Here is a 282,216-nt window from a genome sequence, read left to right as displayed (position 1 = left end):
AGAGACCCCCGTCGGGGAGCGGGGCGTAGCCACAGCCGCGTGCCACTCGTTAACACCGGTGTTTAATGATGCCATGCCAGGAACCATCTCCCACCACGCTTCCCCGTCTTCTCTTGTGAGTCGTGTGTCCCCTCTATAAACCCAAGGGCTGCAAATTAGCTGGCAGTCCAAGCCGGGAGGCGGCCCGCTGCCTTTAGCATCCCGGGCGCTCTCCCGCAGAGACACGATGCTCGGTGACAGGCGATGCCTACGGTTGCCCCCGGCCCGCTCCCACGGGTGTGCCCCTGTTCCCCCGGCCGCGCCGCTCCGCACCCCCGCAGCCCTGCGGAGCAGCAGCCCGGCCCCGCCGGGCGCAACGTTTCGGTTTTCTGCGCGCAGGAACGAAGAAGATGGCCACAGTCAATATTTACAAGGATGTAATTCAGACGGTATTTGACCGCCGCGGGTGAACGGGAGCAGCCGTCTGCGCCTGCGGGCCCGGCGGGACGTGCGCGGCGCGGATCCCCCGTGCGGGCACCAGCCGCGACTCCCGCTCCCCATGGCACCTCTCTGTCCCTGTCCTTGTCCCCGCAAGCGTGGCCCCAAAGTACCTGAGCCTGCATACCGCTACCATTCGTATCCCACTTCCATCAGCCTGGCCTTTCCCTCCCGTTTTCCCGGGCTGCAGAGGCCGCCGCGGAGGGAGCGCGGATCTCCGCTGGATCGGCGCTGCGGCGGTGGGGACGGAGGGGGAACGTGCGGCGCTCCGAGAACCCCCGGCCCCGGGGCTCAGCCGCCGTGGGGTCCTTGTGGGGCTCACCCCCCCATAGGGTCCTTGTGGGGCTCACCCCATCCCCGCACCCCGCCGCTACGGCTGCGTGACGTCACGGCCGCTCTCGGGGACGTCACACAGCCATACGCATTAGGGAAAGAATTCCTGGAAGAGGGACAGCTTAGCATCGGGATTCACCGACCCGATTGTAATTTCTCCATTTGCTGATGGGAAGCAGGGAAGAGGCTGGGGAAGGGCAATGCATTGAAGATGCCCCAATGTCCAGGGAGAAAAATTACTGTTCCCAAAATGTGAGGAAAAGACAGGAAAACTTGCTGCCAGTCCCCTGCTGAGAAAACAGAAGGTCTAAAAATGTAAATAACCATGGGAGTGCTCCTGTGCAGGCTGTGCATCCTGAACTTCCACAGACTTCTGGGCAAAGCCCTGGGAAGGCTGTGCCTCAGGACATGACTTGGCCAGAGCATCCAGGAGCCGCGGCAGGAGAAGCACAGGGGAGCAGTGTGGGACAAATGCCTCCTGTTAGACAGAGCTAACATGCTGATTAGGAGCTTCATGCAAACATGCAGCTCTGATCATTGCAATGCTCAGATGAACGGCTTATGACATGGGAAACATTGCTATAATTATGTCACAGCAAAAGGAGTCTTAGAAAGTGACAAATTTGACCCAAATCAAGCTCCCATGGGAAGGTGATCTCAGCCGTTCACAGTCAGACAATTGTTTGCCCTGTTGTCTTCCCACTCCCCTCTCCAAACCCCTCTAGCACAGCAGGGGTGATCCTCTCTGCCAGGTGAGGTGCAGGTTCTGGTCCCCAGAGCCTGAGGGGAGGTGCAGATGGGGCGTGGGAGTTCCTGAGGGCCCTGCAGGCTGAGGCAGGCTCTGGAGAAGGGACAATCCGTGCACTGGCAGGTACTGAGCAGGTGCCCTTGGAAGAACCTTCCCCCTGCCTGTCCACCGTGGTGGAATGCATGATCACTCCCTGTGAGGTGACACAGGAGGATCTGGGAAGGCAGGAATATTCCTTCCCTGTGTCCACTGATGCTGGTGCTGCCTGGGGATGGGCTTGGAGGGTCGCTGCACTCGCAGGGTATGTAGCTGTCCCCAAGGACATGTGTGGTGCCCAGGAGTGGTGGAAATGTGCACTGCTCACCTGCCTGCCTGTCCAGAGCTGGGCAGGGCAGGGCAGCAGGTCGCTGACGGCCTGGCAGATCCCACACCCACACCCAGAATAAATCACAGCAGCAAGAGCTGAAGGCAGAAATCACCATTTGGAAAGCAGTTCTGGAACAAAACAAAAGCGTGTGTGGGGCAGGCATTACCAAACGTGGTGAGGCAGTGGCAGGAGCAGTTGGCACTGCGGCGCCTCACAAGCCTCTGAAGCAGTGAGATCTCCCAAATCATCACATGTAAATCTCACACACGCCCGCCCCCTCCATATTTTATTACATAGATCACAGTTGGAAGGCTTAAATGAAAACAGTGTTTCTATTTCCAGAGCTTGTTTAACATCGTGAATGTGATACAAACTGTGGGCTTCATGTTTTTAATTAAGGTTTCTTACCCTTCCATGCACGGAAAAAGAAGTCAACAGTTGCCGGCCGCATACCGCAGCCTGCAGCCGGCTCCCTTGAGGATGCAGCCCCAGCTGATGGGAGCTCTGTGGCTCCCCTGCATCCCACAGTGGGACAGGAGCCCGGGGCACAGCAGGGCTTCAGGCACCTGCCAGGCTAGAGCTGCAAAAAACTCCCTGCCGCTCTTTGCAGCACCCCTCTATTGGCCCATGCTGGTGTGCCGGCTCCAGACAGCTGGTAGGCCAGGCTGGCATGCCAAAAAGGGGCAGCAAGGCACATTCCAAGGGATATCGTGCAGAAAGAGCCTAAAAGCTATGCTTTGGGTCTTAATGTGTCCCACTGGAGGAGCCAGGAAAAAATCAACTGTGCTGTCAAGCCTAGAGGAGAATTTGCTCCTGAGGCTGCAAGTGGTGGAGCTCCTCAGTGCCAGGGCTGCCCCAGCCCTTGGAGAGGCTGCTGTTCAGCCCTTGGAGAGGCTGCTCCAGCCCTTGGAGAGGCTGCTCCAGCCCTTGGAGAGGCTGTATCCAGCCCTTGGAGAGGCTGCAGCCCAGCCCATGGAGAGGCTGCATCCCGGCCCTTGGAGAGGCTGTATCCAGCCCTTGCCGCCCCAGCCCTGCCACCTGGGGTGGGCAGTCATGCCACAGATGGCCCCACTGGGGCTGGCTGTGAGTGCTGCTCTGCCTGCTTCCCCCTTCTCCAGCCATGGGCAGGAGAAAACCCAAAACCAGTTCAGTAGGGTTCCATCTATGCTCCTAAACACAGTTCTTGTTTCTGGTGTTCACTTCCAGAAAAATGCTGCTTTTGTCTGTTGTTCTGGTTACTTTTTATACGCTGTCAGCAAACATTTCATTGGTGTTACATTCTCACAGCTCCTCCCTTCAGCTGCAGGTTCCTTCACAGTAAACATATATATTTGAAATTCAAAGAATTTCCTCATGTTCCTGGCACTCTCTGTGCTATGGCAGGTTGGGTGGATGAATAACTATGGCCATGTATGTTGAAAGGCCTGAAGTTGTGTAGGAGAGAAATTGTTTAGTATTATGCTGAAAGGGATGTTATCCAAACTACAAAATAGCCACACTGGCAGGTAAAGCAGCTGCAGAGCCCTTTTGCCATCCCTCACAGCAGGTGGATCAGCACTGACCAAAGTCCTGAGGCACATATAGACAAGGATGAATGCACTGAACCATGCTGGCTAAAGGGAGTTTGGTTTGGTCTGCTTCTGCGAGGAGCCAGAGATGGCAGAGTAGCCTTAGAATGGGCTCTTCGTGCTCAGCCTGGTAGCTCCCAGATCACTGGAATAAGAAAACGTAGGGATGAAATTAAATCTTGTAAGGATGAGTTTTGTTAAGTAGAATCTTAAGAAAGGAAGAACTGCCTCTTCTGAGGACTCTGCTTCAGTTCCTACAATAGCCACTGTCTTAGAGCAAGGAGGGTCTCAGTGCTCCGTCCTTGGTATCAGTGGGGTCATCAGACTGGGCATACAACATCTGAGAGGGGATGCATAAATCCTAATCTAGTGGCCCAATTATGTTGGGCCCAATTATATTGGGCCACTAGAAAGCAAAGATAGGTTCAAAAGTTGCCACCTGATTTTTGCAAGCAAAAACCTGTGGAGAAATGAGCTCTGGAAGATTTCTCAACAAGACTGAAGGAGCACTTGAAAGACAATATGTGTGTTTATTTCATTTCTTTATGGATATTTGGTTTGGATGAACTGGTAAGAAGGTGGTTGGAATGATGCATGCAGGAAGGAAACACATCAGTGTCATCTGTGACCATCCCTAAAGCATCTTTAGTGCTGTTGCTACAGCAGGTGATACTGTCAAACTGCAGGGCCAAAGACTGTGGGGACCTCTGTGAGCAACAGCAGCACAAAGGTGAACTGAGGTTGTTGTCAAGAGGGAGTTCTGAAACCTGTCTGATGTCATCATTAATCAAACCCTGGTCTCAGTTCCAAATAAAGTAAGACTGGACTGAGATAAAATGACAGACTGTATCTCCAGGGTAGCATTCAGCACAACTCAGGTATTTCTTTCCTGTGTGTGCCTGGGAAGGATGTCCACCAAGAGAGCTGGTCTGCTGTCTGTGGGGTACTGAATGCTGCAGAAAGGGAGACCAGACCTCATCTGATGGGAAAGCCAAAAAACAATCCCTGTACAAATGCAGGAGATGACCTTGTGTGAAGGTCCAGTTCTTGCCTTCCACAAATCAGGAAGTTTTGCATGCTATTTGTGTTTGGAAAAGAGTAGGTTGACAGCATGGGCTGGCTTATAGAGTTGACTTGTGCTACAACATATAATATTGCAAAGGGAAGTGGCCAGGATGCTTCAGCTGCAGGAAGAAGATACCCAAAAAGCTGAGCATGGCTTTAATCATGGCAGTCAGGTGTGGTGGGGCTGAGACCACTCTGAAGTCAGGGAGCTGGTCTTGCAAACATGAGGAGGGGACATGTGCCTCTTCTGAAGCTGCAGCTGGCCCCTGTTTCTTTTAGGAAGCACGGGGTCCTATGGGTGGCCTCCCTGATCACACCCTCAAACTGGGGCTAGTGGCAGCAAGAAGCCCCAGACAAACTGCAGACCTGGAAGCCCCCAACACATAGCTGTTGCTTTGTCTGGAAGGGTGGAAGACCCAGTTCTGTTCTTCATATGTGCTTTGTCTTAAGAATTAATAAACAAAACCAAAAAAATGTCTCCAAACAAGGATATCAGTTATTTCTACTTCCATCTGAACACATCCCCAGAGAGTCAGAAAAACAATCTCCCAGCTTGTGCTCAAGGTCTTTATTTTTTCTCACTTCTCTGCACCACCTCCATTTTTTATTGCATTTTTTAGGTTTCCATCCCCTTGGGCCATGTAAAACAAAACTCCTTCCATAAGGCCTCTGCTGTGCATCAGCTGCTGTGTGCAGTGGGCACAGGGAGGAGGAGGAGGAGGGCCATGGTGTTTGCAGGAGATGTTTTCCCAGCAGCCCATAGCTCAGGCTCAGCTGGGGCTCTGTGACCAGCCACAAGGGCACAAGGGCTCCAGAGAGGGGCCAGGAGGTTTCCCTGGGAATGGAAATGGTGTGTAATGCAGGGTTAATTGGGAGGAAACGTGGTCAGCAGGAGAAGCTCTACAGTTTGGCCTGGGACAGAGTTGTTGTCTTGAGATCAAGCCTCTTGGTTATTTAGCTTCATTTATGTGTGAGCTGCTCTCCATTTTGTGCTCAGGATCCAGGTGGGGTCTGTGTGTGCCCCATTGGAGACTCCACTCACAGCACTTGTGGCCTCCCTGATTTCTTCAGTTCTGTGCCCTCTGTGGAGCCAAGCTATGAGAGTTGCTCCAGTCCGTACCATTGCCCCCCAGCTAGAGCTTTTTGCTCTAACCCCAAGGAATACAAAGCCAGAGACTCAAGCCTTAAATACATACACGAGTTCCTTTATTCTATAAAGAAAAACAACAGCAGCTCAAACGTCCCCAAAGTGGATTACCCATTACACATGTAATGTATCAATAGAATCAAAATTAGTGATTTTGCTATGCTTTATACATTTTATTCATTTAACTGAGCTTTAAATTCTGTACTTAATATTCTCAGAGCAAAATCACATCTTTGGTGTCTCTACTGGCCTGGGAGTGACTCAGTTCCATTTGATGTAGTATCTCAGATGGGTGATGTCTGTCCTACATTTGGAAAATAAATGTGGATTTGTTTGGATTTACATTAACAGTTCAGGTCACATTGCAAAAATCACTGCTTTGAAAAGTTAAGTATAAATGCTGAACAGCTGATAACAATAATAATCATAAACTAATTTTTCTTCAGCCACCTGTGCAAAAATAAACACACCACGCTGTGTTATTGAATTCCCGGCTTTTTATGCCTGTTCTCTCATCTAGATCCACTGGAGAGCACAAAGTCAGGCAATTTTGCCACCAATATTCTTCAGCATTACAGATATAGAGGTCTATCCATAACTTGAAATTATCTACACAATGGTTCAAACCATGATGAATTATTGCTCAAACTTGTCTTTTTTGGGCAGGAAGAGAGGAGGATGTGCACATGTGTGAGAGCAAAGGTAGTGCAGTAATGTGCAAGGACACTGTGATTGATGTGGTGTCCGCTTGGGACCCATCCCCAGGGACTCAATTCCTGCACCAGCCCCAACTCTTGAGCGTCTCCAAATATCAAAAATGTCAACCAGCCCAGCAAGGCAGGGAGCAATGAGTGGGCTGAGGGGATGGAGGGGGCAGCTGTGAGGGTCTGACTCCCTTCCCCACTTGAGCTGCATGCAGTTTTGTGTGACCTCAAGGATTTCACAATCCCCGTGCTTCTCTTCTGCAGCTGTAAGACAGGAATAATAACGCTTCCTCCCCTTTCTCTGCTTCCTACTCTGCTTTTGGCACACTGCTAATACAAGAGGGCTTGATCTCAGTTGGAATCTATCACTGCTACTGACATGTTAATAATACCAGTAGAAACGTTTCCTCTTTCCTTTGTACTGACAGAGCTCTGCACGGGGCAGCAGCTCCCAACGCATCAGTCCGGAGCGTATTCACTTTCAACCCCAAATCTGAGGCGTTTTCCGGACACAAGACAGAGGGGATGCAAGATTCAGGCTGACTTTTAGGATTTTAAACAGGGACTAGTCATAACAAGCTTCAGTTTGATGGTCCTCCAGTTATTGCATAAACCTCTGAGTTATCCTCAGCCTCTTGGCTGCCTGCACGGCGTTAAACCTCATGCGGTTGAGTCAGGGTTTCGGTGATTTTCTGTCTAGAAGCTCCTCTGGTAGATATCAGGTCCTGGAGAGGACAGGGAGACTTGGAGTGCGTTGCCTTGGCAACACGGATGTGATCGAGGGGATTTTCTGTCCTGAAGGAAAACCCCAAAGTTAGTGCCAGTTTCTACAAAGACTGTGTGGAGTCAGGCACCCGGAGCTGCCTGGGGAGAGCTTCCCCTGGGACACAGGATCCTGCTCTCCCTGGCTCTGCTCGGGACTCCCACAAAGGAAGCCTGAGAAAATCTAAAGATAAAACAAGGTTGCGGGAAGAGTCTTCTAAAGATGGCTTGTAATTAATGTTTTTGGCCTGAGTTTGAAAATCTTTCTCATTGCTTGCAGTCATACAAAAACATTTCCCTAGCAGCTATAGCTCTTACATAATTGATAATTTATAAATCTCAAATGATTTAGAAGTTTTCTGAAAGTTGTCCAGTAACAATAAATATGTTTGTTCAGGAAGATCAAAAAGTCAGACCAATCATATTAATCTGTTTAACCAGTGCTGATAGCTGTATTATCTCCTTTTTAGCAGAACTGAGGTTCAACCTCTGTTAATAGCTGTAAAATACAAAAATGCTATTTTATCAGAGGCTAAAACCAGAGACTCAAGATGCAATTTGGCTTTGATAGCTTCTGCAAGCCTCAAATGTGGATACCCAAGGAGAGGCAACAAACTCACACTCTGTGCTTTCCTGCTTGTGTACAGAATAGATGGATTCTGCAGGGTGCAAAACATGAGGTGCAGCAGCATAACTCATGTACACACTGTTACTATTTAATATTGGTGAGGCTGAGGCATGCAAGCCAGCAAAGGAAATAGCTGGCACATCTTCATTAATTCCTTCTGGTTCTAAAGTAAGTAGCTTTCAGGAAATAATTCTCCAGGACCTTGGCTACACACACAGCGTATTTATTCAGAGTTGGCAGGGGCACCAGAAAACATATAGTTCATAGAGCCCTCATTTCTTTGGATCCCAAAGGTGTTTATCAAAAATGATTTTTGGACAGATTAGAGCCACACACATGCACAAAACCATGCCTATGACAGTCACTGTGCCTCCAAGCACTTTAGGTTTAATCATAACCCCCATCCGCCCTTTGAATAAACTTCAGAAATTCCCCGATGGCATGAAGGGTTATTTTGAGAATGAGGAGACATCCACCTTAGCTTGGCAAGTGAATATTGGCTTCACAGGTTTTTTTTCCCTCCAAGTTACTTGAATATAACTATTATACTTTCTTCTGAATTGTAACTATTTGACTTGTGACCTCACAGATACTTTACTTGTTGCTTTGAGATCTAGCCATGACTAAACTCAGAAATTTAGATATATATCCAGACTTTTTTATCTGAAAAATAGACTGAAAATCTTGAATATCAGTGTCTCTCATGAGATGTCCTGATTTCATGCATTACAACAAAGCCAGAAATAACACAAGAACAGCTTTTCTCACAGTATTTCAGTAGTTCTTTTCTGGCCATTGCCAAAAGCAGGATGTGAAGACATGCACGAACATTAAAGCAAACTCTTATTGGAATTGTTCAAGTTCCTTTTGCATTGTGGTAAAAATTTGTGTCAATTTTCATTCTATTCAGACTATTTCAACCCTTTCAGTACTTCAAAAATCTGTCAGTGTTTTTTCTTAATAAATCATTCTGCTAGCTTAAATGTGATTTGTGGGTTTTCATGTTTTTTTCTTTTTCTTTTTAAACACAGGCCAAGGATATGACAAAGTGCTCAGACCCAAATTGCACATTTGATTGTACACATAAATGTTGGCTATCCCACTGGCTATCCCATTGACTTTGCAAGAATTCCTAATTGGTGAAATTTTAATCCTCCAGTAAGTGTTTGCAGGATTGGGATGGAAGGTGCCCTAGGATGTCCAGGGAAAGACTGCAGCTGCCATCAGTGGGGATGTGGCCCAGGGATAGGGACAGATTCAGTTTCAGGTTTGCATAATTAAACTGTTTGCTTCAAAGCTGTCAGCAGACTCAGGTGCTGGTCACCTCACAGTGTTTCCACAAAGGAGAGGAATGCTCTGAAGTTGACTGCTTCAGCTGGGAGTGAGTGCAGGCACAAAGCAGAGCTGCATCCTCCTCCTGGGCTCCTCTGCTGGGGGATGTGCACAGACTGACGGCCATGGCAGGGATGGGGCAGAGCCTGGTGCTGTGCCTGCCCCATCCTGGCAGTGCCTGGGCAGTATGGAGCTCTGCCCTGAGGTGCTCCTGCCCTTTCAGATGATGGCTCCACAAATGCTCTGCCACAGGGCAGGTTGTGCTCTCCTGGAGAGGGGCTCTCCTCCCACTCCGGAGCTGTGGTGGGGTTACAAATCTCTCTGCAGAGCAAGGTTTTCCAGATGTCTGAGCATGGGTGCTTCCCAAGGCACAGAGGAGATCAGCCAGGAACTTTGGACTTCACCTTCTCCAGCTGGCATATCCCAGCCTGTCTTAACAGACCCCCTTATTTTCCTTACTTGCCTTTATTTTCTCTTCACTGATTCAGTAAGGAAAGGACAGCAGGGATGTGGTGAGCAGCTCGTCCATGCAGGGACACCTTGCACCTTGCCACTGCTGAGGAGCTGAGCACCTTACCCATGAACTAGTCTCTAACCAGAGGGAAAGTGAACAGAATTTTAGGCTGCCCAGGGCAATAATGGAAGCTCAGATCTCCTGAACTGATCTGTTCACAAACTGCAAACTTCACATCACCACATGGCACCAGGTGGCTGGCTCAAACACTTGGTGTCCTTAGGGGAGCTGTCTCCTGTCAGGTCCTGACTGGAGAGGGTCACTGCTATAATAGAGAGGTGACCTCCAGCTTTTTGCTGATGCTCTCCCCAAGGACAGCTGAGGTATTAGTGTCTTACTGCAGATGGGTGAATCAGAGCATGAAAACACCTGCCTGGCAAGCCAGGAGCTGTCAGGCCATTTACAGGATATAGTACAGAGTTTGCAGCCCTGGGATTATGAATCCTAAAATCTTAAATCAAGAGGGCGCTTCAGGAACAGCCAAATACTAAAATTGGATTTTGCTGTTCACCTTTCTAGGGACAGCGACAGGACTAAAAACACCTGGATACATAGTATTTGAATTGAAAATTTATTTCCTTCTCAACATTTGTTTCTCCTTCAGTGACCTGTAATATCTGCCTCCATGAGCTGGGATGCAGATATCTGGGAAGGAACAGATGGCCTTGTACAGTGCACAAGTGACACACTACGGGTTTTATTGAAGAAGCCTTTGAGGAGGACACCCACTGGGCCTCCTGTAGTTCAGAGAACTCAATTCTAAGATCTTTTTCAGAGTTGTCACAGCACTGTCCTGCAAAAAGCTGCAACTGGGATGCCTGGGCCCACTTGGAGCACTGTCTCAAAAAAAGGCCCTTTGATTTGTGCCTTCTGTTCATGTGGGAGATTCTCCATGGATTGAGCCATGAAGTCCCAGTTAAGGTAATTCTGTCTGGCAGCAGCACTAGATGGTTTGCAAGGAACATTTACAAACTGTCCAAGGAATATGATTTCTTACACAAAAAATCCAGCTTTTTAAGGCTTTTACTCATGGAGCTGCTTCAAGCAGTACTCATACCTCAGTCCTCCCTTGGATGGACTCTGCAGCCCTGCACCAGGCAGCTGATAATGCAGAAATGCTGGAAATGCCTGGAAAGGACACAGTCGTGTCAGTTGTCTCCAGTGAAGGTAGCAGTCACAAACACACGGGTTTGCCAAAAGCCCCTGGCCAGTTCCAAGCTGCTTTCGTTTGTTTGCATTGCTAATCTACCAGAGACTGAGACTGCTGGGAGAGATACCAAACCTTTTGTGAGCTCTCTTTCACCCTGCTTCTGTTGGGATCTGCCGGACAGCAGCCATCTGAGAAGGTTTTGGGAGACTGCACGGTTATCAGACTGAGACAGAAGGAAACAGTCTGAGCTGGAGGCAGGACAGCCTGTGCACATATTCATTCTTCAAGTCCTTTTGCTTCTCAGCAGCTTGTCAGGGCTGTCAGACTCAAGGTCTCACTGCAGCAGGGTCTGGACAGGCTGGAGGAATGCCCTGCTGAGACACATCCTCATAAAATTCAGTAAATGCTGTAACAGATAGAGCATTCGGCTCACAGATCATCATGGGATCCCCACAATTTTCTTCCTTCTTTAAAGGAAGAAAATTCCTTTAAAACTTTCTGAAGCTCTCTTCTCATAGCAGAGAGACATGCACTTTTGTGTATTTATGGAAAAGGGAGTAGCATGAGAGTAGTATGGGCCATGTACCCCTTTTCTGAGTTGATGCAGCGTTGGTTCATGTCCTTGTTGGCCAGAATGATTTCTCAGAAGAGGGGCTGGCTTTGGATCCTGGCAGCCTGGGTTTCCATTCCACTGTGCAGGATCCCAAAATCTGTATCTATCAGGCTAAGAGACCAAATAATCTTTTCTTGCTTCTTGCTAAGGTCCTTCCTTAATAAAACCTTTCTTTCCACCTCACTTTCTTCCATACAGCAATGTGTCTGACCAGCACCTCCCCTGCAGCTGAAGGTGCAGCTGCTCTCCCCTGCATCAAAGAGCCAGGTGAGAGGCAGAGAGCATGAGGGCAGTTGTGCAGCCCTGCTGCTCCCAGGGCTGGAGCACACTGGGTGCCTGCACATCAGCTCCACAAGTGGGAATCATTGAAAGTGACTCCTCCATCCCTCCCCTCAGACCTTCCTTGGGCAGGAGTGATATCCTACAATCCATGTCTGGAATCTTTATGCAGTTACTTATCATCCAGGGCTGCCCAGGGCAGTGTTCCTGCCACAGCAGGCTGGGTTTGCAGCTCATCCTCAGCCAACAGGAGCTCTCCAGGGATAGCCTGCAGCTCCCTTTGGCTCTCTCTCGGCTGTTTTGCCATCATTTCGTTTGCAGTTATTCAAGACATACCTACCCAAATCACACTTGCCACTGGCCAAGGAGAAATGTTACCTCTCTCAGCAAAATGAGATTTCACCTATTTTTTCCACAGACTTTCTTGAATGAAACCTTGAAGGGGTACCTGCAGGTGGCATCCACATTTTGTAACTGAATTCCCTCCACATTCTTACAACTTTGTAAAATTGCTACTAGTTGATTACAGAAGCACAATCTTGTTACTTCATTGGGCTGTTTAATTTAGAAATGTATATCTCATGGACTTCTGACAATTACTAAATTTCTCATTGTATTAAATTCTTAGACAGTTTTACTGATTCATTCTGCAGGGTTTTCCAAGGTTTTCTTTGGCTGGGTCAGCTTTTCTAAACTGCCACTTAGATTTGCTATGAAAACATATGCCTCTGCATCCAGAGCACAACCTGCCAGATGCAGGGTGGAAGCCCTGAGCCCAGGCTGCCTGTCAGCCCCCTGCCCAGTGCTGCAGGGTGCTAACACCCCATGGAACTGGGAAACCCCATGGAGAAGCTAAGTCCTGAGGTTACAAAAAGATGCCTCACATCACTAAAACTGCTTGTGGAGTTCAGTATTTTGGCCAGTACTTTGTGAGGCACCAGCACCACAGTTGTGTTTTGTCCTAGTTGTAATGGTTGTCCATGATACAGAATAGCTGTTCCAAGGCCACAAGGGGCCTCTCCCATGTCTGCTTTCTCTGATGGAGACTCCAAGTCTTGCAGTTTCTGAGGATGCTGTGGGGCAGTTGAGCCTGCATTTCTCATCTCCCAGAGCAAGAATGCACATGGTAGAGTACACCAGTACATCAGTTAAAGCTGAAATATATTTCAGTTCTTTTGGGATGGTGGGTGTGGATGTGGCAGTCTTGTAGGAGAGGAGACACACGATTCAAATGCAGTTCTAGCAAAAGTTGAAGTGGTTTCTATTACACATTCCTACAAAGTTCAGAACAGATAAAGTGGTAATTAGATATCAGTAATTGCCAGTAGAACTAAAATCATAACATAGATCTCAGTAACTGTTGATGTAGAAATGTCCACAGTAGGGTGTCTAAAGCCATATTTGTAGAGCCCCAAGTCTGGTGAAAGGAGCGTGTCCGCACAGTGGAAGTGTCTTAAAGATATGCAAAAATCTGAAAAACAACTTGACGGGACTGAAAAGAGTTCTGGTTTGGGATGTTATTTTTTTAATGCCTAGTTTGGAAATAATTAGGCCTCAGTTTCTTCAGACAAATCATTCCTCTTTGTTTTTTAGTGCTTTTTTTTAATGCCGAGTTTGGAAATAATTAAACCTCACTTTCTTCAGACAACTCACTCCTCTTTGTTTTGTACCTCTTCACGCCACATCAGATCCAGCGCTTGGCAGTCACCTACACTCCTTAGTTGCTGCCCTGAAAAACATTCACCTAGTCATTACATTCTGGGAAGCATACCAAGGCTGGCCCACAGATGTCCGCTTTTCCAAATATTTTTCCTTTTACATGACACCCCACCACAGACAGTTGTGGGACGGGTTGGAAGGAGGCATCAATCTGACCATAAGTTCTCTTTCAGAACATATTTTGCCCCTCATCTGCAAGTGCGTATGGAATAGTTCTCTCCAAGAGTTGCTCCAGCTTCACTTTGAATATTTTCCTGCCTAACCTCATGCAGGGGTAAGGACTAGGTAGTCTGCTTTCCAAATGGTGCTGTTAAAAATACCAGTCAGCCATAAATGAGTTCAATGAAGGTCTGCAGAGCAAGACTGGCAGCCTTGGGGGCAGAGACTTTCCCCATACTGAGCAAACCCAGACAAAGAGGGCAATCCTAGAGCCTCTGACTACTGCAGCCATGGTGACTGAGCAGTTATCAAGGACAGCAGCACGACTTTGGTTGTGAGAATGAAGCAACGCCGATCTCTTCTCTCTGAACTTTAGGAGCTGTTTTTCTTTTGGGCTGATCACCTCCTGGAAAGCAGGCAGAGCAGACCCACTGGTTCAATACATGATGTTGTCCTCCAGTGGGTCTCAGCTCAGTCCTAATCAACCCCAGTCCCATAACCAATGTTTTCATAACTGCTGACCATCTACCACCAGCCTCCTTCTCCTCTTTCTTTTTGACTTTTTGAGTGTCTGTTTGTCCCAATATGTGTTTCCCCACCCTTCCGTCATTGGAAGGTTTAATGCTGAGTGAAAAACCACGAACAGCCTTTGAACGTGTTCTGCCAAGTCTCTTTACAGTACAATACTGGCAAGAGTAAAACTCTGGAGCCAGGCAAATATGCAAGCTTCATCACATTAAAGGAAGCAGAGCTGCACGGTTATTGCATCATTCTATGGCTTCCCAGACGTTGTTGTTATGTTTTCATTAGAGCAACAGAACTGCACTTGGTGCTTTCTGCTGAGAAGCCAAGGAGGCCCCAAAAGGCTGTCAACTGGGGCAGAGAATGTGGCAACTGGAAAGATGAGTGGTTTGCTGCACTAATTTTATAGTGCAGCCTTTACCAGTTAGTGGTAGAGGGAACCAGCAACATGATCTGTGTTCACTTTTTTTAAAAAAGACATATAGCCAAGTACTTATAACTATTTGCTTGTTCAAGACAAGTTATTTGGAAGTTTAACTACTACTGAATCAACCAACATTTTTCAGCACTAAATCATTTCAACTCCATATCCATATGTTTTTAATTTTATCAGCATCTGTATTTTTTTAATTACCATTTTTATTAAAGCCTCTTTTTTTTTTTTTTTTTTTTTTTTTTTCCAGAAGCAGGACACAAATCCCTAGCTATTTAATCTGGATATTAGAAGGTATGGTTCAAGGCTCAGCCATTGAAGGAAAACTCTGCTGCCAGATGCAGCCACTGGAGCACAGGTGCTGAGCTTTTCTTTCTTGCCTTCACCAAGCCCTTGCAGAAGTGGGGTGTTACACAGCACAGCTGGACAAAAAATTACCAGCACTACCAATCACAAGAAACAATCTGGAGCCCCAAAAGCTTCTCAGCCATTTCTCACCTAATGAAGAATGGAGAAGCTTTAAAGGCGTTCAGGATCCTGGTGCAATGGGGAGTTGACTGAAAACTGCTGGTTTACAACCTCTTGTTTCATGGTTCAGTATTAATACAATGCCATTCCTATGGTCCTTTTCCAATACACAGTCAAAGTAACAAGAGGCAAAGGCTTTAACTAGCCAAGTTATCTTGTCACCACATCAGGATTCTCAAAAGATGGAAGAAAACGTGTGAAACTAGTGAAGATGGCTTTTGTGTCACTGCAGAACTACGAAGTGGCAGGACTAGGTCACATCACATTGTATGGAAGCCAAAGTCAACACTTCCTTACATGCATTGATGAGCCCTTCAGAAGGCAAACATTTGTGTTTAAAGTAGAATTGGTTGCAGTTGTAAAAGATCAAGCAACTGAAGGGTCCTGTGCTCTATGTAGACCAGGATAAAAACACATAACTTGCCAATGACAACAACTGGAAAAGAGAAAGGAACTTGCCAACTGAAAGGGGTCTGGCAGATAACACAAAAACAAGTCAAGAAGATAAATACAAAGCCATGGTGATGTTGTCCATGGAAATACTTGCCAGAAAGTTGTATTACTGAACTGATAACTAAGCAAAGCACAAGTTACCATGAAAGTTTCACTCAAGGAAAAGGGTCATGAAAATGGGTGACTTTTGGCTGCTTTCAATAGCCAAAGCAGCAAGATATTAAACACTGAGGAATATCACTGTTTAAGCAAGGGAGAAAACAGTAAGTGGCAGAATTGATTCCTTTAGAAGTGGTGCAATGTAACTTACCACTGCAATGGTTATGGCTGAAACATGCTGGTCCTGGCCTGTGCCAGGTCACTGAACAGTCACAATTACGTTGTCTGAATTAAAGAGTGGCCAAGATGCAGCAGTGCCTCCTTCTGTTGTTCCAGATCCTGAGCAGTGTGTGGCAAAGCTTAAGTGGCTAAAGAAGAGGCAAACCACAATTTGCAGTTGGGGAGCAGTCAGCTTCTGACTCTGGAAATAAGCTCTGCTAACAGCCTGCATGGAAACTTGAATTCCACTGCTGAAGAAACACTACATATTTCCATCGCAGTCATCCTGCTGTCATGTATAAAACAAAGATTATTTTGGTGGAAATGTGCAAGGTACAACCATTTAATTTATTATGAGATGAAATTCTTAAACTAACATATTATCTAGTTCAGCCTCTTGGGATAATTCACATCTGACCCCCAGTGTAAGCCGCTCACTCAACTCATTTCAGGAGACATGGAATGAAAGAGGTACCACGCTTTCAAAGTGATCAGTTAGCCTAAAGCATGTTACTGAGTCAAATCTTGAGACAGCCCTGTGAGTCTCAAGCTCATTTACTTTCCAAAGGAAAGTTCTGGTGATGGAGCAGAATAACAAAGCCCCTAATACATCACAGATTCCTTGCACCCAGGCCGTGAAGTTTATATTTCTCTTACAACTTGGAGACAATATCGTGTGTCAGATCACATGCACTTGTCATTAGCATGAACACTAAAAGGAAATGAACATAAATCCCAGATTCAAATGTGTAGCTTGAACATCCTGGGACAATTAAATTATTGATAATGGTTCTCTGTCACCAAGCAATAAATCATGAAGTCATGGAGTGGTAGAAGAAAAGCTATCTTGCTGCTGACAGATGTGTAGACTGAAAGATGTAGTGGGCCTATAAGGTTCCAGAAATAATTGCATAAATGTGAAAGATTCCTTCTCTTGCTTTTTTTCTCATCAACTCTAGTATTTCCATACTCAAAACAACACTTTCTCATGACAACCTTTCTTACTTGGATTCCATGGTTTTTGACATTTGAGTGTAACTGAGGAACAAAGCTGACAATGAGCAGCTGGAGAAGAGCAGGCCTGGCGTTGTGACTGCCAGTTGGAGAATGGTGCTCTGCAGAGCTGGGACCTGGCTCCTGAAACTGTGAAAAGTGTTGGATACTCCCTGCTGATGGTAACATCAATGTAAATAAACTGGGAAAAAAGACATATTACAAAACTGTGAAAGTATAGGAATCACACAGAAAAAACATGTAGGGAGCAGACTGAGCAGATGACGGCAACTGAACAGGAAAAAGCCTGACTCCCCCTTCTAAATCACTACGTTTTTGCACCTAAAATAATTTGTACACCAAATTGCTCTGAGTTGAAAATAATACTGGGCCCCATATGCAGTATAACCATATTTCCTAAGAGGCTACCGGTTTACACGGACAAGAAGCAGCTGGTGGAAAGGAGGGAAGGCATTTTTTCCCTCCCAAGCACGGGAGCCAGGGGTGGGAGCTGGCTGGTGCCTGGGTATCCACAATGGCAGTGCTGGGCCTGGGTGGTGGCAGTGCCTTGGGTTGGTGCCAGGGCTTGAATAGGCTGGTGGGCACTGCCAGGAGGGTTGGAGGGTTAGTGTGAGCAGCATGGGGCACCCAGCTTTGTGAGGATCCCTTTTCAGAGGGCTGCAGCACTGTGAAACTCAGATCTGTGGACAAAGTGGAAGCTTTTCAAATGTACACGCTGTACTGCATCATTCACAGGGGCCAGGGATCACATTCATTTATTCATTTTCCAACAACTAAATCTCTTTATATTAATTACGTGGAATCTACCAGTTTTAGCCAAAAAAAGATGTATTTTTCTAATACTAGTTCTTTGCTTGTGTAGTGATCTGTATTGATTTCAACAATTCTTGTACAGAACTTTAAAACTTCAGGCATGGTAAAGGAAAAGAAAACAGCACAAGTAAGTTATCTTAAGTCTGGGATTAACTGTCTGAGGTTTTAAATAAAGGTTTCAGATTAACTATTCGGAGGCATAAGGGCTACCAGTGTGAGTGAGAATGGCAAACTGAGGCCATTTCATTGTCAGAAACGTGACATTTATTGCCCTGACACCTGTATCATAAAATTAAGCTTGCTTTAGAACTTATTCCATTTGAAATCCATGCTAAACCAGTCAAGTGTGCCTTGAGAGGTCAAGCTAAGGACAAGAGTTATTTTCAGGGAGTTTTTTGCCCTTCAACGGTTAGAAAAATAAGCTACCATTTTACGTGTTATTCATAAGTGAGACTGTGATAAACTATTTGTATCCACAGCTCCTCTGACAGAAGAGACAAAAATAAAATCAAGCCTCTTCTCTTTCAAATGAATTCGGCAATTAGCATTTATTTTAGGAGTATTTTTGGGTATAGCAATGAAGCATATGATACTACTACAGCTGTGACATCAGTATAATAATATACACATGTTTAGTCAAAATAACATACCAGGCCTGTGGAGCAGAGCTTGAAAAAACCTAAAATAGCATTTACGTGGTGACTGGATGCTGATGGAGCTTGTGATGAACCCTGTGACTATGTTGGTGTTTGCACTGATCAAAAAATACGCTTGGATTGACATTTTGATTTCCACACTGCTTCAGCATCTGTCCATAGTTGGCTTCCTTTAAAATAGTCTCTACACCTTCCCTAAGGGTCCACTGTAATTTTCCTTTTTCAGAACTGTGCAAGTCTTCCAAAATGATATTTTAAATGAGTCTTCATGTCTGCTTCAGAGAAAACACAAATAAACAAGTGGATTGGCATTATGTCTTCCTCAGAAGCTTCTGTCACCAAGAAAGTTAGTTGCCTTGAGAAATCATGCTAGTTGAAGGAAAATAATGAAATTACAAAATTCTTCTACATTTTGTAATTCTTCTAAACCAAGAAAATTGTTAATTATTAAGGGAAGTAAAAAAACAATTCAGAAGTGAGTCCCTTACAAATGCAAGGAATTTAAATATTTGTGTTCATTCATTTTTGCCTGCAGTCTGTGGTTGTAATTAAGATATTACTGCTCTCACTGAAAAGCCCTAGCATTATTTGTTTAGCATGGCATGTACAGTGGGTCTATAATTTATAGTATCAATAATAATTTCTGTGCATTTTTGAAAGCAAGTGTAATTCTGAACATAATTTTATACAGAAATAAAGTAACTACATCAATACAATGTTGTCTTCAGTTTAAAAATTAAAAACCACAAAAAGATAATGTGCAAATGTAAATCTAAAATCTGACTCTTTATTTAGAGCTGAGTTAAACGTGTTAATTAAAACACATTTCACCAGCTAATTATAAAATTAAGCACTATTTTGTTTAATGTTGGTAGAAATGGGAAATTTGGAGTGATGTCTATTGCTGCAGCTGTTTGCAGCCTTTATATAATGCCAGATGTGAGATTCATGTATCTGCATTTTCTGCTCTCCTGTGAGTCACAACTGATCAAACATGCAAAAGCATAATGAGAGGATGACTGGACAAGATTATAATGCAGGGAATTGCTCAAGACATTCATAAATTGCTGCATAACCACACACACAGAAAAGCAAAATTTATTGTAATGTCACAGATAAGCAAAACCATGTATAGCTATAATAAATGAAAATAAAAGCACATCAACTGCAGAAAATGTCTTTGACATATCATAACTGATGGTCTTTGGATGGGTGTAATGCTAAAACACACACCAAATTAGGTATGAGTGTTTTATCAAACCTAGGGGTGACAATCCAGTAATGTAAAATCAAACATAAGTTTCCACAGATTTGTTTTTTTTAAAATTATCTTCAAATAGATGAGCTCTGCTATGAAATACAGATGCTAGAAGGAGTAGTTGTGTATTTAAATGTAGCTGAATTGCTAAACAAGTGTGTTGGTAAAAGCTGCTGAAGCATCAGCCATATTTTGCTTTTTCTGTTGCCAGAGCCAATCTGCGAATGTTTGCTATGCAACCAGCTGCTGCCTCCTGCAGAATATCATCTGTAGAGCCTACCATGGCCAGTAGGAGCTAGCAAAAACACAGAGGAGAAAAAAACAAATCAGTGTGCTTCTGTTTCAGTAACATTCAAATCATATCTAGAACAATTGCATTAATTAACCAACACACCTGATAAATAAAATACTTGCAATCATATTAACAACACCAGATTATACATATGCATGTATCTACTACATGTATACTTTTGTATGCATATATCTATTAACATCCACATAAAAGTGCAATGCATTATATTTTACCATATTTGTACCTGTGAATTGATATTTTCATATCATTTTTTCTGGTCCATTGCACTATGTCATTCTATTGGTTGTGACTTGTATTTTTGCTATTGTAAGGAGAAATTGCACATACTTTATGTGAGTCATGTGAGTCACAATTTTCCCTCCAAAGTATACCAGTGCAATTGTATATATTCAATATTTTTAAAAGACAAAGTCATGCTGCTTTTTTTTTTCGTTTTGGTCTTGATCATGAAACTGGATTCACGTGATGGATCCTTATGTCCCACGGACTGCAATAGGTTTCTTTATTGTAACAGCAAACTACCCATGTTAAACATCTTGAAGGATATAGATCTGGGCATACCAGTCTTAAACATTTGAATATAAAAGTGAAAAACAAAAGCTTGAGAAAGGCACCAAACTTTTGGAGTTGTTTCAGCTTTTCAGTCATGTATAGTAGATCCTCTACTCTGGAAGTCATTCAAATTTTTCAATGGAAATTCCCTGGGAGTAAGGTACTGTTTAACATGAGTATGACACAAGACAGGCCTTGGTCATAAAACATTTTTACATATCAGAAAAACATTAATAATGGGTTGTGATCTCACTTCAGTGTGTTGCAAGTCAGTGATGCAACTGCAAATGCAATATAGCTGGAAAAGAGAAGACTCTTGCTTAGCTTATATCAGCTCCACACAGCCCCCAGATTTCTGAAAATTTGCCAGGCTTAATGTGAGTTCAGGTATTTTGAAGCTCAGACAGCTCCTAATTAAAACCTGTATTTTCAGTCTGCAATACTTAGGAATCTGTATTCACCCAAACAATGTTGAGTTAAACCACAGAGAAATCTGTTATCACTCAACTCTGGTGCATATTTTTCATACAGCTAAAATATTACACAAAATTATGAACTGCTAAATATAAAAGCATAAATTGAATGCAGACATCAAATTCATATGCTACCTTTTCCTAACCTTCCAGCAGTAGTGAGGCATGGGCCACAGCTGCACACATATGGCATTTACTTAGGGAGATCAAAGCATTTTATACTTGAGGAAGTATTTGTGTTAGCCAAATGTACAAAACAAGCATCTTTCCAGTCACCTTTCACCCTTTGACCTCTACATGCAACATGTAAGACTGCCTGTGATAGCCTTGAATTATGTCAGAAACAGTTTTATTATTATCAATTAAGCATCAATGATAATATTTTCCTAGGAATCCTTCCTCTAAAAATTTCCGTTCCTGTAATCAGATATCTAGGTCCAAGTAGCTAGGTAGGACTCTTAAAATATGAACCCTTCTGAAAGGATAGACCAGAGGTAAAGTGACATGAGAAGAAATGTTTCTATACTTTATTTGTGTGCAAAACCTGAGCCAGGGGGAGCAACCAGAGAAGTCAGTGGAAGGTTCACCACAGACTTAAGTGGAAATAAGACTAAGGAGACCACAGGTCTGCCTGCAATAATAAAGCAGCTCAACAAAGCACAAAGACCAGAATGCAAGCTTATCAAATGCTTAACTTCTATTTTTTCCTTCAGAAACACTGCTGGATGAAGATCTTTCGTCTCTGCCATTTGTCAAGAGTTGATTTCTCACCAGCTTAAATTGCCACTTGATTCTTCAGGTGCCTCACAACTTTCTTGTGCCACTAAGAGAAGAAAACTGCTATAGATCCTTCATATCCCTGACTCAAACCCAAAAATATGTATGCACATGCTGTTCATATGGTGGTTTTGGTAAAGCTCTAGGTTTTAAATTTGGGGGCAAGGAAACCATATGCCTTATGTGATTATTCATTGCATCTTCACATATCTAACACAAGGCTTTTTCAGTGTAATGAGTATGGAACCCTCACATCCAGAAAAATTTCAGATAAGACTTGTATCCATGTGCAAGAGCAGATGTTCATCAAAAATAGTGTTTTAGAGATACATTATCTAGTAGGAACATAGGAAAAAAACAAAAATTGACCTTTGCCTTTATTATGACTACGTGTTAGGTAGGATTAAATTCAAGGTTAGTTACCTCTTATTTTAGCCATAATTTCTTTCTAGACTCAAAAGACCTGAGAGAATAGGTATTTTCTGTAACTTTCCACAAAGAACTCAATTTTTAGCAATCACAATAGATGTAGGGGAGGATCCATGCTCCTTCTGTAGGTGCATTTTGGAAAATCAGGGTGAGGCATCAAAGAACAGAATCCTACATGAAACTGGTACAAAAGACCCAAACAGATGCCTAAAGAACTAGTGGTACATATGTAACCAATGCAAACACCAGTTTTTCAAATACTGATTTTTTCCTTCTGTGTTCAGGGGATCACAGATCAGCTTCTCTCTAATTTGCTGCTCTTCTAAATCACTTGCCAGTTGTAACATCTGCAAGAACTGCCACGTCATACAAAATCCAGTACTACACTGTGTCTCAGGATTTTCACTGTGAGACTTCAAACCACTATTCTTGGAAACACTGCCCAATACAGTAGCTGCCTCAAAGGACTGTGGATACACAGCAACATTTGTCAGTTAACCTACTCCTTTTGTACTAACAAAAAGACAGCTGAAGAAAAGATTATCAAAAATGCAAAATATTTCAACAGAAGTAGGTAATTCTGTATTTAGGAATGCAACTTTGAAGATTTTTATATGAATCCTGCCTTTCATGAAATAAAATTTATTCTTTTTTTAATAAACCAAGACGTTTATAATTCTTTCACCTCTTGATTATCACTCCTTGACCCTTTCATGGGTTCAGTTCCATTTACTGGCAATTTGGGTCATTCAATTCAGGCATGGAAATGCATTCATAGATAGTATATACAAACTACGCCCACGTATTAGGTACATTTGACAAGTCCAAGAAATCTTTTTCCTTTTTGCTTTTCTTTTATTCCAATGTACTATATGCAATACGACATGCCATTTTTCTAGATATAATACCCTTGAACTTCATGTATCCCTTCCCTTTACTGTTCAGGTATTGTTTTCTGACACATGTAAATGTTAACAGATGTGAGAAGCAGTAAAAAAAGCATGTGGTATAAATGCTTCTTTCTGGCACACAAAAGGCACTTTCCATAGACAGAGAAAGCATTTGCAGCACCATGTAGCCTTCATTTTCTGTTGGCAGGTATCTATATTCCAAGGCTAGAATCCAATATTTTTGCACAGTTTGCACGTCATACCAGTAAATAAGCACAAATACAAGCTGTTTGGAGAACGTACAGGGCATATGTAGCATTTCTGGATTCCAAAAGTGATGCACAGCCAAATAATTTAAATATTCAGAACAATTAAAGTTTTGCTATTACTACCCCAGAATTGTGATACTATATTATGACAACACAATCACAGAGTTATTCAGAAAAGAGAGGCTCTCAGGAGATCTCTAGCCTAGGGTCATGCTCAAAGCAGAGTCAGTTATGAGGTTTAGCTGGGTTGCCCAGAATTTTTAAGTCTGATCTTGAAAAACTTCAAGAATACAGATGGCACAACATCTTTGGCAACCTATTGCAATGTTTGATAAAACATTGGTGGATAAAAAAGTTTTCCCTGTGCCTATTTACTCTTGATTTAGTTTACGTTTATTGTTTCTTATCCTCTTGCCACGCATCACTGTGGAAAGCCTTGCTCCATCTTTCTGATGGCTGAACTCCCCACAGCAACTACAAGGCTGCTATTGAAACCACTTAAAGCTCTCTCTTCTCCAGGCTGAAAAAGCCCAGTTTCCTTAGGTTTTCCTCACAGAGCAGTGCTTCAGGTTCTGACCATCCTGCTGGTCCTCTGCTGAACCTATTATGGTTTATCCATATCTTCCCTACATCGAAGGCCAAATCTGGGTGCAGAATTCTAGGTGTGATCTAATGAGTGCTAAAGGGAACAATCTCTTCCCTCAACCTATTGGCTGTGCTCCTGCTGTCAGTCCAGAGTTGTGATTTTGCTGTCAGGACACACTGCTGGCTAATGTTCTGCTTGTTGTCTGCAAAATATCCATACCCTTTTCAGTAAATCTCCATGCTCCTCAGCCTGTCAGTCTCTAGCCTGTATCACTGCAAATAATGATGTCTTTCTAGATTTTTTCACCTCTACAAAAGTAGCCCAAGGGGACTTAAAAGCAGAAAAAGCAGAGGTAAGTATTGTACCAACAAACCCTAAATCTGACAAAATCTCAGATGGTCTCCATGTACTGGTTACAATAACTTAGAATTACTCATTTTCCTTCAGCCACAGTCACTGCAGCTTCCAGACTCAGAGAGGGGAAGCAGAAAGCATAGGGTGTCATGTTTGCAGGAAGTATAGAGGTTGGCATGAAATAATCTTTAAATAAGGGGTTAGTCATGTGATGTGTCCACAACAAGTTTTATAAAACAATGGAAAGTACAGAACAAGGCTGTTGGAAAGAGGCTCCCCTGCTCACACAAAATAGATAATAAGATCAGCCTATTCAATACCCCAGAGTCCTGTGAACATGGATGAAAATGATGAATAAAAAATAACTATATAAAAAATACTTAATGCCCTTTTTGTCCTGGCTTCTTTAGATTTTCTGCCCTGTAAAACAAATCTTATTTAATTTTTTATGATCAGAAGGAAATATGGATAGACTCCTTCAACAAGATTCATATCTATACTGGGAAGCCAGTCAGAGTTCACATAGAACTTAAAATTCCTGGAACTAAAGACATACACTTCAGTACAACATCTTGTAGATTGACATAGCATTTCCAGTTGGTGGCAGAACTTGCCTCTTTTTTTTTTTTTTTTTAAATTTAGATTTAGTATCTGGCTTCTTTTACATGCAACATTTCCTGAAGGATGCAAAATTTCTAGCACTGTGATTTTCTAATTGTGTAACGCTTCTTTTTCAAAAAAATTTTTCACATGTTTTTTATAAATCTAACCTAAAAGAAAAAAAATACTTTAAATAAAAGCATATGGTAGAGGCTTATCCAAGAAAGTATCAGTCTAGATCTAGCCAGCATTTTCTAACTTTCAACACCATAGTGCACACTGGAAAATATTAAAGCACCTAGTTAGAGTGTTACGTTACACATATTCCTATGAAAATTCTTCTCATAAAATTAAATTATAAATAATAAAACATATTCCACAATCAAAGCATAATGAAGGTTAAGCTAAGTCACTGTTTCTAAACTAAAATTCAGGCCAATTTCCTGATTTTTCTTTTCAGCTGAACAAAAGGATAAGACAATATCTACCATACTCAGACTCTTAAGAAGAAGATGCTCATGTAAGTTCTAGGGTGTTTTGTTTGTTTGTTAGTTTTTTTCCTCAGAAAACAGGCACAAAGAAAACAGATTTCAAACTAAAGTCCCACGTACCAGGGAACACTGAGCTAGCAGCTGTACAAAATCCAGTACCAAGAAATTCCAATGAAGGCAAAAAATAAGCAAGGCTGACACTCACTGTGCTGCTTCCCCCTTGCACAGGGTCTCTCCTCCCTGGGACTAAAATCAGAGCAACCCCTGATGCAGCTTTCTTCACCCTTTCTGAACATAAAGAGGTGAAACTGAAGCTCTCTGGTTGGGATAGGAGAAATCCCAGGAAGATTACACCTGGCTTCTTTCCCTTTCTTGTCCTACTTCTGTCCTTTCTCTCTCCCATGAAACGCACCTCCATTCTGGCAGCCACAGGAAAAGGGCAACTTTTGGGAATCACTCAAGAATGGCTGGGGGGTATCAGGAGGTCCAAAGGATGCAGCTTGGGTTGAGGTACACCTGAACATGTTGGCAGCCAGCAGGCTGGCCAGGAACTGTCTCTTCTTTTTCATCCTTTTCATCCTCCCTAAGAAAGAGTACAGGAGCTGGAAAACCTGTGCACTTCCTGCAAGGAGGTGCAGGACTCCAGGTTAGGATGAGAACAGACTTGACTGCAGTTTTTTTGTGCACTTAAACCATCTCACCTGTCTCAGGACTTAAGACAGGTGATTTGTCCTTGGCAAGCCATTTTTCTTATGTGACTGCCTGTGACAAAACGACTGTTGGGAAGATGAATCCCACAAAATGCCAGGAAATGAGGGGAAAAGAAAAGTAGGGCTTGATAGCTTCAGTGAGATATTCTGAACGTGTGATTACTGGTACTTTACCATGAGATGTTTACTATTTTGTTAGGATAGACAGTTTCAGTGAGCTACAACTCATTTTACACCATGATAGATTTGAAGATTAAAATCCTTCTGGATACATTTTTCCATTTTCCCATTTTTCCTACCTGCTGTCTGTCCATTTTCATCTATTTTGTTTAGTTCCCTCCTTTGTTACAACTAAACTGAAAGGCATCTAGGACAAGGGCCATATTTCTTCAATATCTGAATGGGAACAGCACTCTTGAAAAGAAATCTCTAGACCACACAATAATAACATACAAAATAGGAATATAGTTGTCATATTCTCCAATAAGGTTAAATGTTGCATTGCATTGCATTACTTTGGAGACATACATAAAACCTATATGCCTAAAGGGAATTATAATATGGTACACCCAGACATATTGGCAAATGTTTATATAGCTACAAAATATGAATACACTCTACAGCTCTCTCTTCACCTCATCTGTTTTACTGTCTTTTTCTTATATAGTTATTTAGAGAAAGATGCCCTCCTTCTCTGCAAAGACACAATAAATGGGCAGAGAACTATGAATATTACTGACAAGGAGAAAAGCAACAAAATGTCAAATGATGAAATGTAGAATAGTTTAAAAACTGCAAATTTGCAAACCACCTAAAAATACTCTAAGTTTAAAGGTTTTCCTATCTCAATTTGATACTTACAGGATTTCAGAGAAATATTTACAACTATTTCAGGTGCAAATCTAACTGCCTATAAAAATATCATGCAAAGGTGAAGTAGCTAAATAAAACTAGCAATCAAAGTTATTTCGAATCTTTGTTTAAAAGGTACAATTATATGGAACTAATTGGAGACCTTAAAGGCAGACAGCTTGAATCTCCATTCAGCTGCAAGACGTTTGGTGCAATATTAAGAAAGAATTCAATCATCATGAACATTCCAATGTACAAAAAGTCTTACAGGATATGAAATTCATCCCATAAAAAACAATAGGCAGATTTGATAATCCAAAAGTGATGAATCCCAGGTCTCACAGCGTATTTTTATTTCAACTACTTTCTGTATTTTATTTTTATTTCATTGTAGTTTTCAAAAGAAGATTAACATATAAAAGGCTTTTGGTGGCATAGAGAGAATAAAAAACTTTTTTTGTGATTTCAATAGAGTGACATTTCAAAATTTATTAAGATTAAATTATGAGCCTGCTAACTTATTATATGGAATGGATATACTAAACTGTTAATTTATGTCATGGATGTCCCTTTCACAGTTTACTTTGGCTCAGTAACCCGTTCTGGACTATCCTTCCTTTGTATCATTGCAAGCCTGACTAATCTTTCTTTTTTGTATTTCCTACTCCTTTTCCATACTAACCTGCTTTTTTACTCTTTGCTTTCCTTTTCATTTTGCAGGAGCATGACTTTTACCTTTCCTATCCTTCTTAAACATTATTGAGGTGGTAGTATAGGAAATTGAGAAAGATTTGCTAATTCAGCTTTGTTTCAATATTTTTAACATTACTATGGATATGAATACTATAATTTTGTCTATCTCTAGTAATCACATGAAAATTATATTAAATTTAATCAGGGGCAGTTGCAAATAAACTATCAGCAGCAACAGAGGAAAAAATGAGGTTTAAGCTGTCAATTAACCCTGACATTCTGAAGGATTCTGCCTGATTTCTCAAAAATGCTCTGAAAACATGATGTGGGGTTTATTTCCCTTTAGTTTGTCTGATATTCCTGAAATGGACTCTTAACTATTCCATCTTTGAAAACAACAGTGAACTGCAATAAAGGGACACTACAGTTTCCAGACTTTTGACAAATTTTGCAGTGTTTCTCTCAAGCGCATTTTATCCTGAGAATAGGGATCTGAGAAAATAATCTGACTGTAACAATATTTTAAAAGTATGTTAGATCTACTGGTATGAGTGAACTGACTTCAAACTCTCTTCTGTATTCAATTGAAAGTACTGATTTTGATCTCTAAAGTTAATATAGCTTTAGGTCCAGTGCTCTAAGGGTCAGCCTCTCTTCCTACATAGGATCATTATAATCAAAACCAGTGAGGTGCTTTTGCTAGTAAACCTTACATATCAAAGTCTGGGGATAAAAGCAGGAGGTTCTCCCTGTGAATTTGTACAATAGCATTTGTTTGAAATCACTAGCCAGCACATTTTAAAGCTGGGTTTTTTGTGGCACATAAGAAGACTGTTCTATAGTCCTATGTTTTAAGATGTGGGGGTTGCAACAGTGCATACATTTACATAAACTGGCAGATGAGTGGTACTGTTCAACATATACTCTGATTTTAGACTAGCAAATGTACCAGAAAATGTTGAATTAGAACACAGGGTAAATAAATGTATAGATGGTATGAACACAGATCAGATCTATTCATACAAATATGAAACTGAATGTGATGAAGCAAGAAAAGATCTGGAGCTGTTCATGGACAAGGGTACATGTATAGTCCACATGTTCATTCATATCATTAAGTCTAAATTTTCTGAATATCAGAAAATTAAATGTATGGTACCATTTATTTCTCAAGATTCTCAAACTGCTTTTTTTTTGCTATTAGAGAAAACCAAATTATTTTATACTAAGGAGTCATCTTCCTATAATAAACGCAAATTTTTTATGAACAGTTTGGTCAGTTGTCATAAAATAAATTTACAAGTGCTGGAAATTTGTGTGCTTTTAAAAAGTCTGTGTTGAGGAAAACATTACCATGTACACTTATTGTGACAGATAAATGCTTTGGTTTTTTGGTGATGAAAAAAAGGGAGTTGCTTGAATTAGCACTCCAATCGGGCCATATTCAACCAAAATATTTGTGATTTGCACACAGCTCTTTAGAGCAGAGTTAGACAGTTTTTCAAAAATAAGCAAAACGTCTCTCCAAAGCCACACAAGGACTCTGGCCACAAGGAGCTTGAATGGCTGCTCACTTTTGGAAGCTCTGTGAGATCAGAGACTTTTAAAAATACTGTGTTGAATGCAAACAAGCAAGTAATAATACCTGTCTGACTTTTATATGCCAGAAATACTAGAGACTTTGATCTGCTTCCTTCCCTCTCTAAAGACATAGCTGTGAAGCAGTAAATGAAAAATCAATTAATAAAAGTTAAATTTAAAGCTTTTCTCTGATTAGAACAAAAGCCCGTTCCTCAATTTTTTTATTAACTTCTCAACTTCAATTCCAAGCTTCAGGTTTTGGAAATGTTTTTGGCTTATTCATTTGCTTGAGCTCTTTTAGGTCTATAAAAAGAAAGTTATAGTTGTGCTTGGGCAAGTGGAGGTTGTACCACATGCATAAAAGCTCTGCTAAAGCTGGTTAAAGCATGCGGGGGAAGATGTGAAAATTAGTTTTCTAAAACCATGCAACTCTGTGCTTTAACACAGGAGAAAAAAAAATTCATGTGAACCCTCTACCTGAATGTTGCTGCAAAATGTTAAAAGAATCATGATTTAAAGCTGGTGTGGTGGTTCCTTTGTCTCTCAGGTAGGAGGAAATGGTTGGAGCTAACCAGCTACCCAAGACATTATTTCACAAAACTAGTGCAAGCACAAGAATATTACTGACCACGTGGTGGGCATTCTTGGGTGAGTATGTCTGAGGCATGCTGCCACCTAATAAAAGCAGTATGTGGAAGATGATTTAAGAGAAAGTACTGCTCCCACACAGGGAATGTGCTCTCTACTTCATCAGCTCCCCACTCAAACAGGCTACTTTTTCATTTCAACAGCACATCATGGGTTTGACTCATGAAGACAATTAAGGAACAGAAGTATCTTTATGCACAATACTGTAAATTTTGTGAAAGAGTAGTTTCTCAAAATACAATTCCCTCATATGCATTTCTGATGCAGAAGAATTAAACAGACTATCAGTTTCTCCCCCCACACTCCAGGATGTCAACAAAAATTTAAGGATAAATAACACCTACAAGTAACTGCAAATTTCATGAGGATTCTTGATTATGAGACTAAGAGCAGAAAAATTAACAGAAACAGCCTGCTCAGTCAGAAACAAAGTCAGGGCTTCATGGTGTCCCCAACTGTATCTTACACTGAAAAAATTTCTGTCCAAATTGTTTGCAAGGACTTTATTGTATCACCCAACCATCTTTTCAATCCTAACCAATAGTTACCGGCACTATCTGCAGCACGTGCAGCGAGCAAAACTGCTCAGTGTAGTAAATCCATGAAAGGGGAAAACTTTGCACTGAGCTATGATGTATTTGCACAGGACACTTGACCTCTATTCTGCACTGTGAACTGCAGTTTGCAATTGTCTCTGTCTGCACTTCTCAAAGAGAACTGTACTGTCAGCAGTTTGTGACATCACTATTTACTACCCTTCCATTTATTACCATTTATGAAGATCCTTTGGCTCCAAAACTTCATCCTAATTTCTAAACTTTGATTCCTGAGTTTTAAACAGTTATTTATCTTCTCTAGGACTCTGCCTTCTCATCACATCACATTTTAACTTCTTTAATAGTTGTTGGTGAAGAGTGCTGCTCAACGCTTTCTTAAAATCCAAGCATGGTCAATTCTACCTTTCCAAACAGCAACAGGATTATTACACACCAATACAGTAATCAACAGATGGAAAGACAAAACTCTTTGAGAAGCAAAAGACTGATAAAATATTCCTATACCATGAATATTCAGCAAATCCAGTGCCAAAGGCAGATTTTTTTTCAATATATACACAATCCCTTAGCCTATAGTGCCTCTGGAACCCAGCAATTATGTCTCTCTGGAATGCTGAAAAGGTGCTAATCCAGTCTAATGAATGTTGCATTTGTGCAGATTGCACAGATTTGACTTTAGGTGTTCTAAAGACCTTCTTGACATTTTAAACTTTTCTCTATTTTCACAGAGCCCTAATTATGTATCTTATCCTGGTATTTGGAACTGTCATACCTGTACAGCAGTATGGAAGCACGTTCATGAGTTGCTGCTTTCTCAATCCTATGCCATGGAAAAGTTTTTTTATTTTTATCTATACCTTCAATACAAATGCAATGAGTAGAATAGAATCACCTTAAAGGCACCTTCTATCTAGCTTTACAGCTCTCCTAAATCCAAAGGTAACATGCAATTTGTAGTGTATCAGACTCTTTCAGTAATTAAAAAGTGTTACTGGCTAATAATATTCTCTCACTTTAACATTACATTTTTTTCTTCAAAGCTTCCAGAGATGAAGAATTATCATAAACCATGGCATGGCAATAAATTCTGCACTGACTAGCAGCTGATAAATACAGCCAATAATTACCCTTAGAGATAAAGGCAAAATTAATTAAAATCAAATTTTCAATGAAATTAAATCACATGAAATTTCACTTATAGTCCAGGAGAAGATACATTTTAGCTTTCATATGCAATTGATTGTAAAATGAGCACAACTGCATCAGCAATTCATACCCAGTCCCTGCCCTCACTCAAGTCAGGACAGAATTCTCATCAGGCTCGTGCTGCCTGGCAGCCTTGTCAGGTCTTCAGATTTGATGCCAAAGTACAGAACATTGACCAGGAACACTAACACTAGAGTCCATCCCATATCCACACACTGCAAATGGGCTTTTCCTTAGCATCTTTCCTTTGAAAGGGGTATCAATAAGTTATGCCTTATCACTTAAAAGATACCAGAGAGTGTGCTTTGCAACAGTGATATAAGAGAGATTACAATGAGTAAGGCTTGAAGCCAAACTGAACTGAGTGATTGATTCTACAGGAAGAACTTTTTTCTTGGTATTTTTTATGTTCAGATTCTTTGAATAGCTCCTTACATACAAGGAAACTATTTTTGATCAGCTGAATGTCAAAAATAATTACCTGGCATTCTGTCCTTAGACATTAAACCCAGTATCTCTTAATTAGGAAACCTAATTTTATATCTGACAGTTCAGCTAAGATACTATTCCATAAACATAAAAATATTTTAATGCTTTTCTTTCTTATTATTGCCAAATTAGAAAGAAATGATTCATAGAGTCACAAGGATAAGACTGGTGCAGGGAGCTAAACAATTGCAAGAAGCTGCTCTGTGTATTTCTGTGGTTTGGAAATAGCGCCAAGTCAGAAGGAAAAGACATTCTCTGCATTTTCTAAAGCAAGATAAATACAGAAAAGAAATATAGATGAAAGATGGAACTGCTATCTGCAGATTCTGCCAGATTCCTTGGCTTTTTGGCACACCTATTGAAGCTGGCAGACTTAGCCAGTAGCAATCTTTTCCATTAAAAGGAGCAGCATATATTTTGATTTAACATACTTTGTTTGTGCATTTTTAAGCTTCAAAAATGTCTATTTAAATTTTTTTTAATGATTCCTTCTGCACAGTTGGCTGCAATTGCCCTTATTTGAAATGGCTCATTTATCACTAAAAGAGCTGCAGGGCACAGCTACTGTTAAACAGCTCCAACAAATGTACAGCTTAGTGGGACAAGCTTCTTTTTATAAGACTAAAAGATGTTTAAAATGTGCCAAGAGGAGCTTTATGCCAGCCTCTAGGTTTTTTATCCAAATGTTAGAAAATTAGAGATCTCCTGAAGCACAGAGTTCGGGCAAAAATAAGCTGATCTCCCTTAGGCTGGTGTTTTTTCCCATCCACAATCAGCCAGATTTTAACAGAACACTTGCTACATATCATAAACTTCAGTAATGTGAAATTTTGAAAAAGTAATCTAAAGTCTGAGGCTTAATCTATACTAAAGCCAAACTTCATTACCTTTGTCAATGGTGCAAAAGCAAAATGTTTTACCTAAAAGTACCCTTACTTTATGAATGGTGACATTTTGCTTATTATGAAGGTAGAACAGCTACTGGCTCCTGCTTCCTGGAGCTGAAACTGTAAGCAAAATGTTTAAAGCAACCGGGCAGTTGCCAACGCAATGGAAACTGGTGTAACACTGTCAATTTACATTAATCCTTCTGAAATGGAATAAAACATGTTAGTATGTGACTTAGTTTATGGAATCTCTTATATCCAAAATTTAAGTGTGATGTGATCAATACATTTGTTGGCAAAGGCGTTTAGCATATTTTTGGTAGACAACAGACATGCAAAAGTTTTGGAATCTAGTGCCCTCTTTCTTGATGTCCAAGAACTGTAACAACTGCTATAAAAAGCAACAGGCATCAGCTTGGAGCATGTGCCAGACGCGCCGTATCTCCAGCCTGAACTGTGGAGCCTGAGCAGAGCAAACCACTGCAGTCACAAAGGGGGTTTTTCTAAAGGAAAAATTACAACACAAATATGTAAATTGAAAACACATACTACTATACCCCAATAGTACTATTGCACAGATATCACATGAAATATTTTGGATTGATTTATGAAGATATATTAAACCTTGCTTTATAATGTAAAACTCCATATTGTGTATTTAATGTTTTCACCAAAGGCTTGCACAAGAAAACAAGCAAACTTGTTGCCAAATTCTCCTAAAGAAGTACGTGCCAGTGCTTTTCCATTTAGTTTTCTATACTCCAAATAAATATAGTATGTGATAAAAGGTTGGTTTTAGAATGCTTTCAGTAGAAATTACTAGTAATTGTCTTCCATGTTTTGTAATTTACATCTATTTATTTCACAAAGATGGTCTTATGCAAGTCTTTGAACACAAAACAGTTAGCCAAAACTTCTTGTAGGGATTTATGACTTTAGCAAACAATGACCAGTTTTCTGGAAGCTCTGCACAATAAATTACAGAAGCTGTATTTTTTAACACAGTCATTATAAAAATCTTCCAAATATGAAATCTACATTTCACAATAACTTTCAGAAACAGTGGTTAAACAAATGGGTTTCATATCTTGGAATATTACAAGGGAAGAGAAGAGTCTAACATTTCTGCCACTAAGAACTGAACTCAAAAGCATAAATACCTCCTATTAACTCCACACAGGATTCAGAAGATACATTATGGCTGTTTTGCCTTCTTTGCCAAAAAAACCAAAAACCAACCTACCAACAAACCCAAGCTTAACACATCCATGCTCTCCCCACCTACCCTCCAATGCATTTCTTGAGGCTGTACCCTGATGAAAAGACCAATTTAAAAAAAAATTAAAATGTATGATTATACAAATCAAGTCCCATTCTTAGGGCATGAGCGTCTTCTTTGCCCACTTCACTGTACCAAGCAGTTGAAATTTGCTTTTCAGCATTCCTGGTGATGTTGTTATAAGCGACCACAACTGATATTCCAGGAGGCATCCACTAGTATTTTGTAGTATAAGAAAACAGAGCACTTCCATGTTGGGCAAATAATAGCATAAACCAGACCCCAGAGTAAGGCTAAAGATCAGTTCTATGCATGGGTAGGGTGGATAGAAACTTTCAACAATAAAAAATATCAAAACATGAACGAAACCTCTGATCATCTGCATTTCAGGTATGTACCTTAATCATTAGGTTAATGGTTCCTCTAGCCTAAAAATAATTAGTTCTGTATATACAGTGGAACAAGAACAGGAGAAAATGAACTTTTTCATAGTGCAGCACAGAAATATATCTTTCCATTAATTTGGAAAATAAAAGCTGCTCAGAACAATGCAAAGCTAAACAGAGACTAATTTGCTTGGACTTCATGTAGCCTTCAGCACAGACACACAAATTCAAAACCTGACAACAGCACCAGTTATGGTTCCCATATGGTGTGAGTGCCTTAAAGTCTGGGTGACTGGCTACTCTCCAGTGGTTCTAGATTTTTACAAAAAGTTTACAGTCAGTATTTGTTATTTATATTTTACTTAAGATGACTGAGTTGCAGTTATGAATAGCAGTTAAAAAATGTATCCTGGTTTGCTTAAACTATCAAATATGAACATATAAATATTTTACATAGTTTTTATAGCAGTCCTATCTGTTTGTCCACCTCCACCTTATTGTGTGTTACATTTAAATTGAAAGTTTTCTGGAGTCATCTTCTTCTCAAGCAGGTACACATCACTCCCTAGCAAAGTGAACCCCTTATCTGTAATCAGTGCCTTTAAGCATCATCACAGTACACAGAAAAAAATGCATAAATAAAAAAAATTGATAACTTTACTATTTGTTATCTAATTATTTCACAATTCAAGCAGAAATTTAAAGTCAAAACATCAAGGGATCCTTGTATAAGATACTGGAAATCACCTCAGTGAGAAGATCTTCTTAAATGTTTTAAAATATTTATGTACCATCTGCTTGGGCATCTGTAAAGGTAGAATTTCATAGGCAGGCAGAACAGGCATTTTTTAGCTTCACCCTTTACAGTCAAAGCCACTGGTATTCTTTTCACAGACCTTAATAAACTTATGTCTCTATAATTCAAAAGTATTTACCACTTTCTCAGCCAGTAAACTCCTTCAGTTTCCTAATGAATCTTACCTCTGCCAAAGCTGCAGTCCTCTACTGTGGAAAGACAATATTTTGTTTTAAAGGCATTACAAGAAGGGTCACTGTGTTTGTCTCTGAATATCTTCCTTTCTAAAACAATAAAAATCTTGAACACATTTTGTGACTGCTTTTGAATTGTGAATTATTCTTTCAAAAACGAGACCTAAGTATTTTCACATTTATAAAGTATTTTGACAAAAATTAAATCTGATTTAATAATCTGAAAAAAAACCACCTTATATCACAATGTCTAAATTCACTGGTGATTTCTTACTCCTGTGCATGAAGGCCAGCCTTATAAGCATGCAAAGGTTTAATCTGCGGATCCATTTCCAGAAAGACACGAAAATCAAAGTAGAAAATTGGCCAAACACAAAATTTGAGGGCAATACTGTGGCCAAAGAGAATAATGAAAATCTCTGATGTTCAAACAGAGCTTACATAGAAAAAGGGAAGTTATTTTACCTGATTTAAGTATTCATACAGATATTAGCGGAATACTGAATTTTGTCCTGAAGCATGTTGCAATTCAGTCCAAAAAGGAAGTTCAAAAATAAAAAATTCAGAACTGACACACAAACATAGTTAAAGAATGAAAAAGACAGAAATTCCCTCAGCGATTACACTTGCCTAGCTAATTAAAAATATGACAATGAGACAAGAATTTAATTTTTTTCAATAAGAATGTATGTGAGAACAGAAGTTTTGTAGGGCTTGTCAGTTTACTAAGCAAAAGTATCACGCGTGTAATTGCATAAGATAAAGCTAGACAAACCTTAGGCTACAAATAAGGTGCAAATGTTTTTATGGGGAAGGTATTTAACTACTGGAACAAGTTATGATGTCTCTGGTGGATTTTCCATTGCTGGAATTTTTTAAGTAAAGAGTCAGTGTTTTTCTAAAAGATATACTCTATTCCAAACAGAAAAAAATGAAGCAATGTCTCTAGTTTGCATGAGCAAGGCTAGTCAGACTTGGTCATTAAAATGTTCCTTCCAGTATTATAATGTATGGACCTACAAGTATGTCACATGAGAATAGTGTCCAGTTTACCAGACTATAATCTTATCTGACCTTTTAAAATACTGGCATATTACCTCTCTTCCAGCCCTGCAACTTCCCCTGCACCACAAGCTTGCTGAAAATCAACATCCAGGAGGATATTAATTTAAATTCAGCTGTCTGAAAGCTAGCTGTTTAGTCTGAGCTAGTCACCTAGGTTCTTTCTACATTCAGCAGAGAAAATTAGGCACTTTCATGAGTCTACTTCTTGCAGATATCTTGGGCCTCTATTTTCAGCTAGGACAAGTCTGCAGGTGTCTCTTTCCATTGCCTACAGAAGGTGTCTTAGTTTAGACTACTTTAAACTCCATACCTAAAAGTGGCCAAAATTAGATGAAAGAAATCCATCCTTAATACGCCAAAGATCTCTTTCAAAATCCTTGGATTCAAGTTAGTTAGATCCACTAATTTAAAACATCTGGCATTATTAGATCATACTCAATGCGTGCTTCAGTTATGGCTGGGCAGATTGAGTTTCATCACCATCATAGCATATAAATTCAACTCATCTGTATTCTTCTAGGAAAAGAAAAATTAATATTTTAATAGCTCTTTCTTATTGCACTATTATTCAGAATTCTGTCATTCCTATCTAATAATGAAATGAACTGTATGCTCATTTTTAAAAGTTCTCCACTGCCTTGGATGGGATTCACCCCATTAAACATAGATACCTACAGCATAGATGTGCAGCTCTAACCTTTGACTCTGCACTGTCATTACTGCCAAAGGAAACCAGAAAATATTGCCTGTAGAAACCAAGGTGTCTTATCTTTGCATAAATGTCCAAATTAAAAGAGATGAAACAGTAAAAAAACTATTCTTTTTCCTTGACTATTATAAGATTTGGGATGACTATTTCAGTTTGGCATGTGTACTGTGTAAACATATAAAGTTAAGATGAATTACTAATTTGATTAATTTTGTTCTTCCACAGCCTGACTTTGGCTGCTTATTTCTCTTGTTCTTACTTTTTTCATTGCTTTAATAATCTCCTCAGAGACTTCTCAGAGTCTCATTAGCATGATAATAAAAGACTGACCTCAACTCTGTAGATGATGAAGCCAATCAAACTTCCTAGGCCTTTTTTACACAGAAATCATCATCATCATCATCACCACCACCACCACCACCAGCACCATCATCCACAAAACCAAATCCTTTATATCACTTAAAAAGTCAGAAATTAACTTCTGAAATAGCAGAAATTAACTTCCATGAGAGATTATCTTTCACCTTGCTTCATTTGAGAAAGAAGAATGACCAGGAATAATCAGCAACATGTTTTTCATGTGTATATAGTTAGAATTTTTTTAATACCTGAAGTCTTTTAGAAGGTATAGTATGAGCAGTTGCATGGGTGCCTGTCCTATTACACCCCCATCCTCCCTAACTCACCTCAGAAACAATCTAAATCTACAGCTTGCCAACATCAGCAAGAAAAAGAGTGACTGTAGCACAGAGTAGCATTGTATTATCTTGACATAGTCTGTAGGAAAATGATTTAAATATTTTTTGGCATCTTCTGATGACTTTACTTCTTCCTTTAAAACATATTTACACTCATCTTTTCACTACTAAAGTAACTGCACTTCCTCAGTCTCCTATTTCTCCCCAGTCTTTTTATAATTTGTCTTACAAGGGCCTCCCTTGTAACAAACCTGTACTCTTTAGCTCACAGTTAGACCTCTTTTTCATGAATGAGCTTGATTGTTCTAAAGTTTCAGACGCAGGCAAATATAGGTGGACATCATTGTTTCTCTGCAACAGCTTTGAGAGAAATATTCTGCTGTTTCCATGAATGGAAACAGTGGTGATGGCTTGGTGCTGCTTTCAGTTGCCTGTGAATTTTCCTATTTCTCTTCTCTTCTTTTTCTCTATAATGGTCACAGACTTCAAGTATAAAGAATGTTGCCTGATATTCCTGCTTATCTCAGCTGTAAACTGCCAAACCCTCACTGGATTTCTCTTCTTCCTTGGTTTCTGGATGGCTGTCTCCAATCTTGAATTCAAATTGATACCTGTTCCTTACTCTGATGTCTATCAATTTCTCTTGCTGTCTAGTGCTCCACATGTCATCTTCAAAAATGCAAATGCATGTTACTGCATTGTTACTGCACTGATGTTACTGCATCTTTGAAAATGCAAATCTATTTTCCAGCACAGCCATGAATTTTTACTTGAGAAAGAGGAAATATGTTCTGATGTTTGGTAGAAAGAAAGCATTTGTTCATCTGTCATAGGTCATAACCATTGTTCCATTCCTGGTCATAAGAACATTGATTGTGAAACTGAACATAAAAGAGTAACTTCATAAACTGCCTTTCTAAACTTCCTCCAAAATCCCTGTTTGTCTCCTCAGAATTTCACATGGCAGCTGACATAGACCAGTGACTTTCCAAGAGTTTTATCATTTAGACTCACTTCAAAAAATTGAATGTTTTTTGTACGCAGTTACAAATAGGTGAAAATATCCAACACTGGTTTTCTCTCACTGGTGTTTTGTGATTCGCAAATAATGTTTGAAGCAGTAGCAAAATGTCAAGTACAACACTCTGATTGGAATTATTTTCTGTTTATAATTTTATTACTGGTTTCCTGGACAAAAACATGTATATAAATATTGAATAGGGAATGGTCAGAAAGTCTAATGCTTTGAGAAAGTCTCTGACCAACTGTTACAGCACTCAGCAACTGTGTCATTCACACAGGCTAAATGTTTCCCTGAAGCATCACACATTCTTTGTATGTGAACACAGCACATGAACATGTGCTGAAGAACACCTGGAATTAGGCAATCCAGTCACAACTACAGAGGCTGAGACATTAATCCAACTGTGCATGATCACTGAAACACCAGATATCTGGTAAAAGATGAAAAAAAATCAAATCCAAATAAGTTTCCTAGAAAAAATATGATTGGTCCTGGAATAACCCGTACATAACAACCTGTATATAAATACAAAGTATGCTTTCAGTCAACTACTCACTGGAGAGGCTAGAAGAATGGAAACACCCAGGCATTCTGTCATTACTGTGAAGCACTGAGCAAAGATATCCAAGGGCACAGACAGAGTGCTGTGGGTTCTCTGCTTGTTTTTTCTGCCTCTGTTGGGGTCAGGAGGGAAGGCACTCCAGATGATAGTCCATGTTCAGACTTAGGTGTTTATTGTTTCTTATCAATGCTACAGCCTCATAGCCATGAGTTCTGCAGTCTTTCATTAGCAAGGCACAAAATGGCTATCTCTTGTTACAAGGTCTTTTAAGGCTAAACTATCCAACTTTGAAATGACATCTAGATTATTTTCCATTTTAACCCAATAACTGATCGCTCGAAGCCTGCAATGTAGACTTTTCTGCCCAATTACAAAATACCACCCAAACCCATGAAGAAGGAAGAAGAAAGTAAAGAAGAAGATCCCGTCTCCACCTCCATCTTGCTTCATATTTATTACTATATTCTAAAGCCCCAAACTCTAAGTTTTCCACCCTGTGATATTACACACTTCTAACCAACTACACGCCCGTAATCCCAGTGCTGTCAATCAAATTTGGAAGCCTTCTCCACAGCCTCAGGTCAAATGCAGTGCTCTGTAGTGAGTCTGCACCTTTCAGCACAGAAAGTTTAAAATTCTCAGCATCCAGGGTTCCAACAGAGTGCTGCAACTACTGTCTTGCCCATGTTGTGCAGACCAACTGAGCAGGCCAGGAAAGACTCAGCCCTCTGACTTGTGCATTTCTGCAATTAAATCTCTACCCACTCTCCCTGCCACCTGGGAATGCCTATCCAGCCTTTCTGAAACTCCAGTTATTGGTTCTTGATGGCAATTCCAATAGTGCCTGCAAGGGAGTCAAGCTCTTAAGTGCTGGTGGATTGGTCATCTGTGCCCTGAGCTGCCATGGTGCATGTGTTGATTTGCTCCATGATCTGCTCAGCTCTGGCAACACAGAACAAAAGCACTTTGGCGAGCACATCTGGAAAATCCAGAATATTGTGAATAATAAAAAACATTAAAAATTTGTTATATTTTTCTGTACATCCCTATTTATCTGGAAGTACAAATTAATGCTTTTTATTTAAAGTGTTTATTAACACTTTAACTAGGACTGAAAAACAAAGTGAACCTAGAGTGAGGTGGAATTACTCTAAAAGTGCATTATCAGAATCAGTGTGCTGCAACTTATGAAACCTGAAATCTCCATAATAAATTGAAAGAAAACAGATGACAGGAGCACAGAAAATGGATTGTGCCAGTTAAACAGAGAGAGAAGCAAGATTTAAAACCAACAAATGCTAATGCTGTAGTACAGCATATATTCCTCTGTGCTGTATAGCCAATATATGTGACTGTGATAGCAAGGTGTTACTCTCCAGTGCTGAAAGGGTAGCTTAGATTTGAGTAAGTTCAAGTATTGGACCTTAAACTGAATATTTAAGTATTTTTGACCAGTGGATCCTTTAAGGCCAACAGTGCACAGATAAACACATGATAATTCAGCACCATTAACTGTGCCAGAACTGAAACTGCTCACAATGAAGTACATGATCATAAATGCAGGCATAAATCAACATTAATAATAACACTACATTGTAAGTCAACTCTTACTGCAAATACATTTACCTGAACATCAAGTAAAATGAAAGGTCTGCATACAGTGAATCTTTCAGGGAATTTATGAAAATTGAGAACTCATAATGTCTCCACCTCTAAAGCCATAATCCCCATCTCTCCTCTGCCAAAGGAGTAACTCCTCTGACTTCAACTAGTGAGACAAAACTTTGCTAAAAAAATCTTTTTGAAAGAAAATTTTGTTCTAAGATCTTTGCAGAATGTGATTATGCTTAAGTCCTAAAATAATAATTTTATAAGTAAATTCAGAATTCACCAAAACAGCTCCAGGTAAACTAAGCCTTTGTATTATGGTATCTTAATTTGCCCCTAAATCCAGTTACACTCAATGTCTAAGTGTCATGCTGCCATGCTAGGCAACCATCCACTGAGATAACTCAACTTCTTTAGCAAATGTCACTTGAGAAAGACAAAATGCAGATGTCATGCCACCACCAGCCTAGGTCAGAGCTGAGTACTCTAAAGGTAAATGTCCACATCATACTTCCATTCTCAAAACCCACCTAGCTGTAGTATTTTTGACACTAAAATCCTGCTTCCTAATTCACTAATTAGCCAAACATTTCTAGGAAAAAGTTTAGAAAATTTGAGGTACACAGCAGTATTCAAGAATTATTTCAAATTAAAGATATCGTTTTTTCACCATGCCAAACCTCCTCAATAGTTTGAGCCCCAAATAAGAAAAAGCTTCCACCTCACCTTCACCACTCCATTTTCATGCATGGTGACACAGTTGTTGGGATCCTCTGAAAGCTGATATAAAGCTTGAGCTGTAGCTCTATGAACTAATGGATCCTTTGACTTCAAGTAACGTGCTAAAGGAGCCACAGCCTTGGCCTCTCCAAAGGCAACTCTGTTGCTGCCCCACATGCAACAGTGGGCAATGGCCTCTGCTAAGTGACGTCTTAACTTGTTATTGTTCTGAAGAAGGTAAAAACATAATGAATTAAAGTCAACACACAACAAAAAATTCATTGGAAAGCAAAATTGTATTCCCACACATCTTTAAGGCATCCCAATTTAATTGCAGTACAATTAAAACTGGAGAGAGCTGTAAGGCATAGAGCTGTTAAAGTCCCTTAATATTCTTTTTATAGCAAGTGCTATGAATTTTTATATTATTTCAAATGTACTTTTAGACTGACTAGAAATTAGATAAGATAGCAATAAAATGTAAAATATAACCTCATCAGTGAGATTTTTCTGCATGTTCGCATTAATTGTTTTCTCAACCCTTTGTGCTGTTCTCATATAGCAGCTGCACCATTTAAAAGCAATATTCTGCCACAGTAACTATTAAAATGAAGCTCATCTTCAAAACCAATTTTAGTAGCAGACACAGACTCTTTTGATGTCCAATATATGTCCCACAGAGGAATGATGCTACAGCTCTTCCTTGTAACTGCTGCAAAATCTACTGCTCTTGTCATAACCCTTCAGTTGGGCACAATGCAGTCTGAAGTAAGAAATTCCAACACTTTTGATGATATCTTTAAATGTTACTTACTGTGTTTGCTAGCTTGGACAACAGAGGGACAACTCCATGATCTGTCATAACAGCTAAGTTTTCTTCATCTTTAGCTATATTTGCAATGGCTGCACATATACTTGTTAAAACTTCTTTATCCTTTGATTTTAGCAAATTGACTAGCAGTTCCAAGCCGGCAACAAATGATCGAACCATCTCCCCAGAATTCTAAATGTGAATCAAAAGAAACACAGTTTTAAAATATTCAATCACTATTTGTATGCAAATGTTTAAAAAAGAGATTAGCATGACATATTTATTCAAAACTGCAGCTATTGCTGCGTTGCCTTCACCAAGAAATATGGCTATTTGGAACTTGGAGCTCTTTTGATTGACATATGAGAGTTAGACTATTTTATATGCCACCATACAGGCAGAAATTCAACGCCTAAATAAAGGTATTTATCATTTTTCATACCTCAGGGTATAAAAATCTCCAGCTGTCACTTTAGAAGGGTGCAAGTCTCACTTATCAGTAGTATCAAAGTGGCCAGATGGGTGCCTTGCACACCTCAGGGCATCTAACACAGCAACAGACACTTTAGGCTCTCAAAGTGTCTCCTGTTTCCTACATTTAATCTGACAGCTAAGACAAAGGAATGACAATATTATTTTCTTGTATCAATGCCAATAGTATTCAGGAATATTTAAGAGGGAAAGTTACACAAGTCATGACAGCAACTGTGGGAAAACCATGGTGTACCTCAGAGTACAAAAAATCAATGTAAAATGTGAATAAAGGACACAAAAACTACCCCGGAAAAATGTCTATGCTTACCCATAAAAATGAAATAGAAACAGTGTGCCTGGACCTTGAATACAGTGGGCAGATCTCATCCATTTTTCAAAAAGTTATCATAACGTTAAAAAAGGTTTAGAGAAAGACAACAAGAATAATCACTGGTAGGGACCTGTTCTGCAGAAGGAATGACTAACCAATCAGAACATTCAAGGTAAGAAAAGCAAAAGAAGGAGCAGTGTGATATAGATATACAGAACCTTGAGTAGAGTGGAAAGAGCACACCAGGATCTCTCTTCTAGAAGAACTGGAATCATCAGACAAAATCAGTACGTGGCATGTTCAGAATCAAAGTTGCTTTTAAACAATGTACAGTTGAGAAGCTGTAAGTCCTTGAAACAGGATTGCAGTGGCTCTCAAAAAATTTACATGTTAGGCAAATTCAAAGAAATAAAGAAAATCCATTAAGGGTTATTCAGTATGAAAGTATTCTCTCTGATTTAGAAATTTCCTGAGCACAGACTTCTTGAAGTGATGTTATGGCGGCACATCTGCAGGTGGCATTGCACAGTCTGGTGTCAAACTGTTACTACATTGGAACAAGAGACAAGTGGTCAAATGGCTGGCAGTAACTTCATAGGATAAATTTCAGCTTGTGCTCCTCCGTGGTGATAAATGTGCAGGGATAGAAAGAAAAGTCTGTAAGTGGAATTGCTTTGATTTGCTTCTTTCAACAGGCCACTAGGAGAATTTTGAATAAAAACTACTAGACACTCTCCTGGAAGCCTCTGGACTTCATGTAAGTGCAAACATGGATTATTTGAACTTTCCTAGGGCTAGGGAGTGACCCTGAAGACCAAGCATGGTTTTGATTATATTTATTTCTTTTGGGGGGCTGATTTATGAACAGAGTAGGGTCCAACTGTAGGGTCCAACAATACAAGCTGTATTGTGTCAGCTTTGGTGAGCAAATCCATCAAATCATGGACTTGGTAAATGAAAATTTCATAAGATACTGCAGTTTCATCTTTTTTTAGTTCTGGGACTAAATGTCAAACAGAACTCTTAGCTGTGATGTTTCCTTCTCACAGAAAGCAAAAGCAGTGGGCAGGCCCATTGGGAACGAAACATTTTTTGCCAGAGGCAGAACAAATCTTGAAACTGGAAGGGAGAGCTTAAAGCCAAACTGTGTAAGGGTAGAAAACAGACACCACAGCAAGTGGAAAAAGGGCAGCATCCAAAAGTACACTTCATGCAAAAGTCCTAAAAACCCCCAAAACAAACACATAGCAGAGGTCCTTACAGAATTTAAAATAGAATGTAAATTCAGAAGAAGGACAATATAGGTTTGTGGCGCAGAACAGCGGCTGAGAAAGAGAAGGAGGGGCAATGCTCTGCCATTTTATTACCATGTGAGCCGCATGTAGAGGCAGGTGGGCGTACAGAGGGTTTCCCATGGATACACCAGCATCGATGTTCCTCTATAATTGCTAGTGTATGCATATCACAATGTAATGCATCTACAGACAATCACCTGAATTAAAACAGTTTGTCCATATCAGTTTTCATGTTTGTGATGAAATTTTAAAATCCAATCCAAGGCGATATGTAATGGGTTACTGAGAAAGCTTTCTACACACAAATTTCTTACCTACATGTATTCAAGGGCTAGAAGTTCAATTACCAGACATGGGAGGAGAAAAGGAAATGAAAGATTTAATATTTACTTCCAAACTTTGAAGGTCACTACAGCATTACCTTGTGTATAAATATTGCCTCAACAAATGAGAAAGGCTTCTGTTCAACAGGTAAGTGCTACAGTACAAGGTCTAAGATTTGAAAGGGCCCTGAACACAATTGTGTTTTTCTGCATGGTTCAGATACCACCATATTCCTGCTGTTGAAAGATATTGCATGAGGAGATAAATAGTCTTTATCTCATCTTAATGAATCAATACCAACATTTTATATTTTTCTACCTGTACATATTTTATTTCCAGGTGATTATAGCCCTATTTGTCGAATTTCTCCTCTGACAAGCTTATACTTTCCACATTTTGTACTGGAGCACATCCCACTAAAGTCATGGAATAACATATAAAAAATTCAGCAGTAAGAAAAAGAAAAGAGTTTCAATAATCATCTGTGAAACCAAGTAAACACAAGGACAGAGCTTTCTACCAGTGATGAAAAGCAGAGGGAAACTGCAGAAACCACATGTCAGGGAAGTTTCCCAAATGTGATTGTGGGTGTAGTCTGGTGGTCTGTGCAAGACAAAGAGAAAAGCAAAACAGCAAGAAATTTGAAGAACAATGAACGGAAAGAAGGACCAAAATTAGAGCTTTAAAATCCATTATGTTATGTACAAGATTTCTCTTTTTTGGAGAAACTTAAACAACAAAGACAATGTTTTTTGCATTGTTTAAGCAAAACCACACACTTGCTTTGTACAAAATATTTCTAAACTGAAATATGTGTATTTATTTTATTCAATTGCCATACCTCAAAATTTCAAAAAGAATTTATATGAAGTTGTGCCTGTAATTGCAGAGGCTACAACTGAATTCTTCTGAATCTATGTTCTTTGTATTAATGATCAGATATTGCTTATAGTGTAAAGTAACTTCTGTGATTTTAGTTTTCAAATGCTCTCAGGCATTTTCATCTACACTGCTTTTATTAATGTAAGAGAAAAAAGAATATATAAGAGAAAAAAGAATATGTCTTTGGAAATACTTCTTTACTTTCTGTTTTAATTGCAAAAAATTGCAATCTTTAAATTTCACCTTCTAAATTAATTAACAAACAACTTACTTTGTTCAACAACCCAAAGCGTTTGTAATTTCCAGCTATAGGTATGTGTTTAGCTTTCATGTTTATCTGTACTATGCTTTATCCATGTGTCCCGCTTCCTTACCAATCGTAACAAAATCTTATTTATTGGTTGTCCTAACAAGGCTATTCAGGTAGAATTAAGTGGGAAAAAAATGTTAAGAATAAAGCCTAAGAAGCTGTCTTCATAGACAAAAACATTGATAAAATCACTGACAATCAATAAACCAGATAATTTTATTGCATATATCTGCCTGCACATGGTAACGATAAGCTGAATGTATCTGTTTTAACAATATTTCCTGAGTTGACCAAAGTAAGAGGTCAAACACAAAGACATCTAAAGAAGTCATAAAAATGTTAAAAAGAAAATGAAAGGGGGAAGAAGGTGTTATATTAACCGGAGATATCTTCATTTTATATCTTCATCATTAATATACTTTTTAATGCAACATTTAACCTGAGGTGACACATGAAAAAACATGGATTGTTAAATTATGTTTCAGGTGGCTAAAGAAGAAAGGAAGAGATAACAGAATCTTTCATGACTTCATGTGACCACATCTTCTAAGTAGTGGAGAGCGAAGTTTTTATCCTCAGAAAGTATGAGAAATATTATTTTAAAATTGGATTCAAGGGGAGGGATTTGCAATCTCAAGCAGTAAAAACACACCTATCTGGCATAGATGCTGAGGCAAGAAAAGTTACCTGCTGTGTTACTAAAAGCCTCATCCCCCTACTCTTACTACATACTTGTACCTTGCTGGCCAGCGTGACTATTAACAAGATTCAGTTAACTTTCCCTTTTCACTTACTTCTGTACTGGCTTCAGCCAAGAGCAAAAATACTGTGACACAGATCACAGTATTTTGCAGGTTTTCTAATCAAGAGCAGAAACTATTATGGTATTTGCAGGACTTGATTTTTGTGGTACTTATACAAAGAGAACATTTGGGATTTTTGCATTTTCTCATTGTCATATTCTATGTTTTTTGTATTTATTTTCAGTGAGTGAATGAAGTTCATCAGCCTTAAGTTGAGACATACAGGAATTGTAAAAGAACTACAGGCCTCTTTCATAACATAATTCCCTTCTTATTTCTTCCAAAGTGAAAACTGTTTTCTCTATTTGAAATATTTAAAGCTAAACACGTTATTACAAAAATACATTGTGTTTATCTTTAAAATATATTACACCTGAAATACAAAATTTCTCTGCTAAAGATATTTCACTCTCAGGACACTTTGAAAAGTTTAAGGAGTCAAAGCTAATTGGACAAATTGAATCACTTTTACCCAAATAAGTAAAGGTATGGCTGGGCAAACAAACTTTAGTTATCAAGAGTCACCTTTAAACTACATTTTCGTTTATGAAGGAAGCTTTTCCTTTCCTTTTGCTATTCCCAACTGAATAGCTTCTCATTCTAGTGCACAAACCAATTTAAAGGTTAAAATAAAGAAATGGAAAGAAGTTTCTATATTACAGCTGCTTAGTGAAAAAGGAAAACAAAATTTATACAAGGAAGTTTCTATTCATTGTTCTTATTAAATAACTCAATGGTAATATTGATCAAATTACTTTATATTTTAAGGCTAATTTTATTTCTGTCTATACAGTTACGGAGGCTTCCACAGTTGCAGAACAGATGAAGAAGACGAAACTACTTCCCTACATCTCAACTTTTTTTCTGTGAGAAAATGCAATGTGTTGGGAAAACAACACCAGAGCGGCTTTGACATGGTTCCAATGCTACTCTATAGGCTGTAATAGTAGAATTCCTCTTCAGAATTTCTTCTCTCTCTTCAGGGATTTGATCATCGCACACTTGGGCAACTGTATTGCTCTTGACACTTTCAAGAACCAAAGTGAAGTCAATTATCCAAGCATAGAGCCCAAGAAGGCATGCAATAAAGAGTCTCTAAAAATGTCAGGGGGAAAATGTCTACCTAGTCACTAATACAACTCTAGTAGTCCTGTATGTTGTTTTTCTTACTTTTCAGTCTGGCAGATTATACCTGAAGTTCAGTACTGGGTAATTGCCAAAATCCTTTTTTTTGGCAATTACCCACATAAGCAGTGAAACAATGAATATCAAAGTCCTTTGATGCCACAGTTGTCTCAATTATGTTAGATTATTTTGAGGAGCATTTAAGAAATGGATGTATGAGAAACAAATAACACTGAATAACTGCAAAAAAAACCCATTATGTCAATTGGTTTTGGATAATCATTAATATATTTATGAGATAGTCATCACTGATATGTAATTTCATATCGTAGAAGTGTAGACAGCAATATTACAATGTTTTGAGGATGGTGTAGTTAAACTATCAAGTCAGTGACAACACAAACAAAGAAGTTGCTAAAACACTTATTGTTTGCTTTTGCATGTCTGGCATGGTTCCAGAAATAGAGTGGGATATAAGAAGGCAATCATATCATGTTGTTCCACTCATCATTACAGACCACTGAGAATCTGAACAAACAGCATGAAGTATAAAATATGTTTTAGTTCAGTCAAAAGTTTCATCACTTGGCAGAATGATTGCTTGAAATCTTCTGGTATATATTATGCAGCAAATGAAACAATGATCTCCATGCTCTTTTCTTGCTTTAAGACCTACAGAGCTCCCAGTGGCAAGTGAGAGCATAAAGACAGGAAAAGAGTGACATGAACAAAAAGGAAAAACAAAGAAGGGAGGAAAAAAAATTAGAGGAGGATGGGGTTTAAATATTTTCTAGATTTTCAAAATCCAATTAGTGAATCAGATTTAAAAGTAAAGAAGCCACACAACAAGTTGTTGACTAGCATGTGTAGCTGTTAATAAACCAGGCTACAAGAAAAGCTGGTCAAATATTTTCCAGTGGAACAGTATTCCATCAAAAAATACTAATGGAATGGAATCAAAACCTTCCATAAGAACACAATGACTTCTTGAAAAGTTTTGACAGAAACCAGGCAGAAAGGCAGGCTAAATAACCAACATGTCTCTTCATCTTTTCTCTTGTCAGCCAGATGGCTGATGAGTAGCCTGCCAGGCTCCTTGGCTTCCAGTTTTCATAGAATCCTTGACTTCTTGCCTGATGGGCTGCCAAACAGCTGGAAATCCAGGTCTCCAGGAGCTCCTAAGCTTTTTGGCTTCTTGTGGTCTCCAAGCTCTCAGGCAGCTGCTTTGCATGGAACTTAGGGCCCAAGTCTCCTGTGTGAGGGAGATAGAGGCTGCACCCTTTGCTTCCCAGCTTCCACGTTGTGTGTTTTACAGAAACTGGACTCCTAGATAGACATTGAAGACCTCAGGGCAATTTATGACAGTCCATTTAGGATCTCCAAAACGTCTGTAGGAGGCCCAAATAACTCCTGAGAGTCAGTTCACTAAACAAGGCAGCCAGTTCCTGGGCTTTCTAAATCTCTGAGGACCCAGGTTCTCTGAAAGGCTTCAGAGGCAAGCAAAAAATTCCTTTTTGTTTTTCTAATGGTATGCATTTGATGCTTGGTTAATAAAAAATGCTTAAAAATTTGGAAGATCTAAATCCAGATATTAGGGAGTAAAAACTGCATAAAATGAGAGCAAATACAGAGAAGCAGGTATGATAGACGTAAAAAATTCTAATGGCTAGAGAAAACAAATAGAAAAATGGAAAGAGAGCAGTCAGAGCACTAAATTTGAACCAAAGTTTCTGTGTAAAATTGCAAGAAGCACAGCAAGGCAAACAAAGAAAGTGGAAAACACTGTGCATATACAAGCAGGGAATTTTGACATTTAAGGCTTAACCCAAGAATGGTACAAAAACAAAAATGCATTGGTAGTATTTAACTGAAATATTTAAAATGTAAAACAAAGGAACAACAGTGTGCAGTATGGAGCACAGTTATCTTTATACACTATAGTTTTAAATTATTAAAATGTGCAATCAAAGCATCTTAATGTATTTAAAACAGCAAATGGTTTTACTATTTTTTAAATATTAGAAGAATTTCCAACTTCAACTACATTTCTTTGTTATTCTTAGAAAAGAAATGCTCTCTGTGGTTTTATACATATGGTTATGTTAAACTTTCCATAACAAGGAAAATCTATGTAAGAATAGGTCATCAGCAGCATATTTTCTACACATGGGGTAACTCTAGGCTGGTTGGCTGCAAAATTCACTTCCTCATTATATAACACTGCTGCAGGACTGAACACTAATCAATTTTTACACATACCCATTTCGTGACCCTTCCCTCTTAAACCTGGTTTTGTTTTGGGGTTTTTTGGTGTCAGCATGATCATTCTCTTTCCCCTTATGAAATAAACACACAGACAACTTTAGATGTCTCATCTTTCATGATACCCAAGATAGTCTCCTATAGAACTGAAACCACAGTATATCAGAAAAAGATGAGATGTCATTCCACAGGTAAATTTTAAGAAAACAGAGCAATTTTCTCTCTCTTGTCTTTCAAACCCCCAGTCTCTGACTCTTTACTTAAATTGGCAGACAAAACACAGCACTGTAACAGCTACTGAGAAAAAATCAACTCTACCCTAGTTGAAACCACAACTCTATACATGGCTTAATGAAGCTCTTTGAGAAAGCCTCACAGTTGTAGCTATAGCAAGGCTAAAATTGCAAGTTGAAAGTTTATATGCAGGCACATGGGACAGAAAAACACAATGTCTGATATTGCCATTTGCATTTTAATGTTTGCACCCAAAACTCTACTAAATATGAGGACAGAAAATAAGCACTAGAACTTTTTTCCCTTTTCTTTTAATTTATTTAAAGATTTTAGTAGAAAGTTCCTCTGTGAGGAAATAGGAATTTTCATACAGTCTCAAGCTGGCAGTGTTCCTTTTATTGGATCAATGCATTTGGGTGATTTTTATAATAGCCCAAATTACATCTTTGTAGAATTTCTCCAAATGTTTATGTTTGGGCTGATGTATGTTGGGTGAACATTACAAGTACTGTTTTTCAAAGAAGCATCATAACCAAATATTGCTGTTCCAACATCAACAGAGTTGAGTAGACTTCTCTTACTTATTTTTCATAATCATTTGTATTTCTTGGACACTGCACTTACACTTTGCTACTAGGAATGTGCCTGCAGTAGTAACTTTTCCTTTAGGAAGTAAAGAATTCATTAATAAGAATCTGCTTCTATTAAGATAATTCCTTTAATTCCTTTGTAACAAACAATATCGCTTAGCTACACCATACTGATAAAATTCTATTCTATGGGAAATACTCCTAAACAGATTATGGTGAGAGTAAGCATGAAAAAGAAACATGTAATCACATACTACAAAAGAACTGCCCTATCAGAACGTTTGATTAGCTTCTAAGATTTTTAAAATACACAAAATAACCTTTAAGTTGGTAGTAAAATGAAAATATCTGCACAGAAAAATGGATTCTGCATTAACTTGTTATAAAAATTTGTTTATGATACTACTAACAAATTCAATTTCATCTGTGAACCTCCATAACAGAGAAGAGAACCATTACATCTTCCACAAAAGAACACAAAAAGAAAACAGACTGCATTCTCACAGCTATTTGAAACACAGTCTGCAGTCCCAAGTACAGGCTTAGAAAGGCCAGAACACACATTACCCTTTAAAGTTGTGTACTCATTACTGCTTTTGAATCAAGCACTGCATAAACCAAACTGCTCCGTGGAAGATCGTGTAAATTGTTGAATAATATTAACTTTGAACAAAAAAATCCCAAATTCTCTTTAGATAGAAATAGTTGCTGCACTTCCTCAGTGTGGCTGCAGTTGCTGCTTTATACATATTTCTTTCTATTCAGCGTCAGCGGAAAGGGTATTATTGTAGGTTTGTTTCAGGGAGCCACTTGGCCTCAGTGTCACACAAAGAACTCTTTGTGGGATCACAGATTAGCATTAGGGCAGGCAGCCAAGAGAGATGAAAGGAGAATAGCTACACTAAGGGTGTACATAGCTTGCACTCATCAAACACCCCAGGGAAAAAAATGAAGAAAAAATCCATGTAATGCATAATTTTAGTAGCTGTCCTCTATTCCCTTAGTTTCTGTAAAAGTGCTTTTAGTGGAAGTTCTACCAATGTGCAGTTCTACTCTGGCACATCAAGTTGCAGAGTCTTACACATAGGAAGAATTACTGAGATCAAGTAGTATTTTAACATTCAGTTATAGCAATATTGTTCAAGAGAGAGGCAGTTGTGTTCGTATCTTTACAGAGGAGAGATGTTTACACTGCACCATCAGGCACCAAAAAACTTTACTGCACTAGAGTGCACATTTAGAAAAAAAAAGGTGAAAAGATAATGAAGAATAACCAGCATGTGTGAAAAATGACAAGCAAGCTGCCATTGTAGAAATCAGTGGGAAGAAATAAAAAATGCTTAAGTTATAAAAAACAACACAAATTTTTCTCACTATAAATCCATATATCTCTATATCTATATATCTGTATCATTGAATCATCTACATAAATTAATAGCAGCCACACAGTGCTCAATCCCAAACAGGAAACTGCCTGCAAAGGATGCCACAGATTTCTTGCACTTTGAAGGAATTACTATTCTTTACATAGTCAGGATCTCCAATCCTGTGTAGAAGGATATATATTTTTCATAAAGTAGAGAAAAGATGCAAATGTTGCATTAAATATGGAGCTAAATCAGAAATGGAAGCTAGTACAGTACAAGGATTAAGCTATAAAGTTAGTACTCTAGGAAACTTCTAATGGGAAAGAAAACCTTACCCATTTATTTTATCATATGTCAGTGCTAAGAATTCAGAGAGATGACTTGCAGTTTATCCTCACTATTTTATCTCTATTTGGAAACTGACATGAAGTAAATGAATAGCTCAGTCTTCTGTACATAACTGACCTGCACAACCACCACTATTCACAACTGGCACTTTTTGTTGGCAGTCTGAGCAGAAAACCTGAAGATTACATTGGCACCGAGTCTAAAATGTGCTCTAAAACCAAATTATGGTCTCTTGAGAACACAGCTGAAGTAGACCACAGTGGAGAACAACTAGAACTACCCATGCTATTCATAGCCTGGGAGTAGAAGCTTTCTGTTTTCAGCATTGTCAGATTTTCATCAGGCTTTATTGCGAAGAGTAAGCTTAGGTACTGATAAGTTACTAAAATGTATCTGTCAATACAGAAAACACTGTAAAGGCAAAACAGATTATATAATGGGTGCTAAATGGAGGACCCATTATATATATTGAAAGTAAATACACATGTTTTTTAAGCAGTTAACAGAATAAAATAAAGAGAGTGTAAGTAGCAAACAGCAAAGCATTGCTGGAAATTATTAAAATATAAAAATTATATGAGTATAAATATAAAAAACCTGTTACTTTAAATACTTTCTTACCTGAGCATTTTCAACACAAGGACAAAGAGCCCAAGCTGCACTAGCTTGAACTTCTGGGTTAGGATTTTTCAACAATGACCATAGCAAGCGGACTCCATCTAGACTGTCAATTATCCTATTGCAGAAACAGACCAAAAAAGGGAACATTAATTATGGAGTATACAATGTTGAATCTCAAATTATATCAGTTTTTTTGGAACACTGCTCTAAGAAACACTGGCATCATTCTGACATACTGTTTTGCTTTATGCAAATGCTTGTGTTTTATTGTCAGCTAATCACTATCAACATATTCAACAAACAGTGCCCACTATAACAGATGGGTGCCAATAACTGATGTAAAGACAGAATGTTTTCTAACTAATCCCATTAATGTTGTTTATTTTTTTCCAGCACTGTCATTCAGAGTACTTATAGAAGATAAAGCAAGCTACATTATAACCAGGACTCATAAATGTGAAAACAAGCATGTGACTTTTTAATGATCTACATGCAAAGTGAAATCTGAGTTTGAGCATACTGGCTTCTTTCATATAGTAACAAATACTTTCCAAAACAAATATTTATGGCCAAAACGATGTACTTAACTTTTTATTCAGTCTATGCTTAATGTATTTACCTTGCTCTATGACATATTTTTTAAAATTATGTTTCTAATCAAGCATTAGAAATTAAAATGGTCACACTACAGAGCATCCTTTGTTGGGCATGAATAACGTGTAACTTGTTTCCCATATGTTCCTTCCTAACAAGACCAACACTGAGCACTATGTTATAACTATTTAAACATACTATAATCAAAGTATCTTCATGACTAACTGAGAAATGAATCAACATGAAAATCATCTCTACAGTATCTGGATTATGATTATGTATCGATCGGGCTTGGAGATCATAACCTCACATTAGGTTCCAATGAATACCCTAAATGGAAAGGAAGGTCAGACAAAACTTCCTGGCCTTTACCAACATGCCTTTTTTCAAAAAAATTGTGTTAAGCTCAAAGCAGATGAGCTGAAGAGAAGTAAGCACACCTCAAAAGTAAAAAATTCCATTGCATATAATGTGTTTCTAGCTTTAATTGTAAATGCAAGAGAATTCAAAACACATTTTTAAGAGAGCTTAGAAAACAGCAGGTAAAACATCTTATTTGTGTTCACTATATATGCTTTGCCAGGAAATTTTAAAAGTAGCGATAAAATTAACTTTGTGTGTAATTCCATCATCATTTGAAGCAGAAAAAATAAATAAGGACATGAAGTCTGTCTAAAATAAGCAAGGACTATTCATAAGATTTTTATGCAAACTGTTTAAACAACTATGTTTTTCAAAATAAGACTTTTTGAACAAAGCTATGGTTAAGCTAAAATACCCTAAGTTTTTAAAGATCTGCCAGTTTCAGTATAGCTTATTTTACTCACTCAGCTCCAAATCAATTGCGAGAAAATCATCAAAGAACAAATTCAGAAGTCTTAACACAACAAAATAAAACAATAGGAGCGTAAACTACTCAATTACACATATATATTGACATAGTAATGATAAGTAAAAGCTTCAAACAAAGTTTTAAGTCCCTCCAAACCCCAAACACTTTCAAGCAATTTTAACATTACTCTTCTGTGATTTCAGGATTTTTCTTCCTGTATTGGAATTAATTAAAAAGAACCCATGAATCTTTCCTCTAGTCAAGCAGAGTACTGATCATTCACCAACATGAGGTACTTCCTCCCAAGAGGGCCTAAATATAAATGACCCAGCTCCAACAAGTATATAAAAATCAAAAGATAGGAGCCAAACACTCAGCTCAGATTTTCCCACCACACTTAAAAAACAACCCCTAGACCTGATTTATCTTTCTATTTCCTTTAAAGCTTCCTTTTCAATTGGAAGTTTACTTTCATTTTCTTTTCAGCTTTCTGGTCTTCAGTATTTCAAGGTAAACTAGGGTCCCTCTATCACTAATTTGCTGAAGAAGGGTTTTGCCTTCTGCTTAAAGGCTGGAAAGACCAGCTGTCTTAGATCAATAGAACGCAGCTCAGACTATGTGAAAGTATAGTTCTCTGACCACTCAACATGCATAAAATTAAACCAGGAAACAGTAGAAACAAAACAATAAACCTCCAAATCACATTGTTCATCACTGATTACTTGCAGTTACAGTAGATTAACACAAATAAAAATACCTCTACATACAGGAATAATGCTCTTAAATTCTCACTCTGGAAGAATTGTAATTGTGTAATCACCATGCAAGAACAAACCTTATTTTCATTTTTCTGAGAACATATATTTCCCAGTCTAGAAAGCAGTGCTAAAAAGTTCAATTTTTTAATCTTCCTTTGGTTTCACTACACAATCCAGCAGATGAAGAAAATGGGTGCTGAATGAGTGCATTTGCCTTTATGGCAAAGGGAACACTAAAATAAATGGTCCTGAAAAATGTTTCCTCTATAAAAGTACTTAGACATTAACTTCCTTCCTATGTAAAAACTCCTATTTGAAGCTGACAAAAAATACACATTCAGTTTTCTTTACAAAAATAGAGGAAAATAGACCTGTAATCTTGAAAATTCTACCTTTGATGGCATAATGCTAAACAACATTATGATTTGCTTTTTTATATAGTTTTTGTATCCAATTTTCTTCCCACAATGTATTATAATATTATTAGCAGGATGAAGTAATAAAGCTTCTTACCACAATAAATACAAGCAAATGTAACATAAAAATTACTTTGGTTGGCATTCAATTCTGTATTCATCCATAGTTAGCACATTATTCACTCTGTGGCTTCAGTCACTTAAGTAATTTATATTATTATAATTTGTTGATACTCTGTTGATAAAATTAACCTAGACTAAAATTTGGAGTAAGCAACCACTCAAGGGACTGTTAAAAGACAGGTTTTTAAATAAAAATGCAAAACATTTTATTTGAAAGCTGAATGGAATCTCATAAAAGCTGCAATAATACAGTATTTAGTTGATATAAAAGTCTTAATAGTTAATACTTTAATATTCAAATGCTTTATGGAATAGTTGATCTGCTTTTGTATGCATGCATGTGTGTGTAATGTATTTAATGTACAGAACACTATTAATAGTCAAAATCCTAACAGGCATGAAACTCACTCACAGTAGAAATACAAACTTTATTATAAGCCACTTGGTCCTTCACTGTAAATACATAACAACACAAAATATGTGGAGTTCAAAAGCAAGAGCCCAGGTTCTGAACTGTTGTGCCTCTATTCCTCAGCATACCAAGGCATCTCACAATAGAACTGGGCCACCTCCTCTAAATCAAAGCTCTCTGTCACAGACTGATCTTGTTTGATCACTGATATAATTTAGAATAGATATAATTCCGAATTTTTATTTATAATAAAGTGATTATATAATATAGTAATTATAATGATATAATTTAGAATATTATTTTGCTCCTCAAAATGACCAAAAGAAATTGCAACGGCAATTAGAACTGGCTGAAGAGGCACTCTTGTCATGTGCTCCTGGGTTGGCCAGACACGATCAGAGCAGAGGTGAAGGGATATTTTCAGCTGGCATCATCACTCCTACCAAAAGGCAGCTGCAAGGTGTAGGATCAAAACATCTTCCTGCTTCCAACACAGAATATATGTATGGTGTACATAGAATAGGTCTTATGGGCAAATAACTATATTGCAATTAAACCCATTCAGAGATGACTGCAATTTTTAGGCTACAGTGAATTAGTATTTGCTATTTGACCAGTGCAGATTGGTCAACTTAAGATAATTTTTTAAAATTACTTTTGTTCTGTGTTCACAGGCAATGAAGACTTTTCACATTATTTAAGAATCTCATTATCATGACATCATTGAACATTATGAGCAAGATGGGGCTTGCAATTCTAGAAATTTACTTTGCTTTTTAAAATATATCTGAAAACTGTTAATCTGAAATAATACCTCTTTTTCAAGTTAAAACTTAATATTGAACATTTCCAGTAGAAATATCAACATGAATTGCTTAAACACACATATGTACACACAGCCTAGACATCTGTTTGTCATATCTATCATCTTTCACTGCTAAAATGTTACTTACCAGAACTTTGAGATCTTCAGTTTAATTGCCTGCCAATTTAGACCACAAATACAAATGTAAATAAACAAAGTTATACTGACTCTTTATTGTGCTCACTAGTAAGATTACAGGGTTTTACTCTGTCAGAATGTAATCTCATCTTTTTTGAGACCACAATTCAGCATTTTTCTTTAAACTTTCACTAGTTGCTGCTGACTGCTTTGATAAATAGTATTATATACCAATGACTCAAACTCCATCTGCTTGGCTAAAATAATCCTCAGTCTTGAATGCCAGCAATGCAGTCTATGGATTTTCAAATGGAAAGGGTAAATGAAAAGCTAGCGTCAGTTAAAGAATAAGCACTAGTCCTTTGTTTATAAAGAAAGTTACAAAAAACAACTTACAAAAAGTTCCTAAAAAAGATAAATATACATTAAAAAATAAACAGCAACATCTCTGTCAGTGTTGGTACAGCAGACCAAGTATGGAGAACAGCTTCATGCTGTCTATACTAGCGTAAGGAAGTCCAGTCACATAATTATGTTGGTTTTTTTTAGATAAGCCAACGCACTTTTGGCTGTGAGAGAAGCTGGCTGGTGTTTTTTTATTTTAAATAGCTCAATAGAGTCAGCAAAAATCACGTAATTCCTTCACGCAATTCCTTCCCCTGAAGTAGAGGATTGGTGCAGAAATAATAATGTACCTTCCATTCAGTAGTTGTAAGAGACACAGTGTTAACTAGGAAACATGACAGAAATAAAATATTTAAAAGACATATAGATGTACATTCACATATGCCTATCTATCACCTATGCACTCTCTATCAGTGCAAGTTTCTTCCACAGAACATAAGAGCACAGTATTTCCCTCAGAATTTAACTGCACTGCTTCATAGAATACTCTCAGCTTTTTCTAGTCCATAATGATGCTTTATTTCTTATATTAATCACAACCTCTTCCTTATATATCTGAATCATTTACAGAAATTATGTGAGCTCCACTCTTGGTCTGTATGGTCTTCACATACCTACTGCGGCAAGGATAAGCACATTCAAAGTAGAAGACTGCTAAACTGAATATTTAGTCTCTAAGCCACACTTTGTCAAACACACTTGCAGCTAATGAAATGTAAGAATATATCTGAAAATTCTCAATTCTTAGGAAAGCTTAAATTTTACTACATATGAAAGGCAATGATAGAAGAATCCAGGAAAATCATCATAATTTTAAAAGTTTCTATGCTGCCAAACTAAAAAAAGTTACACTGCAAAGACAGCCTGTCTGTACCACAGACGTGCCAGCCAAATTTGGTAGGAAAAAGACCACAGAGAACTGATTACCTAGAATCTGTCAAACCATTCTGAGAAATGATTATAAGAAATGTAACAAGGATCCAGCTGTATGAATCTGAAAGAGCATGAACACCTAAGCATCAACCTGCTGCAATAGAAAGGTCTCATCACATGTATGTATGTGCAGGCTGACAGTGGCTTTCCTTGGCTTCTTTCTAGAAGGTAATCTTGGTACACTTCCACACCCTTGTTAAGATGTGTCTTTTTGATAAAGAACATCAGAAAATATTTACATAAAGAGACTGACTTCCACAGTGGTTTCTAACAAGGCTATTTATTGTTTTAGGCCCCAATTTTGTAAACAGAAAAGAGTCATACTACAGACTCTGGGGGTGTGTATATTTCATGTCTTTGGTGACTTGTTCTTCCCCAAAAGGACAGCACTTTGGATAAGGAGACACAATTTCAGCTTCTGCTGTACTGAGCTGAGAGGAGGAGAAGGGAGAGGAATGGACATAATTTTTTTCTTTTTCTTGGTTTTTTTTGAGAGAGAGGCAGGGGTCAGTGGTGGGAGGGGAGGTTGCTTTTAAGTGCCCTGTGAGAGGCAGAGCACTCAATCAAGGAAATACTTTAGACATATTAGCAGTTACACTGTTGTCAATGTTTTAACTAAGCATTATTTTTTAAAATTTCGCTGAATTTATTCACACTTGGATGAATCATGCTTTGGTAAAAATATAGCAGCAGTATCTCTTCTAGTACTACAAGCATAGCTGGCACAATACATCAGGTACATGGCACAGTCATGCTAATAAACTTTGTGTAACTTCTTTTGTAGTACCAAAAAGTATAGTCACACTTATTTAAGATCTTGCTTACTTGCTAATGTTTTGAAATACTTTTAGAAACACTTCTAAAGTTGAGAACTTCAACAGAGAATGTTTTATATGAACGAAATTCAGTATTTGATTCCTTTGTTCACTCTTTACAAACTCTATAATATAAATTTTGTCCCAAACCTCTACTTTCTCCTTCTCAAAGACAAGACAGACTCTGTTCTACCACAATTTTCAGCAGCAACTTGCATTTTTTTATGCTTATACTGAACACATTCCAGTATGAAGCTGCCCATAGTGGATACAACAAGTGACAGTTCTGAGTACTGGAGTATGTCTGAGGTTTTATAAATATCAGTTCATGTTTATTGGCATTTAAGTTTCTCAGTATTTGCAATGCTAATTCTCTTAGGTTAATATATTATGCTAAAGGCTGGTTTTTAGTGAGAAATGTCATTGAAATAATTTCATTTATTTATACTTTTATGCTACATGGCTAACTGCTCATACAACCCATGTTTATGGTTGTGTACCATCCAGTCTTTTGCCACTGGGTGACAGCCAAAGCATGAAAACAAAAGCCTTATTCAGGAAAAGAATTCCCTGCACTGCTATATGAATATCAAGTGAATTATGCAAATCAGAACAGGAGGAGCTTAATAAAACTCTCTTTCTGACCTCCTTTATGTATAAGGAGGAAAATATGCTGAGAATCTTGAGGTAAATATCCTTGCAAGAGAACAGTAAGTACAGCAAATGCTGACCTCAACATTTAACTGAAACACCTCATCATAAAACTCAACAATCTTCGTAATTTGTACAAATTGACATCACAAAATCAAAGGCTGTCTTTTTCTTTGATTTTACAAAGGAATAAGAGGGGAGAGAAGGGTTTAAAACTGTTTGAGTTCACAAAAGGAATTACGGGGAGGGACAAAAGATATATACAATACAAGCAATACTCTACTACAAAAAAATGTAGCTTATTATCATGACAGTAAATGTGTACATTTCCTTTTAGAATAACTTTCTCTAATTTAGGATATTTTTAATAACTTAAGAACAGAAGTAAAAAGAGAGTGTAAAACATGGACCTATCATGCAGCACTTTAAAATGGTGCTTTGAAACTTTGAATTTCAACTTACACAGAAATCAATTTACTAAAGGTTTATTTGATTTTTCTCAAAATGCAAAATCTTTACATTCTATATATTTCCTTAATATTTTTTTTTATCTACAGCAAACTTACACTAAGATTAGTAACTAACCCACACAATTCTGTAAAAAGCAAGAAGCAAAAAATGCTTTAAATCGGATTAGAATTGACTATATTTGCACCAGAATAACTGAGCTGTTTTTCAATATTTAAAATGCTGTGAATATTAATAACTTACGTCATATTTTCAGGATCCATGGCACAACCTCCCACTGCTTTGTTGACATTCACAAGCAGGGCTGGATTAGTTGAAGTCAGTAACGTCACCATAGGTGCAATTCCACCCAATCTGCGGATGGTGCCTCGATTTTCTTCCTCTTGGCAACATTCTGCCAGTGCTCCAATGACATTTATAAGGACCTCCTCAGGCTGATCAGTCAGCAATGTTACCAAAGTTTCTACGGTTTTATATTCCTGAAATCTAAAAGACAGCAATAAATCCAAAGTTGGTATTTTTAGTATGTTACCAATATAAGCTTAATTTTATAATTAAAGTATAATTATAATTGAAGTACAAGTTTTAATTTCTGTATGTAAATCACCTTGCTGAGGAAATCCCAATACAGATAAATGATTCCATACAATTATTCGAAATGTGACATACAGCCTAATGTCTTACTCTAACTTTCTAACTACATTTCTACAATTTAATTGTCTAAGAACTTCTTGAGTAGTTTGAGTGTTTTTTTTTTAATTGACATGTAGATGCAACACCTACAAACAGCTGAAAACAAACCAGAAGACTGGCAATTAATGTGCCATCCTTACTTCCAGCACTTTTTCCTGCTGTGTTAACAATAGCTAGAGTAGTACCAGACCCTCCTTCACTTCTCTGAACCAAAGGATGGCCCTTACTTTTCACTAAATATGAGCCTTTAGAGCTTACCCTGAGCAGTTCTATATTCAGCTCAGGCCTAATACACTGCATTTTCCTGATGTCAGAACCACAGTTCTAGTACATTTCCACAGCACAATGTTAGATTCTAACTTGTAATTAAGAAATAAATCAACAGAAATTTGACTTGACTCTTCTATTAATACTTTCCCCATTCTTCACAGAACTTTTGATACTGAGAATCAAAAATATGGTTTTTGAAATCTTGATGGTCCTATCCTACAAAGACGTGTGCTAAACCTAAGAAGTTAATCTTTCGGAATAGGATTTTTTCCTCAGTGCTTGAATAATTTTCAAGGGTTTGGGTTTTTGTTTCTTTTTTTGTTTAAAACTTAGGGGATTCTTAACACTTAACAAATACTGCATCTTCTTTTTATACATCTTCTGATATACCCTGACAGTTCTATGGGGTATGTCAAGCTAGATCTAACCTGTATATAATCTAATTATCAGAGAAAATGTCTCTGAGAGTACTGAGTTCTCATTTGTGCTTTTCTCCCAGCCCCTAGCTTCTGGGAATGTCTGCTTGAGCTACAAAAACTATTTTCCGGGAACCAGTTGCTCATGTGGCTTTTCTTTTTATAAAAAAAATATTAGTATTTCTGATATTTTTAGGGCAGAACTAGATGTTTCAATAAAAATTAATCTTTCCAAGATGGGTTATCAGCATAATAATTAAAGTAACTGAGAAATGAGAAACTTTTGTTTTTCATCATCCAAAACTTTGCTTAAAGATAAATTTTCTACTCCTTGTTCGCTGTAATTTGGAAGTATCCCTACTTTTTTCTTCCCAAGAGTAAACATCAACAGCATGAAAAAAAAAAGAGCATTAAAGTAAGCAAATAATTTGAAAAAACAACAAAACAAAACTGATTATTGCTGGCTTTTCAACTTCTTCACAGATGGGATGCTGTGAGCTGGCTGTGCAGCGGGCAGGCTGCTTTCAGGCATTGCTGCTGGCTCGGGCCATCTTGTGTCCAGGAGCAGAACGGCCGCTCCCACGCCAGCTGCGCCCGGAGGTGCACAGGGACAGGCACAGGGACAGGGACAGGCAGGCACAGGGTCAGGCACAGTAACAGACAGGCACAGGCACAGGGACAGGGACAGGCACAGGCACAGGGACAGGCACAGGGACAGGCACAGGCAGGCACAGGGACAGGCACAGTAACAGACAGGCACAGGCACAGGGACAGGCACAGGCACAGGCACAGGGACAGGCACAGGGACAGGCACAGGCAGGCACAGGGACAGGCACAGTAACAGACAGGCACAGGCACAGGGACAGGGACAGGCACAGGCAGACACAGACACAGGCACAGGGACAGGCACAGTCACAGACAGGCACAGGCACAGGGACAGGCACAGTCACAGGGACAGGCACAGGCACCTGCCCCGGCTCACAGCTGAGTCAGCACAACCTCTCAGCAGCGACCTCCAGGTAGAGGAAATACTCTGGAGCAATTCAGAGATAATTAAGTGCCCCTGCAGGAGCCAGCAGAGTTTGCTAGTTCTAGCTTCATGCCAGACTCAGGCTCATCCGTCCAGATCTACTTAGGTGTTTTCACACTATCCTCACTCCCTTTTCTTTAGTGGCCTCCCATCTTGAGTTTGGACAGGGTTTACTGCTTCAGACTCAGCACTACACAACACGTGAATTCAGCTGGAGCTGCGCCGGGCTAGTAACCTTTGCGAGCATCAAGCACTTGCCAAAGATATGTGAGTAGCCCAACAAAAATCTGTTTGCAGTTGGACAGAATTATTGGCTACAGCTATACTAATAAATAAAACAGGCTAGGGCTCGTTCTCTAGCCCTGAGGACAAGAAGCACAACATAGCATCCATATGGCTAAAATCTCTTATCCTCACAATGCAGGGTGGCCTCACCCATGCTGCCTAATGGGAACAACCTGTTGCCTGCACTGCTCCCAAGGAGTGTCTGGGCATTGTCTGGGAGAGCATTTGCTGGCACACTGTGTAAGGGCTTGTGCTGGCAGTTAAACAGTATGGATAATCCTAACACAGAGCCTGAAAACTGAAAGATTTGGCCCTGTTTAGTTTACTAGTACAGAGAGAGCCATTCAGTCTGTCTCATCACTGATTGATCCAAAATCAGGATACCTCTGCACAAACCCAAAGTCCACAGAAAAGAAGGATACATCCATATGAAAAGTTAGGTTACTGTGCAATTAAGAATGCAAAAAAGCAGTAGGTCAGCAGTAGAGGAAATAAAGACCATAGATCTGTATACCAACAGTTAGGGAATTCATTTAGGACAGTAAAAAGCCAGAATGTAAAACCTGGAAATCTTCCTAATTTTTACCCAGTCTTGGTCTATCATTATGTGCTTATCCAGCAAGGTACACTAAATTAGGGCAGCAGGAAGATGTATAATACTAATTTATAATACACCTTTTAATCTTTCTACATGCTCTACATACAGAACAGCATAATTTCAGCAGGAAACTGAGCACAGATGTAGTGGAGCCAGTTTCCTTTTTCTAGGTAAGGTGCATGAATTTGTTATATTAATTTCAGATGAGCGGGTAAAGTGTTCTTGATCATTAAGCTGCTCCATGGAAGGTAGAGAGTGACAACTTCTACTGTCACAGTCTCAAATAATTACTCAGAACCCTGGCACTGAGAGTTTGCTGGCACGCACAGCAGAACTCTCATCAGTTAATTCCACTCATTTAGAAGCTGGGTCTCCAGACTAAGCCACTTTTCTGAGCCCCTTCTGTAGCCAAGAAGAGAGGTACCTAGGCTAGTTATCCTAGACTCCAGTATATTTCTAATATGTATTAGATGTCTACCCTACAATGAGCAAATTTGCTCTCTGTCTCTCTTGATGTAAAACATTAAAGTGTACTAAGTACTCTCTCTACCATGCAGCAGTGATTCTGGCTTCTAAAGTACAGACAGGAGGGGGGATATCCGATATGGCCACGTGTCAAATGTGACCTCCTGACTCAGAGTCCTGTAGATTAACTAGAGGCACCACTTGCCTCCATTGACTGTTAAGATTCTAGTAACTTAACACTGTCTCTACTCTACCCTGATGAGGTCAGGTGGCATTTTTTAAGTACTACAAAACCTAAGGTGAAAGCCCAGCTGATTATAAAGACTGATTTTGAAGAATTATGACAAAACAGTTTTGAAAACAATAGAGGTTTGTAAAATCAAAGCATGATAATGTAAGAAATGCTTGTAAAATTAAATTACTAAGTTACTTTAACACATTTTCTCTACTCATTGCACATTTCCAGATTGCTCCTGTCACAGCTGCCAGAAGTTGTTTGTTTTCACTTTTATCAAGGAGAGCAGATAGTGGTTGTAGACCTTCATGTTTTCTAACCAGGTCACGTATTTCTTCATCTTCTGCACACTATAAAAAAAATATACATATTAAACATATATATTATGGAAAAGTCTGTAAGATTATGTCTTCAAAAGCTAGCTGTATTACATTGTAACTAGTAAAAACTAATAGAGGAGAAAACATAAATGTTGCATTCAAGTCTCTGAATATGCTAACAACTCACTGAGAGAATGACAGTAAATTGCTGCTGTATATGCAGCAGTGCTTATACTGTCACATTGTCCTCTTTAGGGGCAAACAAACAAAAAAAACCAAGCAGCTCTATGCACAGTATGCCTCACCACTCTTCACTGGTTACCTGTGCAACTTAATGCTTGTACACAAGAAGAGCAAATAGGAACCTAATTATAATATTAAATATGGAGTTAAAATATTCACAACATTTCTATAATTTTTTACACATTAGAGAAATAGTGAAATTAAGAAAATTTAAAACTGACAATGACATGAAAACAAAGGGCTAATGCTGGTTCTGATCTACTGACTATAATAAAATTACCTTATGTATGGCACTTGCACAATGCATTTGGAGCTCCTCATGTTCACTACTCAGATTTTTCACTAGGGTCTCAATCATGCCTTCTGTTCTTATTGCAAGTCTGTAACTTGGCTAAAAAGATAAAGTGCATCTTTTAAATCCTGCATATTAACAGTTAATAGGTCACAACAATAATACAATGCTACAATTATAGGGTTTGATATTGAGAAACCTTGTACTTTATGTAAGCACAAGTCATCATTGCCTTGAAAATACTACTGATGATCTCAGAGGAAAGCAAATATCTGCAGTGCTCTTCAAGTCACCTGTAACCTGAAGTACTGCAGTGCCTATCCTGTAGCCACTTAGCTCATGAAGAATGCAGAATATTCTGAAAGGTGTCTAGACTCCCTGCTCAGACCCAAGAAAGCAAAAGATGCTTCAGAAAGGGATCAAGAACTACCCACTCACTTCATCAGGAACCAGCAGCCACAACAACAGACCTATTCCTAAAACAAGGTTAGAAAAAAATGTTCTTAGAGTTTAAATTTTTTAGTGATATTGTCATGCAAATTTAAGCCACAGGCATTGTAATGGGATAATTTTTAAGTGGGGGAAACATCTGTGACATCTGTGTAAGAAATGCATTTAGTGTTCCTTCCAAGTTAGGCCATACAAGAAACACTCAAAAATGACATCTTCTCAATACATACTTACTGAACATAAAACCTGCCAGGTTTGTGTCTCACGGAACATGCATTAATTGGTGTAACTCAAGAAGCTAATTTTTAACACACAAAGTGTTTAATAATGTAAAATCTCTTTAAAAATTATGTCTTTTGTGCCTCAAAATCACCAAGACAAAATATGTATATTATTTTATCTGAAATGCAATACACCTCAAGTTGAAATGAAGATAGAGAATCATAAACAGATAGAATCCTTTAGGTTGGAAAAGACCTTTAAGATCATTGAGTCCAACCATTATCCCAGCACTGCCAAGTCCACCACTAAACTGCATCCCTAAGTGCCACATCTGCACATCTCTTAAGTAACTCCAGGGATGGTGACTCAACCATTCCCCTGGGCAGTATGTTCCTAGGCAGTGCTTGAAAACTGCTTTGGTGAAGAAATTTTTCCTAATATTCAATCTAAACCTCCTCTGATTCAACCCGAGGCAATTTCCTCTGATCCTATTGCTTGTTACCTGGGAGAAGAGAACAACCCCACCTGGCTCCAACTTTCTTTCAGGTCCCCTCTGAGCCTCCTTCTCTTCAGGCTAAACTCCCCCAGCTCCCTCAGCTGCTCCTCACCAGCCTTGTGCTCCACACCCTTCCCCAACTCCATTGCCGTTCTCTGGACACCCTCCAGCACCTCAATGTTCTTCCTGAATTGAGGGACCCAGAACACAGGGTCTGCACAGTGCCTAGCACAGCAGGATGCTCACTGCCCTGCTCCTGCTGGCCACATTATTGCTGACACAGGCCAGGATGCCATTGGCCCTCTTGTCCACCCGGGCACACCCTGGCTCATGTTCAGCCCTCCAGGTCTTGTCCTGCCAGGCAGCTTTCAGCCACTCCTTCCCCAGCCTGTAGCACTGCAGGGGTTGCTGTGACCCAAGTGCAGGACCTGTCACTTGGCCTTGTTGAACCTCATAGCACTGGCCTTGGCTCATGGATCCAGCCTGTCCAGAGCCCTCTGCAGAGCCTTCCTGCCCTCCAGTAGATTGACACTTCTACCCTTGGTGTGCCTGCACACTCAGTAGTGTGTTGAGGGTACCCACAATCCCCTCCACCAGGTCATTCATAAAGATATTAAACAGAACTGTCTCACTAGTGTAATTCCTTACATGGCTATGGTAAAAAATATTTGTATTCAAATTTAAAAACTGAATATACTCAAATCTGCAAAATGTGCCACAGAAATCTGTGGGAAAATCACATATATTCCTTTCTTCTATTTGCAATGGATCAGACCCAATACACAAGGACACTGTAAACCATTCTGCCCTGCACTGCCTTAGATCTTTCTTGGCCACATCTGCAGGTTAGTTTTGTAGAATTTAAATGCATTGCTTAACCAGAACACAGCACCTTAGGCTGCCAAATCTGTAAATTATGATGAAAAAAATAAGAAAAAAAAGAAAGTGATTAAGGCTTTCATTTCACTTTTTTTCTTTCATGTATTACTCCTAGCCTTTTAAATAAAAATACATGTTTTTTACTTCAATCCAAGCTGTGATCTTCTCAAAACCACTTTGATTACATAAAGCATCTACTCCCTGATGGGATAACTGACCTAAGTGACTGTAGAATGTAATATTTCCTTTTATTGTCAAATTTCTTTAATGTTTAGAAATAACTTAGTTGTTTGTGTTTACTCACCTCTGAGGCACATTCCTGTAGTGTCCCCACTATTGGGATTAAGATGTTTGCATGTGAGCATTTGAGCCATCTAGCTAGTAATGGAATGCCACCAGCTTTACGGATTGCTTTCTTGTTTTTGATGCTTTTGCTGCAGCTCCAGAGTGCCAAGGCTGCACAGCGAACTGTTTCAGTGTCTTTGACTTGGTATGATGATGCCACCGAAATAGATTCCAACAGCTCAACCTAAAAAAAAAAAAAAAATTCTTAATATCTACAGGAAATTTGATATCATGCTGCTTTCTAATTATGATAAACATAATTACATTATCATGCTTTGATCGTGTTTACAACATATGATCTATTTTTTCAACAAAAATATGCATATGACAAGGGTACAAATTTTAATGTCTGCTTACCAATTTCTTGATTCCTCCATGTTTCCTTACTGTCTTTCGTGCTCGTTTAAATCTAGCAACATTGGCAATTGTTTCAGCTGCTAAACATTTTAGATCAGTATCTGTAGAGTCCAGTATTTTCACCATGATCTCTAAGCCTCCAAGATCTGCAATTGCATGTCTGATCAATATATTTTGACTAATTTCCTTCAGGATTTTTAATGAACCAATCTAAATAACGGAAAACGACAGAAGTTAAACATTATTTAGGTATATAAAAACATTAACATTATTTAAAATGATGGGTTAGTTAATTTTTTTCTTTATATTTAATCAGGAGAAAAGAAGGAAACTGAAAGTTAAAGACATAGATATCTTTCTTAAAAATCTGAAGAAAACAAGAAAATACAGAAATGAGAAATAAACTTTCTTTACACTCTGTAACTTTGAAACTCAAAAAATATTCTAATAAAAAAGGCATATTCATTGCTCTGTTTGACAAAGCTCATTACCTGACATTTAATTTCTTCAGTATCAAGTAAATTAATTAACACTTCAAGACATCCAGTGTCTTTGATGGCCAGCTGACAGGTTTCTTCAGACAGATTGAAATCCCTCATTGAGCACAGTGCAATTAGAGTGGCTGTTGGATCACCGCCCTAAAATAAAGCAAATAATTAACAAATATGTAAAATGCATTTAATATAAAACCCAATCACTTCTAGTTGTGCTAGTAAAACTACTACTAAAGAAGAAACATGTTAGATATTTTGACTTTATAGTGTTCAATAACACAAACATAGTAAGAAATAGAATTATTGATAAAGTCTGTAAATGGCATAAAGATTCAAATGAGTGAATAGCTCAGGTGGAAAACTATTAACATGGCTTGCTGTGAATAGACCAGATTGAATGCTTTTCTAACCATTCAAGCTCTATTGAATAAGATAAGATAAGCTTTATTTCAGTCACTGCAACTAAACTTAAAGAAAAAAATCAAAGAACACAACGCAGGAAGTTAAGCCATATGACAGTGGATTCTTTTAAACCTCTAATACAGGTTTACTGTCAATAAAATCAAGGCTGAACCAACCAGCACGGAAGTTAGGAGAGCTGAGCTATAGCTGCAGCAGAAGCTGGAGCGAACATTGCCAGCTGGTACTAACGTGGAAGTTACAACTTAGAGTACCTAGTAAATCAAAGTGCAGCATCCACCTCCTGCATTCCAGGGAAGCTCTGGCTCCCATCCAGATCTGAGCTCTGCTGCCCAAGCCCATCTCTTTTAAATGAGAGTTTTGAATCTGTAAAGGATTTTTGGTCAACCCTTCCTTGAGGAAAATGTTCTGCTGAATTGTGGACATTATAATGAAACACAGAATATTACAAAACTGAGTAATGTTTGCTAATATAAACCAGGTAGATCTAACAAAACCATAACTTCTGAAGCGTATTTCTTAAATGTAAACAGAAACAGTAAGACAGACACAGTACAAAGGGAATTTAAATTTAACATGTTCTTCAAGTTGTTATAAATATAGTAAAGAATCACAAGTGAAAAAATACATCCAAAAAGAATGTGAGAGAACTACTTCATAAAGTATCAGACCAGTAGCTTACATCAGACAAAACACTTCTGCTGATCAATGAAGTATATATTCATAGTTCTTCATAATTTTTACCTACATTTCTTTTTACAACAGATACCAGAAAATTTCCCCACAAAAGTGGTTAAATATAAAGGTAATTTTTAAACAGTGTCCTAGAGAAAGATGCCCCCATTTTTTTTATATTATATGTTTAATTATATTTATCATCCTGACTTCAGCAGAATGAAATGTCTTCCTTTATTAATATATTTTAAACTACATTGAAAAAATGCCCTAGAGTATAAAATAATGTAACAAATTCTCAAATGTTTTCCTAGAGAAATCAGTCTATCTACACTTATAAAATTCTTAATTATATTTTTTAAAATCCCTACAATATGATTATAAAACTACAGAGAATATTCTGCAGCTCAGAAAAACAAAGAGCTGTCCTTTTATGAAATCTGTGGCCTTTTAACAGATTAGACTTTGATATTTACTTTGTCTGATAAAAAATTTGCAACAGGAGTTTTTTTAAAAACTTGTCTTTTTATTATTTTAATAACTGTAAGAAGTACATTGCTAACCTGAAAAGTGATGTCTCTCCTTGTGAGGACTGCTTTTCCTACGGTGAAACTGCATTTATACATAACATAGTAGTCCATAATTCCCTTATCTTACATGTATAATGGTTGGCATATGATAGTTAATATGGACCAAGTTTTTAAAAAATAAACAATTTTTAATTTTCTTATAATGAATAAAAAATACAACCATATATTATATATATATGCATTTTATTTTTTCAGCTTTAAAAATGAACACACCACTTTAAGTGTTTTTAATGTAAAACCACAATAAAATATTTTTCATATGTGCTGAAGCATCAATTCTACAAAATAAGAAATACTGCTGATGGTTTCAACAATTATTTTTTGTTTCTTGAAGTTATCATTACAGTAAGTCTTGTAGTAGTTACAGCATAGATTTTAACATGCATGGAAATAGTTACCTCTCCATTAAGTTGACATAAAATCTGCATCATGTTGTTATACCATTTGAAATCTGATATGTTGGAAGCAAAATAGATTCTACTGGCAGATCAACAGTCAATTTTAAGGCTTGAAATGAAACACAGACATTTTAAAATGTGTCTTTCTTCCTATATATCAGTATAACACATATATCCAAGAAAATAAGCCAGTATCACTGTTACACTATCAGTAAAACATCTTCTTGCACTCAATGTGTAATGTCTCTCTTATAATACTCAAGCTAACAAGTGAGAAAAACTGAGAATTACAGAACTACTGACAAGATCAAAAAAGAATAAAAATAAAAGAAAAACACAAGCAGATACAGACACAACCCAAAGTGCAGTTACCAAGGTATACACTCGTTCAAACAACCATTTTGTTTGACTTCTGTAATAATCAAGAGGAAAACCCTGTTAGTCAATGGCAACCTTTCAACAAATGGAACCAAAAAAGCAAAAGGAGTAAGGGGTCTTTTTTATGCATTAACCTTTACTAAATTCTGCTAATGGCTACTTAATGTCTCTGACAGCCTAGTGAACACTCTGGCTATGCTGAGGACATAACTAGTCAGTAAGTGCTTAGGTAACAGATGTTTTACACTAGATAAGCTCAATGGACTCTGCTCTGTGGTACTGAGAGAACTGGCTGATGCCATGATTAGTCTGCAGAACTGTAGGAAGAAATCTTTTGTTAGCAATAGAACACAATGCTGATATTATCTGTCAATATCACAGCATCACCAAACAAAAAAAGCAAACTTTACAGAGAAAATTATAACCAGATTTGTAACCTGTAAGATACAAGAACTACTCCTTCTTTGGATTGGCACTGCTCAATTTAAGTACTACATTCATTATAGGTATTCTAGTTCAGAAAAAATACTGGGAAAGTTGATAAAGACCAGAGGATGTCAAAATCTCAAAATTACAATCTCTACAAAAAAAAAAAAATGAAGGAACTGGAACTGTTTATTCTAAAGAAGACAATAGGAAGGTAGTTTAAAGAACACCTTCAATGCCAATCTGACCTCTCTTCTCCAGGTCCAGATGAGGAATAATGGGGTTTAAGAGTATCAGGGTTGATCTATGCTTGGTTAAAAAAAAAAAAAGGAAAAAAAAACTCAACAAAACCAACTTTATTAGTAAGAATATTTGATTTCTTGAATACATTGTTTACAACATGAAATCCCCATGACAGGAAAGAAAAGCCAGAGAAATATTTGTCCAGAAGACCCACAAAGAATTGGTGCTGTTTTGGAGGCAAGCAGGTGGAATCAATGACTTCCTACAATTTGCTCAAGTCCTATTGTCTGTTATTTACTATCATGAAATTTCATAAATAAGAAATGTTTTGGTATTTACTGATTTTCTTCAAAAAAATGATTAACCCATAATGGATACTATGATCATAGATACAGAGAATAGATAATAAAATACACAGGCTTAAGTTTCAATAGCAGATGTCCAATCCCAATTAAACCATTCCTAGTCAATACAAAACTTCCATTTTTGAACTGATGATGTCAGTTCAGCAGTCTAGGAAAGAAAGATACAAAATTTACTCTAAAGTTAACCCTTTCAACTGAAACCTAAAGCCATTACAGAAGTACAACTAATAAAAGTATGAACAGGATTATAAAGAGTATTATTCCAAATGTGTTGCCGAATTTGTAGCAAAATGAAAATATGTGAATGGAAATACATAAACATTACAATCAAGTTACAGTGCAGTTTCCCAACAGAAAGTGAAATTAAGTAAAATGAAAATTGTACAGTTTTTGGCTCTCAAATATCTCCATAAATACAGTACCTATTTGAAGAGTGTATTATTCATTTATTTAATTTGGTTTAGGATTTAGAGTGACCATGACTGAATGCTACCAGAAAGTGAAATATTTTACTCTGCATGGTAATGTCAAAGATGAGGTTTTTTTACTGTTTAGACCAATGGCTGAAATTTATTTTGCCAGAGTAAAAGTGTATTTTCTCTATTGTATTAAGTAAATCCTGGATAGGTGGCTAACTGTGCATGTCTGTGATAACAAGCCTATGGCTGAATAACAGGGAAAAAATTGCTGCTTTTGGGCAATTTTGTCATTCTCCTGTGTAATACCCCAGTTTTGATTATGACTATATATAATCTGAATGGCAATTACAATATACTGGACGAAATTAAGACCAAACATGCCAAGACAATATATTTTTTAAAAATACTGAACAAACAAAATAGCATAATGTGATAGCCCAAAAGAGTTGGTCAAATTAATGTTACACCAGACTTTTAAAATTAAAATTCTTTAATGGAACAAAAAACCTCCAAGGGAAAAAAAATGTTTAGTTGGAATCCAAATCTAAAGCAGTATTGTCATTTTTATAAAACAAAAATTTCAAAACAAAGATTAAAGTATGAAACAGAATTCTCAGTTTAAAAGTTTGTGACTTTATTTTCTGTTGAACTTTACTCTCTTAAATCACAGAGAAAATTTTGTAATTTTCTGCTAGAAAGTACTTTAACATCTAAATAAATTTTGATAAAGCTTAATGAAAGACTGAGTACTGCAGTACTCAGTATGTATAAAATACATAATATGCCAGAGCAAGGCAATTTTTTCTATGCTAGGCAATCTCTAAGCACACTGAGTTTTGTCATGGTTTAAATACTAGTTCCAATTTTTCATCTTAGTTTATAAAACATACAAGCTGCAACTTGTTAAGACATGACTTATAGACAAGTATAACTGAGTTATGGAATAATTCCCTGACCCACTTCCTGAATCTTCTGGCATTCTTTAGCTCCAGCCTGGCAGTATGTAAACCATACAGATTAATATAAGTAAAGCCAGTGGAAAATCACAGGCATCACAACATTTCAAAACATTCACACTGGACTACAACAATGCACAGAAGCTGCACTGTTTTAGTTGCAGATTGATACCTTGACCCTCACCCTACATAGTGGTAGAAGTGACATATATGTCATGACCCCCCTACAGTGAGTTTAAATTGTCATATTTTATGAAACTGAAAAGAAATGAGTTTCCAAACAAAAGGATGTCTATTATTTTCTGCATGAACCAGCAAGTTTTGTTAGGCAAGCATTGATTCCCTCTTGAAAACTCTTCCAAGACATGTACCCATTCTGTTAGCTTTCCTTTTCTAATTCATAGAAATTGGATTCTACTATAGAGGAGGCAAAAGTCTAACAGTTCATGTGCAAACATATGAACTTTTACTTCCTTGGACTGGGAATAACAGAATATTTTCCTAGTAACTTCTTAAACCTCAAACTTGGAAAGAAGTGAAATGGTGACCCCAAAACCACAGAAAACCTGGCCAAGATAATATATAATATCTTAACAGTGCAAGTTTATCTTCTACTCCATTGTGAAATTTTCAGTTTAGGAGTGTATTTCTTCCCCAGATCCACATGGACAATTTTGTAAGAACACTTAATCTGAGGAAAATAAAGTATATGCGTGTTTTAAAAGAACATGTAGAAATTAGAAGCAAACAGAATTGAATGAGAAAGGGAAAAGGGTCTAGTAATAAATTTTTAAAAGAAAAAACCCTACACAAACAGCACTACTGTTAACAGTAATATAACACTGTAAACCCTGACTGGAGACTTGGAGATGAGACATTTGCTGTCCATTTCACACATGTGCTTCTGATCTTGTGTGACAGTGTCAGACCTGCCTAAGCAATTCTGACTGTCTAGTACTTGGCTCAGAAAGAGGATAAAAGCATTAATGCTATTACTATCATTTTAATTTTAGGTATCCAGGTAACTTAGGAAACCAGTGGATGTGAATCTGAGGAGAAAAGTTAATGAGGTTCAACTAGGAAGGACTGCTGCCTCTGCAGGCTGCTGGAGAGCCTGCATGCTGTGGAAGCTTCATAAGCACTGGACAGACAGAAGAGGCAGTGTCATTTGAAACTAGCCAAAAAAAAAATTTTGCAAGGAAAACAAAATTATAGCAATAGTTTATGAAAACCTAAGAGACAGGTGTTCTCTGGAGAAATAAAACAAACTTAGAAACGGGGCTTAGTGAGAGCATAGGAAAAACAAATATGGGTGAAGACATGGCTGAAGCACAGGCGTGCTTCTGGAATAACAGTGTGGAGTGAGCTGTGATTCAACTGAGCCCAGAGCAATGTGGGACACTTAGAAACAACACAGAATGTTGTTTTCACTACTTAAAACTCTCGCTACCTTTCAGACACAATCACATCCTAATTATTAGGAAACATAATTCATTATCTACTTCATGAATATAAATCTGAAGTCAGATTGAGACAATTGTGGCAATTTACTACTATTTTAGAGGTACTACAGTTATGGTGTCAAAGCCATAGCTCATTAATTTCATTACCTGTTTTCATCAAAGACTACAACCCTGTAGAAAGAGGAGAATCACTTAAGTTACTTTACATTCTTTTCCTCAGTCCATTATTTTTCATCTACTATTTCTTCTTTCTCCTTTTTTACTGAATTCTGTTTACTTTTTTTTTTCTAGATTGACTTTCATCTCATCAGCTATGAAACTCTAAGGAATGTGTGACCCTGTGAACATTAATTAAACCTTCACTACACAGAAATTCATCCGAGTTGGTATCAGTGTTAATGGTCAAAATTCAACTGGTGGTTATGAATTTTATATGTCTCTTGGGATGAAGAATGATTGCATGGTATTTTGAACAGGGAGCTATTCCAATGCTTCAAAGTTGCCAATTATAATAATAATCTGAGAGTTCACCATTTGCCAAATATTTCCTACCTAGTAAAGTTATCATAAAACTATTTCTTTTTCATGATCAGCACTATCAAGGTCTTTAGGAAATACATATCTTAACTATAAATTGAATTTTTCACATTTTTTTTCCTTTTTTTTCCCACTAATCACATTCTTTACTGAATTTTAAGATAAAATCTTGGCTAATGCTGGAAGATGGGAGCAAGAGATATTCATGAACAGTAGAGGAGAGTGATATGAAGGCTGACAGGTTTGCCAGGGCTGACGGGTGAGCCAAACATGTGCCATGAAACACTAGCAGGTGGCACATGATTATGTCACATACCTTTTGTATCTTCTGAAAAATAAGTCTAAGCCAAACTAAAGCAAAGTTTATTTTTCATCTTTACCTTCCATCCAGTTGAAAACCTCCTTCAGATTACCCCACCTATACTTTCATTAAGAAGGAAAAGATTTGTTGTTGGACATTTTACTAATAAGGTGAGTTGGTCAAAGTGGTCAGTCCTGAAAAAGGGCCTTACACAAAGTTACTACATGTACAAAAATATTTTACATGCACTTACATATGCTTATTATGTATTTACTAGCTAAAACAATCTCATGTAAGTCTTGCCAACAAGATATTATAAAGAAAAAACATTTCACTCTTGTCCACAGATTGTAGAAAAAGCTTTGATGTGCAATATATGTCCTACACAGAATAGGGACTTCTGCCATTAGATCCTAACATTTGTATCCATCACACACACAGGGTCACATTTCAAGACTGTGGAAACATCCATAAACAGAGATTTTAGACTTTTCACTTTAAACAATTAGTATTTGAAGATCCATTGTATTCCTTAGGGTGGGATGTTCATGTCTTTTTCTGAGGTCCTGCACATTAGAATAAAGTAGAATTACTTTTCTGCTAATCCCAAAATGCAATTGACTTCTTAATACATGGCTCATGAAACTGATTCAAATTTTTATAATGAGCACTAGTATAATCTTAATAATATGGAATGTTTCCAGTACCATTATAACTTAAAGAGAGCTATACTTTTTCATAATGCAGTTCAAAAATACTGTCTGTCCTCTATTGCTGTAAATTTTGAGAAAAATCTACAAGCCACATCAATGGCTTCACAAGTGCCATAAATTTATAACTGGTTCTCATAAGAGTTGCTGTATACATCAGCTGCTAAACCACACAATTCTCATGTGCACATGGGCACCTGGGAGCTGCAGCTCAATGCCACTCTCAGGGGACATCCTCCCTGGTTCCAGTGAAGTGCCATAGCCTTTCTCCAGCTCCTGGGCCTGGCACAGGGCACAAACAGCCAGGGAGAGACAGTAGATTTGTCCATCTATGATTCCAAAGTAGAAAAGAAACACAATGCTGTTCTGGGAATGAGGTCTTTTGCACTAGATTAATTCCAAACAGATATCAAATTAAAGGATATATTACTTTAATATATCCTTTGTGTGAGATTTGACTGGTTTCACTAGCCTAATCCTGAAATATAGCCAAGAGTAGAATGACTTTCCACATGAGAAAATGAAGGATGAATTCTGTAACTGACATGGTCCTGCAGAACTCTATTCATCCTCATCCTGGCATAGGTGTACATCTGAATTCTGCCCTTACAGGGAACCAAAGTCAAACAGCACAAGGGCTTAAGGGATTTAATATTTATTCTGGATATTGGCATTATTCCTGGCACAGTCACCAGCCCAATTCACCCATTAACATCTCAGTTTTATCATAAAACTGGCAATAGTCAACGCTCAACTGTGGGCAGCCCACAGCCCAGCTCTCACCATTTTTTTTTCCAGTGAACAGCCCCAGATCTGCCACAAAGAAGACTCTGCATTTCTACCTGATGTTCTCCATTTCTAGAAAAAGGATAATTGAAAAAGATGACCCCTTCGTCCTACTCCTAAAATTTTTCAGATGTGAAATGTAGTCCTTCATCTAGAAATCCAAGTCTTCAGAAGTGCCAATTTAATAAATAATGTCAAATCTGAAGTAGGCTGGGTGAATCTCACTGTTACAAACACCTACAGAGCACCTCATTCCCTATTTTATCTACTGTGGCCCCAAAGGATGTGTAACACAAGGCCATCCCAAGCTCACTGATCTATTTTGCTGCTCATTGCTAAGTCAATGGGGAGGCATGGCAGGAACACACATGCTCCAGCTCCTGCTGCATAGCTCTGGGAAGCCTGAAGGTAGGACAAGGAGCCAGACCACAGAAGCAGCTGCTTCCCAGAGGAACAATTCCAACATGGATACTCTTTCCCAGAAAGGAATGGGAGTGGAGAAGGGCAAAAAGTCAGAAGGGAATTTCCCCAGCACTGGAATTTTCTCTCCATGAAGAGGAATTCAAGTACAGAGCCTACAGGCACAACTCACAGGATCTTGCAAGTTTGCTTTATACAAACAGCAACCATCTTTTTAACATTTAATGACAATTTAACAATACAGAAAAACTAGGTTTTCAGGTTTTATGGGAGTTTCTTGTTTGCAAATCGATCTTTTATAGAGTCTTGTTGAATTGTTATTCCCACTAACTTAAACAGACATTAGAAAAATCATTGCATCTACAAATTATTGCATTTTCTTGGTATATTGACCAAATACTCTTTAAGGCATTTTATTAATTTTTTCAGATGGGAAAACAACACAAGCCCTTTGAAATTTGTGCTTCTATATAAATATGCTTGTAGATACTTAAATAACACAGTCATAAATTTATTTTCTCTTACGTTGCATGAACACTTGCCCACATGAACAACAAGAATGCCAAAAAATCTCCCAAGTCTGGCCAGAGGTGCAGTATTTATACTTGAATTAAAATGAATTCCATGTGCAAGCTAGAGTAGCACTCCATCAATAAAACATTTCAACCACTGTCTGTGGTATGGCACTGAGGTATCTCTTTTCAGCTTTATCTGACACTAGGGAGTTCTTGCTTTATGCAGCTAAGAATGAACATGGAACTATTTTCACAGAACTATTTTATCTTCAAATACTTAGTTATTTTATATCTAACTTAAAGAACTATTGGAAGACTCAGGTGTGCATGAATATGTAAAGAAGTATATATTTGAATTTTCACAACAAAACTTTTTCATATTATTGAAGTTTATATTATAAACTTCTTAATGGGTACTCACTGTCTGATCAAAAATGCTGCCCTGTCATTTCCCAGTTCTAAACGATTATGTAATTTTGTTTGATGACAACTGGAACAAAATAAAGTCAATTTCTGAAACAGAGGTGCATGAAAAACATGCTTTCCTATTTGTCATTCTCACTCTTCTTTCAGAATGGTTTTATGCAAATGTAGATATGAATTTCAATACTGATTTAAGTTCAATACTAAAATCTAAACCCAACTATATGAAGGATCGAGAGAGGAAAGGGACTTTGAGAATTAATTAATCAGGAGAGAAGATCTTTGTCAGTAAAGAGGGTAGTACATAAATGGGCCAATTAAAAGATTAGTAGGAATGCATCAACAATAATGAATTTCAAGTATCTCCTCCAGGAGGACCTTGGGTCTTTACTAAAAAGTAGCATGCTTGTTTCTCTGAGCTCTCTGAAAAGTACAGAGTTGCTTCATAACACAGAGAGAAGCAAGCTATTAACAAACTGAAAGGTTTGAAAGCATCCTGTTGAACTGCAATTACACATGAGTAGGAAGAATTCTATAATACAAAATGTGAACATGCTGTGTTCAGCATTAGGAAGAGCTGAGCAAGTTACATGCTCAAAGTTATATTTGCAAAGAGTTATTTTGCCATAGCCAAAATGACAAAAATACAGAGGTCCAACCTAGAAAAAATAAATGTAGATGGGCTTGTGTTATCCATGTTTGTCTGTGTCTCTTTGCCAGGTCCACTAGCAAGGCCCCCCAGACATGAACTGAAAACAAGCAGTGTGAGTACTCTGAATACATTTTAAAAGACTGAGTTACTCTTCTACAGTACTTAAAAGGACTGTGAGGAGCCAAAACTTTGCTTATTCCTCACAAGTAATTAATTGTAGAATCAATCATACAATCATAAAGGTTGGAAAAGATCAAAAGATCAAGTCCAACCTTTGACTGAGCACTGCCACGTCAACTAAACCACAGTACCTAGGCCACATCCAATCATTCCTTGAACACTTCCCCAGATGGTGACTGCACTGTTCTGGTAACTTCCCTGGGCAGCCTGTTCCAATGCTTAACCATCTTTTCAGTGAAAAACTATTCCTGATGTCCAGCCTGAACCTCCCCTGGCACATCTTGAGGCCACGTCCTCTTGTCCCATCTCTGGTCGCCGGGGAGAAGAGGCTGACCCACACCTGGCTACAACCTCCTTTCAACCAGTTGGAAGGAGTGATGAGCTCACCCCTGAGCCTCCTTCTCTCCAGGCTAAACAAGCCCAGCTCCCTCAGCTGCTCCTCATATGACTTGCCCTTTCTGGTGCACCAAAAGCCAACACCATTATTTCATCTGTCGGATGTGCATTCTCTGTAGTTGCACTCAAAAAAATAAATAAGCCAGTGCTTTTATTAGCAACTTAACAGAACATAAATTCCAGTATGAACTTGTAAAGGAACTTCTCCTGAGGGAAAAACATAATTAGAGTTTTCCAGAATAGTACAGGGTTGTTGGGGTTTTGATCTGTTTCAGACATATTCAGAATTCTAACTATCTATATTTATAGGTTCCAAAAGATTTTCAACAAGTCTGTGTAAAAACGTTTTTTTGGTTTGTTTTAGAAGATGCCTGTTTATCATACATTTTCCTGTCCACTAAAGCATCTATCCAGACACAAGACCATGTTAGAATTATTTCAGACATGCATTAATCACAGTTGATGAAAGACTTTAGGCAACTATTCAGTTTTAATAAAAACTCTTGAAAGTTATTATCCACATAAAGAAATCTCTTGGAAAGTTTTGTACAAAAAGCAAAACAGAAACCCAATAATTAATAAAGAGATTATGCCATCTTACGTTTTAAATAACACTGAACAGATGGTTTAATCTAAAGGGCTATATAAGCCAAAAACAGCAGATTAAAAAGAAAGTGCATGATAGGAAAGTCCACAGTTCCAGGATTTGAAAATACTACACCACAGGGCTATACTAAAGTATAATGAAAGAGGAAAGGATAAGGAACTGGTCTGGTCTCCTCAAATGTAACTATTTTTAGTTTTTATACAATTTATCAATGCTTACTCACTTTTACATATTTTGCAAGTTTTTGAATTCCCCAGTATTCTGCTGACAAATCGCTGCCTCCTTCCTGACGACGTACAGGGTGTTCATCCTCATCAGTCTCTGAGGAACTTTCACTATCCTCAAGGTTGATTGATGCTTTACTAAAAATAAATAAACAGAATCACCAATTTCAAATAGTTATAAACTATGATATGGACAAGCATATTTCAAACAGGTATGACAACACAGCCTAATAACTAGAAAAATTCAACTAATATTACCAAATGGTAAGTATAGTGATAATTACTGTACATAGGGAAAATAAAAATTAAAAAATTGAGGAAGGAAAAATAAGTCATCCATACCATTTTGAAGTTTCTTGAATTTTAACTGATTTAGATTTGCCACTGGCTTTCTTTTTTGCAGGCAGAGATCCAGTTCTACTTTTCCCTTCTCCTTCAGAGTATTTTTTTCGAACCTTGTCACTACTGGATTTGGGTTTATTTAAAAAAAAAAAAAGAACACATAAATTATTTTTTTCCAGAATATTCTTCAGCATAGTGTGATTCAGAAAACTCCTGATTGTCCATGCATTAGCAGTTTTGAATGGATGAAGAGTTCAATAAATGTCTCTGGCTGATTTTTGAACTCACACAAACAAATGAATTTACTATATTCTGGCAAAGAATGTGAGTGCTTGGCTATGTGGCATATGAAGGCATCTCTCCCTTTGTTCCGAACTATCTCACTGGCTCATTTTAATTTGATGCCCTTATTTTTGTCCTAGAACAGACAGTGACTATCTGTTTCCTATTTACCATCCCCAGACATGAGTTTCTGTATCTTTCTTCTTCTCCTCCTCTAGTCATCTTATTTCCAGGCAGTTTGGTCTGCCTAATTCTTCCACACACTTAGATGTTCCACAGCTTTGATCATGCTGAATACAGCATATATTACTTTCCTCATATTCCAAAACACTCCTACTTTTAACTGGCCACAATCTCTGGTCCTTTTTTTTTTGTCCCAAAATAACAATGTTGTGAAAGCAAAATGTCTTTTTGAGCCTGAGCTAGTCACTTTATCACAGTCACAAGAAAAAAAAGAGAATATTACTTATGATTGCAGTCAATTTCACTACATTAAGACTTCATTCAGTAACTGTGGAAAAAGGTTAGCTCTTGCCTTGGAAAGCCAATTTCTTTCTAATTGATAACCATAAGTCACATCCAACATCTCAAAATGTTTCTTGCAACTTATTAAATTGGTAGACTTGAGAAAGATACTATTTTTTGTAGAATGACATTGAAAGGCTTTTCTGTAGATCTTCTTCTTCCTTCACTTACACAAAATCAGGAAACATGAAATCAAAACAGAGGACTATTTTCAGAAGACAAATCCAACAATATACAAAATATGTAAACTCTCTTTTGAGTGTTCAAACTTTGAGATAATCTCATTAGTGAATATCATTGCTAAACAGAGCTAGAGAAATAGCTCATATAATACAAAATCAAGTGGCAGTAACAAGAGTCATTCTGATTTTCCACCCAGAACCTCTTTCACCTCGCTCAGAAAGTGTGGTTTAGATCAGCTTTTCTAATCAGTCTTGCTTAAAAGGCATTTTACACCAAAAAATATGATGATATCACAGTCCTGGAGAACCAGTACTGCAGATGACTGCAAGTTCCTTCCCTGCCTTGCTGTGGAAATGATGTCACAACATCAAAGTTGTGACATGACAGAAAAAACCTGAGAATTCTCTTTGGTAGTCCAAACTCTCTCCTTGGAAATTAACATGTAGTAGGCTTTGTTTTATTCCTCCTAAGTTAAGACAATAATGGAAACCTGTAACATGCATCCCCATCATTAGCACAGTTTAGATAGCTCTAAAGGCAAATTCAATTTTAAAGAAAATTACTTACCTTTGGGAAGCAGAAATCCCACTGCTCTTCCACTTCATATGTGGTTTTGACCTCTGGTCAGTGGGTCCTGTTGAACAAGTTTTCCCTTTCTCACATTCAGTCTTTTCTGTAAGATTATGAAGGCTCTGTGATTGGCCAGAAATCTCAGCACTTTCCACATGCTGATTCTTCTTGTGTGCTGGTTCTTTAGACATACTAGATTCCTAGTAAAAGGAGACATGTTTTTTCACTCATATTGCTACATGAATAATGAATATTAAAACACTAAGTTACAAGCAAAATTCTAGGACTCTGTGCTTAAAAACTGCATGCATTAAACATAGAATAAGATTCTAAACACAAAATTATATTGTCCTTAAAAGAACAAAACATTAATTTGAAAAGTAGCAGTTATCATATGCAAATTGAGGGTTTTTTATGTAAATCAAGTTGAAAAATTTAGAATTTCAGGAAAATCTTTCAATATTTGGTGTTGTTTGATTTTTAATATGTCAAAAATCTGTAACATAAGCACTTTTATAGAACCTAGATCCAAATGAGTTTTAAGATTTAGACATGCAAAGTCAGCCTTCTGCTTTCAATGGAACACTTACATTAAAACTATTTCCTTGCATAAAGGATTTACAAAAAATTCCCACAAAAAAAGTAATGAACATAAAACTGAAAATGGACTATCATAAACAGCTAGACTTCAGTTCCAAGTAATTTAATTTGATATAGTTTAGAATCAATATAAACACATTCCATTCCATTTCATCCATTTTTTCATCTTCTGTCTCTCACGACAAAACAGTGTTGAACAAGTCACATACACGAATGGAGCTGAGTGGCACCTTCCAATCCTTCAGCTGTCAGTGTCTAGCACCATGGCTAATCAATAATATACAGAACAGAAAGGACTCTTGTCAACTCTCACTCTCTATTGGAACACACTCAATTTTTACAGGAAAGTCAGCATATGATCATTACTTATTATTATTATTGTTGTTATTGCAGCTGTCAGTCCCAGATAGGTGAAGACATTCCTTTGTGTGCCTGATTCAAGGCAGTTTAAGGAGACTGTCACAGCAGGCTCTGTTTTCCACTGGTCCCAGATGAGAATCGGCTGTTGAAGCCTTGCCAACTCAAGTGTCTAATTCCAAACTAACTCATGCTAATGCTCTCATTCTGAAAATGTACTCCAGACAAGACAATTTAGCACATGATAAACGAGATAAATCACAGGGGAATTGGTGCTGTAGCTTGATCAGTTAAGCATACTTTAAAAGGCATGTTTGCTACAGCACTATATGCCAACACAGCAATTCTGAACCTTAGCTTAAACAAGGCCAGGCAGATATTATAAAAGTTAATTGGTTTTGCAATACATGTGTATGTAATGAGCTTTTTGAAGCTCTCCTCTCCTCAGAAAATAAATCAAAACTATTTCCACTCATATTTTACTTCATTTAGTCAAACTTAGAAATACAGCTTTTCTCTGCATTTCAGTTCTAGAGCAGAGAAGGTTTTCCCACAGGTATAAATGTTCTGCAGCTCTATGATATTAACTTGTTTAAATTCCAGTCATAGAAAGCAGAATGTACTACACCAACTCTTCAGCAAGGCAAGATCATAAGAAATTCCAAAATAAGAAAGGTAAAATGTATACTCTTCTGCATAAACTTATTTACACAGCCAGAGAACAAGTGTATGATTTACATGAAAATTGAAGGAAAAACAAGGTAAGTTCTGTTTATTTGCTCTAATTTAATAAGTGTGACTTATTAAGTGTAACTTAAAAAGTTACAATATATTCATAAGGGCAGAAAAGTAGTAAATAAAGTCATGTTATCATCAATAGTAACATTATTCTATATTAACATTTAGGATTACATCTGAAAAAATAGTAAAATGTTACCACATTTCGCCTTTCATAATCATCAAATTAAGCCAAATCACTGCAAATAAATTAAACCAATGTCTCAAAACATTCATATGTTGTCCTACTTATGAAGTGTAAACCAATGTGCAGGCATAACATTAAAGCAATACTTGCCTATGAGATAAATAAAGATTTTGGAACTTAATACATTTTCAAAGAGAACAACTCACAATTCTGATTCCAATATTGTTAATGTAAGCTAATGTGTATATGTGTATTACTTGGAATGCTCTGTTCTTTCAAAATTGTCTAATATCTGTATCTTAAAAAAATAAGTATCAGCCCTAAATCCCAGAAAATCAGAACTAGAGGATAAGGAAATTTCACTGTTAATTACTTCCTTCTTTCAATAATTAAAATTGCATGTAAATAACCACAATGAAACTCTTGACAGGTTTTGGCCTGTGAGGAATTTTACCTCCAAATAATCTGTTAAAATCACACTAGAAATCTAAAAAAAATTAGTTTTATCAGGAACAAGGAAACAACTAAAATTGTACTGGTACTGTGTGATTCTAGCTAATACAGAGCTCTAAATAAAAACCAAACCACTTGCATTTTACAGTGTCTGAATCAAGATAAAGTGTGTAAGCTTAACTTAACTCTCAGCTCTGATATTTAAATCAGGCAGTTCTCATAAGAAAGTTGGGCAATTATGTATGTTTGGGTTAGGAAGAATGAAAATAAAAAATTAAGTGGTTTTCGTCACAGAAAAATACTGTAATAAAAAGCTGACCTTTTCCATACAGATATCACATTTTCCTGCTTTAACATTTCCACTGCTCCATAAAGAACAAGACCAGAAGACAGACAAAACATTTCATGCAAAACTAGAAGCTGACCTCACATTTTGGATCAAACCCCATCAAAAAGTATGATAGAGCAACACATGAAATGGTGCACTACTTGCTGTTTACAAAAGAAACATATTTTTTTAAAATTGAAACTTAAAAAAGCATTCCAGTCTTCAAAATTCTTCATTTAATCATAGATTTATCTTTGATAAAAAACATAAATGTTCAGCCAGGTTTACAATGTAGTTCTTACCAATGTACATTTGCACAAAGTACACCAAGTAACAGTAAATACATACCTGTTTGGCCATATTTTCTACAAATCTAGGCAATCACCCCTTAAAAATATGACTATGTCTTTATACAGATCACTTTTTCTTTCATAGTCAATATCTTTACACTTTAGCTGACCCTTAAAAAAAGAATACATTTAAAATTGTTAATAGTTATGCCTTACACAGGTAATTTAATCTGCATCATAAAATAGTGCAAAAGAGCACCAAGGTCATATCGTAATGAATTAGATAAAGAAGTCTCATGCTCAGCAAAGTTGACCAAACTTCAAAAATGCTTCTTAAAGATGCATGGATCATCTCCATGGACCCCAAGAGATGATCAAGACCTTACACAGGATTTTGCAGGGAATAACCATCAGTTAATTGTACCCCGGGTAGTTCCACTGAAAAGAATTTATGGTTTATGGGAAACAATCAAGTAAATATGAGCTTCGTGTGCAGTATGGCAGATGTCTAAAAGGCACAGAAAATAACGACATGGCTGCCTGAGCTTCATGAGCTTCATGTGTTAAAAATGTGCCAAGTCAAAATTTCCCTGGATTTTTCAACTCTTATGAAATCAGTTTGTGGAGTTATGCCTGACAGATCCAGTCTCTCTTCAAAATGAATGTAAGACTCTGGTCACTACTTAACACATGTAATGGTCTAAACAAAACCCATCCAAGAGGAAGAAGGGACCCAAAATGAAAAGAAGGAGAAAAGAGACCAGTAATTTCTAAAAAGTTTCTTCTGAAAGAAGAAGAAACTCCTTATCATTTATAAAATGACCAAAGCAAGCTCTACTAGCCCCACATAATAATACAGCGCCTCAGAACAAGAGCAATGAGGCACTGGAGAGACATCCACACAGGTACCCACGGGACCTTTAAACAGGAATGGTTGAAGAACTTTTATTTAAAGACTAATCAGTGCTAGCAGTGTCACCTGAGCCCACCTTGGCAAGGAGACCCTGTCACTAACCGAGCTCTCAAACGGTCAAATATGCTGTGGCTGCTATGATTTGAAATAAACCTACCTAGGAACGAACAAATTCTTTTAACTCATTTAAATCCCTGAGGAGGGGAAGGGCGACCTTATGAAGACAACTTGCAAATTTTAAAGAAATGGGGAAATCAGGTGCAAGTACTGATTATTTCCCGCTACCATTAGAAATTCCGGCAGCCAACAGCAGGAGGCCTCTATTGAGGCTGTAGCAAAACGATCCTCCCGTTCAAATCCCCCTGTGCACGGGGACAGGCACGGCCCCATGGCCCCCGGGGCTGGAGCAGAAGGATCCCGCTGTTCAAAGCCCCCTGTGCACGGGGACAGGCACGGCCCCATGGCCCCCCGGGGCTGGAGCAGAAGGATCCCGCTGTTCAAAGCCCCCTGTGCACGGGGACAGGCACGGCCCCATGGCCCCCCGAGGCTGGAAGAAAAGGATCCCCCTGTTCAAAGCCCCCTGTGCCAAAGGACAGACACAGTCCCATGGCCCCCCGAGGCTGGAGGAAAAGGACCCCCCTGTTCAAAGCCCCCTGTGCAGGCGGACAGACACGGCCCCATGGCCCCCGACGCTGTCCCCGAATGGCGGCCACAGAGGGCCAGCCCTGCCCGCCCAGCCGGGGCAGGCCGAGGGGAGGCCGAGTGCGGCGGGCCCGGGGCGGCCTCGGCCGTGTTGGCAGCGCGGGGCAGGGTCAGGGCTGGGAGCGGGAGGGAGCCGGGAGCCCAGGGCCCGGAGCAGGGACACAGCAGAGCCCAGGAGTCGCACGCAGCCCGCCCCATGTCCGGCCCTCACCTCGGCCCGGGCCGGCCGCGCCTCGCCCCACCATGGCCGGTGGCGTTGCCGTGGGGACGGGCCGGCGTTGCCGGGACAGCGGGAGCAGCCGCGGCCCCGGCCGGCATTCCTCGTCCGAAGGGAAGGGGAGCGACATTTGAACTCGTCAGGCGGGCTGTGTGCCCTCGGTGTAGAGTTAAATAATGCAGTAATTAGAGTTACCTTGCACCAGAGGCTAAAGGAAGAGCACCCAACGGTTTTTAGCTTGAATTTTAGCCAGTACAGATGAAACCTTTCCCTGGCGGTCAGCGGTTACAGGGAAACAGCTTTAATTAATAAAGGTTAAGATTGACCACTTCTAGTTCTTGAGGCAGTGTGACAGATCGTGCTTGAAACGCTTATTGTTAAAGGAAATGTAATGTATAATTCATGTTTGTTGAAGGAAGTGAAAGAAATAGGTATGGGCAGTGCTAGTGAATAAACTCCTTTCACATACTGAGGACAACACAGCACTGTACATGCACAAATCGACAGCCCCAAACACAGAATGGAAATCTACATTATTCCCCAAATTCTGTCTTAAGTCCATATGTTGTTGAACGAGCCATCACTTTGGATAAATTTTTGTTACAAACCTCCTACTGAACTCATCATGCATTGTCTCTTCTTTTGTACCACTGAGCCAAAAAGAATTATATTGTCTGACTTCCCACTTGTAAATTACCTCTGCAGTTTTGCTGTTTGTTGCCTCTGTAGTTCTGCTATTTGTCTCCATCAAAATCCCTATCAGATGATGAAAATTTGATTTAGATTTGACTGAGGAAGGAATGGCTACCTGCTGTACGCTGACTGAAGCTAGGAAGCTCTGTCAGCACTGCAGTGGATGTGTCCTTCTGAAGGCATAGGAAAATAATCCTTTTGAGGACATTCCAGCAGAAGCACACAGCTTCCAACACCACCGAACAAACATAGACAGGAGTTATGTTATCAACTGAGAAATCAGCTGGGTAAGAAACTTCTAATAGTGAGGAAGGGCATGGGATGTATGTGGGGTATATCTCAAAGAATAACAGTATAATATACTATTTAATAATATACACTTTTTTTGCATGGAGATGATTGTCCATATAGATTTTACTTACCAAAACTTTCAAGCAGTAGCTATGTATAAGTACATGCAGTCTGCAGAGTAATAGTTTAAGAATAGCATTGGCTTTTTTTGCTTTACTTGTTTAACTTAGAGAAGATAGAAAATTACTAATTTTATTAGATTAAACTGAAAGAGAATTTTTTTAGTTAAAAGCCTGGTTAAACACTTAATGCAATTTCTTTTCTGTGTATGTATGAATACTATGTATGAATGCATTTCCAGAAGGGATTAAATCTCTTCATTTTACTGAAGCAATGACTCTTTCAAAATTGATTTCGAGGGCAGAAGGTGCAAGAAACAAAATGTGAAAGGGAATAAAAGTCATGGGTGGTGGGGAGTGAAGACAGTGAGTTTTCACACAGAGCTGAGTATTTTAAGCAAGAAGTCGGTGGAGTAAGAAATAGAATTCCTAAATGAGATCACTCTCTTCCACTGAACTGCAAGAAGAAAATATATTTCAATGGCAGAGATAAATGGGATGGTGTGCCCTCAAAGGCTGTGCTTCTCCACTGGCCATAAAAGGAGCTTTGGTAACTAGCTCAGGTTTAGCTTGCAGTGGAACTTCCTGTGGGAACAGGTAAGTCAGAAAATGAAAAAGCAGAGCAGATTCTGCAAGCCAGCAGTGAGGAATGCTGCTGGGATCTGGTATTACAAGCAATGCCTGTGAATGCTCAAGAGTGTTTCCCACTTCTTTCTTTGTGGCTGGCAAATGCTGAGTTTGTAGCATGGCATTTCTTCTGGAAGATTGCTCTAACTCTTCTGAAGCCTAGAAACCATCTGATTTAATTTATAACCTCAATTTGTATGGCTAGTTTTTGTGTATTTTTTCTTGTACAAATGTTGGTTCTTTACCTTATTTTCAACATCTACTTTTCCTCCACGGATTTTACACTCATTTTCTGAGTTAGAATATTTTCTCCTAGATTTAACTTTGGCTAAACCAGTTCAGTTCCTCTAGACTCAGACTGCAAGTTCCTAATTTCTTTTACAATCTTAGTATCCCCTATTGAGCTTTTTTTATAAAATAGATTCAACACTGGTGGTGCAGTCTGAGCTTTTTTTATAAAATAGATTCAACACTGTTTCTGAAGATCCTTTCACCAAGTTCCATTACAATGGGATTAATAGTCTTCATCTCTTTTGGAGGCTCCTCAACTACTACATTCTAGGATTACTTTTGGTTTTCACGTTTGGGGATTGTTGTCACCTTGTAATTGAATAAATCAACCAATTTTTAATCCATTACTTTTATTTTCAACTGATGAGTTTGCAGCTTTCTGCAGGATTTGAGCATATAATATTGCAGTTTGCCCTCATAAAATCAAATTACACTTTAAAACAAAAGAAATATTTATAGCATGTGGTCTCTATGTTTTGGTCCCCATCCTCTTCCCCTTTTACAAAGAAGTTTTTGAATCTAATATTAAATTTGAAACATATTTCATAGAGGGTTGTGGTCTTGAACATAATGAATTGACATGAACAATTTTTGTTCGTGCTTGTAGTCTCTGTGCTCTGTAGTTTTTTGCATGTTTTCAGACATGTATCAGCTGTAGCAAGGCATTTGCTTTACTGCATTGGTATTTGAGCTCTGGCTTATTCCCTTGGTTACATTCAGGCATTTCTTGCTGGATGACAAGGAATCTTGCTTTCTTATATCAGTTATCACTGAAAAATAAGTATTTAGGTACTCCGTCATTTACCTACCACAAGAGTATAAATGGATGTCTTGGAAGAAAATTTTGCCTGAAAGCTAAAATGTTAAGTAATCACTTAAAGAAATATGAAAGCACTCTCTTGGTGCCCCAAAATCAGTGTGCAAAAAAAAAAAAAAAAATTACAGGCAATAAAGCTGCAATGTGTTCTCAAAAACAGTTCACTCAGGAACTGCATCCACCCAGAGATGGCATTTGCACCATGTTTGGCTAATTCTGCAAACTAGTAGTAGTAGTACATTTATGTAGGAATGTTTTTTCTCTGTTATTTTTACATTTTGAATGTAAAAGACATTTTATAAAACAGTAGGTGAGATGTTTGCCAGTAACAAAAGATGAGATCATTTCTTACTGGCACAAAGAAATGGGGAATATGAAGAATTTGTTAACACAGAGAGTAAGGCAAGTGGAAATTTTTTTACAATCTAAAAGTTGCAGCCAGAATGTGCAAGCAATTTTTCATGTATATTTTTCCTCACATTATTATAGAAGAGGGTGTAAATTATTACTGTTGAAGCAGAACAATAACATCCATTGTAAAAAAAATTGTAGAGGCTTATGCAAAATGAAAAACGTCAATCATACCAGCTAGTCCTCCTGTTAAACAGCAGTTTAGCTGATCAGCTTCATGGGCAGTTTGTTAGACAGGCTGAAAATCAGCAGAAAACAATATAGTATTCATCAATTTACTTTTATTGTTGATTAGCTTGCCTTTCTTGCAAAATTTATGTATATTTTTCATTCACAGAAAATCCTGAAGTCCTACTGTTTTGATCTAAAGGGTGTGACAATGCTTTTATTTCATTTTGTATCAGTACAAAAGCACCATTTAGGTGCCTGGAGTTCTTAACAAGCATTTTTATGCATCTTAATTGCTGGTAATCTGTTGTTGTTTGTTGTTGTGTTTTGGTTTTTGTGTGTGTATGGGTTTTTTTTAACTGGGGAGTTTGCTTTGTGGAAAGGCAGGGTTTCTGCTCAAGAGGTGATGTACGTGGGAATGCAAAATGCAGCAGAGGACATGATGAATTGTTAATGTCTTTTCTTTAAGCAAGATTCTATGGAAAAAAAATGTTTAAAACCTCATCTTTAGGAAGAAAAGGATACTGCTTTTTCACCCAGTCTCCAGTTTCTGTGTTGTGTTCCCCTACTTATATCTTGTTTACTCAGTAATTACTGCTTCAAAAAATGACAGATTATTTGCAGTGAGGATTTGTCAGGCTTGGACATTGTGCAATACACCCTCTTGGGCCTAGAAATTAAGAAACAGGAAAGGACGTTTTTCAAATGGGACTTCATGCAAGGGGCAGAGGTGTGCAAGGGTGTGCATGGGTGTCTGGCAAAGAAAGAGTTACTCAAAAATCTTTAAAGAAAATAAGGAAGGACAATATTTTGGTTAATGAGTGATGGATTGACAATATCTGCACAGTTATTTTCTGAACAATGACAATAACAGAGATTCTGCTACTCTTTTTTAGAAATGGCTTCCAGATGGGATTCATGTTTTGCAGTCCAAGATTGAATGTGATTTAATCAGTTTCTATCAATAAAAAACAAAATATTTCAGAATGTGAACTGTGTTAGTAGACTTCCCTCTTTTTGTAGGTGGTCATTTATTCCCTTTTGTTGGTTTCTGTTTAATACTACCCAGGATTTTTGAAGATTTTTGAGCATAGTTTGAAAGAAATTATCAGTCTGGTGTAATAACGAGTTGACTGTAACATTGTCATAGTAATACTTAGAATACTAGGTTAGAAGACTGTGGATTTGAAAGATGCAGCAAATTCATTCGTTTTCTTTGTAGCATTGAAAAAAAAAACAGGTCAGGTTATCAGGGGCCTTAAAATGGTAGTATGTCACTTCAGTGAAACTTAAGTTGTTTTTTCTGGGTTTATAATACTTAGTAGGGAATTATTACATTCAAAGATTTTACTTTCTAATCCCTAAATTATCTTTTTTATATCATCAACCTAAATTCCGTTTTCATGTAATATTTTGCCTTGAAATTTTTGCAAAAAAAATGTGTGCCTAATAATACTGAGGGAGAAAGCTACTTGGAAAAAGCTACTCTGAAGCAGATTTTTCTAAGTATATGAATAAATTTGGAATTGTTTTAAAATGCTGATTTTTACAGGTGAAGTCATTAAAATATTGACTCAATGAGACACTTTAATTTGTTCATGTACTGGTACAGCCCTTACACACAGAAAGCATTAATGGCTAATTCTCTTTATTTTTATGAATGATCCTTCCCTGAAAAAAAAACAGCCATATTTACCTATATTTTTCCAGGGAGAAATAATATCTGTGCCTTTTCATGTACAGATTAAATGTATTTCCTTGAAATAGTTAATTGTTCTGTCCTTAATAGTTTAGCAATTCAATATCAATAGAAACTACATGTGTCTTTTAAAACTTGCTCATTGGTGAGCTGAATTGGTTTTGTGAGTAGATTATAAGTTCAAATTTAATACAGTTTCTGTGCAGCAATCAGAAGGATATAGCAGCCTTTTAAAGCTTCAGTGTAAATCAGGCATTTTAATTTACACTATAAAAGTTAATGGAACTTTAGCAGTGAAACTTTTCTCCAAAGTAGTAGAGATTTAATTAAAACAAAACAAAACAAAGCAAAACAAAACCAAAGCAAGGATATGTATCCAAAACATGTGTGCCCAGTGTAATGGATTAAGTGTTAACCCTGCAAATTGCTCTAAGTTGGGTGTATCCAGAAACACTTTGCACCTTTGTAATTTTGAAAGGAATTCAACTTTCTGGCAAGTAGAAATAGAGAATTATTTTTAAATGTATGCAGAAAAACTGCTAGCTACACTTCTTAGTTATATAGGTTCAGCTTGTGCTGCTAGACATTTACATATTACATATTAGTAATATGTAATTTGTAATTATGTATGTATGTAATAAATTTACATATTAGTAATAATAATAATTTGACATTAAAAGCAGTACTGCAGACAGCATGTCTTGTACACAGCGGACAATGTTTTCAGCTTTCAAACATAAACGAGCATTTTTAGCTTTCAAACATAAAACCTTTGCAAGTGAATGCTACTGACGTGCTCAAATGCCTTTTGCTTCCTTAGTAGTTTCTATAAATTGCCTCCTTTTTCAAGAGGAAAAAGGAAAAAAGGATTGAGCTGTTTGTTTTGTGGTGGGAGTGTGAAAAGGAGATTGTTTTAAAATTAGAAATAGAATGTCATAAGTAGTCTCCAGTTCTGAATTTCTTTTCCTAGAGGAAAAATGAGAGTTATTGGTGAAAAGCATTTTGGACTGTAATGTGGGGATATTAATCAGGAGAAAGAGCTTGACTGTTTCTCAAAGAGCAGATTCTTGCACGAGGTGTGAATATGAACACAAAATTTCACTACATGGTTAGAGAGAAGGTTAAAATACTTCCCAGTTATTCAGCTCCCAGTTATTACTGTGGTGGCCCCATTTCACTCCTTAGGTAATCACCAATAGTAATTCTGGATAATTCCCTGCATAGTTTTTACAAAACTAACATAAAAATAAAAGCAAAAAAAAAAAGTATCATTTTTCCTCTGTTATATAATCAGAAAGAAAGCCAAGACTGACATCAGGGCGTTTTCTCTTCTTTGTAGGTCATTTCAAGGCAGAAATTCAAGCACCTTGGAGCAATCACTGGTTTTGAAGAGACTGCTTCTATCATTTATGGTGGTACAGTAATATTATATGGGAAAATGTGAAATTGTGAGAGCAGTGCAGATCAGAATAAAGCCAAATCGCTACAGGGTTTGAGCAGCAATTGGCTGTAAAATTAATATGTAGCAACAGTTGGATGTTGCAAGGTTGAGCATTAATCCAGTGCCTGGTAGAAAAATAATGCATTTATCTAAATTTCTGCTTCATAGTGATTGCACTGTGTGAGCTATTAAACAAAGCAAAATAAAAAACCAATTCTAAGTCCACGGAATATGTTTGATGAATATGACATCTTCACTCAACTTGGATGAAAATGAAGTCCTGCATGGATGAGAACAGTGATTATAGCTCCATTCCAAATCCTTTTACAGTCAAACTTCAATCTGGGGAGGAAAGCTGCCTTTTTATCAAAATTATTTTTATTGAGAGAAGCAGAAATGTGTGTTGCATATACATGTCTTCTTGCATAGTGTACATTCTGATACAGTTAATTCAGCCAATTTTCTGGTATTGTTCTCAAGGTCTGTGCCATGGATATTAGAGTCCTCCATATGGGTACATTTTTCCTCTGATTTTTTCCATTTCTTTTTCTGGTAATAGCGGTATACGTTCAAGTATTTTAATTTAAATTTAGGATCATTAAGGCTCTTCTGGAGGATCCGGAGCTCTGCCACAGTTAGGTAGTTAGGTATTTTATTGTAGAAGGAATGCTTGTAACTCATAGGTTTTTATATTTTAGCTCAAGGAGAGATAGAGATTAAAACTATGTAGTTTTAAAAAGTCTTACTTTTCTATCCAATTTATGCATAAATTAATATTTTAGCTTATTACAAGAGCTATTGATTTTCAGCAAGCCTTCAACTCTGAATGTAAAATTTGGGGGCTGAAGCAGGCCACTTCTTCAAAAGGCATGTAATATGTGCTGTGTTTAGATTTGGGAAGAATTACATTCAATAGTTTGAACATCATTTTTTCCTGGAATATCAAGTTATCATGTACTGCTGTGGTATTGAAAAGGTTGCTGATTATGATGCCAAAAATCTGTCTTACTAAGAAGTTTGAAATAATTTCTGAGAGATGAAAAGAGATTCTGTCCCTCCTGGAAAATTGTATATGGCGAGACTTTAGTATCTGCACCTGTGGTCATCGATGAATTTCTGTCATTGATTTCATGGGATGAAAGATTTGGTCTATTAACATTACTGTCAGAAAGCAGGCAATAAAACTTCATTTTTTCAGAGTCTTAAAAAAATGTAGGTCCTGTGACATTCTAAAACATATTTTAGTTATTAATGACATTTTTCTTCTTAGATTTCAGTGTGAAAGGCTTGTGATCTGTTAGGATTTTGGTAAAGCCTTTGACTCTGGAAATAAGGATGCCAAAGGTCAGTAGAAATTAAGCTTAAGAGACTGAATAAATCTACTACCAATTAGCAGTTTGCTACTGCTGTCAGTAAATAAATAAAATAAACAAGAAAAGCATATTTGACCATGGCAAGCCTAAACTGATGCTCTTTAGTGATTCATTTATTGTAGTCTTTTGATGTTCTGGTTCAGTAATACCACTGAATTTTAAGTGGTGACATTTAAGAATTTAAAATGTTTTATGCCATTAAAATGAGTACGTGCGGAATAAAATTTGAGGATCTGAATCTGCACATTTTTATGCAAGCAGTCTTCTGCATCTACTACAAGCTGTGCTGTGTTGTACTGCACAGTAAGTCCAACATGGAAATTGGTGCCAAAGCTGGCTCATGGACTGGGAGCAGGGTAGTCTATTTGTGCAGTGCTTTGTCAAAGCTAATTTACTTTGCTAAAAACCAGGGTAAATTAGACAGTGTGCAGCATTAAGCAATGTGGGTAAACTGCTTCCAGTTACCCGAGCTGGCTCCTTTTGAGCTGCTCTGGGTATCTCTCCACACCACTGTGCTGTGCAGCACAGCTGTGCCCTGACTAAAACTGATGTGTGTGAAATTTTATTCATGTAGGGAAGGATTGATGAATCATACTCATCCTCTCTCTTGTGCAGAAATTCAGTCCTCAAATACAGGCAGAATGTACAACTAAGCATGTTTTCAAATAACTACAGTATAACTGTCATTCCATTTGACCTCAGAAATGTGATTCTCTGGGTAAACACAGAAAATGGAGGCACCACAACTGATTGTAATTAAATATAAGTAGCTAAGCACAGATCTGTGGTATAAATAGATGTGTTACGGCTGACAGTTAAAGTTTGAGTTCAGTTTACGTGTGAGCCTTTGCATTACTCATGTAAATCAATGTTCTCACTTACAAGAGAAACCTCATAATTTACCACTACCCATAAAGTAGCCTTGCTGTAATCAATAGTGATTCCTATATGGAATTACTGTGCAGAGCAACCTTTCTTCCATCCATATCCTAGTATGATTACTGTATGGTTTGGCACCAAGACAGAAAAATATTCAGTGAGCTCAGTAGTTTTCTGCGTGGAAGGACTTAGTTGTCCTAATTTGGTACAAAAATTCCGTTCAGTTTAAAGTAAGCTAAACTGGAATTAAATACTCCACATGGGGAAGGATTGAGTAGAATCTTCAGGGGGGTAAATAGTTTGCAATCTCACTCTATTGAAACTTTACAGTTAAAGCCAGCTTTATTTTATTCTCTGTAGAAGTAGAATACAGTAATTAGAAATACTTGATGTTGTCTGCTACACTGGTGAGTGTAAAGGATGATCTGGAGATGTCTGCTTTTAGTGATAATTCTATATGCTGTGTTTGAGACTGAGCACAGACCATATTCAAATACATATCAAAACATTTTACAGCTTTCAGATTCTGTGAACATGCTGTACTGCACACACAGACATGCTGTGCTCAGCTCTTTAGTCTGCAAAACAGGAATGGTGAGTGTGGAGGAGTTTCTGAACCCCTCCACTTCTTTTTGGAGCCTGGGGGTGCCTGTGTGGCTGCAGGGCTCTAAGGCACTCTCCCAAGGCTCCTCATGGAGCCCCAGTCCCTGTCCAGGGGGATTTCCTTCTATCACACAGGCCAGCTTTGCACAGCCAGGCAGGGACTCTGAAGCATGCAGGAACTCATCTCCTCTGTAACTCACCACTTTACTGGACAACTCTACAAGGTCTCAGGCAATTGCCAAGCACCTGTGAGCCCAGGACATGAGTGAGATCCATCCTGGAAGCAGCCAGTGGTAAGTGGTAGGTGTGCTCAGGGTACCTGCACTGCCTCGAGGGTCCAAGTCCAGACTTCTCTTTTAGTGGGGTAAAAGAAGCTGAAGATAGAAATTGAGAGTTCGATGTACTTACAGAAACCTGAGCTCTGGACGCAGCACAGTGACAGGAGCAAAACAATGGAGCCAAGTGAGTTCAGATTTTACAGTCAGTAAAGCAGAGATTTTCTGAATCACTTTTGTTGACCTGTATTTCCTGAATTCCAGTTTTGGTGCCTTGTGTACATCCTGAGTGTATAATTCAATCCACCTCTGGTGGAATGGAGCATACCTCTTCCAGTTGCATAAAACAGGCACTCCCGAATGTATGGTTTTAAAAATCTATGATTAATAAGTGGGGGAAATGAAGAATTTTCCAATAAAATATGGTGAATATGCAAAATAAATAGCACTCTGAAAGAGCAAATTGTACTTGGCCTTGGCACTGAATTACAGCATTATTCTCAATGAATGAGATTATTTAAGATGACAAAACTATACTACAGAAATCTGTAAAGTTATATGCTTTCTTGTACTCATTGTTCCATTTCATATATGCCTTGCCTATCTTGATAGAAGGATGGCTTCCATACAAAATTCATTTTTTCATGTAATGAAAATGTAATGATGCATAAGATCCACAATACAAACCATCATGCTTTATTTTGTGTGTTAGCAGAAGAGTAACTCTTCATTTCAAGAAGTATCTTCCCATAATGTGTCCTATTGTCCTTTTCAACTTTTACCAACATAACAGTATAGTCTTTTTACTCCTTTTAGCTGTACTGTTAAGCTTTTTTTTGAACCTTAAGACTATGGGAGAACACAGGTTACTGAATCTCTAACTTTGCACATGGCCAGTAAAAGCATACAAGTATTCACAATGTTGCTTTAATAGGGACTTCTTCAGTAACTGCTCTGTGATGCAATAATATTTCCACTTAAAAAGATAAAGAAGAAAGATATGGATAGGCAAGTGCTAAACAGTAACTTTACTACTTCTCAGCTTAGCAGATGCATCTGAAACTCAGCAATTGCTCACAAGTACTGCACCTGTATTTAACTAGAAATATGCTCTTATTTTAAGTACAGGAAAGGACAAGTTTAAGAAGGACAAACCCCTTCAAGCTGTTCTTCAACGCAGAAATTGAAGTCACGAAGATTTATCTGTAATCCCTGCCTCCACTTTGCTTGCCTGCCTCATTGGGATGTAGGCTGCCTGCTTTCTCAGTGTTCAGCACAGCTCCCACGGCCTACAGTTTGCAGTGGCACTTCTACAAATTACACTCCTCCATACCAAGCACCACGAAAAACAGCATTAACAACCACTGTGCAAAGGGACTCGTATCACACAGGAAATCTATGGCAAAGGCAGGGATATGACTTGGTTCCCCAGAGCTGCACTCATGCCTTAATCATGAAAACATGTTCTCTTCTCTGCAGTTGTCTGCTTCATTCACTGTGTCCTTCCAACAGCTGCAAGAGTACAGGTGGTACAGAGCACATTCCCTGTTACTGTGCCGTGATTCGTCCTCCAGCACCGGTTCTTTCTGCGGGCTACACAACACGGGAGGCCACGGAAAACTCCCTCTGCCCAAAGGAATCTCACACTGTTCCCTCTGCCCCACCACCAGCACAATGCACCAGAGCCCTGGTCCTTTTTTCTGCCTCTTATGCCACCAAGAGAGTTGGGTGCATGGGAGCAATGGGATTCCCGATCCAATTCCTGCATGTAATCAGGCCCGGCTGCAGCTGCAGTGAGCGGCAGGATCAGGGAAAACTGTTTTGAACGCCAGTAGCCCCAGGGCTGGAGCATGCCCAGATGTTTCATGGAATGGCTCTGGCAGACCAGTCGCACACAGGTGTTTATTGGCTTGAAGTAAAAGTCAGGAATACCAGGAATAATTCATCCACCACTTGGCTCTTCAAACAGAAGAGGAATGAGCACAACGTGCAAATCGAAAGGGCAGATAGCGGCGGCTCTGAGCTGACACACACACACATGCTTCACCCACGGAGCTGCTTGCAGGATGAACTTCTGATTTTCCTGGAACAAACTCATTTTAGTTATGAAAACTGATTATGCATATTGTGAAAGGCATGCAGCCAAGCAACTGTAAAACTCTATTTTTCACTAATATCTATCATTTTTAGGAACAAAACATGCTGCCACTAAATGCAAGCACAAGTCTGCTTGGAAATGTGATTTGCAGTTTACTTTCTCTTCATGTTTAAAAGCTATTCCAAAGCAAAACAGACCTAACCAGATCAGAAGTAGCATTGTGTACTTAGCTTAAATACACTGATTTTCACACTAAAATTACTTTAGGAGCAAAGACTTGCTGTATGTGGCAAATCAAAGGAGAAATGCAAGAAGCTTTTCTGGAGAGGTTCGCTACTCCGCACAGCAGAGGCTCTGCTCAGCCTCTCCGTGACCTGGGCTCTGCACGATTTATTGGTTATCTTTAATAAAGCCAAATCCAAGTGCCTTCTCTGTTTTGTTACTTCCATTTTAACACCAGCAGTAGCAGACAGACAGACAAAGTTTAGTTTTAGCCTGGGAGCTAAAAGAAATACTTCTAACATACATATGTGCTGTTACAGTCTGACTTATAAATGCTCAGTAGTAAAGTCAGCAGGAATTGAGCACTAAAACTGGAGAAGAGTAAATGGAAAGAGATCCTGCTGTATTTGCAGACTTGTGGTAAAAAGGAAAGCACTCCTGACTGCTCTTGGAAACTTGTCATGTAAGTGAATAAGGGGAGAGGTCAGGCAGTGACAGACTGCTCTGCCAGCCTAAAATGGGGGGTTGCATCAAACCTAAAAAACCCAAAACATGCATTTAACTTAAAATGAATGTTATTAAAACAAATTATACCCATCATTCAGAAATGTAATCTGAAAGTACCGTAACTCCTGGCTTCTGTTCAGATGATGTCTGGCTGTGTATCATCCACAAAGTATCTTCCTGAATCCCCAGCACCCTGGCTTCAGGAACCGCTCTAAATCTTACCAAGTTCTGATGATTCTGATGTCATTTTCTAAGCTTAAAGTATTCTTGCAAGTGACATCAATCATGACTCAACCTGGCCTTTCCTGACATTATGACAAAGGCTCCTATTTTTAAATTTTCAGACAAATACAGCTTGTATAACTTTTTTTTTGCCAAAAATATGTCAGTTCGAATCTCGCTATTCCAAGCATATTCTGTTCTTTTGGGATACTTGTCAGCTGGCCTATTTATATCAGGTTTGTAAGAAATTAAATGTTTTTCTCGAAGCAAAATAGCAGACTTGGAGAACAGAGCTTCCACCTTGCATTATTAATAGAATTTGTGAAAATCTGTGGTTATATTGTCAAGAAGCATAGAGGCTAATTGCACAGAGCCAACAATTCACTCAGCGTGGTGGTTAAAATGCATAAATGGATAAAAATTATTTGTATTAGTGCCTGCAGTCTCTTGTAAATGTCAAATACTTTCTTGATATTCTAAAACCCAGGCTGTACAGCAAAAGTGGGAGAGTAGCATTTTGTATTAATATGAAAATATATAAAACTGATTATCCCCTTCTAGCACTCAGTATTTCACTGCTTCATGAAGACCTTAGATGCTGATTGTAACTGGCTGTACTCTTTCAACTTATCATGGCTCTCATTTTTCTTCCAGCAGAGCAATGAATATTTTACTTGAGATAAATAAGTAACATTTTACTTCCTGTGAAAGAAGATATTTAAAGAGATTCCACACAACCAGTTTTCCCATTTGGAGAAAGTTGTAAATGTTCATTTCCCCTATTTCCCATGCATGGCAGTCTTGCCATTCCTGTGAAATTGCTGTTCCTCTTTTGTAAATCCCCATCCCATGCATTTATCTCTATGTATGTCAGTACTGTAATTTCAGCTTTATCACTTTCAGCTTTGTTCACTTTAATCATCTTTCAAGGTTCAAAGGACACCTGGACATATCCCCATTCCCATTTTAGTCTTTAAAACATTCACTAAAAGTTCTAGTATAAAGGATTTATGATGTTTCCTTGGATCAAAACATTTGTGTCCTTACCATACATCCATCCGACTTCACTTCTCATACTCTGCTAAAGTAGAATGATCCACAGGTATGATTGAACTGACAGAAGTGTTTGTATTTTTCTAGAACAGAACACTTATATTTTGTACCACTGACATTTTACTCATTGTTCTCACTAGTACCCACATTTATTTCTAAAGAGTTGTGAAATGAAATAATCAAAAAGCTACCAGCTGCACAAGTCTTCTGAAGCCTCTGAGTCTGTCTTACACATTACAAAAACATGCAAGGCTAAGGGCTTAGAGATAGTCCAAAAAAAAAAAAATTGAAAAGGAATATCCAGGTGGTTTTTTAACTGCAAGATACAATAAAGTAGAGTTTGGAAAGTATTACACAGAAATATAATAACAAAAACCCCCAAGATACGCCATTTACAAGTTGAGCTGTACAGTGCTGTGCCTTTGTGTGAGCTGAAATCAGTAAAGCAGACAGAGCTCACTCCACAGGGTTTGTCAGACAGCTCCGAATGTACAAACGTACAACTGGCAGCTTACAGGCTGCTGAGCAACACTAGAAAATCTTTCAGGGTTTAAGGTTAAATAAGGTTAATTATTCCAAAACACTCTTTTGTAGATTTCAGTAATAATTGCCTTAAGTAATAGCAATGAATTGCTGCCTCCATTTTGAGAGCACTTGGGAAATGACTTAAAAACATGTAGAAGATTTATCATGACCACACTGTAGGTGTAAAAGAAATGAAATGCTAAAAGGACAGCTGAGCAGCAAAGGGCAGGGCCATCTAATGCAGTCCCACAATTTCCATTAAATAATTTAAACAAAAAGTCAATAGATTTATCAGCCACACGTATTTACGACCACGTTTGATGGAGCTCTGATGCATTTGTATTGAAGTTTGCTCCCAGATACTAATCTCAGATACTAATCCAAAGATAATAACCAGAGAGCTCTCACACATTTGATTACTTGCTGAAATATTTATCATCTTTCCTGATTGCATCTTATCTCCAAGCCAGACCCTGAGCCCAGAGAAGTAATCAGCTTGATTCCAGGGTAAGAGCTGCCAACCACATTGTGAGGAGTGTTACAGAAGTCAAAGGGACCACACATGAAATGAGGCACTAACGTTCAACTGTAAAAGTCAGCAAGACCTGGCATTAGATTACAAGGTCTTGAGAGCAAAGGCATTCCTGATTTCCCAGGCATGGAAGGACAAGAGGTAAAACTCTGATACTGTTAAAGTAAAAATGAAACTTTTCTAACTTCACTAGCACTGCATGTTTATTGTGTTCATCCCCTGCCATCTCATCTGTGCCACGCTGTTAAACTGCAGGAACAATCCTGTGTGCTCAAGTGGTACAGGTGAAAGTCATTTGAGGCCAACTACAGGAGTTCCTACTATCACTCCTGTAGGGATTGAAGTGGTGTCAGCTCTCTGCTGATATTTCACCCTTGTCCCAAGCACATGATAGAGAAAGCAGCAGCAGCCATTAGGTACTCACAGTGAAGCAATCCAGACTAAGCACTTTCCAATAGCACAAAATGAGGCAATTTACCAGGAAGAGAGGGAGTTGCATTAGCATGAAAAATTCTAAGTTATTCACAAGATGCTAAAAGAAAGAATCATCAATCCTGAGCACTGGAACCATGAGGACCCATAAGGATTTTACATGACGCTCATGAGCCCAAGCCAAGTTACCACTGCTGTAAGTGGAGCTGAGAGGGGAGCAGAGCAGTAGCACTGGCTCCCTGCAGAGTTCACTCAGATTTGGAATCTGGCCTCTTGTGTCTTCCACTTACACTTTGTGACAGACAAATTAGTGTACTGCGAGTGACCCAGGAGTTCCTGCAGAAAATCTGAGCATGAGTGTCTCACTGGGGATACCTAAATGTGATTGCAGGGACAATAACAAAAACCAAATGTATAAAGGCACCACATTCTGCCAGTGGCAGAAGAGTTAACACCAGCCACCACCACCCTTCTGGTACAAAGTAGGCAAATGTGAAGGAGGTTCAGGATTAAAAGTGCAACCACCTTGTCAGCAATACAGACACTGCACCCACAGCTGCTGGACTCCAGCAGACTCTCAAGTGTAGGCATCTTTTAATACCACTTTCAGAAGATGATTTCTGGAGACCACAAATTCAAGAGCTACATTCAGTGACACCATGAAGGGGAAGCACATGCAGAGTCTGCCATGAGGTGGTCAAGGACTGCATGCTGGAATCTGTTACCTGACACAGGGATAACACAACAGCTCCCTGCTAAATGTGGGGAAGTGAGGCCCAGGGGTGGTGATGGCTTCTTCTTGTAATGAAGAGGGAGTGAATGACACCCTGTTGCTCAAATCACCTTCCCATGCTGTTTTCACCCATAGATTGCCCATTTTTGTGCAGACTTGGAGACTTGCCAGTGTTCAGAGTCCAGCAGTGTCCCAGCTTCTCCCTTCCAGCGATTCCTGGCCAGCCTTTCCTTTCTGCTTCACATTGCCTTTGTTAAACTATTGGCCCGTGACATGGAGAGTTTTTTGAGAAGACTGGTTAGAAAGAAAGGAAACGAGATTAAACAGAATAGGTCACTTGAGAACACTTGCAGAAATTTTGTCTTTATTTGCTTGGTCTGGTAGCTCTGGAAGATAGGAACTCCACATGTTTTATGGTTATATTTATATAACAAATAAAGTCTTTAATTACAGCAGCCCCTGCTTTCAAGGAGGCAGTAGGGAAGCCAAAGAAAAACAGAAGACTTTGCAGTCAAAGTAACAATATCCGTAAATCAGAAGTGTCACATAATCCTCTGAAAATTAAAAATTGAATAATAAAATATTTCCCTCATTTACTTAGTCACTGTGTAATCTTATCAGGGCTACCATCCCTCGTTTCAAACACCGTGGTGTTACCTATGGCAGCCTCTCCTGTGGCAAAGAGTGGCACCTCCCGCTTTGCTTGGAACAGCTTCCCTGCGTCCGCCCTGCCGTGCCGCAGCCTCCCCCGAGCCCACGCGCTGGCTGACGCTCATGGGGAGCGCCGTGTCAGGAGCGGGGCATGAATGGAGCTGGATTTGTGAGGGGAAAATAGAATTTGATCCTTCAGTTCCCACAGGGTACCACCACAGAGACTATTTTCTGTAAAATGAAACCAGTGGAGTGATGTTTTACACCACAATATCGCACAAAAGGCAAGACAGTTGGCCCAGGGATACTCCTACACAGACAAATCCCTGTGTCTCTGGACAGGTTCATGTTTCTTTATCTGGCAAGCAGAAAATCGTAGTCAGTGTACAAAGTAGCTTTTTTATTTAAGGAACAATTAAGCTAATCCCACAAGATTTCATGTTTAACTAGGTTTGTAGTGAACAAGTTTGTAGTCTGCATTCAATCAAGTTCTTTTGACTTTCAGAAAATAGGGGCAAACCAATATATACGAAATGTAAAATTCTGAGTTTCCTGGGATGACTGAGTCCTGCTGGAGTAAAACTATACAGCTATTTGCTAAAACTTTGGTGTTCTATAAGTAAAGTTCTTTCTTTAGCCTGCCCTTAATCTTCCAATTATGCAATATAAACCTGCATTTTTCATTAAAATAAACTGGTGTACACTAAAGTGCTTGATAAATACATAACAATATGTACACGTGCACACATGTGCACTCAGTAAAAGCTGCTGTTGGCTTGAAGGTAACATCAGCTGCACTCATGACAAGATGCAGGCTCTTGGCCTTCAAAATCTCACCTACTCAAAAGTGTGGTCAGGCTCAGTGCTTTTTTCAGTGTGGTTTGAGCTGGGGTTGAATCCAGCCGTGGCCAATGATGATCTGAATACAATGAAGTCAAGAGAAGACAATAATTCAGGTTCAGTTCTGGTTTTTGACAAAACAATGGTTCAAATCAATCTTTGGTTTTGGTTCTACTTCCTGCTTAACAGCTGAGTAAAGAAAAACATCTGGAATAATAACCCAGCAGGGCCTATAAGAGAGGCTGCTCCTTCATACTGTCCAAATAACACCAATAATAACAAAGCTTTCAAGCCAGTTTTCAACAACAACAATGAAAAAAACACAACCAAACAAGAAAACTCCTTTTGTGCCTTACAGTCAGTAGTGGCCAGGACTGCACACAGGAATTGGAGCATTCCTGCCTCCACTGGCACCAGGCAGAGAAATGGGCCAAGAGCAGCCCTGCTGTCCTGGCTCTGCAGGAGGGAGGCAGAGCACAGCTCATGCACACAGCTGATTCCCTCCTGCAGTCAAGCTGGCTTTTGTGAGCCCTCAGCTGTGCCTGGGCACTGCCCAGCATGGGTGAAGCCCTGCCAGGGAACTCCAGCACTGATCCTCCTGTGAGATGCGGAATCCTGGATCTGACAGCCCCCTCAGGCCAGCACTGCCCCTGTGCCAGCTGGTAGGGAGAGCTGTGCCCAAAGCATCTCCTTCCCACTGCTCTGCCATCTCTCCCACTTCTTTTAGTGAGCTCCTTTGAGTCTGGGACCATGTCTTTGTTCCATGTTCATTTGGTGACTAACACAGTCCAGCCTGGTTTTGAGAGGAGGGCTCCAGATGCTGCATCAAAGTACCTTTAGTGGGCAGGCAAAGCTCTCTGGAGTGGCCTCAACCCATGCTCACATCTGGGCAACTGCCCCACCATGAATGTCAGCCTTGATTGCCAAACATGACTACTCCTACTGCCCGAGGTTTAGACCAATCTTAGGGAACTGTAGTTGCTTAAAAACAAGCCAGTAATGGAAGTCTAGAAAAGGGAGAGGACACACCAGGAAATGTCCACAGGTCACACATAAAACAAGGACTGACGCCAATGGCCATTGCCTTAAGCAAGAACCCCTGAAGCCAAAACTGGCTGCATGAAATTTACAACTGCTCCTGGTCTTTTTTACCACACGCTGCTCTCATGCATCAAACAGGCCAAGGGGACCTCTCAGAGCAGGTCTATTTTCATGGGACAAAACACTGCTCAGGTGTTCTCCATCTGGAAAAAACACTAGCTCTTCACTTCTGCTTCAGGAACACACCACCCCTGTGTCCACTGGGAAGGAGGTAATAAATGTCCTTGTATCAAATTTTTGATGTCTGTTTTTCAAGATCAGTTAATTGTCCCTTTTCCCCTCCTTATATAACTGGATTACTAAATTGAAACTGTGCAAGGGTGAAAAGAAAATCAAAGAATGAAATTGCCAATGACTTACAGTTTGGTAATTTTGAGTTAAAGCTGTGATTGCTGTTCTCTTGTTGCAAAAGTTAATGAATTTAGAAGAAAGTAAAGCAGCATTTTGGCCACCAGGACCTGGAGTACTCCTCCTTCTGAATACTACATTTCAGCTCCATAATTTGGACAATTTTAGCTTTGTTTACCAATGAAAATTTACCGGTGCTTATTTGTATTTACCAAGGAAGGAACAGAAACCGCAGCACATTTGCAGCCAGGTCTCTGACCTCCTGTTCAGTGGTTTATGAAACCCAAGATGCATTTTCAGGGCAGTACTTGCATTTGTAACATTCTTGGTTCATCTGCCATACCCACAGACCCTCCCTTTAAAACACATACCCAAATTTTTATGAGCCTGTGTATAATCTTATAGAAAGTTTGTAATATCTTTGTTAAAAAACAAATCTAAATTTCATTTTAAAATTATTGGATGCCTTCTGGGTTTTTTTAGCATATTCAAGTTCTGAATATTAATATAGCTACTGAAAAAAAATGTAATTACAAAAGAAATTGTGACCTAATTTTCTCTATTTCTTATCAACAAATTTTCAGATACTGTTTGAGCCATTTGAACCCTCTTGGAAATTCTGAGGATATTTTTCTCCACATATTGAAATGTGTAGCTGACAGCTTCTGCCACTGAGTCCTCAAAAATTGGTTTAAAGAGATGTAAGTGTACAACTGAAACAGAAACAAAACAGAGTCTCAATAATCACACATATTTACCCTCTTTGTTCAAATGTTGGATTTCAGCTACAGAAAATACCATACTATTTTACTATAGAGATGTAAAATCATTCCATAGAGTCTTCCAAATATCCAACTTGTATTTCAGACACAGATATCAAGAGGGGAAAAGTCTCCAGCTGTCTAGAACTCCAAAGTCTCTCATTTGTACTGCCATTTAACATAACACAAAATTTAAGACCAGACTTTAACTGTTTCCAAATGTTCTTGTGTGTTTTTCTGCTGAAACCTTTAACTGTTATCTAGCACTAGAATTCTTAGACAACAAATACACCTACAGTCTCCCTTTAATTTTGTGTTCAGACATTTTTCTGTTGAATGCTTGGTATCATACATTAATCATGGTAATATATGAGAAATACATAATGACTCTGAGAGCAGAAGGATCTAGGGCAAATTTCAAGTACAAATCACTTTAAGCATTGATACACAGAAAACTCTTCATCCTGTGGGGAAATGACTATAGAGAGAGCAGTAGCAAAAATAGACTAGATCAAGTTCAATTTCAAACCTCTGAAGAAACTATTCATCCTTTGAAACAATCTCACAAAAGCTAAATATGAGCTTTATTGAAGAAAAAATTCTCTGCACGCAGTAGAAACCTGAACAGAAGTACATGTGGGAAATGCAGAACAGTGCACTGAAACAAAACAGAAGGTGCTTAAAAGCCTTCTCTCTAATCCTAGTATATGTTAGGCTACTTTATTTTTTTCCTGGAAAAGGTATAACACAATGCAAAAAGTAACTGAGTTCAAGCATTACTTTCTTTGAGTCCTACAAATAAGCACAACTTCCCATGGGACTTGTGCATGGCTTAGAAGTTTATGTGTCTGGTGAAACACTCCGAGTCAACAACCTGGATAACACTCTGAGATTCTGCAAGCCCAGACAAGCTGATATTTCAGTTTGACCCACTGATGTAAGCTTTTCCCCTCAGAAAGAAAATGGTTTATTATGAGGTGGGCTACAGGAAAGGGTAAACATCAGTTCTGAAGAGGAGTTTGGCAATGGAAATGAAACACTAAGAGTTGTTATCCTTGTTCTTGGGTGCTTTGTTTTTCCATTTAACATAATTGGAGCATTAAAGTTAATAGAGTCCCATGAAATAAATTACTAGTCAGGTATTTAATCTTTTAAAGTCATTTTGCTCATCCTGGAGAAGAGAAAGCTCTGAGGAGACCTTACAGCATCTTCCAGTACCTAAAGGTGCCAAAAGAGAGCTGGAGAGGGACTTTTACAAGTCAATGTAGCAATAGAACAAGGAGAAATGGCCTTAAACTGAAGGATGGTGGGTTTAGATTAGGTATTAGGAAGAAATTTGTTACTGTGAGGGAGGTAAGACAGTGAAACAGGTTGTCCAGAGATGTCGTGGATGTCCCATCCCTGACAGTGTTCAAGGCCAGGCTGGATGGGGCTCAGAGTAACCTGGTCTAGTGAAAGTGTTCCTGACAATGCTAGGGGTGTTGGAACAAGGTGATCTTTGAGGTCCCTTCCCACACAAACCATTCTATGAGTCTATGATATGTTATGGAGCAATTTTCAATAAAGAAAAAAAACCACCTTCAGTGATTTATCAATAATTTATTGTTTTGCATAAGAAGGTAAGATCAGATTTCAGGTAAGACATCAACCAAGGACCTGATGGTGAATTCAAGTATAGAGTTTGGTACAATATTAAAAAACACTACCCTTTGTTTGACTACAGCAAACAGCTAGAACACAATAAAAACATCTGGACTTGACTGTCAAAACATACATTTCTCTAAAAACCCACACAGCACAACTTGAATATGTGGAATATTGGAAACATGTTTAGTTGTCTTCATTCCCAAATTCTTAAGTCAAAGGAACAATCCACCCCCCTGTTCCCCTTGGTATCCCAGAACAGTTCAACACAGCTCAGGATCCATCATGGTAAGCAGGCTCCTGTCCTGTTGAAACTGTTTGACTAAGATATTTTTTCTGCCTAAACCTACTGTCATCTCTGCCTGCCTCATGGAGGGCTTTAATTTTTAGCTTTTGAAGCTAAATAATGCAATAATGTTGATTTTTAAAGAGCAATTTAGTAATGTAATTAAAACCGTTTCTGACTCGTCACAGACTGTGCACGTTTTACTCTGCTGGTTGGATCCATGTTTTTGAGATTCCCTTTCTTCTGCAGGTGTTCCCATTCAGGAGTTGGCTCCTGGCTCAGAGAGGGGCAGGCAGCCATGGCTGTGGGAGCCTCCTGCCAGGATGTGCTGGGATCAGAGGGTCGGTGGCTCTGGGAGCTCCACGCTGCCCAGGACAGCTGAGCTGTGCTCCAGACCCTCCCAGACCACACCGACCCAGGAATGGGAAATAAATTAACTTCAAAAAGAAAGGAAAAACAGCCTGCAGGACAGCCAGAACTGTCCCTGCCAAGGAGTTTGCAGATTATTCTAGCATCTACTTCAGAAAGAGAAAAGCAGGTCCCTTATGCAAGCGTTGACTGTACCCCAATGTTCCAAGACAGCCTGAGTTAGGAGCAATGCCAATAGTGTTTTAGTGAGGACTAAAGTCCCTCCTGTTGGAAATGGCCACATCCTGAGAGATGCCAAGGGTCCTCTCCATTTCTAGATATGGTGAAGTCACTTGGCATCTCACAGAAAAAGGCAAACTGACCTGCTGAATTCCATATCCCCTGAAAAATAGTTTGATTTTCAGTGATTTAAAAAAAAGTAGAAAATGTTTTCTCACCTAAGATAATCTCTATGCAATTAATTTAATCAACAAATTCCTATTTATGTTACAAAAGAAGTTTAAGTCCACCAGGAAAATGGTGAAATTTGATAGCAGTTACAGTAGAGCTGTTCAAGCAGAGCATCTGTCCATACTGGGACTCAGTACATCTGTAATTCTTGCATAAACTTTTCCAGACTCCCAGGGATTCTGCTGTTGTTTCTTGCATTTCATTTGTTTTATAAGACTCTAAGCCAAATGCAATGGCCCACACATTAAATACACATTTAGAATAAAACTGCAAAACCTCATGGCTTTATCAGCATATGAACTGAAATAAAATATTTACATGGAATGTTGAGCTCCATTTACAGAGACTGTTTCAAATTACAGACTTGTAATCTCTTTAATAAATGATCACATTGACAAGAAATTTAAAAACTTAACATCCCTTTTCAACCCTTTCATAAATATATAAAGTTTCACTAAATTCTTTTTTCTTTAAACAAGAGCGCTATATTCTCTTTACAGATTAACATGAAATAATGGTTTCCTGTTTCAATGCCACAGATGGGATGATCTAAAGTCACCAAGTTCCTATAGACATTCTGTACTTACAAGACATATTCACAACACAACACACAGGTGTTACTTGGTCTTTACATCTGTACTCATTTCCTGCATATCAGTAGTAAATAAAGAAAAATACCAAATTATCTATATTAAAAATACATTCCTCTAATATACATTTGCTTAACACTGACACATCAAATCTTTAAATGGGGTTTCCAACTGTCTTGTTTCCAGTGACAAGGATGTTTTTTACAGTGAACTGTACAGCATTAATTTATTTTTGAGTGGAGACAAAATACATGTCACTCTACTAAAAAGTATCAGTACATACTCAACAATAAAAGAATTAATCTCTTTCAACTGTTTCTCAGATGTCCAAGGTTTCTTCATTGTTTGAAAATTTCTGATGGGAAAATTGTTCTAAAGTGTGCCAAAAATATTTTAAATCAATTTAAAGGGGGAAAAATTATTCTCTACTTTGTTGCTATTCACATCACTTTGCCACTGATTTTACAGAAGTTTAATCCCAAAGACTTTGAAGTTATATACACACTAACCCACATTTTTTCCTATTTAAATAATTATTCCCATGACTTTTCTTTGTTTTGCCACAGAGCATGCCTGAAAATACTTTCAATCCATGCATGCTCACAGCTGAGTGTTTCACTGAATACATCTTTCTTTCCATGATTATGTTAATTGCAAAAGAATATTTAAATCAGTCTGTACATGTAAGACAAGGTTCACATCTAGAAAAGTAAAAACACATTGATACATAATTAAAACTATGGTGTCTTCCTCATAAAAATGTTGGTCTCTTTTGCCTGTTTCAGTTCTCTCAAACACTGAAAGGGCAATAACTTCCAAGTGCTGATGTGCTCTTGTATGGGAACAGTTATGCTTAAAACCACTGAAGTGCTGATCTCCAGCATCAATTTGTATCTTCTGCAAATTCCGTGTTAAAAACACTCACCTTGGAAACACACAGATGATGATAAAGAGGTGTTTGGCAGTTTTGCTACACTAGTATTAGCTCACTTTATGGAGCACAGTAAATCTCTGGTTTAATCTGACTGTTCTGCCCCAAACCGTGGGCAGCAGAATTGAAGACACAGGAAAACAAGACCAGTTCCAAGTGCATGAAGAGTATACCTGCTGCTCAGAAGAGCTGAAATCCCTCCTCCCAAGAAAGTAGCCATCAAGTAAAAGCTTAACCATGCCCAAAGTTTAGATGTTGATACAACAGCAAAGGTTTTGTCTGCCTAAAGCGTTGCTACGAGTGTAGCCAGCTGACAGGAACCCAGAAGGTCTCGGTCTCCAGTCTGTCAAAAGTTGTTTTAAGCTCACTGTAAGCTGTAGCAAGGTCATCATTGACTATCACCTTATCAAAAAGGTGGCCATACTGGGTCTCCATCATGTGGGCAGATTTAATCATTTCGTGAAAATCTTCTTCCTAGTAAGAGCAGTGCAATAAAGATCAATGCACAGCCAGTCCATAACAACCCTGCATAAACACTTTCCATATTAAACATGATATAATTGCTTATTTCTTATCTCATCAGGAGATGGAAGCTTACCTCTAATTAAAAAAAGAATAGAGATTACCATTACAAGTGATCTCAGAGAGTATTCTGATGAGTTGACTCAGCTTAACAGGCAATTCTTTCATCTCTGCCTTTGTAGTGACACAATTAGTCACTGCACCGTAATTATGGAGACATTTTCTTTTAGCAGCACCAGCGGAAAATGTTTCTAGCTGTTTACTTTGATGATACATTTAAAGTTTCATTATGTTAATCTCAGCTTGCTATTAGCACTTACAGCACAGCCCTTTTAAGAGCTTGGTAGGAGTAATCATTCTATGCCTTGTTCGATCTGGCTTAGTGGGTGTCATGTTTGGGGAGGAAACAAATCTTAGTAATTTGTTTAAATGACTTTGAGAGATGAAACCTGTCCTAACTAAACAATGGCCTGAAGGTTGCTCTTAAGAACAAACTCCTCTTACTTTTTATATACCACAAACCAAAGTTTCTTACAGAATGTAATTTCCAAACTATTCAAAATGCACATTTTACACAGATACAGTCTGTGACTATATCTGTGACTCGCTTGGAAACAAAATCTAAAAAATCTTAAATGACACCTGAATGAGGAAAAATGACACACACTGTAAATACAGATAAACAATCTAATGATGACCAACTTTGCTGTAGATTCAATTAAAATATGATTTCATTATATTACAAGGAAGTAAGTAGGTTAATATTGGGTAATGTTATTTTTTTTCTGACTATTCACAAAAACCATCATTTGTTCCTTGCTTAGATATCTCTTCTTTCTTACAATGTTCAATTTTTCTATAACATTTTAAAAACCCTCTATTTCTCTTATCCACAAATATGGGCTTTTTATTAAAGGACCATTTACTTTTTCAATTGGTTCTTTATATTTGCATTTTCCTCTAAATTTAGACCCCTAATACAGTTGACAAAACAAATTCTTTTATTTGAATAGAAACATCTAAGTCCAGGTACAAATTTTTTAAAGAAAATTCACAGCATTATATCTTATACAGATATGCTTGCACTGTGGGGGTTCTTTATTGACATAAAGTCAGAGGAGCATGGAAACTGTGAATACCCATAAGCACATCAAACAATGAAAACACCACAGTAAATGTGTAATGTGAGAGAGGTTGAGAAACAGCAAGATGCTCATGTAAGCCCTGACAAGTGCTGTCAATAAGAACCAGAGATCACCTTTATTTTCAAGGTAAACTGCTACAAAAAAACTCCTGACAGGTTCTCCTGATTTGCCATGACTAATTATACTTACAGTAAAGGGTTTTGCAGTTCCCTTATCATCTTTACTTGAAATAATCTTGGCATTTTTTCTGGTTTCTCTCAAACGGTCAAGTGATGGAGGTTTTATAAATATAACAAATGGTTTAAACTCATATGTCCGCAAGTGTTTCACTGTCTGGGAAGAGGAAAGATTTTAATTAATTAGTTTATTTTGCACAATGGAATTTACTGTAATAAAAGAAACTCCCCATTGACCATAATAAACCCATAAAGCATTTCTAGGCAGTTATTTTTCATTTACTGCCATCCTGCTCTGCTGACCAGCATTGATTCATCTAAGGGGAATTTTCAGAAAGGTAGGAAAACTCTTTCTCCAGTGCCACTGGCAGTGAGAGGATGGAGGAGAAGGGCAGGTATTTAGTGGAGGAGAAAAAGTTCAACCATACACTGGCCACCTTTGGAGAAGAGATGCTCTGGCTGGGTTTAAACAAACTAGTCCAGCTCCTAGAAGCACTGTGGATTTAGGAGCAACAAAATTCCCAGTGGAGCTGTTCAGCAGGGTTGAAAGACAAGGTCAATGAACAAAAAATGGTTTTGTTCAGAGGAATATTCTTAGCAATTATCCAGCCAACATCACATTTAGAGCGTTCCTTGACTCATGTCCATCCTGAATGGAAACCCTTGGCATGAACATTGTAGTGAAACATGTGAGAGAGAGTTGCTGGACTTGGTGATAACTCAAAACTATTCTGAAATTACAGTTTCAGAGACAATCTGTTGCCCAAACTAACAGAAAGATAAATGGAAATATAGGAGCATTCTGTAATTAAATCTTAAGTATTATGCTGCAGGGCTTCCAATTCCTTTATTTACTGGCTGTATATTTATCTCTTTTCAGAGAGCCTTGCTTAGCTAAAGCGAGCAAGAAAAGCCACTCAACAGTCATTCAGTGTGGGATAAAGCACACCTTTTGAGAAATATTTTTTACCAGGATTCCCATATGCAATATGAGGAAGTACAAGAGTACAGAAGACATGCTTACTTACATGAGGCTGCACATCCAACAAACAAACTTTGTTTTTAGCTAGAACTGACCGAACAGAGTCTAAACTTGTTCCATAGTAGTTATTCTTATACTCGCCATACTCGATAAACCTGTGGCAGAAGGTAAAAACAACTGAAATAATTTCCATTTTCTCCAGAAAAAAAGCTTAGCAGTATGCTTTATAAGATTTAATTCAGAAGCAAAAATATTTTACTTTACATGAGAGTTCTACCGTGTTTTATAAAGGAAATGCTGTCAAGTACTTCAGCATGTCAATTTTAAGAAATCTTCTACTTTACTGCTTTCAAATCAGTAACACCTGCTTGTATTACAGTTAAAGAGAAAAAAGCACTGTAGTCCAACAGCCCACTAATGTTTTCCATCACCTCTTTTTCTGAACTAATGCAATGCAATAAAACAGTGGATAAGCTAAACAATAGAAACTACTGAAATTTCATTGCACACTACAGAATATCCAAATTCTCTGTCTCAGAAGAGGACGAGTGATGACGGTGCTGGTGGAACCAAGGCGGCTGGTTATTTGCTATAAAAGTACAAGCACTATTTGCCAGAAAAGCAAAGCACAGTTTGAAGTTTCAATAAAACCCACAGCTTTGTGTCTAATACACTTTTGCCCTCTGAAACTGGGGCAGAATTTCAAGCTACAGAATTTTACAGGCTGCTGGAGAGCGCGATGCTACCATTGTCTCTTCATTTTAGTTTACTTTCTGGAGGGTGTACAGGCAGGGCCTTCACTGTAGATCTCTAAATTCAAAAGCAGAGGAAGTGCCTGGCCTGAAAGAGAGCAGAACTATGCAAACATTGACTCAGGCACGTCTGCAGCACTTCCACAGCCCCCTTCCCTAGAGCTGCAGTGCTTTAGTGCTATGACAGAAGATGCTCTATTAAAAGAATGCTCCCCCATCCCAAGCACCTCTAATTTCAGTGTCTCCTTGAGGAGCTGAGGTACTGAAACTACTTGTAAGCTTAGAAACTCTTGTGTTTACACATATTCCATATTTTTCCCCAGCTGCTTATATAACAACATGTAATTTTAACACATCCTCAAATCACTGCAACTTATATCCACTTTGACTTATTATCTAAAATAACAACCAGCCCCATTTTATAATAAACCATTGTTTTAACTGCAGTTCTAGTTAAAAATCTCTTCAACATACTTGTTATTCTGTACATCTGTCTCAAACAAGTGCTTGGAAATGAAAATGTATTCGACACCATCACTTTCTTGGCTTCTTCTTGGACGGGTAGTGTCTGCAGTTTCATCATATAAAAGAAAAAAAGGAAAATATGCACAAAACAATATAATGCAAACCAGTTCAGGAAAAGCTGAAAAGCACAGACTCTTTGTGCAATACTAAGCATAGCACTTCCCTCACTTCTCTGAAGCACATAAGGCTGCTCTGGATCTGGTAGGCAGCACACAAGCACATGACAGGATTGAGTTTTAAATGCATGCAGGAAAATCAGAAAAAAAAACTATTGGACAAGTATCAGATTATCATTTTTTATTAACTAGTGGAAAAATCCAATAAAATGAGGACAGCTGAATAATAAAAGGAACAGCAGTCCATAACAATTACCCCAGCCTTGCCTCTTGTTAAACTTATTAGCATATGAGACCATAAAGGGAAACAAAGCACACCATCCTGATTTATAAAATGTTATGTTCATTAACAACTCTTGTAGCCATGGTATGTGAAGCATGGTAATAAAAAAATAGGGTGTGAACTTTATGCTTTAGTGCTTTTCTTTATCCTGTGACTAAAAATAGGAATTCCATTTTCTTTCAATAGCCTTGTATTATTTGCACTTCTTACTCTCCCCCAAGTAGGTATAAGGGTTTTGCTTATAATATTTGAGGGGTTGTCATTTATGATTAATGAACCCATTAAAACATCCTGTTTTGAACAAGTTGAATATTACAGCATCATGCATTCTTCACCACATATGGACATACAAAACCTGCTTGCAGCAACAGAGACTTAAATGCCATTTGATCTATCACTCCTTTTAGGCAGACACAATGAGGAACATTTCCAAGACAGGAACCTCACTCTCCCTCCAAGTCCTGACTTACTGAATTTCAGGGAGAGGGATTCCTTTACATGTTTGTTTTAACTTATAACCACAAATTTGGAAGAGAAAGGAGAGAAGGTAGCTTGATGAATACTGTCAACTTTTAGAGAAATATTTTTGGGCAAATGATTGCATATACTTCAATGTATTAAATATTTTGGGAACATCTAGATTTTTTTTTTTATTGTTGCTTTCAATATCCAGTTGAAGCAAATATATGCAAAAGAAATGATTTGCCAAACTAAATGCATTAATTTTTCTACTTAGGAAATTCATTCATACATATATATACACTTCACAGAATATCTGCACTTGCAAAAAACCTGAGAGAGAATCTCCCAAATTCATAATGTTGGAGCCATATTTGTGAAGGTTCCCTATAGAAGGTACAAGTAAAAAGCAAACCAAGAAATCAAAGTCTAAAACTGTTGAGTTCTTCATATTAAAGAAAATCCAGTTAAGAATTGTAGAAGTTGATATAATACAATGTTACTCAGTTTTATAAAAATCACACTACTTGGTCAGAAACAGGAAAGAGGAAAAAACTTCCCCAGGTCATCTCTTCTAAAGCTAATAAAAGGGATTTCATTAATTTATTCACTGGATTCAACTGTTTATAATAAATCTTCATTTTTCAGCCTAACAGATAAAGGCCAGTTTGCTGAATGCAAGCCTTGGTAACAGAGTACATTTCAGTGCTTTACAGCCAAATCCAGGGTGTTCTTCAGCTGAGTTTCATTTACTAAACCTCACTGACATCAATCATGCTAAACTTGTACTGAAAGTGTACTGCAATACCTCTGAGCCAAAAAGCTCTATCAGTTAAATCAATGCTATTTAATGCAGAACTGCAGCAGTACTTTTAAAAATAAGAAAAGCAATTTGGATGCCAAGCATGCATTTAGAGACCTAAACTTAAAAATACCTTAAAGGTAATACAATAATAAAGGCTAATAATGCAATGATATCATTAGAGAATAGGAGTGCATTTTTACTTACGTGGCACTGTTACCCCGTAGTGCTGCGTGTCACTGATTAGCAATTTCCGTTTAAGTTCATTCAGTCCAACCCCTACAGGACCTGAAAGAAAAAAATTGTCCTGTTTCCCAACAGCCAGTTGTCTCTTGTCTCTTCAGGTGCAAGTATGCTCCAAGGTAAGGCTACATAGCCTATAGCTGTGACATTACTGCCTTTTAGTCAGGGATTTGGAAACACCCATGGTTCCAGCCTCTCCTAGTATATACAGAGCTGACAAATTTCAGGGGATGCAGTTGGCAGTTACTCTCTTCTGACTTTATTACTGAGGAAATATCAGTGAAAATAAGTTGCCAGCAAAGCTGACTTTCTTTTCTGCAGCAATTACCCTCAGCATGCACCCACCTCCATCTCACCCCTGCTACAAACCCCTGCATGCCAACCTGCAACTTTCCAGAACCAAAAGCGGTTTTGGCTGTTTATTTTGCCAGAATACCCCCAGCTTGTAGACTAGAGGACCCCAGCTGGCATGTGCAAAGTGCCCCCAAAGTCTCTGCACTCTGTGTTTCAGCATGGCCTCACTCCCTCCTGCTGCTGCATCCCTCGCCTGCTCCAGATGCCCCTGGGGACAATTGCTGCCACCTTGCCATGCCCTGGGAGCACTGCTCCTTCCAGCCCCTGCTGCAGGCAGGAGCACTGCCCAGCTCCTCGCTGCCTGTAGCTGTCACCATCCACCTTTCGACTGCGTCAGGGTGGCACTGCGTGGAGAGAGGAAGGAAGGGCAGTACTTGCCAGGTCACAACCCATTTGGGATGTTTGGGTTACTTTCTTTGTTATTGATTTTCTTTTAAACTGTGCTTGTCTCCTGCCTGCTGTTTGAACTGGTCCAAAGCAAATGTTTCCTTCTTCATGCGACTGCCAAAGAGAGACCACTCTTGGAAGGAGGATGGCAGGAAGGAACAAAGACTGCATGGAATTTTTTTGACCTGTCTCCTCCACCTCCACTTGAGTAGCGCTGCACTAGAAGCAACAGAGCAAGATGTTCCTCTTGGCTTTCGGGTTGTCCCTAATTCTTAGCTGTTTGCCAGTGGTGCTTTAGGTCTCTGTGAGGGCACTCTGTCCTGTGAGGTCTCAAAGGCTCCACAGGCACTCGCTGCCTGTCCCCAGGAGCCCTCCATGCCCTGCCTGCCCACTGTGGTGACAGGGCCATGGTGCTTGCTGTGTGTGAAGGGAGCTCAGCTCTGCACGTTCTTACATTTCTGACAGTGGAGAGCCTTCATTTCCACAGTGCCAGATCAACAGCAGAAGGCAAAGGAGAATGAGTCATTGGAACCATAGCCTAAATAATGCAAGGATAATACCTGTGGTTTTAAGGAAAATTCTTGCACATTTAGTAAAAGGGACACGTGTATATGGAGTGCTTCTTAACAAACACATTTTAAACATTGTAAAAATGTTCAAACCCTAATAAAAATTTCAATGAAACAGTGTTGTAACCACTACTTACTAGTGACAGTCCAAAAACAGACTGATGCTTCAGTACCTTCAGGTACTGAAAAAATGTATCTGTGAAACAGGTATCTGTAAAAATGACATTACACCCTGTCTGGAGTTGAAACACTATTGATGAAAAGCAAGGGCTTGCTACTTTGCTGCTACCCCCAGACTATGGTTCTACTGTAGACTCTTAGAGTTTCTACATTTAAAGTTTCTATGTGTTCACATCAGTTAAACACACAACTACATTACAAGTTCCATCTCTGACCTTCCTGTAAATTAATCTATCAGTATGTATAAATGTTTATTTAATATGGTGTACAGCAGCCTCTGCTGGTGCATGTCTGCAGAGGACAGCAATGTGTTATGGAGATAATGGCATTACTTTTGTTATAATTTAAGTTTTTTTCCTTTTTATAAGAGTTTAGCTCTTTAAGGCAAATATGGACTTTTATAGGAAAAGTAATTAAAACTCTTATATCCTAGCAAAGTAAACCAAACCAAATGGAATTCAGTTTTTAAAAATCATTCTATTACTTTTAAGCAAAAAATATTTCCCATCACATCCACACAAATATTATTTCCTTAGTCTACATGCTGTCAAATCAACAGTATGCTTTTAGCTCTATTTATATATAACGAGTCCCGGCTTCGCTTCCTGTGACACGTGCTTTGGAAACAGCTTAACTCTGTTTCCAGATCACAACTTCATTACTACTGTGTCCCCTTCCAGATTAACATTTTAAAATCATCTTTAAATTAAACAACTGAAAGGTGTAGAGTCTTATTTTTCACTGCTGTCTTCACAGAGTTCTCATAAGTGTAGCATATGGACACTGAAGTCTGATTCCAGCTCAGCAAAGCCATCCATTCATTATATAGATTTTTATACTATCTCTCCCAAATTAATAGACAGTTTCCTTCTAAATATTCTTTTTGTTTTCATGCAGCAGAGAAAGATGCCAGTTTCTAATAGTTATGAATCTGAACACAATTTGAACTCAAAAAGAGAATAAAGTGTCAGGATTTAAAAGGATAACCCTGATTCTTATACTCAAATATAAGACATCCAGGATCCATGTCTGTAATGTAGTTTTGGTTTACTATAAATCACCCCAGGCAGCAATATTTACAGTTACGCTGACAGATTTAGAGATATTTTGCTTACTTTTTTAAAGGAAAATTTGTGCTGCTTGCTGTTGCATGCTAAGTCATGTTAATGGTCAAATCCTGCACAAGTGGACTGCAGTGCCTACCTCACTTTATTGAGAGACATCTGCAGAATTAAACTACCAATCATTAAAACTTGCACTAAATTTTGTACGACTCAGACACATCTGAAGAAAACTGAAAAAACTAAGCTTAGGTCTTGGGAGGGTTGAGCCAACCAGCCATTCTACACCCACAGACACATAATGAGCTCCTAATAGACTTCTGGAAAGAAAAGAAAGGGAGAGTGGTCCTTCAGAAAAGATTTTCTGAGTTAGATGACAATATTCCTGCTGGGATAACAAGAACCCAGTAGGAGACCTGCCCTGGGAGAGGCTCTGTGGCTCAGTTCCTGGTACACTACAATGCTACGACTGCACATGCATGTCTGACTGCAGCTCAGTGTGGTAGCAAAAGAGAACCTCATTATTTCGTGTTTCTGTACATTTTAACAAGCAGTGGGAGTTAGTTTGATATCTGTTGCTCACTGAAGTAGGATCAGTGAGTTCATACTGGTGTTCTCAAGGGCAAGGCTAGGCACTGTGTTACATCCTATGTATTTGTTCCTGAACCTTGCTGACCTTCCCATGCCTTCAGTCAGGAAGTTTTAAAGCAGATAGCAATTATAGGTCTCTTTCTTCATTGTTCAGTTAGTTGACTGGAATAGCATGGCCATGGTAGGCCATTTTCCTGTACTACTGCTGTAAATCAATTAAAACTCTGCAAGCCATTACTGAACATGCTAAAGCTAAGTCAGGAGCGGTGGAGAGTTAAACGGCCCTTTCGTTTCATCCTCCTTTGCTCTGAAATAGACCTGGCCTCATCATAACTCCTTCATGATAAAACCAGAGGTGATGGATTAAAAAACCCAAAATCTAAGCAATACAACAAATAGAGAGCTTTTTCAGTCCCAGATTCCTTTTCTTTTCAGTAGTGACCAGAAGCACATCTTTGTGGGAAGTACTGGCAGCACCATTCAGAGACAGAGACTTTTCTGATCATGTCAGACACCAGTAACAACTTCTCCTTTATGGCTACATGCCTCTGTCCCTTGCTTCCACCACTGCCCACTTTGGACAGAGGCACCACCATGGGGGACCACAGCACCTGAAAGGCTCTGCACACCTCCAGTGATCATAATGCATGCACATAACAGTGTGTGCTCTTGGGGACAAGTGCTCATGGCTTGTTACTGACAACTTTGCTTTATCCTGCCCCTTCAGAAAGCTCTGACTTAGCTGAAACTATGCCAGATTAAAGTTATTGCAGGTAGCACATTCATTCTAACTCTAAAGAAATAAAATTTATGCTACTCTGGCCCTTAAAATTCACCAGAGCAGAAGACATTGTGAACAGGGCTTTTCCCTCATTAATATAAATGAAAATTCTAGTGTTTAAATAATACAAGTCATATTAAAATATTCTACCTTTGTCTGATAGGGCTGTGAGGTATGTTATGCTTAGGATGCAGGCAATATTTGTGGTGGAAGACTTTAGGATTTCTTAGCAGCTTGGGAACAGTCAGTTACTAGAAGCAGACTGATAACATAATATTGGATAAATTTGTTTTTACCAGACTCATCACAATCCTAACAATTAAAAGCATACAAAAATATTTGTATCATTACTGCTTCAGATGATGTCATATTAGCCCCTAGGATTTGCAGAGCTTTATTCATGAACTTAGATTTGCAGGCAAGGTAAAATCTTGACAAACTGCTACACTGAGCTGAATCTGAGAGTAGTGTGTAACACACAACAGAGCACTGAAATTACTGTGTGTGCAATTCATGTTCTTTAAATTAGACTAGACCTATTCAGAATGAAGTGAAATTTGTTTTAAAGTTGTCAAACTCCCTCCCCCTAAAAGAAGGCAAAACCAAACCTAAATGTCCCCTTTTAAACAGTAAATCATATATTTAGACCTAGCTCAACACAACAGACATCTAGTGCTTCCACCAATTACAGCTATAAATTAATTATATCTCCTTTTCTTTCCTAGTACTACTATACAAATTATAGTCGATGTATTATAAGGAATGCTGCTACTGGCAGACAAAAAGCTTTTAAAATGTGTTTGCTTCTACTATACCTGTATTGCTTAGCTCTGCTAGTTTTTTCCACATTTTGCCCAAGACATTTTTATGGTATTGGCCAGACTTAAGCTGCTCTTAATATCCAGAGAAAAAACATTAGAATTACTGAAGTCCGCAATAAATTTCTGAATTGCTTTTGTTACTGAAAAAGCACTCTTTCTTCATTTGATTTATTACAACAAAAATCAAATGGAATCTCTAGGCATTCCTTAGATCAGACATATGCAATTTGTTATAAAAAGTCTAGTTATCACACTTTTGCACTACACTCTGTTGATGTAACTGTAAAATCAACTCAACCATGTTATTACTTGTTGTATATTACCCAAAATCTCACAGTGATCACACTAGTAGGTGGCTGATTTTTAGTGCTGGAGAGTGACAAAACTGTTTATTAAAAACTCAATTTAATGTTCCCTTGGATATGAGCTATATAAAAACACAGCTACTCAACAGTTCCTAACAGTCCCTGATAGAGGGTCATATTTCTCTGCTCTGCTGCTTTCAGAATGGAGGAAATTTTACTAATGAAGAACCAGCCTATGTGTTACTGCCAAAGAAACAATAATCAATGAGACATTGCTCACTCCTAGTGATGGTTACTTATTACTCATTGGTACTCCAATTGTTACCTTTGAAAAGGTAACATAATGCACTTTCTCTCATTTTTGGAGACTAAAGCAAGGCATTTTGGTTATAAAATAAATGCTGTGAGGAAGCCATGGCAGTGACAGATAATAGAATAACAGAAAGCTGACTAAGAATAATATGTTGAGTCCTCTGAAGCTATGTTTGCATTCATCCTTGGACTACAGAGGTCCACTGCATCCATTGCATCTACCTTTATTACTAGTTGTCCATTTACTTTTTCTAATGCAGTAGGTGGTTTTGTTTCTTTCCACTTTCATTGTCTGTCTTCATTGACCTCAGGTATTTATTCTGTTCTTTTGGGGTTTTTTCCCCACAAAGATATATTGATTGATCACTAAGAGTAGAATATCAACATACTTCTTTTGAGTTTTAGTACAGCTTGACTGCCACATTCAGACTTGTAACCATGGTAGCTGTATTTTAATGTCATCTCCCCTTGGTTTAGGAAAGCTCTGAACACAATCTCCTAAAGCATCCTTATATCCAAGTTGAGATATCCTGTTGCCCTGGTTTGAAAAGTGGGCTACAGACAGGTGGAAAAATGGAGCATGTTCAAAGGGAAGGGGTTATTGGTCTGTGCTCTATGACTCATTATAAGGGGACTTCCCTGGGACACACTCTGTTTCACATCCATACCAATGACACAGACTGGGCCCTTACAAAGCTTGCTCATGGCAAGATAAGTGATACAAGTGACTTGCTCAAGGGCAGGACTTCCATCCAGAGAGCTCCAGGCATAGGCTGGCAGAATTTAGAGAAATTTGATGAGGACAAAGTTCTGCATTACAGGCTGGGCACTGACTGGCTGGATGACAAGGACCTTGGGGCACAGGTGGGCAGAGCTAAGCACGAGTCCCCAGCGCTCGCTGGCAGCAGTGAAGGGTAACAGGAGACTGGGCTGGACCAGCAAGAGCCTGGCCCATGGACAGAGGGGAATGATTCTTCCCCTTCACTCAGCACTTGTCAGTCCCTTGTGAGGAATACTCTGTCCACAACAAGCCCTGCACTAAAATACTGTTGGATAAACTGGATCAAAGACATCAGAGGGCCTTGAAGATGGTCAGGAGCTGAACCACATGACCTGCAAGAGAGACTGAGGGAACTGGGCTTGCCTGGCCTGGGGAAGAGAGGTCCTGGGGGGACCCACCAGCACCCTTCTGACACTCACTGAAAAGATGGAAACCACCTCTTTACTGAGGTGTGAGATAAGACAGGGAAAACATGATGGGAATACAGGTTCCTAAAACTGCTGCCATCAGCAACCTGCTCAGAACCTGGTGTTGATCTCACTCAGTGGGAGGCTGGACCAGATGAATTCCTGAGATTCTTTCCAATCTAAATGACTTTCTGGTAAGCATTGTGCTAATCAGCATTGTGCTAATCAGCAGGTCTCTGTTTTACCAGGTCAAAAATAAATAAAACAACTTACCAACCAAAACAACAAGTCTGTATTTCTCATTAGGTTGTCGTCTATATTTTGCAACTTCTTCATAGGTTGGGATATCTGCTGTATCATACTGGTCACTCTTCTTGCACTCATACATGGACTTGTTTGTTTTTTTATCTTTTCTGCTAAGACGAAAGCTTCTTCTAAAACCAGCTGCAGTAAGAACAGGGTTTTTTCAAAGTAAGAAAATAAGTCTTCTTAAAACATTTGACAACAGTCTCTTCCAAACATTCATGGATTGGAGCATGGAATAAAATGTGTATTATATGTTTAATAAGCCAGGTCATTAGAATGACATTTCCCATGTTTTTAAACTATATCAGGTACCTATTTAAACTGCAAAATTAAGATTACCAATAAAACAGAACCTTTGCAACAACAAACTGCAAAACAGAATTGCTATTAAAATTGTTAATAAATTGTTAATATATTTATTTAGGCAATTTGAGTATCTTATAAATTGATATAAATACACAAGGCAATTCATGCAAGCTGGAGTCTCATACTACATCTAATGCACGTCTATTAAATCACTATGGCACACAGACATCAAATACAACATAGGATAGAAACACATCTGGTAGTTGAAAGGGTTAATGAGAATAACTCCTGGAACAATTCTCTTGTGCTTAGCTCCATGCTGATAGTATATTTAAAAACTGCATTAAACCTTTCCTGAGTTCATTTAATAGTCAATCCAAGCACTCACAATTAAATTACAATTAGAAACATCTTAGACAATACAGTGTCCATATTATGAAATTAAAAGTTAATATTGCTATTAATCTATATTTATAATTGCATCAACTGTGTGATATCTATTGTGCTTTCTAGAGAAGACTTGAAATTTCACATAGCTTTTAAGTACTCTCAAAGGAGAGAATCATTGGCATTTTCAAACAGAACAGCACAAAAACCTGTTTTACACTACATGTTAAAAACTAATTTTGTCCTCTGTTAATGACTACCTTAGAGTTTTTCAAATAAATCCTTTATATTGCATTAGATTAAATTTTACTGGTATCTCTACAACACCGCTTTTGTTCTATAAGAAAGTACAGGAAAGACTGTGAAGACTGCAAAGCTGATTTCACTGTCTGGTGGTAGTAGAGTAAAACACAAGCTATACTTTAAATACTAGAAAAGTTGTTGGTGTTTTTCCCCAGAACACTTCATGGGACAGTAAGTGGTGACCCCAGATTTTCAGCAAAATGTTCTCATATTCTTATAACAGCACTTATGTTTAGGTGTTTGAGAAGCAGTCATATTATAATTTCTTCTTCAAAGGTAATACTGTGCAAGTTCAAGATCCAGTTCTGCAAATATTTAGCACCCGATCTGAAGAGAAATGCTACAAGGCTTAGTTATAGGCTTAGCACTTTGCACACATACAGTTTCATTGAGTATAAATTGTCATAGAACCTGGACCACAGAGGATGTTAACCAAGTTAGTTAATTGATGTGAACCCCTATACCTATGGGAATCTACAACACAAGCACACACACAAAAGGTGAAGAAAAATTTCTTTGAGAATACCATGATGTCAACCCATTTATATTCAAAATATGAATAAGTAAACTGAAAATCTATGACAAAGGAGAAGAACTAGCACCCACAGAAAGGGCAGATGAGATTTTTAAGAAGTACAATATAGTCCAGACTAAGTAGGAGGCGGGCTGACATAGAAAAAGATGAAATTATGAGATATGAAAACATAATGAAATAGACTGGGTTACGTTATTTTATTATTGAAATAATGCTGACATTGAAGTGAATGCTGTCAGAAACAGAAATGCTTTATTGGAGAGCTGACACCCCCACAAGAGGGCCTGGGAGATCTTGCCTGCCCTATGGTGAAGTCCATCACGACACAAGGATGTTCTCTTGATCACAACTATGCCTAAGTGTACGGACAGCTATATAAAGAAAGGTTAAAAGTAGCTTTAGCAATACAGACTACAGACACATGAAGTGAGTTACAAGTTTCCTGAGGCCTCATCTAAAATGCTCCTGATTAAAAAAACCCAAACACCAAAAAAATGTTGACCAAACCCTGAAAATTATTCTGTTTGTTGCATTTTTTTTCCTTTATAATCATTTTATGGAAAAACAAAAAAGAGAGAAAAAATAAAGAATAATTCTTTACCATAGACTACTAAATGGTTTACAAAATTAAGAGCTTTGTTACAAGATCAAGAATCCATGTATCTGGAAAAGGTAAAAAAGTAAGAATAATGATCAAATGAAGCTATGCCAGTGGTTTCCATTCCAGTTTGGTGTTAACCTTACAATCAACAACAGCTCCATGCGCCTGATTATCTGTTTCAAAATGCCACTAGAACATCTTCTCAACCTCCACTTAAATGGTGAACTGTGCAATCTTTAGGAAAAATATTTTTTCTGCAAAATCTTCCTATGAATTCAATCCCCACTTTTAGGTTTTGGTAAGAACATTTTTAACTTGTTCCTCTTCTCTCCAACCAATTTATTCAGATCTCATTAGCAAACTATCAGGTGATAGATTATTCAAGAATTTTAATTTCTTTCACTCCTTGAAAAAAGGAGAAAATCTTTCAGCTCTGTCTTCAGGCTGATTTGTCCCTTGTCACTTTTACAGGCTCCACAGGAAACATAATAAAGACTCAGGTGATATGATTCCATTGCTAGCATGCATTTCCTTGAAAAAAATATTTGATATTTCTGCCCCTGAAACTCATTGGTAAAATGAAAATAGTAATATTGTCCTGTGTATTAAGAAAGCTCAACAAGAAGTTCAAAAAGAACTTAGACACTACTAATTAATCTTAACACTACTAATTAAAAAGAACAAATGTGAAAAAAACATAGAAACCAGAGTAAGGCTGACCTCTCTGTAGTGTGCTGGTGAAGATGCTCTGTAAAACTACTGACTATTAAAAGTTTGTGGCATGCTGTTTGCTTCACCACTTTATGACTATTTTCAATTTTAAAGTTTAAATTTTAAACTGTTCCTCAAAGTCCATCTGAATAGCCTGCACAGAATCTCAGCAAAGTTTGCTTTAAATAGCATTCAAACCCAAGGAAAACACAGAGTTCCAAGAGGAAGGATGTTTCAAATAAATCCAAGACTTCTATGATACTGCTGCTGCATTCCTGAAAGCATCTTCATCACTCATCATCTGCCATATATGTCCTCTCATGTATGGCAAAAGTTTACTGTGACCTAGAAGCTGTTTTACAGAAATGCTAATAAATATTTCCTATTGAATGTCTGCATTTGTAATTGCATTTTACGTTTTATGTTATGGGAACTATGACTGCACAAAAATACTAAACTGAACTGAAACAATATTGTACTTTGAAGGAATAAAAACATTTGTGAAAAGGCAAAAGATATTCTACTAATGTTTGCATATTTTACAGTTTTGAAAACATAATTCATATATTTAAATTAACAATAGAGCATCATTACAGTGATGATTACTACAGAGAACCAAACCCAATACTAATATCCAGCAGAAAAGGTTTCTATAAAATGATTCATGTTAAAAGTAAATTTCTATAAAGAACAAAAGGAAAATGCATTGCTTGCCTAGAATATTTGATAATATAAACCTTGATAAATATGAAAGGAGCTGCAGGCTACTCTGTCTGTGGAATATGGGTATCAGCAGAGATTAACCTTAGTTGCCAAGTATGCAGACTATAAAATAAAAGGGGAAAATTCTATCACTAAAGCGACATAATCTCCTGAACACTGAGAAGCTTGCACCAGCTCACTGGTTACAGCTACACGTCTAGGAGCTTACTGAACATGCAAACCCATAAACTGCTGCTGGAATGTAACAGATTTGGTGAAATAAGAGCAGGCTCTGGAAAGAAAATATTAAGAACAAATGTTCTCAAACTACTGATGTCTTTAAAACTTATACTTTTCAATATGAAATAAAAAATCATTACTAATAAACTTACTTCAGACCCAACAAGCAAAGAGAAATCACTTAGATCTCTGAGAATAAAAAAAAACACCTTAGCAGAAAAATCTGATTATTCTTTTAACGATTAGCAGCATACATTTCTTCAACTCAGAACAACATCCTTCCACTTACACAGAGAAATCCACTGGGGCCTCACACAGAATCCAAACTGAAAACACACAATGTGTGAACCTGCCTGCCTTGCAATATTTTAAAAGGATGATAATGCAAATTGTTGTGCTTATTTACATTTAATGACATAATTCTGAAGAAGTAGATTGCAACTATGTTGTGTAAATTTCAGTCCAAATATACTAATAAAACCAGAAAGTTAATTTCTCAAATTCAGACAGACTACACTAACAGGAAATAACAACATATAAATTCATGCATGCTTCATAAATTCACAAGGAAGACTCCAGAATGCTATAAAGCACTTACATGAGCTTTTGTTACTTTTCATTCACTAAAATCAGTGCTTAAGTAAATGTTTAAATTACATAAGTTCTTCACTGAATTTAATTTCATCTTAGAGTAAACAACTTCTATTTAATTGTAAATGCATTTAAGAGCTCCCTTTGTATTCATATTACTGACAAAAGTAAGCTTGGTACCATGGTCATTATCTAGGTTTGTATGAACATAATATTTTTACTAGATATTTCTGGGTATTATTTTTCCCCCAAAATATTGGTATTCTTTTTACATTGGCCTGTATACTGAGGATTTCTATTGTTACACAGGAACTGCACAGAGCAGACTTCTTACACTGTTTTCTTCTGGACTGATTCCCAGCTTGCACATTTAGACAGGGTTAGTAAAAATTTAGATTATGTCTGGATTTTAAAGACGAAATTGAGAATAGTAAACAGATGATATTCATCTATATTTATGTATGTTCATAAAGGTTCAAGCAATGTAACCAGAATTTAAACTTGGCAAAGGCAAACTCCTAACATTTTCCTCAGCAATTCCTCAGGAAATTACAGCAGAAACATATGATACCATACTGTGGCTTAAATATTAGAATTCGGTGAAAAATCATAAAATTTATCTGAGTCACTTTAGAGGAGAGGGTTCAAATTAATAGCAGTATAGCCTTGGACATAAAAGATTTGTTCCAAAATGGTTCAGAGATTCTTTCTTCTGAAGACTCTCCTCCTTTGCTCCTCATGACTACCTTGCATGTGTGTGAAGTACAAATCCTTTCAGAGAGGGTCGGGTGTTCAGAGAGTAATCTGGTTCACAGATTGAAGTGCCAGAGCCCTATATATGGTTTGTGAAACAAGGAGACACTGGAGTACACGAGACAGTCTGAATTACAAATCACTGTGTCCTGTTACTGCATGCAAAAGAATGGTAACATCAACTGTCAAAAGCCTACCTGCTTGTTCTTATTATAGGAAAGTTTTAAATGAATGATTCTTAGTGAAGAGTTCCAAGGAATCTCTAATTTCTAAACCAAAAAGCTACTTATTTTATTCACAATCAGTGAAAATACCTGTGTCCTTACCCCAAAACCAGTCCTAACATTAGTTTTTCTGCCTTCTGACTCTCCTCTCTGACATCTCACTCCAAAACCACACACCCAGCATGAGATGGCTGAAGGTACCACTTCTGGACTGCTGACAACATTCCATGACATGGAAGCTCTCAAAAAAGAAACCATTGCCTGAACTGTACTTAGTAATTCTGAATAATTTTTGTAAAGTTTTGCCTAAGTAAACTACAATGCATCTTGATATTTTGTCCTTTTCCTCTGGGACAACAATCTTCTTCCTCAAGAGGCCTCCTTCCTAAAATGGCCATGTCTTTTTGGTAATTATGGACTAAAAAGTTTCAGTGAAAAAGGCTACAGTACTAGAAAAGGTGGATTTTGTTTTGTTACCTTCATTCTCAAATAAAGCAGCAGCCTACTAAGATCTGATTGCAAAACCATGATAGTGTCACCCTAAGAATTCACGCAGTATGTATACATACAGAAAGAAAATACTGGGGGGGGGGGGGGGTATTGTTCATATTTAAAAGAAATTATTTGATGAGGAAAATGAATTTCATCTGGAATCACATCCAAATTATCATTTTCCAAACATCCCAAATATTTCAATACAATTACAATTCAACATGAACTTAGTTGATTACTTAACAAAGGTAAGAAGTGCATTTTCAGCATGATCAGATACTCAGAAGTTCCACAAGCACAGAATGGAATTATACCACACTGAGGTTTTCTAAACAGGTCAGAGTTCTTTCAATTATATACTTTTCTGCACCTGATGTAGTTTATATACCACATTTAAAACAACTCCAATTTACAGCATTGGTCTACGATGTTTCAGTGAGCCCACTGGCTTGGAAATACTAAAGTACTTTGACAAGTTTCTCCCCACTTCTCTTGTAGTAGAAGGATGAAAGTCTTGGGAAAAGGGCTGGTTGCCACAAAATCTGCTCCAGCCAGCCTTCAGCTGGCAGGAATTCTGGACAGTTTCAACTAAAATATTTTTACACAGGTTTCAAAATGGCACAAATTAAAAAGTTGAAACATATCATGGAACATTCACCTTTTTTAAAAGTTACTTTTGTTCGAAATTTGGAATCTTGAAAATGAAGCCAAAGGACTCTTGCCCCTCCTCTTCCCCGTTCCCCGCAATGATACATTGAGCTCAGACCAGCTTTAAAGCTAAATTTAAGCTACTGAGTTATTATGACTGATATTTTGTAATGTGGAAAAAGAATTGGTGCCTGCAAATTTGCTCTGTATTCTTACTGAATCCTCCAAAATGGTTAGATAGACATGTACAAAGAAAAAACGTGTAGACAAAACTTGAAAAAACCTTGAGAGTGTCTTTAAATAATTTTTCATGATACAGTAACCTTTTTGCTTCATTAAACACATAGCTTGCTTCATGTACTTTAAAAATTTTGACTTGAAGTTCAAACCAGTATTTTATTAGCCTATGTTTAACCAGGTAAAGGCATACTCTATATAAACCCTTTATGTCAAATCCAATGAGCCATGTTTAAAACCTTAATATTCATGCATTTGTCATGCAGAGTAAGGACATTTGTATGCAGATTACCCCCAAAAGCAAAGTGGACACAGTAGCTCCAGGGAAAAGAAGCTGAAAGAAAGGAACAAAATTGTCTTTTGTAACCAATTGCTCACCTAGATAGGATCCACTGTTGTGACCAGCACATTCAGCATCTTCTGGACGAAGGGTAAAAGCATACAGAATAAGAGCCAAGAAATAAAGCAGAAAAGTTAGAAGCCCAGCAAAAAATACAGAAGAAATTATTTTTAAAATGACAACTGTACAAAGCACAGCATTAAAAAGCCTTCAGTAAGCCATTTTCTTAAAAACATAAAACAATCTTTATTGTTTTATATTTTAGCTGGAGATATTCTTGGATTTTGCAGCATGCACACTGATCTTTTTACCTTTTCAAGCAAAAGTTGTGATGACAACAAACATTCTAAAAAAAATTCTAACACTGTATTATTCATGTTTTATCAGTTAATAGAAAATATGCCACTTAAAAGAAAGCAAAATTATTTGATGTAAATCAAGCTTTTTTGTAAACTATATATTATCAAACTTTAGCTTTATGTTTTGGCTCACTGGATTAGACAGAAAGGTTTTTGATCAAAAACACATTCTCTCATTTAATATAAAATAGCTATAATGTATATTTTTACATGCCAGAGGCCCTTTGATCAAAAATATGAGCTACAATTTCTAATGCTTTTATAAACAAAAGTTTCTTAAGTAAAAAAAAAAAAAAAAAACAAACCAAACAAAAAACCACAAGAGATCAGCTGCTATTACTTTAACATATGCTGCAAACATAACAGTAACCAGCTACAGTCAGAGGGAAACTCAAAAGGAAAACAGTAAGGATGACACCACACAGATGAACCTTCTACCATCCCAGAGAAATAGTCTGTCAGTATTAGTTAGAAGCTCAGGACCTCTCATGGCCATGTAATTAACTCAGAACCATCTCTCTCCATCCCAGCCCATACAAGTGCTGCCAGTATTATTCTATCATACTGCTTTTCTATACATATCTTGCAGAAGTTCAAGAGAAAGCAGTTTAAAACAACAGTTCCAATTACTGATCATTCAATGAAGCAACTAGGAATATTCTGGTATTTTTATCTACTTTAAAACACGATTCAATGTATTTGGTGGCAATATAAAAACATCACATGTATAACATCTAGAAACACTGGACTATATTCAATTTAATTCTAAACACATGTTCTCTAAATAAAATTATTGGGCTATTCAGGGAAACTTTTATACATGTACCTTCAATTTCCTCTGAGAAGCACAAAGGAGAAATAGAAAAGGAAATCATTAAATGGAGTGAAAACATAACTTAAGAAAGAAAAGTTAAATCGAAGAAGAAAAATGCACCTACCACACTCAACCGCTTCCTCATCTTAGAACAGCCAAAAAGACAAAGTATTATTGTTTAATACTTCATACATAGGAAAAAATTCAGGTATGTAAGCTACTCTCAAATTCTCTTGACAGCACCTATTATATTGAGGCATATACCAACATACCAGTAGTGAGTTTAACTACACTCAGAAAAGGATGTAAAAAATTGAAGGCATTGAAATACTATGTGCACTTTAAATTCCTGTATGTGATTCTTCCACTATTCATTTGGTAGAAATGACCTTACCCCGCTGTCATGGAAGATCTCTTTGGTATTAAATGCAAAGTTTGTTAGTTCCAATTTATCAGTCTTAACCTAGAATTTCTAAGAATCACTACCAGGAACATATCTCAGTATTTTTCTGCACTTAGAGTAAGAGCTGGGACTGCCCTTTGTGATGGATTTTGAAAAGGTTTTTTGGCTGTGGTTTTTTTTCCTATTTTTTTTTGAATGCTTACAATTGCAGCTGAAAACAAGCTGAAAGATTCACATACTCTTGTTTTCTTTGACATTATCCTAATATAATAGATACACATAAGACTTTCTCCTTACCTATAGTAAATCAATAAATTTGTGCTGCCTTGATAGTAGAGAACATACATTTTTGTAATCATCTTTGGGGTTATACAGAAAAGCAAGATAAATACAATGAATTTTTGTTTACAAAGATATTATATACTAAGGTTAAGATTTATAGAGAGATTTAGCAATCTACCTCTCATTCAAATTTCCTTTAGAATGTGGATAAACGGGGCTAAAATGTAACTGTTTCAAAGACTTTCTATGAAACATGTATTTTCTCTGTGAAAAATTATTCAAGAGCTATTTTACAATCTTTTATGCATAACTAATGTACAAAACAAAGGCTAGGTCAAAATTGTCCAGCATATATGACCACATGGAAGAGCTTTTCATTTCATGTCATGAAATGGACATGAGTCTCTCGTGCCACAGGAAAAATACTGTTTTGAACAATCATTTCTTGGTACCATTTTTCTTGAGGACTTACATTTTAAAATATTAATTTGGAAGACTTTTCTGAATCTTTAAATAAAGTTTATTTCTACGGTCAAGGTGACCATATGGTTTAAGTTGCTGGGAAGTCCTCTAAGGTGAACACTCCTTGGTTGACCCCATCTGGTGCCTTAAAAGATTGTAGACAGTTCTATGAGTTGAACGTGAAAGCATTGGATGCATTTTTCTCTCTTGAGCTTAAAAGCTCCCAGTTCTTGACAAATGGCCTAAAGCTGTATCTAGAATGGCAGGCTGGCTTCCAGGTACTAACTCTCTTCTCGTTCTCTGTGATGTATGACAAATTTTTCTGTATTTCTATTTCTATGACTTTGAATAGACTGCAGTGTATCTCCTGAAAACAAGTCACTAATGCTCAACACCAATTCATAGAAATAGATCTTAAAAGTTTCTTGAATTGAACAAAGTTTTCTGACATAACTAATGAGTGCATTTTAAAACACTGTTTGCTATTTTAACACTGGCAGCAGTTAAGCCCTCATTTATGAACATGAAAACCCAGACCAGGAGCAAAGGAGGTTGGTATGCACACAGGGACAGAGGTGTGTACTCGCTCAACCCTGACCACTGCAGACCTCTCAGGAGTCCTGCAGGTGTGGTACATGGTGGAGTTACAGCATCAGGGCTGAGAACACTGAAAGGAATCCAGGCTTCTGGGCTACCCTGCCAGTGAAGGGAACATGCTTATCCATAAATGAAAGACATTAGGATTCCCATGTGAGCCAGCTGAACCCAGAAAGCACAAGCCAAAACATCTACAAGTGAGGTTTAATGCTGATAAAGGCATTCTGGACTTCCTGTGTTTTGTTAAAAATCTTCCTTCTTAATACTGCTCTTAACTTTCTTGGGCTACTCTTAAGGTTGAAAATAACAGTATGTAATTAAAAGATCTTGGAAATCACTGGGTTTTCATAGCCTAATGCAGCTATAAACAGTCATCATCATGTAGCTCCCAGTTTAAACTTGACAAGGACCTTTAGCAGCACTATTGCCTGTCCCTAGTAAAGTCAGAGGTTACTTGCCAGGGAACTTTGTATTGTGATTTACTACTAAATACAGCTCTGTGCATCTGAAGCAGCTGTATGCATGAACCAAGTGTGTGCCCAAAGTTCCAGAGTTTTGAGACATGAAAAACTGGGGCCAATACAGTTTCACTAAATGGAAGTGGGCTGAGAAAGGAAAGGTCTTCAGCTGGAAGGGACAAGTTAAAGACTAAAATAGGTCAAAGCCTAAAGAGGAGAAAATCTGATGGGAAGTAGGAAAACAAAAGCAATGAGAAAATGAATAAAAACCCCAAACCCAAACCATAAGGCAACATGGAACAAATAAAACACTGAGAAAAGAAGAAATACAATCAATTAAATGTATTGTGGTAAGAAAGGAGAGGAAGTTCCAAAGAAAATAGTCGTGAAACAGGTTTATGAAATGACAACAAAGCTGTAACAAGACAAATGGGAAAAAAGAAATAGGAAACACAAGCACAATGGAAGCTTAGGTGGTTTTATTCATTTTAGAAAGATTTCAGCATAGCCAATAATGCTAAACTATAACAATGAAAACCAGTATCATATACACTGCATTTTTGTATGTATTTTAACTGAAATGTAATCAAAATTTGGTTTTTGAGGGCCTCACCTAAATTATACTACTTAGGAAGCTCAAAACCAGGGCCACTTCCAGGAACATTCTTAACTCTTTGGAACAGCCCAGCATCAGATTAAGATTTTTTCCTTTTGTTGACTTTCTTAAAAATACTTCCACCAAGCAATTTTACTTAAATGTTTCTCAGTCTAAAATTTGATCCAGCAGCTCTGTTCTACTTTCTTATCACAAACAAGTTGCATTATGCCTTAAGCTATACTTTACTTTAGTAAGAAATTGTGATGTACAACAGTCAGCATTACAGTGAATATATTAAACACTCTTGATTTTTTAGTGATGAATTGCCCCACATAGTAATCAACATTTCTACTTGCAGGGTTTTATGCTCTGGAGTTTTGTAGATTGAATGATAAATTATGTTCATTCAATAGGAATTTTAAGATGATCAAATTTAATTCTCTTATAAAACAATCAGATAACAGTATCTCTATGAAGATAATTTGGAAAATCAAGAAGGATAGTCTTGCAGTGAAGGACAGATCCATTTCCAGTTCTGTCTCATGTGAACTTGACTCAAATGTCATCCAGCTTCAGGTTTTCTTAATTTCTCTGGGGTAGCAGGAAGTTAAGATTTGTAAGGACAGGAGACTTCTGAACAAAAATGCTAATGTGCTAATTTAACTCTATAGGTCTGGTTTATTTTTTGTTTGTACTTGTAACTACCTGCAGGTGGGCAATCAAGTTTCAAATATGAACACAGAAAAATACTGAGAAGAAAGGCAGAGTTAAGACTGTGCAGCAATTATAACAAGCGCAAAGAATCCTACTATACATTTATCCTAAATGTTCGGTCTTCAAATACAAGTAGTACAAAGCATTTATTCTTTTAGCCTGTTTAAATTTTTTTGTTGGCAGAACACAATCTTCAATTCAAGACACTCAACTATGGGTAAACTAGGTTAGATCTTGTTTGAATGAACACCATTTGGCTGCAGTTAAGTCTTTCCTCTTGTTCACACAATGCCAATCACATCTCATAAATCAAAACTGAAAGTAAAATGGGTTTTAAGCCTTAGAAAAACTATATGATGATGGCTTTATCACAGTAAGTATTTACATTTAGCATTAAGTACACAGAACAAATGTATTTTTATGGAAAAGACATCTCTGAACAAATCTGTCATATATGCTACATACATATATTAAACTGTACACACAGGATATGGGTATACACATATACATATGAACAGGGCACAAGTTGACAGAGCTCACAGGCCACACTAGTATAAAATATAAAGTTACCAGTAATTTTCATCAGAGACAACACATACATAATGTAAGAATAAACACAGTAACCACTGTGAAAGCAAAATTATGTTGAAGGAGTATAATTTCTTGCCTGATTATTGCAGTTTATAACAACTGCAGAATAGTAAGTTATTTGGTTGTTATTCAAAGAATCTTTTTCCTCAATGAAACAAGTTATCACTTTTGCATACAAATTAAAGTAAGTTACACATGCAAGAATGACCAAACCTGTTGGCAATATCTATTGCAGTCAGAGCATGAGTACTCTTTGTATGGAAGTTAACAGAGTGGGAGCTATTAAACAAATACTTGTTCCCTGTACAAAGTCTCATGTCACTCCAATTTAGCCAGCATGCAGCAACAGGAGAACTCACAGAGGCAGCTCTGGCTGACAAGCTGTCCAAGCTAAGATGATCACCTAAAGCCAGGAATGCTGTTAGGTATTACTGAGGAATATCAGGTGAGTAGGTTTCTGTGGAGCTGCTGTTCAGCAGTGGCTCACAAGCTCAGACACACAAAAGCCAATTGCATGTAGGCAGACACATCTACAGAACCTCCCTCTGTATCCCAGAGAGTTCCCTCACACTCACTCAGGTATGTGGCTCATTCACCATCCCAGCACATGCAAGGTTAGTCCTACTCACACAATCTCATGCAACTCTGTTCCTTTACTTTCATTCCTACTTTTTTCCTATGCTGCTTGTTCTTACAATTTTTCCCCAGTATCATTTCCCCACAGTATTAATGTACAAGACTGCTTTTTGCTGAAAAGTCATTGCTGTTAAGTATGGAAAAAATGATGAAAATACTTCAGTAGTTTGTTATTCCTCCATCACTTCTGCACTAACCCTAAGCCTGGGAATTACACCTAAAAGCCACTTATCTCATGCATCAAATATTACTATTGAACTTACTGAGGTTTTTCTACCAACAACAGCAAAACAAATCAGCTCAGAGCTCGTCAGTAATTTTTGCATTCACTGTTTCAAAGACTTTAACAATAGTATTTTATTTAAACAGAATCAACAGGCAACTGAACCATTGCACAAATAGTGACTACAGCAATGCTCCTACATAATACTGTTAATTGCATCAATCTAAGAATTTCAAAGCCCATTCTCTGTGGAGTTTTGCTTAATGGGGTTTATGGGCAGCTTTTGTCCATGTGTTCCTTCACTGCCCTTGTTGCAACACTTTCTCCTTTTCTTCACCCTCAATATAAAATTTTACTTCCTCTCTTTTCTCTTTATATTTTCCCTTTATATTTTTATTCCTACTTATTCTATATCTTCCTCTTGTCAGTGCAGGCTCCACCTACATTGTCAGTTTCCTTCAACTTCAGTCCCAGATACCATCAAAATGTGCATCTTCTCCATTTGCACATAAGAAAGTGTGATTTCAATATGGAGTGTACACTGCTCTGCCCCCTCCTCCAGTGTACACATGACATGAGAAATCCTTTTCACTTTAAGGGGTACAATGTGAGAATGATTCTGTTTTATCTTTCAAGAAATGAGGTAAATGCTGGGAAAGGCAGGTGTATTTACACATAGACACAATGGAACAGTTCACTTGGCTAATAAAGTGAAAATAAGAATTGGCATTTCCATTAAAAACCAATCCTTTTAATAACTTAGAACTAGATTGGCTTTGTTTATTTCAGTGCGAATAATTCTTGCAGAAAATGTTTTGTAGAAAGTATTTTTCACTCTTTCCTCAATATGGGTATGCATATGATCATCACAAAAAAAGCCCACTTTTATTTTGCTTCCAAATGTATGATACACAAATATGTGGAAAGATTAGCAACTACATACATTGTTTTGCTGAAAAGTGTGAAAAACTCAAAATAGGAAACAGAAAGAAGGCTTCCCAGAAGTAATCCAACCTATCTGCTTTCCAGTTTTGAAACAACTTAATTATCAAAGCAAAAACAGTTGTTGACTGTTTCAGAGAGCTCTCTGTATAGATAAATATAAAAGTCCTTTCCAGTTCCAGGACTGACTTGAGAAGAAAGAAAAAAAAAGAAGTTATAGGACACCTCTTGCATATTATATGATTTTAACTGATTTTTAGATTAATTTTCAAGTAGAAGGACACTACCACCCTGGAATCCCATCTAAGAAACCAGAGCTGACTGACATTTTTTGGGCATTCAAGAAATCTGAGTATTTTTCCTCAATTCTCCCTATTAAAAACAAAGGCATGTATCACGGTTTTTCCTCATTACAAAACATGGGATTTATGGAATGAGTTGACTGAACAGAGCAGACCAACAACCGTGGCTACATACCCAGTGTCAAGAAAGCTTCCTAGTACAACTCTCAGTCCTGTCAGGAAAGGGACTTCTCTTAGCAGCTCTCCTGAAGTCAACAAATTTTCATCTTATTTGGAAGCCAAAATAATATCAACTGGCAAATGACCCTTTTTTCCTCCAAACTGCTAAGAAAATTCAGGTCACATGACTGGACAGGAACCACTGCACCACTGCAACAGCAACCAGCCTCTCAATATACAGCAAATTCAGGATGACCTACAGAACATGTCTCCCCACATGATTATCCTTCCATGAATTGGAAAACCCTATATTAGGATGAAGGATTAAAAAAAAAACCCTGAAGAAATCAAGCATTATCAATTTCCCACCTTCATGTGTGGGCTAAAAAGAAAAAAGAAAAAAGAAAAAAGAAAAAAAAATTAACCCAGCAGTTCTCTCCAACTTTCTGTTCTCTGTGCCACCTTCCCTACATGTTTCTGGTGCTGTCAGAATGCTGTTTGTTCAACTGAGCAATGCGTGATTTTCCAGCATCTCCCAGTTTTGGCAAGATGATTGCTGTGCACAAATACAGGCATGGCCTCCATACCTCACAGCTTCACTGCTATGCTTGGTAACACAAAAAAAGCTAATAAACTTTAGAAAGATCACAAAGGTGCAGAGTTTCTCAGCAGAATCTTCTTGAAAATCCAGGCAAGTAGGTTTTCCTGAGAGCAATTTGAGCAATATCCTAGGCACAATGTTTTTTTCTACTGTTAAATTCTGATCTTTAAAATGTCTTCTCTACAAAGAATCTGAATTCCCTCCCAACACTAAAAACATGTTTAGTCTTTGAACAAAGGGATAAGTCTACTCAGAGAAGCATTTTCCCTATTCCCATGAAAATCTGGCAGATATTGCAGCAGATTGTCTTTAAGAAAAAAGGAAGAGAGAGAATGACAAACCTACATTACTCTGCAGTCTTTCCTCCTTCAAGAGGCACCACTACCTTGTAATTAGCTGAGACTTGCTTTGTTCAAAGAAATTCCAAGAGAGAACAGTAATAGGCATACTGCTTGACCCTCATGCTCTGTCATATTTTAAAGGTAAGGGGAGGAAGGCAGGAACTCTTCTCCCTGTTCAAGCTATTTAAGGCAGTCAGTGGAAAAAGCAGAGACAACAGTAGGCATTGTACTCTGGGTCTTCTTTGGGTTGTAATTTTGGCAACTCCCAATCAAGTTCAGGCTGCCTATTTGGATGGGTGAGATGCATCTTGTAAAACCTTTCACTTGAAGGTCACTAGAAAGATGCAGTCCATTATAAAAGGGTTCATGCGGTGTTGCTGCAGCAGCTGATTTACCTCTTCAAAAGCACCAGTGCCACCTTATTGGAAGGCTCTTGTTGAGTGTATTATCCAGATTCAAGAACAGTGGGCAGAGAGAAATAGCTATACCCTGGGATCAGACACTTTTCCAAAACTGGGGTAGAGCAACTTGACCTAGAACCTAGAAAAACAACAGATTTACTACAACCTGGAGAAGCTCCTCTTGTTTCTAAGATCTATGTAAATAGAAAAGCTACAGTGCAATTGTAATGTCTGTTACTGCAATTACAGGGCTAGTCAAGGGCTTTGGAGTTAACAATAGCATTAGGGCACACAATCAAACAGCGAAATTGAATGAAAGATAGAAAATATAGATTATCAGAAAAATGACTGTTATTGTCAAGCTTCAGAACACAACAACCATAGCAAGAAGTTAGGACAATTGCAACAGAAACCTTGGTGAGGAGTTTTAAAGTTAAAAGCATTTAGTTTGGAATTTAGCGTGCCAGCCACTATCTGCCATAGCATCCACATTTTTTCTTTCATTGTTGGATAATGAAAGGTGGCTGGAAATATTAGACCACTTTCTGAATACTTCTAGTTGAACTCACAATCATGTTTGTATTTAAAATTTAGATCCTGCTGTAGCATGATAGTTTCTTACATTGCTCACTTTCTTATGAGCCTGTACAACTGAAAGAAATAACAGGTCAAGTAAAATATGCAATAATACTTAAAACAGATGTTGATGTAAATTCCAGTGAAGAAAAATATTTGTTTCAATGTATGTGCTTTCTTAGATGTTATTTTTCCTATATTGTGCAATTACCATATTTAAAAACAGATACTATTAAGGATGAGTTTGTTTAAAAAGCAGAAAGAAGTGATTCTGTGAATGAGTATCAATGAACAGAATGTTCTGACTTTTAAAAAATTCTACTACTTCATGGGACACAAAAAATTATCAGCTATATGGGGGAGAGAGGGGGAGACTATCAGACCTTCCATCTTACTCTATAAATGTCACTGTGTTGATGCAGTCCAAATTATATAAACTATTGAGCCAATTCTGTACTGTTTCAACAGGAAAAGAATACTCTTCAACCTTTGAAATATTACATATCAAAATATTAATTGGGTTCAGTACTTCAAAAACAAAGTCAGAGGTCTGAGAATGTTTCTAGCTTCTTTTAAAGCTTTTAATGACATTATTTATATTTATTTTCCTACTGATGCAAAGGGATCAAGAGGCTGTTCTGCCTGGGAGAAATGCATCCTATAGGTGAAACAAACTGCTATTTTATAAGGTTAGAGATGTGGAGTGTTATTTCTATTCCAGGTTAACAGACTTACATGATTTTCTGTTGGAAATTTTCAGTGGCTGAACCTGCACTTCTGGTCTTCTTAATGCAAATCTCCTATAAAATGGGAGGTGGTGGGGAAAAGACACAAGCTCCTCAGTTTTCACTGCAAATTTGGGATTAATAAACACTTAATATCATAAGACTATTGCAAAATATACAGAAGATTTTGTAAGAAATTAACTTAAAACAATGCAATCTATTCACAATCTAAAAAAGTTAAATCTTCCCTAAACTTTTTGTAAGCTGTCCAAAACCTGCTGCAGTTCTTATTCCTGCATAATACATCAGTGTGAATGCAGATACTGATGTGCTATTTTCCATATGTTTTTTCTTTCAGTCTGGATCAGTGTAATCCTATCAGTTTTTGTCATTATTAATTCTAGCCAGAGAAATAAGGAAGTCCAGAGTATGTCAGCAACATGTTTCCAAGTTAGTTGTCCTGCTGCAAATGCACATTCATTGTACCCTTGTAATCTATGAGCACTACACATGCCAACTATGCTAACTTAACAACTCACCAATAAGTCTCTTCTCTTACTGCAAAAAATAATGGAATTATGCTTCTCAGCAGCTCACCTCTCCTGGAAATGCTTTGAAGGGATCAAGCCTGCTCTGGGATTGGCATCACCTTCATGTTTGGCTTGCCACCAGGTTGCATCATCCTGGCTCATGATCTGAAGGATATCTCCTTTTCTGAAAGCAAGTCCAGCTTCTTTACAAGGAATTGCTTTATCTTCATTAGGATCATAGTCAAATAAGGCTCTGATAAACATCTGGAACAAACAGTGTTTGATCTTTAGAATCAAATATTAAATACAATCCAAAGGTATCTTCCTCTTCTGTTTCTACTGTTCAAAACCACTGAACTAAATAATGTAGATATTTACTGCTGCAAAACATCCTTATGGATGTCTAGCATTGGAAGTTCATATGGGAATGTTCAACTCATTGCTTCTGCAACTGCAGACTCAGTGGAGCAAAGGCTCAGTGACTCAAGGCAAGCAGGACCTGGCAGGTACACAGTGTGCCCATATGAGGAACAGAGGAGAAGACACTGTTGAACCAAGATGCCATCAAGTGTCTTCTAACTATGAACGATGGAAGGAGTACTTGGAACCAAGCCAGTCCTTGCAGAAGGTGGAAGATTACCTGTCAACTATACAGCTGAGAGTTCAGGCTCAAGAACCATGTTACAGCCACTCATAAATTCTGTGTATTGAAGTGTACAGTGTGCTGTCATGTACAGTACTGTCACATTACAGAAGTTGAGTCCACAGGTATAAATCACTTTATTGGTTCTGTCATCCAAACAAAAAATGCATATCCTCAGCATAACAGTTACTGCCATGGCTTCTGAAATAGTCTTGCTTACCTTGCCTTCCTTCACTGGCATTTCTTCCTTCACACTGGGTATAATTTTAAATGTAATGGCTCCTTGAGATTGAGCCTGGTGAACAATTGAAAAGAAAATGCACTCAGAATTAAGCTGATATTTCAAAGAAATCTTAGAAAATAAAGAAATTCAAATTAATTTAAAAGAATATAATGAGTCTATCCTCTCCCAAGCATGATCTCTGGAGTCTGACAGTTTCACTTTCCCAAACTTTGCATAACAAAACTTAAAATACTTGGGTTTATTTGCTTCTTGGGGGGGGGGGCAGATGGACTGTTAAAAACTGTGACCTGCATGGTTCAGAGGTCCCATTTCTGTACTGAAGGCAGGAGAAAATGCTACAGCTTAAATGTATGCATATTAGAAGCAACTGCTGGACTCCTGGCACAGTTTGGACATCCCTGGAAAAATCAAACTAACATTTCATTTTTCAGAAAAAAAATTATAGAAAAATTCGAACAGGCTTGTGCCATATTTATCATGCAGAGCTATTAGGGGTGGGATTTATTCGCTTGGCAACTTTAAGAAAGTAGAAAAGCAAAACATATTTGAATAGACGACGTGTAGTCAATGGAAAAAAAGCCCTGTGCTATAAATCTTAAAACAAGTTAGCCATCAGCAACCACCTCATCCATTCATCTTTCCCTATATCCCACTTAAAGTGTGTCTGGCTGCATTTTACTTATTAACCACAGTATATTCCCACTGCCTCAGTGACATTTTGCTATTGAAGGAAGTGCTAATCAGTTGGAGGCTCTGCTACTATTGCATGCAGCCGACAAGTTTCATAAAACCAGCAGAGTGAGCAGGCAGCCAACGATTTCAGCAAAATGGAAACAGGCCTGTCCAGTACCAAGCGAGACATTCTCCCGCCGCGCGTCTGCGATCCGAGGCTCACTGCTTGACAGGCAGCAGCCAGCGGCTCACTGCACCCGCCGCAGGACTGGAATCAATAATTCTGTTACTTCTGAAACAAGCTCTAACTAGCTTTTGATGTTTATATGGTACCTCAAAAAGGTAAATGGGGAAATTGTTCACACCTTTTCTAGCGGTGTTTTGTTTCTAGACATTTTAAATTATTAATTTTTGAAGGAAACTATGGTTCCGTAGGGAACGTGAAACCATGAAGAAAGAATGAGTATCAGCAGGCTAGCACTTGAATGATCTTGGTTCCTGAACCAAAACTGTGAGACAGCTGCTCAATTCAGCAGGACAGCAAGGTATTTATGTGTATAGAAAACACTTCAGCATGAACAATGGAGCTATCATGACCCTCATCAATGTCTTTGATGTAAAAATATGAAATATTTCTGAAAAAGTCTAAATTACTTAATTTGCAATGGTGTTTCAATAATGAGAAATCAGGCTGGCTTTAGAGACTGTGCAGTTTACAAAAATGTAGACAGAATAATATATATGGCTATATACTGTAAACCAATGTCATATAAAATATTGTATGTTCTACAGTCTGTCTAGTAACTGTATTATTAATTAATTGTCACACGGAGTGACAATGATTATTAATGAGTTATTAGCGAATACACTTAAAATAGTTCAAATTCAACACATCATGGTGGGCCTTAAAAACTATAGATTATGAACTGAAGTCTGCAACATTCTGCAACATATTTATGGCAATATTACAGTCTTTAACTCTTCACAAGTAATCTATAATTGCATGGAAAATCACTCTATGAGAAATGACAGATTTTTAAATGATAGCACTGGAAAAAAACCATTATAGTAGAATACATTTTTTTTCTAAGAAATACAGTAGAAATCATAAGTCTCATTACTTTTTCTTAACTCTCCTAAATTAATTTTAAAATGTTTGGTATTTACCAAAATATGTATTATTTCTTCAGGCTTTTTATCATCTACAGGAATCCCATTGACTTCCCTCAGTTCATCACCAACATGAATAAGCCCTACAGAAGAAAAAAAAGAAGTTGTGAAACTGTAGCTATGTATTACAAAAAAACTGCCATTAACATTCAGCTTGTTTCTCCCTTGTTCATATAGGTTAAGCTCCAATTTTCATACACTTTAAGCTCTAAAATAAAAACAGGAATATATGGTGAACATAATAGCTAACTGCCCTCTCAGACAAATTTGATAAGGTGGTTGGTTAACTCACCTCCCTGTCTTCCTCCTAAAAATTAATACCACCTTCTCTACAACTTTTCCAGACTTTCATGCAGATGTCTGAAAAATATCTATGCCAATTCTTTTTCTACTCTATTTCTACTCTACTACTTTCCTACTGCTACAGGTACAAGTAATGCAAAGAGCACTAAGGCTGGGAATGCTAATTTGTGGCACAAATGTTTCCTAATCTTATCTATCTATCTATCTATCTATCTATCTATCTATCTATCTATCTATCTATCTATCTATCTATTTTTATCTAGATTTACTCCATTACTGCATCTAAGGGTGAAACACAGCTGTCCTAAATTTTCTTCAGTGAAAAGAGACACCTTAATGCATGATTTGGGACTTCTTGCTTAAGTTTTTGCAGACACTGAGCATCCCAAACTAAACAAGGATGTGCTGTAATTTTGAGAACTACCAGCTGAAATGCCAAATGGATGGCCTAATATTTAATTATGTCAGCACCCCAAGTTCCCCCATCAGCAGGCTGGCATATGTCATCATGGAATGATTCCTGCAGCATCTGACACAGGGACAGGAGTAGGACTTTATGATCTTGGTGGGTCCATTCTAACTCAGCATATTCTATGATTTATAAACAGATGCTATCAACTGGAAACAAGTCATTATATACATATACACACACACATATATATATATATATGTATATATATATATAAACCCCTCTGTATGCACTAACTCAAAGACTCAAAGATACCTTGCTGCAACTGCATTGGGAAAAAAAATCAGCATACTTTCAGCAGTATTGAAATATCACTTTGGAAAACTGTTCAGAGCCTAAATATTTCGGTTTGTGATAGTGATGTATTTAATTTCTACAAAATATGCTATTTTATCTCATCTTGTTCTGAGCTTTTGAATGGCTAATGCCAAACTGCAACACCTTACCACTTCTATCTGCAGCTCCTCCACGCATTATCCTGGCCACCACAATTGCACCAGTATGTTCATCCCTTTTAATAGTAGCTCCCTTGGGTAAAAAAAGAAAAAGAAAAAATAAAGTTATTTGGTTTATCTCGGCATAATTTTAATATACTACACTAAAAAACATTTGCTACATCAAACTGCAAAAAGCTGATGTATTAATATGTGATTAAACCAGAAATGATACTTGCTTATGAAAAGAATATACAAAATATGTTGCTCTATTTCTGTCCTCTTAAAATGGGTCTTCTTTTTCAATCAGAAGTAACTCATGCATTCTGTGAATACACAGGTTTAAAGAAAAAAGGACAATGATGGAAAAAGTTTGCTTTTCAATTTAATGGCAACTGCAACATAGCTTACTTGAGACTGCTACTAAAATTGAACTAAACTACTGCTTCAAATTGATAATTTCAAATTGATAAATTGTTGTTCCTACATTAAAATAGGCCATACTCAATACTACAGGTATAGAAGGTATATCATTGTTCATAATTGTTGCACTTTATGCTCAGAACTCACTGTGTAGCTTTTTCCTTTACAGTGTTATCAATAAACAAACACACATTTGAGAAGTGCCCTGAATGTTGGGGCTCACCTTGAACACTCACAGGACAGAAATGCAGAGGAAGGGACATTTCCTGAGTTAATCATGCCTGTTTTCGTACATTACACACAGACAGCACAGGGCACTGAGGTGAAATGACAGTGTAGTTAAATTTCCAGTGAACAGCTGTCTGGATGAGAAAAATGCCTTTGTAACAAGAACTGCAAGGGTGCACTGCAAAGAGGCACAAGGTGATGGGGAAGCAGCAGGCAGCAGTGCCAAGTGAGAAGGGACACGGAGCTGCAGAGCTGCTGCCTCAGGTGCAGTGCCAGTCCTTTCAGGCAGAACTGGGGGAGCCAGGAAGGAAATGCTGGCCCTGTTCTGGGAGACAGAACTACAATGGGGATTTTAACTAGGTAAGTCATACTGCATAATCAGCCCCAAAAAGGTTACTTGATCCAGTATTTTTAAAAAACAACAGGGGAAAAAAACCTCATGCCTCGTCCATCAAGTTTTTAACTGCACATGGTTACTTTCTCATATTAATCTAATTAGTTACCTGCAATAGCTCTAACTTTGTTAATCAACAGAGATATTAAGGACTCTGTCAGGCAAGTCAACTCTCTGAAAATTTCCATATTTGCAATTAGTGAATGAACAGTATTACTTCACCTCTGAGTGCTAAGTGTATTCTGCCATCACTGGTTAAAATTTCCTTCCATCAAAGAAGTGTTGTGCTTGGAGTAAGGTACATAAGTACTCTTTATGGAAGTTCTTTGAATAATTTAAAAGCTTTTATAGCTACATTGCTATATCTGTTTATTCTAAACATGAACATCATATTTATCACTACTTCAATTTTTAAGTGCTTCATGAACATAAAGCTGAAAATGGTACAAGCAACAGAGTTGGGATTTTCCTACAGTTAGCAATTTCACTGACTGTAAATCAACTTGCTTCCCTCTACCTCTAAGATGGAAATACAGCACAAGTCACAAAGACAAAAACTGGAAGACTAATTTATATTTTATATGCAAGTTGCATTTATTGCAAATAGAATAAAATTAAAATAGTCACCATTCACTTCGGCTGAAACTTCAACAGCAGCCAGCATCCAAAGCAAAACTGATGTGCTATGTTTGTGCATTTCATTTACATTCTAAATTTATTAGTATGAAATTCTATCTATAAGTAAACTAATTCTGCAATTTGCCAGCCTTATTCTTACGTATTGTTTATTATGCAATTATATCACCATGCACTTGTTTGCATTACAGTTTCAAATTAGTCTGAGAGTTTCAAAAAAACAGATTTAGCTGCAGTTAATCTCGCTTAAATAACTCATTACTAGACTTCTGTGCAAAAAGAATTGCATACCATTAGGAAAACATTAAACAGCCTTAAGCCCCCTAACTTATATCTCAATATTAAGTTCTGACCTTGCACCAACAGCTACTAATCTGAAGTTTATAATACCTGGAATGTTTTACCTATTTTAAAGTAAAAAGTATTTTGCTGGGGTTCTTTTCTGAATATATCCATCAAAAAGAAAAAGAGCAGCATTAGGATGCTAGAGACAAATCTAAATATGGGACATTTCCACTACACTGTCCATACAAAATAGGCTCTCCTAATTAATCCAGGAAAAAGCCTTCATCAGAAAGGCTGTATGCCTTTTACCTAGAAGTAAACACCATGAAATGCCACCAAATTCCAAAGGCAAGCAAGGACTGGCAGGCCTCCCCTCCCCTGTGATCACCCACTATCCCACTATCCCAGCCCCATGCTGATGTCTGGAAAGTGGTAGCTCACTTTGCCAGGCTTTTTAGACTGATAATAGAAAAAAACCTGTGTGCAATCAAAGACCACACTACTGACCCAGACAGCATCTGGAAGTAACAATAAGGCTCTTGTCCAAGTGGAACAGTCACTTCATGCTCTATGTGATTATCACTACTGGCACAAAACAAATTTTCCTAGCATAGATTAATCGATCTGAAAGATGGCCCCACAAAGATAACAGGTAAAGTGGAATTTTCATACAAAGGACAAAAACAAGTTCAAAATGATAGGAAAATTATTTAACCCAAGTTAGCTCACTGTCAGTATCTCCTCTGTGGCAAACCCAAAGTGCATGGGCAGGTCCATGGAAAACACTACTTGAGTTTATGTATTTGTACCTTTAGTACACCATTTTAAAAGGAGGTTCTATAAATCCCACTTTCCTCCCAATTTAGAACTCTTAAATCATCAAATACAAGTGGATTTCTCTGTGAAAACCTGAAGAGCTGATTTTCTGAAAAAGCAGCTTCTCTTGTACTGCTGCCAGCCCTGCTTAAACTATGAGGTATATATAATCTGGCAAGAAATTCTCCTTATAAGATGTTCAGCTCCAGTACTTTCAGTTACATGTGCAGTGCAGCTCCTCATTTAGGGCTTTAAAAATGGAAGAAGGTTAGACTGGACCTTGAAAGCTGGAAAATATTTTCGGTATTGTGAGCCAAAAGTGTAAGTTACCCTAAACGAGACATATACAGATGTAATAGCATAGCTCAGTTTAAAATACTTCTAAAGGGAAAAATAAGGAGTTTGGGAGCCATATGGTGATCAGACTGAGAAAATGCTTAAAGGTATACCATACAAAAGCACTAAAAATAATAAAAGCTCATTCAGCAAGGCTCTTCCACTGTTTTTTAGTTGCTTTTCCCCCCTTCCCCCCATTTTTAATGTAGTATCACTCATGGGTAAGGACTGCTCAGGGCTTCACAGATGTGAGCTTTATTATTTCATCCATTTATCTGCTGGTTCCAGAATATAAACATTTTAAGTCTTTATTTTTTAAAGAAATAAAAACTAGCCTGTAAAATATATTACTAATAAGAGAATTTGAAGCATCAGTAATATTGTTGCACACCTCTCTGTTAAACAAAAGCACATGCAGATGATAAATGCAAATAAATATTCCAATAAGCCTTAGTTTAATTTATTCTCTATTGAAAGTGCAAATACAAGTATCAGTTTCCTACCTTACAGTGAGTAGCTATTTAAAAGTTAACGTACACTTATGTAGACTATACAGACAAAAGCTAACCCTACATCCAAATCCCACCAAAATCCCACCAAAAAACAGTTAGGTTCATCCACTATTGTGAACTGAGCTACAGGGACTAAGAGTGTGAGGTGGATGAAAGCTGTTGCATCTGCATGGACAGAAGGCATAAATGACTTCTTTAAATCACCAAAATGAATTTCACCAAGTTCAGCTGTGGATATGAGGTACACAGTTAAATTAAGGTGTCCAGGCTACTTCTGTAGCTCTGGAGACTGAATCATCCTTTCATTAAGTCAAGAATTTTAAACAGATGGATGGCATGGGTCATTTTCAGGAGCTGCCTCTTTTTCTCTTGACTATAGACATGGCATGGCATAGAGATAAGTCATCAAATGACCAGATCTATGTGAAATGAATTTTTGTGACAAAGAAGCAACCATCTTAATGTGAAGAAGCATCCTATTAAGAGTACCAGCTGTAACAAACCTGGAGTACTACATCTGGAAGCTGGCAGTAGTAGGAGGCCAGGTGCTGAACCCCTGGTAGTGTGGTTACTCATCTCGGATATCAGGAATGCTAACTAGGAACAGGGCTGTGGCTGAAAAAGCCCTGGAGAGGTAGGCAGAAGTAAAAACTCTCCAAGCTCTCTGATAAAAAGCCCAGTCACGGACAGGTGAATTCCGGATTGTCTCTGAAAAGAGATGTTTCTACCTCTCTTTATGTAAGGTTCAGAGATCTTCCAAATTCCTTTGTTAAAACAAAACATCCTAATACAATTTCACCTCATTTGAGGGAGACACTGCTGGAATGGCATTTGCTAACAGAGCATTAAAAAGACCCCAAACCCAATATTGTGGAAGGATTAACAAAAAGTTTAAAACACTTCTCTCAAAAAACTGGGGGAAAGTTCAGCACTGACTTCTGAATTGATGAAATCTGGCAAACAGAAGGCCCTCCTACAAACCATGTGTTTCTCTCTCTTGAAATGATTACTCCTGGGAACTCAGGCTTCATCAATATATGATTAACCCCAGCTAAGAACTTTGGTGAGGTGCTTAAATCAGAGAAAAGCACGAACAGGAGCATGAGAGGAAACGTGGTGCAGTTTTATATAAAAATGGTCACTAGGTATATTCCAAAGAAGTTAAGAGAGTGCCTAATTGCTTCACAGTGAGTACTGCTGAAAGTAATCCAAAGGAAATGCAATTCAGAATGTCTAGGGTTTGCAACTGATGTAAAGCTTGTGGCTTTGCAGGGAAACAATCTCTACTGCTTGGGTACAAATAGAATATGAGTCTGTCTCGAGTGGAAGAAAAGTTCAAAGAGCTCCATATCTTCAAGTCAAGAAATGAAACAATCTCTATCCCAGTAAAAATCTTGTATAGTATCTCCAATCTCAAACTCAATTGCTTCTAAAAGCAGACTCCTGATACAATGTTGCAAGTGGAAGTCGGACTTTTTGACTGGAAAATGAATCCATTAACAGAACAAGCAGAGATTCTTTGATCTCTTCTAAGAATATCCAAGACTTCAGAGCAAGTTCTGAAGGAAAAGCCATTAAAAATATATGGAAATAAATAATAAATGAAATTATAATTAGTTTAGTAAACATAGATCATGGTTATCTTCCTTTAGTAAAATAACTTTGGGAAGCATAAACACAGAAGATCTAATATTATAGTATAAGCCTGTCTTCAGTTATTCTGCCATGCTGTATTTCAGTAAGACCCATAAGGGGAAAAAAAATCTAGAGAAGACAAAGACAAAAATAATAGGTTTGTTATGTATTGTGCTGATGGTGTCATAGTAAGTCACTATAAATCTGACACAAAGAAATTAATGTTTGACATGAACATGAATGATGTTAAAGTGCATTATGGAAGAGGACTGTTCTCTATTCTTTGAATTCTTCTTGGAGAACAAGTAACAGGACTCACCATAAGTTCTTCTCTAACAAAAATAAAACACCAAGATAGGCTCAGGATCTGGAAAGATCACAAATACAGTTTTCCTACACAGATAAAGTAAAACCTTAGAAATATTGGAGATTCCACATATCCAGTTATTTTGCTCTAGTGCTGGACTCCCCAACTAATGGACTACTGTTAATTCTTAGTCTAAACCTCGCAGGGCTGCACCTTGTGACCAGTGCCTTGTGTTTTAGATCTTTCACTGCTGAGGAATTTTACTTTATTGTCCTTGTGACAATAAAGTACTTGAATGCTTCAATTAGATTCTACCCTTTGCCTCTTCCTAATAAAAGGTCTACAACACATTCTATTGTAAGGCTGTTTTCACATTGGCAAATAAACAAAACTGTCTTAAACTAAAGAAATTAGTTTGTTCACATGTTTTATATTTTCCAAGGCTGCTGTCATGTCTAGTAAAAGATCTAAAACCCCTTCTCTGTTACCTCTGTAATACAAGAGTTGTTAACACCAACAGTGTTGTTAACTTAAATTCACAAGTGTGGATTTAAGACAGTGTACAGGTTTTGGCTGGGATAGGGGTAATTTCCTTCATGGTAGCTCCTATGGTGCTTTGTTTAAATTTGTGATGAAAACAGTGTTGATAATACATGGATAATTTAACTATTGCTGAGCAGTGCTTACACACTGTCAAGGCTTTTCTGCTCACCACCCCACAAGTGAGGAGGATGGGGATGCACAAGGAGCTGGGAGAGGACATAACTGGGACAGTCAACCCCACCTGAACAGAGGGACATCCTCCACCATGTGCTGTCATGCTCAGCAAGAAAACTGAGGGAAGAAAAAGGAAGAGGGCATGTGTGGAGTGATGGCTTTAGTTTTTCCAAGAAACAATTACAAGTGATGGAGCCTTGCTGTCCCAGGGATGGCTGAACACCTGCCTGCCCAGGGGAAGTGGTGAATGAATTCCATATTTCTCTTTCCTTGCACATGCAGCTTTCACTTTACCTCTTGAACTGTCTGTCTCAACCCACGAGCTTCCTCATGTTCATCCTTCCGATTCCCTCCCCCATCCCACTGGGACAATGAGTGAGTGGCTGTGTGGGGCTGAGCTGCTTACACAGACACACAGGTATCTGGAAGAGCTCAGTGTCCCACCGGAACGAAGAGGCAAGACTGGAATTTGAGGAACAGTCCAAGGATAACCTTTGGCTTAAGCAAGTGGTTTCTTTAGGAGAGCTTAAAATCTAAAAGGCCAATATACAGTGTATATATTTCATAAAGTTTTCAGAAAATATCTGAGTTATGTTTTACAAGTTACTATTATCCAATCCATTTTGAAATACTATTAACTTATGGTGTTGAACTCCTAAGTCTTAGTAAAAAATCATGTTTGTAATATGAAACTATGTAAGTTAAGATTTTATTAAGCTTTTCTGACAAATAAAAAAAAAGGTGTTACAATTAACACTAAAAATAGGCTCCTCAATTAGACTTCATTTCATACTGTTCATACTGTATGTTCAAATCCCCACATACCTCTCAGAAGGAACAATATTTCTGATACTAAATCCTAAAGCAAACTTGTTTTATTTCCCAAATAATGTCTTTGATAAAAAAATACAAAAAGCTTAAAGCTGTTATTCAAATATTTGAGGAAAAAATATTTAGTACGTTAAAACAAAGAACTTTCCATATGGTCAAACTTCTAATTATGCCCATGAGCACCTACAGTCAGTCAATAAGAAAACTCATTTCTTGTTTATTGAAGAGTGTGATCCATCAAGAATTAGAGTGATAGTAAGATATCTACTGTGGGACAAAATACCCCTGTATGTCTAACAGAAGCAGCACTCTCCCACTGCTGTCTCAAGTACAGAATGACGACCTTCTCAAAGTAAGTTTGCAGGTATTTCTCCAGGATTGCTGTCCATTAAAACAAATATTCAGTATAACATAAAACAAACCTCTTACTGGTTTGCAGGATAAAAAGAACATAGTTAAATTTTATACAAGATGACTCCCACTCTACAGCAAATAAAAAGAACCAAATCAGTAAAGCATTTTAATATTCTTGTAATACAACCTAGGTTTAGTCCTTTCATTTTTCCAGATATCCCCATGAAGATATTAACTTTCTAGTATTCATAATGCAAAGTAAAACAACAGACATTTTAAATTTGCCCAGATTTCAATTCAAGTATTTTAAAATATGTTTTCGTGCTTTCTTTTCAGTGTATTGAAAGGTCATGTTTTTTTACATGAATGCTAACAGGCACAGTTCACAACACAGGTCAAGATTTCTTTGGGGATTCATTCTCTGTCTCACATTTTAAGCTAAGTTCATGATTTGAATTCAAGATAAAAGACAAATATATATTTGATCTAAATGCCCAGACTGGCCCACATATATAATGCTTAAACACCATGATGATCACTCATTGATGATGATTATTCACTTCATATGCTTTACTAATAAAGACTGTGAATGGCAGTCACAAGTGTATTACTTTATGTTATGAATAATCATGTGTAATGTCTGTCTATGCATGTTTCAAGTTAATATCCCCCACTCACATTCATAATCTGAGCACCTCCCACCCTGCATGCAAACACAAAATCCCAAACCAAAAGACAGGGTTACCTACCAAGGGTTCCCGGTTTTTGACAAGCCTAATTATTTTAACTGAATCTTCTTCTTCATCAATATCATCAGGCATGGGGGGCAAGACAGGATCATAGTTCTTCTGAGCAACAGTATCATGTACAGACAGCAAAGCCTGGAAACATTATTGATCAGTATATTATTATTTGGCATCTGAAAAGTTTAGGGAAGGGAAAGCAGAGGATATTATTCATACCCCGAATTCACTACTGCAAGTAGATTGAATATAATTCTTATATTCAATTTTACTTGATTTCAAACTGATGAAACAACTCCATAAAGAATATGTTTCTATATATAGAATGTATGCAACTAGTAAATTGTGGGTGGAGAACTGTGTCTTCATACACGCAAAAAAACACCACGTGCTTTGCATGCTAGCTTGAAATTAAAACTATGAACAGGACAAAACCTTAGTAAGTAAATAATTATATTTGCAATAAGTAAAAACTTTATTTGATACAGTAGACAGTCCTATGAAACAAACAAAATAAGCACTTTCCAAGATTTCTGTTCAAGCACAAGATGTATAACATGAAGCTGTTGCCCAACCATTCTCTTTATAGGAGCTCTGAAAGCTTACCTCCTTAATGGATTCCTTTCATGTGAGCCTCAAATTGTCTTAGGAATTTTTAATTTATTATGGAATTCATAAGTGAGACTGAGGAACATACTACTGAAGCAATTTGGTTTATGTAGGTGCTTATCAACCACGTGTTGCCTGTCTTTCTTGCTTCTTTTCCTTCTCTATTGCTTCTTCAGTTCATGCACAACTTTTACTTTTCAAAGAAAAGCCTAACAAAGACTGACAAAAGGTTCCATCTTAAAAATAAAATAATTAATGAATTTTCCTTTCAGGAAATAAGAATCCCGAAAGGCAAAGGAAATGAGAAAGCTCATTCTCCTAAGGCTCAAAAAAAATCTCAGCAATAACACAAAATACACAGTTTTTTCTAGATACAGAACTCCTGACACTCTTTTCTACTTCAAAAAGTCTTCATTATTTGTAATACCCTGTACATTGGTAAAAAATGGTTAAGTAATACTTTAGCTTTTGTAGTGAAAACTGTACATTGTACCACAAATAACAGCAACAGCCAGATGTATAATCCTATCTACTGCTTTGTTGCTTCTGTTTTCAAGTAGTTTTCACTCAATATGTGACTATTTAACAGCCTTTCTTATTAAAGGACAGAAAATGGTGACATTTCTCTGATGCCAGTTTCCTTGCTACTTAGTCATTGGTGGCCAGTATTTGACTGAGTACACAAATGACCAGAAACTCTTACGTTCTCAAGGATAGTACAACTGTTTTTAAAAAACGTGACACTTCCATTATACTGTTTCAGGGTTTTTCTTTTCCTAAATGGAGGAAACTTTTAACAACAAAAAGTAATTTTAATTTCCAGAAAATGCTACAAGCTACCACGTCAAAAGCTGAAGGCAAAGAGAGCATATGGTAATCTTCAAATTCTGAAGTGTAAATTTAAACTTAGGGCTTCAACAAAACAAACACACAGGAAAATCATGCCTGCTTCGTCATAAATTACTATTGCTTTACTAATCTTTATGCACATTGTAGAATTTCATTAAAACATTTCAACACACTAATTATTTCTCGTTTTCTTCCCAATACACAGTTATGAATTTATACTACTTACCATCAGAAATTACCCTCCAATGAATGACCAGTTTTACTTTAGATCTGAGCTAAAAACCTCAGGCTAGCAATTATGGATCCTCCTGGAAATGTTTATTGTGATGCATGACATATGTAAAAGCCATGCAATCACATGCAGCCCTCTATGATGTATGTGAAATATCAAAGATACACTAAAACAAAAGTAGTGTTTGCTTTTACTTCAGGCTACTTAAAGTTAAGACTCCTTTAACTAGTCTTCTGCAATTACATTTTCCACATAAAGCTAGGGCACATTCATGGACTGGTTCAATTTAATGAGGTTCTATACTCCAGTTTAAAAACAATCAGGCAGATAGAGAAAACAGATGAAAATAGTATAAAGTACCATTTCCAGAGTAAAAGGCAGACACTTAAAACAAGTTCAAAAAAACCCACCCTTGACAATGAAACTTGCAAAACCAATTCTGTCCACTTCTACACTGAATTATGCCACTAGTGTTATTAAGACACTTCCCTGCTCTGGCTGTCAGATCAGGATCCTGGACACTGCATACAGAACAACGATGCATCCCAATCAGTGCCTGGTATTTATGATGCTTTTCTTTACTTCAACTTCACAACAACTAGAACTTATCAACCTATTCCTTTCTTCTCCCAAAAAACATATTAAACTACAATGTATTACAGTTAGCCATCTTTTCCTCAAACTTCAGCACTACTTAATCTCAGTGCAAAGATACATATTTCAAATAAGAGCAGGAATGAGAGCAGAAACAATGTGTCTTTTCTCAGTCAAGCTTTCAGAAGAGCTTCTGTAATCACAAACTTGTTTATGATGTACACTGAACATGCTAAGATTTCTTGCCTTGTCTTCTATTGCTGCTTCTTTTCACACACTACTCTTGGTCCACTGTAGTGCTCTGAAATAGAGCAACTAAAGAGTCAGAATAGTCAGTCAGTTGCTCTGAAATATCAGCACAGACTTTGGGCAATAGCTAATTTGCAAAGAAAACTTAAAAAGCCATTTTGATTTCACTTAATGGGTCCAACTACAGGTGATCAGTCTGTCCTCAAGAGTACATCTGTATGTTTTGAACACAAGAATAAGCTGCTGTATGCACAGATATTCAACAGAATCTCTGCACTATTCAATTAATGTAGTATAAAAAATGATGTATCAGACTAGATGTGTATAGAGAATATTAGGGATTTACTTAAAAATAAACAAATTGCAAGTGCCAAGAAACAAAAGTTGGATCATAAGATGAACAAGATTTACCCAGAATAATTGTGCAGCAAATGCACAATGTAAAGATAGAAATGTTCTCTTTTTATATATAAGAAGTGAAGAGCTAATTCATGTCCATGATCATAATTTTTTAACTCTCACAGGAAACTGCAAGAAGTGCATACAAATTCGGAGTTTTTAAAATGCTTTTGTTTTGTTTTCAAATACACAACTCTTCAGAACTATGAACACAGAATCTGAGATTTGGGTCATGTATATTTAAGCACCTCTGGAGAAAAAGATTTTATTTCAGCTCAAAGTTCTATGCTTATGATTCACTAATGTAAACATGGTCCATATTTAGAACTTGAAAGAAGGTATGATTCAAACTCCTGCACTACCTAAACATAAATATTGATGTTCAGCTAAATTCTTAGACATGATCTAGCTGGAAATGAATACTTTCATCGGACCTCTGAAATGTCTAATAACTAGTGCTATATTTTTCATATTAAAACTATCACTGATCATTTCACAGTTTATAAATTGAAATTTTACGCTATCAACTTACATGAAGAAAATCTGACACTGGAAACATTGTAAGTTCTTTTTCTTAAACAGTTCTGAAACTCTAAATGTTTATTTAAATTGAGAATGTTATTAATGAAAACAGTTCTACACTTTGAAAAATGTGTATCACTTAACTAGACTAATTACATTTTTGCTCTTATAAAACAATGACAAATTTCATATTATTTTTTTGCTTCTTTTTATATTTTGAGATCTGCAGGAGTAAAAATACACCAGTTGCTCCTGATTCATGAACACAGCTCCTTATGTTTTTTAATCCTCATTATTAAAATAAACTCTCCATCTAAGCTTTATTTTTCATAGATGCTTTCTGTTCAGTAGTCTAGAAAAGCATTTTAGAAAACGGTGAGTTAAAGAAGTGAAACAAATGGATGAAGAAACAGAACCAGCCTCTTAATAGTAGTTGGAAAAAGTCATTATTAGAAATTTAAATAGTGAATAGTCATCAACAGAAACTTTGTAGCGACTCAAACCAACCTTTAGGAGAGCCAACAGCTGCAACAAGAGAGCGGCACTGCCAAGGCAGAGGAGCACATTACTGCCCTGGCAGCACAGTCAGCAAAATGGAACAAAATGGCCCATGACTGCGCTGTCCCAGTGCACAGCCTGCATCATTAGCACCAGCCACCTTCTCTGGCAGTTCAGCTTCAACTCCATCAGGTGAGACACAGACATTTTCCCACCTCTTTGCTTTGCCATGGTGCCAGTAACTGCCACTGAGGCTGGCACAGGAAAGTTTCACTTGACAGAAAAGTAACTTTATCAGCAACCACAGCAATGTGCCCCTCAACTCACCTGGCAGAGCTCATGCTCCAGAGAGCTCCAGCCATATTATGCTTTCCTTTGAGATAAGGTTACAGAAAAAACAAAAAAGGATGAAAATGTTGGTGGAGAAAATTATTCAAGATTGGCAAGATTAATTAATGAGTAACTTGCATAAAATTAGAATAATGTAAGTAATGTCATCCAGCAACAGATACCAAAGCAGAAAAGTCGAAAAGAGCTGGGAGAAGACTGAAGCATGGAAGGAAAGACCATTGAGAGCATCAGAATGGAAGGAGAAGCACAGAAGTCATAAAAACCAAACATGTGCAAGAATTTACAGAACAGTACAATAAACCTGGAGAAAGCTGAATCACTCTGGTGATGGCATACAGACTCTAGCCACTGTGTGGTAAAGCAGCCATCAGAAATCAACAGCACATGACAATCGCTTCACCACCAACTCTGCCTGCTAAGGGACTGTGTGCAACTCTAACCCCAATACAAAACAAGGCAGGTGAGGACAGGCATCTCAATCAGCAGATAAGAGCAATCACATTAGCTGAACACTCCATCTCAGCTAAAGCATGAAGTATAATCCAGAAGCAGAAGCAAGCAGTAAAATTACAGGCAGGAGGAACTCAGTTGTGCTGCTGAAGTAGCCAGAGGATGGCAAGAGTAAGAGCAAAAAATATTTTTTACAAGCTACAGTAAACACATATTAAGTAGAGAAGTAGTATTATTCTCTCCAATGCTGCACTAATCCAATCACTTTCCAAGAGAAATCTGTGATTTTCTGTTCTGTACAAAATTCCCAAGTTAAATATATAGAGTACATAATGTTAAAGAAATCAGTTAACTTCTAGTTAAATCGATTTGCTTTTGCCACTGAGGATCACTCACACTATTCAATCAACATAAGCAAAAACCTTTGACAGCGACAGTAAGAAAAATTAAATATGGTCCTTTAACTTAAGCATAATTTTATGTTCATAATCAGGAAACCAATGGGTGTACTAAGTAAGAGATAAAAAATCTGGGCTAATTTACTTCCTTCCGTCCTGCAAATGATATCTTTTGCTATATATCCTTTATAAAAATATACAGAAATTATATATTGTATGAGAAGACAGCAGATATGTACAAAACAGAAAATAACATTCCATGCTTGCAAGCGTATTTGCATGCTTGCATCTGTACTTAAACTAAAATTGCCCTCTACTTTAAGCTTGTCCAGCTGGCAATTAAATCCCTTTCTCTTCCAATCTTTGATGTAGCTGGGTCACAGCAGTGGTTCAAAACAATAACACATACTGTGTATATGTGTGGTTTTGAGTTCTTAATATCTACCGTAGACTAATGATCTTAGCACAGCAACATCTCAGCTGGATCAATACTCAGTTTATATTACTTTTTCTTCTTTATTATGGTGGACTTTATTCATGACTATGCGAACTGTCTCTCACAAAAGGGTAATTTCCTTGCCTGAAAATGCTATTTCTTGATTTCAGATTCACCAGTCTGAACTGATGGGTTTACCTGCAGCTGGTAGCCAGACGGCAACAGCCAACAGAAAAATGAACTTTCTGCATCTTCAGACCCCCGCTTCCTCTGGCTCAGTGTTCACAGCCCCTGGAGATGCTTCCCAAATCAAACTGTTCTCAGTGTTCACAGAAACACACACTCCATCCATCCGTGTCATCTGGTAAAGGTGTTAATACCCTTCCAGATGACAGCCCTATGTTTTCCCTCAGTTGTGGATAACAGCGAAAAAAGTTCTGATTTTAAATCAATAGCAAAGAATTTGAACAGTCTGTTTTACATTCACAACATGATTCATGTAGCTCAAGTGTCCTTGAAGCTCTAAGCCCTGTTTAAGTAACTTCCAAGAGTACAAATAGATGGCTGTCAGAGTAGAAAAGCAGCACTGTTTCATTATCTTGGCAATCCTTAATCGATTCCTTTTTAGAAAAAGTGGCATCTTCCAAAGAATATTAAGTGTCTACAGTGGTAGCACATACCTTTTCTTGGTTTAAAACCATCCAAAGGCACCCCAAAGAAATCATATGAAAACATTAAAGAAAGTAAAAGCTGAGGATGCATTTGCCTTTTCTAAAAAAGACAATGACTCTAGGAATGACTCAGCTTTTATTTGACATTGGCATCATGTCTAAAGTCCTCAAAAGAAAAAAATATATTGATCCAAAAGGTTAAAAGAATTTGAATAAACCTAATTCCCCCAGAAAATAACAACATGTAATGATCTATGATAAGGAGGTCTTAAATTCAGCTACAGAGCACTCCTACTATGTGGAAACCTAAAGAAAAATGAAGTAGAAACGAGGAGACTGTTGAACAGAGAGTCCAAACACAATATGGTCCAACAAATGCTAAAGAAAAACACCACTGAAGGAAAAAGCAGCATAAAAAGATGACATCTAAAAAAAAGGGACTATTTGCTTTATATTGTGTAGTTTCTCCAATTCACTAGTTCATTTTCAGTAGATGAATGGAATTACTGCTTGAAAGGGATGTGATTTTATCTGTCGTGACTTTTTCCTCCTCCTAAATTACTGGCCTTGTTGCCAACTGTTATGTTCTCTATCTGAACGCTGTAGTTACATGCACGCGATTCAACGTTCTTAGGTGGGTGAGAGTTGGTTCCCTCATGTCGGAAAGTTTGTATATATAACCAAAGAATTTCTTTGATTTACTTTTCAGATTTTATATTTTCTGCTGCCAACCTGCCTGGCTTCACTTTTGTTTATGTTATCTATCACTTTGCTTATTACATGTTGGCTGCTAGTGAGCATTCTCATATTCATACGTCTAAGATGGACAGAAGCTCTGCCCTGGACATGAGCCAAGTTATCATCAGATGGACCTGAGAGCATTTCCAGAGTAACATGGTGGTTGTTACTTAAATATATTCATGCACTATATTCATTCTCCTCCCTTGTATCATTTTGTCTCAATGCTTCTATTATGTTGTGCATTGTTACATGTCAGTTCCTACAACAATAAGAGTGTGCCCCAACTGGTTTCTGATTTTCTCTGCCTGACAGATGTGAAAAATCATGGCTTTTCTTGCTGTTTTTAGAAGGAATATTTCACCATTATATATTTTTTTACTTACTCCATGCAAGTAACATTCCAAAACTAAAGACAGCAACAAATTTTTCCAGCTCTCCTTATCCAGAAGAATTTTCTTTACTTTTTTTTAAAATTATGGGTGCAAGCATAAACGGAAATCGGAAGTCAAGGTTTAAAGTTGAAAAGAGTTACAAATAAAATATATTTTTCCTCCAGCTGGTTGCCAAAAGATGTGATGGATAGCTTCCCAAAGTGGCAAATAATTTAAAGACGCAAAACACTGGGGAGAAGGATTCCAGTCATTTGCCAAGGAAAGTCTCCCAGCACTGTCCCTGCTGCCCCAGCTTCATGCTGGTATGCTCAGAACATCTATGGGATATCTGTCCATCAACCAATGCCATTGAGCCCTCAATGGTCCTTGCCAATTGTTGCAGTCATTTGCATCTATTAATTTGGGGAAAAATAAATATTTCTATTTCCCTGCTGATACTTCACAGCATACCATCAAAACTCAAGCACATTGTTGTGGATTTACAAATTAATGGCATCTGATTTTGCAAGTAAGGATTACATAGGTAACTCTTCAGTTGACATATGAAGTACATTGTACTCCAGCTCACCATATTAATAAATCTAAAGTGATTGTACAGTAAAATCTCTTCATATATGAGCACTGTTTGTACAGTAAAATCTCTTCATATATGAGCACAATTCCTACAAACAGTCCTACCAATACATCTTGCAGATCACTGATGAGTAAATAGCTAAAGATCATGGGAAATTATGCTTCCTAAACTAGTTTAGAATAGATACTGTAGATGCTGTAGTTTGTGTTACCATTTGTAACCATGAGTATTTCATGTAGAGGTGAACAGACTCCCAAGACATGTGCCCAAAGCAGAAAACATTGGTACACCTGGAAATACAGGTCTCTAAGGTGACAGGGCCAAAAGGTCCCCAAGTGCCTAGGACACAGTAGCAGCCCAAATGTAGCTCAGATCTTAATGGACCTGAAATTTGTATTTGAGTTCTTCAGATACAAAACCTGAACAGTTGTAGGCAAATCCCAACAATTTCCAGTGGAAAATGTTGACTTTGCAGAAAACACATAGCTCAGTGAAAAAGCCCTGATGGAAAAATCTTCAGCAGGTCTAATTACAAAGGAAATGTTGGAAAGAAGACAAAGTTTAGATTAACTTTATTTTTTTTTAATTACATGCTACATGAAATGCTTCATGAACTTTTCAAAGCAAAAATGGATTTTGTTTTATATTATTATAGCTCAGTATTTTCTCTCTGTGCTTTGTATGTTGAAGTTCCTGTAGAAAAAAGCCCACAGTTTCCTGGACATTAATTTACATTGCTGAGTCTCATCAGTGACTGTAAGGCAGCTTTAGAAGGCTCTGCTGATAAACACTTAAAATGTTTGCTTTTTTAACAGAACAAGCCACACTTTGATCTGAACAGTCTTTTAGAGCCACTATGCAAGCCTAGTAAGCCTCAGATGGCAGGGATGATGGTATTAGCACTTGTTTATGAAACAAAGGGTAGAATTTACAAATTTCTCAGCAATTCAGGACAGGACAATGTTAAAGGTATGCTTCATGTTCAAAGAAGCACTATTTCTTTTAAAAAAAAAAAAACTTATCAAATACAGAAATTTTATTTGAAAACTAAGAACAAAGTGTCCTGGCCTTCATTATCTGCAGTTTTAGTTTTGTTTAATGCATGGTTCTGTTCTGAAGGAAAGCCAAAGAGGTGAAATTAGATGAAAATATTTACAAATGTAAATTATTTTGTGAAACTGAAAGTCAAGTGTACCACAAATGAATTGCAAATAAAACAGCAAGCTTAAGTCCTACTCGCAATTTGCTGGTGTATGCATCTTTGCCATTTGAAAGCAATTAAACCCCCCACCCCCCAACTTAAAATAAAGGATCTGTATTTTGTATGAAACAGTAACATTCCCAGTCATACAAGTGCAGTTTTTCCTTCACTCTGCAAGTAATCTTAAAGTTAACTTCCAAAATTTTGTTCATTCTATGGTAATAGAAGACGAGAAAAATACTGCATGTCCACTTCTTGCTCCCCTTGGCTATAGGTACATGCCCCAAAGTGACCCAAATACTTTACATTCCATGAGAGACTGAACTCATTCACAGTCCTGTCGGGTGCCCTTGTTTAGGTACCTGGTTTATGTTTCAGACTAGCAGCTGGCAAACCTTCCAGCACACATAAACAGAATTTAAACTCCACTGAAACAGGCAGAACCACCATTGCAGCAGCTTTGTTTTCTCCAGGTCATAAAGGTATAAACATTCTTCAGAGTAGTTTTAGCACAGTGGCATTAACTTTGGAAATAATTATTGTTCTGCCCATTACACCAATGACCACAATGGAGATATTTTATAAAATTAAAAACACACTTAATTTACCCTACTAGAGATTAACTTAAATGGTTAATTGCTTATTTTGATATGAAATGATCACAAATGTAATTGCTGTTCTAAAGACAAAATTAAACATTATTTAGATCTGAATATGTCCCAAGACTGTCTCAAAGTTAGTGTAATTGGGATAATATTGTCCAATGGACTAAGAGATGGTTCTTTCTATAACAGTCTTTTCTGTTCACAGCCACAGCAATAAAGTAAGTGCCTAAAATGTTAAATCCTATAGTTATTTGTTTCAGTTTTTCTAATAATTTTAAAAATAAATAAAAATGATGCTCTTCTGTTATGGCACGATCCCAAAAGAACACAGCTTTTTCCAGCTTGTTAGAAAAGGAACTGAAGCCTAGTTAATCAAGACAGTTTTTAACTAAATGTAGAAAAAAAAATTTGGAAGCTTTAAAGTCTTTCATTCTTAGCTTGATCATCTGTCATTTGTACATCCCCTTTCTTACTGGACTTCTGCCCTGTTACTGACAGATCTACTCTAGTGACACTTCACTTCCTCCTATTTCCATCCCTACTAACAGATAAGACCATTTCACTAGCCTGCTTGTAACATGTTCATTAAATAGCCAAAATTAAATTCCTTTTTAGGTGTATTTTGTGTTAGCATCTTGAATCTCAGTCTTCCAGTTAAATGTTCCAATTTACACAATTGCATGACAATGAAAAATATTTTGTCTATAGAGAATTAAGGAAAAAAAAGCTCAGTGCTCTCAACAGCAATACTTCCTGACTCATAAAAACCCTAAATTTTTATAAAGACACTTCTCTCAATTGCACTGGTACCTACCTGATACATCATAATTTTTAAATTTTTGTCATTATTTTCAGAATTCCGTACAACTCTCCTCTTTGAGAGGAGACATTACTTTTTGCTATCACATAAGTTCCGTAAATTTGGGGAAATGATAAATCACTAAAGCTGAGAATACTTATTTCTTTGTGCTATTCATATTTTGTACAAAAGCACTCACAGGAGTGTCCACTCTTAAATCAGAAATATCATTTCTTGATGTATATCTCAACTATATATTCTAGTCCTCATGTTTAAAAACAGCTTAAGAGTTTAACATGTCAAAGTTAAAATTATGGTAAATAACCAGAACTATAAATGTATTGACATTTACATTGTTGTGTTTGTGTGTGAGGTGCATGGGCACTGTGTTTTGTTGTTATTATTAAATTGCAGTGAAATGTATACCTTGAAGACACAAAACTTACAGGTATACATATTCATGGCCAGGCCAGCCTGCAGGCAGTGCTGTGCAGATCTGGTCGGAATGGTGTCTGGATCTAAGCAAGGACATATTTGGGTGATTTGAAACACCAACAGATCAGCCTTGAGTCTGCCTGCCCAGCTCTCTGCAAATGTATTTTAGATTTCTGAAAGCACAGTTTATGTCTGGTGAAAGGTCTGGAGGTGAAGCCACATGAAGAGTGGATGAGGTCACTATTCTTGTATTTGTGGGGTGCCCCGTGGCAGGAAGGAATGATAAATCTGACTCTATGTTCTTAGAAGGCTAATTTATTATTTTATTATACTATATTATATTAAAGAATATTAAACTAAACTGTACTAAAGAATACAGAAAGGATACTTACAGAAAGCTAAAAGATAATAATGAAAACTCGTGACTCCTTCCAGAATCCTAACACAGCTTGATTGTGATTGGTCATTAAGTCAAAACAATTCACATGAAACCAATGAAACAATCACCAGCTGGATAAACAATCTCCAAATACATTCCACATGTAAGCACAACACAGGAGAAGCAAATGAGATAAGAATTTGTCTTCCTTCTTCTCTGAGGCTTCTCAGCTTCCCAGGAAAAAATCCTGGGCAAGGAGATTTTTCAGAAAATATGATGGTGACACACTACGTCAGTTCAGCCTGGAGGAGACTGAGGGTAGACATCTTTAACAGTTTCCCCATGAGGAGAAGGGGAGGGACAGACATGGATCTCATCTCTGTGGTGACCAGTGACAGGATCTGAGGGAATGGCCTGAAGGTGTGGCAGGGGATGTTTAGGCTGGATGCCACAGGGTGGTTGGGCACTGGAACAGACTCCCCATGGAAGTGGTCACAGCCCCAAGAGTGACACTTGGCTGTATTTGGTCAATGCTCTCAGGCTCATGGTGTGATTCTTTGTGCAGGGCCAGGAGTTGAACTCTGATGATCCTTGTGGGTCCATTTCAACTCAGGTTATTCTATACTTCTATTTCAAAGAGCTAATTTCTGGTCTGCTTAAAAATAACATAAGAGTATTCAACTGGATTTAGGTTCTAGGGTATGGAAATACTATTCTGTTTCTTGATATCTTTAACAAGGTAAAGCAAGATTAAAGAATGCAAACCCTAAGTCCTTATTCAGTGCTGGAAATTAAAAATAATAAGTGTGGCTGGCCTGTGTCCACAGGGCTACACAATTATATTTTAAATCCAGAACGCAAATGAAATGTCTAACACGCAGTTAAACAAATCCACTTGATTTCCCAGAGCTACGTGCTCTGTTCTACTTCCAGAGTTCTGTTTTAATCAGAAAAGATAAACCACAATCATTATTAGTTCATTTAATTATGGTAAGTGATGCCACATTTGAGAGTAGGGGAAAAAAACCCACTCTGTAACTGGATACTTCATGCAGTTTTTAACTGACTAGAAATGCCCAATTTATTTTTCTTTCCTGAAGAAAATGCACCTGAAAAAACCTTGGAATTACTTCTAGGACATTCTGAAAATCTCAGTCTGATAAATATAACTGCCTCAGAGAAACTACTTTCTTGTTTAGAATACTTCTCTGTGGATGAAAATGACAAGCACCACAAATGTGTCAAAGTTTTACTCATCAGATGCAAACACTTAGAAATATATTCAACAAAAGAATTTTGTAATACAGAATCAAAATAATAGAAACATTTAGTGAATCAGACATTATTAGAAACCTCTCCCAGCCTTTCTTGGCCCATTAACCAAACCTGCAAAGTTATAAACACCTTGCTAGACCTGTCCTCTTAGAGGATCAGACTTGTGGAGGCAGTGATGTAGTGCAGTAAACTAATCCCAAGGATCCTTCACCATGCCATAAACATTAGAGCAGAGCTTTAGGAAAGTGGCAGCTCTCCTGGCTCCAGCTAACATTGCTGTTATAAATCTGGTCAGGAGAGGAAAGCTTCCCCTGCAAAATAATGTACAGCCATATTAAGTTAATCCCAAATTAAGCCATATATGTTTTTAGATAAAGTCTATGGAATATCATTGGAAAAGATAGGTCAGTTATCCCAAGAAATTTCAGGTGTGTAAAAAAGAGCTGTTCTAGCCATCATTTTGTCCCAGGAATCTAGAACAAAACCAAGAAACCCTCTCTAGCCATAAAACTAATAGCAGAGGGCTAGAAAAGCTTATGCAAGGTACAGTATAAGCTCAGATACAACTGAAGGGACTAGGGTTCCTCTGGGGAGGAACTGGAAGTATTGAGGAAATGTTCTTCCTTTCCTTTTCTGTCCAAGAGAGAGCAGGGGAGATCAAGAGAAGAATCTCAACTACAGCCTCTGACTGAATGCAGCACAGTCACCTGGTCTATCTGACGGAGGAGGGAGCAGTGGTAATTTACCATCACTCTGAGCCATGTTTGCCATGACATGGCAGGGGGAGAAGACAATGGACAATCAAAATACCTTGCACACCATCAGTTCTTACCCCTACATCACACAAACACCTGCAAGGTGCAACACAAACACCTGCAAGGCCCCTGCAGGGAAAGGAATTGTGTGCCTTGTGTGGGATTAGGCAGTCTGGCCATGCAAGGCTTGGTGCCCTGCAGCTGGGATCTCCCCCTGCAGCCAAAAAAGACATTTGCTAAATTACTGCAGTTGTAACTTAGTTGTAACCACTCTGAAGGGAGGCACTTGTTTCCCTGAAATCCCAGTAAGATTATCACATTGCCTTTCACTGCTACCAAGGAACAGACAGTGAGAGTGAGCGTGTGAGGGAATGAGTGAGAGAAAGCAAGAAAAGCAGAGGGAGAGACACAGTTGTGGCAAAGGAGCTGTCTTCAGGCTCAGTCCATCAAAGCTTCAGAAGTATGAAGCACACATGGACAATCATTAAGAAAATACCTGCAGTGAAGCTTAGGATCTCTGCAATTTCATGCACCAACAATTCCTCTTCTAACATGCCATTGGCATTACTTACCCCTTCAAAGAAAAGATAGCTTGTGGTTTTACAAACTATGGAAAAAGCATCAGTGCAAAAATCATCTAAAAGCAGGTGTAACTGATCTTTACAATTTTGTAGCACTTTGAAGATATCATAGTTTCTCAGGTTTTGAGATCAGTATTTATAGTTAAGATAAAATAGCAACTGTCTTTAAAGGAGTTCCTTTCCACTCTGCAGTTTTCTTTTCAATTTATCAACTGCTACATTTAATTATCATTTCAATATGCATCTAAAGCACTAAGATCTTCTTTCTCTTAACAATGGAAAAAATATGATCCTGTGCATCAACAATGATACATAAGGGAGGTTCTGACTGGATAGAAGGCAGTTTTCACTAGAAGGATAATTAGGAATTGGAAGAGGCCACATGGAAGATTTACAGAATGCTTGTTCCCAGACCTTTATTTCCAAGATCTGATGGGAAAAGCCCTCAGCAACCTGCTGTGAACTCGGTGTTGACCCTGCTTAAAGCAGCACATTGAACCAGACAACCTCCACCCAACCTCAGTGACTCAGCGATTCTACAGTCTACTGTCAGATAAAAGGTATCAAGTTCCTTGAAAATACCACAGAGAAACCCAGGAGTTTTATGAAAGTTTTCAAAATTAGATGTTTTTAAAAACATTATCCATCAAGAATTTTGTTTTGAGTACGAGGCTGCACTCTTTATGCATGATGCAGTTCAATCAATGATATTTATGATTGATCAATGATACCTTTTAGTAAAAGTACAGTTGCAACAAACTTATGAAGCACATGCATTAAAAGATAGCAAAAGAAAAAGAAATTATCTACTTTTAAAAATATCCTTTGCAAATAAATGATTCCTTTTATAAGTACAAGTAACAGCATAATAATTTACAGACAACATTTAATGTGTTTCTTCATCACAGGTATTTCTGATTAACACTGCATACATTCTAAAACAGTACTTGTTAAAGCAGACAAACTCACACACAGCCCAAGAAAGCTGATGCACACAACAATGCAGAATGCACTTTGCAGGTGCAACTCATCCTCACCTTGAGATTGGGTTTTGCAAGGAGTTTCAACAGCTCTCTGATCTCACTGCTCAGTGGTTTGCTCTGCAGCTCCTCAGCCAGCTGGGTGGGAGATTGAATCAACACAAAGACCATTAGCAAAGCGTTGTTTTATCCAGTGCATCAGTGACAACCCAGAATCTATCTTGTTCAAGGTTACTGCTTTCCAGCATGCTCAAACAGAAGCCAGCATGAAGGAAAACACCATCAATCACTGTGCTTCTGTTTCTGGCCCTCAGTGGACCAGATTTAAGCCAGGCCTTTTGGCTCAGTTTAACACAAGTAATCATTTTTGGCAAGGGTGCAGCCAGATCACATTCTGATTTATAGCAAAGGGGGCAAATCCCAGCACTTCATTTAAGTGAATGGTCCTTTGCGTGCAGACAAAGAACTGCTTGTAAAAATGACTGGATCAAACTTTGACACTGTCTATAAAAAACAGTTTCGAATGAGGTGGTGAAATCCACACTGCTTCCAAAAACCCACAGTAGCTGTGCTGTTTAGGACTGGGATAAGAAAGCAAAGTGCCCCTACAGTGCAAGCAATCTGAACTTTTTATTATGTTTACACATACACTGGAAGGAGCTTGTTAAACGTGAAGCAAGTTAATCATAATATAATTTATAACAGGTCATCAGCAATTCAAGCCTGTAAAATGCACAAACTGTGTCCTAACAACAAGATCAGTAATTTATGTTTGGTTATACTACAAAATTGTGGCTTGGTGAACAATAGAGCAGCAGTCTAACTTTTAATCCCATGGCTATTTGGCTCACATCTTGGGTTTTCTTATCATGCCCTTCTCAACTAATTTGGACCCAAGAGGCATATTTTACTGCAAGATTTTAGACTCAAACTATTTTTCCAGAAGAAAGAAAACCTAAAATGCATTTCCCAACACTGAACTTTGGTTTAAAATTCTGAAGCTACATGGCTCATAATGCAAAACGTGACTTCAGATAATCACTTGTTTTTTTTGCATTAAATCAGTATAATAAAAATGTCTCAAAGGAAGATTGGCTATTTGCAGCATGTAATTTTATTTGTCTAACCTAATTTTTAATTTGTACTTTTATTTTGTATATATTTTCAAGATAAATGGATGTATATTTTGCATAATTATATATAATAGATAAATCTAGATATTTGAAGAAGCCTTTATAGACATCAGACATAGTTTGAATACCTTTTTTTCTTTTAACCTTCAAATTAAACAGAGTGTCAAAAATTCATCATCTACAATCCTACAGAGTTTTAACCATAATTCATAGCTAAGAACATCCAGCAAGTATCTCTCGTGCTAATATTAACAATGTTTGTGTCTTAATACCAAAATATTAGAAAACAATCTCTGTAGGTAAAGTCAGGATTAAATACTTTTAGACACAAAGCCAAATATTGAAGTAATCTGACTGCAATTGAGTCTGCATGTTGGAAAAGCCCTGCAAAGCTGAAAATATTCTGTGATAGGAATGACAGCAGGTCTATGACATGGGTTACCTTTGGATCTCTTTTCATTCTTTAGATTATGCTGCTCATACTGGAAAATACAATCTATTAATTTGTGTTTCACTGATGGAGACAAGCAACCACTCAGCAGAATGACCATTTCAGCATTTCTCCCTCAGATGAACTGTGCACAAGTATTAACTCTAGCAGAACTGGTATTGGCTTTGGTGGTACAAATGCAAACGTACATACATAAGGCTTAGAACAGTGAGAAAAAACACTTACTTACTGTTTAAACAGATGTTTTAATCTTACAATTTAGTAAATTTTTTTCAGAGACAATTTAAAACTTGTTTTCTTTCATGTGATTTATACTGTTTTCCAAATATTTTCATTAAGGATTTAGGCACATTTAATACCTTGTGATAGAAGAGGAGGAAAACAAAGATTGAAAGACTAAATTGTGTTTTCAGATTAGCAAACAGATACCACCTCAGCTGTTCTAGACTGGATTTTTATTTGCTGTTATTGTTGTTGTTGTTAAAGTGCTGAGATTTGAAACAGCTACCAGCAGCAGTACCTGGCATACTTGGGATGCACTGACACAGAGACATCTCCTCCTGTGCCAAAGACTGCAGGAAAATCTGCCTGAAAACCTCCATGATCTCTTGAGGGAACCACAACATTTCAAAAAGCTCTTTATGAAAAGCTGCCACTAAAGAGAGGGGAAGAAAAGCAAGGGAGAGGGCTGAATGAGGCTGGTAAGGTGGAGAGCACCAAGGACCACTCTTTAAAGTTTCTGGAGAAAGTTCTGAAACTTCTTTTGCCAGAACAGTTTTCTACCAACCTTGAGGCCTTATTTGCTGTATACAGCTATCCTGCCAGTGATATTGTTGTGGTTTAGGAATGGTATTCTCCAATTTAGTACTCCCACTAAAACCATGCACCACTTTCCCTTCCCTCTCCAACTGGAGGCACAAATGTAAGATCACAGGATGAGGTAAGAACAATTTAATGGAAATGACAATGAGATAAGACAAGGTACTATACTGTATGTATGTACTATCACTAAATAAGTAATAGCAACATATTAATAACAAAAGGTGTAAGAAAATAAATTATTCATATGGAAAAACTCCCTGATAATACACAATGCCAGTTTGCTCTTTCCACCCCCTTTTCTTGACTGGAACAAATCCTTTCTTCCTGGGAAGAGATCCCTTTCACCCTCTCTGAACTGACATGAGGTAGGATAGAATAACCTCCATGTCCTAACCATGCCCTCTCCCAGCCAGTGCAAAAAATTAACACTGTCCTGACTGAAACCAAGAGAGGTGTTTAGATCATTTGCATGAAATCATTGAGCCTTAAGTCACACACTGCTGCTCCAAAATAAGAAGCAAACAGAATGTGTGATAAATTCAGCCTAAAAGTCCCTGAGGGAGAGGAGAGAGAAGGTATGGCAGTTGGGAATATGAAAATGTTTAGAAAATCCTTGCCACAATTGTTACTTCTAAAATTGCTTTAAAAAATACCACAAGAATAAAACCACACTCCTTGAACAGTTGTATTTATGACAGCAGCACCTCAGATTTGGGTTTAAAATCAAGCAGGAAATATCTACTTGCTAATAAAAATATCACCTTCTTTAACTATAGAACAGTTACTATCAGTAGGAAGAGAAAACAGTAATTTAAAGGCTATTGAAATGAAAGTGTGTTTAATAACACACCATGTTAACCAACAAGCTCTCAAATCCCTGAAGTTGATAACCAGTCAGACAAACATGCCAAAAAATGAATAGCACTTTAAACCTGAAATTTCATGAGTATGGGAGGTACAAAGCCCACTGCATGGAATTTTGCTTCCTCAAAACTACCAAAACATAGAAAATCCTGCAATGTGCTAGCCTGAGTGCAGTCCCCAAAGGACATCCTTACCCTATGAGACAGTGCCCATAAAAGCCAGTTCACCTACAAATAATTAATGAAGAAGCAGCCAGAGCATCTATTAAAAACAAGCTGTACATTTGAAGTAGGTAGATGCCTAGACACAATCATGTTCCAACATGTACATTTAAAAACACCACCACATGTACATAATAGTACATTCATAGGGTTAAAAGCCCCAACCTGTCTAACTGAGGAGTGACAGAGTACTTAAATTTGGAGATTTCCAAAACCATACATTTTAAATGGGTCTGAACAAAGAATGAGATTGCTCAGCACTTCTAAAAGTATCAAAAACTAAGTTTTGCATCCAAAAATAAGAAATTATTTTTATGAAGAATTTTAGCCCAGAGATCCATAACACAAATATTAGCAAGGATTATTAACATGTCAGCAAGAACTTAATGAAGAGAATTTCAACCAGCTTTCTAATTTTCAAAATTACTATCAACATTCAAAGCTATGTGAAGGTTAAAAAAATATTACTAGTATATGCCTGATGTCAAGGCTATGCATTATTATAGTTGGTATGTTACAGGATATAGCTCTCCTCCTACTGAAACATGATTAAATTATCATGTATCCTTTTTTCAATAGTCTCAAAAAAGTCTAATTTAGTTTTTTGTTAAAATGCTACCAATCTAAATTCACAACTTTTAATCATAGGTAAAATTTAAAACCCAAAATCTATTAATTATATAAAAAGATAGTTAAGATTTTAAAACATCTATAAAGTATGTGAAGTTTCAAACATGCTGTATTGGAAATGGATCCTAACACATATTGCCTTTTCCAAAAAGCAACCTGACATCATCAATTGCAACAAAGATTTCTGGATTTCACCTAAACCACAGTTTATTAAACATTTCTCTATTCTGGCCTACCTCAAGGTTCAGTCATAGTTTATACAGGTGTGTTCACAATTCATCTGAATCCTAGAATTAACCAAATAGCAAGAAATGGCAGGTTGGATTTTTTTCCTTGAAAATAAAAATTATAGTAACAGGAAATTAACTACTCCATCAATGCTGACCACTTTTACAATTTATTTTTTGGTTATGAAGGTAATTTGGAAGGCTCCAATATCAATAAATCACTACTGTACTTTTTCTTAAATAGTTTTGATTTTTTTTCAACATACTTCCATTCTAGGCATTTCATATGCTTCATTTCTGTAATATTATTTGTCATTTCTCGTGTTCTCTCAGCAGTGCTGCTATCTCATTTGTCTTTATTTTTCCAAAGCATTCCTCTTGTCTGTGACTTTCTCAAAACACTAACAGTTGACAGGTTTTTCCCTCCCAGTAGAGTTCCAACCTGTAATTTTTATTGCTTAGTTACTAAAGCAGAACAAGAGGCTACCTAGATACAATGTTTTTATAACATGCAAGTGAATAAAAATCAAAGTAATATCAGCAACAAGCCCAGTGATGACAGAAGCTTTGGAAACCTTTGCAGCTTCTTCTGATTTCAGCTCAGAGGATTACATTCATATGTTTGCACTGTGAAGAGCTCTGCTTGCAGACAGTTTTTTAGTAGACTTGGTACCAGTGATCTCAGCAGGGGACACTTACATCATCTGCCAAGGCTGCTGCACCATGGAGTATGGGCATTGGGTTCTGTTTTTCATAATAATGCAGTTTTTCATGAATCTGGAAGACAATAGTACAAAGTGAGAAGTTTATTTAGCAGCATGGTACAGAATAACCCTGTTGAGTCTGTTGACTGTCAGTAACTAAACATCCTTATAGTAACCTACAGGCAGCAATCATGTAAATGCAATTCATCATCATCCTCTGTTGAAGTGCTAAGAATATGAAATCAGATGGAAAAAATGCTCAGTATGCAGACCAACCCACAGAAAAACTAAACATTTGTGATTTTTCTCTCCTGGCTTTCTCTGTCCATATTTCTAACATATTGCTTCAAGTATCAATTACATTTTATATTGCTGCTGAAAACACAAAGCATAAAGTGTTTATCCCCAAGATGGATATAAAAAGCCCTGTAAATTATGATTTATGAAGTGAAATAATAGCTTGCCACCCACATCTTGACAGACAACTTGATGGAGCGGCTGCCATCATTAAAATAATTCCGAAACAAGGGCAGAGGAGTGCTAATATTAATTCTAACACATCTGAGACAAGGAGGCAGTCCTACAGCAAGTTAAGGTTTTTAATGAATAATTATCAACATTAAAGATGCACTGTGCTTTGGTTCTTCCTAAAAGGGAAAGGATACACCATTATTTAAACACCACCCTGCTCCCTCCTCCACAAGTTATACATTTCAAAATTTAGATTTTTTCCTGTATGAATGCTTTTAAAACCAAAGGATTTTAAGACTCCTAACAAGTTTCTTTGTAGCTGTTTCAGAATAGCATAAAAGACTATATTAAACATTTAAGTTTATCAACATTATTTTTTTTGAAGATACGTGGATATACTAATATCAATTAAAATCTAAAAAAAAGAAGACAACAGTAGTCTGAACTAATGTAAATATAACCCATTCTGTGCTTTAGTTCTGCTGTTCTGAAGGAGGCATGAACTCCAGATGGTTGGAGGAGTTGCAGAAGGAGCTAAATCAGGGACTTCTGTGCTTGGCAAGGAGGGGAAAACAAGGTCTGGCAGAGGCCGTGGGGTGCAGAAATTGGCTGGGGACTCGCTCATGTCCTTGGGAAACAGGATCCCCAGTGATACCCAGCACTCCCCAGCACACTGCTGGGGGAGGAGCAGGACAGATGCCAGACAGCACAGACAGATTTAAAGAGCAAGCAAACCACTCTTTCCACATTGAAACTGCTCAGAGTTGACCAGATCATCTCCATTTTGCACCAAATGTTCCCTCCAGCCTTCCCCACTTCTTCCACATTTGCTTTTCTCTGCTTACTTCTCCCCCAGCAGCACTCACTCCTCTCACTGCCTAGGACCCCCTCACTCTTTAATTTAAAGGTCATTCTTTAAGCCCATTCTTTTTAATTTACACTGAACTTTCACAAATATGTCCATAACAAGGTAATGCCATGTCAGTGACACTTGTGCTTGCCATTTTTCCTGTCTTCTGCTGTGCTTCATAACCCTAAGTCCACATCTGTTTTTCCTCATTCAGTCTGTACATTCTTCGAAGTGAAGAACATGTTAATACAATATGGCATAGCAAGGTCTAAGTCTTGATTGATTCCTTCATCATTTCTGCAACTTTAACAAGACTATTTCAGTATGTCATTGGTTAAAGAATGCTGAAGTTCTGACATATCATGGTTAATTATGAAGGCACTACAGTCACTTAATTTATAAACTGTAAAATAATTTGTTCTAATCTGGAAACTACATGGAAAGCACTACTGTCTCCAGAAGATGAATCTGAATTTTGCATTGCTTACATTGTAGACATTATGTACTCAGCAATTACTGAGAGTAATTCATACTGGATTTCACAAAACTGTAAGTGACCAAACAACTTCATATTTCTAGCTCACAAAGCAGAGAAACTAAACAAAACAAGGAGTTGCAGCTCCCTGGGTTTGGCAGAAGTTTGTGATTTACTTGGACTGTTAACTTGAACAACTAAAAGGCATAGTAAATCAAAAAGTCTCAAAACCATAATTTTTGATTGCTTCGATAACATCTTGATTTTATCCAGATTGAGCTTCTGTCAACTCTGAGGTCAGAAGCAGTAGTCTGCATTACCCCCCCAGTTTCTCAAAGAAAACAGAAGAGCCACTGCTGATTAAGCTTCTTTTATCCTGGACAACCTGTACATATCTTTAATACTGAAATAAATAAAAGGAAAAAGTCAACCAAACAAAAAAAACCAGTCGAGATAGCCTTGCTTAACCCATCTTTGAGAAAAATGTTACACAATTGTAAATTCAGACAACAAAAAATAGGTTTTCAAGATGGCACAGTGTAACCTGAACTTGTTATTGGCTCTGTCCATAGCCAGAAATTGCAGAAAAGACTGAAAACAAATTTTTATTTTCCCAAATATGGATATTGGATTCCAGTTAAGCATTTAAGGACAATCATTTAGGTCATTAAGGTCAATCATTAGTGAGGAGTTGTGGAGAGTAACTGCCTAACCAAAAAAAACCAGAAGCTAAACAAGTAAGCAGGAAAATTTAATTGCTACTAGACAGTTCTAGATATTTGCTTTTTCTACATCAGGTTGAAAATTTTATTAATTTACTGTACTAGCAATAAAAGAGTGACTCTAGAGATAATCATTTCATGGTCTATGGTAACAGACACTGCAACTTCAGCACACTTCCATTCAAGATGCAATACAGAATGGGTTTTTCCCTCAAATATCTGATTTGACAGTAGTTTGCCTTCTTAGTTGAATCTATTTTTAAAATCAGATCATTAGATGACAACATCTGTCTTCCACATCTTTGTAATTTAAAGGATATACCTACAGAAATGAAAAACCACTGGTGCACCAAGATGCAATCAATGTGCAATACAGGGATTATCTTTCATATTAGTATAAAATTACCACATACATCATAAAAAACAGTTACCTCACACCTCTAACTTCTGGATCAGTAATGTATCCATAATGCATGCAGCACTTTTATATAATATATTCCTGGATGCAGTAACACAGGAGATTTAGAGCAACTCCACTGATAACGCAAAAATTTCAGGGAGGCAAAAATGTATTTTCAGACAACTCCTTCCCTCCTTGTGTCTAAAATTGTATTGCAAGATTATTTGTTCCACAATTTCCCCCATAGATCACAGCACGGCTGACCGGCCTCTAATTCTTCATGCTGTATTTTTAGGCCTGTTTTGAAGACAAGTACAGCACTTGCCTTTTCCTACTCACTGGGCACTAGGTCATCTCTGTTGTCTTTCAAGAGTGACAGAAAACATTTGCAAGCTCACCTGGTAGCCTTTGAATCTGCCAGACTTCAGGGTGATGAATGACTGCATTTATGATAAACACCTTTAGAGAAACTACTGTGCATGCAGCCATATGCTTTGGCAACCTCCCCACATGCTGTCTTTCAGTTAATTATTTTCCCAAATACAAAACTGTTACATCGTGCTAATACATACACGCCAAGCACTGCATTTCCAAATTTCAATTCTTATACAAATAGAATTTGAAATTTGAATACCTAGATTAAGTGACTACATAGATGAAAATGAATAATGTCAAGTAGCCAAACACAGAAATGAAAAGCAAAACAGGACAAGGTGGTGCAAATAGTTCACCCCTTTACAAACATCACTCAATGCAATTCAACTTTAATAGAAGTTAAAACCACTCTGGAACACTTTCAGAGAAGTATGAGAGAGGATTCAAAAGTAGAAGCAAGAGCATTCACCTACTCAAGATAAGATGTGTCATATTTGTGGCCATGTGTTTGAGCTTCAAGCTAAAGAATTCTATTTCATACAAAAGGCAATTTTAGCTTGCAGTGTGATACTGGATGTCCAGTAATGCTAATACCATGGCCTTATTTCTACTAGAAACTTAAACAATGTATGGCAAATACAGGAGTGTGTCGTGCTTAAAAGTAGGAAATAGAGTACATCTGTTTCAAGTTCTTCTGACATTTACATGTAAAGCCTCAATGCTGAAAATCTCTTCACAGATGAGACCAAGTCTGTCAAAGCAAGAATTATATATTGTAAATAAAGCATAAAAAGCTGCTCTGCTGAACAGATAACTAAGTTGTGCGTGGGTTTTTTGTTTGTTTTTTTTTATGACTACCTATTCTTTTCACTGTAGAGTAAGAAGATCTATGAGGTTCTGCAAACACTGACAATCTACTCTGACATTACGCCCCAAGAGGGAAAAATAATAATTTGCAAATTAATACAATTTTTAGCACATGTGTAAGCAAGAAAAATTGTTTCTGGATTTTCCCAGAGAGACTGAATTAAGCTTTCTATGATAAACACAGTAGTGTCCTCAGCCAGGACTATTTCAAAACCCAAGAGGAGCTTTCTAAGTCAGAAAAATAAGAATCTTAAGCAAAGAGTCCTACAAAATTAACTTAATTTCTCCTTTTAGATTTCTTCATTTCCATGTACAGTTCTAATATCATATGATTGAAAATAAAACAGGGAAGTGGGATAAGCATGTACCAAATGTGCCAAAGAGTTAACAGAAGACAAACTTAGTCTTTTTGACAGAACAGTTGGCATAGGAAAAAAGTATATGTTAAAATACAATATGCAAACACTTGTAGCCCAAAAAGCACTGGCCATCAATGAGCCACACCAGCACATCAAGGACAAGAGCTGTCACACACATCGTGTGAAAGAAAATGTTCTGCCAACCACACAAGGGTGTCACCAGCTACTCAGACATGTCAACACCTCTGGGTAAGAGCTTTTTTTATGGTAATGACACCTTCCTGACAGGAGGTGCTGAAGAGGATCTCATGAGCATGTGAGTATTTGCACTGACCATCATTCTGGGGCAGACAGCAATTCTAGACGAGAGTACTTCTCCTTCTGAGAAACATCAGAAGCTCACACCCTCTTATGAGTTGTATAAACATTCCCTTACTTGGGTTTTATTTCATGAGATGAGATATCACTCAGCATAAAGATACTGTACCTGCAAAATTCATTTCAGCACCACATCATACACTGGGGTTTTCCTCTGGACTATCCTAGTCTTGCCTGCTGAATACACATTAGCAGCCAATGTGCTTGTTGACTTTCAGCAGAAAGGAACCCATTTCATATCCAGGACTGCTGATGTAAAACCAAAGCAGCAGAAGCTGAGAAGATGGGAAATTGCTTTAAAAATGCACTGGTGATCTGAACTAGAATATCACTATGAACACACACACAAACCATCAAGATGAGTCTAGAAGACAGGCATTGAACATATTGCTGCAGGAAGTCCATAACAGTTGGGAGAACATCTCCTCTAACTGCTCTCTTCATTGTATTTTTCGCCATATATTGACTGCAAGAGTGTCTGAAAGCAAAGCACTGACAAAAGCCATGAGCTGCTGCATTTATTGGCTTAGTCCCTTACACAGATGCATAATGGAAGACTCTTGCATGCAGAGAAGCTGTTAACTGTCCACCGAAGTTTCAGGTTCATGCACATTTGCGAAAATTTATTTAATTCCACTAATGGCACCACTACAAAGTGGTGCTACTACAAAGAAGAAGCCACAGCAGATTAAGGAATGAAAAAAGAAAGCATAAGAAAAACTGTTGAGGGAGGAGTAAGCGCTAGTTTTGGCTTAATCTGCAGTTCGTGTTCTGCATCTGAAATACCTGAAGCAAGAGAAATCATTCCAAGGCACTCATGACCGTAAAAGACACACTTGTGAATAGTTCCAACATTTACACAGTGAGATTTCAAGACAGGAATTAGGGTTTTCACTAATAGTGTGACCTTAACTCTGGGATTTAGACTCTTCAGGCCACTGTCTAAATTTACTAGCAACTTTGAGTCAAGGTAAAATAAATAAGCAAGAACAAAAAATATAAATTATGGGCTACCATGAAAACAAATGAAAATAACTACTAAAACCATTCAGAAATGATAATTACACACTCTCAACTCTGCTGAAAGAGAATACATATTTTGCTTGATGTAGAATTTTAATTAAAAGATTGCTTAATTCCCTTCTTTTCTCCATCCAGAACCATACTGTATCACATGAAAGTAACAGAAAAAGTAGCCAACTCTTTGATTTACCTTTATCACTCAGTGGGAAGCTTTGGCACACTAAGGAACTTAAATACATGAACAACTCTGCAGAGCTATGGCATGATGAACACAAGGTGTAGGAAAACCTAGAACACATACAGCCTTTAAATCACATTCTAGTCATACAACTGAACTGCAGCTAGAGATAGAATACTGCTAAGAAATTAGCATCGTGTATTTTAGAAAGCAGAAACAAAACAGAAATTAATCAATCATAGCTAACTATTCAAAGTTTGTAATAAGCATTTCAATCCCCATAGTAACAATAAATTGCCTCAAATATAAAATAAGTGATTGCAGAAAGACCTCTGAGAGAGTGTCACAAGAATCAAAGTATGCCTCAGAAGGCTTTTAGATACTTAGAGATCTTCATTTGCGCCAATTTGTCAGAGTAAAAAGTTTTAGCAAAAGAGATGAGCAATTCTCCTTTAAACCTTTTTTCCAAAAAGCAGAAGCATGAACAGTGGGATGTGCCTGCAGATCTGTGTCTCAGGGCTATGTCTTGTAATATTTCTAATTTAGAATTTCCTGTATTCATGCTAGTGTCACCAAAGAATATGAGAGAAAATGAATAAATACCTCCACTATGCTCATATACCGTGAGTTCCCTTTAGCTGATGACCAAAGAGAGCCTTTAAAACTGAGGCCCATTAATCCAGCACTGCCAAGTCCACCACTAAACCATGTCCCTAAGTGCCACATCTACACATCTTTTAAATACCTCACAGATGATGACTCAACTACCTTAGGGGGCAGCCTGCTCCAGGGCTGGAGACCACCCCTCAGTGAAGAAATTTTTTCTAAAATCCCACCTAAACCTCCCCTGGTGTAACCTGCGACCATTTCCTCTGGTCCTATTGCGTGATACTTGGCAGACCCCAGCTTGACCCCAGCTGGCTACAACCTACTTTCAGGTAGTTGTAGAGAGCATAAGGTCTTCCCTGAGCCTCCTTTTCTCCAGGTCAAACTCACCCAGCTGCTCCTCATCAGACTTGTGCTTCAGACCTTTCCCCAGCTTTGCTGGCCTTCTCTGGACATGCTCCAGACCTTCAATGTCCCTCCTGATCTGAGGAGCCTAGTACTGAATGCAGAATTTGAGGTGCAGCCTCAGCAGTGCCGAATACCAGGGCGTGATCACTGGCCTGGTCCTGCTGACCACACTGCTGATGACCCAGACCAGGATGCCGTTCTTGGCCACCTGGAGCCTTGCTGGCTCACATTCAGCTCATGTCAGCCAGCACCCCCGGGTCCTTTTCTGCCAGGCAGTTTTCAGCCACTCTTCCCCCAGCCTGTAGCCCTGCGGAGGTTGTTGTCACCCTTGATGCCCTTGTCCAGATCATTGATAAAGATATTAAATGGAACTGGCCCCAGTACCAAGCCCTGGGGAACACCACTGGTGACCAGTGACCAGGTGGATGTAGCTCCTTTCACCAACACTCTCTGGGCCCAGCCATCCCAAGTTTTTTGCCCGGCAAAGAGCACACCTATCCAAGCCATGGACAGCCAGCTTCTCCAGGAGACGCTGTGGGAAATGTTGTCAAAGGTTTTATTCATGTCCAGGTAGACACATCCACAGTCTTTCCCTAATCCAATATGCAGGTCCCCTTGCCACAGAGGGAGATCAGATTGGACAAGCAGGATCAGCCTTTCCTCAACCCATGCTGGCTGGGCCCGATCGCCTGGGTTATCCTGCAACTGTCCTGTGATGATCAAGACAATCAGCTTTGTGACCTTCCTAAGATCTGAGGTCAGGCTGACAGGTCTCTAGTTCCCTGGATCCTCCTTCCAACCCCCCTTACAGACAGGTGTCACATGTGCTGACTTTCAGTAACTGGGACATCTCCAGTTAGCCAGGGCTGCTGGCAAGTGATGGAAAGGAGCTTTGTGAGCACTTCTGCCAGCTCCCTCAGTTCTCTGGGGTGGATCCCCCCGGCCCCACAGACTGGGGTGTGTCTAAGTGGCGTAGCAGGTCACTCACCACTTCCCCCTGGATTACAGGCCTTCATTCTGACCCTGTGCCTGTCTTCCAGTGCAGGGCTTGGGAACCCACACAACTGATCTTACTGTTAAGGACTGAGGCAAAGTAGGCATTAAATACCTCAGCCTTTTCCTTGTTCTTTGTCACTATGTTTTTCCCCACACCCACTAAACGATGGCAATTCTCCTTCTCCATTTGTTGCTAAAAGGAGGTAATACAGTAATAGCATTTGCTATTTTATTTTTGCAATGGTAAGCAAAACAGATTAAATACTGGCTACAAACCCAGTTATTCATGCAGAGCTTCTAAAAATGTTTATTTTACTTTTTAAAAAATTCACTTTGAATTCATTGTTCCTTATACAATAAAATAAAGGTCCTATTATATGAGATTTCACAGACTTGATTCAAATGGCTCTTTTTTTGTCAGTAATAGGCAAAGGTTTTGATGACTTTGCTTATAGGAAAAGGGTCCCTAGATAGACAGAGGAAGTTCAGACCAAAGCTAAACAAGTTGCACTTGCTCCAAAATAAATTTCCCTGCCCCTTTAGAGCCAAACAGTCTACATGGCTACTGTATACAGTATTTTCAAAATTGTTTTTCTGTACTTTTAACCCCAATTCCAAAGGAAGGAGCATCAGAACAATTCCAAATTTGAATGAAACTCTTTTATGTGAGCTAAGGACATGAGGTCCTTGAACAGAAAGAACAGAACATCAGACTTTTTTTCCTTTGAAACAAGCAGTCTTCAAACTGCAGTCCGTGGATGCTAAAGATCCCTACAATTTTAATGCACTGTGCTTCATAAATACAATTTCAACAAAATCGGGGGAATAAACCCATCATGTCCCAGTCTCAATAGTACCAGTCCAAATTTGATAAAAGTATAGCAATTCTCTTCTCCAAAAGTACACACTGACCTGTTGTGTAAACACACGTTAAAACTGGTAAAATTTTGAGGGAAATATTTCATTAGAGCAACACTGAACTCAAGATTCCAGGTCTCAAATTGCTCTTCCCAGATTATGGCCCTTCTGTCTATACACTCCCACTTTGTTGCTCCCTCCTCCTCCCCTCAGTATTATTACTTTAATAAAAACACTTTTCAAATTGAAACACTCAGATTTAAACAGAAGACAGAATTTGAGGTGGGCTCATGTAAGTATCATGTAAGGATTTTTCTCCCTTCCTTTCATTAAGAAAATGATAAGGGTACATCATTCACAACACAATATACCAAATCTTTCATTAAAGATCCTGACTCAGCTCTCAGGAAATTTTGTGCAGTACTACAGACAGAGCAAACTGAACATGCATACAGCAAAACTCTCAAAGTCATATATAAAAGACTGCAAGGTTCAGTGGTAACAGTACTTAGAATTATAACAATTTTTTATCCAAATATTTATAAGCACATTACCAAAGGAACTAAGCATCAATTTCCTCATCAACAAAAGGAAGACAATGACTAATCACATACAAAAAGTGTATTTAATTTGAAACCAATACTACTACAATGACATCTCTATAGAAAAAAGTATTGTAATCTTACATTTTTTGATATTTCAATTACTGATAGTGACACACATACCACCAACTGCAATATTTGTTTATATGTCAACTATATCAGGAAATCTTTATTTCTAAGTGACTTTTAAAATATACTTTTACTTAATGCAAGCAAGAAAGGAATTGTAACTCCTATTGAAGATCTTCAGTGTTGAGGAAGAGCACACAGAAAAGTTGCATAGTTTTAACAAAATAGAGATGGAAACAACATTTACTGCAATAATCAAATAGCTGTTTATATAATGATTCTAAATAAAAACTTGATGAAAAACATTGAATTCATGACAATAATGAACTAAAAAATAGTTCAAATAAAAGTTAACAAATAAAAAAATAATTTTTTAAAATAAAAATTATCAGAAAAACACATATACCTGTCTCTATTATTTCAAGCCTAACTTCCAAAAATAAACTTTGGAGTTTGTTCTTTCTTGAAGGGCATCTTTCATTTTTCTCACTGAAAAATCTTCTTTTCAGGTATCACCTGACTGTGTCTAAGTAATGCAACAAAGACTTGCAAAATGTATGCCTAACTAATTTGAATTACTATGTATAACAAATAATCCAAAGAACTGATCTAAAACATCAGAAATGAAAATCTTCAAGTCTTTGCATTGGTCAGATTTTAAGAAATATAAAGGTTTCTTCAGGTTTACAGCAAACCTTTTTTTAACAGTGCAAATATAATGTTACTGTTTTATGTAAAAAAGTGTTTCTCCTTTTAAGGTCTGGTGTTGGTTTAAAATTTAAAGATCTTTATGAATTTGAGAGGAGCAGTTTTTTCTTAGAAAAATCAGAAAAATATAATCATTCTTTGATCCTGAATATCAGATTTGAACACTTCAAATAAAAAATTATCTAAAATAGGTATGCATAACTATACTGTTAAATATGAATGCAAAAAGGAAAGAAAAAAGACTGGAGATGCTGCTGAAATGTAAAGAACAACGATCACATCAACAACTGACTGCACTTTAGAAACTATCATTATCTGAAATCCTTCTAAGCAGAAAACATACAAACAACAGCACTCAAATTACAGCTGAGGGTCACCTGGGAAAACAGCAATCCTGAACTTTTCATGACATGTGACTGAGTTTGATTATATGCAACTTTTTAAAACCCAAAGCAATATTCCATTATTTCCTAGTGCTTTATGCTGGTATGTTGGTTAGCAAAGAAAGAGCTATAAAGTGAATTCAAACAAAAATTTACAATATTTTCTGTGCCAATACTAATAATAATTTTTGTTACATTACTCCCAAAGTTCAAGTCAGAGGACTGAAAAGGTAATTTGCTAAGATTATGGAGAGAGTATATTAAAAGAAATTAAATTAAACTAAATTAAAAGAGCACTTTTCTAAATAAAAAGGTAACAGGACAGGTTTTAAATGAACTGTATGGTCCTGCTTTGTCCAATAAATACAGTGGAAAAAGAATCTTCAATGTGAGACAGAAGTGAAAGATTAGAATTGTCTTTGCAAATCTGCTAAGAAAGTATAGAAACACTGTGCAGTAAGAGCAGGTCCCCAGTTCACTGCTAATAAACTTCCTTGAAATCTAAGTTTAGGATTTAATTTAGAGGCTAGAAACAAAACAAGTATGTGCCTAGATTTAATACTTACCTCAATAATACCTCAAATGTCTCAATGTTTTCTTTAAAAAAACACCTACACTTATATAAACATTAAAAGGATCTAATTCACCCACAAGAATGTTTTTATCTATAAATGTTCTGCTTTGTAAATTTCATTTCTTCTGATACTACTGTTTTTAAACATCACAAATTCAAACTGATATTTTTATTTCATTATGCACAACAAAATTTCCAGACTTTTTCCAAAAGTAACTTCCACTGTTCTGTTAACGATATAAATCCAAAGGAAAGAACTTTTCTAACCCTGCTCTCCGAGTAAACACAATTCCAACAGAACGACAGCTAAACTACTTGTTTGATTGTCAGATGGTTGCTTTTTTCAGCAAGCTCCATTCCCCACAGAATTAAGATTCTACAGAAATGCTAATTAAGTATTAATTGAAGAAAACAGGATTTGCTGCATACAGGCTAAGACACTTCAGCATAGAATTGGGCTTTTTCAGTTTTACTATTCAAACAGAGACTGCTAACTTTAAATCATGAAGAGCTGGGTTTATTCCTGCTTAGTACAGTAAACATCATCCTCACAGTCTGTACTCAATGCAAGCTAGTCCAAGATGGAATTCAATTCAGGTTCACTGAAGAGATCACTTCTGTGCAGCTCAGAGTTACAGAATTAACCCATTCAATGCCCAAACTTCATTCACAGACATGGACATCTATGCTTTAAGCTAAAATTAAATACATCTATACAAATATACATAGATATACATTTATCAATTAGCACCATCTAGTGGGGTCAGTACAATTTATGCAATGTGAGAAATACACAGCTCACTTTCTGCTTTTTCTACATCCTATGCAACATGTCGTGACACAGAGCAGGTAATGTAATTAATAAAACTCAGATGCAAAGACCAAAATCAACAAAGACCAACAACAACAACAACAACAACACAAAAAACCAAATAACTCAGAAGATTATGTTTTTCCCTTATAAATTACATTTGAAGAAAAACACTGACATTGAAAGCTGCATGTCCATATATATGAAAATTTACTGATAGGAATAAAAACCCCAATATTTTAGACATTCATACACATGCAAAACACAATTACAATTAAATTAGTATTTTCTATTCTTAGTCTTTTGCTTCCCTATCACATGCCTCAAGAAAAATCTGCCACTCTTTAAAAGAAGCTACTCTGAAGCATCAGATAATGCAAAAATCCGTTTTATTTAAGACCTCCATCATCACAGCAGAATTCTGCTGTAAATACAACTTTTGATAAACCTGCATCAAAGTCCCACAAACACTGGATCCCAATCCAAAACCCTAATAAAATAACATAGTAAATACATTTCAAATATTCATAACAATTAATTTAAAAGACATCAACTGTAAACAGATACTAAGGACTAACCTTAACCTTTAATGCAATTTCTCAAATATGAAACCTAGAAATGGATTTTTAGTCAATTCTGCAATTAAAACTTTAGGAGACTTAAGTCATGCAACTAAACTGTTGAAGAACTTCAAATGTAAAAGCCATCAGAGGTAGACTTCCCATACATCAACCTTAGGCAAGACAGACAGACAGACAAATAAAAAGTAGCTGCATGTGAAAGTGCTTTTTTAGATTTTGCTTGAAATGCAGCAAGCAAAATCTTTACCAGTCTCTGCCAACAGGCAAGGGAGCTAAAAACATCACCTTTCCCTTCTCCCTCTGCCTGCATACTGTCCATGTTAAAAAACCAAGCAAAACGAAACAGGAAACAATCACTAACATTATGTTCATACTTAAGACCATTTGGACAAGTCACCAGTGTAAAATTAAACATTTATTTAAATGTTCTTTAATGAAATCATGGCCATGAAAGCAAAGAGCACCTGTGAAGACATGCTTTGCATTCAAGCCTTCCCTTGTCTCTAAAAGAGGTGATTGGTCACAAAGCCTGCCAAGCAGATCCAACATACCAAACAGACCTTGGACAATGAGCGACAGACACAAAGTCTACAAAAGTCTTTTTTTTTTTTTTTCTGGGAATAATGGTAAAAGTAGTTGAAAAAAATTTTTAAATGTGGAGAAAATATGTAAATAGAGGGGCAAAGTTAAGATCAATCAAAATCAGCAACTGAAGACTTGCAGTGAATACTTCAGAAGGCACAGAAGGTAAGAAGAGAAGCTGCTGAGGCCTGCACACTGCAGCCAGGGACCAGGCTACATTTTAAATTGCATGGAAATCAAAACAAAGAGCTTAAAATAAATCAATTAATACCAGCAAGTAAGATTTATAGCAACAATTTTAATTTAAAAATACATGAAGACAGCATCTTAATTTCACTTAAAAGGATACAGAGTTGCATTAGGAATAAAATGTCCCAAGTAACTTCAACCAGAAAATTACAATGGTTTTAAAAGACAAAATTAATTCTCAACCTTCCCTGTAGAGGACAGAGAAACACCAACACTTAAGTGCAATGTGTGCTGTAGGAAAAAGAGAAATATGAAAAATAATGACAAAATATTGGAAGAAAATTGCAGTAATTTAGGAGAGATTTACTGCCATTTCCGCTACCTTTTCAGACCAGTGCACTTCAAGTTTTGCACTAAATCACCTCAACATACAAACCTGTTTCACAGGAAGCTTCAAATCAAAGCAAACATATTAATTTATTTTTATATTGGAAGGGGTAACACAAATGTATTTGCACAGGTGTACAAAATTACAGCCACACCATATCTTAAAATATTGGAAAGCTAGTAGAAAACAGTACAAATAGCCCAGTGAGGAGACAGGAGTAACAAAGATAAGGGAGCTGCTACCATTACAAAAAAGAATATAGGGATAAATTTAGCAATTTCACTCTTGTAATAAGGATCTATAAACATACAGACCAGCAACACAAAATTATCAGCGGCTGGGATGCCAAGAGATTTCCTGACAGTTTCCAACCTGGAACTGTTCCCCAGCTCCAGTCCCCTTTTTCCAAGTAGGATTCAATCAAAACATTAGCTAGCATGACCTAGCCTGGTTTACACTGCATTTGAATATGAAACCAGCAAAAATTTAAATAATACCAAGAGTATCATTATCCACTGATGTTTTGTTTTACATTTTTGTGCCATGAATCATAACATTAACAGAACAAAAAGGCAACACATTTCCATTTCTATTGAGCAAAAATGTCAATTTACCCTTGATAGAACAAGAGAACAAAAATAATGATCCAGCTTAAGTCAAGTTCCCCCACCTCAATCAAAATATAGTGAAGTAGTTTAACAATACCCATCTTTAAATGATCAGCCTCAAGAGAATGAGAGGTCACTCTTGCCTACATTATTAAACTGGTGGAAAAGCTGAGGTAAGTAAAAACCACGATGACATTGTCACAGAGCAACCATGACAGAATGATTATGAAGGGATAATAAATGCACATAACACAAAGGGAATTAAAGGCTTTCCTACATTAAAAATTCATTTAGCAATAGAAAAAAAATTATCAAATAATCTAGTTCTAGTAAGTTAAAAGACAAATATGCATATTCAATAACTAAAGAGAGAAAGAGCAGAAGCAGGACAGAACACAGGATCAAGCTACACAAAGGTGTTCTGCAGTGGTTTCCTGATATACCACAAAAGGAAAATATTGCTTCCCCTTTGGGAGAAGACAATAATAAAACCTGGTCAGATTATTAGTTAGAAATTGGTGGAAAGTGTATGTTTCCAAATGAAAGCACATAGGCACACAATTACAAATGCTTTGTTGCTTGGCACGTGCTAGGGTATGATTTGTAGTTAGCCTTTAATGATAGACTAAACTTCAGTATGATCAGCTTAGTATTTTAGATGCCAATTAACATTATGACAATTATGGGTTACTTTTTTCCTAGAATGTTTGAAACTTGGAAATTCAAAATTACACCCTGATTTTTGGTTTGATCCTGATTAAAGCTGTGTATGTCTGCAGTGTCATTACTGGATTATTTAATCACTAAATTTCAACAAAAACTGCTCCTTTCCATGAAACCCAATCTGTAAAGCACATTAAAACTGAAAATACTTTATGAAGATGATATCCATACTAAATGTAAAGCAGTACTCAAGGCTATCCCATATATAATCCCTAGCATTTATAGCTGGCAGGACTGGAGTGTTTTTTAACTCCTACTATCAAAATAATTGAGGCAGTCATGTTTGTGAATAACTGAAATCACTGGAATTACCTTGTGCAGGCTGTGATTGCTAGCAAAAGCCAACAAGAAAAGTTAGAAAGAGACAAGGAGACAATACAGATTTAATTTCCAACAGACAAAGACTTTACCCTCCACCATGCTCTCCACTCAGTAAACATCATGTTCTTCATAAAAAGTCACGCTGTACCTGAACCATTGGGGCTGAAAATAGTCAGTGGCTCCAAGGTTCAAAATCTCCTACTCTGGAGAACAATGATTTCATGTTAGTGCTTGATGAAACAGAGTGAAGGAGAAAGGCAGCACAACCAAAATCAGAGGGAAAATAACCTAAAATTGAAGGAGAGAGCACAAAGTACCAACTTAGCACTAACATTCTCTGAAACAGTTCTGAAGTGTTGGCTAGCAAAAGGATCAAGAGGGTTATGCTGATGCATCTAGTACAGTGTGAGAACTATAAATAATGAAATTAAAATATGCAGCGGAATTCAGAAATCAAAATGGTTTATTATTTTATTGATAAAAATACTGATGGATATATGTCTCTCTGTGTGAAATCCAAGTCCAGAAAATGATGAAAGGAATATGTTTATACTTCCCTAATGGTGTAGCCAGCAAATAAGTGGACACCCTTATCTGAAAGGACTTGGACTCTTAACCTGTGGCTGGGTAAAGAGCTTAGGGCCCAGGCATGGCTGTTCAGCTGCACTCAACACCTGTGCTGGTATTTGAGGAATCTACAAACATGGATCTGTTCAGAAATGTAGAGAGCAGAAGGGTGTGTGGTGTCAGCAGTGCCTTGATCAGCTGGAGATGAGAAATGGGACCAGGCTGCCTGCTTTTTTCACATGAGTGCCATTGGTGCCTGTGCTGGCTGAAGCACTGCTCTGCCTGTGGTGGCATTCCTGGTCATTTGGCTACTGGTGCAGGTGCTCAGCAGTGGCTGCATCCATCTCCTAGTGCATCTCTGACTGCATCTCTGCAGCCAAGACCAAACAGTCTTCCTGTCCTGGTATTTGCTACACTTGGCAAATCTCAAAATACCTTCAATTCCAGCACCGATGGAGTATTGCTTAGCTTGCATCTAATGAAATAGTGTAACTTTGCAAATACATTAAAGCAATGTAGCAAACGAGATGAAAGCAGAGCTTCCCCTATGAATTTATATAGCCATGTTAACATGGCACACAAGTATTTCATCTTCATACATTTACTGTGTTAATTTTCCTAAAAGACAAGGAATTAATCCAAGCCTTATTTATTAGACAAGAGATAGTACAAGCCTGCAGATATACATGGGAGAACACACAGAGGGAAAAACTGGTCTTAGGGAGTGGGGAAAGATAGAAAATACCTGTCCACAAGGAAATCATGTGCAACTCTAAATGGCTCACTGAGGCACTATGCCAAAGTGCCATGCGGAAGTGCAAAGGAATAGTGCACACCTACCATACTACGGACAGTATGTGTGTAAGGAAGCAAAGATCAGTGAACACTGAACAAATCAGTGAACAAAACACTGAAAAGATCAGTGAACGAATGAACTTCACAAGAATTAGCTGGAGAAATGATACAACCAAGACTTCCAAAAAAAAGAAGGAAAGCTAATATAAGGAGTAACAAAACCTGCTGGTAGGAAACACTGGCAGGCATTTTTGCTGGATCTTAAAAGTACGATTTTTATTAAATCTTATTGTATCAGTTTTCATGCTTCACAAAGATTTTATAACTATCGCATCCCATCCTTCTTAACTCTTACAATGTTTTCACACTGCAGAGGTTGGTTTGGGTAGTTAAGACTTTCTGCTCTTAGAAGGAAAACAGTCCAAGACAGTAACAAAATAATTGTTTTAAACACTCCCTCACATGTTCTGCCACAGAATTTCTAGTCCAAGGAAAAAGAACACTGTAGAAAAACAGTTTAAAATTACATTATCCTTGGATGTCTTGGATTTATCAAACTATTACTGAGCAGCTTATGAGACCTTTCATTAGTCTCAGTATCATAGACAAAAAATGTATCACTTTGGTTAAGTAAATACTGCACAAGTTTTGTAAGACAAGAAAAATTTGGGTATATGCATAGATTTTGGTTCTAAAAGTTCTCTTTGAACTGCAGTACCAGTTTAGTCACCAGGCTGGTACACTGCCCCCTTGGTAACAATGAAATTACAAACTATTTATCTTAGAAGGATTGATTTTCTTATTTTATGTCCAGTACATTTTGGCTGGATTTCTGCTACTCTTTGGATGTTTCCCAGCAGAAACTTTAAATCAATTACCACTGATCCAAAAAAAAGCCTCTGTCTGGACTTTAACCTAAACCAAAGTTTTTTCACATTCCAAAGCACTGATTTATTCACAAGTTTCAAGTAATACTCAAAGACGAACACTTCACACCTCTAATTTCATAAGCTTATCTGCTTTACTTTTAATTTTAAAAGTTTGTTGGTACACCCACCTGTAGGGACTTCTGATACCAACCTAATTTCTACAGCTTTTATGAGACTAAATTGTCAACAAGACAATTTGATCCTTTTGGGATCTGAGCTTCAGTTTTTTATTATTATTTTTAACAAAGTGGGTTGATAGAGGAGTTGATGACAGGAACAAGACTTCCTCATAAAAATCTAGATGAAAAGTTGCAAGTGCCTATTACTAAACACATTAGCAGCTCTGATGTAGAAACTGAAAGATCCTAGACACACCAAATGTCTCCTGACAAAGAAGTTAACACTAGATACTCAGTTAAATTTCTACCAAAATATACAAAATAAAAATACATGAAAAAAACCCACAAAAGAGAACACAGGAGAACCAATTCAACAAACTTTGAATGGACAAAATGATTATTTATTGTCCACCTGCTGTCTACTTTCTAGTAAATGACATACTAGTTACACTATAACAAATATTTTTAGCTGAACCATCACATAGGATCCATATTTCACAACTGCATTATTCCATCCACTTGGCCCTAACTTGCATTCTTCTACAAATAAGGCTACACCATCTAAAGCTATGCCTAAATAAATAGGAGGGGCATTTTTTCACGTAATTGAAGGCAAAAATAAGCACAGGTATGTATGAGTGAACACACATGGAAAAACAACTTTGTCTTTACTTAGAGACAAAACATGGAGGGTTGGGGAATTTATTTATTATTCCAAAAGGAATCCATTTTTATTTTGCTTAATTTTGCCCAGTTATTACCTGATGTACTCCATTTTTATACTACAAAAGCACAAACAAGTCAAATGGTTCAACACACGCAGAGTGAACAGAAAATACATGAAACTTAACAAGAAAAGCAATCATTTGCTCAATGCCTGGCTGCTAGCTACCTTTTTTCCAAATGTTTTCATGGAAACAATATCAGCCTGAATAAAGTAAAGATCCTGTACTATTTTCTATAAAATCTCAATTACCTTATTTTGATTAATCTGATCACTGTTCCCATGGAAATTAAGCTTAAAGGCAGCTGACTGCCTCCAGCTAAGAGTGATCTCTTAGCTTACAGATTTCAGTTGCTGGCAATTCAGCAAGTCTCAAAAAATCACTTTGGCTTCAAAAGTAACACTTTAAGTTTATGCAGCATTTCATGAGGAGTAACACCTTGCATTACAATTTTTTTAAATGTAATAATTGTGATGGAAGCAAAATGACTCATTGCTTCAGTGGTAATTACTCCGAATATGAATGCAAACTGTTGTCAGTCATCAAGAGGATTTCATTATTTCCCAATAATTCTCAGCTTTAGCTAAGTAGAAAGCATGTGGCAAGTTTGTATTTTGATATATTAATTAGACCATTACCTACAAATACTTTGGATCAGATGAGTACTGAAATTCTAGCATTCCTCCATATATATTCTGTACATAAAAATCTAGCAGGAAGTTTCAAAAATTAATTAGAGATCAACCTTACTCTCCAGAAAATGAGAAAAAGAAGGAGAAAAAGAATTTTTTTTATTTTCTTCCATGTAGCCTTAAAACATGTTTGTACATTCAGTAGCCCAATACTGTCACATACACCTCACTATACCTATTCCTAGGTAGCTCTTGAGAGCTGGAAACTGTATCGTGTCTCTGATGAGCTGGATTCAAAGAATGACAAATAAGTGCCACCTATTACCGAATTCATTATTATTAATGACTTCAACTTTAGTAAATTCCTTCTCCTCTTGCCAGAAATAGCTTAAGTTTCCCCACCAGCACATCGGACCACATCTGCGCACTGTTTGGGCAATCTGTGTCACAAGAGTGATCACTTCACTTCTGCCATGAGGAGGCTTTGCTTGCTTCTCTGACTGAAAGATGTAAACTTTAACATACAAAGCAACCTTGCCTGATTCTTCTTTAAAGTACAAAGAACAATTAAATTTCATTGGCCATGAATTGTTACTGGCTATCAATCACCTCCTCCACACTCTCACTTCCTCCTCCTTATGCCCAGGTGCTAAATCCTTACTCAGACTGCCTTTTCCTTAATTTTACCTATCTCCAAGGCAAAAAGTACTTCAGACCTCCACATGAATTTAAAGAACTGCTGCCTATTCCCATTACTGGAGAGGTACAGCTTTTTTAAAAAAATTATGCTTGAGAACTCATCAGTAAAGAACCTTAAGGACTTCAAATATCAAAGAAGCATTTTTCTGATTGAGCTGTCAGTTTCAATTATTCCACCCACTCCAAGGTGGTCCATACACTTCTCCAACTCTCCAGTGCTTTTCCCCCTAAATCACAACCCTCTCACTCGGTTAGACAAATTGAGGTTAGGTAAAAAACCCCAGTCCCATTTTCTATTCTTGTGCATTTTATAGGTTTGCAGTTCTTGTGTACTGGAGTTCCTCTGAGCTCCTTCTGAGGTGGCTGGTTTTGTCCACCCTGAAATCAGAAACCACTCTCACCATTGCCTTAACATGTGCAAATATATTAGCCACCAAAATCCCCTCACAAACAAACCCTGTTTTCTTCCTCTTCTATATGATCAACAGAAAAAAGTCTTGAGACAGGCAGGAAATAAACAAATTGAACAATAAATATGAAGACTGTATAAATATTAGTTCTAGAGAAAGTATATGTAAAGAACAAAATAATGGAAAAATAAATAAGTTTTGTATGTCCTGCAAAAAGTATTTCAATGTCAGTCCAAACTTGAAGTGCAGAAGTAGCCAACATATTCCATCATCAGCCTTCCATGCAGAAATCTACTTCTATTTCAGTATGATCAACAACCTTCATTTTTTATCATGTCAGGCTCTGGTCTTCACCACTTAATACATTCTCCTCAGCCACCACGTGCTTTTCAGCCACACCCAGAGACGTCATTCCCTCCGTCTGTGGACCATGCCCACCAAAAACACAGAACAATACATTCAGAACAATCAGTTGTAACCTACAACTGATACAGTCAGAAGTCCATTTTCTCTACATTCTTAAGGGAAGAAGATCCAAATCTTTGGGTGCCTGAGCTTGTGCCCAGGCAGTAGCATGCATCATGTGGATGGCACAACACAGCAGGTGAATGCACATGATCTGGGAAGCACACACCTGGATGTTGGCTGCACAACTGTGGAGCTGGTGGGCCAACAGGGAAAGAATCCACAACCCTCCTCTGGAGGGAAAACCCCTCAAGCCATAGCCTCTGGGGTAGGGTGAGAAGAAAGGCTTCTCCCAGCATGCCTCCATGAAACATGCAGATTGAATATATCCCATTGGCCCTGGTGTTCTGTCCCACCCCTCAAGATCCCTACATAAACCCCTGCTTTCCCTGCCGGAGAGGCTCTTTCAACCCTGCATCCCTTGGAGGAAGAAGCTCAGTAAAGGCTCTCCTTGGAACCCCACAGGAAGATGCTGTCTCTCCTTCTGCCTGGATCACAGAAGAGCTGAAATCACCAGGTGTGAGCTGAAATCACCCTGTGTGAGCTGAAATCAGCTGCTGTGAGCTGAAATCACCCACTGTGAGCTGAAATCACACACTGTGAGCTGAAATCACACGCTGTGAGCTGAAATCACCCTGTGTGAGCTGAAATCACCCTGTGTGAGCTGAAATCACCCTGTGTGAGCTGAAATCATACACTGTGAGCTGAAATCACCCTGTGTGAGCTGAAATCACCCTGTGTGAGCTGAAATCACCCACTGTGAGCTGAAATCACACACTGTGAGCTGAAATCACCCTGTGTGAGCTGAAATCACCCTGTGTGAGCTGAAATCACCCACTGTGAGCTGAAATCACCCACTGTGAGCTGAAATCACCCACTGTGAGCTGAAATCACCCTGTGTGAGCTGAAATCACACACTGTGAGCTGAAATCACACACTGTGAGCTGAAATCACCCACTGTGAGCTGAAATCACCCGCTGTGAGCTGAAATCACCCTGTGTGAGCTGAAATCACCCGCTGTGAGCTGAAATCACCCACTGTGAGCTGAAATCACCCGCTGTGAGCTGAAATCACCCACTGTGAGCTGAAATCACCTGCTGTGAGCTGAAATCACCCACTGTGAGCTGAAATCACCTGCTGTGAGCTGAAATCACACACTGTGAGCTGAAATCACCTGCTGTGAGCTGAAATCACCCGCTGTGAGCACACCATGCCTGTGCCCCTGAGGTGTCTTTTTCAAGAGGCTTCTTCAGAAGGGTCACAGCACTCTGAACAACGCCCGCTGCGACACAGAACAGCTGACATATCACAGGGTAGGGAAAGCTGCACCATGGGAGCTTTCACAAACGCCAAAATAACCTGCACATCTCTTCCCACAAACAGTTCAAACTGAAGATTTAGTACATCATCTGAATACAGTTGATTTTATCACTAAGGGATGTGTCAAATCAATTCCCTTTGCTTTGCCTTAGTCAACTTAGTTTTTGTAAATACTGTCTTTATTTTTCTTCTTGCCAAACATGGAACCACAGTATACCGAAACCATTTACATTTACATATTTGAGTACTCACACTGAAAATTTCCAACACAATGACTGTAAAATTTGGGCTATGTAATCATGCAATTCATCTTACATGCCAAAGAAATTTCACCAGGATATACCTGACTAGTTTATTTTTGATATGTTTTAAGCAATTTATATGGTCAAACTCTAGCACATAGAAAATGCAGTTTCTTTGAACTTCAAGTCAAATCAAATCCAGGTGAAACTAGGAAAATTAGCACAAATTAAGGTTTTGTAGGGCCAGCTATAAAAATACTATGCAGCTATAATAAAATCAGACTTGATTCACCAAATATTCCTTACTTTTGCAGTAGTTGGTTTTTTTTTTCCTAGTGCAACACATAGCTTTTTTGAATGTGCAAACTCTTCCCTATCAAGAGAAAGAGCAACACCACTTGCTGTGGCTTCATTTTCATAATGGAAAGTACAGTACTGAGTTGGCCAGAACCAAACTGCAATTGGTTATTAAATACTTTGGTAGCTGTGCAACAGAAAAGTTTACTCAATTCTTGAGCATTACATCCACAACCAGAAATGTTTAAGGCAACAGTGCAAGTGGAAGCTTCATCCTGCAGCTAAACAGACAAACAGTAAAACGTGTCTGGTGCACTAACAGCAAGCAAATGCACATGGAAATTCTTGCTGCTCCTCTAAAAATAATCCACAGGAATAGCTGGAGCACATCTTTATTTATCCTTTCTAAAAAAATATCCAAGCTGAGAATGCGTACTATTTCAGGTATCAGCTACATCAATGTTTGTAATTACCCTGAAGGATCTTCCCCTCGTGTTTCTATCCTACAAATCTACAGAATTAACAGGATCTCTGCTATATAAAAAAAGAATAAGATGGCTGAAGTTTTTTGGTAAAATTTGAGAGTCATGTGAGAAGAAGGAAGTAACAATTTGAGGGAAGCAGAAACAAATTTTAAACTATCCAGAACCAGTTTTCCCTTCCAAACTGTCAACAGTTGTGGGTTCCCTCATCTATGTTTTACTTTGTAAACTAAAATTTCATTAACAGATTCCTTTGTGAAGAAAAGGGACAGCAAGAGCAGTTGCATCAGTGTTTGCTGCTTTTACTAACTACAATAGGAATGTACTGTAGAGAGCAATCCAGTATTTGCAGGGGAATGGATTGGATGATCTAATACAACTTTTCCACTTCTGACTTCTTAGAACAGCTTAGACTCATCCAAGTTCTCAAAGAGATTTCTGTCCAACAATACTGAATGAAGAGAACTCCAAGACAAGGTCTGGGACTTTTTTTTTTTTCTTCTTCTTTTTTTCTTCTCAATAGTTAGAGAGCCAGAATAGCAAACCATATGCTATAGTACACAACCATGAAGAAACAGCTATAGTAATTAAATACCCATGAAACTTAGAATATCTGTAGAAAAAGCAGTAAGTTCATTTTATACTTAAATATTCCAATAATTTTGGAGCATATTATCCATTTCATAACTTAGGAAAAAAGGTCTTTTATAATATCTGAAATTATTAAGCAGTAAGGTAGGAAGATTGGTGTAGAAATTTTTATTAAGCAACATATTAAAAATAGAGAAATATCAGTGCTAACTGGTAATATACCCATGCTCATTTTCCTCCTACACTGCCACATACCAGGATCACAACATCCTTGGCCCAAGACAAGGGCACATTTTTTCCTTTCTTTTTCTTTTTTTTATTACAAAATATGTGTCGTCATTCTCTGACTGCAGAATTAAAAACATTTGTCTTTGCAAGTACAGTTGACTTTAAGAAGTTACTGCTAGGAAAAAACAGTCTTTCAAATAAGACACCAAAACTTACAAAAAGATTTTGCACTCCTAAAGCCTTGTAACAGCGAAAAACTATGACAGATGGGGCTCATTCTTCTGCTCTTACAGCTCTCTTCCAAAAATGCTAGGGACTGTCTTCTCTGAAACTTGAGAGGATTCTGAACAATCCTTCTAAAAATGCATTAAAGGTCAAACCAATACCATGAGTTTCACATACAATTAAGCCCATCTTGAGGAAAGAATATGAACTAGATAACATTTAGAAAGCTTTTCATACCCTACTTTATATACCAGACCTTCACAGAAATCAAATGTGAGGTTTCATGGCCTGTGACATGCACTGGTCAGACCAAATGCTCTTAATAGTCTTAATTCCTGCAATTAAAAAACTTTGAGTCTCAAATGAAGTTAATATACTGTCTTACAGAAGAGCAACTAGTGAACACTAAAGATGTAGTTTCAAGATTTCAAGAATTATATCTACTTTAAGATAGTGTGAGGTTTAAAAGGACATTAAAAAAAGCATCAACAGGGTCAAAGTTACATGTGTGTCTAGTATTCAGAGCTAGAGAGCACAAGACAAATAATGAAGATGGTTGGAATATTTCAGCGCTTCTTGTAATTGCAATATAATGACCATTCACTGATCCCCTCTCTCATCTTTCTTTTCTGTTACAGTCAGAAAATCCAATCCACCCTGCAATAACAAACAACGTGGTAACCAGGGCATGCAACCAGGAGAGCTGCTAGGAAAGCCAACTGCTCCAAAATGAGAGCATACTCCAAGTAAGTAAACCAGTGCTGTCTTCTTTTGGAATGAGGGGCAAAAGGAGTAAGTGAAAGGAGTTTGAACACATTTAGGTTTTGCCTCGATAAAAAATTAGGGCAAATGTTGAAGTGTCAATGTTTCACAGATCCACACTCATTTTCTAGCCAGCCTTCTTTAATTCCCAAACCAGAAAGAAAACTAATTTAGCAGCTGACATAACATTTTGCTTAGATGCACACCACTGTCAGCCTGCATCAGAAAGATGACTGGTATTCCTCTTACAGTGATCTTCTGAGCCACCTGCACAGACAGCTGCAGCAAAGCCACAAGGAGTCTGGGAGTCATGGCACTTCAGAAATGTTGATGAAATTCTTCAGGCAAGCAAATATTGCCAAGCACTGTTCCACTGTTTGTTGCTTTTGTGTATCAAATGCCAGAGAGTATTATTTAGTTTTACTTTTACACGTAAATTCTCAGATACTTTGAGGAGTATCACCAAGCACTTGACCAAGTATCAACATTACTACATCTTTTTCCAGAATAAAATAACTGAAAAAAATGGGAAAATGTGATTCTTTCATACCTACTTAGAAATAATCCCACTTTTAAGCTTACTCTAGATCAGTAATTGACACGGGCAACAAATTCTGCACAAGTCTGGATATATTCATGGCATGGGTTACTACCATCTACTGACTCATTTCAGACCTCAGAATTTCCTTCCAGCTTGAATTAGCTCTGTACTGGGGACTGAAGACATACTTACCGTTTTGTAGGAGTGGAATATTTTTAACCAGCTGATTGGTCCCATTTTTCAGCTCCACACAATTTTAAGATTATTGAGATAACTCTGTGTACTCCCACGGCATGCTTTGATTTCTTGGTGCTGATCATTTTTGTAGCATAATATTTTACTCAAGTATTCATCCAACTTATTTTAGGCTGTACTTTAGTCCAGCATATTTATGAGCAAAACACAATATTAAATGGAGACAAGCCAATAAAAGAAACAGCTTACTAGAATTTCAGTTGACTTTGTTAAAGGAAATTATTTTAAATTAATGTGGCTACTGAACTCTTGCCATACTTGACCTCAGAAAATATATTCCTTCTAATTTTTGCTGTGAACGTTTATTTATTTAAGCTAAACTCCAGGCCTTGAATGTTGACCATAAAGAAGTGTCAGATTTCCTGCTACTATTTCGTACTCCTTTTTTCTAAACAAGGGCAAACAACACATGTTTGTTGCATTAGCATTACACTGCCAAAACATCACTCTTAAATGAAATCATCTATGTATTTTTGGTAAAATCTTATTTAACAACTTCCACCCCGCCAGAAACAGAGTTAAAACAAGGCTGTTTTGTTTTCACTGAGCAACAGTTTGGTCACTGGTTTACTAGATGGCGCTCAAAACATTTTTCCATATGCTCCTCTCAAAGAGAATCTGACTTAAATGTGATTTACCTTCACCAGTGAATGAAGGCTTTTTTCACCAAACATATCCCAGAGGAAGGTCAGGTCTTCCTGGCTGTCCACATGTGGCTGCAGCTGGGCTGGCAATGCAGCCAGCAGCTCATACAGACCTATAAAATGAAAATAAAACACAAAGTGTGATCTAGGGTGATCTCATTAATTTCACTTAACAGTTCTGTGTAATTGGCTGCCTGGAGCATGTCATTTTAACTAAAGAGGGAGTCTGGGGTATCCAGCACAACATTAACATGTAGAATCAAAAGGAACATTTAGAAAAAATTACTAAGAAACAATATTAGCAGGGTACTTTTTACCTTGTCACAGTTGTCAAGCTTCTACATCCATATATATTTACACAAGGTTATGCAGAAAATTCATAAAGGTTTTGAGAAAAGGACAAACCCAGAAAAAAGCATACATTCCTTTGCTTAATCGTTATTCCATTTCCCTTGATGTTAGCCAAAGAGTGAAATGAGTCATGCATAGGAAAAACTTCCTTAAAAGAACAGAAACTGGATAGGGTGGTCCATTAAAAAAAGGTTCGTGGTTTTTCTAAATATTTCTTGCTAATATATTGCTTAATATTTTTTTCAATCCTGTGTTCAGCAAGGATCCACAGCAATACAAAAGCACCTTCTCTGTTTTGCAGGATTAAATTTCTAAAAACAAAACCAACACAGTTTTCCCAGACACACATGAACACAGAAATATTTCAGTAACATTTTTAATTTGCAGGTATTTGAGATTCTCTCTAGGGCTGAAGCAATTGCTGTGCTCAGTTATTTGTGGCACACCTCAGCAGCGCTCTCGGAGGGGCAGACAGTAGCACACTGTTCCACAGTAGCGTACAGCATAAAGTATCCATCGTGCACACAGACCATCAAAGTGCTGTCCAAGAAATGCAGCAACAGTGTTTGCAGCAGTCCTCTTCAGGGAGGTAACCTGGCATGAGTTGCTATCAATTCATAGCACATGTTTAATTTTCCAGTGGGATTACTTGGGGTAAAAAGGACAAAATGCCTTTTTCTCCTGTCTGCTGTCTACAAAAACACCAACAGTCTCCTGGGATCCAAGATACACGGTCCTGTTATTATTTTTAGTCTGAGTAAGTGCTGCTGTTCATCACAAGAACACATTTACAACATATTCTACCGGTTAAAGAACATTGTTGTAAATTACAGGTTACCTATTGTTATTATGTTTATTATCTCCCTGAAAGTTATGATTTAGAGTATTTAGAATATTTATTAGTAAACATAATTTCACAACCTTTTCAGGCAGTACATATTCCTTTCAACATTGCATACAGCACTTTTGGGTTCTGATTATTTATATTTTCATCTTTTTACTGCCCCTTGGTAAAATATTTTGGGAAAAAAAACTTCTTTCCAGATACATTCTTTTTGTGCTCCAAGCATTTTTCAGTGGTTGATATTAATTTCTCTTACAATCTTGCTTTTATTTAAATATGTTCTTGTTTCTGCTTCAAAAATACTGCAAAAAGAAGAAACAACTCTAACTATTACCATTTTGCAGACAGAAAAAAAGACCATCAAGCTTTGCCTAGCAAGACACAATCACTGATTGAGGTGACAGCCAGAGAGAAGAGGTCTCAGTGGGACTTGTGACTCCAACTTCCTAGATTATCAGAACTTCAGAACTTAGCAAAAATGGTTGTTTTATCACACAATTTATGAAAAAACAGTTTCATTTAGAAAATGAAAACATTTTTTATTTAGAAAATTGCTAACATTCTTTACACTTGGCCACTTTGTTACTGTAAATATATTTACCTCAAAATAACCTGAAGGCTGTCAGAAAATGGAATAGAAATTTTCCATGTAAGCTTGCACTGTGGCATAACTGCTTGGGGACAATTCCTGTGTGTCATTCAGAAGAAAGAAAACAGAAACTTCAGACACTTCCCTCAAATAAAGGCATGTAACAGAGTAAGCTTTCTTTTCCTTGATCCATCAGATCTGCTTAAATTCCACATGTAATCAACTATAAAAACTATTCTCTCCTTGTAACTTGCTCCTCAACACTTTGATAATCAAATCCCTAGTGAAAAATAAAATGAAAGTTTGTATTTCCTGATGGATTAACTATTAGTGACACGGGAAGACTGAATCAGCCCATAATGAGACTTTGGTTTTACACACAAAACTCACAGAGAAGAACCCCACCTGCCAGCACTCCAGGAGTGCAGGTCCTTACACATATGAAGGTTTCACATCCAGCTCAAAAGTTTCTGTGAGCATTATTTATTTGTACAGCCCTGAATTGCCTCTTCCAGGGAAATGGGTGTCCATGTTCCTAGTGCACCACTCCAGCTTCAACAGCAATGCACCCGTCTGTGCAACTCCCCTGGGGAAGTGGAGACAATTAGACAGGTGCTGACTGATTTTATCCAATATCATGGCCATGCTTCTAGTTCTTCCCTGCTTTGGCTCTAGAGTCCAGTGTTTAAAGCTTTCAGTCAGAAGGGAATGAGAACCCATCCCTTCTGTGCAGCAGTGGAAACTGAGGCTGTGCCATGCAGCATGCTGGAGAACACCATGCTTTTGCTCTAAACACTCCTACCCAAACTGTGTAAAAAACAACTCCATTAAGGAGCCAAGTAAAAATCAGGCAGAAGGAGGACTTAGTGTATTAACCTGGGGAGAAGACAAAGATCTAGAAGATATCTAAGTTAAATTTGTGTGATTACAGATCACCTGACTCAGCTCCAGAAGGCAATGGCAGAAGAAGGTGGTGGCACCTCCAAAGGCTTACCTTTCCTCTTGTTTCTTGTTCTGTCTGTGATGAACGGTACCACAGAATCAAAAATTTTTAGATGGGCATTCTAATTTTTATCTATTAAGAAATCAAGTATGTGGATCTTCTACACACATCTCCAAGTAAAACATGATTTTTACTTGTGTCTAAATTACATGAAATGTATTGATGTTAATCATTCCACTGTGAAGAAACAGTAAAAATTGTGGCTGGCATGTGACTTTACCAGCACATGGCATATTAAAGAAAGTGCGTTTGTGATATGGACAGGGACACAATAATTTGTCAAGTTAGTGTAAACTGGTAATGAATTGACACCACTTTATTGGCCTAATTTTACTTATCAAATCTGAACAATTAGTACATCCATCCTTCCTACACATGAAGGGCAGTAGCTCAAATTCCTGCAGCCCTGTAAGATCTCTACAGAGATGCTGCCATGCAGCAGCAGAAGTAATCTGAATTTCATAGTAGAGTGCTTCAGATCAACTTCAAACCTCCTGCAAAATTTCTAAGTAGTATCTCAGGTGGTTCCAGAAGTCAGAGCCAAAGGCCATAGGAAAAAAGTGCAAGTTTAACAATGGTTTAATAATGCCAGACTGTTAAAACCAGATTTTTTTAAAATTGTTCCAGTAGCAATTATGAAGTGTGAAGGGATGCCACACTGAACACTTCTGAATACTTCTAAAACCAAAAATTAACTTTCCAAAAGGTCATAAGTGATTCTCCCTAAAATACAGGTTGTTTGGCAAATTAAAAATGCATATTCATTGTATCAGACCAGAGTGAGGTGTATCAGCACCTCCAAGCTACCACTGCCTGCCAGGCCTCGGTTGTGCTTTTGGTCTCAATTGTGATGTTTCCCACCTTCTTGAGTCATATGGCATGCTTGGACCTCACTTTTTTTTTTAGAAGTCCCACAATGTCAATGAACACAACCAAGAGCTTTTAAAAAAAGTATCTAGAAGTTGTTTAAAAAGAAAAATAAAAGCAAATAAAAAAATCCTGTTGTTTTGAAAGCCTGATGTTGGCACCACTGTGTGGAGTGTTATGCAAAAAAAATTTTTTTTTTGCTTTTATTATACACTGTTGCTACTCTTAGGTTCTTGATTTTTTTTTAGTCTGGTTTGCCTAATTTTAACCAGCATTTATATTCAAAAGGAATCCTGCACCCATTCAAATTTACTAGTATCAAAACACTTCAGGTGTCAAAACTCAGCAGAGGAAACATGACTCACACAAGAAAAACTAATTTATTTTGATTTTTAAAAGTAGATAATTTATTCCCAGAAGACCTGAGCATACACTAAAAAAACTAACAATGTGATTAAACATAGAGATGTAAGACAATTATGCAATTTTAAGAGGGGAAGTAAGTCTGGTCATTCCTACAGCTCAGGGGGGAGGAACCCCAAGACTCATCACAACATAATCACACCTAAAAGGATAAAAGACAATTTTCAACTGTGCTCTTTCAACACACTTAAGCAGTTACTGTCTTCAGAGCATCTTCACCTTTTTCTAAACCTAATTAATACAATTTAGTTTTATTTGATCTGAAGACCAAAATGTAGAGTAATGCTAATTCCAATTTAAAAACAGTGGATTTGCACCTGCAATCAGATTTAAGAGTAAGAAGCAATGGAAACCTTTTAAATCAGAAACAACAGGACATAAAAGATTTTTCCAGTTTTAGAAAATTGCTTCCTTTGTAGTGTTATATTCTGCAGAAGACTGCTTGTTCCTAGGAGGAGAATAAATGGCTAAGCAATTGATTAAACTGTTCCCGTACTGAACCACTCACATTGCAGATTCCAGATGCTCTACATTCTTGACATCAGAGTGGAAAAATTTACTGTTAGTCTAGAGAAATTTAATATCACCATTCTTGTCATATCCTTCATAGCTTCATTATTAGGACAAGTCTGTGGAAGCTATAAACTAGTGCTAAATGATAAAAAATATGGTCTCTGCGTTCCATCACTTTCTTACAAGAAAACACCAACTTTGTTTTGGTAAGCGTAAGGAAAGAAATGGAAACATGGATCTGCCTTTGCTTTCATATGCTAATTAATTTCCTGAATTAGCATTCTGAACAATGATGCCAGGCTTCAAATCTAGAATTTTTACAGCAACTGAGGGATAATAAACACTAAAGAACATATATCTAAAGGCCCAGAACAACACTGTAAAAATTTATTGTATTAATAAAATGGGACAAACCAACCTTTAAATTTTCCACTTTGTCAAAGGTAAAATAATCAGCACCATTTGCTGCCATTTATAACAAGCTAACATTTTTTCACATTTGAACTGTACTTTACAGTTCTACGAAGGCTCAGACATTTGCCTTACACACAACCAAGCATTACTGCAGTAGAAGCACTTATTCTGACATCCTTGCTGCTGAATAACAAAATCAGTCACTAACACCACATATTTAAAATTATTTCATTCTGAAATCTGAGATTAGTATTTACGTACAGGTTCAAATAAAAACATATGCACTGTATCTGCACATTAGGATGGACATACTGCACTGTCCTATCAGACTCCAGCTGTAAAAAGACCACTATGTGCTCAAATTTATGTGCTACAAATAATTCTTTTTTTATGTTCTCTTAAGTAATTCCACTGAATATATGGGCTTGCTGACACCACAAAAAGTTAAAGAGTAACAATTTTTCTCTGCAGAGCCAGATAGATTAACTCATTCCAGTAAGCACCTTTTTTAAGTTTTGCGGTTTAGTGTTTCTACCAAAAAAAATTAATTTTCAAAGTACAGGACACCAAGTAACTACATCATGCACTTGCATACCTACAACATGCAAGTGATCGGCATCTTGGGAAAAATATCTGTTTTGATTTATTTGCTAATTCACAAAAAAAAAAGTAAAAGGCTGAAATCCTTACAGATGGCAGAGCAATAGAAATACCAATGTTGTATATTTTTTTATAATGAAAAAAAGAATTTTGCTGTAAGTGTCCTCAAAGAACAAGACTGCATATTCATAAGGACAATAGTATTTTAACTCAAAAGTTGTACCTAATTTTTATTCCTCAAAGCTACAGTAAACTTGTTCATGCACCTTAAAACAATGTTATGACAGAAAATGTTGAATGAGTAATTATTTAAACCCATCACTTTAAAAAATATTATTTCCTTCAAAATGGAAAAGTCTTTAGTTTTGGAACTTGGCTCCCAGAGCTACAGAATACGCAGTTGTTTGAAACAGTTATTGGTCTTTTAGGATTTGTCTCAACATGTGTATTTCAGATTTAACATACCACATACTGTTAACGTTCTGATGTGAGTTAAAGAGCTGATCTCTATCTGCATCCATACAGGGCAAGACTTGCTGCAAAGTTCCTGCTTGCATGGCTCATCAAAGCTGTTTCAAAATCAAGCCCCCTCAAAAACATAGTTACTAGACACTGTGTCAACATGGATATTTTCAACGTTCATAAAATGTACTTTTATGAGTAATCAAAAACCCACCTTTTATCTGCAAGAATAACATATACATAAAACTGATTTAATGTGACCCATCAAGGACAAATTAACAAGCAGCTTGTGGAAAACTCATACAATTTTTTTTTTTTTAACTCCTGTCTCCTCCAATGAAGCCTGCTATGACACCTCGAATAACCTTGACTAATTGACTGGTCCTTTCCATAGACATCAGCTTGGCAACTCTTTGGTATTTTTATCTTGATCTTCATCAGCCCTAGAGGAGGCAATAGCAAGCACCTGGCAGGCAGTCAGGAAAGAACTCATTCCAGCACTAGGAAGGCACTGGGCACACTGGCCATGTTTTAACCCCTCAGTCACAGTTTACAAGGTTATAAGATACTTGGCACTGGGGAGGACAAGCAAGGACTACTAAACAGAGCATTTTACATCTGCAAAAGGAAGACAGAATATCTCATTAAGAGCTTGAATAAAGATTTCTAGCAATAGAAATCAACATTATTTTCAAATCAGCTGTGCCTAAGAATAATGGAACCAGTGCTGTATTACCACGTATCTCAACCTCTCATGGTCAAGACCCATACTAATCATGTATCTCATACAGGATATATCTGTCATCAGAGTAGAAGAAAAGTCCTACAATCCTAGGCAATACTGATGCCTGAAATCAAGTCAGTAGATTATTTCAGCATTATGATTCACTGAAGGACCTAGTTTAAGAATTAACACTCAAAACAAGTTATGCCATTACACAATCAGTCACATATATGCAGCCACATACACTTGATTTGAAAGTTTATAGAAGAATATAGGACTATGCACAAATTTAAAGAGTCAAGTATTTTGACAGATTGAGAAAGTTGGGGCTGTTCAGTGTGGAAGAGTGTGCATTATGACCCCCAACAAACTTCCAGTATCTGAGTGAGGCCTACAAGGAAGGCTGGAGAGGAACTCTTTGTCAGGAACTGTACTGACAGGACAAGCAGTAACGGTTCAAACTGAAAACAGGGGAAATTTAGGTTAATATGTGGAAGAAATTCTTTATGGTGAGATTGGTGAGGCACTGGAACAGGCTGTTTCCAGAAGCAGGGGCTGTCCCGTCCCTGCCAGCGTTCAAGGTGATGTTGGATGGGGCTCTCAGCAACCTGGCCTAGTAAAAGGTGTCCCTGCTCACAGCAGGGGGTTTGAAGTTAAATTAACTCTAAGGTCCCTTTCAGCCCAAACCATTCCACGATCCTACATCAACACCTCCTTTTGAAAGTAAGTTTAGGAAAGCAAACTATTTGAAATAATTAAATTATTTCATCGTTTATCTGTAAAACTAATATATTGCTTTCAGGTGTTCTTTGTGTGTGTTGGGTTTTTTCCTAAACCAATGTGTTTTTTAAGGAAAAAAAAAAAAATCAATTCTGAATGCTGTATTTTTCAACAGGCAACTAACAGCTAGCAGGGAAGCTTCTCATTACCTCTTAGAAGTAATAAACTGTCTTCTGATTAAGAAGTTTAATTCTTCTAAATCAGGCAGGATTTGATGTGATATTGGGCTGAGAAGCCACAGATCCTTCCACGAAATGCACACAGTATGCAGGCTCTGCTGGCTAACCTGGATGCTGGCACAGCTACACTTGAGGGGGACAGCGTGGCAGCGTGCTCTCAGCAAAGGACACCTGGCCTCAGCAGAACTGACAACCACGAGTGTGCTACAGCTCTCAGTCCAACAAACAGAGCCACACAGAACAGAGCCCCTGCTCAGAAACAGTATTGTACCTTCAAATTTATTACAAAACTACACGCTGCTCACCAAACAAAAAAAAAGGGGTAAAATTGTTTTTCAACTGCCAGACCATTTGAATTTAAGTGTGTCCAAAAACTGTAACAGTTTTAAAGAGTTTACCATCAGTAAATATATACTTACACACATTTTCTGATTCCACACTACTGAATCAGTCTAGCAATATTAACACAAAACAGAACAGTTTAGAGAAATTTCATTTCACTTTAAACGAATTTTCCAAGTCATCATGAATATGTTGATACCAAAATAAATACTCTTTCTGACACCAGCAAGTTGTATTTTTAAAAATTAAATCAGATTGCAATTAAAGCTAGCCATACATCTCATACTTTCCCAAATCTTTCAAATTAGTATTATCCTAAAAGCCATTTAATGCCTCTGGCAGATGGAGATGGGGAGAAATCAAGCATGCAAGGATAAAATATTGGCTCTGTTTATTAATTCAATATAAATTTTGCCTTGGCTGTCATATCCATTTTCATTAATATCTGGCCATACCTATGCATCTCAACGTGCTGAGGAATTAAAGCAGCTTTGAAATTGTGATGTAGCCAAAGCATTTACACCCCACACTTGCTGCAGCACACCTATACCTGAAGTTATAACCAAGGTGTAAAGCAGGTGAGTTCAGGCTTTCCCTTTGCTCTGTTTCCACCACAGGACGCCAGTGGGGAAGTAACGGCAGTCTGGAGCAGGAACCCATGACCCTGCAAGCCTTTGCCCTGGCAGCCTCCAACAGAACAACTCCCAGAAAACTTTCCTTCAAGCCTCTCCCAAATTCCCTTTCTCTTCATCTCATAACAATGAGATGGACAGATCTTTGGCCACCATCTTATGTTGCTGCATTCTTTCAATAGGCTGTAAAAATAGAACTCGCTGATTTCTATCTTTCTCCAAATCCTGAAAACTGCGTTAAAAGGCTAAAATTAAAATTTTAGCACTTCAGATTAATTTGTCCTTCTTCCACTACTGATGTTTCTGGTGCCCCCCTTTCAGCTTAGCCAACTACTCAGCTTTTTCTTCATATTATTACTTTTTTCTCTACCTTTTTATTTTTTATCCTTTTTATTATCAAATCCTCTTAGAAAACATCATGTTGAAACTGTCAAGCTGATCAAAATGCATTAATGTAATAGTAAATAAAGAGAAGACATCTATATGAAAACAATAAAAGCAAGACAGCTTCTTGTTCAGGTGCCTAAAAAATTATCTTTGAACTTCACATTGCTTGCAGTGGTCTCTGACCCCTGGGAAGTCAATCCATATGGGCCATCCTAGGAAAATATTTCTACCAGCATTCAGCATATCCACATCAACAGCATGCAGCTTCAGAGGTCGAGATTAATTTGAAAGAATCACAGAATACACTCTATAAATGCATTTTGGAAAAATACCTAACCTTTAGAACAAATTTCACGTATTTATTTAATATTATTACAAAAAAGAGACGAAAACATGAAAACCAGGAATATTTAAAGGCCATATGAACTTAAAATTTGTTTAGTAACAAATGTGGGGGTTTTTAAATTAAACCTAATTTAAAACCTAAATTAAACCTAGTATGTATTCGGTTTTGCAGCCTTGTAATACTTAGAAAACTTCGCTATCTGGCACAGTGCTCGCTCCTTTATGTGCTCAAGGAGAAACTAACATAAGCCCTTGCACATTTTCTTTCTATAATTTACAATATTCAAATCCAAGAACTGCTTCTGACTTGTATTTTTCATTGCATATAAACAATCTCACACAGCGTCTCTTGGTGCCTAAGCTTGGCCCATAAATGTGATTTTCCCGCTGACAACACATGAAACAAAAACATGAAGTCTGCTTTGCACATTCATGCACTGCTTTTTGAGAACAAACAGAAAAGCATTTTTAAGCTTGTCAGTTAAGCAAGCTTGATACAGTGTTGGGAGGAAGGAAATCTGCAACCAGTTTACGATGTTTTTCACATTAGAACAACACTTAAGGCATAATGATGTCATCTTGGCTCCACCAAAGTCAGCAACAAAGCTGCCATCTACTACTGTGAAGCCAGAATTGCAATTTTACACCTTCCTAAATATAGCAGATAAGTGAATGCTAGATCTCACAGACTTGCTTTACCTGCAAAAACACAAGTCTTCTTGCTCAGTCTTCAAAAATTCTGTTTGGTGGGCTTGTGCACAGAGGGCAAGCAGACTTTGCACCACAGAAACTGCTGACAGCTTCTGACCCAGCCTGAGGCATGAGCTCAGCCTTCCATTCAGGCTGGCTGCTTTAAGATAACTTTGACTTGACACTGACAGGACCATAAACCTTAAGGGTCACACAGATGTTACTCACAATGAGCAGCTTTTCAATTATTACTATTATCATTATTATATAAAAATAGGTTTTCTATATGGCTAATGGAGAGTGGAAGAGAAAGAAGCATCTGCACATAAACCTTTATCCTCTGTCTTTAGGTTAGTGAAGCCAGATCAATCTGGTAAGGTATAAGATTAAATTAAAAGTCACGATATCAATCTGAATAAATTAAAACTTTTTTTTTTAAGATTGAAAATAGTGTAGCCATTATTTTGATTTATCATAGCTTAAAGCCTGGTAGATGCCCCTCAAAACAGATTTAAAAGGCATGGCTTGTGTTCAGAAGATGCAGGTTAAAACACGGTAGGAGAAAAGCAAGCATATGAAGAATGCATATGAAGAAAGCAGCTGCAAGTACATGGTGCCACTTCTAATAAAAGCTGTTGACAAAGCCAAAGCAAGGTAAAATGGACACAGTCAGATACACATTTAGTATCATCAAATACAGCCCAGCATGAACACAATCCTATTTTTGACAGTGAACTGATACTTCAGACTATTTAAAAAAAATTTAAATCATTAATGTTCCCATACTGGTGACTGAATATCCAGTGGTCCATGACATGACAACTTTCAATATTCACAGATGATGCACTTCTATTTATAAACCCTCACGGAATGCTTTCATTTGTTTTTAAATCCAGGTTTACTTTTTATTTCACCCAGCATCTAACAGACACAAAAAGAGGTCAGGCTGCACTTTGTCTGATTGTATTTACAAAAGCCAGTCTCAGCAAACAGACTGAGCAGGGTTATGTCCCTATCCTAAAGTCCCATTAAGGGACTTGCCAAGTCCTCAGTGTCCCAGACAGGGCAGTCTCAATTTGTCATATGTCACAGTACCAGGCTGTGCAGGCAGGGTGAGAGGAAGACTTCTTATCCACACAGGAAGAACAGAGGCAGGAAAAATTTTATGCATATCACTACTTTTTAATCTAAGAGTGAAACAACAGAAAAACAAGACTTCAGAAAACCACCTGTATCATAGCCAGGGTAGGAAGCACAGTTTGAGGTAACCATTCCAAAAATACTTAAGTGCATATCAGCCCAATCAGGAAGTACTGTAAAGACAGTGGAAGAAAAAAAAATTCTCTTTTCACTCCAAATGCAAATTTTTATTTAGAGAAACAACTTATAACTTGAAGCAGAAAAAAAAAAGAACAAGCACTATTATTTAAGAAAAAGAGATTATCGGTACGTAAAGTGTTTTACTATAAATTTTTTAAGACAATGGAGACACTTGAATTTTAACACAGATCTTAATTATTAAAGGTATGTTTGCATCATCATATGGATTAAATAACACAGTAGAACATGCTTAGAGGCATTTCAACACACAATATTTCAAAATTAAGATTATCTTCTACTTTCTGAAGCACTTCTCTTTATTCAGAAACTCTGTGACTATTACTTTTGGACATATTACAATCTTTAAAAATAAACAAGTAATAGTTAAAAAAAATTAAGGAAGGTTTTGAAAGAACACAAAAGGGCGCATGATAAAGAAAGCAAAGGTCCAGAGTGGAAAATTAGCCCAGAGTAGACCCTGACACATCTTCCATAACTCAGCTTTAGCATACTGAACTGCTTCAACTCACTCATTTCCATGAGGAGAGGGAGAGAAAACAAAGGTATGCAGAGATAGGGCTTGGCAAAGTCACAGTCAAATCCCTTAAACACAGGAATAGGGAGACAAAAAAGCATATAAAACCAAACAACTCTCCTTCCCCATGGCAACAAATAAACAGACGCACGCCCTAATTGTAAAGATTAATATTGTCATCTAGGATAAATTTTATGTGTAGGGAAAGCAAAATCACTGCCCTGTACAGTCTACTAAAAATAAGAATCAAATGCAGTTCTTCATATACATACTTATACACATATTTTTGGATTCCTGACTTGAAATCTCCCTCCTAATTTTCCAAATCCTGCTGTTACTTCTAGCGCATAAAACTATGTGTCACAGGGTTGGAAAGCAGGGATCTTGTATTGTACTGCAACCTCAGCTGGATCACCCTTTTTTTAACAAACACTCTTAAGCAAAAATACTAACTTCAGTTATCCCAAACAGAGGGGCAAAAATACTTTCAGAGAGGGAGAATTCAGGATAACAAGAAGATGAAATTTAACCTTTGAATATAACCTTCTATTGCCACAAAAAAGGTGAAAACTATGGAAAGCTATGTATCTGCAATCCCACTGCCAGCAGTCAGTGTCAGGAACTGGGCTCTGACGTGGAAGGCAAGTGAAGGAACTGAACTTGAGACAGTATTTTTCTTCTCCTAATTTGTTATAGAATTGTCAAAACTGAATAGTCTGTGTTCAGAAATAACTCCACTGATAACTGTAACTCACAGAGGGGATAGTCTAGACTGCTGCAAATATTAAGGCATGCATGATATCATCATCTTTTTTTTTTCCCTTCCTCCTCCTTTTTCAAGTTAACATTGTAGGAACCGTGCTCGGAGGTGAATCCAAATTCTTCAGATCCATCAATAATATATGTTTGGATCTGTTCCTTTTAGGAGGTTGGGGGCGGACAGGAAGAAGGTGATGGTGGCGGAACAGTTCAAAATGAATATATTTTATCTGTGGTGTTTCATGTAGCTAAATTAACTTCAGGGAGAAAAGGTTATGTTTTAAGTCTTAAATTAAAAATCTGGGGAGACCATAATTAATTATCTTACTTGAAATACAGACTTAACAAGTAAGACGTGGAGGAAGCACGGCCCCTCCCTGGCGCGCGTACCTGTGTCACTTCCAGATCCAGTTGATAACGCCGGCATGGTTTAGTCTGCAGAGCGCCACACACAAACTCAAACCAGCGCTGCAGCCACAAGGCAGAAGTTTATTTCAGTTTAACCGCTCGCAGCCAAGTTGTCTATAAAGATTTATGTTATCTCCCAGCTTCTCCTAGAAAGAACAGAAATAGAATTTTACAATTAAGAACATTGTTAAACTGTATATTACTGCAGTTAATCAAATTAAATGATTATCATGAAGTAAGATTTTATTTAAGATTTTCAAAATCAATCACTAGACATTTATTTATGACTGTTAAGATCGTTGTTTCCTCCAGGTGAAACAAGTTTTGTTTTCTTCAATCTAGCCTACAATCCCATTCTGCAATAACAATAATTTAACACATTTCTCTTGTGTAAATTATACTCTTTAACTCCAGGTGTTTTGGAAATAAAGTCTAGGGGTATTTTATTAAAACTGTGAATAATTGAGGTAATTCAAATTTTTCTACTACTTATCTCAGGGAAATAAAATTGCTTACAAGCACAGTAATTTATTCAGTGTTTCTATTTAACCTCCTTTCAATTGTTTTCAGGTCATTTAAGATTTTTGTTTGCAATCTGGAAATATAATCTAAATTTTAACTGAAGCTGTAAAAAGTAGGACTGCAGCAAATACTTTTCTAAGGTAAATAGCAGTTTGATTCGCAGAGTTGATGGAGCCATTACCATGTAAGGAATTTTTCTGTGATTCATTATGACAAAGTCAGTGTTTGTTTAACACATATTCTGTAATAATTGTACAGGTCTATTGATAGTAAATTTTGGGTCTTTCCTTCAACCATTTTTTGAGAAAAATTCAGAGTACATGTAACAAAAATTAAAATTAATTTCAAATAGAAGTAAATGCATTTTTATTCAAGTATGTTAAAATGTGAAACTGGAACGCAAACGTACGAAAAGAAATTCCAAGTCAAGACAGCAAATGTCTACTTAGAGCAGGGCAGGGACTGATGTGTTTGCAGGGAGAGGGGAAAGTAGCAGCTACCAGAAAATAAGGATTTTTTTCCCCAGATTTCAGTAAACAAAAAAGGATCCTTGAAGAAAGAAAGCAGCATAGTTCTGCTTTAGCAAAAGAAAATAAACAAATAGAAGAGCATTTTGCCGCTGCTATTGCTGGTTTGAGTTTTGTTGGTTTTTTTAAAACACATTCATATTAATCAGAATGACTTTTGAAGTCATGTTGGCTCTTAAAGTGCATATTTTGGACCCATTTTAACTTGGCAACAGTCTTGTGGAAGAGTGATATACAGGTGCTGTAAACACTGTATGCTGTTCAAAATTTTGTTTTTCACTGAAAGAAATCTCCACATGGCAAAAAATATTGCAGCATACTAAAGGCCATCCACAAGATTTTATTTAATAAGTTTTAAAGCAATTATTAGATATAAGTTAGCTGTTCACTTGTCCCCAGGCATAAACCTACAGTTTAAATAGTCTGGCAGGTTTTTTTAAGTATGGGGGTTTTTTACATCCCCTAGGCATTTACCCAATGAATCTGGGTGGTTTGGTTAAGAAGACAAAATACAGCAGAAGTTACCTTGCTGGACAACTTCTTCTGTAAAAGAACCAAATAAAAACCCAAAAGTTTATCTATTAAGATTGCTTAGGTTTTTAGAATTTTTTTAAATTATAGAAGTTTATGAAGAAGTTTCCAGTTAAAAAAAAAAAATCAGCTTAAAAAAATATTTTGACATTCATCAAATCAGCACAAAAGTCCATTAACTTAAAATTTAAAGCACGGATAAGGAAATTAAGTATTCCAGAGTGAAAGCTCATCTTATGATGACAAGAGCTGTAAAACATCTATATGTAAAGCTAGCCAGGGTGCAGTTTAAAGGAGGAAAAAAAGAAGACATCATAGCCAAGGACACATTGTACCAATTAAGATGGAACATATTCACTTTACATTAATTCTGCTTGTTTTCTGTTTAACACATAAAAAAGGAGTCGGGTCCCAAACTCTGTGACTTTCCCCAGCACAAGCTCTCCCGAGCAGCCGTACGAAGGAGAGAGGCATTTTTACTTTAACACGTGTAAGAAACTGGTTAAACAAAATTACTGATTACTAATGAAACATCTCTGATTTCCTCTCATCTTAAAGTACTTTCATCTGTTAAAAAGAAAAAAAAAAACAAAACAGGAAAAAAACCAAAACCAACCAAACAAGGTGTTCTCATTATGAGTACATTATTATTAACCAAAACTTCAGGTTCTTTAAAAAGAGTTCACTGCAAAATGCAGGAAATCTTGTTGATCTACATATATGCAATGTATTTCAACTCCATCAGTGTCTTTATTTTTCTTTATTTCACAGTAAATCATTCAGTACAAAAAAAATCAAGCTCATTATTTAAGAAACCTATATTCAGCATAAAGTTATTGCCCCCGATCCAAAATATATATTAATGAAAAATAAATGACCTGATGAAATCCTTACCAGTAAAATGCTTAATATTTTGCTGGAATGGGATGGGGATTTTTTTTTTTCTAACGTGCAAATTAAGCTACATTTTTGCAGTGATGATGCTATTTTCTTTGGCTCACTTCATTTAAAATGCTTTGGAAGTTTTTGCCGGAGCCCAGCCATAGGCATTGCTGACTGCTGTATGGAATCGATTTGCTGCAACACAGAAATACCAGCTGTTACAGTATGTCCTGAGAGGGATTACCGAATATTCCTAAATTGAAGTTCAATCCATCTTTCCACAAAATTAGGAGCCAGGGCCAGGAACGTAACAGCAGTATCAAGTGCACCTGAGGCATTTACAATACCCAGCAGAACTGTTACAACCAGCCTTTAAAAAGGGCTTATTTTTGAAATTTCATTATTCCAGTTGTACCTTGCTTCTATAGATCGCACCGTATCGGGTTCTGCTGGCACCCGCCGCGTGGAAACAGCGGCGCCCGCCCGGCCCCTCACGGCTCCCGCCTGACCCCTGGCGGCCGCGGGAGGCGCCGCGCCCGCCCCGCTCCCCGCGCGCGGCGGGCAGGAGCCCCTCGTGAGGCAACAGTGCCTTCCTTGCTTCTGCTTTTAATTACTTTAATAAAAATGGATTTAGATGAAATAACAAAACGCATAACTTTAATTGTTTCTGCCTGTGTTTATCTGCATAATGAAAGACATCTCTATGTTAAGGCGTTCTGGTTGAATGGCAGGTGTTTGGGGGAAAATATAAGTCTCGGCTGTAAAAAGCACAGAAATGCTCCCGTCTTCCAACAGCTCCCACACAGCGCAGGGTCATCAAGCCAGACACAGCTCTGGTCACCGTCACCACCAAGGTCATTACAGTGACAGTACTCACCAGGGTGACGTGCCCCGGTTACACAAGGCCAGGAGTGGGGCAGAAGCCTCCCAGAAGCACTGTCCAAACTCACAAAATTCTAGTATTACAGCTCTCCAAGGGAACCATTTTTCTGTATATCCCACATATAAGAGAGACCCCTTAGCAAAGCATGAGGGATAAATCTTGTTTGTGATCACTCACATTGTGAATACAGGACTGTAAGAACAGGCAGAGGTCGGGCAGATGCAGCAAGCAGGTGGGAGGCAGCTGGAGTGCTAAGATGAATGGCCTTCCACATAATTTCAGCTTTAGTAACTTCTTTCTAGCATCCTCTATTGTTTTTGAATTGAAGTGACTCCATCAGTCACGCATACACTTTATTTCAGTCAATTTCATTTTTCAAGAAAAGATGAGGTAGAAAAGCTAATTCAAATTTGTACTTATGGCAAGCACCATGCAGTTGGAGACAGAACACATGAAGTCTTGGTTCTGTTTCAGACTTCCCACACAAACCTCAATAAACTGCATAATATTTATTTCTGAAAGGGTGTTTTACAAGTTACACAAAATTTTGGCACTTTAATGAATATAAATTAATTTTCTTCACATTTGAAAAGCAGACTGAAGGCTTTGATTGATTTATGACAGATACTGTTAAGTATGAACATAATACTACAAATCAGGAGGCGGGCAGGCTGGGGATGGGACACATAAACCCAGGTTATTTGGTTGTTTGATACTAGAAACATTCAACTTTTTTTTTCTAAAGGATGCCACAATTATGATGACTATAACCTTGATTTGCAGGACTAAACCAGAATGTCTGCAAATGGTATTCAAAGTACCAGATAGAGATTTCATGCAGAGACAGGAAATTTGACAGCCAGTCAGTCTTGTATTCATTATGGGGCCTCAAGTAAATTGAGTGACTACAGACATGTATACAAGACTCCAAAACCCAGTGAGCACAGGAAATTGCCAAGGGAGGTTTTCTAGACTGGGAGAAGTAAATTTGTTTCAGTAGACAAAATCTGAATTGAAAATGGTGGTCGACTCTTTTGGAAGCTGTAATGTAAGGGGATCTAGTGAATTCTTAAACTCTTCTGAAGCAGGTTTCACCTCCTTAATCACACGATCTCCGACAGGCTACTGGAACCCGCCTGTGGCTCCTGACATGCTTCCAAAGCTGCTCAGCCACCCCTACAGGCAGTACATACTTGCTGGCAACAGGAACCTTCAAAAAATCTTCAACTTGAATTACAGCATAGAGGACATGTGCATAAACATGATGGGTCTTCAAAGATGCTGCAGAAGCGAGAAGCTACCTCTGACTCACTCAGCTGCGTGTGTAATGAAACTTAAAACTATTGAAAGAATCTCTCTGTATGAAGTTCACTTAAAAACCTCAGAAATGGCAACTATGGCAACTACCAAATGTAACTAACTAACCAAATGTCATTAACTCACTAATACAACAACACAGAAAACACGGACTGCCCCAAATTGCGATGGCCAACAGCTGCCTTCATTAACCTTCTCACGGACTTGTCATCATATCAGTCTTCAGCCATAAGAAAATTTAAAGGCTTCTGCATATTTTTCTATCAGTGTTCTCCATTTTATTTAGGTTACACCATAGATATCTTAGAAAGAGCCTCACTTTGTGAAAAGACTTTGGGAAGAGTAGATAATTTAGGCACTCTTAAGCATCCACTGAAAATGTGTAAGTGCTTGGCATTTAATTATACATTTGTGGTTACATCTTTAACAAACGGCAGTTTGGAAAAAATACTTCTAAAATCATTTTATTTTGTAGTGTGACTTCTACTTCCATGGCTCAAATCTGACTGTGAAGTCAGTGCATCAGGAGAGAGATGTCTCTGGCCTCTATTTATGGGAAAATGTTTACATATGGAAAAAAAGGGATACTCTAAATGATAAAATCCTTGAGTACATGGAATAAAAATAGAGAGTGTTTAAGAATTAATGTACTGAAAAACATTAAGACAGTAGAAATTACTACCCCAGCAGTCTGTGGTAGCTATTTCCAGCAGTTTGATCAACACCAGAACAAAGTCAGGCTTTGTTTGATCAACACCAGAACAAAGTTTAGGCTTATTTCCAGTGAGTGGCCCTCCTGACTGGTCTAGGCTACATGTTTGGACCTTTATAAATTTATTCTCTTCAAGGATGAGCTTCCACTTCACACTTCCCTTGCTGGATTATTAACAGAAAACACACAACTTCAATCACTACCTGACCACACATTTCCAAAAACATGCCAGAAGCTCATAGATGGGGGAGATCCTCTCTCATGTTTGACTGAGTTTGTTCAAAGGGCTCAGAAGAGAGGCAGAAGGAAAAGAGCACAGTGCACAATTTTATTCCTTCACAACTTCAGCAAAAGACAGGTTTGTCCTCTTGATGAGAGTAACCCTGTGTCAATGGAAAACTCTCACTTACCTTAACAACTCCAACAGCAACACTGAAATTGGTATCACAATTTTCCTTTTCCAGACTGTTTTCCCCCATAGTGTTCTTTCATGGTCTGGAGCAGGACCATTTATCTAGATACCACTGTTATCTAAGCCCTCTCTAAATACAAATGTGAAATAATTCTTTCAATTAGTCAATACAACATAGAAAAACTAGAAATAAAATACAGAATATATGAAGATAATAAAAAGTTGGTAATATTGTTATTAATTTATATATTGCAATGTATTATAGTTTAAGTTTTAGAAAGTTCCTTGCAGCCTTAGTGCCATGTTGAATGTGAAATATGTTCAATGAGTATCAATACTAAAACAGAGGCAAGGCTTTTTGCAACCTGCACCTTCTCTGCCTTTAACACAAAAACCCCTACGTAAGCTCTGTCCAGACTTAGATTTTTATTGTCAGTGTTTGAATTGAACACATTCCTTTAAATGCATGAAAACGTTCCTTTAAATAAACACACTAAAGCTACCAGTTTAATTTTAACCAGCATCAGTGTTATAGATGTCCAATACCCTTAGACAGATCCAATTTTCTGCAAATAAAATGTACCAACTGACAGAATAATATTAGTTTAATATACTAGTTTAATAAAGCTATTCATTAAAATGTGAACTAAACTATGTCTCAGATCAAAGGTTGCTCTTTCAGTTTGAGTTACTGGTTTGGGCACACTTTTAACACTTTTCCCCTAGCTGCAAACCATTCCTTTCCTTGGAAAATAACTGTCAGCAGGTACCACAGCCTCTCCATTAATTACCTGCACAAATCGTTTTGTTCTGGCAGTGTTTCCTGACAGTCTGTTTGAAAAATGTAACTACCTACAGTAAATTACAAACCTTACTGACCCCCAAAATACTGAAAAAAATTGGCAATTTTTCTATAAATGAGAGTTCAGCAAAACGTACTGCAATGAATCATCCAGTAACCTCAACACTCCCTAAAAACAATTAAAAATGTTTTGCACCAAGGGGCTCTGCAACTCCAATTTTAGAAATATACTTCAGATTTTAATAGTACTATAATGCAGTTTGAGCCCACATTTACTCAAGTGGATGGGAAATCTGTGATAGAAGTAAAACCAGGATTAGGACATCCTAAAGAAACTAGTACATATCTAATTGACTTAAACAGTTTAGCCACATATTAGTGTCACCAACAAAACATGTATGCATCAATTCTCAGGTCTGTTAGACAGCCATATCCAAAAGTCATCCCCACAATTACATAAATATTCAAGTTATTACTTCAAACTCAGAAATACCTCCTCCAATGTCAGAATACTATTTTTCAAACTCAAAATTCTGAACACCTCTAGAGCCAAATAAGGTACAGATATTTTACAGTGCTTCCAAATTTTATTACAGAATTTTTGATCAGTCCTCCTCTTTCAGATTAACTAATCTTCTGAACACTTCTCCTTTGTTCAACATAATTTTCCATAATCCTCCTCCATCAAAATGTGATGATTTTTTTAGAGGCTGGGTAAAGTAAAGAGATTAATTAGTAATTAAGCACAGGGTTTAATTTCGGAGAGCAAAATCAGAATAAACCCCACTTTCTTAGTATGTGTTTTTATCCAAGAAAAAAACTCCACTACAATAATTTTAATTTTAATCAGTTTCAGATTGTTTTTTCATTGCAAAGTTTTAAAATTCAGTGAGCAATCTGGACAGTACAACTTTAGCTCAATTTTGAAACATTTTGGTTTATTAAATGGTAATTTATTAGTGACATCTTGAGCATAAGTAACAAAAAATGTTCCTCAAGTGTACATGTGCATTGTGAAAACAGTATTGCACATTGACAGACAGCTAAGTCTGTCAATGTGCAATAGGAATTGCAGAGGAAGTCTGTGGTTGACTTTCATCAGTTTACAAGCTTCTTCTCAATCACTTTTCTGTGATTTAAATTTGTAGAAGAAAAGAAAGGTGAAGGTCAATAGCCAATCAATGACACATTCCAGTGCCTTTGCACTGCTGGCACATCAAGCAGACCAGACACTTTGTGCAGTCTTCTGTCTTCTCTGAAAGTTCCTTGTGACCATCCTTCATTCTTGAATTCTCCAATTCCTTCTAACTTCCAGATGCCACTGAAAAGCTCTCTTCTGACTACACCACCCTCCCCTCTTCCTTCTTGGCAAACTCTGGCAGCACCATTGCATCAAAGCCACTGTATGACTTGTCACCTAGCATATACTTCCTCCCATTTCTATTTTCATTCTCTTCCTTTTCTCCATTTTTCTCTTTCCAGGAGAGAAGCTTCCCCCTCTCAGGCCCTGCTGTCCAAATTCTATGTTGCAGTTTCTTGCTTCACATCTATATCCATTTTACCTTTTCCCTTATGACACTGCCATGTACTCACTATTCTTGCCATGAATCCAAGAACCTCCAGCAATGAACTTGGCCTTTACCCTCTCTATTGATAAATATTCCCATCTCCTGACACTTTACTTTTACTTCTCTTACAGTTTTCACTTTCTCCTGTCTCCACTCCCACCCCACTGATCTTTTACACCACTGTTCACATGGGAAATGTGAATGACTGTCACACCACTGCTTCCTAAACCTAGAGTCAGTTCCTAAATCTATTTCTAACCAGCAAATCCTTGCTTTAATACTCTCCAAATACCTCCTTTAAGGCTCTTCCCTTTCTTCTAGAACATGGATTAGTCGAGTTCAAACAGGCAAGAAGCCTAAAGTGTGTGGCACGTGTCAGCAGCTGCAGACAGCAACATCCACACAGGAAGGAAGGTGTGTCTGCCTGCAGCTCTGTACCATCTCCAGGATGGAACCACCCTCAGAGCAGGACTTTCCTGTGTCTTCAGGTACTTAGAGGCAACTGCAATACTCTAAATATTCTGAAACCAATAGTGTATATAGCTTACAAAATTATACATTGGAATTCAAATGAGATATAATTAAGAGTCCATCTTTACATTTGATTTACTCTGTGACTCAAGTCACTCTGCACACTTAAGTTATGAGGAGATTTAATTAGCAAAAAAGATATCACCTAGAATTAATTCTAATTCTATCTTGCCAACCTGTATAGCCCAAGTAATAGTCCCACAGTAATCAGAGTGCCTCTGAGGGTCAAGTCGTATTTCCAAGACTTAAAATTGCTTAATGCAAATCTGAGATACTGCTGGATGAAGAGTCAGGTTTAAGGCAAGGGGTAAACTGTGTGTCAAGTTCACACAGCAGTGAAAACAAGCTCTCAGATTTCACTTCATTTGGCCAAAAAAACCATATTCAATCTTTATGAAGAAAATAATTTAAAATTATAAAAGGTCAATAAACATAAATGCTAACAGAACTAAACTTGGCAGTGCTACCTACATGAAGACTTTTTTTTCTGTTTTTCTTGTTTAACTCACAGCTTAATACATTGCTTTAAGTCTTAATGCATACCAGGGAAATACAGGATATGCAAAGAGTCCAAGTTAATGTTGCTGTTGGAAACTTAATGTTTGCATTTCCTGGATTTTGGAATTTTAACTAGGTGAACAATGCTGCATTGATTCTATTTTGGCATTTGCTAGAAATACCAAAGTTGGTTTTTTCTTTTTTTCCTTGTCTGAAACTGTATAAATCAGAGTTAAGCAATTTGACAGTGAACCTTTGGCATTTTTTGTTATTCATTGGTCCTCTTCAACTTACATATCTTGAAGTTTACTGGGAAATAACAAAGGTGTTAAATGAAGTAATAAGCACACCTGAGCCAGCAAGTGTAGCTAAATTAAAGTGCATAAACATATTTTAAAAATGTAGTGCTTTGCAAAATCAAATATTGTGAATACAGAAGCTTTGATTTTGCAACGCATAACTATTCTACAGTAAAATGTTTCCTTGAGCTGTCATTGAAAATTCCCTAATTGCACTGATGAAGTTAATACAGGACTGTGTACTGTCCCCATACATGTCATATACTCCCTTATACTCCTGTAACAGGGTGTAACCAGAGGTCAATCTTCCCTCTGAATTGAAAAGCTAAAAACACCTAGAAGTCAAAAAAAACCAACAAACAAACAAAAAAAACCCCCACAACAACCCAGAGAAAGGGCAGGTAACTGAGTTCAGCTAAGTGAAGCTACTTCAGGTACAGAAGTTGTATTCCCTTCAAAGCACTGCTCTCTTTCAGTACATACCAATGTGTGTTCCTTACGTTAGTAGCCTTGAGATGGCAAGATACGGAACAGAACAGGGGCTAGGGCTCATCTGGCACTCTTGGCTCCCATTCTGATAGATGATTTAAGGGTACAACACTGATAGAGATGAGTTAAATACATGTTTTAATCAACCTGCATTCTCAGTATTGAGAAATTGGTTTTTTGCTTGGATTGGGATTTTTTTAAATCACTACAGTAAGAAATGTGTCTCCAGCGCTGCCTTTTCAAGCCAAGTTCCTACCCTTGAAAATGATGTTGTATAAAAGACCCTATCAAATTGAAGTATCTACAAAACAATCTAATTTCTCTGATGAATTCCAGCACGGAACAGGCTATGAAAGGAGAGTGATTGAATAAACAAACAGTGAGGAGGCCTCCTCTCTCTCCGACTGCTGTCCAGATGGATGGGCGGGGAGGAAAGAACTCACACTATATACATCAAGAGTAAAACTTTTACATTTTTTTTAAACTTCTTTGTAGACTTAGGATGATTTACAGGGCTTTGTACAAAATGATCATCAACGACTCACATTACTCTGAAGGGCTGTGAAAAGCATGGGTGGGGTTTAATGAAGGGATGTACTGGATTTGTAACTTCAGAGTAGGTTAAATGTTGCTGTCATTCCAGTATGACCGCACCGACAAGGGAAGACATCATCGGCTGCCTATGGGGGTACAAAGCCAGATGGCAGAAACACAGACGCTGCACTCGGAGCAGAAACCAAATGGGCATCAAAACCAGTTTTCACCATGATTTTCAAGATACCAGGAAAACATTTCTACAGGTAAGTATTCAAAATAAGGTATTTTTAAAATGTGATAAATTGAAAACATTCCCAGAAATTTGCAACTTACAGCGCTCTAAGCCAGGAGAGGGAGCTCCTGCACTTTTCAAATAAGTCCGTGCGGATTTCATCTTGTCATTGGAAATAACAAAGCAGTTCTCCTCATCTCATGCCATGCACAGGTCTGCAATTGATTGCTTAAGAAGAGAATCTAATATGAAACTTTAGGATATATAATGCTCTAACTAAATGTGACTGATGTTGTTAAAAAAAATTGTTACCGTTCGTTTTATTTCCCCTCCTTAGAAAAGAGATAGTTTTCACATTACATACACAACATTACTGCAATAACTGCCTGCAAACTGTTTAAGTAGTGAAATTACATGATCTATAAACAATAACACAACGGGTACAAAACCCCACTGAATTTCCTAACTGCAAAGGGTGTTCTTCCTATTCCTAAATTGAATAAGCTAGAATTACAAGAAATGAAGGACAGGATTTTGGTAATTTTAAGGAAATTCAGAAACTGGAGAAATGCCAACTAAAACAAATATTTGCAATTTATTACTGCAGAATATTTTCACAGTTGCATTTTGTCAATCCATCTTTTTATGAAAGTGGTGTTTTATAAAACATTTCATTCTAGAATAGCTATTAATAAAGTGCTTATTTTTCTCCTTTTCTAATCAGGATAAATAAAAAAATATTTCACAGATTTTGTGGTCTGTTTCCATACTATAAAGGCAGTATTTACTCAAAGTAGGAGCAGACAACCAAAAAGTCAGAGGGGACAAAACACAAGTTTTCATAGTGTGCTTGAACAGAACACATTCATTATACCACAATCACCACTGTGATACCAGTAACATTTTCTAGGTTGAGGGACTATTCATGGAATAAAATTGATTAGGTATTTAAAAGTTATCACTATGGCAAATTTCTAAATTACTTCTCTTCAAACTACACATACATAGTGAAATGCCTGGTTTACAACTGAACTAACACACCTTAATCCTGCAGATAACTTTCTGTTTCTTGTTCAGTTAAAATGTCCAAGACTGAGCCAGTCATTATTTTTATTTCTAAGTCTTGTAAAGAATGTCCGAGAAATGTTTACCCATTGAAAGAAGTCAATCTGTGAAAACTCCTCACTAGAAAGCATATGCTAGTTTGAAGAGGAAAAATGTCAAAAATGTAAGACATCATTTGGCATATATAGTAAATAACATATTTGCCTCTCCTAATGGTTTAAGTTCCAGGTAAGCACTTGTTTCCCAATTTACATACCTTTCTTCCATTTTCATCAAAATTCTCAGCCTTCCAGGTTCCCTAATCAATGCTTTGATATGCATAAACTTTGATATATGGTTTTATTTTCTATATGGTAGAAGTGACAACATTCTATATTTCTTTTCCAAGGAAATGAAGCTTCCGCTTCATAATTTCTTCCGCTCCTTACTGATGACTGTATTAGCATTTCCCACACAGCTCTCAGCTTAATCAGAAATAAAACCTAACATCATCATATTCCAGCATCCAATCAGCCATCTGGTCTATGTAACTTCTCATTTGACAACTGTAATATTCTTGAACTAATGCTCTGTGCTTGAACACAAAACTGACAGCGAAATCTACTCATCAATGAAATCTGGCCTCATGATAGAGAAAAATGATGCTCAAAATTTTCCCTTTGCGTCTTCTGTGACCTTCAACTAGGGTGGTAAAGGAGGAAAGAAAGGAAAGTCATAAAGATCAAAAGAAGGGCAAAAGCAGCAGTAATATTTGCTGCCAAATTTCACATCACTGTCAGATTTTACAGTATAGCAGTATAATTATGTAGTATAAATTTCATGCAGTTTCATAACTACTCTTCTCTCACTCATCAGTAGGCTTCAGATTTGTGGAAAATATTAGAGTATTACTGTTTTTCATGGAATATTATTTGCCAAAGTATCACTGTCACAGCTCATTTCAGGTATGGCAGTATGATTAAAGAATACTAAAGAGGCTTTGACATGTAACTTAATTTTCACAAATAGTGTAATTGTTACTCATAACATTATAAACTGGCTTAAACAGACATTAGGTCCTGGAAGTTAATTCCCTAGAAATTACTAAGTGGATACCAGAAGATATTTCATCATTATGTAGCCCACCAGTCTGAAACAAAAAAAACCCCACCACCTTTCAGCTGAAAGGAATACAGCCAGCAACAGACTGGCAAGGAAATGGAAGTGCAGAGGCACATAAGCTCTCTGGAAGAGTTTTTCAGTGCGGCCTAAATTCTTGAATCCAACAGCCCAATAGAAGAAACAGCTGAACACAGAGAACAATGACACCCATCCAGCTGTCTTTATTGTTAGGCAAATGGACCAAAACTTTGGAGATTCAAATTAATTTTTCAAAAGGAAATTTCTCTTCATTTAAATGTCAAGCACATATTAAGGGGAGAAAGAAAAAGTATTTTCTTTTGAAATAACTCAGTTTTAAATAGGTTGTTATGCAACACACTCATGAAGCCCAAGCTGTGCTTCTTTAAGGTCAGCTCCACTGGTCACCAAAGTCTCCTCTGCAATTCTTGCCTCTGTCCTGCCCCTTCCTAGCTGAGACAGTAAGGTGGCAGAGAGAAGAAAGAAAACTCTTTTCACACTGCTGTCTAGTGTGAAAACAAGTAGAAATAAGAGACTCATAATTTCACAGCTTGTAGATACAAATGCAGCTTACTAAATAATTTTTTCCCCAAGTACGACACCACACTAGTTCAAGCAGACAGTGTAAACAGAAACAAACAGATTAATGATAATAACCAAATTTAAAACAAACAATCCCCACCCCAAGAGTTAATCACACAAAATATACAAGTAAGTACATGTAAATAATGAACTACAGCATTTTTGAAGATCAGTAGAACGTGCTTCTGTGATGAATACGTATCTTATATATTGTCACAAAAGAAGATAAATAAGGGTTGCTAAGCTCCTTTCTTTTCTGTCCACTCACAAAACCCCTTCATTCCCTCATGAACTACAAACTTACTGAAAAAATAATCAGAGCTAGAACCTCTAGGTTAGAAAGCAATGCCAAAATCAGAGCACTGGTAGGTGATTTTTTAAAAAATCTCTTTTGTTCTGCTATCTTGAACAATACAGAATAACTACAGTGGGCATGCCCAGCTTCTAAACTCCCCAGAGTCACAGGGAAGAGGAGGGAACAACAGGGTTTGCAGAATACCTGTCTCACCACACACCCTGTGGTAACACTCTCAGTTTTAATACCAAAGCCATCAGATCTACAGTATGTCAGAGATCAGTTACAAATAATGGCACAGGAGCTTGTGGAACAGTTACCGATGTGCAAATGCATAAGTATTTGAAAAATAAATTACTGCTGTATGAAGGGGAACTTAAAAAAGGGGGGGAGGGAAGAGCCTATAAAAACAACAAAGCCTCTAGCTGTATCGAACTCTGAATAAAAAAATACACCAACGAGGCACTCAGTAAGTTCTTCATGACCATGAAAAGTATGGAAATGTGCTGTTCTACACTGGATACATATGCAGACTGGTTGAGCTTGAGCTAGCCACCTTAGCTACCACTCTTCTCCCTTTGCTTTTTGGGACCTAATTAATTTTACAACCCACCAGTATCAGCTGGTCAGCTTGATTGCTGAAGCCAGATGCCAGTAGGGAGCAGCCCAACCACCACCTCTCGTGGCAGAGCCAGCAGAGAGCAGCCACCCTGTGTACACAAGCAGCCACCTCTGGAAGTGGCTCAGCAGGACGGTCTGCAGTGAGCAGCTCTGCATGTTTCACTGTTCTTATCTTCCAGCCCCAAATAAACCCACCCTTGCCTGTGGGTTTAAGGCAATCTGCAAAACAGTCTTCATGTGTGCAAGGGGGAGGAGAAGAGTATGAGGCTAATGGGGAAAAAAATTGCCCTGGCACTGATTGAGAGGTAAAAGAATCCTTGAAAACAAAGTGCAAGCAAGTATGACCAAAGAATTTGCTATCAGCATTACTTCCAAACCTTGCTGAAGACACTTGCAATATCTAATCTCACCATAAAAGCTAGCTTGGAAGTGGAAGATGGCTCCTCCTATGAAAACCTAACAAGTATACCTTGAAACAACCTATGTTCTGTGTTAACCCTGAGGTATCTTGCATCTAAGTCCATCTTTTACAGTTGTAAGTAGTAATTCTCTGTCTTCACACTGCCCAAAATACAGCCCCTCTCACTCATTGCATGGACAATCCATGCTCACTGAGTACTAGACTTGTCTTTACTGTCCTGTGTACTGGCCTTATTTGCTGCAAACCAGCCACATGCAGCTCTGAAGACAGGATGACCTTTTGCTGCTTCTGCATTTACACACTACTTGCTCAATATACTAAAAGTTATTGAAACACTAGAAGTTAATTCTCACTTCAAAAAAAATCTGAAGATAAGTGTATTTCAAAAAGACTCCTGTTATTTTAAGTACATAATCATGGCCCAAAGTGACAAAAGGTAAGAACCCATAGAAATATTCATCCAATAGAACTGTCTAAATTTCAAAGTCTAACAAAACAATATATTAAAATAGGTTCCAAGGGACAGAGTTTTCTGAAGTATTACTGTCATGGGCATATTTTATGAGAAATACTTTTACCAGGATTTTTTCTCCTGAGAAGCTGAGAGACCTCAGAAATGAAGGTAAACAATAATTATCTGCTGCTGTGGAATGCAACAGGTGCATCTTTGATTGGCCTCATGTGGTTGTTTTTAATTAATGGCCAATCACAGTCCAGCTGTCTCAGACTCCGGTCAGTCACAAGATTTTATTATCATTCTTTCTTTTCTATTCCTTGTTAGCCTTCTGATGAAATCCTTTCTTCTATTCTTTTAGTATAGTTTTAATATATAATTTTCTTTTAATATAATATATATAATAAAATAATAAATCAGCCTTCTGAAACATGGAGTCAAGATTCTCGTCTCTTCCCTCATCCTGGGACCCCTGTGAACACCACCACATATTACCCTGGATAGTACCACAGCCTCTTTACATATGCAGAGAATATTTCCTAAATGTCAGATTACTCAATTACTTCAATGCAATAACTAGCCTAAAATCCAAGTGACCAAGTAGAACTTTCCCACAGGAGTGTTTTTTACATTTTCCTGTATACAAATGAAAAAGTAAGCACGACAGGAAGATCTGCTTGTTCTACTTTCTCAAAAGATGGCAAATTTGATGTATTCCGCTAAATTATCATGGAGGCCAGTATTTAATTTTTTCATGAAGCCATATGCATATTTACTAGTAAGTGTTGTCATAGGAATGCACATCTGAATTTTAATTGAAATATAAAACTATTTATTACATTCTTTATGCTTGAAATTCAAAAACTACTTACTGGCTACTTCCACTGAAATTAAGAGCAAAAATATTATTATGTTAAAAAATTAAAAGTTGCCTTTTGTTCTTATCAGTAAAAGTTAAAAAATAAGAAAACTCATGTTAAGCTATCCAACTGCTAATATTAAAATGTACAGAAGTACATTACAGAAGTACATTGTATATCTTCAATGGATAGGAAAAAGTGCCTTTAACTAAAAGAAATGAATGTCTTAAGAAAAGGTGAAGATGTTTCAGGGCAAATATGAATCTAGATATTTATTTTCATGTAAACGCTAACAAATTGTTGTAAAATCTGGTTATTACAAAACAATTTGACTTATAAAAGTTCTCTGTACTATAGTGTACTTTTACAGTTTTGACATATTTCCAAAATATGCAAGAGGGCATCATTGTACTTAATCCCCAGATTCAAAGAGAAGGCACAGATGGCCTTAGGTCAGGAGCCTGATTAATCTGTAGTGCCCTTTTTGAGATGATCTAACTTTTAAGGGCGGTTTAATGAACACCTATATGTAAAACACCACAGTTGGGATGAACTTAAGCCTCTGTGGGACAGACAGAGAGGATATCTGGAAGCCAGCTTGCAGACACACACTGGAAACTGAAACTCAAGTGTATCTATTTAGCAACATCTCTTGAAAAATTTTAATTACCTAGAAACACTAATTAAAATGTGATTAAACTCATTAGAACACCCTAGCTGCAGAGGCAGGAGCACAATGTAGTTCTCCATTCCAGTTTCCAATGCCATAATAATTGCTGAGCTTCACTTTCCCACAACCTTTTGCCATAGCTGCAATAACCTAGCCTTACTGTAGTCTTACAACTCAGACAATAACTGAGATTGAGGCATCTGTCCAAAGAGCATCTTGCATCACACAGGACCAAGAAAACATTTATACAAAATGAACTCAATGAAGCTGTAAGCGCAAATCTCAGGCCTGCTCCATTTTAGAGCACCTGACAACTATTCTTGTGATATTCTTTCAGATTTGGTTGTGAAAAAAAGCTTCCCCTGATTAAGAAATCTGTCTTAACACAAAATCCACGTATATTATCATGGCAAGCAATCAACAGCTCCATGGCTCAGGAGCTGAACAAACTGGGGCTTTCTGAAACCCTGCACAAATCCTTGTGGCTGGTGCTCAGTAAGCAGCAGCAATCATTTACCACCAGGTACAGACACAGCAGCAAGAGGGCACAGCACATGGACCACACAAAAACTGGCATTACCAGCTCTGCTGCATATCCTTAAGGGCCTTCTCAGCTCATATATTTTTGGCAGGCTATGGATGCAAAACCAGCTCAGCAGAATACATGAAACACAGCATCATCTGAAACATAAAAAGACAAAATTTCCCCTTCCCACTCCTAAACAATACACAGATATTCCAAAACTTTAGTATAAGTCTTTTAGTCTCCACAGGTCTACTTGAACTAGAAAGGACAATCTTTCCAAACTGAATGAGAAAAGGCAATTTTTTTTTCTTGTATTTCAGGAGAAAAGACTGACATCAACCTAACACCAAAGGAAGCGGGAGATCTATATCAATGTTTGCTTAGGCACAATATACTGTGTTACCTTATTTGTTCTCCTCACTTTCAAGAAACCACGTCTTCTTTAAAATACCAGCTCAGAAAAAAACTAGTTACGGACAATCAGCAGAAAGAATGTCACATGTAAAGTCATGAAAGGACCAAAAAAAACAAGGTGAACTTGCTCCTATTAATCTGCAGGAGGTGCTGGGCAGCTGCCAAGCTAGTTAATTCAAATACACAAACAAGTTAATGATGACCTGAGGGAGCAACACTGGATTTACACATCGAAAAAAACACTGTGCAGGAAAATATTAAGAAACTGAATGTACTTTATATGCTATTATTTCAAAATCTCTTGAATTCACCAGATGGAACCATTTACCAAACAGAGAAGCAGAGGGTCCCCAGGGAATCCTATCACAGTCCCCATTCCCATCACAGGATTGGAATTTGCAACAGAAACTTCAAAGAAGTAAAACTAAGAAGTCCCCTGGTTATAAGTGCCTTTGGAATACCCTATCATGCACCTTCTAGGGACCAAAATGTCTTCTTGTGTTCAGCAAATTCACATGATCTAAACAAAAATACTTAATTTTTTTAATTATCAGGGTGTAATAGAGAGACAAAGCCACGATCTGTTCGGAGTTTCCATTCAAGCTATAGTTTCCATATTTTAATACCAAGAAGGGAAGCCTGAATTCTCAAAACAGGAAGGAAACATACTTGTTCACTCCTGGGTTCAAAGAGGTATATATGAAAGCACTTTGTTTTCCAGTCAATTGCTGATATTAAGTAAAAAACTATTGTCAGACTCTCTGAGTAGAGTGAAATTATTCACATTCTTCAAATGTTTTCAAAGTTAACTGCGGGAGAAATAAAAGGCATCACTTCTAGTTTCACAAATAGACAGATCAGTTTACATCCTAAAGATGGGATCAGACTTTACATAAACATGGGCCAGAAACATCTATACATCTACCGACAAACTATTCCTAAAATAATTGTATCATGTTCTTGTTTAAAGTAATTCTATATTACATTTTTTCTATTTTAAATAATTCTCTAAAAACATCGCAAAAAAGATCAAATATGTTGACACTTCACACACCCCACACCCCCCCAAAAAAAGATGGTAACACTTCCCAGTTCCCAGAAATATCTGGTATGAGCAGAATCACTGTATGTCTTTTGCTCCTAAATTCAACAACATTCATATGTTCCACTGCATTTTTATTTCATTTTGAAGACAGAATAGAATGAAAACAGAACTGATGGTTGTTTCCTTGTGAATTGAGTATCTCCCCACTAAGCCATCAACCCTTCTGCTGAATCAGGAATTTCAGAATTCAGATGCAGTACAAGACTCCTACATTGCATTGAGGACAGGCTACTCAAAAAGAACTAGATTTTTCTGTCAACACAATGTTTATATCACAGGATAATCTGAAGTACACTCAAAACCAAACATTCTACATGTTGAACAATCACCCTTATAAAACAGATACAGACATTAATTATTGAAAAGAAGTCTCCCTTTTTCCTTCTCACTGCTATGCCAGGCATTAAAACCCTCCTTTGCTCAACTTGTCTTTAACACAAGCATATTCCAGTATTCTGAGGGCTGTAACTTTCCTTAGTACCTTAGAAGCAGCTGTCCCAATCTTCTGTATTTCAGGTAATTCAGACCTGAAAAAACAAACTAACTTTAGCAGCTGACAGAAGGATCACAAGTGACAGAGGTACACCTCACCTAATGACCCCACCAGACTTCTCTCCACTTTCTAAATGTTCTCATCTATGTCGATTTTAATTGTGTAGAGAGACTCAGCTGTCATTCAGAGGTCAAGTTCATTTGTCACAAATCGGTGGTGCTGTAATTGGTCTCTAAGAATTAAAGTTTCTAAAACAATACTTAAAATATTATTTTAGTGAGTCTAAGACACCCATGCTGTCTCTTTAGGCACTCATTAGCCATCATCAAGTCTGAACTGCAGCTAATAAAACCATAATTACTGGTCTTGTCTGGGAATCACCTGTCTCGATTCCCATCACATGGTGTGTACAGAAGAAAGGCTGAACAAAACCTTGTCACCCTCTTGCACACTCTACACTGTCTTTTCAGTCCTACAGAACAAACTGGAACCAAGGGATAACAGACTTTTCCACTCCATTCCACAGGGAAATGCTTGATCTCAATCATTCTGTGACCACTTTGATGGGATACTTTATGGAAAAGGAAGTTTAGAAAAATAAAACACCTGGGAAAGTAACTGACTTGTATTTTAGTATAAAATTATCAATACCTAGCACTTTCAGTCACTTCAGTTTCTACTAATCCAGAATACATCTGCAATCACTGCCACTACTACACTGTCTCTGTTTTGCTGCTTTTTGATCCACTTGTGAAGAATGTGCACACAGATGGAAAGTCAGCTTTGTGTCCTCTACAGGAAAGCAAGTCATTGATAGCCTGGTGACCGAAGCCCAACAATTCATTCCCCCAGTGCTGGCAAAGGCAAGACATCACCTTCCTGCTCAACAGCCAACTTTGAACAGGAGATGAAAAAAGTAACCAAGGAAACACCCCAAACCACTCAATACTTAGCCACAGTGACAGTCCATGAAGTACAGAATCCTATCTTCAGGAGAGCCAGCACAGAGTATCTACTACACACTGAAGATGACACAAGTGATAATGATGACACATAATAAAAATTATTTCCTCTCCCACTAATCAGCAGCACAGCATCCATCTGGGTCAGACTGACTCTTAACTACCACCAGTAATACTGACAGATTTGCAAAGCTCCTTGGTGAACCCATTTTTTTGTTTTGACTTTTCACAATATGTTGTGAAAATAAGTTCTATAACTTATGTCAAGTGTAAAGCATTTTTTGCATTGTGTTCAGTAGCTCAAATTCTCAAAATCATGAATAAATAATTCCCTATTAATTTCCTCCCAGTATTTATAATTATCTTTCATGTCCTCCTTCAAGCACCTCTGTTTCAAACCAAAATTAGGGATTTTTACTTTTTTTTTAATGGAGAAGCCATTTCATTTTTTTTTACCTGTCTTTTTATTATAGTAGCTAAATATCCCAGAAGATTTAGAATTACCTCAGTCCTAGAAAAGAGGCAAATGTTCAAGCATTTACAAAATTTTGATGGGAAGTAATTTTGCCCAGGATTTTGGAAACAGGCTGTAGATTTTTTAATTTCTATTCTGTCTGTACAGAAACTCAGAAACATCACAACATTTCAGCAAGTTATGTAGGAGGCAGGGCCCAACCTGCCCATACACAATAACTGGGTCACAGAATTCAACACCCATCTTGTCATGAGATTTGCAGAGGGTGATGGAACAGGGACACATGCTCTACTTCTGATTACAAAATGCTGCATCTCTTTTGTCTTTCTTCATTAGGGAAAAACAATGAATCCACAGCCTCACCACCTTGCTGCAGAGTTATCTCGGTCTCTCAATTTAAGCTGAGCATTTTCCTGTCACCCAAAGCTCAAAAGTGGACACTTTCTTCATAGTGCAATTCCAAAACAAGCTTTCATAGTAACCTATGTTAAAAGAAAACAGTTTTTAAAGCCTAAGATGTGCATATAACACATTTTTCTGGGCTTATCCCAGACAAAAGTGAAACAAAACCATTTACAGCAGGATGAGAGATGGCATCACAGTGCCAAGTGCAGAACTGCAAACTACATAAGAAAGTGATCACAAGCAGAAAACCTGTGATGTGAATAACAACACACAGGTTCTAACAATCCGTCATTAGCTATGAAATAACCATATAAATCCCCAGTACTTTAGTATTATGTTTAAGCAGAGATGCCTGTTTTCCCTGACACATCTGTTGAATATGGAAAAGAAATGCGAGATCTTTACCTGTAAAGTGTGTGAACTCTCTAGAATGCAACAGCCAAGATCATTTGTTACAGAAACTTGTCTCTCCAGAGTATTTTTATTCACATCATAGGAAGTTTTTATTTTGAAACAAACCAAGTTCTGCCACACATAAATCTATCTAACATAAAACTCTAGAGCTGACACTTTCTATAATGTTACTATAATTTTTCTATAATGCTTTTCCCAAATAGGAAAGCAGATTTCACTAAGTTCACATAGTAAACCACAACTTTCCATCACATAACAAAGTGCTTCAATTCAATACCTCCTTAAGCTAATCATTATAAGTTGCACATTACAGTCACTTTTTAACTGACCTAGACATAAATACAATATGGACAAAAGTGCTAAGAAACACATTTAGGACAGCAAATTTCCAATGGGAAATGGAGAAAACCAAGAGATAAAGAATTCAGAATACTCATTAAAATGAAAAATGCTTTCTGCAATTACTCAGTAGGAAGCTGAATAAGTCTATTCACTGAAATTAGCAAAATGAGTTTGCCTTCTTTTCTCTGAATTCTATTAATATACAGACATCGTGATACAAAATAAGTCTGCACATGCACTTGGATCCATTTTCATTCTGTTTTGAACTGGGATGTCTTGTCTTTGCCAATTTATTAACAGAGACAGAAACATGACTATTTCTGCCTTTCTCTAGATGCATCTTCTTTCATCTGTCCTACGCACTTACCTATGTTACATTGTGACCAGTTCCTGTATAAATTGGTAGAAGTTTATACCCACTAAAAAAAGTAGGAATCTGATATTTTTATATTACTGTAAAATATTCCTGTGTTTGGTTTTTGTTTTGTTTCTTGGGCCTTATATAATCGTAGTGTCTAGTACAATCATGTCTTTGCTTATTTTCTCTACACCTGATCAACCCACCCACTTGAAAACCACAAGTTTAATTTCAATTTGGAAGTTGTTTGTACTGCTAAAGTATGTTCTATGTAAGAAAACATTCAGGCACTTAAGTCCTTAGCATCTGTAACTAAAACTGCAGCTTGTGACTTTAGATCCCAGTACAATAGATTTAGGTTGGAAGCACTGTGTACTTGGTCGACAAGTTTCAAGAGGGCTCCTTCAGAATTTTACTTGTGATTAAGATCTAATTCAAGGCTACCACCCTGTAAAAAGCGAGGAGTTTTAACTGCAGCTATGAAACTAAGGTATGTCTGCAGTGACAGTGCAGGGTTACATGGAATCCAAAGCACCTGCATGCCGTGAGCAGTCAGAACACACCAGCCAGCGCCGCGCCCTGAGGGACTGCTGCCCGCACCAGAGATCCACCCCAGTGCACAAAACAGTTCTCCACCAAGCTGGAGTCAAAATGCACCCTGGTTTAGGATACTCTGTGAGAGAAACCTTCAAGGAGTTCTCAGGAAGATTTGAAGGCCGTCACTAAGGGCTGACTGGAGGTGGACCCCTATGTATCAGCAGATTACTGGCGACTTAATGACAAGCAGGACAGGAGCAGACAAGGAAGGACTTTTGAAGGGAGGTCTCGTACCGTGTATAGAACTCACCTAGAAAGAGAGATTGTGCAGAATAAAAAAAGAAGAATGACAAGATACAATCAACAGCCTTGGAAATTCTTTGCAGCAGAATTGTTTCAGAGAGCAGCATGATCAGATCCTGAGTATTACAAGAACACAGAATACACTGCAGCAATTGACAAAAGAGATTATGCCGTATTACTCCATAAGAAAGAATATATCCTAAAGATAGTACTACAGGATTTGAAATGACTAAGACTTAAATATAGCCTTGACATAATGCTGAATTTGTAAAATATTTTCCTGTTTATGAGCTCAAGTTAATGACAGAACAATGGTATCATTCACAGAAAATCATTAAAGGACATAAAAGGAATTTTAGAAATGGTAATGACATTATGTTATGAATAGTATTATTCAAGAATGCAATTTTTTTAATATTACAAGTTAAGTGTTTCCAATTATTTACTTGAAAACCAGAAATAATACTAACAAAATACTTTCCAGTGCAATTTTAACACTATTTTTAAAAATTTCATAGTATATATTCAGACATTGAAAGCAACGAAAAATTTACATTTTTGTAATTGACACAACTGCAGTTTTAACTAGTGACACTATGTCAGAATAATTAATATTAATGTGGCAATGTATCAAATCCAGTCTTGAACAAATGATTGTGCAATCTGCATCCCAAATGCATAAAAAAGTGAAACTGCTAGTGATGATTCAGGAAAACAACACACACATAATTTAGTCTTTCTAAACTAAACCTAGGTTTGTGCACAAAAATATAATTATTAATATTATTATTACTAATACTGTTTTTCAGCTTTTTATTGAGCTTAACAACATGGTAAATAAAAAACAAGGGGTCTTACTTCCCTCTAAACAAACTACAATTCATTGCCTTATTTTTCTGTACCCCAACAGATCAACTACTGCAAAGCTTTCATCTCCTATTATCACCAGTGAGTGAGCAACTGAAAAAATAGGAAGAGGAAGCCCTTCCATTAAAATAATCTTAAAATAGTATCTATCCAAAAATATCCACTTCAATTTAAAAAAAAAAATCCTAGCGCGTGTTGCCTTCAAGTAATGATTTATTGAGGAGGATGCCTCTGTAGCTTCTAAGTTAGGACTGACATTTGAGCAAGACACACCCAGGCACAAGTATATATCAAACTGAACTAAGCCTGGTTTTCCAAGAAGACAAGAAAGGTAGGTTTTTTTCTATTCCATTAATTCCACTGAAAGCAATGCACATTCACAAGAACTTCTAAAACAATGTTCTTCAACTAAAATCACTAGTTCTCCTGCTCCTTTTCTTATAGTTGGTTTTTTTTCAGTGATTTTCATTACGGATATTAGGAGATGAAAGTATTGAACTGTCATATACCAAGGAGCACAACCAGCTCTCCCCAGACAACTTCCTCCACAATTAATCTTTTGGAGAATCTAACATGTTAATCACATTTCTCAGTGCAAGGTAGACACTGCCCAATTTCTTTAAGATCCTGTTGGATCCCTTGGTCCTTGACAATCAGCTCTCCTGCTTTCCCATCCAAGGAGCCACACAATGTTCATTCTGAGCAGCAACAGAAAGGATTCTCTTCCCCAGTCATCTCTTTGCCAATATCCTAATAAAGGTACTATCATCTTCTTGCCCCCACTTCTTTCTTCCCACTAGAAACAGAACAGTGCTTAGATCATCATGATCCTTTATCTACCACTCTTAAGAGAAATTCAGTTATAGAGTACAGAACAGATGTTTTTTGCAATATATTCTTCAGTATTAAAGAAAACACATTATTTTGAGACAGTATCCTGAAAGACAGCTATGGTATTAGAAAAACAACTGTGCATCAGTAGCATTACCCTTCTTTATCCACAGCAGTAACATCCACAGTGCAGGTGCTCACTGCTTTTAGCAATTGCAGCACAACCCAAAAGCAGCACTGAACCCAGAAAACCCAGCAATGTTCACTAGTTGAAGCAGAAAGAAATCTGTGTTTTAACTTTCTGCTCCAGCCAGAACAAATGCTTGCTGGCTGCACAATGCAAGCCTTAGCCTAATGTTCATACTTACATCTGCTATTCTTCAGCTGTCAGACTGAAGAGGAACACCAGTGAGCTACACAACTCTGCTCACGCTGATTTAAATGCAAATGAGAATCAGACAACATGCAGAGGAATAACAAGCTTCTGAAAAAAACCACTTATCTCAAAAACAAAAATGATGTTCCAGAGTGTTTCTCTTTATCCCTTAAAAGCATTTGAACTGCATAACAGCAAATACCAGCTCCTGAAAGATTTAAGTAAAAAGGTGTGTGCTACCACTGTAATACTGCTTTCTGACTTCTAAAGAAAACTGAAGTAGAACGCCACCACTTGAAATATTTAATAAGGCAGGAAATCTAAATCTCACATCCAATTTTCTTTCACCAAAACCTCTTTATCCTCAACATTACAGTAACTTCATTTATTCTTAATATTAACAGGTGCTGTTTTAATTCAGTGCCAGAGTCAGGATAGGACATAAGCATAATATTACATTTGGAAACATGAGTGAAATTTGGCAGAAGCTGTCGTGTTGAGGTATCTCAGACACTGCACATGTGCTCCTTGCTGTGAACTGTGCCAGCTAGGAAAGCTAAACCACTTGAGTGAAGATGTCTTGCAGATCAGAAGCATGGACTGCCCTTTCTTCATATTCCACACAATACAGGACACAAAAACCAATCCCATAATGGCTGTCTGGGCACACATTGTTTCCTTCTGCTTTACAGCCATCCCCACAAGTGTGCAATCATACCAGTGTTCAACGATTTTTTAATGAATTCCGCTTCATAGCATCCAGGAATTGTATTTTTAAAGAAGTCACTCATGCATGAAGGAAACCATTGTCTCACACTGAGAAACACAGAAGATTTAGCAGGTTGGAGCTAAAAATCAACAGTTAGCACGATTATTTTAATTTTTTTCATTGAGCAAAGTTCTTCCCATTCTTTTTTCACTTCCAAGCTAAGGAACGCCTTAAGAGCCAAAACTGACTAAATTTCATTCTATTACAACTTTGCCCAGGTAGAAGCCTAACCTTTGAGAGTTATCACATAGGAAACCAAAACAACATAGAAAAATGCAAAGAAAAAATTTTGAATTATTTTTCATTTTAACAGTAAGTTTCACAGCTAGGTTACCCTCTTCTTAAGTCTCCCATTCACTATAATCTTGCCTTCTTTAACTGAGCAGAGTAGGATTTTTTTTTTGCAGATGTGTTATGTCACCACTTAGTAACAAAAAAGAAATTATTTAGCTCAGCAAGTAAATTCAGAGTTGGGTTTTCCAGTATAGCCTGCAAATACACAAAATATATATTTTAAACTAGAACAGCTATAAATTCCTGTTTCTTTTCCTGTATCAGGATTCAAAAGCACAATTTCTGTCTTTGAAAAAAAAGATACATACATGAGGGGTTTTTTTCTTAAAAAAAAAACAAAAAAACAAAAAAAAAAAAAAAAAAAACACACCATAAATTGAAATAACTCAAATTTCATGCCCAGAAGTGATATAATCAGTGATGGCCATTACAATTCCATTTCCTTATTACAGTTGGAAATGGAATCAAGTTGCTAAAAAGTTTTCTGGTCAAATATTAAGCAGAAAACAGTACTCAAACAAGTGCTAAAAATATTAAATTAGAATAAAACCAGATTGATTGGATGTTAATTCTCCTGCTCTCCAGTTGCAGAATTTACTTTCCTGGAAAAGCAAGAAGAATTGAATCTGTGTTTCACGAGAACACACCTGACCCATCAGCCTGCAGGACCCTTTGCACAGGACTGCCGTATCCTCCCTGAGGGGAAGGCGACAGCGGCACCTGGGGACACTGTTCTGAGCAAAGCACAGTGGTGCTGGGTTAATGGCTGCACTCAGTGATCACAGAGGTCTTTTCTAAGCTTGACAATTCCATGATTCTACAGCGCAGTCAGAAATGCACCTTGATGGGTTCCGGACAGTGGACACGAAGTGTGGATCTGCAGTCTGGGGACTGGATCCCCTTCCTAGGCACGAACCACCACCTCACAGCTCTCTGGGAGGAGAAAAATGTGGACTTGAAATCCCCCAGGCTGAGAAGGACCCAGGAACAAGGCCTCCTGTTTCTTGGACTCATCAGCTAATTAACTGTTAGTTCACTACATAAAAGATAGGTACCAAAAGCATCTTCCCAAGAGAAAACTGCAGAAAGGGGTATGGGATTTATTTTCTGATAAATGTAAGGGTCATATGTATGTCTAAGGTATACCCTGGTTTCCTACCAACCAGCTTCACTGTACCAGTGCTCCACATTACACATTTAAATTCTAATCAGGAAATCAGAACATCATCATCATATGATGCCTCCATACTTTCTTAGCCAGGAGCCTGAATGTTATGAGCTGCAGTATTGAACATTACAAAGCTTATGTTCTTTGTCAAAACCTAGGACATAAAACCATCCACTGCATTTTAAACAGTATTTGCTTTATTTTTTCCAAGACAACAGCCTTTAGGACTTTAAATGGGAAGAAATTAGGTCAAGTCTTCCGACTGAAGCCTTTTAAAAATTTTTTTTCTTAAAATTCTGTTGCAAAATTCTGAAAAGTTTATCTGCCTTTTACATCTTCCATTAATGTATTTCAAATATAAATGTCTGGAGAGAACACTGATTTACTGAGAGCCTTACAAGTAGCACATGTCTATAAATATTAGTCAGAAAAATATTTAAATATAATTCCAGTTTTTGATTCCTTTGTAATTGGTCTGATTTATCTTTGATCACACATTTTAGCAGTAAGTCATTAAAAATGCACAAAGAATTTGTGCACAGATCAGCCACAGAATACTGATCTGAACATTTAACAGCCTAAGGAAAAACACAAAAAAACACAAAATGGAACTCATGCACTTGAAGCAATCAAACATCTGCCTGCCTTTCAACACCCCTTTGATAGGATTGTCTCTATTCCTAAATGAGAGGATATACCACGAGTCCCTACTGTTTGAACAATCTTGCTACTTGAAGACAATTTTCAGAGCGTTTAAAATACAAAATTTTCTGTCTGTGGTTCTGTTGGTGCAATGCAATAACAAGGAAGCTCCTATTCACTTCATTTATCAACAAGAGTACAAAGAATAAGACACGCCCTTCTCAGAGAACTGGAAAAACCTGCTAGGTGAAAGCTGAAAAGTCTCCAACTACCCATTCCTTCATTTTGCTCTACTTTCAACAGAACTGAGGGAGGCTGCAAGGACTTGGCCTTAGCCTAACAAAAATAAAGCTGAGCAGAAAAGCAAGGGCTATGTATAAAAACACTGAAATAATTGTAAAATACTAAGAAAAACCTATTTAAAATAAAAGGACAATCTTGGCACAAGATTGTTACCAACTGATGATGAATAAATTTAGGCTGAACAATCTAAGCAGCTTCATCATGTTGAGGAATTTAGCACTAGAAGAGGCTTCTAATTAAAACAGTGAGGGGAAAAGGCTCAGCTGCTTTTAAGACAGAGCTCCATATGGCAATGTCTGTATGACATAAAGCCTACAAGAGCATGAAAATAAACTTGATGAATAGGCAGGTCCTTTCCTGTCCCATGTTCCTAAGAGAACAATACCTGTCAAGCAAATAACATCATTCTGATACAACCCTAAGATATAACCATCTGTCAGGCAGTACCCCAGAATAATTACAGCACAGAAAGCAAAGCCAGATATATTAATATCACAGCAGGACAAACTTTGCCAAGAATAAACTTCACAGAGTATAGTTTCATAAATATCTTAGACCCATAACCTCATTTCTCATAATTTCATGCTGCCTCTGCAGAAAGCACACCTCTCATGCAGTACTCACAAATCTGAAAGAGCTCAGGTTATTTGTCTCCATGCAACCAGGTACTCCTATGATCTGCACCCCGAGCATTCTGCACACACACAGCAGATCACCTTACCCCAAACAATATGACATCCAGTATGTTCAATGGGCCCTTGATTTGCTCCAACCCTTACTGTCTTCATCAGGAGGAGCCAGAAATGGCTTTGCTGTTAAAGGTTCAAATCACCACTTCTGCCCTCCTTAAACAGAAAAACTACAGCAATCATGAGGGTGTAAGAGAATTGGTTAGACATGAACAGTCACAGAAATAACACATTCTATTAGACTTTATAACTTGAAAGAGCAGACAGCCTTTCAGGCATACCAGCCTTTCAACTTGCTTTACATCCAGAGATACATCTCTATTCCTTACAAAACCATTGTGGTTAAACCCATGGAAAGTTTTTCAGAGCAATAATAAAACTTGTGTCTGAGCCATACAGTTTCTGTAAATTAATCTCAATCTGTATTTTACTTAGCTTTATTCTCTTAGCAAAGCACAGAGCATGCTAGCTGCAAGGCAGCACTACAGTCCATTTTCAGTTTGTTTATATCACACCACAGCATTTTCCTTCTATTTTAGTTCATCTGCTTATAACAGAATACCAGTGCTTTTTAACCCTGTCATCCAAACAGCATACATTCTTAATTCACTATGACAGCCCACAGATCTGATTCACAGTATATTCTAGGCATATGACTGCATAATTCAGACAGGTTTGAAAAAAGGTGTGCTGCAAGATATCACAAAAGACTTCCCATTAGCCCGGCTGAGAGTAAACAGACACATTTTACTTGACCTACCCTACTAACCTCAGCAAGCTGGTCCTTAGCAGCACATGCCAAGCTCAAATGACCACTTTCACATCTTCACTGCAACTCCACGTCAAGTCTTTGATCATTTTTCATCTGGAAGTACCAAAGAGATCTCTGCTTCTTGGCCTCCTCATAATCCACCACCTGATCTGCCTTGTACCACAAAGTAGCATACTCATCTCAACTTTAGCTGCATTTCTCTCCATCACATATAGAAAGGGATATATTGGATATTGCTAAGATAAATTGCAGTTAACTGTTTGTAGATCATTTTGATTTTTTACCATAGTCTTAGATAGCAAAATACAAAACTATAACTATATCATATATAGGGCCTCTGGCAAATTTTGACATTCAGCAGTCTGATACAAAAGTAAATAAACTGGAAGATAAAATCTACTTGAATTGGTTTTCATTTCTCTAAATTTTACAAAATTGTAAGTACACAAATTATTGAAGTATAATTCATTTTTGCAGAAGCTTACCTATAAAATGAAAAAAGTTACTGAGAATATGTTGTATCACAAAAGGTCTTTCCCTTAAGATAAGCATTAAAAGAGGAAACTGAACTCTTCAGAAACACTGTAAGCACACAAGAGGAAAAGCTGTCTATACAAAACTAACTTAGAGCATTCAGAAAATGTGCAGATGCCAAGAACTGCATCCATTTCAAAATACTCTTGCTTTGTGTCTTCTGCTTCTTCCAGACTGCACCCACAAACAATTTACAGAATTCCCTCCCAGATATTCTGGTTACTCTCTACACTCACCCCTGGTCAGTTTACAAGCAGCCTGAATTATTTTGCTGTCACTGCAATGACAGTAAAGGAATGCTGTGTCCCAAGCAGCACAGCCATTTTTTAGTATATTATTTTGAAACAATACTTTCTGAAATACTGTATTGGAACTATGACTAGGGCATCTCTGGAATAGTTGTTTATGCTAGGCCTCAGGCTGACAGTCACAAAAACTTGCAGTTTTTATTGGCAAGGTTCTTCTTTCTTCATTTGTATTTAATTCCAAGTTTATAAAACCACATAAGTAATTCTGGGAGCTGTTAAATCCCATGCCAAGTCATAAGCCAAAGACTCCCATGAAAATAGGTCATATCAAGAACTCTCTGATAAGACATCAGCAACAGAGAAAGAAATCTGCCTCACGTTGACTGCCAGAACACAGCCCAGTTTAGCTACATGGAGGAAACATCCCAGCACCACTTAAGGAACTACTACAAAGAGAAGTCCAAGCCAGCCTGACAATACTGTTTGTTCTCTCTTCAGCATTGTCTAACAAAGAAAAGGGTACAGAGAACAAACTGTGCCCCATGACAATGCAACTTACTGATTGGGAACCACTGACCTAGGCTGTGGTACTACTACATCAATTCATGTCAGGGCTGAAGCCAGTTCCATACCTGGTGATCCAAACAGCTCATCCCTTGACCCTTTGGAAATAGGCCTTTAAAGTTTTTACCATCCATCCTTTGCTACAAGATTCCTGTATGATCCAGTGGATTAGCTGAGCTTTTCCTTTAGCTTTACTATTTCCAGGACTACTTCTCTGCTCCCTTCCAGCACAAGTTCAGAAAAAAATTCTCCTGAAATGGGCTGATTCTGCTAAAAGAATGGCAAGCATCTGACATTTTCCTTTCTGCACCTCATCACTCTCTGCTTTTTTTGCCTAGCCTGAGAAAGGTTTCACTGACGAGGAAGGTGGGGAAGACTCATTAGGGAGAGAGGCTTGATGCAACAATCATCTGAAACTCAAGGTCAAATGTCTCCCTTGGTAACAGCTGCAGATGCACACGTATACCCACACACATTCAGTCTTCTTGCAGTGAGGACTGTATTGTACTTAAACACATACATCATGAAAGAATTTCTTGTAAGTAGATGTGCATATGAAGAAGTCTATGCATAGAAACATCCAACCCCTCCCCCCCCCAAAAAAAGATTATCTAACTACAAAGAAGAGAAAATGTATCATTTCCCATGTGTTTGTAACTTCTAGTTTCTAGATTTGTGAGTCGATATGCAACATGTAAACACTGGATTTGGGGTTACCTTTCCTATTATAACATCGTAAAAAACATCACAAGATTTAGCACAAGGTAATTAGACATTAGGCTTTCAGTCAGGCTGTGGCATGTTCTTACTTCTCCATTGGGAAGGCAGGCTGTCACACACACCCATATCAAATCTCATATCTCTAATCAAGCATTCAAGTGGGGAGATAACATCTTGGCATACTTCTCAAGAATGAGTTTTCAAGAAGAAGAGGTCGTATTATTACTTACAAATTCAAAACTATATATTATTTAATGCCTCTAAAAGCATTCCAAGAAGTACAGAGAGATCTATTTCTTTCTAAAGGCAGCAAAATATATACAGAGGAAGAGAGACATTCTCTTAATTTCCACTATTCAGGAGATGATATAAGGAACAACAGTAGGGAGACATTAACAGTTGTTAAAGCAGAATCAAAACCTAGCCCTGCTGAGAGAGGAAGAAGGTGACAATATGCCTTTCATTCGTGTGTGATGGCCAGCACATGGGCTGTAAGGCCCACACTAACTGGAAGGCACAAAGGGAAGGTTTAGCCCTTTGCTCACTGTCAACGCACACCTAAAAATAAAAATAAGGGAAATCAGCATTTGAATTTGACCTGCTAGTGAGTGAGAAGCACCCCAGTGCTAGGACAGGGATGAAGCTGTCTGGCCTCTGTATGAGGACACTGTCCTTGTGGCCTGGGAGCCAGGAGCAACAGAAGCATGCTGGAATCCTGCAGACAGGCAGCAGCCACTCCAACCACGCCTCTGCAGGCACTGGAAGAAAGACACACTCTTATTTTTATCCCACTGCTGAGTGACCTTATGAGCTGCAAATTAGTAATTAAACGAATACCTAACCATAAGTATCACATACAAGATGAGATTTGCTTTTAGACAACTGAGGATAACTAAATTTGTTACTCATATCTTTACAATGTGGGCAAAAGTAAGAAATCTCAATTTAAACATAGCGGCTCTGACACAGTAGAAACTGTTCATACAAACACACTGAACAGAAGGTCCAATTACTTAATTCTTCCCTGTTACTATGGTCTGTTAGTGCTAGACCATATTAATGTGCATGCATGTTTTCATGTCAGCAATCTGGAGATACTCCATTCATATTACCAAGGTGATTTTTTTCATGGAATCACAGAATGGTTTTGGTTGGAAGAGACCTAAGAGATCACCTAGTTCCAACTCCACTGCTGTGGGCAGGGATTCCCCCCACTAGATGAGGTTATTTAAGACCTCATCTAACCCAGCCTTGAACACCACCAGGGATAAGGCATCCACTTTTGTTTTTTCTTCCTGAAGTACCCACCATCCCAAATGAACACCTTGTGAAAATATACAACACACCTCCTGGCACTGCATGTCACTCTAGACTTTCACCTGTGATGACAGCAGCTTTGTTTTAATAAGCTGCAGTGTTTTGATAAGTAATGCATGTGTCTGTTGAACTGATGCATGCATTTTAAATATTAATGCTGTATCAAAGCTAAATGAAAGCTTTAGAGAAGACAGAGTAAGTGATTTAATAAGGTAGGACATTTAACTCCCTGATGTAAGTTAGCAGCACTTAAAATGGTGAGCTCAGCCCTTGGATAAAGAAACCAGAATTCCTCTTGTTTTCTTTCAAGTGTAACTGCTATCACCCATAGGAAGTCAAGACAGCTATGTGTAATTCATTAAATAGTGTGGTAAAACTGAAAGTCTGAGGAGTAAAATACAAATTCAACATTAATGAAATGACATTTACTCCACAGCCATCACCAATTACATGTCCACCTACACAAAAAAGCTACAGAATTAAACATTGTGTTACAATTGCTGTCTGCCTCCATTCACAGAGCAGTTAAACAGAGTATTTACCTAAACCTATCTTCCTACAGGAAGCTTTAGTTCCAGACCATAAGAAAAAACTAACACCACCTCTGCTTTGCTGACCCAGAAGGGAAGCACTGGGGATAGAGTTACTGGTTGAGATGACCCATCTTCATATGACACATGTTGGTTTTGTTTCTCTGTACTTTTTTACAGTCAGTTAAGGTGATAAAAACCAACTAGAACTGATTTGGGTCACACATACCCCCTAGCCAACTCTTCTCTAAATATTAAAAGAAAAAGAGCATTTGGCAAAATTTCTTACATTCCCTTGGTGTTCTATGACTTATTAAATATAATTAGCAGATCAGCCAGTTTCTACTGTGAGAAAAGGTTACTCAGTTTGCAAACCTTTCCTAATAAGTATTACCTAAGACTCCTGTGCTGTGTGAAATGTATGGGTTTGTTTTATTTCTCAAAATCCAAATATTTGTCATATTAATGCCTGCACACTTTAAATCAAGTATCCACAAAAAAAAGTATGTTTTACAGCTCTGCTAGAGTATCTTTCTGTATCTAAAATATTTAACATCTTCTTCCACAGCCATGTCAGCTAAAGAGTCTTCTTTTCAGACAAATTTTCATATTTGTTTCTAACACCCTTCTGTTCCCATCCCAATCTTTTTTTTTCTTTGTAAAGGTATTTAATAGTCTTAATGTATCAATGTGACCAAGTTTAATAAAAGGCCCTAATGAGAGGGAATCTTCATTATCTTCATTAAGTAATAAATGCATATGTCAAGAAATCAGGAGTTAAGATAATGTTTAATACAGTATATAGTGCTAGGAAGGTTTCTATAGCTTCTGGGAAGCAAAAGCCTCCACAGCTGGCACAATGAAGTTTTCAGCTTTTCTCCAGTTGCCAATCTGGTCATTTGACTCCCAGTAAGTCACTTGTCCCTTTTAACTTCCCTCCTCCAGTAACTGCCTTGTGAATCCTTCCCTTTGTGGCACTCAAACAAAACTTTGCACATCTAACTGCTCAGGAGGACATTCTCCCCTCCAGCTGCAGTCCAAAAGCTGCTATTCCCAGTGACAGTTTCTCCCTCAGTCTGGCTGACAGCATGCCCCCCATCCACTAGAAGCAGCATCTTTCAGCATCTCTAAACAGATGGAGACTACAACAGCATCCAACCATCCACATTTGCAAGTTGCAGCCATGACATCTGTCTTTTCTACACTCAGTACAAAAATGTGTTTGCTGGACAACTGATCTGTGTTGCCTCAGTACTCAGCTGCTGCACATGATTTTTGCTCTCCATTTTAACCACCAAGATTTCTTGAAGGCAGCCAGTCCTCCCTGGGAAGCACCCAGGGTGTCTCGCCAGGTCCCCCGGCGCAGACACATGACTCTCACAGCAGTCAGATGAGGGACCAAAGGCACCCTTCAGCACTTGGCTCAAAGCATGCCATTCACAGTTCTATCCTCTGAGGTTTGCTTGCCATTTTGATACCCTTGCTCAGACTGGTGGAGGCAGCTGGAAGGTGGTCCAAGTCACTGTCTGTATCACATTTCAAACACTCAACAAGCTTTTGAAGCAGAGAGTCACACACTGCAGCTCAAGCCCTTTCAGTCTTGTTGGGCTGTAGTACTTGTAGTGCCATTTCAATACCAGGACAAAGTTTCTAGCACATATAATTTTGATCTTTCAAAGTCACAGATTTGGATCCTTAGAGAAGTAAGCAATCTTTGAGTAAGAAGCCTACAAGCTGTGGTACTGGATGTTCCCATGCCCACGGAAATTAAATGCTGGGACTGAAGTTACAGGTTAGCTCGATGTGTACTGGAGGTAGCACAGATTTACTGAATCAGTTAACCTTGGAGACCAGGCAGCAAAAGGCTCCTTTCAGGGTCTCCGGGATTCCCAGATGGCAAGAGAGCAGCAGCAGTGTGAGGACAGGGTGTGCCCCAGGCAAGACAGCTAACAAAGGGCTGCTGTTTGTCCTGGTGGGAGCAGCACTAACTGCCTCGGGCTGGTGGGAGGGAAAGCACTGAGGGAGGAGCAAAGATTTTCAGATATGATTTAGAGTAGCGATTTCACAGCTTCGTTAAGCTTTAGCCTTCATTCACCTTAACTAGGCAGCAAGCTGTTCGGTGAGAGGTTGGTTTTGGTCACTTCTCCAGCCTTGCAAGTTTCAAGATGATGCAGCTCTGGCGTTCTCCCTTCCACACGCACACTTCAGTTACAATGCAATCCTAACACAGAAGTTAACTGTGTTCACAGCTTCCCAAATGACCCAGATTACAATGAGATAATTAACTGCTCATGAACAGCTTTTCACTGAAAACGTCTATCACAGTGTCTGTTTAGGCACTGAAAATCTTCATTACTGTATCTGTCAAATCTCTGAAGAAATTCAGGACTGTTTCTTTATATACAGAATTAGACCAGATTTAGTTCTTGTTTTCCAACTCTCCTGGACCGTGATAAATAAGCAAAGTTTTTCATCAGCTGAACTTGTAAGGTGTTTTTAAAACCACAAAAAACCCTCCCCATATGCCAGTTGAAGCTTCTGATTCGGTCACATCGATGTGTGAAATAAATATACTTCACTCTCATGTATAATTAGCAATGTCAAGTCTGTTTCTTTAGATAGCATTCATGGCATATTGTCTGTGAAACAGTAGCTCTGCACTTCGTATCCGAAACTACTTTGTTCCTCTCAGAACAGCTTCGCTGGCTAAACCAAGCTCAATCCACAAAACAATACATTATGAAAGCAATAAAGGTTCACTATGATCTTTTTATACCTGGATGTGTGTGTTCTCAAATTCTGAGACACAATTAGTAGCTCTGATGCAGTTTTACTCTATGCCTAAACTTGCTACACAATTTATGATGCAACATGTTTCAAAGTCAGTCCTTACTAACTGTTGGCCGTATTTGCAATACTTCCCTATTTGTTCAAAACTTCTCCTATCATACGTGATGAAATAACATAAGAAATTTTATTCATTCTTGACTCAAAAAAGAGGCTGTCTTTACAAGACAATAAAGCAGTACACAATTAGACAACACACAATACTTACACCACATAATGGTACAACACTTTCACAACTTTATTTATTAATACTAAACATGATATGAAATTATTATTGGTCTTTAATACTGACATACAGACATCTGTTCATTGCTCAGGGCAGCAGAAAACAAGCAACAGCCTAATTCAGTATCAGAAAATAATGAGCAAGGGTCATTACAAGGGAGTCCTACCTGGATAACTGTTTTCACTTCAACAGCAGCACAAGATAATGCATTTTTCAGATTGCCAAGCTGAGAGTCTATGGAATCTGAAAGAAAAGAGAAAGGGTAACAGTAATATGACATTCTAGTCAGTATTGGACATATTACATATTTGCACTTTTTTCCCTTTTAATTGTTAGGAAAATAAATTTAAATTAGTTAACTTCCAAATATCTGATTCTATATTAAACTCTGCAGAAACAAGAGAAGTCAAAAGACTTATTTTAGCTGGGGGGAGGGAGGATTTCAAATTGCATATTTATTCTGCCTCCACACTTGTCTGAGATAAATTGGTCTTAACATTAGAATTAGGCAAAATAATTATTTTTAAATGGGTACATGTAAGCTTTATCTAACATATCTGTTAGATATGTTAGTCATCTGTAAGACTTCAGATATATCATTCCATCTTATACATTAAAAACATGCAAATTCTGATATGAAGTTTTAGGTGTAAGCCTTCTACCACTGCACTGAATATGTCCACTTTGAAAAGCTCTTAAGTACCTGTGACTTCTTGTCTGTAGTAACAATGCTCATTTCTTTGCTTCCCCATAGCTAATTACTCTGCTTTGAAAGTTAGCAATAAGCTTTAGCCCATAGCTGGCTGTGCACACCAACACTGAGCAAATGTCCATTTTGCACTGCCTAGTGCTGCTACACACTGGGAACGCCCCAGGTCTCCCCTTGGCAATAAATGCAGAATTGGAGCAGCAGCCATGGAATCCACGTAGGGGCAGCCCTGGGGCGTGCATGGCAAGCACCTGACAGCCAAAGCAGGAGCAAGGCAGGCCTGTTCCTCCCATGTTCATGGGCCATCAACTCCTCTGCACACTGCAAACTACAATACAGTTCATCTCCCCAATTTATATTACATATAATATAACTCCTCTTTAATATAGTTTGTAGTTACAGTTTATGGACTGATTCAACTATTATCTTTAAATACTGATGTCACTGAGGATAGAAACCATGAGTTCATCCATCAGCTTTTTGCTGCAGGCTTATTACATCACTGACAAAAAAAAAATAATAAAGATGTTGGCCACTGTAGCGATGTGATTCCAAGAGATTAAATAGACTGAAAACCCTTTTATATTAGCAGCTCATCTTTTCTTCAGAGCTTTCAACTGTGAGATAAGATTGATTCTAGTCATGATTCATAATGTAGATTGACAAAACATTTTCAGGACAAAATCCTGAGCCTCATAAACTAGTCTGCTTAATGCTACTGCTTAAGAACACATAGAATCTGTTAGCCTATCAAGGTGTGTGGAAAATTCAAGTTGTGTTCTTTGGTAGTTAAGCATAATGAAAGCAGCTATCCAAGAACATCAACACTGTGCATATTCAGACATGCCTTATTTTTTATATCTGATGGGTTTCCCCTAAATGCAAGAGTGCCAGCTAAAAAAAAGAGCATGTCCATGTATCTATAATCTATTTCTGTCTTTGAAAACTCATTTGTCAAAGAACTTTACTGAACACTTCTCATGGTAATGCTCAGAAACAATTCAGTAAAACACAAAAACATGGCATCAGAGCTGTTCTCAGAACAGCCATATGGCCAAAATGACACAGGACAGAGTTAGTGGTCTGGGGTGTCAAGGGCTTTTAAGGATACTGCAGTGTAAGTTATTTGAAGTGTATTAAGTAATGTTTGTGCTCTATTTCTGTAATACAGAGCAAGGTACTATATTAGATAAGTATATGATATCACTTGTGATAGAAATGTCCACAATCCACTAAAAGCAGGTAAAAATAAATTCAGCTTTATTATTGTACCTCTAAGTCTAAAATTAGGAGGACACAATTTAATATACTCCATCTTTTCTTTACCAAACAAAAACCAGCAGCAAGCAGGAGATGAGGTCAGGAAGAATACACACACCATACCCTGGGATTAAACTGCATTAGCACAGCTATGTGGGAAGCTTTCATCACTCCTACACATAATTCATGTAGTTCTAGATGGTCAAACTTGCTTAACTCACTGCAACAACTTTCCAAAACATTCTCTACAAGGCAACTAACAGACACTTTGCTAGCAGCAAGACTGGATTTTTTTCCTGCTTCTACTCATTATCATAGCAAGTTCCACAGTAAATTTTAAAAAAGTAGAACTAGTTTGGAGGGAAGACACTACTGAATGAGTTTTATAGATCCATTCTGCTCCCTTCCACATGCTAGAATTAATTGACAGACTCACGGGTGGCCCAGGTGCTTGCCACACAGAACGGGAAGATTCCGTGCAGGAAAGCAGAACTAAGGCTGGAGTTTCAGGGAAAGGCAACATTGCAACATCATAAGATGGGAGTTGCAGCAGCTTTAACATCATCTTCGTGAGAAGCACAGTACTCCTGCAAGGCACTCGGGAAAGGACTGGAAGTTGCCACTTAGAAAACATACTTGTGACCATTTCCTACCAGGTGTTTGGATGTTAACAAAAATGCAAATAAACTTCCAAAGTAATAGCACATTCCTTAGCCTGCTTTTTCTGTACCTGGTATTGACTTTCGCACTGTACTCTTAAAAACTCACAGCTCTGACACGTGCCTACTTTAAAATCTAGCTTCCTATCGACATGCTACTACACAGAAAACATTTCATTACAAACACAAAAATGCAATACTGACTCAGGTTCAAGGTCCATCTGACACAGTATCCTGTTTCTAATAAGTACTGCCAGTGGGTGCACAGAGAACAAGAAGAGAGCAAACATACAGCTACCATTCCTTGATGTACTTTGCCAGCTGACAGCAATCTGCAGCTCCGGGATTTCCCACCTCCCTTTAAGTGTACACATGTAAATATAAACACATTCACAGTAAAGTCCAAACCTAGCCAATGTCTGAAATAATTTAAATCAAGTCCTCAGCATTTAGGTTACTGCTTTATTCCTTTTCATAAAGATGAATAAACTGGCACAGTTGAAACTGATGACTCTCATTCACTCATTTCCTAGCTCTGCATGATTAAATCACAAACCCTAAATTTACTGTTGCTTTAAGACAGCTTTAAGAAGCCACATTCAGTCACACACCCTGAATGCAAAAAATCTTAATCCAAACAAGGACATCTAGCAAAATCCTAATGTTAATTCTAAGTGAGATTATAGATTTGATCATCCACATCAATTAAGGACAAAGAATACTTTCAGTAAGTGAATAACCTAGTAGTAAATTAAGCAAGGTATTTCTATAAAAATGGCTAAGATATAACATCCCTGCATAAAAGAGACCTGATGGATGAGAATAGTTCATACCAAAATTTGAACTACTATATTTTAAAATGATCACCTACAAAGCAACATGCCGCATTAAAAGGCTCCTGATCTAAGTAAACTTAAAATAAGAACTCCAGACCTCATCCAAAAAACCTAACTGTAAAAAACAAATTCTGAATTCAGCTACCAAAGATAGCCATGAGGTCTAATGATGTTGATCACCACTGTCCAGACTGTTTAGTCTTCCTCAAAGGGAAGAATTCTGGCGCTGGGTGATATGGTTTAGTGCTTTAGGAGTTACAGTGATGGTGTTGATGCATTCACGGTTGGACATGATCTTAAAGCTCTCTCCCAACCTTGCCGATTCTATGATCACTGAAAGCTATTGCCCCTGAAGTCACTCTACAGTTTACTCAGAGGGAATAAAAAGCAAAGATATGACAGGCTGTTTAGGAAATCAAATCAGTTAAGAAGCTCTGGAAGCACAGAAAGGCACGTTGTTAAAAACACGGGTAAAATAAAAGGAAGCTAGGAATTCAGAAGGGAAAGCACACAAGTAACATGCAAAGGCACCTACTGCTCTTCCCAGCTCTTTCCTCAAATATCATCTACCTTCTCCACATGCAACACGCCAAATTAATAGCTATTTATTGCTCCACGCAGATTAAACGTAGGCATTAACAGCAGCTGGCCTCACAGGTGAATTAAGTTATTACCAGCCAATTCATAAAAACGCCTCCTGTTCCCGATACCCCATAAATTGAAGTTGATAGGTCTCCAGAGCCCGGCTGCGCAGCCCGGTGTCCCTTAATGGCTCGGTCACATCCATTACTTGCCAGAGCGAGCTCTGCGCAACGAATCCGGGCAGCCCGGCAGGTTTTAAAAGCCCGAGCACTCGCCGTGATTAGATCCACCGGGAGCTCCCCCGCCCGCCCCGGCGCTGCCCGCGGGGGGGCTCGGGGAGCCGGCGCTGCCTCACGGAGCCGCCCGCCCCGGAGAGCCCCGCGGGCACGGCAGCGGCTCCAGGGGGCTCCCCGGGGAGGCGGCGGCGGCCATCTCGGAACCGGCGCCTCCCCGCGCCCCCGGCACCGAGCGGCTCCAGCCCGGCACCTGCCGCATCCCCTCGCTCGCCCGCCGAGCCCTCCCGTGGAAAATCCCTCCGGCGCACCGTTAGCGCCTCGGAGCCCCCCGCCGCGACCCTCGTCAGCTCGCGGACCACCGCGGGGCTGCTGCTCGTACCTGCGGCCGGCTCTGACGCGCGAGTGCGGGTCAGCTCCGTCTACCCGCGGCTCCCCTCGCCCCGGCTCCGCATCGCCGCCGCCGCGCTGGGCCGGGCCGGGCGCGCCGTGCGCCGCCCACCGGGGCGGGGCCCGAGGAGCCCAACGGCCGCGCGCCCACGGCCCGCCCGCTCCCAGGGCCCGCGCGCCATTGGCTGGCGGAGGGAGGGGCCGCGCGGGGCCGGGCCGCCATTGGCCCGCGGCGGAGGCGGGGACCCGCCCGCGGGGGGCGCGTGACGCCCTGTGGCGGGGCTGGGCCGCGGGTCCCGCGCCGGGAGCCCCTGAGGGATGAACCCTCCTGAGGGGTGAGCCCCTCTCCGGGATGAGCCCCCTCACGGCGGGGCTGCCGCCAGGGCTGCCAAAAATTCATTACGGCTCTGCCCGAAAACGAATGCGAAGCTCTCCACGCAGTTACCATTTGTGTTGCTAAGCTTCTTCCTATTTTTGTTTATTTATTATGCCAATGTATTTCAAGTCTTTGAGTTAGAACATCTTTGCATGCACATATTTTCCTCTCTAAAAATTTGCTAAATTTTTTTGCTGGATATATGAACTCTCAACTTGTTTGGACTTTTTTAGCAGTAGAGTCCTCAGACCTTGCAGGCAAAGGTTGGAAAGCATCGGTCAGGGCTGTGCACAGGGGAACAGCAGTGATCTGCAGCAGCTGCTTGTCCAAGCCCGGAAAGGACTAGTGACAAAGCAAATTAATTCATTTGTCAGCTCCGTGCCTTCTATTTAATGCACATGCTAGCAGTGAGCCACATTCTTTTACTGCGATCCAACTATTTTGTGATAATGTGACGATGTTCCTCCAATGCTTACTGAAAATATCCTTAAAAGGTACGGTGGGAAAACAACACTTGGGTTTGCTTCTCCTGCTGGGTTTTGTTTCCTCCTGCTTTGTTTCACGCTGCAGCCTCAGTGCTGAAGCAGATCCCTCAGGCTGGGTCCGTGTGCCCTGCTGTGCTCCCAGCCCGGGCGCGGGACCTGCGGTGCTGCCAGGCCGGGGACCCCGCGCTGCTCCGGGAGGGAGCCCGGGCGAGGAGCAGCACAGTTAAAGGCTATCGGTATGCGGCTGAGAGATGGACAGGGCTTGGCAGCTGGCAAGCTGGGTGCCTTCCCCAGAGGAAGAGGCTGCAGTCCTATTTGTGTTTGAAAGAGCAAGACTTTACTCTTTTGGTGAATCTACTCTTAATAGGTTTGTTTTTCATATAAAACATGCCGAGGATTCTTTCAGTCTTTTCTAAGCAAAGGAACACAGTGGTATTATAAATAAGTATGTTTGCTACAAGAGTACTGTCCAACATCCACACAACTCAGCTTTTAAGTGCACTGAACTGCCAGCCTGCAGAGGTGCTCCCTAGTCTACAGCATGCTGTACTGATACTAGTTCCTGGCTAATCTCTTCAAAATATGTCATTACAGGTGGTTTTGGACAGCTGTAATTCTCCTGCACTGAGAGAGGCCTTTCAGTATTGTCTTCAATCAGCGTTTTGAATGAAGTGCTTAATTGTGCCAAAAATTCATTGCGATACGTAAGCAGTTCCAGAAGACTAGATTCTTACAGCTTCCTCTCATGTCTTTTATTACTAGACATATGGTTCTGTAGTGTATAATGCAACTACTCTCATTCAGCTTCCTTTGACATTTGTTCCTATTCAGTTTAAAATTGCAGTATTTGACACACTACACGATTACAGGATTTCATTATGTTGTCAGTCATTTTTTGTTTAGATGAGCAAATCATTAACAATTACTTCCCTTTTATCCATATCTTCAAAGACAGGATATGGTCCTTCCTTTTGTGATCCATCAGCAGCTGAAGCATTCCTGAAAGGAAACCTGTTGAACATACATGGTTAGTTTTTGAATAAGTTATTCTCAAAGCCAGCAGGGTAATTACAGTGCCTAGAAAAGCTAGACACATCAAATGTAGCTCAGTTCCTGGATGAATACATATTTTTTGTGGGTTTTGAGATCACATCTTAGATATTCATCTCCCTGTCCTTTTAAAGAAATGTTTCACAATATTAAACAAATACGAAGCTAATAATTTCCTTCTTGTTATGCTGAGTAGCACTCAAGTACTTTTTCATATCTTAAGACTTAACTCCATTTGGAAAATTAATTAAAAATAAATAGTTCTGAGTTCTGATACTTTATATGCAAACTTTTAGTTGCAGTCAGGCTGTTGTTGGAGAAATTTAAATTCCCCAGGATGAAAGTGCTGACAGACACTAAGCAACAGAACTCCAAAACACGACTTCCAGTCAGAAAGATGAATTGCCATTGTGCCCATCCATGTATTATCCTTCCTTTCCTATTGTAGGGTTTGGCAAGAGTGAGTTGGGCCCTCTATTGGTTTTGAAAAAGGGCATTTTCTCCACAAATCCAAAGCACAGCAGCTCCTGCAAGCTGAACACTCAGTAATAGCAAACGTGATGAAACTAAGGAGACAAGGAAGAACTTTCCACAGATCAGTGCTTTTTCCAAACCCAGGGGCTTTTCCAAGCCATCTTCAAAGAATATTTTTCTACGTGACTTTGGTTAAGAACTAAGTATCTCAAAATCATTGAATCAGTCCAAGTCTGAAAGTCCACGAGCCAGACTATAAAAAGATGGTTAGGGAGGTAAATTTAAGCAGGTTGGATGACCTGCTCCTTTTCATTTCCTCCCAAAGGTTTTTCTGGTGAAAAATGGCAGGAAGAAATAAGACACTTCAGAAGCTGTTGAGACACACTGGTCCCCAAAACACTTTAGACAGGACTGATATGTCTGGGGTATTTTCTCCTGTCTTGCTGACATGTTTGGAAATCTGCAAAGGCAGCATCCTACATCTCTCTCAGGGAGATGAAACAGTAGAAAGACATCTCAGGTGGTACCATGACTGCATATCGCTGTACACATTCCACCCACAGAATCTTCCTGGTTTCCTCTAAAGATTTAGCCCATCACAAGGTGTTGGCATCACTCTTTTCAGTTGCTAAGTTGTTTTTACAAGGCAGTTAAAAACATATTAAATACTTTCCTAAAATTATTTTTCCATGCAGGCAATTGCTGTATTTGGCACAAAGATATTATATGATCATTAATGGGAAGTGAAACTGAGCCAGTTTCTCTTCAAAGTGAGGCCAGCCCTGTGGGACAATTTGAGAACTCCTGCTTCAAATATGTTTAGTTGTGTGTGTTTAGAAACTGCTTTGGTGTTATTCACCTCCTGACACTGACACTTTTGCTGTGCATAGCTGAGATTCTTGCATAATTTAACAGAGCCATCTCAGGTGTCTCCCACTCTGTTCCCAGCATTCAAGCTCTGTTCTCCAGGTTGAGGCACACATTACATTTACTGAAGAGTTTACACAACTTGCTTATTTAGGAAATTTTCTAGAAGACAAGTTGGGTAGGTTTTTTTTCATTCACATATATTTGATTTGCTCCAAAAATACCTATGAGAGCTGTCTCCAGCCAAGTTTATTTCCTTGATTTTTCTCTGATATGACTATAAACAATATTATTCCATTTTTCATCCCAAATTCCAACATTGTTGGTGCAAGTGATAGTCATAGACATATTTTTTTCTGTTGCATTTTAAATATGTGCTTTTTTTGTGTTACTGTTTCATCTTCACAGTATTCCAGCAGACAGCCTTGTGGATAGCACAAAGGACTGGCTGAATGGAACTGGAACCAGCAAAATATCTGTTTCAGTCATTGCAAACTGAGGGTACTGGAAAATATAATGTTTCAGTCATTGCAAATCAAGGATACTGGAAAATATGTTAAAATGGTTTCATTTATTAAAGGCATATTTTGTTTGTTTTCTTACTTTTTCCTATTATAATTGCAAAAGCTTCTGATTTTTTTTTTTTTGTTCAGCAATACTCTGAAGTATTGCTATCTAGGTATAGTAAATGAATTATGCAAATTATTTTATTGAAAGAACATGCACATTTATGTGTACACATTATTTGCCTGGTCTTCCTATTACAGATGCAACTTGTAGTAACATCCTAGTTTGTTAAAGCAAAAAACTGCTCTAAAGATTCCAGATTTCTGACTGATACAGTAGAAAGCTGTCATGCTTGTGTAGGACACATGGAGCTTGAATACAGTAGTATAAATAAATATTGAAATATGTTGAACATTATTTTTGTTGGTTTAGGTTGAGATATTTTTCTAGCTGCTCATAAGGTAATTTTAACTTTCTTCTTTCATTATATTTATAAAAGTCTCAAAATACATCATTTTTTCCCCTTCACCTTGTAAAATTTTTCTGTCTATAATGTTAGTCACGGAATACTAGGTTGGAAGGGACCTGAAGAATTTTCTGGTCCAGTCTTTCTTGGCAAAAGCATCATCCAGACCAGATGGTCCAGCATCCTGCCCAGACTAATCTTAAGAGTGTCCTAAGTTGGGAAATCCACCACTTTTTTGGGAGATTATTCCAGTGGTTGGTTGTTCTTGTTAAAATATTTCTCTTGTGTGCCATTGGAATTTCTGTGGATGTAACTTGTACTCATTACCCTTTGACTTTTCCATGTGTCACATTTTAAAAATTGACTTTCCATCTTCTTTGTAGCCACCCATTAAAGACTAGAACCATTACCTCCATCAGGTCTCCCCTGAGCCTTCTTATCTCACGGCTGAGCAAGCCCAGTTCTCTCAAGCCTTTCTTCACGTGGCAGGCTTTGAGCCCTTGGCTCATCTTTGTGGCCCTTCTCTGGAGCCTGTCCAGCTGCCCACCTATTTTTTGTGAAGCAGGGACAAAAACTGCATTCACTATTCCAGGTGTAGTCTGTCAAGTGCTGAGTAGAGTGGGATAATGACATCTCCATCTCTGCTGTTGATGCCCTTGTTAATTCAGCCCAGACTCCTGTTGGCTTCTGTGCCACAGCAGCAGACTGTGCACTCATACTCAACTGCTTGTCCACCTGGGTTCCTTCCTACAGAGCTTCTCCTCACCAGCCTGTGCTGCACTCATGGATTATACTTTCCCAGGTGCAAGACCTTACTCTTATCTTGTTAACTTCATAAAGTTCTTGGCAGCTCACTCTTCCAGCCTATCCAGATCTTCCTGCAGGATGGCTCTTCATCCCAGTGTCCAGTGTCCCACTGAGTTCAGGGGAAGCAAACTTCATCAGGCTGCACTTGACCCCATCATCCAGATTGCTTTTTCAAGATATTAAACAGTGCTGGGCCCAATGGAGGCCTCACTTGGGGCAGGTGGAAAGGAGCTGTTTGTGACCCTGATCTGGGTGCAGTCTCTCAGCCAGCTGCCCACCCTGTGGACCCTTGTCTCCACCATAACACCTCAGTTCTGTAGGAGGAGCCTGACAGAAGCTGTATGAAGAGCCTTGGAGAAAGGCACGTATATAATGTCCACTGCTCATCCCACATCAACTGAACAGGTTACTTTGTTGTAGAAAGTGATCAGGTTGTCAAACACAATTTATCCTTGGTGAAGCCATGCTGGCTTTTCCTAACCACATACTTCATCTGATAGCCCCAGAAGGATTCATTCCACAATTTTCCAAGACACTGAAGTAAAATTGATGGGCCTATAATTTCCTGGAGCCTCCTTTAAGCCGTTCATATAGATGGATGTCATTAGTCTTCTGGGTTGCCCCCAGTCTCCACAATTTCTCAAAGCTTGAGGAGAGTGACCTCATATAGCAACATGAACCAGCTCCTAACACCCTTGGGTGGATATTGTCAGGCTCCATTGATTTGTAGGGGTCAAGCTTCTGTAGAGCTCATCTACCAACTCTTCATTCTCTGATGGTGGGTCTGTGTTTGCATCAATGTGGATTTTGTTCCAAGGCCTGGGGCCCAGTAGTGCTGGTAAAGAGAGGTGAAGAAAGCCTTGAGCCTTTTAAGTGTTGCTGGTGACTAATTGATCTCTCCTGTTTAACAGTGGGCCAGTATTTCCCTTTTCTTTCTGTTTGTTGGTTACATACCTGAAGAACCCTTCCTTGTGATTTTTGACATCTCCGGCCCATTTCAACTCAAGCTTTTCCTTTTCTGACTGCATCTCTGCACACCCTGGTAGTTCTCAATGAGTATTCATTCACTTCCATTTCTGGTACATGTCTCTTTTAGTTTTGAGCAAACACAGAGGCTCCCAGTTAAGCCAAGGGGGTCTCTTGCTCCACCTGCTTTCCTTGCCTCTAAAGGGGATGAACATTTTGTGCTTCCAGGAGAACATTCTTGAAAAACTTCCCAGTGCTCACTAACTCCTTTATCCTCCATGGAATCCCTGCCACCTGAGCTCTGAGTGAGCTAAGTTTGCTCTTCTATAATCTCAAACCTTTGTATTAGTACTAAACTCAGTGAACTCAGCCAGAACCCGGTGTTTTTCTGTGGCACCACCTTTAGGATTTCTAGCTAGGATCCAGCTATCACAGAAGTACACACAAATGCAGATCTGACCTTTTTGTGCTGCATGCTTGGTGAGCTTACCATGGATCTTTTTGTTGTGCATAAGCTGTTTTGAATATTCATGCAATTTTGATAAACAACTAAGGTGAATTTTGTCTCTACTCCAAATATGTCTTGTTCTTCTTGCTCAGTGTTAAAGTTTTCCTTACTGCAAACATTGATATCCTTTCTGCCATGCCATTCAGTTTATACATACATATATATATATATATATATATATATATATATATATAGATATATATATAACTTGACCAATCATGAAACTTCTGTCCAATTTACTGAGCTTTGCAAAACATCCATTGATGCTAATCCATCCAGCTTGAGAAGTTCTGTCCAACAACTTAGAGTCTTCTTGTTCTGAAAAGTTACATTTATTACATTAATTATTAATGCTATTTCAGGTTTAATGGTGGCTGGTTTTCAATTCACAAAATTCAATGATTTTTCATACAATTCCTCATTGCATGATCAGTGGCCATCCCTTGTTTTTCTTACTAGAATTTTACATGTTTATCAGTCCTGGTTTGCAGTTAAAATACTTCCATTATTGACATGCAGAAACCAAACTTCTCCTCAGAGTTTTGCTGCCACCTCCTGATCCCTGGCACACCTACTGGTAACTTATTCAATATTGTTTAATGGTTTGGATTTGCTTAACTAAGCCACTTGCCACCACCAAACTGCACTGTAACAAAAGCAGACATGTCCTTCATACTTCCTTAATGTTAATATTATATTTTAAAATGTTATTTGGAGAGTAGAAAATATACAGTTGTTTGCAATACTTCAAAACCAGGGTATATTTATAAGTTCACTGCTGACGCCAAAGTTTCTTACAAAACAACTTCAGGATTTGTGGAGGAGTTGTGAAAGAATTAAAGACATACTGAATGCAAAGTTTAGAATGTATCATCCCTGATTAAGCTTCCACTTTACTCTGCAGAACTCTTGGGAGGGTGAACTGTTTGCATCACAAGATAGTTAAAATGTCACTGCTTTCTTTATCTTTCCTGGCAGTTACAGAAAACTACTATTAATGAATTTGGATGTGGCTGCAAGCCAAGAATGTGCTGTTCCATGAGTGTGATCCTGCATCTGCATTTTAGTCTTCCCCTCACAGGCTGAAGAGAAGACTGATGCTCAAAGTCAGAAGCTGGGAAGTGGGGTCCACTGTGTTTTTGAACGGCAGAAGTATGAAGAAAAATAGAATATAGTGAGATAAACAGTTATCATTTCATTTTAATTTGCTACCTGATTGCCTGATTTCATTTGCCTACATTTTCTCCACAAAACCCTGTCTAATCCTCCCCAGCACTGAGGCAGGAAGCAGAGTTTTCTGCTGCATTCCCTTTGGGCAGCACATGGAGCTGAATAGAGAGCAGATCTCCCTTTAGTGTATCCCAAATGATCATCATGTGCCATCGTAGCAGCGCTCCCCGCCAGGAATGGTGAGCATCGGCTCCATGGCTGCAGAAGGCTGATCTATTGCTTTACTGTTATTACACTACACTGTACTATTAAGAAAAACTTATTGCCCTTGCCAGACAGTTTGATACAGCTTTTACCTAATTGGTCAATCAATTAAAACTCTATCACCAGAGTCTAATTAAGAAACTTCCCTTTGGTAAACAATCTCTGTAACACATTCAACAAGTGCACAGCAACAGGTGTAGTATGTGGAGATAAGAATTGTTTTCTCTGAGCTTTTTCACAGCTTCTCACAGCTTCCCAGAAAAATCCTGGGAGAGAGTTATGTCTCTCTCTCTTAAAAAAATATGTGATTACCACGATGTACAGCTCAAGTACTGAGCTAAACGTTTAGGAAATGCATAAGAAAGAGGCCACTGCTCAGGTACAGACATGACACCAAGGCTAACAGTAAATATGCAACTGCAGACTCAGAAAAGCACATTAACTAATAAAGATGAGGGAGCCAGATGCAATTTTTTCATAAATTAGCACACACTTGTGGCATGTTTTGAGTTTAAAATTCTCTCCTGGGGCAACTGATGCTGAGTGCTTCTGGCAAATAGTTTATTCCAGAGGGAAGGAGGGTTGCTGTGGAGCTAACCTTGTCCTCCCAGTTCACAGATGTTGCTGTGTATGTGGCTGCAAATTGGGGAATATCAGAAGAGGAGCCACAGTGCCTGAGATGCACCACCAGCACTTGTGCATTTACTTGTGCATTTAAAGAGAATTTTCTAGACTGAAAAATAAGTACCTATTAGTGATAAGTAATGTGAGATGAAAGATGCTCATTATCTACCCAGCTATTACAGTCATTATTAAGCATACTTGTTCTCTATCAGATAGTTAAACTACTCTTTACTAGACTTACGTGACAAAAACTGAGAGCCATGTACTCCTCCAGATACCAGGAAAGACACCTGAATTTAATATAAATTGTCCTCCAGGACCCAGCAAGATCTATACCTTTCTCTTGCACCTAGCAAGGTATGGTAAAACCTACCCTTAATATCAGGATTGCACCCAGCTATACTGTTCTTAGTCTTCAACCAAAGTGCCTCAGCAGCATAAGATCTGAAGGCTCCTGATAAGTGTCAGATACTTTAGATCTGTGCTCATTCATTGTCTCTGGATGACTCAAGCACAGGCGAATTCCTTGCCGGCAGCAGTGAGATTGGTCTCAGATTTACCTCTTCCTAAGTAGAAGCAGAGATGCTTTGAGTTCAGGCTGCAGCAAAGCTCGCATCCAGAAAGGAGTGTGTTTTCTGGACAAATCCACTGACAAACCATTCTTCCATCCTGGGAAGATTGTGAAGCAGTTGTTGCTTCTCAGCCTTCCTAGAACTCCTCCTTTCACAAGCTCCTGCCTGTGAAAAGGCGATTTAGACTAACAGGACCATAAGCCACTCAGGATCAGCAGAAATAGGGACCATGAGTCTGACCAGAGCTGGCAAATGCCACACTCCTCTGTGCTCACACTGCTCTCTGCCTGCTCTGGAGAAGGCGGAATTGTGAGCTCTACTCTTTCTGCAAGTGAAAGATTAGTGCTTTCTGAATCTAACTGAGAGAAAGGCAAGTGGCTGCAACTTAGAGCTGTCACTTTGTGTGAGAGTGGTGGTCCTTTCAAGTAAATATTTTTACCTCCCAAGGCTGGATAACAGATTGTGGCTCTTTGGTTTCTATTTTTGCTTATCTCATCTAGAGTGAATTGTAAGCAGCCTGGCTGCGCTTGTTGCCTGTCAGCGCAAGCCAGCCAATCTAGTGCAAAATCTGATTATAAGTCTTTTATTTTCAACTCACTTAAACTCTAGTACTGTCCAGATCTGCTAGAAATGCTACTCTGTCTCTACAGGGGATTGGTCTTTCCTGTCTGGAGAATACCTTTAGGTATTCTCTTTTCTTTTGCAGTGTATCTATGTGGACATATAAGGGAGGGATGGGAGGGAGGAACAGCTCCCATAAGAGACAAACATCCATTTCTCTCCCTAAGCTGGAAACCTATTTAAATCTGCTTGATGGGAATCAGCCCTTCAGCTGATTCCCAACACATGCACAAGGTAGGGTGAGCTGCTCTGCTGAGTTTTTAAAGAGCCCATACAGCCTGTTACACAGGGTTTGACATTTCCAGTTGCAGGACCCAGCTTTCAGCTGTTTGTGCCAGGTTACCCTGATTCACACTGGAAAAGTCAATACTGGTTGTCTGCATCACGTGGGTATTTTTCTTGCCTGGGGAAAATATCAACCAAAGAGTTTAGTAATTTCTGAAATTAAATTTAGGAAGGATATATTGGTTTTCAATACAAAAAAAAAACCCCAAACTTTTTATGGAGAAAATTTGTTTTGAAATTGAGCAAAGGAGGCCTTTGTCAGATGTTTTTTCATGTCCCAAAGAAAATCTACTCTCATTTGCCCAAATTTTGGGATGTTTCAAATCCCAGTTTATGGAGACACTTACTGCTGCTTAAGGGTTAAGGTTGTCCCAGAGCAAGCTTTTGACTCTCACAGTTACAGTCCTGTTTGTGCATCATTCCCACAGTTCAAATAAGGCTCTCCAGCCTCTCTCAGCTCCTGGCCTGGGCATGCACTCTCAGTACAAAGCCACCACACATGGTGCAGCCCAGGATTATATGATGGAGACAGAATTTCCCAGTAATGGTTGTTTCCAGCTGCCACATGCTGAGCTGGACCCAAGCAACGAATGGGGAGCAGGGACACTTCTGCACTTTCAGTGACCTCTCTGTTGGCATCTAGGCAATGTGAAGGAAGAAACTGCCTGATTCAGAGGCAAGCAGTGCAAGAGACAGATCTGAGGCCCTTCCTGTGGAAAACCAGCAGGCTGCACTGGAAGTAGGAGCATGTGGGGTCAAAACTGGGACTTGCAGAAACTCAGGATTGGCAGGACAAGAATACTGTTGTGAAGCCATTAGAGAGTATGACAACTGCCAGAGACTGAAGATCCAGAAGAATGTTGATGTTGTAGGCTGAAGAGGTGAATGCAATATGGGGGGGAAAAAACTGCTCAAGAAACTGAGGCACAAGAAAAGGAAACTGATAGAGAAGTTGTTATGAACAGGGCAGATCTTCTGGGAATGCTGTCCCGGGAGAGACATTGGGCCTAGAAACCAGTGAATGTGGGTGGCGTTGGCAAGTGGACATAGTGAGCAGTCCCAGATGAGAGAGAGCCAGGACAAAGAATCAGGAGGGAATTCAGAAAAACTGAGCAAGGAGATGTGGAACAAAGCCTTGCCTTGGAGTTTGAGTACAAGGGCTTGTTTTTAATGAGTGTTGGGAAATGAAACAAATAAGGCAACAATTGCAACAAAACAAAAAGTAGCCAAGTTATCATCTACTTGTCAAAGACCTGTAAGTGTACACTCTGAGAAGACAAGAAGAAGCACAGGACACGAGCAGCTGCCTTGTTTGGACACAGGAGCCACCCTTGCACTGCTTGCATGCTGAACTGACCACTGCCCGAAGGGACCACACCATGCCCCCTCAAGCAGCTCTAGCAGGGATGTGGCAGCCCGTGGTGGGCAGGTTTGCTGACTGTGGGCATTCCTGGAAGCGACACTGCAGGCAGGGCAAGTCAAGAATGTCACATGTTGTGTGTGCTTCCTTTCCAGGGTGGACCCTCTAGATTTTCTAATGAGATTTTTACTTGCTCTCTGCTTGCCACCACTTGGTGGTCAGGCTGCATTCTGGCTATAGACAGCAGGAGCAGAGGTTCTGGCTATCTCAAGTAACATTATGGCTTTTAATGATTTTAAACTATCAATCATATTAATTATGGCAAGATAAAAATGGTGAAGTCTGCTGTAGATGAAATGCATTCTAGTATTCATCAAATGAATAGCATAGATTATGATTTTTGTATTTAGCACAGCTTTCTTGAATAGATCCTTGCATTTATTTTGGAAAAAGCTCCTGATCTTCCTCCTCTGACCAAGGTGTATGGGCATAACTGTGAGCGTTCAAGGTAGGTTGATCCTCTTAGTCTGGGTTGTGTTTGTGAAAACTCCAGCTGTCTCCAGGTTTCTGTGTGCAGAAGGTTGTAATGCCATACAGATGGCACACAGGCCCATGCATGGTGCTGGTCTTCATTTCTCTCTGAAGCAACATCATTTGGGTGGAGCCAATCTACTGTCACTTAAGATCAACCAGGTTCCATCAGTATTTAAGGGTCTATGTGGCATTTTCTATGTGATGACCAAATATGTTTAATAAGGCTGGTGTTAGCACAGACCACTGTAGGAATCACTCCCTGGAGCTCTGGGGGTGGTTTTATTGCACACAGCCCACTGAAATGTTTACCACAGAGGAACACCTCGGTTACCATTGACACTCTTTGAGAAAGGATGATTGGAGGCTTCATCCATGGACTGATCTAACCCTGGTAAGATGGTGCCAGCAGTTATCTGAGCTGAAGTCAGCTACATTTCTTTCATTCTCTTGACAATCCTTTTTAACATAGTGATTGGGATGGTGTTGGTGTTTTGTTCCAGCTGGAAATCTGACAGTCTCCCTCATGAGACCTTACCAGGGCATGCTGTGGATGGCACCTGTCCTGCCAGGAGAGCTGGCTCAGGCACTGGTGGCTGCAGCTCAGGAGTGAGCACCACCGCAGCTGAGCAGTGCTGTGAAGTGGCACCTTTGTCTTCAGTAGCTTTTTACCATACTGTGGGCATCCAGCCCTGCAGCATCAGATGGGTGTGGGGATGAACAGATATGGATAACGCTTCTTTTCCAGTTTCTGTAGCAGTTACAGCATTACATTGTAAAACCTACATACTAAACTAGATTAAAAGTATCCCCTAATTTCAGTTTGTGATTTTTATGATCTCTTTCCTGGTAATACCTAATGCTGTATATTACTTTGTATGTTCAAAGCAGTTTCTGAATCCTCAGCTATAGTTATCTTCAGCATGTCTACAAATCAAATCCTAGGTTATGAAGTCAGCACCCAAAACAAAGGATATGAAACTAAGGAGTAGCACAATAAGAACTCGTCTGCTGACACCTTGCAGAAGCAGACTCCATGCCCCCAGTGACAGAGTTCTGCTACCATAATTGTAAAGCAATCCTATTTCTTCATGCAGTCGCCTGTGGCATCATTCACCATTTTCCATCTTCTGCAACAATGGGAACAAGGGTCTGGCAGATAAGAGATACTTTTGGTTCAGAAATTGTGTCATACCCACACCAGGCCCAAAAAATAAATATGCAGTGTTGTAAGTGAAAACTATGCTAAAAGTTAGAATTACAAAATTAGCTTTGTCAAGTTTTAGTGGTTGATTGTGTAATATTAATACTGCTGGAATGCAATTTTTTTTTCTGAATACAGATCCATTTATGTGTTCTACCTGTTTGGCAGCTCACAGTCTTCCTCCTCACAGCAGGTGTTGAGGAAAAATTATAGGAAGTAAGGAGAACAGGAAAGTTAATTTGAACTAGTCCGTGCAGGAAGATGGAACATGCTGGCATTACCATTTCACGGCCATTTAGAATAAGAAAGGCCAACAAAAGGGGTTCAAGGAATTTTTGCAGACAAACTCCTGGAAGCAATTATGTTGGGATAAGCATAGGACTACACATATGCTGTTTTATAAGAAACATTACAATCCCTCTATAAAAGGCTTCTGCATCAGAAAATATTATTTGGTTTTATAAAAAATATCTGGAAAGTAGACAAAGTAAGTGATTGACTTTTGTTCAACTTAATGATGCATATGTAGTTCTAGAAATACCATAATAATAATAATAATAATAATAATCTTCCAGCAAATAATGTGGTAGTTTCTTCCACTGAACAGACCAGAGAGAGAGAGAGGTGGGACTCTCTGGTTCCAGGTTGTTTATGCTGTACATGTGTCAGCACTTTGTGTGCAGTCTGTGTCACGGAGTGCAGAGGCCTTTAGTGTACTGTGTGTAAGGTACTATCCTGGGGAGTTCCAGCTTTTTGCCCACTGATCCAGTGGGAGCTCAGAACCAATCTTCTCCATGGAGCAGTCTCCAGACACACCGTCAGAACTGCAGTGTTACTAAATACACAAATAAAATGCAAAAATATTGAGGGAAAACTTGTGGACCAAGTATGCTGCTTACTAAACCTGTTTGTCTTTCTAGACACCAGCAAAGGCTGATGAAAAGGACTCTTCTATTAAAAAAAAAACCAACCCAGCCTGTTTGTGATATGTAATGTAATTTCCTTTCAGAATAAGGTTGGCAATGTCTCTTTAATGTGGCGCACTGTGAACTTAAAAGAAATCTCATTATCAGCCTTTCTAGCCTTAAGCACTTCATCAAGTATTCCATGACTGCTGGCTTGCAGATGCTGCAGTTAAGGTGCTGGGGTTTTGTTTGTGTTGCCTTAGGTCTTTTTCTTGTTTTTGTATGTGGCTAAAAATATCTTACTCCTGAGAAAAGACATGAAAGTACTAACATAGACATTAATTAGACACCATATGATTTTTTTTCTCAAATTCTGCAGTCACAGAATTAAATGCATAACTTTTAATTACCCATTATTGTTTGGGGAATAGTAGTTTCTTCCTCAGGCATATATCAGGATGATCAGAAACATGTATAATTTCTTCTCCAGAATTCTTGATTTCCCCTGGCCAACTTTTAATAAATAAGAAAACATTTATGCCTGAATCAAAGAGTTATGCACCCCTGAGTAAAAGTTCCAGTTCTTCTGTTGTGGGTCTCAGCACAGTGCATCTGTCATGCATTGTTCACAGAGATCCTCGAGATAGAGATCAAAACCGAGTATAGTTCATTTCAGTTAATTTCTTAATATCTAAATTAAAGGCAGAAAACTTAATTCCAATGTAGTCCTATACAACTGGCTATGTAAGTAACTTTTTAAGTCTTCCCTGCCCCAAAATAGTTGGTAAATGAAACCATATCACCTAGTTTAGACTCCATACATGCTCATGCTGTATATCCAAGCATGAAGGGGAAGTCTCCTTTATGCAGAATCCAAGCATGTGAGTTTAGGCTGACTGGTGTGGGATTCTGGGGAGGTAGCTGTCATTGCAGTGGAAGCTCTAATGACCCACCGGTGTCAGAAACAGCTACAAATTGCTGAGACAGGCTTTTCAGACAGATGATCCACTGGAGCCATGATTCACTGTTTGCAGGACTTCAGACTTCAAAACTACTTCTTGCAGTTCCACTCCCATCAGCATGCAAGAAACAAATGCAGGGCACAGGACTGTGCAAGGACTGCACTCACAGCTGCAGGAGCTCCACTGTGCTGCAGCTTTTGAAACAGCTCTGCGGAGGAGGATTTCACAGAGACATCTGAAGGCATCCTAATGACTTCTAGCCTTTGATGTGCTTGGGTTAACCCAGTTCAGATTCTCAATACATATAAAATATTAAGAGATCTTTTAATGTTTAGTTTCTTTTCTTCCCTTTTTTCCCCTCTGCTTGTTTTTTTCCTTTCTGCTTAGTTTCTAAAGAGTCAAGACTTAGATGTCCATGTCTCCCCAAATTACTGGATTTGTCACCAAGTTTGAATTAGAATTGACTCAGGTCTCAAACATATTTGAATTTACTCAGAGGTGAGTTTAATTTTGTGAAAAGGCAGCTGACAGAATAAAGAAATCAAAATTGGTGACTCCACACTGAAAAACTACAAGAGCTCAGCTCTTATTAGGTGTCAGGGAATCTGTTCAGGGGAGAGAGCAATGTCTGACAGCACCCAAACCACTATAAAAGCTGCCATCAAAATTCTGTATGGATAGAAATGGAGGGAATCGCAGTACAGACACTCGATCTGTAGAGTGTTGTACCATTGCCATTTCTTTGTCCAGTGTAAAAGCAGGGATGAACCATTACTTATGACTTGTGCCCTCCTTTCCTTTCCACCTTGTGCTGTCCCAATGTCCCCCAAGCTGCCTTGAAAATCCCTGAAATTTAATTCCTGCCTCCCAAGTAACACAACAGAAGCTTATGAATTCAGATTTGAATTTTGTGTATTTGCCATCCAAACCAGCATTTCATCTACCCCCTGCCTGCTCTGCCAAATACATACTGTAAAAAAGCTCTCCTGTGGTCATATGCTATTTGCTATTTTAATTTGATTGCAGATGTTGCACTCCCCTAAGGGCTGGCTGCATCTCTTTCACACTTGGCTTTCATTTGCTTTTCCAGCCTGTATTCATATCAGGAAGACATTTGTCTGAATCAGTGGCACACCCATCCTCTGACCCTAAATTCTCACGGCACTCTCACTAGATCTTAGCTTAAATTAAAAGTTCTCTTTTTCTCAAAGATATTCTAAACCTGCTTTTCTAAGCTTTACATCTTTATAGAAATATAGCTCTGGATTGTAATGAATGGTTTTTGGGGTCCTTAGCACACAATGATCTGACTGCCATAAAACCTGAAAGAAGAGTATTTATAGCAATATTTTGAAGTTAGAAATGACTACTATTAAAAATCACAGATTACTAAAGAATGTGGTTTAATCTGAAGGAACAGGTGCCTCTTGCCAGTGAATGCCATACAAATGTCTCAGTTTTAAACTCCTTTAGTGATCAGAGAATAAACCAATAGGCTCAGAGAGAGAACTGGTAGTGATTCAGTGCACACTCTGTTTTTCCTCCTTCTTATTTTGCAAATGATGTGAGAGCAGATCTAGAGTGCTGGAGATGTATGATGAATACACGGATGATTGTGGAAGTCTTTGGTCACAGATGTCTGTCTTTGGGAAAGGCCAACATTTAAAACTATATTAAAGGCATCTCAGTGAGTATTTGAATTTCCAAGGCATTGAGGAACAATATGTCCCATCTGTGAAAAATGACCAAGAGCACCAATGACCAAGTGGCTGTTTTTAGGTGCAGTCATATTTTTATGGGAGAAAAGGGCCAGTCATCCATTTTCCAATTATATTTTTTTTAATATGGCTATACCTTGGAAGGCCAACTCTTCCATGACTGAAACTGAGCTTGAGCCATGCTTTCTGTGACTCTCAAAACTGTGTTATTCTAAATGCTCTGTCAGTGCTCCTGTGAGATTCTGTCAGCTGATCCCTGATAGCAAAGAAAACTACCTCTATCTTATCCATGGCACATATGTTGATCATTGACTGTGGGTGCAGTGGCCACAAACCCTCTGATCACTTTCTTCCATCCAGCATCGCTTTTGCTACATTCCTGTCTTGCACCAGCTGTCATCCCAACCTTCTTCCCTTGCCCCATGCTCTCTGTCCAGACACCTCTCCCACTCCAGCCTGTTCCTTCCTTGGGTGATTATTTCTTCTGGGTTCCCCCAAAGCAGCCACAGGGTTCAAAGTAGTAAATGAGAAACTTGCTGAGGGAAACCACCTTGGTCAGCCCCAGACTAGCACAGACAGACTAGCACAGAATCACTGAAGGCAGGATCTTTGAAACACCAAGCTACGAAACTCTATCAAGACCAAACTGATCTTGTTAAGGCTCATGATTCATCCAGGCTGAGTTGGATTTCCAGGGTGGCTGAAGCACTCCTGCCAAATTTAATGCTTTTCCTCCAAAGTATGGGGCCTTTGAGACTGTCTAAAGATGAGGTTGCCATTCTTCTCAATGTGAGGGAAACTTGTTGAAGAGCAAAAGCATTTTGGCTGAAATTTTTACGTACAATCTGAGACAATTCTTGGTGCAAGCACGCATGCATCACACGTATCCAGCCTTAGGCAGACACCTGCCATGGAAAATGTGAGCCCTGGTGGCTGAAGACTGACAATAGCATCAGCAATGGAAAATGTGGTCTAATAGCAGGAACTATCAGGCAGTATTTAACAGGTGAGTTTTCCCAATGCCACCCTAAATTATCCCACTACTGCAAAGCTTTTAAAAGATTCAATGAAGTTATTTGTTCTTTGCAGTAATTTTCCTCTTTAAAACCTTTGGCATCCTCTTGTTCATATAAAATAAAGATTTACGGAAACAGAGGAAGTTGAAATCCCACCCATCCTTTTCTCTCCTGGTTATTTATTTTCCATGTGAGATTAATGAGTTTCCTGCAACAGGGCTAGATCTGCTCACACATTGTGCAGATAAGTTAATATTTATTTCCTTTTCCAAAGGCAAGCAGACACTTTTGTGTTCCCTGGTTTTTAAAAGTGGACAGTATGTCAAACAACACTTGAATCAACCATCCTAAATTATAAAATGCCAGCTTTACATTGCTGACTGTAGTTAAACAGCCTGGTAAATCAGGGTGAGCTGTACTGCTGGATGCTAACATGGAAGCTTAATTTAACTGGCTTCATTTTTTTACCCAGCAGATACTTTGGAAAGAGCATATCTGCCTATTTAAGGAATTTTCTTGAGTTTAATGCCTTTCTGGTGTCAGGCTCCACTGCTGTGTGCAGTGAAGCTCACAGAAGCTGGTTTCCTTTGGATTTCTCTTCCACATTCCCTTACTCTCCCAGTTCCTTCCTGCACCCCAGTGCCATTGCTCCTTCCTGCGATGTCTCCAGGTGCCTGTGCATCCCCTCTGGCAGACTGGAGCCATCCTGGCGCAGCTAGACTCAGTGCAGCCCCCCCTCCAGTGGGTGCTGTTCCCTGTGCCCAGCTGGGGACGCCAGGCGTTCATCTCTCCCAGACACAGCTGCCAGTTTTCACTTTTGGACTTTCTCTGTCACACACCAGGAAGTGGACAAGTGGCAGGAGGCAGGAGGAAGGCTGGGGAGACGTGATGGGCAGATGGTGTCAACATACTTGCTACATTTCCTAGGGAAACTAAGTTAAAAGGAGCTCCTTCTTGCCAGGGCATTGTGTAAAAGAGATGAGAAATGCTGTGTGTGACTTGGTTCAAGAGGCAAAGGATATTTGTACTGTTATTTAATTTCTTCTTCCAGGGTCATCCTCAGTGCGCCACTTACAGCTCCTTCCTCTCTAGTCAAGTCACCCCTAATAGCCAAGGAGAAAAAGAACCATTCTCTTCCTGTATGATTTTAAATTTTCTGTTTTAAAAGGTAAGCTGGACAAGTAATTTGAAAAGGCCCCTGAGTTTCTAACTCCCTGCTGCTGGAAGTGTGAATCAGGCCAGTGCAGCAGCAGTTGGTGGAGCTGTGCCAGGGTAAACAAGGGGAACTATTCCAACCATGTGTGCAAACTCCACCAGAGATTTACTCACCTTCTGAAACCAAAGAGCTGAAAGTTCATTCCAATTTCACTTATCTGCCAAGGCTGAAGTTCAGTAATTCATATTTTTAGATTAATAAATAATGAAACAGCTATACCAGAGCAGGGAAGGCTTTGATTAAGCATTTTATAGCAAGTAAAAGAAAAATATTGAATCTTGTGCTCAGGAGCTGGCAGCTACGAGAAGAAGGAATGCCTTGGTTCAAACATGTATGTATTAAAAAAAAAAAAAAAAGGGAAAGAAATAGAAACCTGGGGAGGTTCTTTCTTATGACTTTACAGGCAGCACAATAAGCCTGGCACTTCAATAAGGGAAGTGTCATAAATACAGCTTTCATTGTCAGTGCTCCCACTGTCACAGATAAAGAATAAGAGAGCCTCTGACTCACAGCACTGGAGAAACATGTCCCTTATCTGACACCCCAGTCTCAGCTAGAATGAATTTTTCAAGACACATGCTCACTGCAATTGAGAATTTCAGAGCTAGTAACAGGCAGGCAGTGTTACTATTGCATTACCTGTAAAGTTTGTACTTCAGAAGCCTGTGTTTGAAAAGCAGACCTGCTGTTCTGAGCAGTATGAACATTAAATGTTGCATTAAATACCCTCACAGAGAGCACTCTGCATGTTCTAAGGGTTCCCTGGATCCCTTCCACTCCATCACAGGCAGTGGTAGTTTTGGAGCTCACACTTGGTACCCCCTCCCTCAGAAGGAGTCCTCCTCCCTCAGAAACAACAGGCAGGATGAAATCAGAGCAGGACAACTCATTTCCCACTCGCTGTTTTTAAAAGAAAATAAAGCATAAATGATTGCAGAAGTTCAAAGAGACGACTGTAAAGTCTTTCAGAATTACCCTGAGGCTCCCAGGAAGAATAAGGTCTGACAGGGTTCATAGTTTTATGTAGTCAGGCAGGAACTAAAAAAGATGAAAGTCTGTCAGGCCTCCTTTTCTCTTTTCCATACTCATCAGTAGCACATGAATGAGAATGAATGGAGCAGCTCAAGAATGTTGCTGCCGTAGAGGTTGGGAGAGGATTTCTCATTGAGAAAGTAAGTCTTTTTTTGCAAGAAATACACCATCCAAATTTCAGAGATACAACAGTGCTCCATAAAGGAGGTTTTAAGTATTTTCCCCATAATAAGCCATTTAGATTTTTCGTCCTTAATTATGTGTTTTTGGAGATGAGTTCTCAGGCATTTTATTTTTAAGATTTGAGAGTTGCAAATGAAGATTGATGTGACCTAGAAAATATACTTGCTCATTTTACATCTGGCCTTAACCTTTGTTTTTAGTAACCTGAAAATTTTCATTAACTGTTCTTGAAATGGTTACAGTAGGCTGTAAGCAAAGTGCACAAGCAACAGGAGGGGGTTGCAGTCAATGAAAAATGAACTCAGGTCAGGAGCTGGTGAACTCTGGTTGCTGAAGACTTTATTTATGGGATTGGTTCCCATACCTCTTTTGTCTTGAGATTACACTGACACTTCAGAGATGACCATACCTCTTTTGCTTTGAGATTACACTTAGCTAAATTTCTAATTTATGGACTACAGAATGGCTCCATTACATTTCCTCTCCTCCTGGCCACATCACTCTTGGACTTGCACTGATGTAGTTTCGAAAAGAGATGGACTTTGTTCCCTTCCCACCTACTTCTGTAACCTACTGACCTACAGTCACTGGAACTGTTGACTTAGTTTCTTTCAGTTGAGAAGGAAGTTAAAGTGGTGGCTTATTTCCAGAGCAAGCATCTAGGCTGTTACACAAACCTGTGTGGGTTGAAATGAAAGTTGCCACAGTTGCTGCTATCTTAGGTGAGAAGAAAACATGGAGCTGCTCAGTTTGGCAAAGTGGCTGCATCTCTGGACAAGTGTGACAATAGAAATTTGGATACAAATGATGCTCAGGTGCCCATAAACTCAGGCACATAAACAGGCTTTTTGTTGGGCTGAGGCATGACAATTTCTCCCAGGGTTTGCTTCAGGCATGTACAGCTTTTCCTTGGACCTCTCCCACTAAGGTTGTCCTGCCACCCAAGTAGGGAGCCAGAGTCCTCTCTGCCACTGCAAATAACACTGGGTAGTTCTGGCCTCAACTGTAACAACTTCCCTCTGCTGTCCTCTACTGCATGCCAATGCTCAGGGCTGGAAGCTGCTCTGCTGTGACCCTCTGATGACAGTGGTGCTGGTAGCTGCTCTTTCCACATTTTCAACCACCAGACTTGAAGACTTGTCAGAGACAGGTGTAAGCATTCATCCTCTCTGGAACAATCTCTAGGAAGAAGGATCAAGAGAGGCTTTTTTCCCCTGAAAGGACAAAGCTGAAGGTACCTTTTGGGAATAGAAAGTAGTTGAAAAGGTAGTAGCTCCACCTTGGTATAAGATTTCTGGCATCCAAAACTTCCCTGGGTCCTCTAAATGCTGGAGGCTAGGGTCTCATGCTTTTGTGTACTTGATCTTTACAGACAAGCAGAAGAAAGAATTTTTCAAAAGAGAATTTGGGAAGTTTCTTATCCTTTCTAGATCTGTGTTAATGTATATCAAGGTTCAAGGAAGGTTTTATCTTATGGTCACTAGGCAAAAGTATTCCTAAGGGTGTATGATGAGATTATTGTGGTGTGGAGACCGGCACATTTATAGCTGTAAAACATTGGCAAGGAAGTGCTAAAGGAGGACTTCAGTGTGAAATATGAAATTGATTTGGCATTCCCTGTAAACTTAGATTCCTCTGTGTTCTATACTTAACTGTCATGGACTCGTACCACAGGAACAAAAAAGTAAAAATAAAGTTAAAGGGGGAAACAATGGAAGCTGAAAGAATACTATAAATGCTCAGAAGTGACCAGGAGAAAAGAAAGAAAACCCTCTTCCTTTAAATTAGTGCTTCTTTAGAGATGCTGCTTTAGAAGTAAAATGCTTTTTTAACAGAAATTTGATAATTGCCAATATCCCTCAAAGGTCTTTTCCACTAGCTTCAAAGTTTAAAAGTGAATTAAAGACTCATCCTTGTCATGAGCTGACATTTATCTTGAGCTCATTTGACATGAACAGGCAGGAGCTCCATCAAATGCTATTCCAGTGTGGCTACTCACGAGCTACAAGAGCTTTCATAACCAGCCAGGAAAGGTGGGCTGTCCTGACACGTCACTGAAGCCAATTTTTCTTCTGTTCAGACCCACATTCCCTTGCTTCCCTGGAAAGGAGTGGGGCATGACACCATACCTGCCACTGGAAGACACACCCCCCTCTCTCTATCCATCTCTGTCTGTTCCCAAATGGTTGCACTCATCATCAAAACATGGTTCACCAGAAGTTGGCCACATCCTCAAAACACCAAACTTCTCACTTGTAAAAAAGGAAATGAAATACAGGTGTAATTTCCCTTTTTATAAAAGAAACAAAGGCTTACCCAAAGCAGGATCTAGCTGGGGCTTAGCTAGCCCAGGTTCCTGTCCTGCTAAGCCCTTTCCCAGGTTCCTGTAGTGCCACACATTTTGCTCCTGGTGCAGTGTACAGTTACAGGCTCTACACATCACTGAATGCAATGTGCTGAGCAGCTTTTGCCAGTGGGGAGTGTGATTCACATGCTTAGAAACAGAAAGAAATATTTTCCTCTCCTAACTACTGTAATAGATTTTCCTGATATAGGCAACAAAGAGAAAATAAACTCTGCAGATGTTATGAGCAAACACTGACCACTTCCTCTTTGAATTCCCATTGTCATTTCACCCAAGTGCTGCTTTCTTGCTTCTGGTGGCAGTCACACACTTACCTTAACCACAGGGTATCAGACAGGAGAGCACTCACCTCAAGGGTCACATCTGCACCAGCAGTGCTTCAGTTCATTCTGCAGTGACACAATGAGATCTGACACCACAAGAAATGAGGCCTTGGGACATGGGATGCCTTTGTTCCTGTGGCAGGGAATCCGTGTGCTACAGCTGGGAGCTGTGGGAGCTGCCTGGGGCCGCAGCCTGCACAGCCCCTTTCTGCTGAGCAGTTCACTCTTACCTGATACACCACACACTGCTGATCCACACAGCAGAAGAGCCATCCAGTTTTCAGGAGACATACAGCAGAGTTGGAGGTTTATGGCTTAGCTACAAACATCTGTAAAGGCGTTTCACAAGTGTAAGCTACAACGGGACGGGTCAGTGACAGCAGGATGAGGATGTAGCACTGCTTGCCAGTTGCCTTGGGAACAAAGTTTGTGTCTGTATGTGCTACTGTGGGTCACATGCAATGTGAAGGAAGAGCTTTGTGGCAAGTGAACGATGGTTTGCAAGTTACATCTCCACAAAGGACAGCAGTGCTAAGCACTGTGAACATCAATCATTGCAAAGAAGCCACAGCACTAAGGGATCAGGGCTAGGATGAGAACGTCTTGGAAACCCCCCTTCCCCCTGGAGCTGTGCTGCCTGTAGGAAGAAAGTTTCAACCTGCAAAAAGGTTGCTGTGCAAACCCTCAAGAGGCCTTGAGAGCAACCATGTAGAGCCATGAAATCACCGCCTTGGGTAGCCAGAGGACAGATGCAACAAGTCTGAAATATTCTGTGCAAGTTGGGATATGCACATGAGTCCAGAATGACTGCACTTCTGTGCAGTGGCCCTTTGCCCATGAGTCCCTGTCCTCTGGTGTGATCCCCCAAAGGTGCTTGTAGCCAAGTCTGTAGTGTAGGCTCCACTAATACAGTATTTCTGCCTTGGCTCAGTGTTGTGTTTACCTTTTGATGATCTGCCCCTGTTCTTGCTGACTGGAACCTGCAGGCTGTGTTCTTGCAGCCATTCTCACAGCCACTGCTGTGCAACTTCCCAGAAGAGGAAGAGGGAGATGGTGATGGTTTTGGGAGCAGTCTGGAGATAGCTTGTTCTCCCTCCAATCCATGCAGATTACTGCATGCATCTCTGGCTTAAGGATTTGAGGGATGCCTTCCTTGAGGATGTCACTGAAAATGACTCTAATAGTAGGGAAAATAACAAAAGAAGACAAGATAGAACAGGTAGAAAAATCTGAAATGAAAAAAACCCTGGACTTATGGAAAAGACCATTTGTTGAGCAATACAAGATACTGCAGTCAGGCTGTCTGCAGGTTTAAACCTGATTTGAATCCTGCTTTTTCACTGTCATCAGTCAGCTGGAGGAATGAAGCAGCTAGTGGCCAAAGCAAGGACCAGATTGTGAAAGGATTTTAGGTGCCTTCACATGCAGGCAGGCACCCACCAGGACTTTACAAGTCTCTGTGCAGTAGAAACCAATTTCACTGAGCTGCTGAATACCTTTAGGATTGGGGACAAGAGTGATCCTAAAGCCATATGCAGGAACTGAGTTGTAGAAGATGAACATTTAACATGTGTGTTCCCTGATCCCAGAAACAGCAAGGAAAGTGTCAAATCAGGAAGGCCAGAGGAATCCCAGATGGCAAAGGAATCTGCAGGGTGCAGAGGGAATCCTGCTGCTCTGCCAAGCAGGAGCAGTTTGCTGCTCTGCCCTCATATTTATCTCAAACTCACCATTTGCTGGTTATAAACACTGTTCAGTCAAATGTGTCATTCAGGAGAGAAGAATTTTATCTACTTGCACTAAGAATTTGTCACTTGAGAGGTGTCTGAGTTCCTCTCTGGATTCATTTGCATGTTTTAGCAGTCAATCAATGACACTTCTGCCACAAGACTATTTCTCTTACTTCTTAACAGAACTTGTCACTGGCAAGTTACATCTTCAAGCCATCTTTTGTGTGTTTTAACATTGTAAGTGAAAAAGTAGTAATTTACTTCACAGTGTTCACTTTGAATGACCTAAGCATCACAATAAAGGATTTACAAAAAGCATGTTGTGTTACATTGCCTGCAAAATCTGATTATTTCCCCCCTGGGAGCAGGGGATGGTGAACTGAGCGATGCTTTTGACAGCTGTATGTGCTGAATCGCTATTCGGAGGAGCCAGATCCATCCATCGACTCTAGAGGGAAGCAAAGCCAAACTGGCTTCCCAGTCAGCCCTCTCTCCCCCTTGGATGCCCGTGTTTAGGTGGGACGGACGCACGCCCTGCTGCACGCTCTGCCCTTCCACTGCCCGTTCTGTCTAAAGGTCGCAGGAATTCTGCCCTCCCGGGAGTGTCCGAAAAAGAATTTCTTACGCCATGATGGTGGTGAAAAATTCCAAAAATGTGGACAGTCGTAAACGCGAGCTCCAGCAAAGGCTGCGTGAAATGTTTCACGCTTGTTTTCCCAAATCCAGGACCGCCCCCTCCTGGCGGTCCGGGCCACCTGCCCGGGCCGGGCCAAAGCGCAGGGACAGCGCCGGGATTTCTGCCCGCCCGGGATGCGCCAACGCCGCCACCTCCCTGTGCAGCACACAATCGCCATGGCCACCCTACAGTAGTTTTAGAATTAAATGCCCGAGGCGGCAGAAACACAGCGCGAGTGACAAAATGAATTGTTTAATCTGCCTGCTTGGTAGCAGATAAACGGCAAATCAGATTTTATCTCTTCTTAGTGAAGTGGAAATTATGGGGATGAACAAACTCCTAAAAATAACAGAATAGCTAAAAGCTCTGCTTTCTCTAGAGTGAATGTAGCCCTTTGGGAAAGTGCAACAAATACCATCTGTGTTTCCAAAACTCCGAAGTTAATTTGTTGCAGACGTCTCCGTATTTACTGAAAATGGACATATTTTGTGTGGCAGAACAACATCTTGCAGTGATGAAAAATAACTCCCATCCAATTAGCTCTAAAGGGGGGTTTACCTGAAAAAGCTCAGTTTAAAAGATCACTTTCTTTAAATCAGCCATCAAACCTATCTGTTGGGGTTTTTTAAGTTGGTTTCATACACATATTGACAGCTGTTCACAGAAGAAGCTGAGAGGGGAAACTGTGAAGGAGTTGTGACATTTATGACAGATATCTTTTTCTGGTTATCAACAAGAAGCGTAACTTACAAACAGCTAACACCCTGGTGACGTTTCTTCAGAATGGACAACTCCACAGGCTTTCCTGGCAATCTGTTCTTTTCACCGTCCCTTTTAAGCACTTCTGTTGCTTGTAGTTCATGTTCAGTGTAAGGGATAATTCAGAGGATATGCTTTTGCATCAAAATGTTTAACTGGAATTTAAAAAGAATCCAGAGTGTCATTCTGAGATGATGCAAATGAGTATTTGCTTTAAAACAGTATATTTGATGGGAAGCCAGGGGAACTGAGTACAGTACTTCAGCTGACAACAGCTAAGCATGTTTGTTTTAAACTATGGCTGGAATTGGGCC

General features: G+C 38.2%; 2 protein-coding genes across 2 annotated transcripts; both read right to left on the bottom strand.

The window, feature by feature from the left end:
* Positions 1 to 19,741: 19,741 nt before the first annotated feature.
* ODAD2 (outer dynein arm docking complex subunit 2) lies at positions 19,742 to 86,294 on the bottom strand. Its single transcript, XM_058816008.1, has 14 exons — positions 86,173 to 86,294; positions 83,159 to 83,361; positions 81,602 to 81,724; positions 81,259 to 81,397; positions 69,173 to 69,319; positions 68,682 to 68,891; positions 68,284 to 68,508; positions 65,921 to 66,031; positions 65,273 to 65,427; positions 61,329 to 61,571; positions 53,736 to 53,850; positions 42,773 to 42,961; positions 41,965 to 42,186; positions 19,742 to 19,855 (listed from the first exon to the last, which is right to left on the bottom strand). The coding sequence occupies exons 1-14, from the start codon at positions 86,182 to 86,184 to the stop codon at positions 19,742 to 19,744; spliced, it is 2,208 nt and encodes a 735-aa protein (XP_058671991.1). The 5' UTR covers positions 86,185 to 86,294.
* Positions 86,295 to 109,242: 22,948 nt separating this feature from the next.
* MPP7 (MAGUK p55 scaffold protein 7) lies at positions 109,243 to 255,972 on the bottom strand. The gene is made up of 18 exons (XM_058802274.1): positions 255,873 to 255,972; positions 251,378 to 251,454; positions 214,334 to 214,497; positions 201,179 to 201,297; positions 174,747 to 174,824; positions 169,757 to 169,837; positions 154,731 to 154,862; positions 146,520 to 146,601; positions 145,299 to 145,384; positions 143,436 to 143,510; positions 142,640 to 142,836; positions 142,053 to 142,117; positions 124,756 to 124,926; positions 117,898 to 117,978; positions 115,980 to 116,073; positions 114,800 to 114,908; positions 113,785 to 113,928; positions 109,243 to 112,402 (listed from the first exon to the last, which is right to left on the bottom strand). Exons 3-18 carry the CDS (start codon positions 214,368 to 214,370, stop codon positions 112,223 to 112,225), a joined length of 1,731 nt encoding a protein of 576 aa, XP_058658257.1. The 5' UTR covers positions 214,371 to 214,497; positions 251,378 to 251,454; positions 255,873 to 255,972; the 3' UTR covers positions 109,243 to 112,222.
* Between the last annotated feature and the right edge of the window lie 26,244 nt (positions 255,973 to 282,216).

Source organism: Ammospiza caudacuta, chromosome 1 (genome assembly GCF_027887145.1).
Source record: "Ammospiza caudacuta isolate bAmmCau1 chromosome 1, bAmmCau1.pri, whole genome shotgun sequence".
NCBI classification, from domain to species: Eukaryota; Metazoa; Chordata; class Aves; order Passeriformes; family Passerellidae; genus Ammospiza; species Ammospiza caudacuta.
Note: the sequence above shows the minus strand (reverse complement) of the source record. Positions and strands in the feature narration are given on the sequence as shown.

Coding starts and splice junctions, on each gene's coding strand:
- ODAD2 (XM_058816008.1), bottom strand. Junction 69,320..81,258: donor AACTTGCAAAATATGTAAAA/GTGAGTAAGCAT, acceptor GCTTTATTTTAG/GGCGGTGATCCAACAGCCAC. Junction 65,428..65,920: donor GTGCAAGTGCCATACATAAG/GTAATTTTATTA, acceptor TTTTTTTTATAG/TGTGCAGAAGATGAAGAAAT.
- MPP7 (XM_058802274.1), bottom strand. CDS start 214,370: ATGCCGGCGTTATCAACTGGATCTGGAAGTGACACAG. Junction 169,838..174,746: donor CAGCAGCCTTGGCAGATGAT/GTAAGTGTCCCC, acceptor TCTCCCACCCAG/CTGGCTGAGGAGCTGCAGAG. Junction 143,511..145,298: donor AAGAAATAATACATATTTTG/GTAAATACCAAA, acceptor ATTGTTCACCAG/GCTCAATCTCAAGGAGCCAT.